Genomic DNA, 243,793 nt, shown 5'->3' with positions numbered 1-243,793 from the left:
CAAATAAGAAAAACAATTAGTGTACCTTTCATTTTACTAATTTTTTTTTTTTTATTTTGCAGTTGCCATGTTCTGATTTTTTAAGGAGGGAAAATCCCCAAGCTGAAAACGGGCAGGGAATTGGGAGGAAATATCAATAAGGGTTCCATCTTGCTTATTAAAGGTTCCATCTTGCTTATTAAGCACATTAAAAAAAAAAATTTGGGACATTTGGGAGGGTGAAAGGTCAAAAGCTCTCCACTGTACCTGCAACGTCTCTTAGTGAAATTCACAGTGTTGATGAAAGGGGAATTCAGTGAGCCACCCTTCTCATCTTTGAGTCACCAAAAGAGAATGTGGTGGAGCAGGTTCTACGACTGCATGAAAATTTATTCACACGGAGATGTTTCAGTTCTTGCCAACACTGAGACAGCCTCTTACTCACTGGCAACCATCAAACCAGGTTCTATTCCTTTTATAGAAATGGAGTCATATTTCCCAATTCTGCTTACTTAGAGCCATCTAATTTTTCCCCTTAATCCTTTTCCATTTATTTCTCTTTCTGCCTAGGGTGAAACTCTAGCATCCGCCCTCTTCCCCTGGTTTCAGGTGAGGAATCTGAATTGTGGGTATCGTAGTTCTCTTGCCTTTCAGAGTTTCCGGTTGGGCAGCTTTGGAGCCACACGGTAGGACTTCCAGTCCCAGGTGGCCACACGCAAAGCAAAGCTTACTGGAGGAGATTACCTGGTCTTGGTAGAGTGACTTTTTTTCCTAGGAAGCCAGGAAACAGGGGTGCTTTTCATGTTCATGTTCACTAAAATTATGTGCCTGAACTGAAGCAGCTGGGGCTCATTTCCACAACTGTAAGTGCTGTTGTTATTATTCTTTAATCAATAATTATTTCGCCACTGATACATGCTACACACTAGGAAATTGTGTAATTTCCAGAAAAATTGAATAAATTAATTCTTTCTTCCTTCCCAAGGCTCGCTTGGAAAAAAGGGAAGGTGACTGATACTCTGTGGGCTTGTTGGGATATGCTTTAGAATAAACGACAAGACAGACTAGAATAATACCTTGAGACATGGCTTAGGATTAAACAATTTATAAGGAAAAGAGGAAGTCACACAACATTAAACGGCAAATGTAAAAAATAATTCACTCTGACTTGCTTCAATTGTAGAAATACTCTGAAATTTTTAAATATTTCAAAAAGGCAGGCCAAGTATGGTGAAAAGGTTGTGAACTCTGAAGTTAGATAAACTTGGATTTAGTGATCTCCCTGCTTATCTGCTTATTAGATGTGTGACCTTTGGCAAGATGCTTCACCTTATCAAGCCTCAGTCTCCTCATCTATAAAGTGGGGACAAAACCTATCTCATTGGATTACTAGAATTAAATCAGCAGAGTGCCTTGTGCTAACTAAATGGTTAGACAAAAACTGATAGAGAGTGCACTTGGCTTCATTCTAATTAAGTTTCAATTAAGCTTCAAAAACAGATCAAAGTGGATGTAGTGAAAATTCTGGTGCCTCCCACTTAATAAGGGCCCTCTAACTCCTAAAAAAAAAAAAAAAAAAAAAAAAATTTTTTTTTTTTTTTAACTCCTTGAAAAAGTCTAAGTCCATATTCAGTGGGTCCAATTTTAGGATTGATATTGGATCACCTAAGTTAGTGGCTGATATTTTCCTAGCAATAATTACTAGGTGGTAATGATTATGCGTTTCAGGTATATTCTTAGAGTCGTCTCCTCCTCAGAGGTGATGGTTCAGCACTCCGCTGCTAATCAATAGGTCATCAGTTAGAACTCACCAGGTGCTCCCTGGGAGAAAGATGTGTCAGTCTGCTTCTGTAAAGATTTGTTGTTGTTGTTGTTCTTAAGTGCCCTCGAGTCGGTTCCGACTCATAGCAACCATATGCACAACAGAACGAAACACTGCCCAGTCCTGCGCCATCCTTACAATCTTTGTTATGCTTGAGCTCGTTGTTGCAGCCACTGTGTCAATCCACCTTGTTAAGGGCCTTCCTCTTTTCCTCTGATCCTGTGCTCTGCCAAGCATGATGTCTTTCTCCAGGGACTGATCTCCCCCGACAACATGTCCAAAGTATGGAAGACGCAGTCTCGCCATCCTTCCTTCTAAGGAGCATTCTGACTGTACTTCTTCCAAGACAGATTTGTTTGTTCTTTTGGCAGTCCATGGTATATTCAATACTCTTCACCAACACCACAATTCAAAGGCGTCAGCTCTTCTTCGGTCTTCCTTATTCATTGTCCAGCTTTCACATGCATATGAAGCGATTTGAAAAAATACCACAGCTTGGGTCAGGCACACCTTAGTCTTCAGGGTGACATCTTTGCTCTTCAACACTTTGAAGAGGTCCTTTGCAGTACATTTGCCTAATGCAATGTGTCTTTTGATTTCTTGACTGCTGCTTCCATGGCTGTTGATTGTGGATCCAAGTAAAATGAAATCCTTGACAACTTCAATCTTTTCTCCGTTTATCATGATGTTGCTCATTGGTCCAGTTGTGAGGATTTTTGTTTTCTTTATGTTGAAGTGTAATCCATACTGAAGGCTATGGTCTTTGATCTTCAACAGTAAGTGCTGCAACTCCTCTTCACTTTCAGCAAGCAAGGTTGTGTCATCTGCATAACACAGGTTGTTCATGAGTCTTCCTCCAATCCTGATGCCCCGTTCTTCATTAGTCCAGCTTCTCGTATTATTTGTTCAGCATACAGATTAAATAGATATGGTGAAAGAATACAACCCTGATGCACACCTTTCCTGACTTTAAACCAATCAGTATCCCCTTGTTCTGTCCGAACAACTGCCTCTTGATCTATGTAAAGGTTCCTCATGAGCACAATTAAGTGTTCTGGAATTCCCATTCTTTGCAGTGTTATCCATAGTTTGTTATGATCCACACAGTCGAATGCCTTTGCATAGTCAATAAAACACAGGTAAACATCCTTCCGGTATTCTCTGCTTTCAGGCAGGATCCATCTGACATCAGCAATGATATCCCTGGTTCCACGTCCTCTTCTGAAACCAGCCTGAATTGCTGGCGGTTCCCTGTTGATATACTGCTGAAGCGATTTTTGAATGATCTTCAGCAAAATTTTGCTTTCGTGTGATACTAATGATATTGTTCTATAATTTCCACATTTGGTTGGATCATCTTTCTTGGGAATTGGCATAAATATGGATCTCTTCCAGTCAGTTGGCCAGGAAGCTGTCTTCCATATTTCTTGGCATAGATGAGTGAGCACCTCCAGCACTACATCTGTTTGTTGAAACATCTCAATTGATATTCCATCAATTCCTGGAGCCTTGTTTTTCGCCAATGCCTTCAGAGCAGCTTGGATTTCTTCCTTCAGTACCATCGGTTCCTGAACATATGCCACCTCTTGAAATGGTTGAATATCGGCTAATTCTTTTTGGTATAATGACTCTGTGTATTCCTTCCATCTTCTTTTGGTGCTTCCTGCATCGTTTAATATTTTCCTCATGGAATCCTTCACTATTCCAACTCGAGGCTTGAATTTTTTTCTTCAGTCCTTTCAGCTTGAGAAACGCTGAGCGCGTTCTTCCCTTTTGGTTTTCCATCTCCAGCTCTTTGCACATGTCATTATAATACTTTATTTTGTTTTCTTGTGAGGCCCTTTGAAATCTTCTGTTCAGTTCTTTTACTTCATCAATTCTTCTTTTTGCTTTGGCTGCTTGACGCGCAAGAGCAAGTTTCAGAGTCTCCTCTGACATCCATCTTAGTCTTTTCTTTCTTTTCTGTCTTTTCAGTGACCTCTTGCTTTCTTCATAGATGATGTCCTTGATGTCATTCCACAACACATCTCGCCTTCAGTCACTAGTGTTCAATGCATCAAATCTGTTCATGAGATGGTCTCTAAATTCAGGTGGGATATACTCAAGGTCATATTTTGGCTTTTGTGGACTTGCTCTGATTTTCTTCAGTTTCAGCTTGAACTTGTATATGAGCAATTGAGGTCTGTTCCACAGTCGGCCCCTGGCTTTGTTCTGACTGATGATGTTGAGCTTTTCCATCATCTCTTTCCACAGATGTAGTCAATTTGATTTCTGTATGTTCCATCTGGTGAGGTCCGTGTGTATAGTCGCCATTTATGTTGGTGAAAGAAGGTATTTGCAATGAAGAAGTCGTTGGTCTTGCAAAATTCTATCATTCCATCTCCAGCATTGTTTCTATCACCAAGGCCATATTTTCCAACTACTGATCCTTCTTTTTTGTTTCCAACTTTCACATTCCAATTGCCAGTAATTATCAATTCATCTTGATTGCATGTTCAGTCAATTTCAGACTGCAGCAGCTGATAAAAATCTTCTATTTCTTCATCTTTGGCCCTAGAGGTTGGTGCATAAATTTGAATAATAGTCGTATTAACTGTCCTTCCTTGTAGGCATATGGATATTATCCTATCACTGACAGAGTTGTACTTCAGGATAGATCTTGAAACATTCTTTTTGACGATGAATGCAACACCATTCCTCTTCGAGTTGTCATTCCCAGCATAGTAGACTACATGATTCTCTGATTCAAAATGGCCAATACCATTCCATTTGAGCTCACTAATGCCTAGGGTATCAATGTTTATGTGTTCCATTTCATTTTTGATGATTTCCAATTTTCCTAGACTCATACTTCGTACATTCCAGGTTCTCATTAGTAATGGATGTTTGCAGCTGTTTCTTCTCATTTTGAGTTGTGCCACATCAGCAAATGAAGGTCCCGAAAGCTTTACTCCATCCAGGTCATTAAGGTCAACTCTACTTTGAGGAGGCAGCTCTTCCCCAGTCATCTTTTGAGTGCCTTCCAACCTTGGGGGCTCATCTTCCAGCACTACATCAGACAATGTTCCGCTGCTATTCATAAGGCTTTCACGGCCTAATGCTTTTCAGAAGCAGACTGCTGGGTCCTTCTTCTTAGTCAGTCTTTGTCTGGAAGCTCAGCTGAAACCTGTCCTCCATGGGTGACCCTGCTGGTATCTGAATACCAGTGGCATAGTTTCCAACATCACAGCAACACACAAGCTCCCACGGTATGACAAACTGACAGCCATGTGGGGGATGTAAAGATTACAGCCTTGGAAACCCTGTGGGGAAGTTCTACTCTGTCCTGTAGGGTCGCTATGAATTGGAATCAACTCAACAACAATGAGTTTGGTTTTTGGTTTAACATAATTACATGATTATCTTAATTCACAATGGTGATTTTTAAAATATGGGTGGTGTATTGAATCTAGGAATTATGAAGTCATAATTATTAGTTACAACTTTTTTGAAATCCTTTGTTACAGTTCATTTATAAAATTTTAAGTGCTTGTGCTATTTATTCCAGTTTTCTCAATATATCCCATGGCTAACTTAGAGAGAGAATTTCTTTTTTCTGTCTTCATCTTAGAGATAATAACATCTATTAAGACAGGGTCTGTTAAACACAACTTTCCCTTAAAATATATTACTTAATTTGAAGGACAAAAGAAAATTTGGAATTACATTGATTTTAAACTTGAAGTCAAGCCGTTATTGAGTCTTGGAAAATTCTGTCTTGAGAGACTTCAGAATTATGTCCCCACATGTGCCTAACTGTCTGTTAATACTAAGGATCCCCTATGATAGTTGGTGATACCTGACAGTGACAGCGACCAGTATTTGTGATGAGTGTGAAAAGTTTCCTATGGGATATGCCACATAAACATAAGCCTGTTCAAGGAGATACACCAGTGAGTTTAGGGTAGCATTAAAATGAAGATAAGGCAGAGAAAAGTTGCAGAAGCACTTGATAATCACAGTAGACTGCAGAAGGTGCAGCATTCCTTTGTTGATGAATACCATCCATAGTCTAGTTTCTTTAGGAAGTGTCATTTGTTTAATGGCTACTTAACGACCTTATAATGTTCCTGGTCATGGATTAGCCCCTGAGATTAGAAGAGTGACTGAGGTATCGTCCTCGCTGTGATCCTGGTCGACTAGCGAAGATATGTACTGATAAATAGTAAACAGAGTAGGTGCTAATTCACCATTCACTCCCAGCATTCACAGAGTCAGTGTTAGTTAAATTCCCACTCCTTACAAGGCATGGCCCTCAGTATCAGGGAATAAAAAGAAGCCTTCATAAACTGTCACTTGGAAAAAAAACAAAAACAGACTCGAAAGCTTGTATCTGAGTCAATCAAGGGGGAGTGGAGTCACTTCCCAAAACATGGAAGAGACACCTATCAGGATGTCAATGGAAGGGGAGGTCACAGTGTACCAAATAGGAAGGGGAAACCGTGGGATGTGGTGGGGCTTTGATCCGGCCTGGAAGGATGTGCAAAACTGAGATTTGCAGAGAAAGGTGAAGGGAATATCTCATGAGGAGCAAAGTTTTCCAAACTTTGCATGTGTGAAGTGATTTTAGGCAATCTATGGAGGGGGCAGTTAATAACATTGAATTACAGAGTGAGAAAGTCATCCTAATTTAATTTCAATTCTTCAAGGCAAAAATGTTTTATTTTTGATGTCACTTTAAAGTCTTCTAACACTTGTTTGGGAGCCTCTGGATGGTGCAAACATTAATGTTCTTGGCTGCTAACCAAAAGTTTGGAGGTTCAAGTTCACTCTCAGTGCCTCGGGAAAAAGTCCTGGCAATCTGCTTCTGAAAAATCATCCATTGAAAACCCTATGGAGCACAGGTCTACTCTCACATACATGGAGTTGCCACGAGTTGGAGTCAACTTGACAGTAACTGCTGTTTGTGAGGGCAGTGGTGGTCGAGGGGTACAATTCTTGCCTTCAGTGCAGGAGACCCAGCTTCCATTGCTGACCAATACATCCCATGTACAGCTACCACCTGTCTACCAGTTGAGGTTTGTGTTTTGCTATGATGCTAAACTGGGCTCAGCAGAGCTTCCAGACTAAAATGGACTAGAAAAAAAGGCCTGGTGATCTACTTCCAAAAAACACCCTGTGAAAATCTTGTGGCTCCCCAGTCTGATCCTCAGCCCATCATGGAGATGATGTAGGGACCTGGTGGCATTTTACTCTGTTATGCCCAGGGTCACCATGAGTCAGGGGTCACCTCAATGGCAGCTAACAACAGAACAATGCTTATTTAATCTTTCTTTATAGCGAAAATAGAATAGGCAACAGGCTCAATGATATTAGCAGGCAAAAAGTATTTAGTTATAATTCAATAGCTATTTTTAAGTAAGATTTATTTTTACAGTTATTGCCTACTTATTACTGTAGATACTGTTTTGTTCATTTATGGTATGGATAGAAACTATTCTTTAAAAGATTTTTCTGTGCTAGAAAGAGAATCGATTGACAGAACATGTAAGTAAAAAAAAAAAAATGGTTCAGATGGTACTTGGCAATGAAAAAATCGCGAAGAGGTGCTAGAATGCCTGAAGTTTGAGAAACACTGAGGTAGGGGGAATGTCACATAAAAAAAAAAAATTAGGAAGTGAAATTGAAGAGGCTGTTTTTTTATGTTTATAGAAAGGAGGGATATTGAGATAGTCTACGGGTTTTTGGGCGATGATGCTGGAATAAGGTTGATCGCGATTTGGACTTAAGCTTCTAGATGGTGGAGAATTCAAAAAGGTTTTGAGCCAGGGGCTGATGTGTTGAAACTGTGCTTTAGAAAGATAATCCAAGGAATGATAAACAGGTGAGTTGGAGGGCAGGCATCGGGAAGTACTGAGAGCCCTTTGGATCCAGGTTTTGATACTGGAAATATGAATAAATCAGGCATGTTGGGAATGAAGATGGAAAAGAAGGGAGTGATAAGGGAGTCAATCGAGAAATGAAAATTAAATAATAATGATAGCCAATTGAAGTGCCCTTGGAGTTTTAAGCTTGGGGGCCTAATAAAAAATCACAATAATGCTGAAGAAATGAATGGGAGCTAGTCTATATGGAGGAAATGATGCTTTGCAACTTCAGACAATTTTAGGGTAAACCTTAAAGTGGAAAGAGACACTGCATTGTTTATCATGTGGAATTTGAATTCTGGAGAGCCTTCAGGGTTGGCCAGAGAAATGGAAGAGAGAGAGCCCTCCTTCATTAAAATAAAATCTCCTACTGCCCCTCCTCCTGCCCCGCTTAAGGTTTAGGAGAGTCTTCAGCTGCTGGGGATGGGAAGGTGAAGGAAGAGCATATGGACTCTTTCCTCCCAAGGTTTTATTTTCTCTTGGGGTTTTCCCTTGATTACTACAGCCACCCTTGTGTGTAGCGATGTGCAGTTTCTTTTTAGGGTCTTTCTTCAGAATAAACAAAAACATCCTTATCTCTAGTCAGGAGAGCTGCGACTGGCTTTCTGTTCTAGGAACGGTAGAGGTAAATTCTGTGTGTCACCTGTTTCTATGGGGAAAGGCATGTCATTTGGAAAGGCAAAGTCCCTCCTTCATTTTTTCTTGTCCTTCCTCAATTAAAAAATGTGATGAATTACTTTATATAAACCATAAGTATTTATATAGGCATACATAATAAATATATAAAGATAAATGGATATCACAAAAACTTCTGTACTTATCTCCCAGCTTAAGAAATAAAATATTAGAGATTAAAAAAAAAGCACCCACCCAGCTCTGGCTCCCCTCTCTCCCACTTTCGGGGTTACCACCCTGTCTTTGCAGTTGATCGGTCAAGTGCATGTCTTTATTCTTTTACCTACTTTTATTCTTTCCACAGTTATGTGACTATATCCTTAAACAGTATATGCCATTGTTTTGAATGTTTAAAGCCTTTGTATAAACATTAAAGTTTACTTTATTCATCTGCAACTTGGTTTTTCTCTCAAAATTATATTTTTGAGATTAATCTGGGTTGATTCTTGTAGCACAACTTGTTTATTTTTATAGATGTATGGTATTTTGCCATCACCAAGGACAATGTAATGGACGTTCTTACACATGCCTCTTCAGGTACAAAGTAAGAGTTAGAACTCTATTAGAGTACATCTAGAAATAGACTTCCTGAGCCATAGGCATACATATCTTCAGCTTTATTGGATATTGACAAATTGCTCTCCAAAATATTTATACCAAGTTATGTTTCCAGCCACAGTGAATGAGATTTCCTCTTTCTCCACATCCTCAATGCACTTCTTTATCTCAAACGTGTTAAGGAAATGTTTACAGACATAAGGAAAAGCCAGAAGCGGCATCTGGGAGGCTCTTGGGTGTGTTGGTAACACTCCAGTCTCTAAAATACAGTGCAAAAGTTGATCCCAAATAAACTTCCTTATTTCTCAACCTTAGGGGAAGAGATTGACTGACGTTTCCATTACAGAGGCGTTTATGTATTTAGTATTAATGATAATAATGATTAATAATAATATTGATAAGAACTGTTTACATCAATTAAGTGCTTATTGTGTGTGAAATTCTATCTTATGCACTTTAATAGTATTATCTTATTCAATTAATTTTTTGAGGTAGACAGTGTCGTTAGTCCACTTTAGAGATGAGGAAACTGATGTGTGGAAATATTAAGTCAATAGCTAGTAACCAGGGGTGGTGAATTTTGTATGCAGTCGATCTATTCCTATAGCAACAGGTGGGGTGGTATAGGTGAGAACAGATGGGAAGAGAGTCACCAAAGTACCATAGCCTGTAACTCCAAAAGTTTAGACTCTAGTTAATTAATATTTAAGTAGCATCAATGAGCATACCTAGATAATGGCAGGTAGCAAATAAGTGCTATATTCACACTGTGGAGAATTCAATTTTATCTGGATAAAATAAACAGATTCTTGCCAGTGACCAAACCAGAGTCTTAGAGACTGAAGAGAGAATGTTAAAGAGGAAAAAAATGGAAAATAGTTTTTTAGAAAATAAAGAGAGGTGGAAAAGCACAAGATATTGTTAAGAAAATGAATTCATTTATCTGATCATTAATTCAACCAATAATTTCTTAAACATCTACTATGTGTGAGACACTGGGCTAAGTTCTGAGATTCACAGTGACTGATGTGCTAGGAAGTGTAGTATATGGGGAAATTGGTGCAAAAACATGAAAAGAATAAGACTGAAAAGATAGGTCACCTCTGATTACCAAAGATTTTGAATATCAGCCTAAGGGATGTGCACTTTATTCCGATGGTGGGAGTCAGTGTAAATCCCTGTGAAGTAATGGTTATCATTCATTCAGTAAGTACTTATTATGTAAACTTTTACTGAACCTCTGTTTTACTTAGTGTTTAGGATACAGTGATCAAAAAGTTTATAGTACAATGCAGGTGACAAATAAGTCTGTAAATTTTATAATACAATTTGTGAATAAAAGCAGAGGTTTGCATAGGACAGAGTTGCCTAACCTAGGCTGGAGAAGTGGGGTGAGGAGAGGGAGGACCAGTCTGAAATATTTTCCAAGATCTTTTTTGGGGTAAACAAGATTGTTTGAAGAAATTTGACAACTTATCTTAATCTCTAAAAAAAAAAAATTTTTTTTTTCTGATTTCAAAAGACTTACACGTTCACCAGAGAAAATTTGAGAACTACAATCATACCTAGCAAGGATGATCTGTGTGTATATCCTGTTAGTCTTCTATGCCTATAATAGATGCTAAGAATGAATAATTTACAAAAAAGAGTTATATGACCTTTTTAATTTCACTTATCAATATAATATACATTTTCCATATCATTATACTATTCATCTATACAACAACTTTAAATTTCTTATTTCTATGTGAGGTAATATCACCTATCCTCTATTGTTGGAGATATCTGCTTCTTCCGATTTTTGTGTTGTTATGAATTGTTCCATGCTAAATGTGATTCTACAAAAATCTTAGATTATAGCTGTTTACTTTCTAAGATAAATTTCTAGAATTTGTACTTTAGATCATAGTACCCATGAACACTCCTGAACACATTAGACAAGAGAAGGAAAGCCCTTATAGAATTTTTAACAAGAGATTGAATTGACAAAACTTGCATTTTAGAAAGGTCACTCTGAAAAGCTTTTGAGGGGAAAGTAGATAAAATCAGAGGCAGAGGACCAGGTAGGATTTATTGCAGAAATCTGGGCGAACGCAGAATAGAGTCTACACAAAAGAAGTGGCATCAGTGACAGGGTAGGGAGATTTTAGAGGTATTAATTTAGTAGCAATTAGTAGATTAAGGGCAAGGTGTGAATTACCTTTCAGTAGGTAAGTGGGTGGGTGGCATTGTCCTCGTTCCCTTAGGTAGGGAAGACAGGAGAAACAGGTTTAGGAGGAAAGATATCCTAAGTTCATGTCTGGTGCATGTTGACACGTCTGTGGCCATCCATACGGAGATATTGCTTAAGCAGTTGCTCAGATCTCTCTGTCAGGAGTGAAAATAGGCAAGAGATAGATTTGGGGGTCATTAATCCTTTAGGTCATTAATTGTTGGTTGCAGCCCTAGGTGTAGATGGAGTCTTCCAGGGGTATTAAGGACTGCAGCATGAGAAGGGTGCGGGCTCAGGGTTGTACCCTCTGGGGTAGTAACATTAAGGTTTAAGTAGAAGAAATGGCCACAGTGGAGACTAAGAATGAGAGGTCACAGAAATAGGAGGAAATCATTAGAGGAGATAGTGAAGACAAAGAAGAAATTTTCAAGAAAAGAGTAGTTATCAGTGTTACATGCCACTTCAGCATGAAGTAAGAATAAAAGGCGTTCTTGAATTTCACTGGAAGCCTTATCAAGAACAGTTTCAGTAGAATGGTGGGAACGGACACCAGATTGCCATAATTAGACCTGTGTTTCAGAAAGATGAGTCTAGCAGTTTTCTGTGGGGAGAATGGCTGAGGAAAGGAAGAGACCAGCAAGTGGAAGACCATGCAATGGAGTGGGCACTGGGGCTCCAAAAACCCAAACCAAACCCGTTGCAGTCAAGTCGATTCCAATTCATAGCAATCCTGTAGGACAGAGTAAAATTCCCCCATAAGGTTTCCAAGGAGCTGCTGGTGGATTCAAACTGTTGATATTTTGGTTGACAACCAAGCTCTGAACCACTGCACCATTAGGCCTCCAGATAGGAGGTAATAAGTCCTGAACCAAGGCAGTTATAGTGGCAGTGGATATAGAGAGACTGTGGCAGTAGAATTTAACAAGTAGATGGATATGGTATATGAAGAAGGAGATGGATTTCAAGAAGGTTCTGAGATTTTAATCTAAAATGATTGGGAAAATGGTGAAACCATCAATGAACACAGAATTCAGAAAAATAAATACTTTTTGTTGATGGAGATACTGTTTTTGTTTCCTAAGGCACTAAGAAATAGAAAATACCACAAGTGGTGGTTTTAAAGAACCAAAATTTATTTTCTCACAGTTCAGGAGGCTAGAAATCCAAATTCAGAGTGTGGTTCTAGTGGGGGGTCCTTCTTTGTCTATTTCAGCTTCTAGTAGCTAGCCATCCTTGGTGTTCTTGGGTTTGTAGATTCATCTGCCTTCATCGGCATCAAATAGGGTCTGTCTTTCCCCTATGTTTGCTTAATGTTCTGTGTAATCTGCTTTTTATAACTTAGAAATGATTAGGCTTAGGGCACATCCTACAACTGATATGGTCTCATTAACATAAAAAAGAATGCTCTATTCCCAAATGAAACTACATCCACAAGTATAGGGGTTAGGATTCTAATTACTATTTTGGGGCGGGGGGAACACAATTCAACCCATAACAGACAGGGAAGGAAAGATAAGTTCTCCCTTGGATATGTTGATTTGAGGCGTATATGAAGCTGTACAAGGTATGGGTTGCATTCATACGAGGACATCGTGCAGGTGTCTGTTATGGTTCTTCTGCTCAGGAGAGAGATCATGGTGAGAGGCACAGAGCAGCCGTGGTACAAATAGGATTTGCAATCATGGGAAAGGGTGGAATAGCTCAAGGAGATTACTGAGAGTGAGAAGAAACAGAAAACCTTGGGAAATGGTTAAATAAACAGATAACAGAGGCAGAACCACTGAAGAAGAGAGAGAAGGGATGATCAAAGCAATAACAGGAAAACCACTGGAGTATTAATTTAAGAAAGCAGAGGAAAACGGAGTTTCAGGAGGCTGGGTGATGGCCAAAGCAGACACCGCAGGCAGGGCAAGCAGGAAGAGAACCACGGAAGGCCTTGGGTTGGGCTTCTTCCAACTCTTGCTTTGTTTAGGAAATGTATTTTTAGAATCTGTCGTAATACTGTGATTTACGTTGTCTTCTTATTTTTTTTCAATTTCTACATTGTTTTGTATGGAATGAAATAATTAACTTTATTTTCATTCTACAACATAGCTTTCAATCTCTCCTTCTTCTGACTCATGGAAATTTACCAGGACTACAGTTTTATGAAGAACCCTGGTGGTGCAATGGTTAAGAGCTTGGCTGCTAACCAAAAGGTTGGCAATTCAAATCCACCAGCTGCTCCTTAAAAACCCTATGGAGCAGCTCTACTCTGTCCTATAGGGTGGCTGTGAGTCAGAATTGACTCGATGGCATACAACAAAAGAGCTTTATAAGAATTTATTTTCACACCCTTTTTTTCCATTCTAAAGGAAACAAATTGTGTTAATTTCAAAGAAGATATTGATTCATATATTAAACTTTTATTTGGGGAGGGGTGAAACTTGGCTTTTGATATTCATATGGAGTTCTGATGGTGCAGTGGTTAAGAACTTGGCTGATAACCAAAATTCCTGTAGTTTGAATCCATCAGCTGCTCCTTGGAAACCATATGGAGAAGTTCTACTCTGTCCTGTAGGGTCGCTATGAGTCGGAATCAACTTGACAGCAATGGATTTGGGTATATATACATATATAGAGATTATCTATCATCTATCTATCTATCTATCTATCTATCTATCTATCTATCTATCTATCTATCTATCTATCTATCTATCTATCTATCTATCTATCTATCTATCATCTCTCTCTCTCTCTCTCTATCTATCTAATCTATCTATCTATCATCTATCCATCTATCATCTATCCATCCATCCATCCCTTTCTCTCTCTCTCCTCTCTCTCTCTATCTCTCCCTCTCTCTACCTATCTATCTACCTACCTACTTACCTACCTACCTATCTATCTAATCTATCTACCATCTATCTATCTATATTGGGAGGGGAAAGGGAGGGAGTGGGAGTGCCCTGGTGGCACAATGGTTAAGCGAGTGGCTGTTAACCAAAAGGTCAAATTTTCCAATCCATAAGCTGCTCTGAGGGAGAAAAGACTTGTCTGTTCTAGTGAAGATTACAGCCTACGAAACCCTATAGACCAGTTCTGCTCTGTCATATACAGTCCGCATTGAATTGACTCCATGGAGCACCACACATATACACACACACACACACACATACTCATACACACACATATATATTATCTTTTTCCAATTGCCGTTGAGTCAATTCCAGCTTTCCAACTCATGGTGACCCCATGTGTTTCAGAGTAGAGCTATGCTCCCTAGAATTTTTAATGTTTGTGATCTTTTAAAAGGAAATTGCCAAGTCCTTCTTCCGAGGCATCTCTGGGTGGATTTGAATTGTTAACCTTTCAGTTAATAGCTGAGTGCTTAACCATTTGAGCTACCGAGAAACTCCTTTAAATATACATATATCCTATTTTAAAGTGAGAATGAGTATGCCTAGTGCTCTTCCTTTTTCACTTAATGTATTTTAGTGATTGACCCATGTCATTGCATATAAAATGCCACATTTTTTTAACCACTGTGGTTATAGATATACAAAAATGTATAAATTGGTCCCCTATTGATGATTTTTATGTAATTTCCAATCTTTAGCTAACATTAACAGAGCTGCAATGACAAGATGTTGGTCTCTGAAGGTCAAGGAGCCATCGATGTCATGGTTTAAAGCCTCCTGCAGGCCGTGCTGGCCTTCATGTGTAGCCCTTTGCTGCTGACCCTGCTCCTGCTGACCCTTGAGGATGGTGCTCCACAACTGGATGCCCTGCTCTCTCAGCAGCTTGTGGGGCAGGCTGAGGGAGTGCTCCAGCAGCCTGGAGGACCTGGAGATGTATTCGGTATCCAGAGGCAGTTTTCGAGGGACACTTATCTGAGGAGGAGAGTGAGGGGATGACTCAGTCTACTTCAGAGGAAGACTTGGAGACAGTGGACCCCTCAGAAGATAACTAAACAGTCTCTCTTTTATACTTATAATAAAGCATTCTATTTCCCTAAAAAAGAAAATTATTTTGCGTAGTGACAGGATACTAAAATGGAAAATTTGGCTAAGATTATAAGATGGTTGCATTCTTTCTTCTTACCACTCCCCAAGTCCTCCTACCTCTACTTCTTCCTCTACCCCACTCATATGCCTCGGTCTTATAAACTGCTTCCTTGCTTCCTCAATGATCTATGCTCATTCATGCTTTCACACTGTGTGCATTGTATTCCTTTTAGTGGAAGCACTATTCATCGTTCTTCCTTTCCCTGTAAAGTCTTGTGTGGAGTTGGCATTTGAACTTAGATAGCTTTACCTTTAGAAACCATTTCATAAATACTGCATGATACCTCGGGGCAGCCAGGCTCAAGGGTGTCTCCTGGCTTCTGGGCTCTTATATTTCATGAAAAATGTTACTACGTTCATCCCTCTCTTTTGTTACAGCAGCATGCTCTGCCATCCTTCCTCTGGGTCTGACCACCACTCGTCAAGGTTTTGTTTATATTTGATTCATCAATTCAGGTGCCATTATGTTGCTTCTCTCCATTTAGAATTAAAAAAAAAAAAAAAGAAGAAAACTTAAACATAATGACAGAAATCCATCTTGCTAAATAATACCCAGTCATCTTAGAAGACTTGAATAAAGGGAGCTGCGCAACTATGTGGGCAGGTTTAGGTGGACATTTTCCTGGATGCCAAGTGATGTTAAAAATATTTAACAATGGGTATGGCATGAACACTGACCCATTAGAATGGACATCTGACCAACCGTAACACGTGCTGGCTAGCATGTCATACTAAATACTCATTCTGCCTGGGAGCGCAGGACAGATATGAACGTATTGCCTGGCTCTTATAATCCTCCAATTTCTCCCATTTTCTAGGCCAGAATGGTGAGGGGCTTCTTAGAATGCTAACTGTGCAGAGTGGGCATGTTTCTCTGGGCTCAAGCAAAAAGGGAATTAGGTACTGATGGCTGAGTGCATTGCTTCAGCTTCCCTTTTACAGAATTACATCATTTATGGAATTACTATCTCTCATACTGTTGGCGGTTTCCTAAAGTTGAAATTCCCTGTGATTAACCTATACACTCTTGCCTGTTGCAATTTTACAACAATTTACTTCTCTTCCAGGATTTGTCTTTACATCCAGCAAGCTGGTTGAAAATCTTGATATTAGAGGTCTCTCAGTAACCTCTTTTTTCCTTAGATGTCGTGATGTGTTTTCTTTGGTATTTATTATTATTGTTTTTAAATATAACAGAATAGAATTTGTTAACTGAACAGAGATTTTTGTTTATCTGTAGCTGTTCATTTTTAATAACATTTTTTCCTAGTAACCTTTCAAATGTGCATACAACAATAAAGAAAACCATCTATTATACTATTCAGTATATATGTATGCATACTATATAAATACACATACTATATAAACCGGATAGTATATTGAATGCTGGCACTTGTTTTCCTTTATTCTCAGTCTTGCTGATCACATAGGATTTGGCTAACTCAACAGTGCTATAAGAATCTGTTTACAATGCCTTTTTTTCTTTATAAAGCTTGTATACCTCACTAATTTCTTATTAATTGGTATTATAAGACATTTAAGTAATGTATTATTATTTTTAATCAAAAAAGGCAGTAAGAACTGAAAGTGAACCCTGTAGTAACATTTTTGAATGACATTTAATATCCTCTCTTACTTCTGTGAATTCCACTTCATTTTATTTCAGCATTTGAATCTCCTGTTAATGAGTGTGCTTCCTATTTAATTTGAATAATTTTACTGATTTTGTCATTCTAGTCTTTATTTCAGAGCATGGCTTTGAAGTGATTGCCTCCTAATGACTATGTGGTTATCTCCCTGGGCTTGTCTGAGGGTGAGGGTGGGGGAGGGTGCTGTTGAGCAAGGTAAGGCGCACCCTTCACTGTGGCTCCTGGGTTGAGCTGCTGCCCCAGACATACACCACACACTCCTGGGTCACTTCTCAGTGTCATCCTCCTTTTGCCTCAGATAGGCTTTGGCTGGGATGGCGCTTACCTTCTCAATGAGTCTGGATAGAAAAAAGTCATTTCTTGACTACTGTTTATCTGTGCACCATATTTCCACCTTAGTAGCTAAAGATTTTTCCTTCTAGTCACAGTATCCTTTCATAAGCCTTGTACGAGCCACTTAATCTGTCTGTGTCTCAATTTCTTATCTGCAAATGGAGCTAATAACCTTGGTTACTTTTCTCCTCAGATACTCCGTCCAGAGGATTTAATAAGCTGACACTCAAAGGCACAAGTGTCTAAGATGATAGGGCCCTCCATAAAATCAAATTATTGTTATTATCATCCTCCCTTTGTCCTGCCAGCAGAATAATAACACCCACATGGGATCCTGTATTTATAGAGGGCTTTGTATTTTTCATGGTTTTTTGTGTTTCATAATTTACACTAGCCTCTCTCTGCACAGTCTCAGCATCATGCTTCCATGGATTAAGGATTTGTTCAGCCTCCTCTGTAAATCTCTCTTTTCCATTAGCTCTTCATTTTTCTGCCAATTCAGATTATTATTTTTTAGTTCCATTTTGTCTAAGGCTTGAAAGATTCTCCCTATATCAAGGCTGCTTGTGGTGTATGGGGTTTGGATAATGTATATGTAATTTGGCTTTTAAATTGGTAACTCTCATTAAAAAAAAAAAAAAAATCTTGCATTATCCAAAGAAGACTGGAGAGATTAAAGATGAGGTGGGGGTCTGATAGAACTTCAGAATGGAGGCTAAGACCAGAAACGAACTTTAGGAGCTTTTCAAGACACAATTGAACTATCAAAAGGTGGAGCCTGGACAAAAGTTTACTTCTTTGGATAAGCCTTAAATGTTTAAATTGGCCAATTGATCCCCTTTCATCTCCCCTCCTCTACCAGGAGGCCAACATCCATTAAATGCTAACACTTGGCAGCTCTGCTCTGTTCGTTGTTTATATCCTGAACTAGAAAGATATGCTGGGCTCTTCATCCCTCTATGATCTCCCGGGCTGCCTTTGGATCTGGTACCTATTTCTGGTTCAGAAAATCCCCTGGGACTTTACACAGGCACTAGTTTAATTAATGCCAGGTTTTTCCCATCCTCTTTGAAAAGGGTCAGACATGGCTTTGGTCAGTATGTCTTCGGTAATGATTTGCTTTCCTTTCCACCATTCTCCTCCATACCTCAGGTATCACATACCTTCTGAGGCCTCAGGATGTACGGAGTCTTCTTGAGGTTTCCTTACTAATACCGAAACTCCAGACCTTTCTGTTTTGCCTTCTACCTGGATGAGTTAGTGTGGTAACTGGAAGGCAGTCTGTCCTCATGACTTTGCTGTTTAAGGGTTTCACTGCTAGAGGGTGGCATTTTCTTCTTATGATCCTTGAGATCATTGGTGTTGAAGTGGTCTTTATTAAATTATTATTTCTATGAATGAAATAGCCAACTATCTAGTATACAAAATAAGCCCATATGTTGTAAGGAATGAATATTAAAACAAAAAATGGTAAAATTTGGATGCATTTCTCGTAACAGTCCTGATGTTAAGTCAATTATTAGGTGATGTGAATTTGATTGGGAAATTCTTATTCCACTGGAAATTGAGAGTGGAGAATCATAATTTTTAACTTTTCCATGTATATCCAATATGTGTCTGAAAATTTAGTGTGTGGCTGAAAATTTAGTGTATCATATAAGTACATTCTACTTACCTACTTTTTGTCTGCAGACATTCATAAGATAAACCATGCTCCCAGGTCAATTCAGTCCCCCTGTACTGATAGTAGGTTCACAAGAACACAAGCAGGCTTTACTAAATGAATGACAGGATTTGATGTTCATAATGTTAAAAACCAAATTCATGCCAATCATTCAAGAACTGCCCAAGAAAGAAAAATAAGTTGTCATCAAGATTCATCGAAGTATTTATCTTGGTTAAGTTTATTTAATATAGAAAAAAAGGCAGGGCCATTTGATTATTTATCCAGAGGGTCAAAAACTTCAGGTCCATTAGGTTTGCCTAGGGAATAGGCTAGAAACAAACATGAAAACAAGAGAGCAGCTCCTCACTGGACATAGGTCTGTGAGGAGGAAAAAAGTAGTACTGGATTTGACCAAAAATAATTATTGGCTGCATTGTTGAGTTGAGGACAATATTAGACCCTCCTTTAAACCAGTATCAGGATGTACCCTTCTGCTGTGACAAAAAATCAGAGAATCTGAGTTCTGGTCATGATCCAGTCACCAACTAGGTAAATGTCTTTAGATCACCCACAACTTCTCTGTGCCTCTATTTCTATATTTATAAAAGGGGAGGATGGAGCTTGATCAGCATTCACTCCAAATGTATACCATGGAAAGCCATGAGTTCTGTGGAATGAGTCCAGAGCTGGCTCTTATCTCTCTATCACTTAGCCAGAAGAACTTTGCCATTTTTTTTTTTTTTTGTCCTCTTGCTCTATTTCTTTAATTTTGGGCAATATTTTATCTGTAGAAATTGGTTCTCCAAGCATAGTAGAAATATGTTTGAAAACCATTCCATTAAGTTATCGATAAGGTCTTTCCAACTCTAAAGACTTTTTTAGTGTGTGTGATAAGTAATGATAATATATATCACATTATATACAACACATGTGCACATATAAATACACATGCAAACATCGTTATATGTTTATACATTGTTGTCGTTAGGTGCCATCGAGTCAGTTCCAACTCATAGCGATCCTATGTGCCACAGAATGAAACACTGCCCAGTCCTGCATCATGCTCACAATCGTTGTTATGCTTGAGCCCATTGTCGTAGCCCCTTGTCAATCCATCTCGTTGAGTGTCTTCCTCTTTTCCGCTGACCCTGTACTTTAGCAAGCATAACATCCTTCTCCAGGGACTGATCCCTCCTGACAAACATGTCCGAAGTATGTAAGATGCAGGCTCGCCATCCTTGCTTCTAAGGAGCATTCTGGTTGTGTACTTCTGTGTAGCTTCCAGCATCACAGCAACACCCAAGCCCCCACAGTACAACAAACTGACAAACATGTGGGGGGTTTATACATTACCATTTCTAAAATGACTTGAAGTACCTAATAATAAAAATACTTGTACAATAAAATTGAAATCATTAACAACAACAAAATGTAGCCCCAAGTAATAATGACAGGGTCAGAGAGGTTGGAGGATGAGGTTAATTATATTAAACAAACAAACAATGGAGCCCAGGGAAATGGAAAATTCTGAAAGTGTACACAAAGCCTAAGCTTTCCTAGCAGCCAAAATAAAACCCAAGCATGAGGGGATACTACTTTTTTTTAATAAGAGCAAACATACTAGCTTATTAAGATTAATTGGAGAAAACTTTTTTATTCCAGAACTCTGAAAATTTGCCATTTTAGCCTTTATGTGAGGAAAAATATGTAACATAATTATATTTTTTACAAAAATAATCACAAAGAATTTCCATATATGGTCTTATCTCATTTTTACAATGAATACAAGCCAAGAAAGTAGTATTAAGCCATTGCTCTGTAAGGTCAGTTTTGACAGGTGGCTACGGTAATATGATTTACTTGTAAAGTTGTCTTTTGATTAAAAATGATTTAGGGGTAAAACTAGGAAAATTGTGTGGCATGAATGGTTAACATACCCACTTTTAGTATCAGCATGGTTCTTAATGGAGGATTTGTGGTGGGCAATTTAAACTCACTTTGCAAGGAAATGTCTGAAAGGCGAGCTTCCCTGTTATTGCTTGAAGACAGTAAATGGATGCTTTGTGTGAAAATAGAGGTTCCTGACACACTTGTGCTCTAATGGCTGCCCCATTGGAACTTAGCCAGTAGAAGGGCCCAGTCTGAGTTGGTTTTCAGGCAGCAGCCAAGTGAGTCAGGTGTGAGCATTTAAGAGTACAACGAAAGGAGAAAAACCTACTTTGAGGTTTAAGGGAAGTTCTTCATACATTTTCTATGAGGGCAGATCAAAGTGTCTCTCCCTGTGTTTCTCTCTAATAACTGAAAAGAAAGAACATGGCAGGAGGCCGGCACTTTATTGTACTCTTTTCTGCATTTGAGAAAGAGAAGAGAAGCTGGAGTTCTCTGCCTTCTCATGTCACAGTGCTGAGTCTAAGAAGTTGACTTCTCTTCCAATTCTTTTCTATCAGCTATAATTGTATTTATTTCTGTGACCTAAGATTTTATCATCTAAAATTCTGTTATCTCAAATAAGAATACAAAAAAGTGATAAAGGTCATTCGGAGCAGCATGGCTTCATAAACTCTCTGCTTTTTAAATGGTCTCCATTTCATTTGTGAACAGTCACATAACGGTGGCATGAGATGACATGTTGGTGATTATATAGTGAAGAATGGTCCATTTTACAGATGTGGACAAGAAGCTTCTCAGCAAGCAAGAAGTCCCTGCCGGTTGAATAATCAGCAGGTCACAAACCCAGAAGTAGACTTAAAAAAACAACAACAAAACTTAATGCTGTCAAGGAGATTCTGACTCATGGTGACCCTACAGTGACTCTAAAGGACAGACCAGAACTGCCACATAGGGTTTCCAAGTAGTGACTGATAGATTCGAACTACTAACGTTTTGGTTAGCAGCAGAACTCTTAAACGCTGTGTCACCAGAGCTCCGAACTAGACTTCAGATCTTGCTATTTCTACCGTACTTCAATATTCAAGCAATTTTTTTTTCAATATTCAAGCAATAATTAAAATAGGTAATGTTTTATTTAAGTATGCCTATTTGATGATAGGAATCCTGGTGGTTCGGTGGTTAAGAGCTCACCTGCTAACCAAAAGGCTGGCAGTTTGAATGTGTGTGTGTGTGCGCGCGCACGCACCTGTGTGCACTCGAATGTACATACACATGCGTACCTCTTTGTATAAAGATGGCGGAAAAAGGGATGGATAACAGTGTTGCCTCTTTGGTTTCTGACTCCTAACAGTTTTGCTTTGCCATTCATGATGCAAAAAGGGAAGAGAAAGAAGTCAAACTTCCCCAAGAGTCTGAATTTACCTTCCTAATGACAGACTTATTTTTTCCATCTTACATTTTGTGAAGAAGTGAGAAGTGGCCCTCCACAACCTCGACCTGATTTCCCTAGCTATGGGCATGACAGTAACTTCTTTAATTTAGCTACAGCTTTTACATGCAGCGTGTCTCTGAGAAAACCTCAGAAACTGATTTCTGAGAGCTCAAGTCACTTATTATTGCCTGTAATAGGGTGCAGCTAAGATGAGAAACATAACCTTAAAATAAATAAATAAAGGCAAATTTTCATCCCATGACCATCATCTCAACATACCTGTTTTCACTTCTCCAAATTTCTTTCCAGTTTTTATCAGTAATATATACATTTTTGTGCTTGTAATCACAGTTCATATAAACTTGTTTCGTCTTTTTCACTAAGACATAAACAATTTTTCTAGTTGATAGAAACTATGTAACATTTTAAGAGGTGACATAGTACCTTAAGTTGATACCCTATAATTTATTGAAATTTTTTATTTTTATAGAACTTTGGTTTATTTCAGTTTATCTCTCTATCAAGTATAATGTTGTAATAAATAGTTTTATAAACATACTTGTCTCTCCCCTTTCTTGAGTTATTTTCTTGGGGAAAATACTGATTAATGAGAAGGGCCAATGATTATTAATGGTTAAGAGCTCAGCTGCTAACCAAAATGTCGACAATTTGAATCCACCAGCCACTCCTTGGAAACCCTACGGTGCAGTTCTACTCTGTCATATAGGGTCATTATCGGTTGTAATCGACTTGATGACAATGGTTTGGTTTTTTTTATTTTAATGTATATTGTCCATAGATGGATTCTCTTTTGTAGGAACTAATGTTTATACAATTTGGGGATCCTCTGAGAAAAATAATACAAAATTACAGACATACATTTCTAGGGTCCTTTTCAGTGCCTTGAAGGAGTTCATCATACTGAGAAGCCATGAGATCAAATTGTAGTAGCTTCACATTGTCCAAGAGATTCCCTCAAAGACTCTAATAGTTTTCAATTTCATCAATACAATATGAGAACATCTTCACCTCTGAAGCTTTGTGAGTACTTTTTAAAAAAAAAAAAAAAATTTAATTGTTTTTAATTTAACCAGTATAACTTGGTTACATATAACACAGTTAATTTGCTTTAGTATGCATAGTTTTAAAAAGACCTTGTTGCATTATTTATTGCTACATAACAAACTACCCCCAAACTCAGTAGGTCAAATCAACCATTTTATTGTATTTCACAACCTGGTAGCTGAGAGATTTAGGTAGGGCTTGGCTGGGCGATTCTTCTGCTCATTTTGATACGGACTGAGAGTCTCAGGAAACCCTGGTGGCACAGTGGCTAAGAGCCTGCCTGCTAACCAAAAGGTCGGCAGTTTGAATCCACTAGCTGTTCCTTGGAAACCCTATGGGGCAGTTCTACTCTGTCCTAAAAGGTTCCTATGAGTTGGAATTGACTGAATGGCAATGGGTTTGGTTTTGGTTTGAGGTAATTCTCAGCTTGCAGATGGGCTTGTCTGGAGGGTTCAAGATGGCTTGGTGGTGCTTAGCTGGGACTGTTGACCGGAGCACCAATATATGGTCTCTCCTCCATGATGGTCAGAAGGCAGACGAGCTTCTTCATAGCAACTGGCTTCATGTGGTGCAAGTTTGCAAAGAGATCTGGGAAGAAGCTGCAAGGTGTTTTGTGATCCAGACTTGGGAACCCCAGAACATCATTTCTACATTCTGTTAGTCAAGTAAATCACTAAGGCCAGTCCAGGCTGAAAGGAAATGTGCATGGGAAGAGTAGAAAAGAATTATAAGACATCTTTAATCTACCACATCTAATAATTTTTCTTTGATTGTTTTTGTGTAAAGTATCTGTTCAATGACATTATATATTGGAATTTGAAGAGAATTATAAAAAATTGAATAGAACATTAATAAGGTTTCATGACCATAAAAAAAGAAAAATGTCATTTTATAACTCCTGCAAATCTACTAAGTGTGCCTTTTCAGGTTTGTTTTCATAAATCTACTAAATGGGACTTTATTAAGGAACGCTAAATTGGAATTTCTTTAATAGCAGGCTTAAATAAGGTCTCTAAATAACTAGTTTATAGTTATTATATGTTGCATATTATATATTATATCTTTATCTTTTACTTATATAATCTTATTCATTGTTTCCTTTGTTCCTTTACTTAAGATTAGAAGCATATCAAATTCTCTTTAGCAAAAAAGGTGTAGTCATTTTAAATAAATACTACAGAAAGATTGTCATAGAAGATAATAGATGTGCCAGTTATTTGCCTGTTTGCTCTCAATCTCCATTTTTGCCCTTCTGTGCTTTTCTATGCATTGTAGGGTTCTTCCACTCCACAGGTTACCTCTCCGAGTGTTTCTGGTCAGCAGAATTCCAATTACCTTCAGCTAATGGGAGGCCCTGGCCAGAGACTAGAAAATGAAGAAAGGCAAAATAACTCTTCCTGTTTCCAGCTTCCTTTCCCACAAAAGCATGGAGTTATAGCTTCCAGTATCCTCTGGCAATTTCAATACCCATAGCACAGAACTCTTAGTTTTAGCACCAATGCTTGGTGCCATCTCAAACATCCCAGCACCTGCTAAGTGGCCATCTCCTTAGTTATACCACTATGTGCAAGCAGAGGACCTTTGGCAGCCCTGGCATCTGTTGAGTGGGACCTCCTCATCCATTCCAGCACCAGCCACCTAGAGCCCAGTCGTGCTTCCAGACTAATGTTCAGTACACCTCACCCCAGCTGTCCAAGCACATACTGTATGGTGCCCTAGCCATGGTCCCAGTAATGATATGCGTGGCTTCTCCCTGGTGTTTCCGGGATCCCATGAGTTACCCTAGAAATGCATTAGCAAGCGGACTACTGAGTTCTACCACCTCCTCCTCCCTTTTGTTCCCATGGCATTGGAGATAGTAGCTGCTACCTCCAGGTATTAATATCTGGGTAAGTTCACGTTCAGTTCTTTGCTCTTTCAGCTGTTTGAACATTCCTGTGAAGAGTCCCCTCTGTTTCAAATACCTCATGTTGTTTCTATTTTCACTACTGCACTATGAGTGATCCTGAGGTGCTGTGTAACTGCTAGTCAAGAAGCCACCCATATCATTACTGAGACCATGGCTAAGGCACCATACAATATGTGCTTGGACAGCTGGGGTGAGGTGTGCTGAACACTAGTCTGGAAACACGACTGGGCTCGAGGTGGTTGGTGCTGGAATGGGTGAGCAGGTCCCACTCAACAGATGCTGGGGCTAACAAAGGTACTAAAACATCCAGTGAGATAGAAACTGCTCAGACTGGTATAGCTGGTGTGATAGAAAGGTTGTTATGTGAGCAAGCCGTTCATAAAATACTGGTGTTTTGTTTTCAGTGTTTTTAACAACCCCCTTGTTTTATACGTGCAGTGTACATAGTATGGAGCCCTGGTGGCTCAGTGGTTAAGCGCTCGGCTGCTAACCGAAAGGTTGGTGGTTCAAGCCCACCAGCCACTCTGCCGGAGAAAGATGTGGCAGTCTCCTTTAGTAAAGATTATATAGCCTTGGAAGGCCTATGGGGCTGTTCTACTCTGTCCTATGCGATGACTATGAGTCAGAGGTGACTCAGTGACAGTGGGTTTTTTTTTTTTTTTGGTTTCTGGTGTACATAATACCAGTTGTGTTTTGCAAGGAAGACTGTGTTTTCACAAAACAGGAAGCAAACATTCTTGGAAGTAATATTCATTTTTCTCGTCAGTTGTCAAATTGAATTTTGTAATAGCAGAAATCACCAGAATATATCAACCAATCATTCTGTCATTAACAGTTCAAAAGGAAGGCTCTCAAAATGAAAAAAAGTGGGTTATTCTTAGGAAAAGAGGTTGTGATGAAAACTTTTTCATTTTTCTTGGTTTGACAAAAACTGTTAGATTTTTACTTTGTTGCAGTGTTAAAGCCATGAACTGCTCCAGAACTTTTCTGCTTTAGAATTGCCAGTGCAAGCTGTGGGGATGGAAGAAGGCCTTGCCAATTCCTTTTTGAATGAAATAATCAACAAAGAGGAATCTTTATTTGTTATTCCTTAGCTTTGATGTTTATTTATCAGTTCTGCAAAATTCATGTTGAGAAAAAAATTAATATCAAGATTCCATAGCATTTCATTAGTTAATTTGTGGCTATTAAACACTGTGTATTTGCTAAATAATAACTAAAGTAGAGGAAAAGCTTGTTCAAATTCAGACATTTATTTTGGCATGATAGTAATTATCTTTGATATTGAGCAGATGAAAATGATACAGAGTACATATATTTGAGCAAACATAAAATGGTGCCAACTTATTTTTTACTACCTTGTACCTGGTCCTATGCCTATAATAGGTATAATCTCATGTCAGATTTGCAAGTTATCTTTGCGTCTTTAGGCTGCTACTTGTATATAGCTATTCCATGACCTAGACTTCTCTGTTTTAATACTAAATAACTTTGAAATACAAGAGACTGGCATTAGTCAAGCTAAGAGTTTATTTATTAAAGCCAGAACTTTAGAGAGTTGAGGCTAATTTAGAATACTGCTTCATGTCTGTCTTTCTGAGCTTGGAGGACAAATGCTTGGAATTCATAACCAAACTAGGTCTAGAATGGGCTATACAAATCTTCATAGAATGGGGTCTTAGGAAATAAGGACTTGAAGGAATCTAGAAATTCATTGGTTCTCAAATGTTTGAATATGATGATGCTTTTTTTTTTTTAGGCAAGTCAAAATACTTGCAATTATCTGGTTTATTCACTTGCAATGAAACACTTCACTCCTTGAGTATGGCCTTATTCACAGTAGAGGTAAAGATATAGTTTTAAGAGGTTCAGAAAGTTTTATGTTTATTTTTAATGTTTTGTCTTTTATTTTAATTTAATGGATTTTGGATTATTTGTGATGACCGTCTGGTTACTGCACACTGCCATATTTTTTTGAGTATGGGAAAATACTTGTGATTGAATCTATACTAAGTGGGAACCATTCTAATTATCTTGGAGTAATGAAATAAGACAAGATAAGACTTACTACAAAAAATGATGGATTTGAGTCATTTAAAGGCCAAATGATATCACATTGCATTGTCAAAAGGACAGTTTTAGAGAGGTTTTAAAATAGAAATATGTGAGAAAATTGAGCCATCACACGGCACTTGGTAAGTATTAGAACATTGGACTTAAAGGAATCTGTGAGTTGTAATCATACTACACTCGGTCAAGTGGCAATCTGGTTTCAGCAAAGCAACGTCGTCCATGACATTAAATTAATGTGGTTATTTTGAAAATGTATTCATTTGTAGTTTTACTTTAATGAGTACTTTTCCTTTGATTTTAAACTATGAATTGTCATAAGCACACAGCATATATGAAATTTTTAATATTAAAGACCATTAAAATATTTTTCAAAATTCAAGGTGATGATGGAAGGCCATTGTAATCTTTTTCCTTTAAAAAAAATTATATATCAGCTTGAGAAATATCATAGTATTACATTGACTATCACCTGCAGATCTGGGGAAAGTCAATGAATAAATGCTATCTAACCAAGATTGTTTTGCTCGAGTAAGAAACAACTTCCCAGATCGCAGTGACTTAACGTATCAGAGGTTTATTTTTGGCTCATGCTCCATCTTCATTGCTTGTTTATGTATTCTTTGTTGAGGGGGATGGTGGATCTGCTCTTTGTTGTCATTAAGAGGCCTATGCTGACGGAACAACAGACATCTTGAACATGACTCGTACCAAAGAAAAAAACAGTGAGCAATTCAGTATCTCTCATTGACAATTATATATTCTCCCAGAAGTGACACACTTCACATACACTCACAAGTCATTAGCTAGAGCTTGTCTCATGACCTCGCCTGAATACTAGGGTTACCAGGAAGTATAATCCAATCATGTGTCCAAAAGGCAGGGGGGTGAAAATATTTGGTGAACAGCATTAATGACTATCACCAAAGTAGTAGTCATGGACTCCTTGGGTGGCAGAGAGCAGGTCACCACATACCAGCCATTGCCACTGAATCAATTCCAAATCATAGTGACCCTAGAGGACAAGGTAGAACTGGCCCATAGGGTTTCCAAGGCTGTAATCTTTACAGAAGCAGACAACCACATCTTTCTCCTGTGCAGTGGCTGGTGGACACAAACTGCCAACCTTTCAGTTAGCAGCCCAGCACTTTTACCACTGCATCACCAGGGCTCCTTGAATAGAAGGTTGTTGCTGTTGTGTGCCATTGTATTGATTCTGACTCACAGAGCACAGCTGCCCCGTAGGGTTTCCTAGGCTGCTCTTTACAGGAGCAGATCACCAGTAAATAGAAGGTAAACCTATTGCTGTCAAGTCTATTCGGACTCATAGTGACGCTATAGGACTGTAGGCTCCAAGGAGCACCAGGTGGATTTGAACTGCTGACCTTTTGGTTAGCAGCTGAATACTCAACCTCTAAACCACCAGGATTTGGTGAGACTTTCCTGGATTTCTTTCTCTCTCTCTCTTTCTCTGTCTTATTAAGAAAGGAGAAGGTAGGTAGGAAATACATATCTATAAGAGGGGAAGAGTGTATGTGTCAGGGACACACAGTAAAGTTGTCTGGTAGCATTAACAGCTCACCTGGGGTTAGTGTTCCTGAATGTAAATCAAGTCTCGTCAGAAAGATTGCGCGTTTCACCAGAGTTATGGGTTTGCCAGCAAGTACGAGACACTGGAAAAGTGTATATGGAGTCAAAAGGGAATGCACACAGGTGATTATAACAACTGTCCTTGGAATTTAAGTTATGAAAAGAGAAAGAGGAGCCTTGGGGAGGGAGAGGGAGGGGAAGGGGAGGGACACTGAAAAGGGGGCAGGATCAATAGACTGTCAATGGTTAAGAGCTGCAGTGATCTACAGCTGCTAACCAAAAACTCAGCAGTTCAAATCCACCAGCTGCTTCATGGAAACCCTATGGGACATTCTACTCTGTCCTATAGGGTTGCTGTGAGACAGCAATGAGTTTGGTTTTCTTGGTTTGTAGCATGAAAAGATTATTGGAGTCAAGGGACTGCAATTAAATATTAATTCATATTAGGATTAATCTCAATTTTAAGAAATTGTTTCCTTTGTGATTTCCATTTCATCTTGTTTTACTTTAAATGTGTCCCTCTTTAAAAACTTGTTATGATTTTAATCATTATTTTTCCATCTTTGGAAATAATATTTTTCATAATAAAATAATACATACTCTTTAAAATTGGAAAATATAGGAAAAGGAAAAGAAAATCATTATTAAAAGTCTGAATATTTAAATAAAAGTACTGGTGCTGTTTTCAAATATGTATGTCATTCTAATTTTGTTTCTGTTCATCTAGTTTTGTAAAACATGATTGTAATTATTCTGTACATTTGGTTTTATACCATTTTTTAAGTTTTTTTCATCTTACCATAGTCTCGTAATCATTTTAAATTCTGTTACATACACTCATAAAAATTGTCTTTAGTGACTGCATAATATTCCATGGAGGTTATGTTCCATAATTTATTCAATCTTGTTTATGTTACAGGATATTTATACTAATTAATTTTTAGTGTTAAAATTGTGTGGTAATAAATCTCTTTATATATAGTTTTAAATACTATTATTTAGATTCCCTAAGGATTTTTTTTTTAAGGATAATTTTTTATAAATTAATTCTTCCCCTTTACAAACAGAATAATCTGTTTTTTATTTTTATATTTTTTATTGTGCTTTAAGTGAAAGTTTACAAATCAAGGCAGTCTCTCACACCTTGCTGCATACTCCCAATTACTCTCCTCCTAATGAGACAGCCTGCTCTCTCCCTCCACTCGCTTTTGTCATGTCCATTTCACCAGCTTCTAACCCCCTCCACCCTCTCATCTCCCTTCCAGGCAGGAGATGCCAACATAGTCTCAAGTGGCCACCTGATCCAAGAAGCTCACTCCTCACCAGCATCCCTTTCCAACCCATTGTCCAGTCCAACCTCTCTCTGAAGAGTTGGCTTTGGGAATGGTTTCTGTCTTGGGCTAACAGAGGGTCTGGGGGCCATGACCACTGGGGTCCTTCTAGTCTCAGTCAGACCATTAAGTCTGGTCTTTTTATGAGAATTTGGGGTCTGCATCCCACTGCTCTCCTGCTCCCTCAGGGGTTCTCTGTTGTGTTCCCTGTCAGGGCAGCCATTGGTTGCAGCCGGGCACCATCTAGCTCTTCTGGTCTCAGGTTGATGTAGTCTCTGATTTATGTGGCCCTTTCTGTCTCTTGGGCTCGTAATTACCTTGTGTCCTTGGTGTTCTTCATTCTCCTTTGATCCAGGTGGGTTGCGACCAATTGATGCACCTTAGATGGCCACTTGCTAGCGTTTAAGACCCCAGACGCCACTCTTCAAAGTGAGATGCAGAATGTTTTCTTAATAGATTTTATTATGCCAATTGACTTAGATGTGCCCTGAAACCATGGTCCCCAAACCCCTGTCCCTGCTACACTGGCCTTCAAAGCATTCAGTTTATTCAGGAAACTTCTTTGCTTTTGGTTTAGTCCAGTTGTGCTGACCTCTTCTGTCTAAGTTTTTAAAACATATTCCTTGGACATTTTTGTTTTCTTCATGTGAATCCTCTCAATGTTTCCACATAGTATTTTAATAACTCTCCCAGTGGATTTAAATATCATAGGCTGATCTTCCATTCTTGGTATGTTTGGCTCTTGTTTATTTATTTTATTATTTTATCCAGCCTTTTCTATATGATCCTATATTGTTTATGGTATTCCATTCTGACCACAGGTATAAATTTATACTGTCTATTGTTTTGTTGATCAGAATAGTAATTTAATTTAATTTTTAATTACTTAGTACATGTTTATAAATAGGTTGTATTTTTAGACCAACTCTTCTGTTGAAAATTTCCAGAATCATTTACAAGGTTGTTGATTAATGTTTCCTTAAAATTTACTTATCTTGGAAAACTAAAAAGCATCCCACTTAGTAAGCTCCTTTCACCTTGTGTCAGAGGCACTTTTAGATCACAAGGGTTTATGGAGAGGCAACATGACAAAGTAAGGAAAAACAAAAACAACTTGAACAGCCAACCAGCTAGGTTTTACTCAGTTGGAACACTATTATGGGTGTAGCAGTAGCTCTGGTCACTTGGTATAATTCTTGTAGTTATTCCCTCAGATGAGGTACTCAGTGTCTTCTCCATTAAGGCCTCCAAAGATGTTCTTCACACATGACTCTGCCTGTTGAGAGTATGGACTCTGGAGCAAGATTCCTGGAGTTTGACTCCTGGTTCCTTTACTTCCTAGTAGTTTGATGTTTGGTGTGTTACTTAATCTCTATGTATCTCAGTTTCTCCAACTGTAAAATGGAGACAATATTATCACCCACCCCACAGCATTGCTGTGAAGGTTAGAGGAGATAATAGATACAAAGTACTTAGAACACTGCCTGGCACAAAGTATGCCCAGTGATTTTTAGCTATTGTAAATTCCTGAAGTTTTAAGTCAGCCTGCATTTGTTGTTATTAGGTGTTGCTAAGTCAGTTTTAACTCATAGCAACCCTGCGTACAACAGAAGGAAACACCACCTGGTCTGCACCATCCTGAGAATCATGCTGTGTTTGAGCCCATTGTTGCAGCCACTGCGTCAATCCATTCCTTCAAGGGTCTTCCTCTTTTTTGCTGACCCTCTAACTTTACCAACCACAATGTCCTTTTCCAGGGACTGGCCCCTTCTGATGACATGTCCAAAATACATGAGAAGTCTCTCCATTCTCTTTTCCAAGGAGTACTTTGGCTGTATTTCTTCCAAGGCAGACTTGTTCCTTGTTCTGGCAGCCCATGGTATAATTCAATATTCTTCACTAACACCTTAATTCAAAGGCATCGATTCTTCTTCCATTTTCCTTATTCATGGTCCAGCTTTCACATGCATATGAGGTGATTGAAAATATCATGGCTTGAGTCAGGCACACTTTAATCCTCAGACAGACATCTTTGCTTTTCAACACTTTAAAGAGGTACTTTGCAGCAGATTTGCCCAATTCAGTACATTGTTTGACTTCTTGACTACCGCTTTCATGGGTGTTGATTGTGAATCTAAGTAAAATGAAATCCTTGACAATGTCAATCTCCATTTATCATGATGTTGCTTATTGGTCCACAAACTGAATTAAACAATCTCTTGCCTCCGTCTGCCAGATTTTGCTCTTGTTTCCAGTCTATATTACCTCTGTATTGTCGTATTTTATTAACAATGATTTAAAAATATTTAAAGTGCATTTTATTTCACTTCATTCTCTCTTCTCATCCTCCTCCCAGTGTAATAAAGCAAATTTATTTTTCCTCACTTTCCTTAATAGTTTAAAATGGATTTAAAAGAATGTTTCTATTTCCTTCCATAGATTTCAAAAATGTCATCTCACTTTGTAGCTTGGACACTCTTTTCTATGGTTACATATTCTTTTCATTCGGTTTATGCCTCTCTGGTTGAGCATAAATGGAATTCTCTTTTTAGTGATTGTTCAAATACCAGAAGATATATTTTGGGATAGCAAATGTTTTAATGTGGTCTTTGAAAAACTTACAGTAGAAAAGTGGCTGGGATATTGGTAGAATCTAAAAAGACTATGTCTTTTATGAACCTTATAATAATAAATTGTAGGCTTTTAAGCAAATGACAGATTTATAGCAATTCAGGGTTAGACTTTTTACCCCTTAGAGAGGGCTGATTTTTTTTATCCCCACCCCTAGTTTCACCAGGACCTAGAAGAGTAATGGTATTTGTTTTACACTTAATGTTACAGAGGAAAAGCCCTCTTCAATCATAAGGGATGCGCTTTTGACCTGGTGAGTTCCTAAGTTCAAGTTGAAGGTGTTCTGACCTCCAGGATACGGTGCAGCAAAGCTTAAATCACACATTTTTTAAAAAATAAAATTGATTATAATGTACCTTTAAAAGACAAAAAAAGGAAATATTAAATATTAATTTTTAAATTCATTTTCCCCAGTTTTTTTTTGAATCTTTGTGTCTCATAAACAAGGTCATCTAAAAAATGTCACTGGTTTCTCTAGAGAAAAATGGATGTAATTTCTTTCAAAATATTTTAACCAAAATTGATAGAAAGCTACGTTCCTTATGGAAAGCACATTTCCCCCCTAGTTAAGAGTAAAGAGTGTCATGTAACCATTAAAAATATTTTGACATAAATCACAGACAAAGGGTTAACACTTTTAACACATCAGGAACTGAATTATATGGTTTCCTTCTCTACTAATCATTGCCATGAGCAGTTAAGAAATAGCATAAGCATAATTATATAGCTATAAATGCAAGACATTTGGAAGATTGGTTGAGGACCTTGTAGAAGTTCCCTTCTACTTGCTTCTGATTCTTAGTGAAGTGGGTAGCAAGGGCTTTATCCAAGAATGAGAAAGAAAATAGTGTTGCAAGTTTGAAATGAGAGAAGACGTGAGAACATTGCTTAAGAGAGTGGGAGGGAGAATTAGTTAGAGGGATGTTGCATTTGGCAAACACTTCTTTGGGCATAGTTGAGGTTTGTGGTCATGTTTTTCTCCAGCCAATTTCAGAAATAGGCAAAGAGTTGAATGTTATCAAGGTTGGGGTTTTTTCAGATGAGTATGACAGAGCAAAAGTGGACTTTGGAGTTGAGGGTAAATGATTACAATACTAGACCCCCCCCCCCCAAAAAAAAAACCTGTTGCCGGTCGAGTTGATACCAACTCATAGTGACCCTATAGGACAGAGTACAACTGCCCTGGGTGGTTTCCAAGGCTGTAATCTTTACGGAAACAGACTGCCGCAGCTTTCTCCCAAGGAGCAGCAGGTGACTTTAAGAAACTCACCTTTCGGTTAACAGCTGAGTGCTTTAACCACTGCATCGCCAGGGCTCCTTGACCAGAAGGTTGTTGTTACCTTGCTGAGATTTATGGAAACTATCAAAAATATATGTTAGAAGATACTGAATCATCATGAAATGAACTCTACCTCAGCCAAACCACAAAATGTTTACAGTTTTCTCTTTTGATTTAAGGAAAAGTAACTACAATGGATTGTTGAGGTTGTTAATATTTAACTTCTTTTGTGCTGAGCATAAGAATGTAACAAGTAAACTTTTGAAAGCTTAATTTGGGATTAGTGGAAGCTGTCCCTTTGGGAACCAAGATTTTTTTTAAGATGTAAAGCCTGTAATAAAAAGACTTAGTTTGAGCATTAAAAAAAAAAAAAAAAAAAGCTACTAAGCCATTTTTCTTTTTAACATGTTTGCTATAAAAAAGAATTAGCACAGCACGTTTACAAAAATACCTCTTGGGGGCAGGGCATTGTTAGCAAACAAACGGGAAGGTGTGTGTTACTTGCTTAAAACGGTAGTTGAATTAGTTTTCTATCGCTGCATAACAAATTACCACAAAAGATGGCTTAAAACAACGATCATTTATTGGTTCACAGTTCTGCAGGTAGAACTCCAGAACAATGTGGCTAGATTCTTAGCTCAAGGTATCAAAAAGCCTAAATCAAGGGTCAGTTGAACTGAGATTTCTTCTGATGGTTCTGAAGAGAAATCTGCTTTGAATTTAATCTTGTTGGTAGAATTATTTTTATTATTATTTTAAATTTTATTGTGCTTTAGGTGAACATTTACAGAGCAAATTAGTTTCTCAGTCAAAAGTTTATACACAAATTGTTTTGTGACATTGGTTGCAATCACCTGAATGTGTAAGCACACTCCTGCTTTCCACACACGGTCCCCCATGTCCATTCTTACAGATTTCCTGTACTTCCTGTATTTGCCTTCTCGTATTTGCTTTTGGGCAGGTATTGACCTTTTGTTCTCATATACTTGATTGAACTAAGATGCAAGTTCTTCACATGTTTGTTCTATAGGCCTGTCTAATCTTTGGCTGATAGGTAGACTTTGGGAGTAGTTTCAATTCTGAGTCAGCAGGGTGTCCAGGGCCATAGTCTTGAGGGTTCCTCCAGCCTCTATCAGACCAGTAAGTCTAGTCTTTTGTATGTGTGTGTGTGTGAAGTTGAATTTTGTTGTACGTTTTTCTCCTGCTCTGTCCAGAACCCTCTATTGTGATCTCTGTCAGAGCAGTCAGTGGTGGTAGTTAGACACCATCTTATTCTTCTGGGCTCAGGCTGGTGGAGGCTGTGGTTCATGTGGTCCATTAGTCCTTTGGACTAATATTTTCCTTGTGTCTTTGGTTTTCTTCATTCTCCTTTGCTTCAGATGGGATGGGACCAGTAGGTGAATCTTGGATGGCTGCTTGCAAGTTTTTAAGACCCCAGACACTACTCACCACAGCAGGATGTAGAACATTTCTTTATGAGCTATGTAATGCCAATTGACCTAGATGCCCCCCTAGACCATGCTTCTTAGCCCTTAGTGGGGTAACTCGGTACTCCAAGGTGTTTGAATGTGTCTAGGAAGCTTCTGTGACTTTGCCTTGGTCAAAATGTGTTGCACTTTCCCTATATTTTGTGCTGTCTTTCCCATCACCAAAGTTAACACTTGTCTATTATCTAATTAGTGGTTTCCCCTTCCCACCCCTCCTCTCCTTTGTAACCACCAAAGATTGATTTTTTTTCTGGGTGCAAACCTTTTCTTGAGTTTTTATAATAGTGGTCTCATAAAATATTTCTCCTTTTGTGATTGACTTATTTCACTCAGCATAATGCCCTCCAGATTCATCCATGTCGTGAGATGTTTTGTGGGTTCATCATGTTCTTTATCATTTCATAGTGCTCCATTGTGTGTATGTGCCACAGTTTGCTTATCCATTCATCTGTGATAGGCACTTAGGTTGTTTCCATCTTTTTGGTATTGTGAATGATGCTGCAATGAACATAGTGTGCATATATCTACTCTTGCGGCAGCTCTTATTTCACTAGGATATATTCCTAGGAGTGGGATTGCTGAATCTTATGGTATTTCTATTTCCAGATTTTTAAGGACACACTACATTGTTGTCCATAGTGGTTGTACAATTTTACATTCCCACAAGCAGTGCGTAAGAATTCCAATCTCTTATGTATTTTATTGACTATGCAAAGGCATTTGGCTGTGTGAATGATAACAAATTATGGATAACGTTGAGAAGGATGGGAATTCCAGGACGCTTAATTGTGCTCCTGCAGAACCTGTACGTAGACCAAGAGACAGTCCCTCGAACAGAACAAGGGGGTACTGCATGCTTTAAAATCAGAAATATGTGCATCAGGGTTGTATCCTTTCACTGTAGTTGTTCAATCTGTATGCTTAGCAAATTATCAGAGAAGCTGGACTATACAAAGAAGAATCTGGCATTAGGACTGGAGAAAGACTCATTAACAACCTGCGATATGCAGATGACCCAACCTTGCTTGCTGAAAGTGAGGAGAACTTAAAGCATTTAAAGAAGAAGATCAAAGACTACAGCCTTCAGTATGGATTACACCTTAATGTTAAAAAAAAAAAAAAAAAATCCACAACTTGACCAATAAGCCACATGATAATAAATGGAGAAAAGATTGAAGTTGTCAAGGATTTCATTTTACTTGGATCCACAATCAACGTCCACGGAAAGAAAAAAAAATTTTTTTGTATTGCATTGAGAAAATCTGCTGCAAAAGACCTCTTTAAAGTGTTAGAAAGGAAAGATGTCACTTTAAGGGCTAAGGTGCACCTGACCCAAGCCATGGTATTTTTAATCACCTCATATGCATGCAAAAGCTGAACAACAAATAAAGAAGACCAGAGAAGAACTGATGCCTTTGAATTATGGTGCTGGCGAAAAATATTGAATATGCTACCAGAAGATTCTTCCAAGAATCTGTCTTGGATGAAGAGCAACCAGAATGCTCTTTAGAAGCAAGGATAGCAAGACTTCCTCTCACACATGTTGGACATGTTATCAGGAGGGACCAGTCCCTGGAGAAGGACATCACACATTTGTAAAGCCAAGGATCAGCAAAAAAGAGGAAGACCCTCCCATGAGATGGGTTGAAACGGTGGCTGCAATAATGGGCTCAAGCATATTAACAATTGTGAGGATGGCTCAGGGCCAGCCAGTGTTTCCTCCTGTTGTACACAGGGTCACTAGGAGTCAGAACCAACTCAACGACACCTAACAACAACAACAACATCAGCATATATGATAGCCGATGTTTCAAGCTATAGTATTTTGACATCAGTATTTTTTACAAACATTTCATATGTACATATATGTTCATATGTATATATGTATGTATATTTATATTCATATATTAGACTTTTTGGTAGTATTACCCTACTAAAGACCTAAGAAAAATTTCAATAACATTCTAAACTCTCACCATAAGACTCTCTTTCATCTTGAAATCATGTTTTTCCTTTAGTTTTCTTTCTTACCCCTTAATTGGACAAAGAAATAGAATTGAATGTGATTCTTGGTCCCAGTGATAAAATCTAATGCTAATAAGTTTGCTGACACTGAAGCTGGAACAGCCTTAAATCAATTCCCTTAAAACTGGTTGGGATATAGCAAAGATTCAGTGAAAACACTGATAAAAATCTTTCCATTGTGAGCTACAGGGAAAAGACAACAATACTCGAATTAAAAAACTGGTGTTAGAATCAGGTTCTACAACTGACCTTTTTTATGTCCTTGGGTATTATTTTACTTCTTAAGCCTCAGCTAATACTATGGTGCTTACACAGGGCATGTGTGCAAATCAAGTAAGATGATGATTTTTTAACTATAAAAAAAAAAATTGTTAACACAAGGTGGTATAATTTTATGTTTATCATTTTGCAACATTCACTGTGATTTTTTTCTGTAACACTTACCAACAGAGAATATACTTTAATTTCTAAATATATGGGGAATACTGCATTATGGGGCCCTGATGGTGCAGTGGTTAAGAGCTTGGCTGCTAACCAAACGGTCAGCAGTCGAATCCACCAGCTGCTCATTGGAAACCCTATGGGGCAGTTCCACTCTCTCCTGTAGGGTCACGATGAGTTGGAATGGACCAGACAGCAATGGGTTTAGTTTATGTGGTTTACTACATTATAGTTGCTCTTTGAAATTTGTTGAAAATTCCTTTACAACTTATCAATGTTTCATGTGTAATTGAAATAATATGTATACATGTATACCCCAAAGAATAAGGAGCCCCGGTGGCACAATAGTTAAGCGCATGGTGGATAACCAACCTATAGGTGATTTTTAACCTTAATTATATTTTGTGTGATATTGATATCTGTGGAAAAAGAAATTAAATAATAATTTGACAGTCCTTTTTGGTCACTATTCCAGATTTCTAAACACACATCATAGTTCTATTCTTTTAAAGGTAAGCCTTAAGTTCATAATTTACCTATTTAGTTAAATTTATTTGGTATTTGTATACTATTCTCAAACCAAAAACGACCCTAATAATCTCTGCCCATTGAAAAATCTCGCTGTTTTTATTGTTGTCTAGAAAGTTCTATTTAACATACACACATATTTATACATATTTAAAAGACAATAATTGGTTAAAATTGTGGCCATACTTTCCAAATCTGTCCTGGAAGAAGAACAAAGAGAATGCTCCTTAGAAGCAAAGGTGGTGAGACTGTGTCTTACATACTTTGGACATGTTATCAGGAGGGATCAGTCCCTGGAGAAGGACATCATGCTTGGCAAAGTACAGGGTCAGCAGAAAAGAGGAAGACCTGCAACACGATGAATTGGCACAGTGCCTGCAACAATAGCTCAAGAATAATGATTGTGAGCATGGGGCAGAACCGGGCAGTGTTTCGTTCTTTTGTACATAGTGTCGCTTTGAGTTGGAACTGACTCTGTGGCACCTAACAACAACAACAACATGGCCACTTTTTAGAAAATTCTGTGCTCACCATTTTTCTGTGTCCTATGCCTTTGTTCTGAATTCAATAAATATATACTTGCACACCTTTGACATTTTGAAGATATTATTGCCTTATCTTCTTGCATCTATTAATGTTGAGGAGAAGTCTTCCCTAGGTCTAATAACTCTTTTTTGTAAGTAATTTTTCATTTGTCCCTGAATTTTATAAGAATTAATCTATATTCTTGATATTCTTCAGTTTCTCTATGTTATGTTCACAAGAGAATTTATCTTTTTTATCCAGCTTGGTACTTAGATTGTCCAATAAATATGACAACCCATGCCTTTCTTCAATAATGAAAAATGCTCAGCTATTATGACTGCAAATACTTTTTCTACCCTAGTTTAAAATTGTTTTTCTTCTTTAAGTCTGGTAAAAATGAATGCTCTATCCTCTTTCTTATTTTTCTTCTATCATTTTTATATCTTTTTTACTTGGTGCTGTGTTCTCAAAGAATTCATTAGTACCAATTTGAAATTCATTGACTTCTTCTTTGTGCGTATACGAGATTGTCATTACTTTGACTACATTTTTTTTCGATTCTAAATTTTCTGGCTGGTGCTTTTAAGTATCTGTTTACCTTGTCTTTAATTTCTGGTTAGTTAATTGTATAATGTCTCACTATTTCATGTTATTGTTATTGCTAGGTGCCTATGTGTCAGTTCCAATTCGTATCACTCTATGTACAACAAATAGAAGTGACACTGCCCAGTCCTGCACCATTCTTATAATCATTGCTATGTTTAAACCCATTATTGCAGTCACTGTGTCAATCTATCTAGTGGGAGGGTCTCCTCTTTTTTGCTGACACTCTAACTTACTGTGATGTCTCCAAGGACTGCTTTCTCCTAGTAACAAGTCCAAAGTATGTGAGACAAAGTCTCACCATTCTTGCTTCTAAGGAACATTCTGGCTATATTTCCAAGACAGACTTGCTTGTTCTTCTGGCAGTCCGTGGTATATTTATTATCCTTGACCAATATCATAATTCAAAAGCATCTATTCTTCTTTGGTCTTCCTTATTCATTATCCAGCTTTTGCATGCTGTAAGGTGATTGAAAACACCAGGGCCTGGGTCAGGAACACTTTAATCCTCACAGAGACAGCTTTGCTTTTCAACACTTTAAAGAGGTATTTTGCAGGAGGTTTGCCCAATGCAATACATTGTTTGATTTCCTGACTACTGCTTCCATGGGCATTGATTGTAGATCCAAGTAAAACAAAAACCTTGACAACTTCAATCTTTTCTCCATTTATCATGATGCTGCTTGGGTGGTGGCTGGCTTAATTGTCCAGTTGTGAGGATTTTTGTTTTCTTTATGTTGAGATATAATCCATACTGAATGCTGTAGTCTTTGATCTTCATCCATAAGTACTTCAAATCCTCTTAGCTTTCAGCAAGCAAGGTTTTGTCATCTGCATATTTTAGGTTGTTAATGAGTCTGCTTCCATTCCTGATGCCACGTTTTTCTTCACATAGTCCAGCTTCTCAGGTTATTTGCTCAACATACAGATTGAATAAATGTGGTGAAAAGACACAACCCTGACACACACCTTTCCTGACTTTAAATCACACAATATCTCCTTGTTCTGTTGGAATGACTGCCTCCTGTCTATATACAGGTTCCCGCATGAGCACAATTAAGTGTTCTGAAATCCCCATTCTTCTCAATGTTATACATAATTTATGATAATCCACACAGTCGAATGCCTTTGCATAGTCAATAGAATACAGGGAAATATCTTTCTAGTATTCTTGCTTTCAGCCAAGATCTATCTGACATTAGCAATGACATCCCTTGCTCCATGTCCTCTTCTGAATCTGGCTTGAATTTCTTGAGTTCCTTGTCGATGTACTGCTGCAACTGCTTTTGAATTAGCTTCAGCAAAATTTTACTTGCGTGTGATAATAATGATATTGTTCAATAATTTCTATATTCTGTTGGATCACCTTTCCTTGGAGTGGGCACAAATATGGATCTCTTCAAGTCCGTTGGCCAGGTAGCAGTCTTCCAAATTTCTTGGCATACATGAGTGAATGCGTTCAGCTCTGTATCTGTTTGTTGAAATATCTCAGTTGGTATCCTGTCAGTTCCTGGAGACTTGTTTTTTGCCAATGCCTTCAGTGCAGTTTGGACTTCTTCCTTCAGTACCATAGGTTCTCGACCATATGCTACCTCCTGAAATGGTTAATGTCAACCAATTATTTTTGGTGCAGTGACTGTGTGTTCCTTCCATGTTCTTTTGATGCTTCCTGAGTCATTTAATATTTTCCCCATAAAATCCTTCAATATTGCAACTTGAGACTTGAATTTTTTCTTCAGTTCTTTCAGCTTGAGAAAAGTGAGAGTGTTCTTCCCCTTTGGTTTTCTAACTCCAGGCCTATGCATATTTCATTATAATACTTTACTTTGCCTTCTTGAGCTGCCCTTTGAAATCTTCTGTTCAAATCTTTTACATCATCATTTCTTCCATTTGCTTTAGCTACTCGAATTTGAAAAACAAGTTTCAGAATCTCTTTTGACATCCATTTTGGTCTTTTCCATTGTTTCCAGTCTTTTTAATGACCTCTTGCTTTCGTCATGTATGATGTCCTTGATGTCATCCCACAACTCATTTGCTGTTCGGTCATTAGTGTTTAATGAGTTAAATCTATTCTTGAGATGGTCTCTAAATTCAGGTGGGATGTACTGAACGTTATGCTTTGGCTGTCATGGACTTGCTCTAATTTTCTTCAGTTTCAACTTGAACTTGCATATGAGTAGTTGATGGTCAGTTCTGCAGTTGCCCTCTGGCCTTATTCTGACTGATGATATCAAGCTTTTCCATAGTATTTTTCCACAGGTGTCTTGTGTTTTCTATCCAGTGAGGCCCACATGTATAGTCACCATTTTTGTTATAGAAAAAAAGTATTTGCAATGAAGAAGTCTTTGGTCTTGCAAAATTCTATCATGAAATCTCCAGCATTGTTTCTAGCACCAATTTTTTGGTTTTTTGGGGGCTCTTTCTTTGGAGCTGTGGTGGTGTAGCAGTTAAGAGCTCAGCTATTAAGCAAAAAGGTCAGCAGTTCGAATCTACCAGCTACTCCTTGGAAACTCTATGGGACATTTCTACTCTGTCCTATAGGGTTGCTGTGAGTCGGAATTGACTTGATGGCAGCAGGTTTAGTTCCTTGTTCTTTGTTTCCAACTTTCATATTCCAATCACCAATTATCAATGCATCTTGATTGCATGTTTGATCAATTTCAGATTGGAGCAGTTGGTAAAAATTTTCTCTTTCCTCCTCTTTGGCATTAGTGGTTGGTGCATAAATTTGAGTAATAGTCATATTAACTGGTCTTCCTTGTACGCAAAGGAATATTTTTCTATCACTGATAGCGTTGTACTTCAGGATAGATCTTGAAATGTTCTTTTTAATGATGAGTGCTGTGCCATTCATCATAAATGTTAGATGCAGCTATTTTTGAAAATAAGCTAAAATGAATGTCTTTCATTAGGCTTGATCTTTTTTTTTTTAGAAATCTGACTTGCCTGCCATATATTAAAATTTCATTATTGATTGAAAGGATAAAAAGGCCAAAAATTAAGTATGTGTACCTATCCGCACACTTGTGTTTTATCTTTTTTTTAAATAATTTATTTTATTTTTTGTTGTTGAAAATCTACACAGGGGAACATACACCAATTGCACAATTTATACATGTACAATTCAGTGACATTGATTACATTCTTGACAGTTTTTTTTTTTTAATGGTATCTGTGTAAGTAACCTATTATGCAATGTAATGGGTAAGTAACCTTAACTATTGCTTTCAGTCTTACTTTCTATAACAAAATGAATTCTCACTAGATTAACAAGTTAAATATAAAAGGAAAAACATACAGCCCTACAGAATTAGAAGTTAATGAAAGTTGATGTTTATCTGATCTTAGGGTGGATAAGCCTAAGATAAACATAAACATATAAACGAAGACCTTGTCAGAAGATATCTATAGATTTGTAAACATGAAAAAATCAGACTGCAGTAGTCTTGTTGTTCATGGTAGTTAAGTTCTATGACGTTCCTGTGAACACTGAATTTGCAAATACAGAAGCATTGTTCTTAGGGGCCATACAGGGTTAGGTGCCTGTGAGCCTCTGATCACACGTTTTTGTCAACCATATCAGTACATAAACTTGTTTTGTGTTTCTATTTAAAGACATCTTATTTAATATATGTTGTTGATTCATTTACACCAAAGGTTTGGCCTATAATAGTATAAGTCATGCCTGAATGAAGGTTATCTGTCATTCGTATTTTCTCCCTAAGCACACCACATCCTTCTTCTGCTTATGAATACTAAACACAATGCAAGCTAACCAGGAAAAAGTGCTAACACATCTGTAATTATTAAATGAATTTAATCCAAGTAAATTAATTTTAGGGAACAAAATTACACTTGAGGGCCGTTTAGAACAATTTTGTCATCAACAAAAAGCACAAAAATGTGAAAAACGTGGCACTAAATTGCCCACCAAAAGGACAGTTATTTACAGTATGAGAGCTGAAATAAGAAGATAGAGCATTGCCTTGTTGACCCTCAGTTAGGGTGGCACATGTTTGGCAACTCACATTTTTTGTCACTCTGCCCATGTCCACCCATGACCACTGAAGTATCAAGTATTGCTTTCCAGGTTACAAATAAATTTTAGCAAGCAGGTAAAATTCACAAATATGGAATTTGTGAATAATGAGCTTTGACTATATACCACATAAAATATCAGAAATAAAATAAAAGAACAAACAAGATACTGAGAGAAAATCTTTGTGATATATAGTATGTAATACACAAAGGGTTAATATCTGTAGTGTTAGAATTGTTCTTAATTGCATCAACAGGAAATTGGGCAAATGGCAGTAAAGGAATTCACAAAAGAAGAAATAAAAATATATTTTAAAGTTTTTTTTTTTAAAGCTTGAGCTGCTGTACATCATGGCCAAAATATATTTGTCTAAAACAAAATGAAACAAAAATATTCTCATCATTGTGTATAGGGATCTCCTGGGGAGATTTTTGTAAAATAATGATGCCTGGGCTCCACCCCAGACTCTTGGGATGGATTCTGGACATCTGTATTTTTTAAAAAGCTCCAAAGCTGATTCCGATGAAGAGGGAGGGATAAGAACCACTATTTTATACCAAACTGGTTTTAGGGGGTGGGAAGGAAGTAAGAACAGAACAAAGCTTCAAAACAGCAGTCCAGGAAGACCCCGAGCTGGCACCAGGTGGTGCTGTGAGCACAACTCTGAGCCACCTTCTAGTTTCCCCAGCTGATCATGAGGAACCCATCGGCTCACTGAGAGCAGCCGGGGGCTCAGCAGAGAGAAACACAGCTCCTGATCTTGAGTGTTCCACCTGTTTTAAATGAAGGGAATGGAGAGGGAAAATTCCTTCCTGGACAGGTTTGCAGCCACATTGTTCATTACATTCCAAATAATTTCCTTTGTATTTACTTTGCCAGTTCTATTAGAAACCAGGAGCCCTAGTGGCCCAGTGGTTAAGTGTTTGGCTACTAACCAAAAAGTTGGCAGTTCAAATCTACCAGTGCACCTTGGAAACCCTATGCAACAGTTCTACTCTGTCCTATGGGGCTGCTACAAGCCAGAATCTACTCTACAGCAATGGGTTTTTGGTTGGTATTTAGAAACCATGGGTCCGTAGGTGGCCCAAGTGGTTTGCGCTTGACTGCTAACCTAAAGGTTGGCATTTTGAACCCTGTCAGTGATGCCATGGAAGAAAAGACCTGACAATCTTCGTCGGTAAAGATTACAGCCAAGAAAACCCCGTGGAGCAGTTTTACTTTGTAACACGTGGGGTTGCTGTGAGTCAGAATCAGCTTGAGGACAACTAACAACAATATTAGAAATTAACATTTCAAATTAGAAATAGAATACTAAAACATAATTTAAGCATTAAATTAAAGTCATGTCTGTACATCTTCCCCCACATGTCTGTCAGTTTGTTGTAATGTGGGGGCTTGTGTGTTGCTGTGATGCTGGAAGCTATGCCACCAGTATTCAAATACCAGCAGGGTCACCCATGGAGGACAGATTTCAGCTGAGCTTCCAGACTAAGACAGACTAACTAGGACGAAGGACCCAGCAGCCTACTTCTGAAAAGCATTAGCCAGTGAAAACCTTATGAATAGCAGCGGAACATTGTCTGATATAGTGCTGGAAGATGAGCGCCCCAGGTTGGAAGGCACTCAAAGGATGACTGAGAAAGAGCTGCCTCCTCAAAGTAGAGTCGACCTTAATGACGTGGATGGAGTAAAGCTTTCGGGACCTTCATTTGCTGATGTGGCACAACTCAAAATGAGAAGAAACAGCTGCAAACATCCATTAATAATCGGAACCTGGAATGTATGAAGTATGAATCTAGGAAAATTGGAAATCGTCAGAAATGAAATAGAATATATAACATAGATATCCTAGGCATTAGTGAGCTGAAATGGACTGGTATTGGCCATTTCAAATCGGACAATCATATAGTCTACTATGCTGGGAATGACAACTCGAAGAGGAATGGTGTTGCATTCATCGTCAAAAAGAACGTTTCAAGATCTATCCTGAAGTACAACTCTGTCAGTGATAGGATAATATCCATATGCCTACAAGGAAGGGCAGTTAATACGACTATTATTGAAATTTATGCACCAACCACTAGGGCCAAAGATGAAGAAATAGAAGATTTTTATCAGCTGCTGCAGTCTGAAATTGATAGAACATGCAATCAAGATGCATTGATAATTACTGGCGATTGGAATGCGAAAGTTGGAAACAAAGAAGAAGGATCAGTAGTTGGAAAATATGGCCTTGGTGACACAAGCAATGCCGGAGATTGAATGATAGAATTTTGCAAGGCCAACGACATCTTCATCGCAAATATCTTCTTTCACCAACATACACGGTGACTATACACATGGACCTCACCAGATGGAACACACAGAAATCAAATTGACTACACCTGTGGAAAGAGACGATGGAAAAGCTCAATATCATCAGTCAGAACAAGGCCAGGGGCCAAACTGTGGAACAGACCATCAATTGCTCATATGCAAGTTCAAGCTGAAACTGAAGAAAATCAGAGCAAGTCCACGAGAGCCAAAATATGACCTTGAGTATATCCCACCTGAATTTAGAGACCATCTCAAGAATAGATTTGACGCATTGAACACTAGTGACCGAAGACCAGGCGAGTTGTGGAATGACATCAAGGACATCATCTATGAAGAAAGCAAGAGGTCGCTGAAAAGACAGGAAAGAAAGAAAAGACCAAGGTGGATGTCAGAGGAGACTCTGAAACTTGCTCTTGAGCGTCGAGCAGCTAAAGGAAAAGGAAGAATTCACGAAGAAAAAGAACCGAACAGAAGATTTCAAAGGGCCTCTCAAGAAGACAAAATAAAGTATTATAATGACATGTGCAAAGAGCTGGAGATGGAAAACCAAAAGGGAAGAACACGCTCGGCGTTTCTCAAGCTGAAAGAACTGAAGAAAATATTCAAGCCTCGAGTTGCAATAGTGAAGGATTCCATGGGGGAAATATTAAATGATGCAGGAAGCATCAAAAGAAGATGGAAGGAATACACAGGGTCATTATACCAAAAAGAATTAGTCGATATTCAACCATTTCAGGAGGTGGCACATGATCAGGAACCGATGGTACTGAAGGAAGAAGTCCAAGCTGCTCTGAAGGCATTGGTGAAAAACAAGGCTTCAGGAATTGATGGAATATCAATTGAGATGTTTCAACAAACAGATGCAACGCTGGAAGTGCTCACTCATCTATGCCAAGAAATATGGAAGACAGCTTCCTGGCCAACTGATTGGAAGAGATCCATATTTATGCCTATTGCCAAGAAAGATGATCCAACCGAATGTGGAAATTATAGAACAATATCATTAATATCACAGGCAAGCAAAATTCTGCTGAAGATCATTCAAAAACGGCTGCAGTAGTATATCGACAGGGAACTAACAGAAATTCAGGCTGGTTTCAGAAGAGGACGTGGCACCAGGGATATCATTGCTGATGTCAGATGGATCCTGGATGAAAGCGGAGAATACCAGAAGGATGTTTACCTGTGTTTCATTGATTATGCAAAGGCATTTTACTGTGTGGATCATAACAAACTATGGGTAACACTGCAAAGAATGGGAATTCCAGAACCGTTAATTGTGCTCATGAGGAAACTTTACATAGATCAAGAGGCAGTTGTTTGGACAGAACAAGGGGATACTGATTGGTTTAAAGTCAGGAAAGGTGTGCGTCACGGTTGTATTCTTTCTCCATACCTATTTAATCTGTATGCTGAACAAATAATCCGAGAAGCTGGACTATATGAAGAAGAACGGGGCATCAGGATTGGAGGAAGACTCATTAAACACCTGCATTATGCAGATGACACAACCTTGCTTGCTGAATGTGAAGAGGACTTACAGCACTTACTGTTGAAGATCAAAGACCATAGCCTTCAGTATGGATTACATCTCAACATAAAGAAAACTAAAATCCTCACAACTGGACCAATGAGCAACATCATGATAAACAGAGAAAAGATTGAAGTTGTCAAGGATTTCATTTTACTTGGATCCACAATCAACAGCCATGGAAGCAGCAGGCAAGAAATGAAAAGACACATTGCATTGGGCAAATGTGCTGCAAAGGACCTCTTCAAAGTGTTGAAGAGCAAAGATGTCACCCTGAAAACTAAGGTGCACCTGACCCAAGCTGTGGTATTTTTTCAAATCGCTTCATATGCATGTGAAAGCTGGACAATGAATAAGGAAGACCGAAGAAGAGTTGACACCTTTGAATTGTGGTGTTGGCGAAGAATATTGAACATACCATGGACTGCCAAAGGAACAAACAAATCTGTTTTAGGAGAAGTACAACCAGAATGCTCCTTAGAAGCAAGGATGGCGAGACTGCCTCTTACATATTTTGGACATGTTGTCAGAAGGGATGAGTCCCTGGGGAAGGACATCATGGTTGGCAGAGTACAGGGTCAGTGAAAAAGAGGAAGACCCTCAACGAGGTGGATTGACACAGTGGCTGCAACAATGAGCTCAAGCATAACAAAGATTGTAAGGATGGCACAGGACCGGGCAGTGTTTCATTCTGTTGTGCATAGAGTCGCTATGAGTTGGAATCGACTTGATGGCGCCTAACAACAACAACAACTGTACATCTTAGTATTTTGTTTTCTTTTCCCCCATATGATGGCTTTTAATACTTTTTAAGTTTGTACATGTGGGTTTATGTACTTATTATACCTTAGGATATGCTTGTGATTAGAATGATCAACTGTCCTGATTTGCCCTGGGCTGAGGGATATCTCAGGACACTGGAATTACAGTTTTAAAACGAGAATGTCCTGGGCAAACTTAGTTAGATTTTTGGCCACCCTAATTATAACCCATATGTCCACTTGGGCAGCTGTGTTCTTCTGCTATTCCTGCCTTTAAACAGGACGGTTTAGTGGGCAACACCTCTTATTATTCATTACAATTTTTTTCTTGCATCAGAAAAAGACAGCTTTTTTTTCTGAAGATTGTGAGAGAAAGCTAGATGGTAGGCTTGACATTGCAGACTCTTCAGTATTTCACTCAGAGTATTCTTGTTAGTTGTGTCTTTTTGTTTCCCATTTTGGCTGCAATCATCTGCTGTCCAAACCCAAACTACTCAGTCAGCTTCCTTTTCTTACATAGGAAGATTCTGGTCTCTCGTAGCTTCTTTCTTCAGATGTCTTGTATATTCCCACCACTTCCTGATATCATCCTCAAATAAGTAAATGTTTGAAGGACAAATTTTCTCTGTGGGAAAATAGTCTTTCCGTTTCCAGTACTCAGTAGATGATGGAGCTTTACTAATAACAACAAAAATATTTTTTGTTGACATCCAACAATTTATATATATGTGCGGTGTGTGTTTGCGCGTGCATGCACTCACACGTGCACGCATGTGTGCACATACATGACTTAGTATGTTTTAAGATAGTGCTTTGACAAAGAGTTCAAACTCTGCACATGACTCTCAATTTACAAAAATGACAAATAAAAACACTGTGCTCCCCTGAAGCATTAAAAATTAGAGTTGGTAAAGTATTGCGAATTCAAGGGAAACCCCTGTATTATGAATTGGATGATATGGCATAATCAGTCTTCCTTTTTAAAAAAATCTTATTGATTCTATCAAATTTCATGGGTGTACTCCTTCTTGTAGTAAATGTTAGTGCATGAACACCTTGTTCTCATTTAACAGTGACTGGACATTCACATTTACTCTGTCAAGTGAGTCACCTTAGATATGTAAATGATTCACACCAGAGTTCCAAGTTCAAACCAAGGAAGACTGTGGGTGTAGACAAAATGTTTATGAGGCTGTTTTTCTTTTGCAAAAGAATCATGGGAATCTTATAATTAATTCCATCCAATAACAGTGGGCAAGAACCTACTGAAAAATATTAAACTATGTTGTTATTGAGAAAAGACAGATAAAATCTAATTAAATATAATGGTCATTTTTTAATTATCTAACATTATCAGACTGAATGATCAATCAAGCTAAAATGGCAATTAAACTTGCAAGGTGCTTATTCCACACTTTTCTAATATTCTTTAAGCATCTTTTTCAGTAGCCACTCATTACTCTTGCTAAAACCAACAGAACTGGCTCAGGTATAAAAATAATAAAACAAACTAGAGCTATCATTTTTAGCGGTTATTGGTGGTCATTAGAGATTTATGGTATTTAATTTAATTTTTATGACAGCTTTTTTGAACCATTTTATTGATGTATAATTGATATATCATTAAAACAACTTTTAAAGTAGATACTTCTTCCTCAATTTACAGATGAGGAAGGTGATGTCAGTGCTCAGACTAATGAGAGTTCACTTCTAAGTCTTATTTGAACACATATCTGTCTAATTTCAAAATCTACATTCTTTCCACTGCACCCCACTGCCTCTGTTGTCACGAACATGAGCTTGTTTCTTTTTTTTCTTTGGTGGGAGTAAGGGCAATTTTTGGTAAATGGCCAGCAAGGTGTAAAGTATAGAAGGCATGGTCCCAAACACACGTGGTCGGTAGTGATTTTTTTTCTCCTTAGGGAGCGAGGCCAGTGAGAAGAGAAGTTTCTAGAGTGGACATATGCATAGGAAAATAAAGAGGGTGGTACTGGCTGAATAGAAAGAGAATCTCCTTATTGTGCCAATTTACGTGCATTATTTCATTTGATCCTTAGAGCAGCACTATGAAGAATGTGGTCTTTTATAATAATAATATTAATTGTTATTACTTATTTCTTACAGCTTTACAGCTAAGAAAACAGAATTCCAGAAAGGTTGACTAACACTCCCAAGTTTTTACTCAGGGACCCGAAACAAGAGAATTCTAACTCTAAATTCTGCATTCTTTGTATTTCTCTGAAATGCATTTGTTGCTGCTGTTGTTGTTAGGCGTTGTCTAGTCAGTTCTGACTCGTAGCTACCCTGCATACAACAGAATGAACCACTGCCCCATCCTCACAATAACCGTTATGTTTGAGCCATCTTGTTGAAGGTCATTCTCTTTTTCCCTGAGCCTCTACTTTATCAAGCATGATGTCTTTCTTCTGGTCCCTCCTAATAACATGTCCAAAGTATGTGAGGCAAAGTCCTGCCATCCCGGGCGTCTAAGGAGCATTCTGGCTGTAATTCTTCCAAGACAGGTTGGGCATATTCAATATTCTGCACCAACGCCATAATTCAAAGACATTAATTCTTCTTTGTTCTTCCTTTTCCATTGTTCAGCTTTCACATGCATATGAGGTGGCTGAAAATACCATGGCTTGGGTCAGATGCATCTTAGTCCTCAAAGTGACATCTTTGCTTTCGAACACTTTAAAGAGGTCTTTTGCAATGCAATACGCCATTTGATTTCTTACCGCTACTTCCATGGGTGTTGACTGTGGATCCAAGTGAAATAAAACCCTTGAAAGCTTCAATATTTTCTCCATTTACCACGATGTTGCATTTACTTGTGAGAAAACAACAATAACAATAAACAAACAAAAAACCGCTGCTTACAGAGGACAATCAGTGAGGTCTCATGCTTTACTGCTAAGCATTCTGTGAAGAGTAGAGTTTTGCAGGGTATGAAGATTATAAATTTGGACGATCTACTTTAAGAAAACAAATGCTCAGAACTTGGAAAGGGCTGGGCGAGGGAGGGCCTTGCAGGTTCAGCTTTATTAGCAGCACTGTAATCCACTTCTGGCCCCACCCATTCTGAATCAGTAGTTGATCTTTGTATCTTTTGAAAAAAAACAACCTAGAAAACTTCTCTTGCATCGAAGCATTCAGAGAAAATGGTTTAAGGTTGACGATTATAATGTCAAAGTCATATCCATCAACTCAAGGAACAATTAAACTTGCTCAGTTGCCAGGGACAGGTTTTGCAGCTAGTTTATCTTGGAATGTTCACTATGAACATATATTGCTTAAAGTTAAACTAGAGGGCCATATCACTAGGAATATTTTATGGCTAGAGAGTACATTTGATAGTATATTTATTAAATGTTTTCTACAATGAAAGTACCAAAGCCTTGCTCTATGGCCTAGAAAGTTGGTGTCTGCTTGCTTTTGTGTGGGAATGGTCATAAAACTGTGGTCAGAGGAAATTCAATCCACATCACAGCCGCAAAACACACAGGTAGAATGATTTTCTGTTCAGGCTTACATTTTAGCTACTCTTCTCAATTTTTTCAAGAGAATGTGACTCCCATCTTCAGCTGATTATAAGAGAGTTTGTACTGTTAAGAGAAAGAGCTACACACCCTGGACCTTCATCAATGACTAGAATATCATGCAACTTGAAAAGTGACAGAAGCTCAGTGGAGAAAAACTAAGTATGGTTGGTTCTTCGTCCAACCAGTTATCTATCTAGTCCTCTTGGGACTGTGACTTGGAATGTAAACTTGTATTAGGACAGGCTGGCAGAGAGCTGCATCCCAGGATCCACTGCTTTCCATTTAGTTTGACAGAATTGCCCTTAGGTGAGATGCCATCAACTCACATTAAGAAAGAGTTCCATGCAAGAGACTCACTGTTGAACTACTGTGACAGGCAAAGCTGAGGATACTTGCACTCTGCAGCTTCAGGCTCCTCTTGACTCCTGGTAATGCTGGTGCTTCTGCTAAGTGGTTTGTTTGTATAATAAGAACACTCCGAAGTTTGTAACCAATAATGTGGTTACTTTTAGAAAGTGGAGAGCCAGGTGTGTGGCCCACTGCTAGCAAGTGTACTGGAATTCACAGAATGTTTGTGAAATTACTTTTATTTGATTTTCTTACCAACTCCCTGCAAAGGTCACCTCAAATTATTCACTTGCCTCTTTTATTTTTGTACTTTCTTACTGAAGAATAATACTTACTTGTTGGTTTTAAAAAATTTATTTTTATTGTTGTTGAGAATATACACAGCAAAACATACCCAGTTGAATCGTTTCTACGTGTACAATTCAGTGACAAAGATAACATTCTTCGAGTTGTGCAACCATTGTCATCCTACTTTTCTGAGTTGGTCTTCCCCCATTAACATGAACTCACTGCCCCCTTAGGTTTCTGTCTAATCTTTTGAGTTTCTGCTGTCAATTTGATCCCATGTAGATAGCTCTTAAATAAGTACAGCATTCAAGGCAGACATTTCTCACTACTTAAACTATCGGTTTTGGTTTTTAAGAAGACTTTAGGGGATATTTTTGGCTTAAGGTATAGAGATTATTTCATGGCAATAGTTTCAGGCATACATTCAGGCTTCATGGATCCAGAAAGTCTGAAGTCCATGATAATTTGAAATTCTGTTCTTCATTTTGCCCCCTTTTGATCAGGATTCTTCTATGGAATCTTTGATCAAAATGTTCAGTAATGGTAGCTGAGTACCCTCCAGCTCTTCTGGTCTCGTGGCAAAGGGGGAAGTTGTTCCTGGAGGCAATTAAGCACACACTTCATATTCTCCTCCTATTCCTGACTCTCCTTCTTCTGTTGCCCCAGGCAAATAGAGGCCGCTTGCAAGCTTTTAAAACATCAGGCACTACACAATGAACTAGGAAGCGGAACAGAAGCACAATACACACTATTAGGTCAATTAACTGGACTGTCCCATGAAACCATGATCCTAAACCTCCAAACCAAAGAACTAAATCCCATGAGGTGTTTGGTTGTTACTTGTTGTTTAAACTCTTTGTGTTGCTTGAGTATTTGTAAGCATTCTCAAATTCATTTCAAACCAAGGAAGAGTATGTGTGTGTGTATGTAAAAACACCATCTTTAAAAGAACATACTAAAGGGAATTCAGAGCACCAGCCCAACAATCATAAACAAAGACATTAGGATTGCTTTCAAGTAAAAAAAAATACACACACAACACACACATACATATAATAAGTATTTACTGATCTAAGGCAATATTTAAAAAGTGCTAATTGAAAATGGATATTTATCAGAGGTCTGTAACACTCTATTAAACTCTTTTCTGTCCATGAAATATCCACTGAATTTTAGAAAGATCCCTTACGTTTTTCAATGTTAATTAGGTATTTTTGCTCTGTGAGGGAGATGAAAGAAAAAATGCTGCATGAATGAGTTAAAATCAGAAAAAATGAACTTCCTAAACTTCTATTTCCCTAAATTAAAAATGAGAATAATGATAGAACCAACTTTCTAGAATTGTGGCAAGTAATAAATGAGAAAATCCATGTATGATACCTAGAATGCAGCAAAAAAAAAAAATGGCAGCAAGCTCTCAATAAATAATAACTCTTCTGATTGTTATTTTTTATTTTTTGTTCCAAGCCTCTGATATTCCTTCCATTTCTCTGTTCAGAGTTCTTTATACCTTCCCTTTCAGGCTGAGGTTCCTGGGAAGTACTGAGCCCTCAGCTACATCATTAAACTGGACATAAAACAGGTTTTGATCTACTGTTTTCTCTGCTACTGATTTGCTCACTAAATAATGTTATCCTGCACAATTAAGATAACTTTCCTAAACTTAATTCTGCCAGTGATGGAAGGACAATGAAATATAAGGCAAGTGATGGACTTCTTAGAATGGTGAAATCAACAAATGATGTAGTGATGAAATGTTTTGAGTTACCTGGATGGGAAGGTCATAGAAATTATTAGACATTGTTAATACTGTTTAATGTACCAGGGTTCCAGCTGCCCTCCCTGGAAAAGCTTGTAAAACCATTTGCCTTGGGGAAGAGTCCCAGGCCTTTTAAGTATTTCCTCATAATGATCCGAGGTTACACTAAAACATTTGCTGGTAGGGTCTACACACTGCTAATCAGAAAGTACCACTACCTGTGGGAAGGTGTCTTGAAGGTAACACCCACTATGGCCATACTAATGACTATCACAGTAGGCCAGCATTATCTACTGATTATGAATTCTTTGTGAGCCACTCAGACCTTTGACACCAGTTGCTTTTGCAGTGTAATGTAATGTTATTTGGGTAGGTTTGACCTTTGGAGGGGAACGACTACCCGTCCAACAATTGTTCTCACATTTTAGCATTTACTGTCACCTTTGAGCGTTATGAGTTACGGGAGGCCTGGTAGTACAGTGGTTAAGAGCTCGTATGCTAACCAAAAGGTCAGCATTTCGAATCTACCAGCTGCTCCTTAGAAACCCTAGAGGGCAGTTCTACTCTGTCCTATAGGGTCACTATGAGTCTGAATCGACTCGATGGCAACAGGCTTTTTATAAGAGTTATAAGAGGAGACCTGATGGTGCAATGGTCAAGCTCTTGGCTGCTAACTGAAAGGTTGGTGGTTCAAACCCACCCAGTGGCTCCTCCAGCGAAAGACCTGGTAATCTACTCCGATAAAGACTACAGCCTAGAAAACCCTGTTTTGTTTTTTTTTTTTAACTCTGTCATATGGGATCGCTATTAAGTCTAAAATCGATTGAACTGCACCTAACAACAACAGTGAGAAATATGGAGTCCCTGGCTGGTGCAAAGTTCACAGGTGCCTGCTGTAGCAAACTGAAAGGTTGGCGGTTTGAGTCCACCCAGAGGTGCCTCAGAAAGAAGGCCTGGCAATCTACTTCTGAAAAATCAACCATTGGAAACCCTGTGGAGCAAAATTCTACTCTGACATGCATGGGGTCACCTTGACTCAATAGCAACTGTTTTTTTTTTTTTTTTAATATGAGTTATAGTATACATGAAATACCACACAGCTCAAGAGTTAAATAAAACACAGATTATGAAAACTTATAAGGATTTGAAGTATTTAAGGACAAATTGGAAAAAAAAAACCAACCTATTGAGTGTCTAACAATTTTCACCATACAATGATACCATAAACACTTCAAAGAAACACATTTTAAAGGAATAATTCTTTTAAATATTATTGCTTCCTTGATTACTCTTTTCCAAACCTCCACTCCCCTCCACCCCCAGAATTTTTCTGGGATTTTTTGCTAAATTGTGCCGTTGTTAAGTTTTCCCAGTTACTTAGGACCTATTTTATACAGTACGATAATTGAAGAGAAAACCTGTTGATCATTTCTTTGAGAAACGTGTAATGAAACATGGAGAATTAGAATAAGTCTTTTGTAAAAGGCATATTGAGAGCACATACCAAATTGAGTGGGTAGCAGACCGCTCTCTTCCCGCTTACTTCAACACAGACCAACTCATGTTTCTACTTCTGCAGACAAAGTTTAAAAATTCCAGTTACTGGACAACAATTGCCATTGACTATAGAGTTTTCTTGGAAGAACTCAGAGAAATGATAGATGTGGCTTGTGCTTTGCACCTGTGTAAACAAGTGCTGCCCTTCACAGAACAGCTTCTTCCTCCTTCTAGCCAAGGTCCTCCCCTCAACACCCAAATATCACCTCTCCATACGTTCAGCAAAGAAATCTTGATTTAGGAGGTCGACTTGGGCAATGTGTGTGTTTGTGTGTGTCTGCGTGCAAAAAGATTAGGAGGAGTGCAGTTTTACATAGGGGTCCAGGGAACAGGGAGAAAACTATTTGGTCAAAAAAAGTCCATAATGTGGTAGTTTTCAAAATGTGTTTCTCGTAATGTGCCCCCAACAACTGCAGTGTCACCATCAACCTGGAAACTTAGAGATGCAGATTCTTGGCCCCGGCCCCAGACTTTCTGGATCAGCCACCCCGGAGGTAGATTCGGCAAGCTGTATTTTTTCGCCAGACCCTAAAGGTGATTCTGATATCGTTCAAGTTTAGAACCACTGTCTTAAAGGACAGTGAAGATCTATGGGTGATTGGAGCAAAGGGCTACTCTACAAAGAATTCCAGCTAACCCACCACCTTGTGCCTCTGTTTCTGAGACATCATGATCCTTTAGGATCACAGCTACATAAGGTGCAACACTGTCAGTTTCTTAACTCGTTGCCAGCTAGTTCATTCCGACTCATGACAACTCCTTGTCTGTCAGAGTAGAACTGCGCTCCAATGGCTGATTTTTTGAAAGCCGATTGCCTGCTTTTTTTGAAGCACTTCTGGGTGGACTGGAACCTTCAACCTTTTGGTTAGCAGTGGAGAGTGTTAAAGGTTTGCACCACCCAGAGACTCAGCCAGCTTCCTACTCCCTGTTTTTATGTGGTTGAGGACTTCTAACTGTATTTCAGTGGGTTATAACTGTTACACTTTAAGAGTTATTTGCCTCAAAGGAATCCTGGGGTATAAATTGTCCCTTTCTGCTCTTTTCCCTACAAGAAATTAAAGAGTTTATATAGAATGGGTTGCTGGCTAAACTGGTTTTCCACATAAACTGTAACTTTACCTTTTTTTAAAGAGTCCTGGTGGCACAGTGGTTAAAGGTTTCGGCTGCTAACCAAAAGGTCAGCAGTTCCAGGGAGAAAGATTTATAGCCTTGGAAACCCTATTAAGCCAGCTCTACTCTGTCCTATAGAGTTGCTATTAGTCAGAATCAACTAGACAGCAATGGGTTTGGTTGGCACTGGGTTTGGTTTGTGTTTTTGTTTTTTTTGAAAAATACTCTTCCATTTAAACATTTTTCTCATTTTAATTTGGTTTGCTTAATTTGCTAAAGGACCTGAGCTCAGATTTCCTACCTCAGAGTTTTTGCTACCTGTGGTGTGCATGCTAAAGACTTAATTTTGGACATTACATTTGGTAAAATCAATCACAGAATTTTGAAGATCTGCCAGGAAACTTGAGGTCCAGTGTAATTGGCATAAATTGTATAATTCAGTTTTTCACCCTGCTTTTTTTTTACTATGTAGTTCTACCTATTAGAGGAAAAAATTACTATTGTACCATTTGATTTTTTAAGTATGTTTTATCCCAATCCAGCTTATAAGATAATTTTTGCATTTGTTTCTTTTATCACGTTTGGAAAATGTGATTCTTCCTCTTCTCTCCTCTCCTCCCCTCCCTCCTCTCATTCCCTCTCCTCTCCATTCTTTCTCTTCATTTGTATCAGAAAAGGCTTTTGATTTCTTAATAAAATAAACTTCTTTGAAAAAAAGTCAAGGATTTGGAGGAGGAATATGGAAAAAAAGAAGAGTAAAAGGTGAAGAGGGTGTGGTTAAGCCATGAAGGAAAATAAGAAGTAAGGTTTAGCAAAACTGGAAATGTAAACTGGAATGTAGAATAGTTTCAGAATTATGTCACTGGGAGCGTTGGGTCTGGGGAGGGATATGTGGTGTCTTGAGTTACAGGCTGTATGGGATGAGCAGAATGTACTCAAGGAATTGTTTCTGCGTCAGTCACCAGCTATTTGACCTTGTTAGGTAAGCTATGTCTCACGGCTGAGACTCAGTTTCACACTCTGCAAAGTCAGATTTAATATATCTATTTTTCTATGCTTTGATGGGAGTAAGGGAAATCACATTCATAAAGAATGCCGAGCCTCAGGGATGGGATACCTGCAACTAGCGCATGTTGATGCCTTTAGTTACAATTTGTCTCTTTTTATTTGTAGTGTATTGCATTATATTATATAAATTATATTAAATTATACTAAATACCATGAGTTATTTGACCATTCATATCTTAAAGGATATTTTGGTTGATTCCAGTTGTTTTAAAAAATATAACAAACATTCATGTTTATATCTTCTGATGCACATATGCAAAATTTTATTAGAGAAAATAACTGAGATTGGAAACCCTGGTGACGTAGGGGTTAGGAGTTGGGCTGCTAACCAAAAGGTTGGCACTTTGAATCCAGCAGGTGCTCCTTGGAAGCCCTGTGGGGTAGTCCTACAGGGGTCTCTGTAAGTCCGAATCTACTGGACGGCAATGGGTTTTTGGGTTAGCTGTAAACATGGAGCCCTGGTGGCTAGTGGCGAAGAGTTCAGTTGCTAACCAAAAGGTTGGTAGTTCAAATTCACCAGCTGCTCCTTGGAAACCCCATGGGGCAGTTCTATTCTGTCTTAGAGGGTTCCTACGAGCTGGAGGCAACTTGACAGCAACGGGTTTGGTTTTGGTTTTTGGTTTAGGCTGTAAACGGAACCCTGGTGGTGCAGTGGTAATAAGGCTGCTAACCAAAACGTTGGCGGTTTGAATCCACCCCCGCTCCCTGAAACCATATGGAGCAGTTCTACTCTATTCTATGGGGTCCCTATGAGTCAGAACCTACTGCATAGCGTTTTGGTTAGGCTGGAAGCACGGAGCACTGGTTGTACAGTGGTTAAGCGCTCAGCTTCTAATCAGAGGTTGGAACCTGCCAGCCCTCAGGGGGAGCAAGATGTAGCAATTGGTTTCCATAAAGATTTACAGCCTTGGAAACTTTGGGGGCAGTTCTACTGTGTCCTGCAGCGTCATTATGAGTCGGAACCCTCTTGATGCCAATAGGTAGGCTGTAAGCGTATTTCGTGTTGTTGTTGGTTGCCATGAAGTCGGCTCCTGCTTTTGGCAAACTTATATACAACAGATGGAAGAGTCGTCTGGTCCTGCGCCATCTTCATGATTATGGTATGTGTGAGTCCATGTAGCTATTTTGTCATTCTGTCTCACTGAGGGTTTACCTCGCTTTTGCTGACCCTAGATAAAACCACTCGGGTTGCTAAGTTGCACTAACTGACCTTTCCACTCCTAATATATGGGGTTTCCCTTTGCTCCATATCTTTGCCAACAATTATTACTGCCAGATTTTAAAATGTTTGCAAATTTGGTGTGTAGTAATTGTATCTCATTTGATTTCATTTTGCATTCCTCTGACTATCAATGAAAAGGAGCATATTTTCGTATATTCAGGGGTCTTTTATGTTTCCTTTTCTGAGAATTGCTTGTTCAGATCTTTTTGTAAATGCTTTCTATAGAGTTGTTTGGATTCTGCTTGTTGATTTGTAAGAATCTTTGATCTATTGTGGAGTGTAATCCTTTTTCCGTCACATATAACGGAAATATATTCTAGTTTTTGGCTTGTGCTTCTGCATTTTGTAAATGATGTTTTTTGTTGTACTGGATTTCTCATTTTAATTGTTTTTATGGTTTACATTGTGTGGGTGTGTGTTGCTTAGGATATTCTTCACTTTCTAAGTGACAGCAAAAAGATAATTTCTTAGATTCTCTTCAAGTTTTAAAAACTTGCTTTTGACTTTCAGGTCTTTTAATCTCTTGGAATTAATATTTTATATGGGATGTAGTAGTGCTCAATGTAGTTTTTTTTTTTTTTAGCATGGACAACCAATTATCCTATCACTGTTTATTCAATAATCAATCCTTTCCACCCTGCTCTGCAGGGCCACCTCTGTCATACATCAAGTTTCCATGTGAGAGTGGGTCTGTTTTTGAGGTCTCCATTCTACTCCCTTGGTCTATTTGTGTTCCAGTTGTATATTGTCTTACTAAACCTACATGTCTATAAGAAGTGTGGATATCTAACAACTGTCACTTCCATCATGCTCTTCTTCTGGGTTGTCCTGAATATTAGCCCTTTGCTTTTATATATGAATTTTTTAAAACAGCTTAAGAAATTAAACACACACATACACACACACACACATATATGTCGTGTTCTGATTTATCTTGGAACTACATTGAATGGATAAATTGGAGGAGAATTTCCAGTTTCGTGATGTTAAGTCTTCCAGTCATCAAGCACAGAATGTCTATTTATTGAGCTTTCAACTTACTATTCTTTCTTCTTGTCCTTGGGATTTTCATTAGTTACTTTGTTACAGGACCAGTAATGCATTTGTAAGTTTGCTTGTTGACATAAATTTAGAATTGGAGTGTTTTTCAGTGGAGTGCTAATACATATTTAAGATATCAATGCAGCATCCTACCATAATTAGAGAAACTAAGTAGATATTGTTTCATGCAGTTTTTTATGTAAATGTGTAGACTACTTTGAGTTTGTTTTCTCTGACAACCAGTACATGTATGCTTATGAAAAATATGTATCTACTTACTTTGTAGGTGGAAAAATGATAACCAGTGAAAGAGCCCATTTTTGGTCAGGAGGAATTTCACAAAGTAGATCTGAAGGAAATGTGGTTGACATGGAAGCCCGAAAACTCTCAAAAAGTTGCAATAGTACAGGTATAGAAATTTATAACTTTTGTAATTCTTTATGTAAGATAACCAAATCCATCGTCAGTAACTATTGAAGATCTACCTGTAAAAAGCTCTAGAGGATATTAAAAGAATTATAAAATCCCAACCCTAGCAGAGAAATACTTATCATCGTAAAGATGTGGAAGATAAAATAGCACAGCCAACAGAATGTAAAAAAAATATTAAGAGGAAGCAAAAATTCATTAGTAAATCAGTGGTATATGTGGTAAGTATGTACGAATGAAGCCTCGGGTAAGCCAGATATCTGGTGGTTGGAGTGGGCTAAGAAATCTTCACAGAGTGTATAAGAATTGAACTAATCCTTAGAGCAAAATTAACTTTTAAGACAGTTGGATGAAACTGGATTAAAGTGTGGAAATAAGAGTAACACTATTTAAAAAAAAAAAATCTGTCTTCTAATATTTAACATATGAAAGAACACATTTCAATCAAGATTATAGTTCTACATATATTGAACAACAACAAAAAAATCTGACAGTGAACTTGAATTGTTTCTTTTATAGGGCATCTGATAATTTGGTTGGCTGTTTACGCTTTCATTTTCTCTAAAGCAACATCAGCTTTGCAAAGTCTGAAGAATTACTACCTGTATTTACTGAGTAATGGCCAAGTATGAGTTGCTCTAAAATTAAAAAAAAAGAGATTCCATACATTGTGGGATATATAGCAATCCTTATTATATAAACATGAATATTTTTAATGGGGTGCTAATTCTTAAAACACTCAATTTCATAATGGTAAGACCATTCTTTGAAAGCCCCCCCAAAAACTCAATGAATTCCTTCAAGTGGTAAATGCAATGGTGGTCTGTTTTTCCAATTTCATATATTTTTAAAAATTTATCAAGGCAGTGTTATCAGAGAATAATCTATTAAATGTTTTTTTAAAATTATTTTTAGTCGTTAAAATGTGTTTGACATTTTGCACATATTGTATATTATCTGAAAAGAAAAACATCGAATCAATAATCTAGATATAATGAGACCACCTATTCAATGCTGAGAAAAATCTGTATAATTGAATTAATCTGTTTGTCCAGAGGTGTGCTTTTGCAAAAATGGAACATGAAATAATAATGCATAAGTTTATGCTAGTCTGGTTTATCCTTAGGAAAATATGTTAAATTCATTATCTAAATTGTTAAACATTTTTTGTTCAGTTTATAAATCATGATTTTTTAAGATAAAATAACATTATATATGTTCAAACTAGTGTGGTAGAACCATTTCTCTTTCTTCATTAGATGCAAATTTGACCAAATTTAACATTAGCTTTGTAGTAGCTGTAGACTGGAAATCAAGAGGTAAAACAAAAATTAAGTCTGGTCTTTCTAAACTATGATAAAAATTAAACTTGGGATTGTCTCAGCATGCCACCTTATCTTTGTTTTGCTTTGTTTTTCTTTCAATAACAAGAGTGTCAAGACCCATGTTTGCTTCTCAATTGGCCAGATGCTTTTACCCTTCATGGCAATAATGTCTCCAAAGCTACAAATCCATTCTGGAATGAACTGTCGGCTTCTAATCCATTTTTGGATGACATAACTCATCTAAGAAATAACAAGAAGAGTGATAATATTTCCATCTTGAAAGAAGACCCCTTCCTTTTTTTTAGAGAAATAGAAGCTGGAAATTCTCTTGATTCTTCTGGTGATGAACTTGACGCCCATCAATTGCTTAGAAGGTCTTCCTCAAGGAAATCTGGAAGATCTAAAAGTGTTTCAGAACTTTTGGACATTTTACATGATAGAGCACATGCCCATCAGAGTACACTTGACTCTGACCAGATTCTGGAGCAAGACTTAGAATGGCTTCAAAATGACCGAGAGGCTTATAAAATGGCTTGGTTGAGTCAACGCCACCTGGCCCGCTCCTGCCTGGATTTGAATATAATCAATCAGAGTCCCGGATGGGCCCAAACACAAGTTTCAGAGACTGTCATTGTTTGTAAATTAAATTACCAAGGAGGGTCAGTACAATTACCTGAATCAGACATCACAGTTCATGTGCCTCAAGGTCATGTAGCTGTAGGGGAATTCCAAGAGATATCCCTAAGAGCTTTTCTTGATCCTCCACAAACTCTCAACCATAATCTTTCATGCACTGTAAGCCCACTGTTGGAAATCATGTTAGGCAACCTTAACACAATGGAAGCCATTTTGCTGGAGATGAAAATTGGAGCCAAAGTGAGAAAGGATCCTTTCAGCCAAGTCATGACAGAAATAGTGTGTTTACACAGCCTGGATAGAGGAGGGCCTTTCAAAGTGTTAAACAATTGCTACATTTATAAAGACACCATCCAAGTTAAACTAATTGAATTGAGTCAGGTGATGTATCTTGTGGTTGCTGCACAAGCGAAAGCTATTCCGTCACCAGCTGCCACCATTTGGGATTATATCCACAAAACCACCTCAATTGGAATTTACGGCCCCAAACATATACATCCCAGTTTCACTACTGTTTTCACAGTTTGTGGACACAGTTATATGCCAGAAAAGCTCACAATTTCTGATATTAAGAGGGGTGGAAAAAACATGTCTCCAGTTGTATTTCATCTCTGGGGGAAGCATTCATTTTTACTTGACAAGCCACAAGATTTAAGTATTTATGTTTTTTCATGTGATCCTAATTTTGAAGTAAAGGTAGAAGAAAGGAAAGAAATTAAACAGAAAGAGTTGCAGGCAGGCAAAGTAGTTCATCAACAATTTTTGTTTTCGTTAGTTGACCCCAGAGAAATGCACTTGTTTGATTTCCGTGTTCAGGTGGAGCCACCCAATGGTAGACCAGTTACACAGTTTTCAATCACTACACCTAATCCAGCCCCAAACCTAAAAAGATTCTCCAATCCGCCAGGCCATATGCAGGAGGAGACAGAATTCAAGTCAGCGCCTTTATTACCAAAAGTAGTTGTTAAATATCCCACATTTCAAGATAAAAAATTGAACTTTACCAGTTATGGGGTAACCCTGAAGACAGTGTTAAGACAAAACAAGATTGACTACTTACTTCAATATTTGAAAGGGGACACAATAGCTCTTCTTGGAGAAGGTAAGATAAAAGCCATTGGACAGTCCAAAGTGAAAGAATGGTATGTGGGAATCCTCAGAGGTAAGGTTGGACTTGTGCATTGCAAAAATGTCAAAGTGATTTCAAAGGAACAAGTAATGTCTTCATCAGATAGTGTATTCACAACAAGGAATCTTCTCGAACAAATAGCTTTGCCTTTTAAAAAATTGACTTATATCTACTCGGTTGTATTGACCTTGGTGTCAGAAAAAGTTTATGACTGGGAAGTTTTAGCTGATGTCCTGGGTTACTCACATTTCGCACTGGAAGATTTTGAAGGAATGCAAGCAGAGAAGGAATCAGAAAAGGTTTCTTATGTTGTAAAGAAGTTAAAGGAAGATTGCCATTCAGATAGAAATATAAGGAAGTTTCTTTACGAGCTTACTGTGGTAAGTATTGATTGATCACTGTGATTTATTTACCATAGAAAACTAATACCTTTATTAACTTGGCAATGTTTATACCTAAAGATATGAGGAGACAAGATAAAAAGATTATCAGTAGTCTCAAGTAAATGGAGGCTACTTTAAAGCAAACATAGAGCTTTCCCTAGAAGATCATGTAATTTGTTTCTTGGATTTGAGATTTGGTTATGTTTTTCCCAGAAAATAGGCCCCTGAAGATTTAAAATTCTGCATGTGCAGGACATGACAGTTAAAAGATTTCTCCTCTTCCTTTCACAAATATCTAGACAGCTCCAATTACATGACAAGTAAATAAGAGCAAACAAACAAAATTAATTAACCTAACCATTACCATAAGTTCACTTTTCAGTGGTCTTTAAAAAATATTACTACTGTCCTTTATTATGAAGCCCTGGTGGCACAATGGTTAAGAGCTTGGCTGCCAACCAAAAGGCTGGCAGTTTGAATCCACCAGCCGCTCCTTGAAAACCCTATGGGGCAATTCTACTCTGTCCTAGAGGGTGATGTGAATAGGAATTGACTGGACAATGGGCTGTGGTTCCTGTATTTGAGCAATTTCGTATTCTCCTTCTGTATGTGATGCGTCACACCCCAGAACATGATATCCCTAATTCTCTTCTAAACCCTCCTGTCTTAGTAGGACTTGAGGGTTGATTGTTTTCTGCATAGTTTTCACCACCGTGTAAAGCTCAGTAACTATGAGTTTAAATTAGATATTCAGTATTTTATAAAAGTTTTTTTAAAAAAATTAACAACAAAACCTCAAGGGCATATTTCTAAAAACTGTTAAAATGTGAACGTATAAATAGTAATAATGATAGCTGACATTTTTCTAGTGTGTGTGTGTGTCTGTGTGTGTGTGTGTGTTTGGCACTATGCCAGGCACTCTATAAGTACTATCTCATTTGGCCATTACTTCTATGAGGTAAGTATAACCAGTATCTTCACCTTATACATAGAGAAAACTGAGTGTTAGGAGGGTTGAGTAACTTGTCCAAGTTTGCACAACTAGTCTCAGAGATGGGATTTGAAAACTTTTTGGCTCCAAAAGCATACTTTGAACCCCTGTGCCTTCCTTACACAAATTCAAGTATGCTTGTGTGTGTGTGTGTGTGTGTGTGTGACATGTTTGTGTGAGAACATGTGCTGATGTGTATAGGAAATAACTGTGCAAGACTGGGGCCCTGTAAAGGATGAGGCAGGGTCATACAGATGAGGAAAGTCTTAATCAAGGTGCAAAAGGAGGGGAGAAAATTATGGGGAGAAATTCAGTCTGTGACATTAACTGATATAATGAAGAAATAAGTATGTATAAACATTTTTTCTTCAGTCATTTTGATGATTTTACAGTAGTATTGAAGGAGCCCTCATGGCAGCTAACCAAAATGTAGGTGATTCAAACCCACCAGGGGCTCTGCAGGAGAAAAGACTTGGCAATCTACTCCAGTAAAGATTACAGCCTAGGAAACCCTATGGAGCAGTTCTACTCTGTCCTATAGGGTCACTATGAGTTGGAATTGACTGCACGCCACATAACAACAACACAATGATATTGTGTTTTTAAGTGGATAGCTTTATTAAGGCATTTCAGGCAAATAAACCCTCATAAAAAGGTATTTGTGGCTTTCAGAGTTGGTGTTTAAGACTTCACAAAAATGTCACGTTGCAGTCTTACCTAGTCCTGGCCATCCGGAGCCATTGGACACTAGATGTTAGTGGTTATTCTACCTGGTAGAAGCTATAAATCTACACAAATATGTTGTAATATTTCATTATCTCTTATAGTTCATGTTCAGTATATACCTATAAAAGTTTGAAAAATAAAATTGCTTCCTTATTTCTCTTAGTGGCTTAAAAAACTTATTTGGCCAAATGGTCTTAAAGCTTAAGCCTAATCATGCCTAGTCAATGTTAGTATGATAATTAATAGAGGACATTGAGTGGCTAACCAGACAGTGCTGGTGAGGGTTTATTCAAGGGAGCAGTTCCTAAGATGGCAGGAAAATCCATATTGTGCCTCAGTGGAGGTTTCAGGATTTCTGTACGGAAGGGGCTTAGGCCTGGCTATCTGACCAGAAGGTGATGAAGAGTGGAGAATGGAGGTCTGCTCTTGAAATTACACTGGCATAGTAAGTATACATTTTTCTTGGACTGTGTATTTATTTGGGGTGGCTGGAAGGTAGATGATGAAGATTGTGGGGTCTAAGTCTCCTAGTCATCTCTAGACATTGACACTGGCTGTCCTTATATACTTGACACTCAAGAGTCTCTAAAAGACTTAGCATCTGATTCAACCAACTCATAATCATCATGGGGACTAGGTGGGGTGGTAGTACCACTGTGTCCATTTTATAAATCAGTACATAGAAATATTTTGTGATTCACTTTAAGTTTTATGCATGTGGAGCTGGGTTGTAAACTCAGATACGCACATTTCTTTTCTCTAAAACAAGAAACTAGAGTAAGCATAGGTAAACCACTCTACAGTTTGCTACAAGAACCTCTAGGGTCTTGCTAAATCAATACAGTCCATGTTTAAAAAATATAGGTCAAGTGTAGTCCTAGTTATGTGCGTCCATGGGAATAAACCTTCTTATGGGCACATCTTACTTTTAAATTTTTTCCTTACTTGATCATTCATTCTTACTTACTGTTTTATATTGACAGATAAAGCTTGTAGGAACCATTAAATAATGAGAGACTATCAAGTATGATAATTTGCTTATTCAAATAGAGAAAAAGTATAGATATAATCCCATGTTTTTAATATGTATTCAAAGCAAAAGAAAAACTCATAGACTTGTTTGCAACGTGTAGGTGAATGACAAAGCTTAGATGCCTAATTAAGGAAGAAAGAGTCTGATAATTTTCCATTTTGCATTGTATAAAACAAAGTACTTTATGTTTAGTATCTTGTGGTTATATTTAGTACCATTATACTGGTGGCAAAGGGAAATAGTTGAATTTTTTAAAGTCATGGACATCAATAGCTTTGTTCAAAGCTGTAGGAGTATTTCATTTTTATGCAATGGGCGTGATCCTGGAAAATTTTAAATCCCATTTTGGTGAAAAATAGAGTAATGTTTATCAGCACCAATGTACTCACTATTTAGAGAAATCTTGTAGCCAATTGTTTGGTAAGGCAAGGAATTAACTTTTGTGGAATGCATAATCATCCCTGGATTGATAATTCATAGACACCTAGAACCTCAGGGTACCTTTGGAAGTGTCCAATTCAACTGCCTCCTTTACAATTAGAAAATTAAGAAATATATCAGTTAAGTGGATTTGGCCAAGACCCCATAATTATTTAGTCATAGAGTTGCTCCTGTATTTCCTCAATTCTAGTCTACTTGTGTCTGCTGTGCTTTGCTTGTTAGATTTGTTAAACTTGAATCCAACTTTTTGAGTTTTACAAAATTCAAATTAATAAGTGGTGAAAAAAGGATTCCACTTTCTAGAATACGTTTTAATTTATAGGATCAAGGCTTAGTTGCTTTTAATAATCATATATAATTTTTTGATCATTCATTCTTCCTTGTTGCAGGCTCTGCTAAAGATGGATTGCCAAGGGTTAGTATCTCATCTCATCCAAGAGGCTGTTATTCTAACTACTGCTGTCAAGCTTGGGAAAGGCTGGAGGGAACTGGCTGAAAAGTTAGTAAGACTCACAAAGCAACAAATAGAGGCGTATGAAATTCCTCACCAAGGAAAATCTGGAGACATTGCTGTTGAGGTAAAATTTTTGCTTGTCTAATTTGATAGTGAAAAATCACAGACCCAATAAAGCAAATGCACCCTGTAGAACATATATGGAATACTTGAGGGAGTATCCTGGAGGATCTACTCACCAAAGTCACTGCCTCTGTTAATGTACTGATGTTATCTGAGATAAACACATATCACTCTTCAAAAGACTTGACACCCTTCAAAATATATTTATGTTTCTAGTATTGAATTACATATTAATATGGCCTTTGATCGAGTGAATTGACAAAATCGGCAAGCTAACTAGTTAATAGGCAAGGCTATAAAGACTTGGGGCGTAAAAAAGGTAAATTTTGAAGGGAAGAGATGAGGCCAAGTCAAGTCAAGGGAGTTGGATATAATAAAGGTACTCGGTGACAGGAAGCATACAGGGGATAAAATGGTACAAGGTCACTGGAGATGGGAGATAGTGATACCTAAGAGCTTCATTATTTCCTTCACAATTTTGCTTATGATGAGAATTATCGCCATTAAATACAGAAGGACAGCACTTAATGCAAAGTAATTGTTTAGCATGTAAATATTTTCATTGATATTAAAACAAATGTATACTTTTAGGTACAAGTAAGAAAGGTATTTTCTTCAGATTACCATATAGAAACGTGAGTGAGTTTTTAACTTTAAAAATATTCCAATGATGACCACGTGTAAAATGTTCTTTAGCCTTCTTTCAAATGAGAGTAGTCATTTTCAAGATAGTTTAGGAAAAGCTTCTCTCTGACTAGATGATGATAACTTAGTAGAAGGAAGGTTTTCCCACTTCCTCTTCCACCATGTTGTTAGTTGTTGATAGGTGCCATTGAGTCGTTATCGACTCACAGTGGCCCTATAGGACAGAGTAGAACTGGCCTATAGGGTTTCCAAGGGGCAGTTGGTGGATTTGAACTGGAGACCTTTTCCTTAGCAGCTGAGCTCTTAGCCACTGTGCCATCAGGGCTCCATTTTCAGTCATAGGGCTAGGTATTCATTTTGGGGGAATTTCTTCTTACTTGAAGCCAGTATACCAGCTGAAGCAGGACAAGGCAAATTTTCCATGGGGAGTGTTGAATCAGATCAAGGCAGTGGAAGTCTCAGCAGACAGCTTCTGGAATCCAAGAACGTGGCTCTTCATCCAGGGCTCCTCTTAAAAAAAAAAAAAAAAAACACTCTTTACTCAAAAGCAGCGAAAGATTGAGGACAAACTTTTCCCTCATAGATTACATTTATCTCCATAAACTTAGAAGTGTACTACAAAATACAAATCAGCAGAATGTAAAATACACTGCAGCACACTCACGATGAACTCAAATGTGTATTAAATGAGTTGAAAGATGAGAGACATTTACAAAGGAAAAATGAACAATATTATTGGGATATGCTATTCTGATTCAGATATTTCAGTTAACTGATTAAAAAGTTGTCTAATCAAAATCAGGGACTTTTGATTTTCTTAATAAGGTTCTGTTTTTTTAAAAAAGGTTTTGTTGAAATGATGATCAAAGAGTTATTTATTCTGTCAGCCTCTTTAAACATCTGGTTTCTCTCTAATTGTGGTTGTTTATAGTTTGTCTTTCCCCAAATCTTTATGGAGGCCAACAAACAGCCTACTTTTCCATTATTTACTTTTGCACAATCCAAATCACAAATGACTAAATCTATTCTTGAGGCTGATTAATACTCTGAAGCAGAAAGGAAAGCCCCTAGGTGTCTTTATAGGGGCTATAGTTCAATTTCTTGTGATTAATACAGTCACCCTTCTGATTCATGCTATTAAAAACTTAAGATTCATGGTATGTTGGACCCAAATAATCTATAAGAATGTTCTCTCTTTTGGCCACTTAAACTAGAGAAAAAAATATGCTAGTTTCCATCCCCATAAATGAATCAGCTGTACAGTTTCCTCCCATTGGAACAGAAGATTCTTAAATATGATCAATTTACAAGTCATGCAGTTGACTTCAAAATATACTGGCATTAGTTCTGGGTGAGCTGTGCAAGGAGGGAGCTGGGATTGAGATAAGATAGATAACAAGGCCTAGTGGTTCCCATGCTCCTTTTGTATGCTTTATCTGATTTTCTTCAGAAGGCACACACTCCAGAAATTTCCCTATGTGTGTGCCCCTGCCTACAATTGGGCTCTTTCACTCACATTCTCTCCTTTTTAACTTCTCTCTCTTCCCTTTGTTCGTTTTTTTATTGTGCCTAACAGACAGTTGTCTCGCACTTACTCTGGGCAAGGCACTATTCCAGGAACCTTATAAAAATTAACATTTAATCCTTTCATCAAAAGTCTGTTGGGCAGATACTAATATTATCTGAGACATAGAGAGGCTAAGTAACTTGCTTAAATGTGTATAGCTAGAAAGTCATAAGACCATATTTGCAGTTCAGGCCTTTCGTTGCCTCAGGAACCTAAATATTTACCATTATACTCTAATGCCACCCTCTCTAAATCCAAAATGGTGCCTGAGTAGGAGGGCCGGGGGGTGTGGTCAGGGGTGGGAATTTAAGCAACTCATTTCAGTTTTCCTTTTTCCTCTTTTAGGGCCATGTTTTGATACCAAAATTTGCTTCAACATTTTTTATCAAGCCTCGAGCTAATTAAAATATAGAGAATATTAATAGTACAGACTGTCATATTTTTCTTAAGCACTTTTGGCCATTTCTTATTCTTTTCTAAAGAAAAGAAAAGTGTCTCTTTGGAGATTTCTGAGAATATCATTTTTTGAAATTAAACATCTCCCCAAATTAAATTTTAAGAAATATTTTTTAACTTTTTAAATAACACTGCATTTGCTACATAAAAGCAAAACTTGAAATTCAATTATAAACAAAGTATATTTTCCAGAGTATTTCTTTTGAAAGAGAAATTATTCCATATAAAGATGTGATCGTTGCCAAGGCTTTCCTGTAAAGTCAGTGAAAATTCATTGGCATTTTTTCTGAACATATTTATAAATTTGACTTAATAATAGGAATCAGTAAAATATTAGAAAAATGGATCACTTCTTAAAACACAGATTTTGCCAGGTGAAATTCTGGGACTTCCAGTGCTAAGATATGTTGTTAGTTGCTATCGTGTTGATGGCTTCTCATGGTGACTCCATGTGTGCAGAGTAGAACTGCTCCATCAGGTTGTTCAAGGCTGTGACCTTTCAGAAACAGATCTCTAAGTCTGTCTTCCAAGGTGCCTCTGGGTAGGTTCAAACCCCCAATCTTTTGGCTAATAGTTGAGCTTGTAACTGTTTGTACCACCCAGGAACTCTTGTGCTAAGATATACACAAACCTAAACTGGGTGTTCTTCACTTAGCCTTCTAAGAATTGTTATCATATATAACAATTTATTTCCCTAGCAAGTGCTTTCATTGGCAACCCTGCCTACCAATAAAGATTATGCTCTATCCATCTTATTCTATAAAGACACTTATTCATGAAGGGCACTCACCAAAGTGGGATGCAGAACATTTTCTTAAAACATTTTGTTATGCCAATTGACCTAGATGTCCCCTTGAGGTAGGGAAAAAACAGGGACCGAGCCGCTAGTCAGGGAGCCTTGCAACACCTGCAACTTACAACTTACAATACTATTTGCTTGGCTAATGCAAAACCCCCATCCTGGAATGTGCGATAAGGAAAGAACAAAAAACGCACTCCCTTGTAAGATGTTTTTCAGAAGGACCTGCCAGATCTGGTCCCCAGAGTATGCGCAGACATCCACAAGGTGACTGACAGATGACCTACACCTGATGCAAGTACCTGTGACAGAAATCGAACCTGCCCCGCAGGCGGACTACCTGGGCGCGACACCCCATAATAAGTCCTGCCATCCAGTCCCAGGAGCCTTTGCTACGGGTTCCATCTTGGATTCCAGATGTGCACACAGCCGAATTTAGTATGCACTGCCATTCTGAGAAGTACCCACCAGTTGAAAGAAACCTACTAAATATTCATTACACTATCATCCTCGCCAAACCTGTATAAGCCCCAGAAAAAGCTTTTTTCGGGGGAACAGAGGCTAGCGTTGCTTGATCCCTCTCTGTCCCATGCTTGCGAGCCTTCACTTTCTTTCTGCAACAAATAAACCTTTGTTCATGTTGAACCTCTGAGCCTCTCCTGGTCATTCTTAGTTAGTATAAGGCAAGAACCTAGGCAGGGCTTGGTCCTGAGTTGGGAAGCCTTAGCCTGCAACACTCTGAAACTATGGTCCCCATACCCCTGTCAATGCTACTTTGGCCTTGGAACAGTTTGGCTGTATTCAGGAAACTTCTTTGCTTTTGGTTTAGTCCAGTTGTGCTGACCTCTCCTGTATTGTGTGCTGTCTTTCCCTTCACCTAAAATAGTTCTTGTCTACTATGATTAGTGAATACCCCTCTCCCTCCCTTCGCACCCTCATAACCATCAAAGAATGTTATCTTCTGTGTTTAAACTATATTTCTTGAGTTCTTATAATAGTGGTCTCATACAATATTTGTCCTTTTGCAACTGACTAATTTCACTCAGCATAATGCCTTCCAGATTCCTCCATGTTATGAGATGTTTCACAGATTCATCCTTGTTCTTAATCGTTGCATAGTATTCCATTATGTGAATATACCATAATTTATTTATCCATTCATCCATTGATGTGCACCTTGGTTGCTTCCATCTTTTTGCTATTGTAAGTAGTGTAGAATGAACATAGGTGTGCACATATCTGTTTGTGCGAAGGCTCTTATTTCTTTAGGATATATTCCAAGGAGTGGGATTACTGGGTCATATGGAAGTTCTATTTCTAGCTTTTTAAGGAAGTGCCAAATCGATTTCCAAAGTGGTTGTAACATTTTAAATTCCCTCCAGCAGTGCATAAGTGTTCCAGTCTCTCCACAACCTCTCCAACATTTATTATTTTGTGTTTTTTGGATTAATGCCAGCCTTGTTGGAGTATTTGATTTGGATTTCTCTAATGGCTCATGACCGTGAGCATTTCCTCTTGTATCTGTTAACCACCTGAATGTCTTCGTTGATGAAGTGCCTGTTCATATCCTTTGCCCATTTTTTAATTGGGTTATTTGTCTTTTTGTAGTTGAGTTTTTGCAGTATCTTGTAGATTTTACAGATCAGATGCTGATTGGATTTGTTGTAGACATTTTCCCAGTCTCTAGGTAATCATTTTACTCTTTTGGTGAAGTCTTGATGAGCATAAGTGTTTGAGTTTTAGGAGCTCCCAGTTACCTGGTTTCTCTTCTGGTGTTTGTGCATTTTTAGTAATGTTTTGTATATTGTTTATGCCATGTATGGGCTCCTAGCATTGTCCTCATTTTTTCTTCCATGATCTTTATCATTTTAGATTTTATATTTAGGTCTTTGATCCATTTTAAGTTAGTTTTTGTGCATGGTGTGAGGTATGGGTCTTGTTTCATTTTTTTTTTTTTTTGCAGATGGATATCCAGTTATGCCAGCACTATTTGTTAAAGAGTCTGTCTTTTCCCTATTTAACAGGTTTTGGGGCTTTGTCAATTATCAGCTGCTCATATGTGGACGGATTTATGTCTGGATTCTCAATTCTGTTCCATTGGTCTAAGTTATCTGTTGTACCAGTACCAGGCTGTTTTGACTACTGTGGTGGTATAATAGGTTCTAAAATCAGGTTTTTTTTTTTTTTTTTTTCATATGTGGACGGATTTATGTCTGGATTCTCAATTCTGTTCCATTGGTCTAAGTTATCTGTTGTACCAGTACCAGGCTGTTTTGACTACTGTGGTGGTATAATAGGTTCTAAAATCAGGTAAAGTGAGGCCTCCCACTTTGCTTTTCTTTTTCAGTAATGCTTTACTTATCCTGGGTCTATTTCCCTTCCATATGAGGTTGGTGATTTGTTTCTCCATCTCATTAAAAAAAAAAATGTCATTAGAATTTGGGTTGGGATTTCATTGTATGTATTCTACCTTTGGGCAGAATAGACATTTTTACAATGTTGAGTCTTCCTATCCATGAGCAAGGTATGTTTTTCCACTTATGTATGTCTCTTTTGTTTTCTTGCAGTAGTGGCTTGTAGTTTTCTTTGTATAGGTCTTTTACGTCCCTGGTTAGATTTATTCCTAAGTATTTTACCTTGTTGGGGGCTGTTGTAAATGCTATTGATTTGGTGATTTTCTCTTTGAGATTCTCTTTGTTGGAGTAGAGGAATCCAACTGATTTTTGTATGTTTATCTTGTATCCTGATAGTCTGCTGAACTCTTCTATTAGTTTCAGTAGTTTTCTTGAGGATTCTGCAGGGTTTTCTGGGTATAAGATCATGTCATCTGCAAACAGAGGTACTTTTACTTTTTCTTTGCCAATTTGGATGCCCTTTATTTCTTTATCTAGCCTAATTGCTCTGGCTAGGACCTCCAACACAATGTTGAATAAGAGTGGTGATAAAGGGCATCCTTGTCTGGTTCCCATTCTTCGGGGGAACACTTTCAGACTCTCTCCATTTAGGATGATGTTGGCTGTTGGCTTTGTATAAATGCCCTTTATTATGTTGAGGAATTTTCTTTCTAGTCCTATTTTGCTGAGAGTTTTTATCATGAATGGGTGTTGGACTTTGTCAAATGCCTTTTCTGCATCAATTGATGAGATCATGTGGTTCTTGTCTTTTATTTTATTTATATGGTGGATTACATTGATTGTTTTTCTAAAGCTGAACCACCCCTGTGTACCTGGTATGAATCCCACTTGGTCATGGTGAATTATTTTTTTGATATGTTGTTGAATTCTATTGGCTAGAATTTTGTTGGGGATTTTTGCATCTACGTTCATGAGGGATATAGGTCTGTGATTTTCTTTTTTGGTGATGTCTTTACCTGGTTTTAGTACCAGGGAAATGCTGGCTTCATAGGATGAGTTTGGGAGTATTTCATCTTTTTCTATGCTCTGAAATACCTTTAGTAGTAGTGATGTTAACTCTTCTCTGAAGGTTTGGTGGAATTCTCCAGTGAAGCTGTCAGGACCAGGGCTTTTTTTTGGTAAGATTTTTTAAATTACCTTTTCAATCTCTTCTTTTGTTATGGGTTTATTTAGTTGTTCTACCTCTGTTTATGTTAGTTTGGGTAGGTTGTGTGTTTCTAGAAACTCATCTATTTCTTCTAGGTTTTCAAATTTGTTAGAGTACAATTTTTCTTAGTAATCTGATATGATTCTTTTAACTTCAGGTGGGTCGGTTGTGATATTGCCAATCTTATTTCCTCTTTGGGTTATTTGCTTCATATCCTGTCTTTCTTTTGTCAGTTTGGCCAATGGTTTATCGATTTTGTTAATTTTTTTGAAGAACTAGCTTTTGGTCTTGTTAACTCTTTCAATTGTTTTTATGTTGCCCATTTTGTTTAATTCTGCTCTAATTTTTATTATTTGTTTTCTTCCTGTGTCTGAGAGTTTCTTTTGTTATTCTCTGTTTGTTCAAGTTGTAGGGATAATTCTTTGACTTTGGCCCTTTCTTCTTTTTGTGATGTGTACATTTATTGCTTTAAATTGACCCTTGAGCACTGCTTTAGCAGCTGACCTCTTAACCACTGTGCCACCAGGCATACTTCAAAAACAAACAAAAGATAATAATTGTTGCAATTTATTGAATGTTTACTGAGTGTCAGATATTTATTATGAATATTTTTCATTACAATATCTCTTATTTTAAAAAACCCTGTATGGAAAGCATTATAACCATCCACTTTTAATGGATAAGCAAACTGGGTGAATGCATTTTATATGCTACCCAGAGTCATGTTGTTATTAAGTGATGGAATTAGGATTTGAATCCAGGTTTCTTTTATACAAACATACCAGTCTGTCGTCTGTTTACTTGTGTTTATACAAGGTCATAACCACTTTAATATGCTGAAAGTCCTTTCAGAAAACAAAACAAAAAAAGGTCAGAGAAAGTGTGCAAGAGCAGTTAGGGAATGCTTCCTAGCCCTGAATAGCATTTGAATAATTGGAGAGGACTAGTAGAGGATTTTGGGGTCCTGGTGGTGCAGAGCTCAGCAGCTAGCCAAAAGGTTGACAGTTCAAATCCACCAGCTGCTCTTTGGAAACCCTATGGGGCAGTTCTACTCTGTCCTATAGGGTCACTATGAGTCGGAATCAATTCAATGGCAGCAGATTTTATTTCAGTGGGGGATTTCAGTGTTTCCAGATACCAAAGACTTCTGGAGACCACTGAGGAGAAGGTGTGGACTGGAGGAGAGGCTTTATCTTAGTAATTATTGGGAGATATGGTTGAACGTATACGTTGGAGTTGATAATGTATATATTTTCATTGAATGACTTCCACAGCAAAGAGACTAAGATTACTGGTCTGGGTTCCTGTTCCAGTTCTTATCTCATTGATTAGCCATATTTCTTTGCCCAAGTTATTTGATTTTTCTAGGGATAATTTTTTGTTCGTTTGTTTTTAACTTGTAAAATGAGACTAATAGTACTATCTTGCTTTTTCAATGTTTAGATGTTTAAATGAGATAATTTATGTGAGTGAAATATGTGGCGCACTGCTTTGCACATTGTAATCTCTAAATACATATTAGCTATTACTTTGATGAGGAAGAGGAGGAAGAGATGAACTTGGCAACTGAGTGATACTGAGTGATTTTGGCAAAAAACAAAATAGGGTAATATTTTAATAATATAGTTAAGAGAAACTAGTGAAAGAACGTACATAAGGGAGCAGGCAGCAATGATATCAAGTCCCCTTTTCTGAGAAACTGGTAATGCATCAACAAAAAGGAGAGAAAGTCTTGACCGATCAGCTTTTTCTTACCAGCTTAATAGAATTTAATTTTCCTTGGAAAGATATCTTATGGAGAGGCAAAAGAAATGTCCTTGGACTGTTAAGTTTTTCTGGCTCATTTGACGACTCCTGCATTCCATTTAACATGATGTCTCATTGCCCAGGTAGGTACCCGGGCCTGGTTCAGTTCTAGCCTTGGTACTTGAAGCTGTAGTTTGCTGTTCTTTTACAGTAAGAAATACATTTACAGCTTTCTAAAGGAGGAAAAAATATTATATGGAAATTCATCTACCAATGGTAAATTGCATAGAATAATTTCTTAAATCTTCATTGCTTATAATAGGGATTTGGCATGGTGACATAATATTTAGATTACCTTAGTCTACTTTATACTAAACTATAATACTCATTTCTAAAGTATTTAGTTTCAAAAAGGTATTCAATTTTTGACATGTTTGAAGACAACAAGGGCATCACATTGCCATTCCCTGGCATAACATATAGTATTCCTGTGATCTTTAATTCCAAATAATGTATCTCAGTACCACCCTGAAAATTAGGTAGAAATAGTAATCACATTATGATAAATATTTAAATTTTCAGTTAATGTATACCTTAGTTTTTAGTTTATAATTTAGATAAATTATAAAGATGTTTTAAAATGGATTTACAGACATAATAATAACAAACCTTTTCTATGGTTTATTATTATGGAACATAGCCAGGAAAACCAAAGTCTTGCTAAGCTTAAGAACTAAACCAGTATTTAATAAAAGTGTTTAATAATGAAATGAAATACATTTGGGTCAGCAGCATAGTGAAATAGCCTTGCATTGACAGGTGGCCTGGATTCTTTTCCTGGATGTTTGAATGTGGTTGTATTATTTAGTATAAAATTCAACCAACAGTTAGCATTAATTGATCACCTAGTGTGTACCAGAAATCTGCACATGTATTCCTTTGGGTAAATGGCGATGCTTTTTGACATGGGGTGCACTTCCCCTCCCCCTTTTTACAGAACGGGGGAAAATAAGTGCCCAAGAAAATCTGGAGCAAATAAGTCTAGATTTGAACCCAGGGCATATGCCTCCAAGTGCAGAGCTCTTACAGTTGTGTTTTTCTCTCAGTTTCTTTAATAGTTACATTGAAAGGATGGTTTGAAGAAGCCTAAGTTTTTTCAACTTTAACGTTCAGATGTCTCTACTAATGTACGGTTGCGGTGGGGAGGAGCAGAGTGGTGTCAGGAGGGCGGAAGGGAGGGATGGTGAGGAGGCAGCAGGTTATCCTTTTAACTAAGAATTGGTAGGAATGGCTTGACGAGCAGGTTTTTCTGTGTTGTTAGGCAGTTTTGAATGATGCAAGAGCAAGAAATGGGTCCTCTATCTTCCTCTGACTCATTCTTAATTCCAAGTGATTATTCACAAAGCAAAAAAAAAAAACTGACTATTCCTAAACAGGGAAGAACACACTCAGCATTTCTCAAGCTGAAAGAACTGAAGAAAATATTCAAGGTTTGAGTTGCAATACTGAGGGATTCTATGTCAAAAATATTAAATGATACAGGAAGCATCAAAAGAAGATGCAAGGAATACACAGAGTGACTATACCAAAAGAATTGGTGGATGTTCAACCATTTCAGGAGGTAGCACATGATCAGGAACTGACGGTACTAAATGAAGAAGTCCAAGCTGCACTGAAGGCGCTGGCAAAACACAAGGCTGTGAAAATTGATGGAGTACCAGTTGAGATGTTTCAACAAACAGATGCTGCGCTGGAATTGCTCACTCACTTATGCCAAGAAATTTAAGAGAGAGTTACCTGGCCAACCAACTGGAAGAGATCCATATTTATGCCTATTCCCAAGAAAGGTGATCCAACCAAATGTAAAAATTATTGAACAGTATCATTAATAGCACATACAAGCAAAATTTTGCTAAAGATCATTCAGAAGCAGCTGCAGCAGTATATTGACAGGGAACTGCCAAAAATTCAAGCTGGATTTAGAAGAGGACATGGAACCAGGGATATCACTGCTGATGTCAGATGAATCCTGGCTGAAAGGATGAAAGACATTTACGTGTGTTTTATGGACTACGAAAAGGCGTTTGACTCTGCAGATCATAACAAATTATAGATAACATTGCAGAGAATGGGAATTCCGAAACAATTGTGCTTATGAGGAATCTGTACACAGATCAAGGGGCAGTTGTTCGAACAGAACAAGAGGATACTGCATGGTTTAAAGTCAGGAAAGATGTGCATCAGGGTTGTATCCTTTCACCATGCTTTTTCAATCTGTATGCTGAACAAATAATCTGAGAAGCTGTACTATTTGAAGAAGAATGGGGCATCAGGATTGGAGGAAGATTTATTAACAACCTGCAATATGCAGATGACACAACCTTGCTTGCTGAATGTGAAGATCTGAAGCACTTACTGATGAAGATCAAAGATGGCAGCCTTCAGTATGGATTACACCTCAATGTTAAAAAAAAAAAACAACTTCACAACTGGACCAATAAGCAACATCACAATAAATAGAGAAAAGATTGAGGTTATCAAGGGTTTCATTTTATTTGGATCCACAACTAACACCCATGGAAGTAGCAGTTGAGAAATCATAAAGACACTTTGCACTGGGCAAATTGGCTGCAAAGGACCTCTTTAAAGTACCAAAAAGCAAAGATATCACCTTGAGGACTAAGATGAGCTGACCCAAGCCATGGTGTTTTCAATTGCTTCATATACATATGAAAGCTGGACAATGAATAAGGAAGATCGAAGAAGAATTGATGCCTTGAATTGAAGTATTGACAAAGAATATTGGATATACCATGGAGTGCCAAAAGAATGGACAAAAAATCTGTCTTGGAGAAGCACAACCAGAATGCTCCTTAGAAGTAAGGATGGCAAGACTATGTCTCACATATTTGGACGTGTTATTAGGAGGGATCCATCCCTGGAGAAGGACATCAGAAGTGGTAAAGTGGAGGGTCAGCAAAAAAGAGGAAGACCCTCAATGAGAGGGATTGACACAGTGGCTGCAACAGTGGGCTCAAGCATAGCAACAATTGTGAAGATGGTGCTGGACTGGGCCGTAGTTTGTTCTGTTGTTCATAGGGTCAGAACCAACTGGACAGCACCTAACAACAACAACAATCCCTAAACAGACTTTTCCTGGAGAAGCTTACAACTTAGCTAAGCACCATTTCCCTTCCAAAGAAATAAGGACTCCGGATGTGTTAGCCTCCTTTCTCCCCTGAAGATAACAGCGGCCTCGTCTTCAATACTAGTTATGTTCTTACGATTTACTGAAGATAGAACACATGTAAAAATCATTAATAAAGCAAATTTGCCTTAATACTTCTTCAGCTAATGGTACTTAAAATGAAACATTGCTCCTTAATTTTTTGGGGAGAGTAGGCGGCTTATTAATCCTTTAATGTCTCAAAATGCAATTACCCCAAAGGTAGTTAAAACCAACTGCATTCTTTATGCTATTCTATTTTGAGCTAAAAAAAAGAGATAGAATGCTATGCTCGGATCTGAATTTCTTTTATGCAAGTTGTATTTCATTATCTAGTGCATTATCTAATGAGTCTTACTGGCTTCTGAAAGTAAGCACTCTAAATTTGGGAAACTTTATTTTTATTTTATTCATTTCTCTTGGCACCACATTTATTTCTTTTTCATTGCTCCCTTACCTTTTGCTTTATCATCTAATACTGAGAAGACAAATGAAAGTAAAGAAATATTCCTTCCACATAAATGCTGGGACGCTGGAAAACTGTTCAACTTGACAGATTAAACACTTACTGACGCTGCTGCCCTTTATTTTTAAAGAGATCAAAGCACACAGATGAGAAATGAACAACTCTGTGCTTTTATCAGCCTCATGCTTCCTATTCAAGGGATGAATCCATTACACCACTAAGAATCAAGGCAAAAGAGTGCTGCCTATGTATCACATGTTTGTAATGGAGATGAGAAGGCTGAGAGAACTTGTTTAGTGGTTAAGAATAATTCAACAAAAACAAAGCCTTGGGAGCATGCTTTCCTTTTGATTTGTCAAAGCCTAAGTGCAGAGCTTCTGCGTATCTTGCCTTAATCATAACATTGAGCAAGAGCGGAAGAACTATTTTTAAAACACTGACTGGATAGATAACATAAACCTGGAAGAGATCTTGGCAGTCTTCAACTCATTTCCAGGTTTTGGAAGACTTTGCTTAAGCCATCCAAAAAGAAAATTGTTTATTCTACTTGTTTTATCTCTTCAGTCATTTCCAGACAAAAATGACTCCATTTTCTCTTTAATTTATGACAGTGTTTAGAATCCCTAGTGCCCTAATGCCTACCCTACTTTTGGGCATACTTTCATAAAGCCTATAGTTAATGTACGTAAGTTAAAATTACCTCTTATGTCTTTGATAACATACCTTCACTTGCTGAATAAGAAAACTGGAATGACATAAGATAATAAGAAATGCTGAAACAATAAAGGTGTATTTAAGGGCTAGAGTCCAAATGTTAGACACCTATACCACAAAGGACAAAAAACCAACTGATTAGACTATTTACTGCATTTAAAAAAGCTAGCCTTTTGTCAGGCTTTGTTAAGGCAATACTCAATATAAAACCTGTTGCCATGAAGTCGATTCCAACTCATGGTGACCCCCCCTCCCCCCCGCCCCGGTGTGTTACAGAGTAGAACTGCTTCATGGGGTTTACTAGGCTGCAATCCTTATGGAAGCAGATCCCCAGGGCTTTTCTTCTACAGTGCCATTGGGTGAGTTTGAACCTCCAACATTTTGGTTACCAGTCAAGTGCAAACCTTTTGTACCCCCGGCAGTAGTTTGCTTATTAAGGGAAAACACAGCTCCTGAAATTTAATATCAGTGCATCAGTTCATGAGAAGCTCTCCACCACTAGCTTAATACTCGGTTGCTAACTGCAAGTTCGGCGGTTAGAACCCAACAGCCGCTCCGCAGGAGAAAGATATGTCAGTCTGCCTTCAAAAAGATTACAGCCTTGGAAGCTTCATGGGGCAGTTCCTGCTCTGTCCAGTGAGGCTGCTATGAGTCAGAATAGACTCGACGGCAATGAGTTTGGGGTTATTGGGACATCAGAACATAAATTTTATCATCGGTATGTAAATTTGGACATATTCTTTTGAAGCCACTCCTTTTCCATTTCTATGAATACTTACACCTTTAATTAAGCACTCCAACTCCATAAGGATTCTAACACCATTCTCTCCTGGTATTTTCTGTCTCAAGGAAGTTAATCTTTCTTATTGGGTATTTTACATTTATCTCTTTAAAAAAAAAAAAGATTTTTCTTTTTTTCTTTATCTCTTTAATCCTCAACAACCCTAAATTCTATATCTGGCAAAGTTAGGATTCATACTTAAATCTTTTTTTCATTGCAGAATATTACTTTTTTTTTTTCACAGATTTTTTGTTTTAAAAAAAACCTTCATTTTCCCTTGCTTCATTTTTTTTGTTCTGCACAGTGGTTAAGTGCTACAGCTGCTACCCAAAAGGTCAGCAGTTCAAATCCGCCAGCTGCTCCTTGGAAACCCTATGGGGCAGTTCTACCCTGTTTTATAGGGTCACTATGAGTCAGAATCAAATTAATGGCAATGGATTTTTCTCACTAGTTCCATATCTCTCTTCCTTTAACATTCAAATTCAGATATGACCCATTTGTTCTCCAGCTTTCATTTCTTTGATACCTGCTCATTCTAGCACTATGCCTTCCATCGCTCTCTTGAAACTGCTTTTTTAAGGTTACCAAAGGCCTACTAATTGCCAGAGTCCTGGCTTTCCTCAGATCTCCTTCATATCTGCATAGTACTTGATGTTTGAGGTAGTGGAGGAGTAAGAGAAAGAGGAGTGCCCTCAGTGATAATGCTGATAAATATTTAACAACTGCTCTCCAATAGGGGGAAAAGCCCTGAGTTATAGCTTTTGTGGATTCGTATGGTATAAATACTCCCAACATAGATGATTTTAAATTACCAATGTGGTTTCACTGGACATGAAGTTGACAGGCTATATAGACATGCAGCTCTGGGAAGCTGACGTGGGCTGGCTCCAGCACACCACAAGATGCCTTTTTTGGGATGTTATTAGTCCTTGGCTTTTGCAACATGAAGCATTGTTTCCTGACTGACTCCAGTTTCTCGCCATCCTTTTACTACTTGTACTTCTAAATTGTGACTCCTAATCGTAGTCTTACTTAAGAATTAAATCGTGTTTCCTCTCTTCCTTTCCGTGAAGCTTTCTTCTACTCTCACACTTTTCACCATCACTTTGGCATAAGTGACATTAAACCCTGAACCATTCCCTGGGAGGCCATCTTCCCAGTCCAATTTCTTCTCAGATACCCCTCCTTTACCTCACACTTAGTAGGACTAAAACGAGACTCCTTACCTTGCCTTCACCAAAAATAACAAAAATGAGCAAACAAACAAAATAACGTCACTTTACTCCACATTCTATTAAAAAATATTAAATGCAAACCATATGACACTTCATGAGATGCTTTGGACACAAGGCTTAGAGATTATTATCTACGTGTAATAGATACAAATTTTGAAGCACAGAGAACTTGATTAACTTACCTAAATTGATCCATCTGATAGGTGATAGACCTCATTTGAACATAGCACTCAGGTATCAAAATCATTTCTTTCTTTCTATTACACTGTAGTATCTCTCAGTCAATAGAACTATCTTTTTTATTTTCTGTCACGGATTTAAAACTTTCAAATATTTTTTGACTTGTCTTTACCATTATGAAATACCAAATCCTGTTTCTTCATGCATGGAGCCAGTGTTTATGCAAGGATCTATCTCTCTTTTATGCTACTGCTTCTAAAAGCAAAGAATCATGCTTTGTTAGTCAATTTATTCCTTGTGGTGAGCAAAATTCTTTGCAGTGGTAGGTTCTGAATAAAACGTGACCTAACATATAAAATAATTGGTTAAAAAGAATTTATTTCTAAACGTTTTCATTGTCTTTATGCTGCAAGAGTTTTCTTCTGTCATCCGTGTTGAAAGCCACCAGTGATGTTATATATGGTATCAAATTCTGCACTGAAGAAATATCCTGGCTTAGTTTGTTTCAAAGAGTAACAAAAATGGGATACAAACAAAAGATGTTCATATTTTAGTACGAATCATAAAGTTTACCGCTGCTCTGGTATTTTTATTCCAAAGCTATTGTACTTATTGACAGCCAGTTATGATTTAGATTACAGGGAATCCCAAATGAGTTTAGAACAATAGCCCTAGGGGAATTCTGGGAAATCTCTTCACACCTTCAGAAGGCTTGATTAGAATCCAGAACTCAGCAATCTATACAAGTTTCTCTGAGTTTCGAGAGCTGGCTGCACTGTTCTGCCATCAGTAAGAACTGCCAAACGTGAGGGGTTATTTGGCCTCTGCACAAGGGTGTGGGTAGATGTGTCATTGGGCCTCTCCTGAATCTGTAGCTGCAAATTTCTGTGTCACCAGGGTATATTTTCTGCCCCCAGCAGCACCCAGCAGCTGCTTCATGATTGAATGTGTCTTGAGGCTTTTCTATAGCAATTCACAGTGCTGCAGCCAGGTAAGTGATGAGAAGCTTTTCTTTCCAGGAGAGTCAGTGGGGCCATTTAGACCGCATTGGACTATGAAAGTATTTTTTTTTTTTTAATTTATTTGTTGTTGTTGCGAATACACACAGTAAAACATGCACTGATTCAACAGTTTCTGCATGTACCATTTTTCAACACCCAGGGAAGCAGCAGTCAAGAAATCAAACAATGCATTGCATTAGGCAGGTCTGCTGCAAATGACCTCTTTAAGTGTTTAAAAGCAGGGATGTCTCTTTAAGGACTAAGGTGCGCCTGACCCAAGCCACGCATGGTGTTTTCAGTCACCTCATACACATGAGAAAGCTGGACAAGGACTAACGAAGACCAAAGAAGAATTGGTGCCTTTGAATTACGGTGTTGGTGAAGAATATTGAACGTACCGTGGACTGCCAGAAGAATGAACAAATCTGTCTTGGAAGAAGTATAGTCAGAATGCTCCTTAGAAGAAAGGGTGGCAAGATTTTGTCTCACATACTTTGGACATATTATCAGGAGGGACCAGTTCCTGGAGAAGGACATCATGGTTGGTAAAGTAGGGGGTGAGCAAAAAAGAGGAAGACCCTCAACAAGATGGATTGACATAGTGGCTGCAACAATAGGCTCAAGCATAACAACAATTGTGAGGATGGCACAGGACCGGGCAATGTTTCATTCTGTTGTGCATGGCGTTGCTATGAGTAGGAACCAACTTGACACACTTAACAACAACACAACACATGTACTGTTTAGTGACATCAATTCCATTCTTAGAGTTGTGCAAACATTCTAACCTTCCTTTTCTGAGTTGTTCATCCCCCATTAACATTAATTCACTGCCCCCTGAGATTCCTATCTAGCCTTTCAAGTTGCTGTTAACAACTTGATCAAATATAGATAGTCCTTAAAAGAGCAGAATGTTCAAGGTAGACATTTTTTACTAGTTAAGCTAAACTATTGTTTGGTTTTAAGAAGGCTTCAGGGGATATTTTTGGTTTAAGCTTTGAAGATTATCTTTGGGCAATAATTTCAGGCATTCATCCAACTTTCATGGCTCCAGAAAGTTTGGAGTCCATGAGAATTTGAAATTCTGTTCTATATTTCCTCCCTTTTGATCAGGATTCTCTGAAAGTATTTTGAATCTGCACAGAAGTGAACGTCAGAGAAATTACCCTTTTGTGATTCTTAAGAGAGGTCTATTTTCTCTGACACTTTATGCTAATCTACCATGCCATCACCTTGGTACCAAAACGCTCTCATTTACTCTTTTTCATAAAATATCTTTGAATACATCTTTTATCAGACTCGCTCAATAAGGTACTTGGGACCAAGTCATAGAAGTCTCTAGCTGTAAACACCATTATTTTAAACAATACATGAAAAATTGAAAATAATGTGACATCTAGTTGTACTTCAGGGAAGTTTAAGTAAATGCGACATTGAATACAGGACCCAATGCTTTTACAGACATTTAGGATTTACTCACTGCAGTATAATCTACTTGGTTAGTACTTCTGTGTATCTGAGCAATGATAGGTACTGAATAAAACGTGACCTAATATATAAAATAATTACTTTTTTATGTATTTTATATATATATATATTCTATTCATGTGACTCAACTCATCCTCCATTGCTGAGCTATTAGTGGTGACCTGCACTTTGCAACGTTTGGTTTCAATAGAAGCCTATAGAAAAAGACTCATTTACATTTACTATCTATCTATCAGTGATACAAGATACAGCTCTTTATGGATCTGGTTGGTTGGGTAAAGTTCATGTGCAAAGACCTGGGATTATTTCCGTTGCTGCAAAATGACACCATGGTATGGCATAGCTTTTTGTTGTTGTTGTTGTTGTTCTCTATCTTGCAGAATCAAGATTTGTCAAGAGAGGTGAGGATATGTGTGTTCATGGCCCCCCGCAAATGCCAATTTGGACAGATAGCACCAAATCTTCTTTTGAGCCTGTTGCCTAGCCTTTTATGTAGACTCATTTAAAAATATAAGGAATTTACTTATATGGGCAATTCAGTATATGAAGGTATTGGAGAAGAGTGAAAAATTATTGCAAGCCTCTATTTCATATGATATTACTGTTAATGGAAGCTCTATTTTAAGAGAGCAACTCTGCATAATATTTAGCTCAGAGTCCATGTTCCTGCAATTTCCAAGTAACAGAATAACAACTGAATTAGTTTAGTGATCTCAAATAAGTAGCAAGTAATAAAGTTTATATCCTGATTATAAGCACATAGTTCATTCTGTTGTTTTCCTAAAGAAGTTTCATTTTGAGCTCTGTGTGTGTGTGTGTATTCTACAATTTGTCTTATTTGGTCTGTCTTTGGCTTTGTTGTCTCTGAGCCTGGTTGCCTTGGTTACCATTACATACAGCTTGTATGTGACGTTCCCTTTGACGTATATTTATTTCTATGGAAACAATGAAGTCACTGGTATGGTAGGTGCTTAGGGAAAGTATAATAAAGAAGTGTTGAATAGTGAGCTTTACTTTGGTCATAAAATGTATCGTTAAAGTATGTTTTAATTAGAGAATTATATTTTTGTTTTCCTTTTGGCTTGGTCATGTTTTCCTTTTTTACAGAACTGCTTGAATAAAACAACTTAAATTGTTAAATATACTGCATAACATCTCATTATAATATATGGTAGCCATAAAAATCTTCACGGATGCATCTAACATTAAAAGAGTTATTACTCTCACCTTAAAAGCCTCTCAGAGAGTGAAAAGTTTATAATCGGGAAACGCTATTGTGCAATGAATTTTATATTCACAGCATGACAATAAGCAATACATAGATGATGGAAAAAAAGGAAAAAAGGCCCTACAATAATTTTTTAGAAGTCTTGTTTTAGAAATGCAGAGGAATAACAGGTAACATACAGTTACTAAGACATCTTTTCTATGATAGTAAATAAATCCTTGTGTAATTGATGTTCCATTTTCTTTTAAATCTTAAGAATCTTTTTAATCTTAAAAAAAAAAATCTGTTTTCCTCTCTGTTCCATTTCCACCCTACTCCAGTGTAATTTTTTTTTTTTTTTTTCTGTACAGATGATGTGGAAACCTGCCTATGATTTTCTGTACACTTGGGGTGCTCAATACGGAAGTAGCTACAGAGACGTGTTACAAGACCTTCAATCAGCTTTGGACAGAATGAAGAACCCTGTGACCAAGCAGTGGCGAGATTTAACTGGAGCTTTGATACTCGTAAATTCTTTAGAGATTTTGAGAGCAACTGCATTCTCTTCCTCTGAGGAAGTAGAGAAATGAGAGGTGTGTTTTATGAGGGAGAGGGAGGGTGGGAGGAGAATGATGCCTGTGTTTCTTTGCGAAAGAGAGAGAAACAATCTCAGGAAAGTATTTTACTTTCTTTTTCATGTTTTAAAAAAAAGTGCTGTTCTTGGTGGAAGCACAGCCTAAAGCAATAGCCTAATGTGAATTTTATAACAAACAAACAAAATATACTTTCGTGTATGTTTCAAATACAAAAACATTAGGCCACTTGATTGTTGGGGCATGAAAGAAAAGACCTCTCTTTCAAAGTTACTTTTAATTTCCTTGTTTAAACCATATGACTGATAGGATACTTACATCACACAGGTACTCAGATAAACTAGAGGCTCTCAGCGAGAACAACTGGAGATTTACCAGGAGGCAGGGTGGGCACAAGAGGGAGCAAACACACTCTGTGACCAGGCTCAGGGTTGTCTACGTGCTTTCTGTACCTGATATCTTTTATTCTTCAGCAGAGTTTCCCAGCATTATTACCATTTTCCATGTAAAGAAACACAGGACTAGAGAGGAGGCCCAAGGCTATGTGGCTCATATGAAGTAGGTTTTCTCTCTGCAAAATTTGGCTCTATTTTTTTTTTTTTAAATCATACCGTGTAGCAGAATAACAATAAAAAAAGCTTTTAATGTGTATTAGAACTTGTAATGGATTGAATTTTTTCCTCCGAAAGTATGTGTTAGAATCCCATTTGGGAATGAGTTCGTTATGTTAATGAGACAGGTTGAGTGTAGGCCACAGTTTGAGTCAGTGTCTTTTGAGATATAAAAGAAATTATATACTAGCTAGAAGCAGAGATGGGGGAAGAGAGATCCAAGCCACAAGAAGATCGCCCAGGAGCAGAAGCTCAAGAGACAAGAGCCCACAGAAAAAGAGTCTTCTTCTGGAGCTGGCACCCTGAATTTGGACTTGTAGCCTCCTAAACTGTGAGGAAAGAAATTTCTCTTTGTTAAAGCCATCCACTTAGGGCATTTCTGTTATCGCAGCACTAGATGACTAAGACAGAATTAATAGGGAAACTGCAGCTTCTTCATTTTTATTGAATGCTGCTATTCCTTTCACCATCTCTTGAAAGATTGCCAAAAGGAAAATCTGACTTACCGTCCAAAACCTGCTGTCTGCATACAGGGGCTGGGTGCTCTCACTAGTCTCCTTCAAACCTCTTGAGACCTATCTAATCCTGCCGACCTCCAGCTTTTTCTGCAGGATTGTAATGCTGTCATGGATCTTTAACCACAAGTCATTAAAAAACAAAACAAAACCTGATCTATCACCGTAGAATGTAGCAGTTTCTGTATGTGTGACAAAGCGTTTTATAAAGCTTTTGGGAGACAAAGATTATGAGGAAATCTGAGTCAGTATAAACGGTATCTGCTGGCAAGGTTGACAAAGAGATGATCTGTGGTTACTTTCATGTTCATTCCTCTGACCACCTGCCAGTGTTTACGGGTTTTGGACACTGGTTCATTTATCAAGTCATTCATTTGACAGATACACTGTGTGTACCCACGCCGTGGCAGGCACGCAGGTGGTTGGGATGAAAATTGGAAGAAACAGCATGACTCCTGACTTTAGTACTACTTAATGACAAAAAAAGGCAATAATAAAAAAATACAGTTAAACGTAAAATGACATCTCAGTGCTGCTAAAATGGAAATACCACAAGTAGCTTTAATAAAGAGAAATTTATTCTCTCACAGTCTAGTAGGCTACAAGTCCAAATTCAGGGAGTCAGCTCCAGGGGAAGGCTTTCTTGCTGACAGCTCTGGAGGAAGGTTCTTCATCAGCCTCCCCCTGAACTAGGAGCTTCTCCACACAGGAACCCTGTGTCCAAAGGATGTACTCTCCTCCCAGTGCTGGTTTCTTGGTGATAGGAGGTCTCCATGTCTCTGCTTACTTTTCCCTTTTATATTCTTGTAAGAAGTTAACCTAAGACACAATCCAATCTTGTACATTGGGTACTGCTTCATTAACATAACTGCCCATAATTCCACTTCATTAGTGTCACAGAGGTACGATTTACAACACATAAGAAAATCACATCAGATGACAAAATGGTGGAAAATCACACAATACTGGGAATCATGTTCTTGCCAAGCCAAAACACAGTTTGAGGGACATAGTTCAATCCATAACAACATCCTTAACAAAAGCTGTAAAGGAGGGCTGGTGGTATTAAGAGATATATACATGGGGGGGCATTATCTGAGTGAGGTGGGCCAGGTAATTTTTTCTGGGGAAGAAATGATGAGCCTGAAGGAGGATCTGGGATTGTCTCCAGTCCAGGATGGGTGGAAGAGGCTGACCCTTAATGCCCGGAAGTCCTTAGGCAGGAGGGAAACTTGGTAGGAGGCAAGGGAGCCAGCATGGGGGGTCAAGAGGTGAGGATGGAGCAAGAGAAACCCATCTTAGGGCCATTACAGCTGCTTGAATTTAGGAAGGAAAGACACAACCTCAAACGTAATGTGGATGAGCTGAATAAGGATTTTGTTTCAGGATTCTGAATAAAAGATGTGCATTTGGCCAAAAAGTAAAAGCAGAATCTTTTTAGAGCTTTTAATACACCTACCCAGGGGTATTTAGTATACTGGCAAAGGTAATTTGAATGAGGGTTCAAGAGCAATCTTTAAGGCTTTCAATATTTATATATGATGATAAGAGAGGACAGCCTGCTCAAGAAGTTATGTACACACATTCAAGGACAGAGTTTATTTTTAGTAGAAAATAAATTCAGAGAGAAAAACACACACAATTTGGAAGTTCAGAACACAATGGTTTTTAGTGGTGATTTTTCTTTCTTTAGAGTATTCTCGGAATCTTATTAACATGTCAGCAAATCCAGAAATTTCGGGAAAGGATAGTAGGGAATTAATAATTGGGTTTTTCCAGGCTCCCAAATCAGAGAAGACAGAGATCTTGGAGCATAAATCACTTTAGGTTTACAGTCCATCTTATGTTGTGATTGTGGTCAAGAAGTTTACGAATAGTTTTAAAAAAATGAAAAGGACAATCTCTATAGTTTAAAGGTGAAGCAATAGTTTAAATATTAATACATTACAAATACATTTTGTAATCTCGTAACAAATCCTTCTGGAGGAATTTTAAACCCATGTCTAAACATTCTGTTCTTATAAATATAATCTAACATCTTCAAATATCAGTTGTTTTTTTTTTTTTTGAACTTTGCATTTTTCCTCCTATAATGGATTTTCATAATTAAAAAAGATTAATTTGGTAATGATGAATTATCTTTAACAGTTGACAGCTTACCACAAGCAAGTCAAGGGAATTAATAAGGCACATAAACCTATCCTTGGCATCATTAAAAGCTTCAAAAGCTATCAATCTAACACCTCTTTAAGCATCTCAAAAGTGGAAAAACCATAGACGGTTCTTGAGTTGTTCCTTGGGCTTTTCGTCTAATGATGCACACGTGAATTAGGGTGAGAGTTCAGTTCGGTGCTCAGTTTACAGTGTAACAATTTCTCTGTGTAAGCCACAGATCCTCTACTTCCTTCTCTTGAAGTTTTATATGAAAGCCAATTCCGGGTGTGCTTTCACTAGTGTTGTCATTACCTATTGGTGCCAATAACGAATATGACACATTTTCATGCCTTGTAATGCAGAAGAGACCACATGAAGTTTTGAATGACTAGGGAATGAGTAAGCTTTTAGAAAAAATAGAATCCGGTATCTTCATGGATAGCATTGGCCTGAGAAATATCCTGTTACTAAGCAGTATTGAATATGTAATATGAACATATAATAAATAAAATACATTCTAAATCAGACAATGCTATAACTGGAAACCGCAAGGCTTGAATTTTCAGGCTGTGCTACTGTAAATGATATTTCCTGTAAATTTTAATGCCACAGGAATATTTGAAGAGATATAAAGGCAGAGGAGAATAATGAAAAATGATGTTGCTGGAGGCTTTTCTAATTAAAATAGATCTTTTTTCTTCTTGTACATACATAGATTTCCCTTTTCCATAAGGTTTCCCTACGTGTGCTGTGTTGGACTGGTGCCGTGTGGGTTACTGAGAATCAAGTTCCTTAGATTGCACACTGCAGTCGTGCTAGGTGGGGTTAATCTAAAGGTGTTCTTCAGGATAAAACAATACATTGAAGGTTTGTTTCTTCATTCTTTGCCTGCATATTTACTAGTCCACAATACAAAATAAAAGTGACCATATAAAAGAAAACAAACTTGGATTTGCACATATATAGCATCTTATTTTATTCAACATCAAGATTTCACTGAATGCTGTAGGAGTTTGTGGCTTTTGCCTGCATATTTTACATTGATTTCCTATTTATGTACATCCAAGCTTAGGTACATCCAGAAAATTTTAAGCCTAATAAGTCATTTTGCAATTTTGAATAATGGTATCAATTTATATTTGAGGGAGTGGGATGGAGAAGTTAGCACTGAATAAAAATTAGTAATTCCAAAGAGAAAATTCCAGAGCAAGCACTGGTGTTTTCGTAGTAAGCACAACATGAAATATTTTTAAGCAACGTGATCAATACAATTATCTGTAGACCTCACTTTCACTGCAGAATTACAAAGTGATTACAAGCATTTGTAATAAAGAAGTCAGATGTTCTTTTTCCAATGAGATAGTTCCACATTTAAAAGGATGGTGGTCCTGAGAAGATGAGATGAGCTAAACAACTTCACTTTGATATTAGTGCATCTCACCTCATCAGTGGGGCACTGGGTGAATCTATGGCTTCCCTTTTTCTGTTCTTAGGGATATTTTGACTCTGTGCTTTTGTACCTGGAAGGCAATTTTAATATTTAACACATTCATGCAAATGTGATCAGTAGTTGAAAATCAAAACTTAATCGTGATGAAATTACTGACTTGACTTAAACTGGTTATATCGAACTCAGTCTTTAAGTAGAACTTTGAGATTTCCAAATTTGGTATAATGTTGACCTTAAACATATTAGGTGAAAAGGCATCATAGAATTAACTACCACCCCCTTAGCATAGTAGAAAAATACATTCTACAGGTAGAAAATACCCTCATTTACTCCCAGGACATAAACGCTCAATGCTCACCAGACCCCTTCCATCATGATGAAAAGCAAGAACAGTGTGAAGGGTAGATAGCGAAAAAGTTATGATCTAATGTTATTGTTGTTACTTGTCACTGAGTTGATTCCTACTCATGGTGGCCCCAATTGTGCAGAGTAAAACTGTGCTCCATAGGGTTTTCAAGGCTGTGACCTTTTAGAAGCAGATCACCAGGCCCATCTTCCAAGGTGCCGCCTCTGTATGATTTCCACCTGCCAACCTTTCCTAATGAAAGGAGTCTATTCATGGAAACTTGAAACTTTGCATACCTCTCTTCGTGCTGGAATTTTTTAAATGGAAAATACCTTTCATTCTTTCCTCTTGTCTGAGTAATAATAAGATACAAACTAATTGTTGCTTGGTTTTCTCCAGGATGGATTTTCATGCTACTTAAAACACCCACGGATGGGAGATGAGAAGTTTGGAGTCAAGGAGAGAACTGCCCAAATGGGTGTCAGTAACTGACAAACACAGGTTCCCTTCTCTGCTCTCCCCCACCCCATGTCCATCTTTTCTTTCCCTCAGCCTGTTCTATGACATTAGAATCCACACCAGAGACGGAAGAAGAGAGCTAGACCTTTGCTTTTATCAGCTCTCACAAATATGTCTGTCCGAGTCACCATAATAAATCCCTGTTCCACATCATTTCTTATGGTTCTGCTTACCATGACCGACATCAGGGAAAAAGAGTATTTTCTGGTAGCCTCTCAAGAAGCATCACTCTGGACCAACTTATGTTTCATTCTGGTCCCTCAATCAATCACTGTAGCTAGTGGCCAAGCCTGGGTCATATGTTCCATTCCTGGTGTCCTACCCAGACCACAAAACCTGAGTTTGGGAGTCATGGATCATCAGGTGAAATCAGGATCTGTTCCCAGAAAAGGGTGGAGACAGGAGCTGGGGAGGCCAACCGCAACTTTCCATTAAAAATGTGACCTAAGATAAACCTTGGCACTATTTCCTGTAGCAGGAAATCTTTCTTCCTCAAGGGTAATTCAAGATGCTAGTCTTCTGAGGCCTCATGAGACTGGGCAATGGGCCTGCTTCTATAAACTTCTGCACTAAATCAAATGCTAAGTAAATGGAACTTCATAGACATTACCTATTCTCTACATATTACTTTATAAATTGCTGATGACATAGAGCTATCTAAGGCTCCATCGAGGCTGTGGAGTACCTAGCCCACCAGGACCAGGGGCAATTCTTCCGTTATTCCTCACTCTCAAGCAGGACCCGATAACCTACTAGATATGCCTTACCTGCTGCCATAAAGAAGCTGTCTGGGAGAAAGGGACAGAGAAGGAATTCCCTGAATGCCTGATAGAGGCAATGGTGAAGTTAGAATGGAGTGCTAGTGGAAAACACATAAAGCAAATACCTCAAAAAGTTCTCTGAATGAAGCTGAAAATGCAGGTCCAAGGGCAGTGGTATTTCTATCTTTCTCAGCCATCTGACTTTTCATGGGAGAGTTTTATCTCTTCTTTGGAATCAGAATCAACATTTCCCCTAAATGTTGCCTAAGGGTAAAGTGGAGGAGCAATAACGAACAAAGTGAATTAGGTAATACTAAGGCATCAGTGAAAAACGGGAAAATGAAAGGGATACAGCTGACTAAGGTGGTGTGTTTGTTCCTGCTCTTTGGTACAAAAGCTCTGTCGAGATATAATTCAAATATAATACACTTCACCCTACCTGTTCATTTTTAAGAGCCCATACACGTTTTCTTTCTCAATACATGGTTCCTGTTAATGTGTGTTCAAATAGATTCACAATTTACTCTGCATGGAGAAATTCTCCTCAGGCAGGAATTGCACATTGTTATGCTTTTCAGGGTTGAATGGAATGCTACAGGTTGGGGTGATAAAAAGAGATTTATGATCAAGATTAATTGTGAGAGGAAGAAGGGAGAGTGCTTGATGTTATGTTCCTAAAGTTATCTTCAAGGGCTTTCACTGATTGTTTGGAAGGGAAAAATCTAAAGTTCTTTTGTACTCTTGGAGAACCATTCTATTTTTTTTTTCCATTTTGAGTGCTGATATTACTGTGTGCTTAAGGATAAGAGTCCAAATTCGAACGTGGGAGCTGCAAACCCACTACAAGTAATTAATCCACCTTCCCGTCAATGCTGCCTAGAACAAGGCCCAAGTACATCTTTCACGAGAGCTCTATTTTCATCATTTAGTTTATTCTGTGTTTCTCTGCTACACAATGATTTGGTCTTTTTTTTTTTTTTAAGTTACTGACATTAACTATTTTGTTTAAAAACATTTTAGACAATTCTGTGATGAACCAGTTTCTTTCTTTCCTCCTTATTTCTCTATCACAAGCAAATCATAGATATCTGAGAAAGCATTTCAGAGCCACAGAATGAGCAGATTGTAGGAAGATAGCAGACCTACACAGCTTTCGGAACTCTGTCACTGCTTTGTCCTTTTATCTCAGGCAAGATATATAAACTAGGATTGTTGGAACAAATAGAAAACAGCATTGACATATATAATATATAAAAAACAAACAAACAACAACAAAAACAAAAAAACATTTTATTGATTCTGACTCTGGGAACCCCATGTGTGTTAGAGTAGAATTGTGCTCCATAGTGTTTTCAATGGCTGATTTTTCAGGCCTTTCTTCCCAGGTGCCTCTGGGTAGACTAGAACCTTCTACCTTTTGGTTAGCAGCTAAGCTCTTTAACTGTTCTACCACTCAGGGGCTCCACTTACAATACCAAAAAAAAAAAACCCCAAACCCACTGCCATCGAGTCAATTCTGACTCATGGTGACTCTATAGGACAGTGTAGAACTGCCCCATAGAGTTTCCAGGGAGCTCTTGGTGGAATCGAACTGCCAACCCTTTGGTTAGCAGCTCTAGCACTTAACCACAATGCCACCAGGGTTTCCGGTGCATTTATAACACATACTTGTAATTTCCCTTAAGGTTTCCTTCTTGTCACTGTAGGAATTGAATATTGCAAATGGGAATGCTCTTTTGCCAGTTGGAGAACTGTGTAGGCCGTCAAAAACAGAGGAAGTGCTGTGGATCTGGATTACAGCATGAATCTAGGGCCCTTTATTTGCCTCTTTGATTTCTTTTCTTATTATTAGTGATCACTGACATGTCTGGGAAGGCAAATGTCTCTTTTCAAGCCAACTGAAACAATGGAAGGCTTAGTTTACCCAGAAAACACTGCATAGAGCAGCTGGAAAATGTGGCTTGAAGGTGTGGTGGGTGGGGAAGGAAGACAGGATCTGCTGGACTTCTTAGGGGGCTGAGTAGTTCATCATGAATGGGGATTTGAGAGAAGAGGGTAAAAATCTTCCAACTGGGAACTGCCATTTCAGAGAGAAGACTAAAAAGTCGCCTCAAATTGCATTTTTTTACACAGTCCTCTGAGTGAACAATCTTTCTGGTTTGCTTGGGACTGAAAGGTTTCCCAGAACACGGGCCTTCTCTCTAGCGCTAAAATCAGGAAAGGCCCGGGCAGACTTCGATGGTTGGTCACCCTAAGTACAAAACACTAAAAATCACTGTTAAAAATAAAAGTGGCTAGTGGGAAGAAATGCACCTTAAATCATGATTACGCATTTTGCACTGTAGCTCAAATAATCATGTTGGTAAACCAGGGACATGGGGTATTTTTATACATAAAGGGAGTCATGAAAAGCTCCCAGAATGTGCTAATGACTTGGAGACCGACTTTGTTTCCAGAGAAAGGGTGAAATTTAAAAGTAAATATAAAGTACAAAAAAAAAATGACAGAGTGAGATACAGAGAGCAAATCTTGCCTAATTAAAATCTGGCTGAGGACCAGACCTGATAAAGCTCATGCCACTCTGTGTGGATAATCTTTGCAAAGAGAAGTATCAGTTAGCTACTCAGCTATCAGCTTCTCTGACTACAGAACACTGAATTATTAACTTAATTTCATCAACAAAATGAATACATCAGTTGAACCAATTTGGCAACTGTATGTAAACCTACCAGTCAGTGTAGGGAAAGGTTATTTGTCACAATGATTATTTTGGTTTATGAGGATCGCAAGTGGATTATCCAATAGGCAAGGTAAGCACAGTGCTTGCCTTGCTTACCAGGTCATCTGGGTCATCAGCCCCTGTCAGGGATTATAAATTTGAAAAAAGGCTTTGATATTATAAGAAGGTGCTGTGGGGTTGGAAGACAGACAGATGCCAGCCATACCTAGAAGCAGAATCTTTGATGTGGTGAAAAAATGTGAAATTGTTTACTATAGACGATCTAGTAAGCAAGTAGGCACGGTGCTTACCTTACCTGTTGGATAATCCTCCCTTGATGAAGAGTAGTTTTAGGCATATCCATCTCCACAATAGATTTAAAAGATGGGGAAAGTATGAAAAGCTTTTAAGCCTCTAACTTTGTGATCTTTGCAAGAGGTCTTTGGAATCCTTTCTCAAGATTATCTAGAAGGTGATCGTGACTTACCATCGATACAGATCTTATAGTTTTTATTAACCAACCCACCAACTAACATTTATGGAACACTAATGTATGGCAAGTTAGGCACCAAATTCATGAGCAATAATACAAGTAAATTTAATTGATTGCTTTAATTAGTGCAATCCAGTCAGTGTCAGTCTCCTCTTCCTCTACTTTTTTCTCTCCCTCTTCCTCCTCACCTTTCTCCTTCTCCTCTTTTTCCTCTTCCCCTTCTTCATTTTCACTGGCAAACAGAATTGAAATAGACCTATGAGTCTTAGAATAGTATATGAAGTTACTAAATCTGAGAAAGCAATGCTCATTGTTTATCTACCATGTCTAAAGCACTATGCATGGCAGGAGAAATGAGAGAAGGGATTCTAATCTTTCCATTTTAAATTATTTTCAATTTAGTAGAGGATCTGTAAATCTCTCAGTTTGTTGTGCTGTAATGGCTTGCACGTTGCTGTGATGCTGGAAGCCATGCCACTGGTATTTCAAATACCAGCAGGGTTACCCATGGCGGACATGTTTCAGCGGAGCTTCCACACTAAACGTAGACCAGGAAAAAGGGTCTGGCAGTTTACTTCTGAAAAAACTGGCTAGTGAAAACCTTAATGAATAACAGCAGAACATTGTCTGATATAGTGCCAGAAGATGAGCCCCTTAGGTTGGAAGGCACTCAAAATACTACTGGGGAAGAGCTGCCTCCTCAAAGTAGAGTTGACCTGAATGAAATGGATGGAGTAAAGCTTTCAGGACCTTCATTTGCTGATGTGGCACAACTCAAAAAGAGAAAAAAACAGCAGCAAACATCCATGAATAAACAGAACATGGAATGTACAAAGTATGAACCTAGGAAAATTAGAAGTCATCAAAAATGAAATGGAACACATAAAGATCAATATTCTAGGTGTTGGTATCCAGAAATGGACTGGTAATGGCCATTTTGAATTGTACAATCACATGGTCTACTATTCCGGGAATGACATATTGAAGAAGAATGGCATCACATTCATCATCAAAAGGAACATTTCAAGATTTATCCTGAAGTACAACTCTGTCAGTGATAGGACATTATCCCGAAGCCTACAAAGAAAACTAGTTAAATATGACTAGAATTTAAATTTACACCCATTGAAGCAAAAGATGAAGAAATAGAATATTTTTACCAATATTAGTAGTCTGAAATTGATCAAACATGCAATCAAGATGTACTGATAATTATTGGTGATTGGTATGTGAAAGCTGAAAACAAAGAAGGATCGGTAGTTGGAAAATATGGCCTTCATGATAGAAACAATGCCAGAGATCACATGATAGAATTTTGCAAGACCAAAGACTTATTCATTTCAAATACCTTTCTACAACAACATAAGTGGCAACTATACACATGGACCCCACCAGATGGAATACACAGGAATCAAACTGACTACATCTATGGAAAGAGACGATTGAAAAGCTTAATATCATCAGTCAGAACAAGGCAAGGGGTCAACTTCGGGACCGGCCATCAACTGCTCATATGCAAGTTCAAGTCGAAGCTGAAGAAAATTGAAACAAGGCCATGAGAGCCAAAATATGACCTTGAGTATATCCCACCTGAATTTAGAGACCACCTCAGGAATAGATTTGAGGCATTGAACACTAATGACTGAAGACCAGAAGAGTTGTGGAATGACATTAAGTACATCATACATGAGGAAAGCAAAAGGTAGGAAAGGAAGAAAACACCAAAATGGATGTCAGAAAAGTCTCTGAAACTTGCTTTTGAACATATTACAGCTCAAGAGAATGGAAGAACTGATGAATGAAGTAAAAGAGCTAAACAGAAGATTTCAAAGAGTGACTCAGGAAAACAAAGTATTATAATGAAATGTACAAAGACCTGGAGTTAGAAAACCAAAAGGGAAGAACACGCTCGGCATTTATCAAGCTGAAAGAATGGAAGAAAAAATGCAAGCCTCAAGTTGCAATTCTGAAGGATTCTGTGGACAAAATATTGAGCAAATCAGGAAGCGACTCTGGATCCTGAAGTACCAGTTTAGCAAACGAGAGGAAGGCCCCCAGTGAGATGGACTGATAATGGTTGCAGTGATGGGCTCAAGCATAGCAATGGTTTTTTGGATGGTGCAGGATTGGGCAGAGTTTTGTTATGTTGTATATAGGGTCGCCATGAATTGGAATCTACTCAATGGCACATAACAACAACAGAAGAGCTGGACATGCAATCAGATAATTATAGAGATGGCAGAAAAAAAGAACTGGTTGGTAATGGTTTAATTTACATGTACAGCATCCTTGAACTAATGTTCTCTGTCTTAAAGGATTTATAAAACGTATTATATTGAATTGAAAAGTAATGAGGCCTATTGTCATTACTGCAATTCCTCCCTCTGTGGTTTTGTGGCATAAAAACAAACTGCTGGTGTTAACCATAATTGCTCTTTTCTATATTTACACCTAAGTAGATTAAAAGCTCATTTGACAGTTAATTTCAACTCATGCACATAGTAAAAACACCAGGCTTGAAAGTTTTTCTTCTCTCTGAACTTCCTACTTCTTAAATTCCATTTTCCTATGTACTAGAATTGCAGAGTAAGTACAATCTACCAGTTTTTCTGTCTCCACCCTATTTGTTTAGTGACAGCTTCTGTATTATTTAGAAGCAAAAAACACCTTCAAATGGAAAGTTTCTAAAATCCTACACAAGTTTCCTTATTACATATTACAGTGACAACTACATTAATGCACTCCTTCATTCCTTGGGGCAAAGGGCACTTGGAACACAACATTTAAAGCTCTGGGTAAATTCAGGAATCTATCAGTAAGTCCTGACTCAACAGAATTAACTCAAGTTTACGGGCAGGACTCTTACATTAATAAAGGAGATTGTATTTCCAAAACATTCCAGTGTTTAAAAAAAGTCTTAGAAAAACTACAACTTTGACTAAACAGTGCTCAAGTACAAATAATTTCCATGACTAAGTTCTTAGCACAGGAAAAGACCTTGAGAGAAGTCCAATTTTAAATAACTGTGAAGGTGTAACTTTGACAGAGTTGTTCCTCCATGTAGAAAAACAAAGTGAACATGTTAATAATGAGGATTTAAAAAATGAATACTTTCTGGATATTGAATAAGAAAATTGGAAAGAATCTCTGGAGACAATCCAAATCCCAAACGCATTGCCACTGAGTCAATTCTGACTCATAGAGGCCCTATAGGACAGAGTAGAATTGCCACATAGGGTTTCCAAGACTGTAAATCTTTACAGAAATAGACTGCCACATCTTTTCTTCCATGGAGTAGCTGGTGAGTTTGAACCCCCAGTCTTTCTCTTAGCAGTTAAGCACTTAACCACTGTACCCCAGGGCTCCTCTCTGGAGCCAGGAGGGTAGATATAATATTAAAAATTAAAACACTATAAAAAATAAAACTGGACTATCAAAGCATACCTGTGAAAGAATTATCTAAAAATATATATTTTATATGATTATATATGACCTCCCATTCCAATCAGTCAACACAGTGCAGTGATATTTTTGTGTGTGTGTGTAAATCTGTAATGTAGTATATTTTTGATATTTTTCTTGGTCTAATTATATAAGAAATTTTATTTTCCATACAAAAGTACACTTTTCATTATTCGAGGTGCTTTATTGAAAGAGTTTAATAGGCCGCCTACCGTAAGATGGTGTTATTGTCACTGTGTCTTCCTTTTGGTAGTGATGATAGGTTAAATGCATCTATCGATGTTTCTTTTCTGGTGGCCCCTGGATCAACAGCATGATTTCCAGGATGGTTGGAGAGACTCATTACTGAAATAATTTGCATGAATATCATACAAATTCATATTGGGTATAATTAACAAAACCAGCTGACCCAGTAAATACTCAGTAACTCATTGAAAGTCAAATGCATAGATCAGAAAATCCTACAACTGGAAGAAACCCATCTGATGGTCATCCAGATTTTTTTTTTTTTTTTTTAACAACTGAGGTAATGAAAAGCTTACTACCTGTAGAGGCAGGCCATTCCATTTTTGAATATTTCTCCTTTATGACAACCTTCCTAAACTTGTGTCCAAATCTGCCTTTTGTACCTCATTCATTCACTCATTTAATAAATACTGCTTAAATGCCTAATCTGTGCCATAGTGCTAGGGATAAAATGATAAATAAGACATAGTCTCTGCTCTCATGGATCTTTGAGCTAGTGGGAAGAGACTTCCATAACTCCTCCAACTCCCTTCCTCATAAGCTTCCTTCAAGATATTTGGAGACAACTATCATTCTAATAAAACAAAACAAAAAAAACCAAACTCATTGCCGTTGAGTTGATTCTGACTCATAGCAATCCTAGAGGACAGAGTAGAGCTGCCCCACAGGGTTTCCAAACAGCAGCTGGTGAATTCAAACTGCCAACATTTTGGTTAGCAGTCACCCTCTTAACCACTTCACCACCAGGGCTTCACCATTCTGTTAGAGAGACAGAACTATCATTCTCTCTAAAATGTTAAAAAACAAAGATGACACCCTGAAGACTAAGGTGCACCTGACCCAAGCCATGGTGTTTTCAATCACCTCATATGCATGCAAAAGCTGGATGATGAATAAGGAAGACCAAAGAATTGACGGCTTTGGATTGTGGTGTTGGCGAAGAATATTAAATACACCATGGACTGCCAGAAGAATGAATAAACCTGTCTTGGAAAAAGTACAACCAGAATGCTTCTCAGAAGCAAGGATGGACAGATTACATCTCACATATTTTGGACATATTATTAGGGGGAATCAGTCCCTGGAGAAGGACATCATGCTTGGTAAAGTAAAGGTTAGCAAAAAAAAGCCCCTCAATGAGATGGATTGACACAGTGGTTGCAACAATGGGCTCAAGCACAACAAGGCTTGTGTCTCTTTAAACTGGAGGGTGTTTCTTTCACTGTCCTCTGTGTTAAGCCTTTTTTATTTTGAGAATAGTTTGTACCAGTGCTACCAAGGAATCTGTGAACAAAGTAGCTTTACTCATTTATGCATATAATTATTCATATTATTTCATTTATTCATTACACTTTTTAAAGAAATTCAGATGTAGCCCCCAATGAGGTAGGGGGCTACATCTCTGATATGATCCTGGAATTCTCAAATGGCTAGCAAGTGCCATGGTATCATGCCCCTAACAAAGCCGGGGCCTCACAGAAAGATATTTGACAAACTTTAATGCTGTTTTGAGTCTTTCTCATGATTATTTTGAAGATGGTTCACTATAATTACATTATATTAGGCACCATTATTGGTCAGTGTCTCTGTCTTACTGCTACTGAATATTTAAAACATCATCCCTGACACCATAAGATCTACCTCTAGTTCAGACACCACTAGGGAATGGCTCTTCCTACAAGGGGTTTACAATGATTCTCCGATTTTCCTGGCATGGTGGAGAAAAAGGTGAAGGTGCTCAGGTCGGTGAGCAGTGGGGCTAATAAAAACAGGAAGGTAGTGGGCAGTTGCTATGGATTGAATTATGTCCTTCAAAAATGTGTGTAAACTTGGCTAGGCCATGATTCCCAGTATTATTTGGTTGTCCTCCATTTTATAAACTGATGTGATTATCCTATGGGTTGTAAATCCTAACCTCTATGATGCTAATGAGGTGGGATTAGAGACAGTTATGTTAATGAGACGGGATTAGGGACAGTTATGTTAATGAGACAGGACACAATCTACAGGAATAGGTTGCATCTTAATTCAACCTCTTTTGAGATATAAAACAGAGAATCGAGCAGAGAGGAGAAGGATCTCATACCATCAAGAAAGAAGTTCTGGGAGCACAGCACGTCCTTTGGACCCAGAGTCCCTGTGCTGAGAACCTCCTAGACAAGGCAAAGATTAATGACAAAGTCTTTCTCCCAGAGTTGACAGAGAAAGAAAGCCTTTCCCCCAAGCTGGCACCATGAATTTAGACTTCCAGCCTCCTAAACAGTGAGAGAATAAATTTCTGTTTGCTAAAGCCATTCACTTGTGATATTTCTGTTATAGCAGCACTAGATGACTAAGGCAGCAGTCAAGGTATTACCAGATGCAAATTCCTATAAACCCCTGTGGCAGTGTTCTTGGTGTTCATCTAGTATTTGAGATTAGCACTCTAATCGGTCACTCTAACCTTCAGACTTTCTTATTAATTTTTTTACTTGTAAAATAGGTACCGTACATTCTATTTGGTATGACAGTAGAGTCCTGGAGAAATATCACTTGAGAAGCCACTGAGTTATTAAAATTATTTATAATTGCTTAAAAAAATTTTTTTTTTTTTTTTTTTAAGTTCTAGTCACACAACAACAGATACGGGAAATGAGAAAGTTTATGTCAAAAGGAATAAAATGCCTTGAGGAGTTTCACAGACTAAAGCATGAATAATGCAACAAGTCGGAAGTGCAAAATAATTTGTCCTCAAAGGGAAAGCATTTGCAAGAGAGCTGCTGAAGCAGGTGGGGGACATGTTAGGAGAGTTTGTTGGGTTGTAAGATCTCAAGGGGAAGGAAGGGGAGGAGGTTCCACTGGCATTTCCTGTCAGGACCAAGACTTAGGGTTGGACTGAGAGGAGATATGAGTAAGCATAGGGGATGAAGGCAGGTAGGGACAGGAGTATGGCAGAGGCACATAAGTCTAGGGACTGAATAGGACTGGGATCTGAGAGCATCTGGAATTCTCTACCCTTCCCTCGTGCACCTCACTTATCCTGGATTCTTGAATGATATTTTTTAATAACTTGTAATACTTGATATTGTTTATATCTCTGCTCCAATTTTATTATATCAATTTTTCATCTTTATTTCAAAAGGATACCACCTGCATTATAGGTTACAAAATACATAGTTTAAGACATGCAATAGCAGTTGCCTTATAGGGATTTGTTATTTAAATATGTTTTTCTATTGTAATTAAACCTTATGGCCACACTTTTCATACACCTTAACAATTAAGAAGGGCAATTTATATACCTAAAGACAACACTTTCGCACTGAAAATGAAAACAAAAATATAACATTGAGTGGAGAAGGAAGGTGAAAAAGGGACTATATAATGTGTAACCCCTCATACACATTTTTAATCACAATGGTAATAGTTGAAGAACATGAAAAACATAACTAATGTTGAAAAGAGAATTTGTTACACATATACTTACCACAATAAAAATATATATATATATTATCTATTGTTACATGTGTGCATATATAGTAAAAATATAAAAGACATGAGTACGGAAAATATACATCGGTCACATTCCAATGAGTGGTGGGGCATTAGCCATTTCCATAATATTTTTTAATTTTCTAAGTGGAACATTGAACCACATTTGGCAAAATATTAACATGTGGTTAATCTAGTTATTTTTGCACATGAATGATTGCACAGACATCATTTCCTGTACTTTTCTGTATGTTTGAAATACTCCCTAAGTAAAAATAAATTAAAAGAAATGATCTGGAGAGTGGAGACTCCCTAAATCTTATTGGAGTTGGCCATAGTAAGGAAATCTAGGATAAGGTCCAATTTCCCTTTCTCCTAGTTATGTGATATAAAAACTGGCACAACAGTTTTCTGTAATCTAAGTAAAACAAACATGAAATGATCCGTGATACATGCTACCTGATTAAAGTTCAAGGTTGGGGTTCTACTCTGTTCTACTCTGGCACACATGCATTCACTGTGAGTCAGAATCAACTCGAGGGCAACTAGATTTTTTTACTGGTAACCAGAGGCAAACCAATTAACTTCTCTGGATCCTTATCACTTCACCTATAAAACAAAAGCTGGAAGTTCTTTCTCAGCCTGGGTCTTCTCAGCAGGCAAAGCAGCACAGTCCTTAACAAGACAGGTTCTGAAGTCAGACTGGGGAATACAAGAGCATTTATGGTTCCTGCATTACAGGGTGCCTGTGAAAACTGAACAAAAAAAGTGCAACACTTAGAACAGTGCCTGGCAAATGTAAAAGGGCTCAGTTCAAGTAATATAAGCTATTTTTATTACTGTACTAAAATGCAATATTTCTGGATGCTCAGAAATCTGCTTGGCTATGAAAGCTTAAGATAACAGATGCTTTGCCCTGATTTAACACTTGCAAAGTACTTTCACAGTAATTATTTCTTTGCACTCCAGGACTGAAAAGACATATATGCTCTGGCCTGAGTTTTGAGGAGTTAACAATATAGTTGAGATATAAAAAGTAAAGCCCATGAGATAATGAGTCGGAATCGACTGGACGGCACTGGTTTTTTTTTTTTTTTTCATGAGATAATAATAAAAAAAACAAAAACCTGTTGCCATCAAGTCGATTCTGACTCATAGCGGCCCTGTAGGACGGAGCAGAACCGTCCCATAGAATGTCCAAGAAGTGGCTTGTGGATTCGAACTGCCAACCTTTTGGTTAGCAGCTATAGCTCTTAATGACTACACCACTAGGATTTCTGAGATAATAATAACCCATATAAATCTCTATGCGATCAAGACTTAGGTGGTGAGGTCCTTAGAGTAGATTAGGGAAGAACATACATCAGTGTTGGGTCAAGAATTATTTTATGAATAATGTGGGAATTGAGCTAAAACTTTGTATGGTGTTGGCTTAGTTTCTTCTCAGCCATGGTCCATGCTAATGGATGGAATGGAAAACAAAGTCTTGACAGTTTTCACCAAAAATTAGGGCTCTGGGTTATGGGAAGAATCCAGCTTAATTAATTATTTACAACCTGAGGCATGAATTGATAATTTCTTTCTTAAGCAAGAGTTTACCTGCCAAAATATATTCCTCCATTGAAACTAGGAAATTCATTCCTTTCTAAAGATACTCTTTCCCAACAAGCTTTTTACTTTTTAGTCTTCTCTGCCAGGAATCCCTCTGCATGCTCATTACTGATACCTTGCTCTGTGAGGCAATGCACTTGATCTTGTGCTTCTTATGTTGAACCAGGAAGACCACTCACCCTTCGCAAAAGAAGAACGGCAGCCTTGAACAGAGGCTAACAGCCTCTTCTGCCTAGAATGGTCAGAGAGTAGGCAGCCTCCCTCACAGAGCTAGCCATTAGGTCATGTAAGAATCCTGGTCTGGAAGAGTTTATTCTTAAGAGTCTCTCTAAGAGCTGGCTGTGGCAATGTGGAGAACTGCAACAAGCAGTGTTTTGCAGGTAGGTTTTTTTTAGTTGTAGGCTGGCCTCTGACTCCTGCAAGCTACTGAGTTTATTTTGGCAAATTAATTCTCTGAGACTGTTTCCTTATTTGTAAATTAGGAATAATAATAACCGGATCAACATGTTGTGGTTGAGTCCATTCTGACTCAAAGTGACCATATAGGCCAGAGTATAACTGCCCTATAGGATTTCCAAGGAGGGGCTGGTGGAATAATAATAGACCTACTTTAGTGGATTATTCGTAGGGACCCCTGGTGGTACAGTGGTTAAAGTGCTAGGTGGCTAAAGGTCCATGGTTCGAACCCACCAGCTGCTCTAGGGGAGAAAGATGTGGCAGTCTGCTTCTGTAAAGATTTATAGTCTTAGAAACCCTATGGGGAAGTCGGAACCGACTCCATGGCAGTGGGTTTTAATGGGTTATTCCAAGATTTAAGAAAATAACTCATGTAAAGTACTTAGCAATCAAATAAAGGTCAGTTATGCACGTGGCACATAGAGTTAAATATATCTATATTAATTCCCAGAGTCCCTGGTGGTGAAAACAGTTAACTCACTTGGCTGTTACTTGAAAGGTTGGAGGTTTGAGTTCACCTAGAGGCACCTCAGAAGAAAGGCCTGGCAATCTACTTCTGGGGGAAAAAAAAATCAGCCACTTAAAACTCAATGAGGTGCAGTTCTACTCCGACATACCTGGGGTCGCCATGAGCCAGAGTCAACTTGACCGCAACTGGTAGTGGTATATCAATTCTCATACTCTTGCCCTTTTCTCTTTTTAAATAAATTAAACCATAACCCAAGAACCTGCTGCTGTCCAGTCTATTCCGACTCATAGCAACTGTATAGGGCAGATTAGAACTGCCCCATAGAGTTTCCAAGGAGCGCCTGGCGGATTCCAACTACTGACCTTTTGGTTAGCAGCCATAGCACTTAACCACTAGGCCACCAGGGTTTCCAAATTAAACCATAGCATTTCAAAATATATTTTATCCTCTAGAAAATGTAAAGAAGGAATTTAAATCTCAAATAATTGAAAGTAGAAGCTCAAGACTGTAATTGATCCAGCGAGGGAAGAATGCTATGAGCAGAAGAGAAATCCACAAACTGTTATTTTATACAGACCTTACAGTTTAAATATGTACCGTGTTTGTTTTCCCAGTTCACACTCTAATGCCCGCATTTATTAGCATTTTTGTTTCTTAGAGGATCACAATCTCCCTTTGCTAATAAAAAAAAAAAAAACCCTTGAATATTTCCTCCCAACGTCTAAGTTTTTATTTTGTTGTTCACATTTTTCATATTATTTGGTGTAAAAGGACTTTGAATGAAGAGAATTTTCATTGAGCTGAATCAGGTAATCTCAGAAATGTGATTTAGAAACCAAACTAAGTGTGTTTTCTTTTCATTTCCATACTAATCATTTTGCCCACTTAAACTGGCTTAGTCCTCAAAAACAATCCAAATCTTTAAAATTCTTCCATTCCGTTTTTGTGCTGCCTTTTGTAAGAAAGAAAAATCAAAGGATCCTATTTCTGACTGGAAGGAAGTCACATGCAACTGATACCTGACTTCTGTTTTTTACATCTTGGTCTTTTCTATAGCATCGGTCTGCACTGTTCTCAGGAGAGTCATGGCTAGAAGAATCCCTTTCTAGAGTGGTCTTAAACATGTGCTGGCCTTCAAATTAGTGTTGGCATTTCTGAGACTTAAGTGTTTTCTTCTGTCATCCTTAAACCAGTTGCTGCTGAGCCAGTTACAACTCATGGCAACCCCATGTGTGTCAGAGTAGAACTGTGCTCCATACGGAAATTTTCAATGGCTGATTTTCAGAAGCAGATCACCAGGCCTTTCTTCCAAAATGCCTCTGGATAGACTTGAACCTCCAACCTTTTGGTTAGCAGCTGAGCGTGTTAACTGTTTGCACCACTCAGGGACTCCTCTGCTATCCTTGTTGTTGTTGGGTGCTGTTGAATCGATTGCAGCTCTTAGCTACCCCACGTGACAGAGTAGTACTGCCTCATAGGGTTTTGTAGTTTGCAATCTTTATGGGAGCAGATCACCATGTCTTTCTCCCATGGAGCAGCTGGTGGGTTAGAACTGTCAGTCGTTTAGTTGGCAGCCAAACTATTAACCACTCTGCTGCCAGGGCTCCTCTGTTATCCTTACTTGGTTTAAAAAAACACATAAAATATCTAGACCTCCTCCTGAAATAGTCCTGATGAAATCACATAGGGTTAAGGAGAGTGAGGATAAAATTTTGTAGTCCTTAATGCATTTTTGGTTTTTTTTTTTTTAATGCATTGTTACCAGTTAAGGGGAATAGAAGTGGATTTCACAACAGAGTTTCAATTTTATCAATGCTGTCTATGCTGCATAACTTGTCATCTTAAGAATAGAAAACACTGAAGTTAATCAAGCATTAACAATATAACCAGACATACTAGAAATCATGCCAAATGCCTTAATGTGCATAGTACTTACTTATGAGCTGTAGGTATTTTATCGTGCATCCTAAAATAAAGACCCTGAAATACAGACGTTAAGTAGCTCGTGGTCATACAGCTTGTAAATTTGGTAGGGCTTGGATTCAAATTTGAATTATTGGACCCTAATTCCAGCGTTTTTTTTTTTTTTTTAATTGCAACAGAACCACATTTGGAAAGTGTTCTGGCTAGGATTTGTCCAAGAATGTTGTTGTTGCCAAATGCCATTCGAATTGTGTGAGGAAGACAGTTTTCAGGAAGGGGTCTCCCCACCAGATACAGAAGTTCCATTTTGAACAGCTCTGCCTTGGTTCCAACTTCCTGTGCTTCTCCTGTGCAGTGAGGTTCCCACCTCTTGTTCCACGTCAGATGGCTGTAGGGATTGTTAGAAAAGGCACAGATGGTATTACCTGTTAACTGAGGACCTATTATAAAAAGATTCTTTTCTGAATTTATTACAAATTTCCCAAGCATGTACCAGATATATTTGCTATTTTAATGCTCGATTAGTTTTGAAGAACAGCTTCTTTCTTTTAGAAAGAGAAATGGCAAGTTGTTGCGCAGAAGGTGTATTTTCACTGTATATATTTCATTATATATATTAAAAAAATATATTAAGGGACAGGCAAAATGGTATTTTTTCATTGTGCTCAAAAGAGACCTACAAGAAGAACCTTAAATCACAGAAATGTGTTACGTGGATGCAGGTCACGATGGAGAAATGAAAAAAGCGAGAGTGAACAGGAAATTTTAGAGGAAACTCACTTTTCACAACTACTTGGTAACAGGCAGTGAAATGAAAGGGCTTTTCTAGTTATAGCTCAGAAGGAAGTGTCTGGTGATACCATTCATCCTATAAGGAAGTATCAAGTTAATGGTAAGGGTAAAAGTAACACTTTGTCATTGACAATATTTTCTTCTTTTCTTGTGACACAATGCAAGGCACCCTGTGGACTCCTTTTTAAACCAATGTACATTAATGAAAACAAATGTCTCTTTTCCCAAATCTTACATGGGAACTGTGCAAGGAATGGAATGTTCTTCTTGGCTATCATTTCCTACAATCAAATTAGTTATCATCCATTGTTACGACAGTATGGACTCCAACACATACCAATGCACTTGGGATGTTTTCCATTTCCTGATAGCCTCAATAGCCTTATAAGCAATTATATCATAAGGCAGCTATGCTAAGACTTTAGAATATGCCTTAAATAAACTGTAAGTGCTATTTTATACCAAGACCTGCAATAATCACTCTCTGAATACCCAGAAAAAAATCCAGTGCCGTCGAGTCGATTCTGACTCATAGCGACCCTGTAGGACAGAGTAGAACTGCCCCATATAATAAGTGGATACAACTAAGATTAAAAATCCATAAATGACATATAAACATTTATTTTTCCTTTGAAAAGGTATTACCAAAATTTAATATGATTGGTGTTTTGGAATCTTTCACTAATATAGAACAATTTTGTACTTGTATGTCAATTTCCAAATAAAGTATTACTATATTTCTAGGATTATTCATTTATTCCACACAAGTTGTTTAGGTAACACAAGCCTATTCTTTATTGTTCTTAAACATTTTAACATAATCATCCTAAAATGTTTTATAAAATTTCCTACCAATGTATACTCAGTATACTCTAAACATAATTTGGCTATTTTTGAATGATATAGGTTGTCCTGTATTGCAATGTTTTGTTGAAATTTTTATAATATTCTTGTTTCTTCTTTGCCCTTGGCCAGTTTCTCATCTTTCAACTTTTGGTTCTTGATTGGCTCATCCTTTTTTTTTAAGTTGCTATTTTTAATCTGTTATGAACGTATAAACCAGATAATAGTTGTTGAAGTTAGAATTAAAAGTGGTTTGAGTCCACCCAGAGGCACCTTGGAAGAAAGGCCTGGAGATCTCCTGAAAATTTCAGCCACTGAAAATCCTGTGGTGCACAGTTCTACTCTGATGCACACAAGTTGGAACTGACTCTACCCTAACTGGTTTAAGTTTTCTCAGGGGGTAAGTTAGGGTCTCTCTTTGTGACATTTATTACAGCTTTTTTAGGGACCTATTTAAATTTCAGTCCAGGTTCTAGTCAATATTCTAATGGTTAAAGTTGCCAGGCATGTTCTCTGATTCCTGAACGACAATGAGTAGTTACAGGAGAGGTGGAGGTGCTCAGGCAACATGGACAGAGGTAAGTAAGGCTAGGCGGTAGGAGTCTGGTGTGTAATGAAAACTGCAAGTAGTTCAGCAAGGCAGTAGCACTTTGACTATAATAGAGAAGAAATGTGGGATGTGACAATAGCAATAAGGAATGGGACAATAAACTGGGGCTGAATAACAAAAGTCTCTTACATTTCATGTTAAGGCGCATTAATTTCAACAGTGAGATATGAGATGCTACTGAAATGTTTTAGAAAAGGCAGCATCATGATTAGTCTTGTGTTTTAGGGAGATCACTGTGAAAAATGTTGCTATAAATGACTAAGGACATCATATTTAAATTATATATTACATTCAACTGGCAGCATTTGTTCAAAAGCTGGTGAAAGGGTGTTGTATTGAACATCTCTTTATGATGTGATTTCTCATGTTCATATCTAAAAGAAAAACAAACGAGCTAAAATTCAAATGCTACGATAACATATAGACTACCTCCTGCAAGGGGCACAGAGTCAAGAATCACCTACATTTGGTATGGCCTCTTCAGAGAGTTTTTGGTATCTGGCATATAGCATTGAAGCCTGGAGACAGGTCCAGACAGTGTTTTCCTTTTCGTAAAGCATACTGATTGAGAAAGGATGATAACAGGATGTATGCAGAAAGATGAGTTGAGGGGAAAATGTCACGAAATGCCAATTATCAGTTTTTAAAAATTGTCATTATCATTATCATTCATGTGTAGTAAGTATTATCTGAACTTTTTAAGTGAAAAAAAGAATTGTCCAAAGGGATAGGTGGCTTGCTTAGGACGCATACAGCAAAGATAAAAATGCAAATAGGTGTTCCCTTAAAGTTGTATCAGGATTGGTCCGTAAGAGGTGAGTTGTTCCCTTAGTAGAGGTCAAAGAATGTATTCCTAGGCGTACTAAAGTGTTTCCTCTAAGAAACTGAAAATGGAACTCTGAGAAACATTTTACCATGTTTTAACGAACATAATAATAATAACACTAACAATAACAACTGTAACTATGATGTGATGATGAGGGCTTAGTTTCCCTCGCTGACTTAGCCCCTGTTATGGAAAAATCCTAAGAAGTAAGTTGTAGGAGGAGATAAACATAGAAAGTAGATTCCAAGCATTGATTATTAAGAAGCCATGGTGGCACAGTGGTTAAAAACTCAGCTGCTAACCCAAATGTCAGCAGTTCAAATCCACCAGCCGCACCTTGGAAACCTTGTGGGGCGGTTCTATACTGTCCTATAGGGTGACTATTGCTTGGAATTAACTTGATGGCAATGAGCTTGGTTTTTTGGTTTTAGATAACGTCATTTAATCCAGTCCTTTAATTTTACTGATTAGGAAACTGAAGTCCAGAAGAGTTAAGGGCACTTAGTTGGGGATAGAGTTTCAATTCATCCTTCTTCGCACACTTTAGAATTTAGTACATGTTTCTCACGTGCTGAATGTCCCTTAACATAATTTAATCCTTTGGGGGCTAAGTCCCTAAAATCAATAGGGACAGTGAGAAGGATAAAAAGAGAAGTAATTCAATACCACTGAAATCCATTCTGGGGTTGATTGCTCCCTTGGCTCTGCTGGGCTGCTATGTGGCCACCCTGGGGTAGGTTGATATTAGAACGGAAGCATGTATAGGCTTCTGTCAATCAACTCTGTAACTCCTCTACTACTGGAGTGATAAAATGGCATAGTTAGAATCCCCAGGACTCACAGGCCTCTGCTATATAACTTCTTGCTTGTGTATCTTTTTACATGACTTCAGAATTTGACTTGGTGTCGTTCACTCCAGCTGAATGCCATAGAAGTTTGATCCCTCAGTAATACCAGTGTCCTGTGGCAATGTCCCAGACTTAGCTTCTGGGAGATTGGTGCCAGTAATCTGACACAGAAATATGTATTTTTTTCCCTGTGGATGTATTTTTTATTAGTCTTCTCATTTTCAGCCCAGAATGGGACCTTTCCTTTTGATTTATTATTAAACTATTCCAATACAATAGAATTAGTTTGCTTTATTTCAATAAGTTTATAGTGGTCTCTTTGCATGGCTAGGCAAAATCCTGAGAAAATACCACAATCATTGAAAAGTGTGACTTACATTCTAAAAATTGTAACGATAGTTAAGGGTGTTTAGGATTCTGCTGAAAATGATTCATGGTGGAAAAGTGTGACCATCTAAGGTGTGCATCTGAGAGTAATTCTAATGGATAACCACCACTTAACTAAGAGATAGTATGCTAAGTATTGTAAGCTGTGAAATATAAATACTACACATATTGTGATTTTGAAAACCTAACAGATATTCTTAGGAACATAGTTTTATGTAATGCTTGAATGGCATGTACAGCCCTAGTCTGTTTGAATGAGACCAGGAAAGCTGAATCAGCTTCATTCTAAGCCATGAACATCTGTGACCTTGGAGCAAATCAATGGAATCTATTCATCTTGTCTTTGGGAAATAGAGTTAATTCAAGGAAATTAAGATCTGTTGATCTCTAACCATGTTCCTGGCTCTGGGAATAACATCGATGGTTAACTTTCTTATCTTTCAGTAGCCACCAAGTAACTGGGAGAAAGATTTGAGCACATCGAACCATAAAGCAGAGTTGGTCTATGACCACAACACAAACAAAGCTTTAGTAGGAAATGAATGATGACTAAAGTTTGAAGGAAGCTGGGGGTGGTGGCGATGAAGGTGTCACAGAGGAGATAAAATTTAAGCCGGGTATTTAAGAAAGAGTACCCTTCTCCCTCCTTCTGACAAAATGCTCAAAAATTCTATGAAATTGTCTATCCTTCCTAACTGATCAAACTCTTACAGTTTCCTAATATGTGAATATTACCAACTTCTCTTGGTCGATGATTGATGAACTAAATTGCCTTTCTAAAATGTAATTAGTCTGTCCTGCATGATTTGGGAAGGTTAGAGTTGGGAGGAAAATAGATGTTCTCATTTCTCAAAAGGGGATTTGGGACAAAGAAATACTACTCCATGGAAAACCAGAAGAGAATCAGCACTTCTGTTCCTATGAAGAAAATATTATCTTGCTTGGATAGTTTTGCTTTCAAAACAAACAAACAAAACCAGCAAGTATTTCAATCAGGTTCCTTAAAGGCCTATGTGTTTGCATGCACAGGAAGGGGCATTAGACAGGTTCTGTTTACTTCAGATGCCAGACCAAGTCTAGTGATTTGTTGCCTAGATTTTGGTTGGATAAAGGGAAATATCTAACCATTAACAGTGGCTCAGAATTTGAATGAAGTGTTTTAGAAAATACTGAACTATCAGTTTTTACATGGAAGGATGGTGACTACCCTTTCCAGTAAAGTTAAGCTCGGGGTTGTTAAGGGTAAACATAAAAATTTCCTCAAGAAGCAGTTTTGGAGGGACTAAAATAGTCAAGGCAAGGGGCAAGACAGGTAAGAGAGTTCCGTTCCACTGAGCGGGACTGAGATGACTTTGGCTTAAATATTAAAAATAAAACGAACAGCTCGGCAGGGGAAAAAAAAGAGCAAAGAATGCCATTCCTTTGTGAACTACTTGAGAATTTTGTATCTTTTTTTTTTTTATAAGTTATATAAAGATACAAGTTGAAAAGAAAACTGACAGATCTTTATTTTTTCCTTTCTATTACGGATTAAGAACCATCTGTACAGTCAAAATGCCTGAATAAATACAAAGTGTTCTATCATGCAATAATTGAATTGAGATATATAAGCAGCTAGATGATTACGTCGATTTTTGACAATTACGTTATAAGATGTATTTAAAGTGCGCATTTAAAACCTCAAAAATATGTGTGGGGTGTTGATTAACCTCTTCAGTACTTTAATTATGATTTTGCTTGACCTTGCGTGAGTAACAGTGGCTCAACCTGGAGGCAAGTGGAGAAGCTGAACTCTAATTTCAGCCAGATGGTTCCAAGCATCATTTTTCAGGCCAATGGAAATGCAATGCTGAGTTGGATTTATCTATTAGTAGAGATTTATTTGATATTTACTGGGATTGGATAACTTCTGAGTTTCTTCCTGTCAACCAAGGGGAAAAGAGTACTTGTATCATTTCTAGTAATCTATTCCTGTCAAGGGGAAAAAGGACTTGTAAACACTTGGGATATTATTTCCTGGATTTGTCTTGTGACCGTGAGGATCTGACTCCTTGTTTCTCAACATCGAGCTCTGACAGCATTTGTTTGGCTGTCATCTTTTCTTTTTCTCTCTGAGCTTCAGCAGTAATAGAGTTCACAGCAGAGTAGAAGGGGCTTTTTGGAGTTTCACACCTTTCATTTTTAGATATTTGGTTCTGAGCGAGGCCAAAGGTCCCTGGTATCTTCACCAAAATGAGTCTCTGCTGCCTGGCACACTCCCAATCCTGACATTATATTTTACTGTACTTGGAGAAAGGCTCCAGCCCAAGTGTCCTCAGTTTCCATTAAAAAAAAAAAAAAAACTTTTTTTTTTTTTTTTCTTGATAGAGAAATATGTCTTCACCTTCATTTGATTCTAGGTAGTCATTTTCATTTTTTTTTCTTATCTCCCCTATCCAGGATTGTAACTAACTTTAGAATGGGGTTGTTTTTTTTTTACTTCTTGCTTGGTGTAATGTCCTGCACACAGCTGCCACCCAATGAATACATTGATTGCAAAAAGGAAATGAGATAAGTTGGGTAGGAATTTGATAAGAACATTTTTTTTTTATTTCACTTATTATTATTATTTTCTTTCTCATGGATTACTAGATAAGTCAGTCAGTAAATGTCACAGACATAAAAGGCTTGGTTAAAAAAAAAGACATTTAATTAACTGTTTTGTATTATCTTTAAATAAAAGTCAGAGAAATGTGAGCTCAGTGATAGCATGGTTAGAGAGATTTATAGCTAGTTGAACCATTAGACTTTCAGTTTATTGATCAATGGCTCAATGAAAGGCTATTTTGTGGGGGAGTATGCTGGAATGTCATTTTGGACCTTATCTATTATCATTACACAAGTCAGAACAGCATTCTAAGGACTCGTTTAGGTTATCATAAAAAAATCACAGAGTAATATACCATTAAAATGAAAAATTCAATCGATCTCTTTAAACACACTTTTATATCCTTTTTAATTAAAGGAGTCATTATATAAAGATGCTTTTTCTTTAAGTCAGTGTGAAATTCTTCTCTCTCCTGGATCGTGTGATGAACGTCCTATTTCACAGAGAATTCTGTGAAGATAATTGAACATATGAAAACCTAGTAAAACTGTGGATTCAGTATTCATTAATTTGGGGTGCTACAATAGGTAAGTGATGACCCAGGCTCAACTCTTGGATCTCTGCATGTGGTAGGGTAGCTGGTGGAAGAGAGGACCAGTCAGAGAGGGCTAACATCCTTTCCTTCCTATGTGACACTTCTTTCCTTGTCTCATTCCTGCTAGATAACTAAGTCCAACTATTCTGTAGAAAGGAACTCTTGTGGCACAGTTATTAAGTGTTTGGCTGCTAACCAAACGGTCTGTGTTTTGAACTTACCAGCTGCTCTGCCGGAGAAAGATGTAGCAGTCTGCTTCTGTAAAGATTTACAGCTTTGGAAACCCTATGGAGGAAGTTCTACTCTGTCCTACAGGGTTGCTATGGGTTGGAATTAACTTGATAGTAATGTATTATTATTATTTTTTAATGCTGTAGAAAAACTAATCTATGGTAATACATAACAGAAAAGTTTTATTTCTGAGGAAGATGATGACTGGAAAGGCAGATAAGGTAGTAATATGGGGTGTTGAAAGTGTCCTGTACCTTGATCTGGGTGGTGGATACATGCATTTACATATATTAGGTAAAAAGTAATAGTATCATTGATGTATGTACTGTGCTATATTTTATTCCTCAATAATTTTTTTTAAATAGAAGGATAGCATGATTAAAGGCATTAGGCAGAAATAAAAAAAAGTAGATAAATAGACATTAGACCAGTTTGAATAGCGTGGATAGATTATATATATGGAGTAAGTGGAAAGAATGGAAAATGTAGTTTCATGCTAAGTTCTTGGGAGTCTTAAATGCCATGATCACAAAGCCAAACTTTATTCCTTACATCTGAGGTAACTGCTGGGGATTCTATTCCTAAGCACTTAATCTTGAACCTCACTGGAGTGAACTGATGACAACAGGAGTTGGTTGGGGATCCCCTGGAGAGCAGGCTGTAATTCCTTAGGGGAGGACACTTTCTAATAAGTCATGATTCCTAAGTGAAGGGATCAGAATCATTGACCTCCACTCCTCTCTAGCCAAGAGTAGGTCAAGAGTATCCTTCTAGAGATTTCATGATCTTTGATTGATGGATTGAAATGAGCTATGTCTAGAGGTTCAGAGCTCTGGAGGAGAGAAAGAGAGGAAATGAGAAGAGGCACTTCCTACCCGAGTTCCTTAGCACATGGCAGGAACATTTTAGGGCTATCTAGGAGGCATGACCTTTCTATATAACATGGCTTTCTCGCCTTCTTCTCTAAGAGCTATGGACTTGTTTCTCTAGGGGCCAGTGCATCATGGACACTTAGTAAAAAAAAATTTTTTTTTTTAATGAAGGAAGTAAGAAAAAGTACCCTCTAAAATGATAAACTTCTAGCAAGAGCATTGTTTTTCTTACTGTTAAGATCATTAAAAACTGTGGTCACTGTAAATAAATATATTTTTTCACTAAAATATACCTTCACTGCCAGATGTACCAATAATTTAACAACAGGTTTGTTTTTCTGATGGGCAAGATATATTCTATGAAATATATGTTGAGTAAGATTAATACTGCATCATCACAAGTGCCTCCCATTTTCAGAAATATGAAAATATTAAAAAAAAGATACCTTACATAAGAGGAAATGCATGGGCACAAATTCCCCTCCCTCCATTTCTTGAAGACCTACGTGGCATGCTCACGCCACACTCACCTTTCTTTCTCTCTCATCTCTGATGGCTCCCGGGGTCTGCTGTTGATGTTGATTCCTGTAGACTCTGTGGGAATGTACAGGAGATAAAAATCTGAGGGGGAAAAAAGGTCACCGCACACTTGCTGTGCACAATTTGCAAGAAGTGGAATGTAGTCCCAGATCTTACACCTTATTTAAAACAAAAACAAAGCCCGAAAAAACCCTAAAATTGTGAAAGAAAGAAAAACTTGGAAGTCCCCTCCTCTAAGATCTCATTCTTGGCAAGAAATTCCATGATTATGCTCATTGGCTTGAAAGCTGTGTTTTCCGGCACATGCACTTCCAGTAAAACCTCCCAAAATATAAACAGCCTCCACTTCACCTTACTTGTCCTTATTCCATGTTCCCACTGTGAATTTATCCTTCTCTGTTTGTACTGGAGGCTTGTCTGCTATTTGTTTCCTCAGCTTCTCAGGGCTTTTGTTGTTTGTTCTGAGATTTAATAATTATGTTTGATAGTAATAATATAATGACAATATTATACAACCATATGCAATATATATAATTACAATATGCAAATGTTAAACTGCTTTACAGTTTTCAAAGTGCCTTCATAAATTATTTTATTTGATGTTTGTAGGGCAGCTATTATTACCTTTATTTTAAAGATGAAAAAATGGCATCACATATTGAATAAACAATTTGCCCAAGGTCACACAGTTATTAGATGTTAGCTGAGGAGCTAGGTCTGAGGCATGGCAAAGCTTTGACAAGTGCTGGGGCAAACCCTCCTGCTCTGTCTTATGCTCTTAGCTATTCCTTTCTTTATGATAGGTGTCGTGGATTGAATTGTGTCCCCCCAAAATGTGTGCATCCAATTGGTTAAGCCATGATTCCCAGTATTGTGTGGTTGTCCTCCATTTTGTGATTGTAATTTTATGTTGAGACGATTAGGGTGGGATTGTAATACCACCCTTACTGAGGTCACCTCCCTAATCCAAGATAAAGGTATTTTCCCTGGGGTGTGACCTGTACCACCTTTTATCTCTCAGGAAATAAAAGGAAAGGGAAGCAAGCAGACAATTGGGGACCTCATACCACCAAGAAAGTAGCACTGGGAGCAGAGTGCATCCTTTGGGTCTGGGCTTCCTGTAGCTGAGAAGCTCCTGGACCATGGGAAGATAGAGGACAAGGACCTTCCTCCAGAGCCGACAGAGAAAAAACCTTCCCCGGGAGCTGACACCCTGAATTTGGATTTGAGAATAAACTTCTCTTTGTTAAAGCCATCCACTTGTGGTATTTCTGGTATAGCAGCACTAGATGACTAAGACAATAGGTTTTTACAAGAACCATCTAATTATATTAAATAAATGCTCTGTGGAGTAGGATAAACCCTTTGATCACATTAGGGCCTGACCCATGTAGCATTTTCATGCTCTTCAACACTGAATGCATTCATAATAGAGTAACTTGACAATTGTGGAACTGTTAGAATAAAATTCTGTAAAGGTGGTTGGTGTTTATTTGTGTGCGTGTGTGTGTGTGTGTGTGTGTTTTACTACATAGCTGTCATGGATTGAATCGTGCCCCCTCCCCGCCCCCCCCAATATCTGCCAACTTTGCTAGGTCACGATTCCCAGTATTACCTGGTTGTCTTTCATTTTGTCATCTGATGGGATTTCCCTATGTGTTGTAAATCCTATCACTATAATATAATACAATGGATTAGTAGCAGCCATTTGATGAGCTCTACAAGATTTTTTTTTAGATAGTGTCTTAAGCCAGTCTCTTTTGAGATATAAAAAAGAAAAGGGAGCAGAGAGACAGGAGGATGTTATAACATCAAGAAAGCAGCACCGGGAGCAAAATGTGTCCTTTGGACCTGGGAGAAGCTCCTCAGCCAGGGGAAGATTCATGACAGGGATCTCACTTCACAGCTGACAGAGAGACAAAAGCCTTCCCCTGGAGCTGACCCACTGAATTTGGACTTGTAGCCTACCAGACTGCGAGAGAATGAATTTCTCTTTGTTAAAGCCATCTGCTTGTGGTATTTCTGTTATAGCAGCACTGTATGACTAAGATAGTCACTTACGACCTCACCAGAGACATTAAATGAGGGGAGTAATAATTATTTCAGTAACTGAAGCTGCTGAAGTTGAGTCACCTACAATATCAGAGAAAAGTATTCCTTCACTACATAAAAGCTTATGGAAACTCACTCAATACCTGTTTGATAATATTTTGGTAGTGTTCACTATGTACCAACTAAACAGACAGGCTTATATGTGGAGACACAGTAGGGAATCAGGGAGATAAGTGTCCCCAGGAGCAGATAACCCGGCAATGGAGGAATGAGGCCTTTGTGTGTGATTAAGTAATGGTGTACAATGTTGATTTTCTGGCTCATGTGATAATAATTCTGGGTAGGTACAGAGGAATAACCTTCCTCCTAACGAATAACCCAGTGAGTCTTCCAAACCTTGCAATTCAAAACAACATATATCTTTTAAGGATTCTTCAAAAGAGAATATGTGCCATTTCCTTTTGGCAGCAGCAGGACTACAGATACAGGAAGGAGGATATGAATAGACATTGGATGTTGTACCTCCTGAGCTGGCCTTCTAATTTGCTTACCATTTCTTATATTTCTTTTTTTGTCTTTTTGCTTTATTGTCTGAAAAGATTTCCTAGATTTTTTTGTCCTCCAAACAAACCCCTTTTATTGACTCTTTAATTTCTACTATCATAGTTTAACTCCCAACCATTTTTCCTTTTCTTTTCTATTTAAGCAATCCATTTTTGTTTTGTGGGTGTAGTATCTTCTATCTCTGCATATATTAATGATATCAATGTTTTCTTTTAATTTCCTGGTCTGTTTCTTCCAAGTAGTCTTTTTCCTCCTGATGGATTACCTATATCACAACATTCCACTAAAGGATTCTTGTGATGATTAAAGTCATGTGTCAACTTGGCTAGGCCATTATTCCCAGTATTGTGTAATTGTCCTCCATTTTGTCATCTGAAGGAATTATCTCATTTTATGGTATTGTGCAATTACGTGTTGTAAATTCTAAACCTCTATATGTTAATGAGGCAGGTTCAATGTGGGGTATATCTTGAGTCATGCCTTCAAGTCACAGCCTTGCTCAAGTCAAGCCCGTACTCAAGGCACCACCTTACTCAAGTGAGGGGAGTTTCCTCAAGGATATGGCCTGCATCCAATGTATATGGATGCTTTGGTAAAGGTCTGTCTTGCTCTTGCTCTGGATCCTGCATGTGGCTTGTCATCATCTGACCTTTAGTTCATGGGACTTGAGATAGCAACTTGCCATCTGACCTGCCTGTCCTGGGATTGGCCATCTTCCACAGCCCTGTGAGCCAGCAGTCTGTCATCTGACTTGCTGATTTGGTACTAAGAGTGGTTCTAGAGAAACAAAATTGTAAGAATGAATTTTCTAAACTTGTTATCAAGTCTGGCTGATCTTAAAGGTACTGATAACTTTGCCTCCAGTGGTAAAGAGGGTACTGCTAATCCATGGCATAAGGTAGCAATAGAAATAAGCAAAATATTACTACCAATAGGTCAAATATCTGTGAAAGAAAAGGTACTGGGCAATTGCATATTGGATACTTTTCTACAGTTTCATCAGAATGAGAAGTATAAGGAAGCTAGTTGATTGTCCTACTTTCATTAGACAAAGTGGTAAAAGAAAGAGATGAACTCAGGGCTTCAGACTTATAGCTCAAGTGTTACATAAAAGACCTGAAAGCGGCCCTGAATGAAAGTCTTATTTCTTGTAGTGACAGAGCTAGTGTTGCCTAAATTCAAATCCAGAATCTTATCTTAACAGTGACTGAATTGTAATGTTAATTGAATTCCTGACATCGAATGGTGTCTGAAGTCTAAGTGAGGCCATTAATTAGGAAGAATGGGATCCTGAAAGTTGGGATGTGGGGACATATGGGCAGATAATCAGGAAACCAAGAAAACTGGCCCCTAAATTCTGGTGAATCACTCCTGCCCACTGCACCACCCCTCATATCTGAAGAAATTACTCCATCTTTGCTAAGCCACCATCCCCAGAAATATCATTATTCCTTCCACCCCCCATTTGATGAGATTGACCCAGCTGTGCATGAAGCTGAGGTTTTGCCTGGGGTGGCATCTGAGATGATGCCTGGAGCATTACCTGAGGCAGAACACTTACAAGAAATTGTTGAATGTTCCAGGACCCACCTCCACCACCCATTTTTCTTCTAGACTTATAACCGGGCTTAAGTTCCAGTGAACCCCAAAAGGTGAAGTACAAAGTGTGACCCAGGAGGAGGTATGCTACACTCTAAAAGAACTGATTGACTTTTCTAAAATATGCAGATAGAAACCTGGGAAATATGTATGTGAATGGCTATTAACGGTGTGGGATAACGGTGCAAGGAACATAAGGTTAGATCAGTCTGAGTTTATTGATATGGGCCCAGCAAGCACAGATCCTTCATTCAGTGTTTCAGCTTGAGAGGGTAGAAAAGAATCTAATAGCTTATTTTGTTGGTTTACTGAAGCATGAAAGAAGCAGTGCCCTACATTAAATCAAGCTAAAGTACCAGCCTTGCCTTGGTATACTAGAAGGAGATATCCAAAGGCTCAGGGAAATTTGCATGTTAGAGTGGATTTATCAGATTGGACCCACAGATCCACTAGTGGAGTGCCCAGAGGACACACATTTTACCACAATGGTGAGGAACAAATTTGTGAAGGGAACCCCAGCATCCTTGAATACCGCTGTGAGTGCTATATTGTATATCAGATTTGACAGTGGGAACTTCCCTAACTGAGTTAAGATGCCTATCTACAATGGGACTGATAGAACCCTGTTGTAGTAGGGGCCAAAGGGCAATACTTAATCACCGAAGCCAAGGTGGGCATGGTTACAATAATGGACAGCAGAGTTAAAGCAGTAATTGGAATTGTCTGGGTTGTATGGACTTTTGGTGTCATGGTGTCCCTAGGAGTGAAATAGATGGAAACTCTATTAAATAATTGCTTGATCTGTACAGTGCAAGAGTTCTCGATTAAATGAATGGCAGTCTAACTTGAATCACTAGAATAGAGAGTTATAGCCCCTCAATCAATTCCCAAATTTGAGCCAGTTTACAGACCCACAACCCATTGAATGAAGGGGAGGCCAGGTCCGCTTGAGGAAGGACCTCATTGCATTGCCAAAATGTTATACTGCAAATTTTTCTCCCAGCCTTCCCTAAAGGGATTGACAACCTTTTATGAGAGTGTTCACCAGGGAGAAAGAAATAATCAGACTTTTGGGGGGTTATTGGATGTTGACTCTGAACTTATACTATCTCCAGGAGAACCAAAACATCAATGTGGCCCACCAGGCAGAGTGGGGAGTATGGAGGTCAGGTTATTAAGGAAGTCTTAGCTTAGATCCTTCTTACTGTGGGTCCAATGAGTCCCTGAACTCATCCTGTAGTGATTCCCCCAGTTCCAGAATGCACAGTTGTAATAAACATACTCAGCAACTGGAAGAACCCTCACACTGGATCCCTGACATGTGGGGTAAGGGCTATTATGGTAGCAGAACTTAAGTGGAAACCATTAGAACTGCCTCTGCCTAAGAAAATAGTAAACCAAAAGCAATATTGTATTCCTGGAGGAATTGCACAGATTACTGGCACCATCAAAGGCTTGAAGGATGCAGAGGTGGTGATTCCCATCACATCCCCATTCAACTCACCTATTTGGCTGTGCAAAAAAGAGATGGATTTTGGAGAAGAACAGTAGATTATTGAAAGCTTAACCAGGTGGAGAATTCAATTGCAGCTGCTGTTCCAGATGTGGTTTCATTGCTTGAACAAATTAATACATTTTCTGGTAAGTGATATGCACCTATTGTTCTGGCTAATGCCTTTTATTTCATACCCATTTTGAAGGAATACCAGAAGGAGTGTGCCTTCAGTTGGCCAGGTCAGAAATACACCTTCACTGACATACCTCAGAGGTATATTAACTCTCCAGACATATCTCATAATTTAGCCCGCAAGGAACTTTATCACCCTTCTCTTCCAAAAGATGTCACACTGGTCCATTATGTTGATGACATTATGGTGATTGAACATAGTAAGAAGTAGTGGGGGTCACTCTGGACTTATTGGTAAAATATTTGCATGATAGAGGGTGGGAAATTAACTCGACAAAAATTCAGCCACCTTCCACCTTAGTGATACTTCTAGGGGTCCAGTGCATGTCAAGATAATCCTCCTAAAGTGAAGAATGAGTTATTGCAACTAAAAATGAGGCACAATGCATTGTGGGACTCTTTGGATTTTGGAGGCAACAGATCCCTCATTTGGGTGTGCTACTCTGGCCTATTTATCACTTGACTCAAAAAGCTGCTAGTTTTCAGTGGGGCCTAGAGCAAGAGAAGGCTCTGCAACAGATACAGGCTGCCATGCAAGTTACTCTGCCACTTGAGCTGTAAGATTCAGCTGACCAGTGGTGCTTGAAGTGTCAATACCAGATAGAGATGCTGTTTGGAGTCTTGACAGGTTCCTGTTTGTGAATCACAGGGCTGACCCTTAGAATTTTGGACCAAAACCCTGCCATCTTTTGCAGTTAAATGACTCTCCTTTTGAGAGACAGCTTTTGGCTTTTTACTGGACCTTAGCAGAGACCAAATGCCTAACCGTTGACCACAAAATCACCATGCAGTCTGAGCTGCCCATCATGAACTGGGCATTGTCTGACCCACAGAGTCATAAATTCAGACATGCACGGCAACACTCCATCATTAAATGGAAGTGGTATATACAAGATTTGACCCCAGCAGGACCTGAAGGAACAAGTAAATTTTGCATGAAGAAGTGGCCCAAATGCCCATGGTCTCCACTCTTGTCACAGTACATTCCCCCTCCCAGTGTGTAACTATGATCTCATGGGGATTTCTTTATGATCATTTGACTGAGGAAGACAGAGGTCATGCCTGGTTTACAGATGGTTCTGTGCAACATGCCAGCACCACTCGAAGGTGGACTGTGGGAACAACGTTGCATCCCTTTTCTGGGACCCCCCTGAATGGCAGTGGTGAAAGGAAATTCTCCCAAAGGGCAGAACTTCAAGCTGTGCACCTGGTTGTTCACTTTGCATGGAAGGAGAAATGACCAGATGTGCTGATTGTATACAGATTCATAGACTGTGGCCAATGGTTTGGCTTAATGGTTAGGGATTTGGAACGAACATGATTGGAAAACTGGTGTCAAGGATGTATGGGGAAGAGGTATGGGCCAAAGAAGTAAAGGTATTTGTGTTTCATTTGAATGCTCAGCAAAGAGTGGCCTTGACAGAGGAGGATTTTAATGACCAAGTATATGGATGATGTGATCTGTGGAAACCAGCCTTCCTCTTTCCCCAGCCACTCTTGTCATTGCCCAGTGGTCTCATGAACAAAGTGGCCATGGTGGTAGGGATGGAGATTATGCATGAGCTTAGCAACATAGACTTCTACCTACAAAGGCCAATGTGGCTACAGCCACTGCTGAGTGCCCAATCTGCCAGGAGCAGAGACCAACACTGAGTCCCCAGTATGACGATCAGCCAGCAACTTGGTGGCAGGTTGATTATATCAGACCACTTCCATCATGGAAAGGGCAGAATTTTGTTCTTACTGGAATAGTCACTTACTCTGGATACAGATTTGCCTTCTCTGCACACAATACTTCTGCTCAAACTACCATCTGTGGACTCATAGAATGCCTTACCCACCATGATGATATCCCACACAGCATTGCCTCAAATCAAGGGGCTCACTTCACAGTAAATGAAATGCAGCAATGGGCCCATACTCAAGGAGTTCACTGGTCTTACCATGCCCCCCATCATCCTGAAGTAGTAGGCTTGACAGAACAATGGAATGGCCTTCTAAAGACACAATTACAGTGCCAGCTAGGTGGCAATACCTTGCAGGGTTGGAGCAATGTTCTCCAGGAGGATGTATATGTTCTAAACCAGCATCTAATATATGATTCTGTCTCTCCTACAGCTAGGATTCATGGGTCAAGGAATCAAGAGGTGGACATGGGAGTGGCACCACTCACTGTTACGCCTAGTGGAAATTTTTCCTTCTTGTCCCTGCAACCCTATGCTCTGCAGGTCTAGGGGACTTAATTCTAAAGGGAAAAATGTTACCACTTGAAGGCATGTCACTGATTCCACTGAACTTGAAGTTAACAATGCCACCTCATCATTTTGTGCTCCTCATGCTTCTGAATCAACAGGCAAAGAAGGGAGTTACCACATTGGCTGGTGTAATTAATCCTGATTATCAAGAGAAATCAGATTGGTATTACATAATGGAGGTAAAGAAGAGTATGTCTGGAATATAGAAGATCTCTTAGGGCATCTCACTATTAACTACAGAAACCCAATTCCAACATGACTACTAATGCTCCAGACCCTTCAGGAATGAAGATTTCGGTCATCCCCCCAGGTGAAGAACCAAGACCAGTTGAGGTGCTTGCTGAGGGTAAAGAGAATACAGAATGGGTGGTGGAAGAAGGTAGTTCTAAATACCAGTTATGACCACGTGAACAGTTGCAGAAACTAGCACTGTAATTGTTATGAGTATTTCTTCATTGTTTTATTATACATGTATGTGTGTGTGTGTTTATATATATATAATATTTGTACATTCTTCCCTCCCTTATATAAAATGTAAATGGAGCTAGTGTGCTTTCTGTTGTACACTTGGTAATTGTATCATGTTATGTGTACGTATGACCTTATAATTGTCTTCATTTAAAAATTATGTATGGTATAAGGAGATAGGTGGAGGTACCAAGCCAGCAAGGGTTGGACTGTGATGGTTAATATTATGTGTCAAGTTGGCTAGGTAATTATTCCCAGTATTGTGTAACTGTCTTCCATTTTGTGATCTGATGTAGTTGTCCTCCATTTAGTGGCATTGTGTAATTGTGTGTTGTAAATCCTAAACCTCCATACGTTAATAAGGCAGGATTAGTGTGGGATGTATCTTGAGTTATGTCTTTACTCTAGGGCATGGCTTAAGTCCCAGCCTTACTCAAGTTATACCCTTACTCAAGTTACTGACTTGTTCAAGTAAAGGAAGTTTCCTTGAGGGCATGGCTGAATCCAATATATATGAATGCTCTGGCAAAGTTCTGTCTTGCTCTTGCTCTGAATCCTGTATCTGCATCATCATCATCTGACTTCCAGTTTTTGGAATTTGAGCCAGCAACCTGCAGCCTGACCTGCCGATTCTGGGATTTGCCAGGTTTCAAGAGTCTATAAGTGAGAAGGTGTGTATATACATATATACACTTCACTGATTTTATTTCTCTAGAGAATCAAGGCTAAGACACTTCTCTTCTTTCAACTGTTATTTAAACACTGGCAATGTGCTCATGGATAAAAGTGGGAGACAAAGAAACTGATTAGAATCTCTGAAAACCTGGCTATGTTTCATTGATTTAAGTTGCCCTGTAGATTTGCCTGAGTGAATAGTTTTTAAGGAACTTCTGGGTTCAATGTCATTCCTATTGGGATGGTCAGATTACCCAGGAGTCTGAGTGCCAGAGTCGGACAACCAACTAAGAAAAAGCTGTTGCTTTGTTTATTTTTCATCTTGGACCAGAGATTAACCTTAAACTTCCGTTGGGAATTGGGAAGGACAATTCCCCCAAGATGTGATGTGGGAGGGGATCCAGCTTCTCAGTGTTCACTGTAGTCTCTTGATTTCCCTCCTACTTTCCCTTAGTGCTCCTGTTCCTATGCTTCTTGAGAAGTAATTTCTGTTGGTTCTTTGCTTTCCTCACTGCCAGCTTGACTTTGCGCCTCCTTGGGTATGCTAAGCCAGTTATCCTTAAATTAGGAAAAAGCTTTTCCTCTGGGAAAACACAGGCCCCTCCTGGTGAGAGCAGTGAAGAGCTGGATTTTACCTCCCTCTGGCCCCCATCACAACCTCAGTCACACACAATGGCCATGGTCACCATGGGACCATCTGCTATTTACCTCCTCCTTGTGACTTAACGGCACCGGGTTTGTGACTTTTTGCCTTTTTAAAAAATCCCTTTGTAATATCTTCATTATTTTTTTTTCCCTACCCTGGTGTTACCTAAATTATATATATTTATTTAATCTGACATCATAACCTTGGAAGAATACTTAGAAAATTAAAAAAGTCAGATAATACAACATTCTGCTATACTTACCATGACAGATCTATTCAGAGATTTATTTGTATTCTACCTTTGCTTCTAAATAGAATTATCTAGTCAGAATTCTTAAGACAGATCATGGTAGCAGATGAAATCAGAATATTGCTAACATAAGCAAACTCAAATCACATACCATTTGCAAAGCAAATTCAAAACCACAGACTTGGCTTGAATAGGGTAATATTAAAGCTTAGATGGCAGCTAGGATAAGCTGGATATTTAAAATTAATTAAGGAATTGTGCATTTGCTCATAAATATATTACTCAGCATATCTTGCATGGCTCAGTAATTGCAGAACATTATTCATCTCACTTAGTGACCTCCCATTCAAAGGTGAAAGCAGAGATTTCTTTATTCTTGGTGATCGAAGCCAGGAGCTATTTACTCTTATGCTAAAAGTTTCCACACTAATGGGTTGGAAATTAATAAAAACACAAGGGGCCCACTGTTTTCTTTCTTTTTGCCAGAGAAGTGTGGGCAGGAATGCGCAACGTGCATCCATCTTTATCAGAAACTAGGAATATGTCTTAGACAAAAAATCCATATAAGACATTTCTTTTCTCTCTTTTTCTGGAGGTGAGAGAATGCTTCAGTGACCACTCCTCTACCCACAACCTGTCAGTGACATTACCTTTGTCCACTTCTACAGTGGCCAATTTCACTGCACAGGTATGAATGAAACTGAAGTCCTGCTAGGGTAGCCCACTCAAGCACTGTGGTCTTCTCCTCAAGAAAAGCTTGTTCATCTATCTGTGTTCCATGACCCCTAATATACCCTTTTCTTTGCACCGTAACATCCCCAGTCAAATAAAACTTTCTAAAGCATGACTTGGATTTGGATTATTTTTTTCCTTTAGGCTTTCTCAATTTCCTCATCACCAGTCCATAAAGGTCTATACTCATTAATCTGGCTTTTAAGGCTCCAAATTTGTCCTCAATATAGCTTTATCACTTAGAGTCTGTATTTTCAACAAGTTGAATGACTTGGTATTTCTCTAAAAATGTTGTAAAATTCCCCAATTCCATAGATTTGCATTTACCTATCTCTTCATTTGGAAATTCTTCCTTTGCTTCTTCCATCTATATCTATTACATTTGAATGTATTAATTAAGTCCCAGCTCAAAGTTCACATCCTCAAGTATATAATACATTTAAAATGCCAAATCTGAACATATATGAGATATATATATATATCATACTTTTTCACTCAATTTCAGTAATGTTAGGGCAAATATGTTTTCTTATTTTTTTTTTTTTTAATTCTTTCTAGTTTTAAACCAGGAGTCTAGCAAATAGTAGATACTGACTGATTCTTTCCTGAATGAATAACACACTTAGGCTTTCAAACAGTTTTTGCAGTTGCATTTGTAATATCTTCTGTTTGGATAGTGGGAAGATAATTGTTTTATAAGAGAGATTTTGTTGCTTTTGCAATTTAAAATTTTTAGAGGGATATGTACATTGCTTCTTCATGAGTATTAGGTCTCTTGTGAATTGGCTGGTCTTTCTTTGTGCTCCAGTATTAGCCAGTTTTTTAAAAAGTATTCCACTTGTGTTTGAAAACAATGTGTAATCTCTCTCCTTGTTAGGAAAATGGCTTCATTCATTTTTTCAGCAAATATTTTATTAAAGACTTCCTATATGCAAAAAAAAAAAAAAAAAATTTTTTTTTTTATATGCCAGTCACTATTCTAGGCATTGGAAAGTAGAGTGCCATACAAGTCTTCAGGGAATCTATCTTCTAGTTGAGGGGTAGGCAAACACATAAGCAAATAAACAGCATGGTCACGTCATGTTAAATATGAAAAAGAATCACAAAGAAGAGTTATGGAACGTGGTCAGGGAAAGTCTCTTTGAAGAGGACGTTTTTGAGAAAAAAATCTAAATGTTAGGTGATGATGCACGTGAGTATCACTCCAAGCAGAGGGAACAGCCAGAACAATGGCCCTGAGGTGAGAATGAGCTTGGAATATGTTGGAAGCAATTAATCAAGATGGAAATTGGGAATTATGTAGGACCTTATAGGCAGTAAAAGAGAGTTTGGATTTTACTCTGAGTGAGATATAAGCCATCAGATGGTTTGAAAGATGTAATTTGATATAGGGACCAAGGAAGTGAGAGATCAAGTAGAAGGTGATTTCAGTTCTCTAGGTGAAAGATGAGGTTGTCGATTAGAGGGATGGGATGGGATGGGATGGGATGGGATGGGATGTGTCAGAAGTGATCAGATTAGGGAGACATTTAGAAGATAGAGATAAGAAGACTAGCTCTAATTACTGACTATGGATTTGAAGGAAGTAGAGAAATGAACAATAATTGCAAGGTTTCTGGGCCTGAGCAACTTGGAAAATGGGGCAACCATTTACTTGCTAGAGAAAACTGTAAAAAGAAACAGTTGCTGTTGAAAAATCTGCTCTTATTCGTAATGAATACTTTTAAGAATGCCCCCTTTGTCTTTGACATAAGCTTAGCAGTGATGAGCATTGGTGTGCATCTGTTTTTATTTATCCTGCTAAGTTTATCCTGTTTATAGGAAAACTAGTATTTCTTCAGTTCTGCAAAGCTCTTATTCATTGTATCTTCAAATATTGCTTTTGAAGAGAGACATTATTTTTATTATTTTTAAAATTCCTGCTGAATATATTGGACTTTCTCACTCTATTTTCTGTGACTCTTAAACATCTTGTACCTTTGGCCTACATTCTGTGATTTCAACTGTTTTGTCCTTCAGTTTACAATTTCTTTTTGGTTGGATCTGATCAGCCATTTAACCAATTCATTTTGTTTTTAATATCGTTGCTCATATTTTTCATTTTTAGAAGTTCAGTTTGTTTGTTTGTTTTACAAATTTTCCTGTGTCCTTCTCCCCCTCATTATATTTTTTAATTCATTATGATTTGTATTCTCACTTTTACTTCTCTAATCCACTTAAAATATTAATTTTATTGTTTTCTTTCAGATTCTTCCATTACCACTAGTTGTCTCAGTGATAAGTCTCCTATATTTGCATCAGGTGACTGACCCTAATTATAATTTTTTTTTTTTTTTTTTGGTACTAGTGAGTTCCTCCTCACAATTACATATATATATATACTTTTTTTTTTCCTGTCTTTGTCACATGTCCTTTGGGCCTTGAAGTTCTGTCTTTACAGCATTTTTGCCAGGGCAGAATAAGGGTGAGGTCTTACCAATCCAGAACTGTGTTTTTTATGATAACTTCTCAGCTTGGATTTTATTCACTATTCATATAAGCAAGTCTACCCATGGATATGGGATAGGTTTGGGGTCTTGATTTCTCAAGGATGTCTTTATACTTTCACCTATAATCTTGAGTGGAAACAAAGCTTTTTAATACTTCTTGAGCCAGTAAATAGAGCTTTTCATGGAAGAGGCAGTAAGGATTGTAGCACCCGGTCTCATATGGGTCTCATCTCCCCTTGAATGGCACTACAACCCTAGTCCCTGTAACCTGTGTCCACTCAGTTGAAAACACTGAAAGGACACTGTAATGCCAAGTCCTACTCACTTCTCTCATTTTGAGGCCCAATACGCCTGGCACACAGATATATATATATATTTTTGCCCAGCTCAGATATTTATTTAATTTTGTTGATATCTGTTGTCCAGTATTTCCAGCAACTGGCATTTCAGTCTATGCCAGACTAGCTCACTCGGCTTTTAGAAGTCAGAAACAGGTTGGCAATGTCCTCATCTCAGACAGAGAATTCAGGAGTGCACCTCTGTCCCACACCTTGAAACACTGGGAAATACATATTACTCCTCAGGGCCTTAGACCAAAGATGAATTGCCTCTGTCAGATATCCCAGTCCCGGGGATGTTAAAATTCCCTTGAGAAGGAATGGAAGGCCAAAATTAACTTTATTTTGCATCAAAAGTCTCTAGTAGAAGTAAAGACAGAGGAAAGGATGTACCCCATCTTATTGAAGTATTTTAAAAAAAAACCTGTTGCTGTCAAGTCAGCCTCATAGCTATCCTATAGGACAGAGTAGAGATGTCCCATAGGATTTCCAAGGAACACCTGGTAGATTTGAATTGCTGACCTTTTGGTTAGCAGCAGTGGCTCTTAACCACTATGCCACCAGGGTTTCCTGCTGAAGTATAGGTTGCCTTTTTATAGCCTTCACCTGCTTGTCCTTCATAGACCACTGAGATTTTGAGGATACAGACCTTTTTTAATTTTGAGGGTAAATACCTATATGCAGTTATATAACTTAGTTGATAGTGATATCCCCAGATCCCATCCAAAGCTCTACTAAATATATATATATATATTTAAATGATTAAATACATTGCATTTCTTTCTTTACTGTCCCTTCTACACAATCACATGGGACCATTTCAGTGGAAACAAAATACTCAGAGTTCCTCAGACTTCAAAGTCAGATTTTCCTGGTCTCTTGGGTTCATAAATATGCTTTCCCTGACTGAGTAGAAAGGAAGGGAATGCACATTTCTGAGTCCCCACTATAAGCACGGTACTTTGCAATCCTTATTTTATTACTCTTCATAACCATTGAAGCAGATAAAGTTACTATTAATTTTGACATAAGAAGTGAGAACCACAGAGATTAAATAGCCTTTCTAAGGTCTAAAAATTAGCAGGTAAGCAGTACTAGGACTTAAACTCCAATTCCTAGGATCTTCTTCCTTTGACTCCATGAAGTATAAACAACAGAAATTTAGGACTCATATATGAAATTTGAGTACTGATTCCAGGCAATTGTTAGGACACAGCCAAATGCACCTAGAGCCAACATTTAAACATCTTAATCTAACTAACTCATGCTTCATTTCCCCTAAGAATTCAAACATCCTAAGTATGGTAGTGTTACTTAAAAATATATTTTCATTTTCGTGAGTTGATTCAGAAAAGTCAAATTCATAAATTCTTTTTAGTATTGTAATGCTAAAATTCAAGTAGATAGATGAAGAATCTTTTTTTCTTATATGTGTTCCTTCCTTTGTCCATATTTCAAAGAAAGAGTTTTATAGTGCTAATCATCAAAGGTGATCCAAAAGAATGCAGAAATTATTGAACAATATCATTAAAAGCACACACAAGTAAAATTTTGCTGAAGGGCCTTCAAAAATGGTTACAGTAGTACATTGACAGGCAAGTGTCTGAAATTCAGGCCGGATTCAGAAGAGGACTTGGAGCAAGGGATATCATTGCTGATGTCAGATGAATCTTGCCTCAAATCAGAAAATAGCAGAAAGATGTTTACCTATGCTTTCTTAACTGAGCAAAGGCGTTCAACTGTGTGGATCATAACAAATTACGGATAATATTGTGAAGAATGGAAATTCCTGAACATGTAATTGTGCTCATGAGGAACCTGTATATAGACCAAGAGGCAGTCGTTTGAACAGAACAAAGGGATACTACATGGTTTAAGATCAGGAAAGGTGCATGACAGGGTTGTATCTCTTCACCATACTTATTCAAACTGTATGCTGAGCAAATAATTTGAGAAGCTGGACTGTACAAAAAAGAATGTGGCATCAAGGATTGGAGAAAGACTCATTAACAACCTGCAATATGCTGATGACACAACCTTGACTGCTGAAAGTGAAGAGGACTTGAAGCACTTGCTGATAAAGACCAAAGACTACAACCTTCAGTATGGATTACACCTCAATATAAAGAAAACAAAAATCCTTATAACTGGACCATCACGATAAATGGACAAAATACTGAAATTGTCAAGGATTTCATTTTATTTGGATCCACAAGCAATGCTCATGGAAGCAGCAGTCAAGAAATTAAACTACATATTGCATTGGGCAAATCTGCTGCAAAAGTGTTCAAAACGAAGATGTCGCTTTGAGGACTAAGGTGGGCCTGACCCAAGGCATGGTATTTTCATGCTCTGACCTATAGGGTTGCCATGAGTCAGAATCAATTCTACGGCAATGGTTTTTTTTTGTTTTGTTTTGTTTGGTTTCACATGCATGTAAAAGCTGGCCAATGAATAAGGAAGACAGGAGAAGAATTGATGCCGTTGAACTATGGCATTGGTGAAGAATATTGAATATACCATGGACTGCCAGAAGGAAAAACAAATCTGGAAGAAGTACATCCAGAATGCTCCTTAGAAGGGAGGGTGGCAAGACTTCGATTCACATACTTTGGACATGTTATCAGGAGGGACCAGTCCCTGGAGGAGGATATCATCCTTGGTAAAGTAAAGGGTCAGCAAAAAAGAGGAAAAACCTCAGTGGGATAGATTGATGCAGTGACTGCACCAGTGGGCTCAAACACGGCAATGAGTGTGAGGATGGCACAGGGTTGGTCAGTGTTTAGTTCTGTCGCACATATGGTAGCTATGAGTCAGAACCAACCTTTCAATACTTAACAAGAACAACAACGATCATCGGTGACTATTTTAGCTAAGTAAGTATTATAATTGGGTTAGTAGTTGGATTAATATCCTGAGATGTAATAGTAATGTTTCCATATACTAATAACCTTCGTTTACTCTGCCTTATTATGCAGAAGGCATTTCACTGGGCACTTATGTATACATAACTGTCTCAGCAGATCAATGATACAGTGGACAATCTTCACCCTACTGCCAAAGTTCTGAACTTAGTTAATTTTCCTAAAGTTACCCTGCCGGCCAGTGGAGACTGTGATTTTAACCTGGCCTATCTGACTTCAAAGCCTAAGTTATTGCTACTAAAAAAGTTATTGCTACTACAGTACACCTTATAAAGACCCTTGGTGAGACTATATCTCTTTTTAATAAGATCAGCCTCTGAACTCAAAGTGGTCATTGTGCTTCTATAGGTTTTTGCAAACCTGAATAAAATATAGATGTAATCACAATTAATATTTAATACAAATGCGCAGGGAGGAGTGGATGGTTACTGCCTTGTACCTGTATGTTGCCAGTGTAATTTAATTCTACTTGGCTTTTTGTGTTTGCTGCCTTTGTGGAGGAGAAAATATTGCTCTGATACTGGAAGGCATTACCATGTAATATAATGGCGAAGGCATCCTTTTGAGTGATAGCACTTGAAAGTGCTTTTTCAATGTTATTCACATTACCTGACGCTTTTGTTTCATTGATTTAGTGTTTGTCATCTTACTATACACACACTGAAATTTTGAAAGGTGCACATCCAAAGGAAGTTTGGTGAAACAAAGGATGTTCAGCTATTCCAACTTGCTCTGCTATTAACTTTATTTTTATCTTTCCTTTGCAGTTGTAAAGGTATTAGATTAAAATTACCAGAACAGCCCACTTTGGAGAGTGGCATCTGGTGTCCTAAACGCTAGCAAGTGGCCATCTAAGATGCATCAATTGGTCTCAACCCACCTGGAGCAAGGAAGAATGAAGAACACCAAAGACAAAGGGTGATTATGAGCCTAAGAGACAGAAAGGACCACATAAACCAGAGAATACAACAGCCTGAGACCGGAAGAACTAGATGGTGCCTGGCCACAACTGATGACTCCCCTGACAGGGAATACAACAGAGAACCCCTGAGGGAGCAGGAGAACATAAAAAGACCAGACTTAATGGTCAGAATGGGACTAGAAGGACCCCAGGGGCCATGATCCCCAGACCTTCTGTTAGCCCAAGACAGGAATCATTCCCAAAGCCAACTCTTCAGACAGGGAATTGGACTGGAATATGGGATGGAAAATGATATTGCTTCTTGGAACAAGTAGACAGGTGAGACTGTGTTGGGATCTCCTGTCTGGAGGGGAGATGAGAAGGCAGAGGGGGCCAGAAGCTGTCCGAATGGACACAAAGAGAGAAAGTGGGGGGAAGGAGTGTGCTGTCTCATGAGGAGGAGAGCAGTTAGGAGTGTATAGCAAGGTACATATAAATTTTTGTATGAGAGACTGACTTGATTTGTAAACTTGCACTTAATGCACAATAAAATCAATTTAAAAAATTATTGGATCAGAAGTTAGTGTGTATGGCCCCTCTGTGTGTGTTTATTTTGCGATGTTCAAAGGCAAAATATTCCTTACGGTTTTGTTTCTTTAATACACTTTAACCTTTGCAGTTTCATTTCCTTAGCTACTACTAGGATTTTGGTTCATGGGCACAATCTGGACAAAACTTAGTGTTTCTTTTCTAAATCCAATGAAGGCACACACTTGAATGCCTAGCAAAAAAAAAAAAAAAAATTTAAAGGAGAAAAAGATACCTACTTTCCTGTAGTTAAGTGTAATATGACTGAACTAAAATTAAGCCAATACAAATGAGACAATTTTTTTTTTCTTTTCTTGTGACATTAAAATAGTAAAGCTTAAAAGCATCATGTGGTCCTCTTTTGTCCAGGACAATCTAGACTTTCTTCCTTTCTGATATATTATTTTTCATCCATTTCTTGATACCTTTTATCTGATACACGTTTTATACCCTATCTGACACTTTTTCTACTTTCTAATATTTTTCTGTTGCACATAATTTTCTGGAGTTGGTTGCATTTTAAGGGCATAAGTAAATATATGAAAAAGATTTTAGGTCAGCTATCTGCAATTGCTGAAAGCCAAGATTTAGTAACAGCTCACAAACTTTAGATGTTTAAACACTATTGGTATTTTTGGTCAAAACCGGTTGAAACAGGACCTCTTGTGATTTTGCTTACAGGAGCCCTGGTAGCAGTGGTTAAAAGGCTGATGGTTGAAACCCACCAGCAGCTCCGCGGGAGAAAGATATGGCAATCTGCTTCTGTAAAGATTTACAATCCTTGGGCCTCTGTGGAGCAATTCCACCCTGCCCTTTAGGGCCTCTATGAGTCAGGACTATTTGATGGCAGTGGGTTGGGGTGCTTTTGTTATCTCTTTGGTGACAGAGGCCTTGATTCTTTGTGCCTCTGAATAGCTTTTATTGAGTTCTGTAGACAGTAGGCACTCAATAAATTGTCAACTTAGTAACTAAAATAGTCTCAGAAAAAAGTCCCTTGTTTTTGAGGAAAGTGAAATCCATTTAAATTTCTACGTGCAACCATCAATAGAATCTATCCTCAGCAGAAAATCAGATGTTTTAAAATGAAAACACTTCAGCAGCTGATTTTGCCAGTCCACTGGAGAGGAAGCATTCCCCTCTAATAATAACAACATGGTTAGCCCCTTCCCACTGCTTTCAAAGCGCAAGGCAGACAGAGTTCCTTCATGTTACATATTTTGTAGTTTGCATATATTAGTAAGTAATAATCTGTATTTATGCTCTGTTATAGGGTCACTATGAGTTGGAATCCACTCAATGGCAATGGTTTTTTTTTTTTTTTTTGGTAACATTTTATACATTTCATGCATAGCAAGTTCCTAGACTCATTTATTTAAAAAAAACAGAACAAGTTGCATTTGACAAAATGGTCTTAAAAAAATCATTATATCTAGAACATTTGTTATCTAGGCTTGTTTTGAATAGTAAGAAATGAGGTATTTTGATCCCATGCTGTCATTGCTAACAGGATCACTGTGGTTTTACAGGCTAGCGTGCACTTCCCCATTGCTATTATTTAAAGGTAAGACATTCCAAGAATTTTAAAGACTTCCCTATGAGAGTTAAATTAGTAAAATCAACAAACACATGCCTGATGAGGTTAGTTAGCAATGAACTGAAGTTATTTAAGAATACGTCCATCAAAGCAGAAAGACAAAGGGCTTTTTGATCACTATTTCAGTTTCATATAAGATTTTCAACCTAAGAGTGCATTTTAAGGAGTAAGTTAAGATACTGTAGTAATAAGAAGTAGAAATCTTTTCTGTATATCCATCATTTGCCATTCTATTTAACACATGAGCTCTCTTGTGAGTTCAGTTAGGATGAGCCAATCCCCAAGGGACTGATAAACTCAATGTATACAGGTATATTCATATTTCTTATGCCACAAAGCTGGGAATTAGAATTTGGTTACTCTGCCAAGGTGACACAGCCTGGGCAAAAGACCTGTGCAGATGACCAGCCTGCTGTTGTAGATGCCATCTCCATCCCATCCCTCCAACTACGCAAACATTGAATACTCAGGCTCCTTATTCATATCATCGCAAATGACTTGACTAAACCACATATGAGGAAAAACAATTTAAATTAGAGAATAATCAGTGCATTAATTACTTAGAACCCTATTTTCATTCATTTTATTGGTAGTTCTCAATTCTTTGCTCTAGTTCTCTATTATGGAGGTGAAAACTTTATTATCTTAACTAACACCCTATGCTTTGATTACAGTAGCTGCTGTGTGGCACTGTCAGGAAAATCTAGGGAAGCTTTGTGGTGCAGTAAGTAAGCATTTGGCTGCTAACTGAAAGCTTGGGGGTTTGAACCCACCAGCCGCTCCATGGGAGAAAAGATGTGGCAGTATGTTTCTCTAAAGATTACAGCCTTGGAAACCCTAAGGGAAGTTATTCTCTGTCCTACAGGGTTGCTATGAGTAGGAATCAACTCTAAGCACTCAACAACAGTATCAGAAAAAATCTGGATCCCTGACAAGCAATTAAGTCTGAAAACAAAACAAAAGTGCTTCTTATAAATGGTACAAGGGTAATAAAACCCCTCTTTTCTGACACCAAACATATATATCAATGCAATCTATTAACAATTTTGAATCTGTTTTCCTTTGTTCCACTTCTGTCCTGAAACCAGCTGCCCATGCTGCATTTTCTCCTCTGACCTTAATTATCCAGAGCTAGGTCAGACCTCACAAGTTAAAAGGCACAGTCCTCCAGACTGTCAATCTGTCCAAGACCTCAGAGGCCAGTCACAAGCTTGGAGCCAGCAGGTCAGAAGTGACATCATCACTCCTGACCTGCTGGCTATAAATTCAGAGGTTTCTTCTACCTGCTTAGGATGCCAGCTATGAGGTCAGGGGTCTCCAGAGTTATCCCTCACTTCTCACCTACTGACTCCTACTACTTCCTCGGACTCAAAAATCTGCTAGAAAGACTCATAGAACTCAGGAAAGTGCATACTTGTCATTACAGTTTTATTATAGCAAAAAGGATACAAATGAAGAGACACATACAGTGGGATCTGGGAGAGTTCCCAACACAAAGCTCCCATGTCCCAAAAATGGATGAACCATCCTCCCAGGTACACTGAGGCCTATCCCCAACCAGGAAACTTGTGGAGCTTCAGTGTCCAGAGTTTTTACTGGGGATCTCATTACATAAGAAGCCCTGGTTGTGCAGTGGTTAAGTGCTCAGCTGCTAACTGAGAGGTCGGTGGTTCAAACCCACCAGCATCTCTGCAGGAGAAAGATACTGCAGTCTGCTTCCATAAAGATTTACAGCCTTAGAAACCCTATGGAGCAGTTCTGCTCTGTCCTTTAGGGTGTCTATGAGTTGGAATCAACTTGATGGTAACGGTTTTTGGTTAGGCATTACATCATTCAAACTCTAGCCTCTCTCTCCTGAGGTCAGTTGTTATCAAGAGGTTGATATCTTGAAGCTGATATCATGAGGATAGAGACTTCTAGCACAGTCAGTCCCCATTCAACATGAGTCACAAACCCTCAGGTGTGGCCTGGAGTCCTCATCAAAGGCACTTTAATTATTGGGGAAAGGCCAAGGTTTTAGAGGTTACCTTGAAAAGAAGCCCTGGTGGTACAGTAAATAAGCAACTCAGCTGCTAAACAAAAAGTCAGTGGTTTGAACCCCTCAGCCATTCTGTGGGAGAAAGATGTGGCAATCTGTTTCTGTAAAGCTTTACAGCCTTGGAAATCCTATGGAACAGTTCTACTTTGTCCTATAAGGTCACTATGAGTTGGAATCAACTCAATAGCAATGGGTTTGGTTGTTTTGATCTCAGGAACCAAGTAAAAAGACCAAATTATTTGGGGAAAGTTAACCTCAGAGATGCTAAGTTTTGTGTTGTTGTTGTTTGGGGTTGTTGAATCAATTTTCGACTCATAACTACCCCATGTGACAGAATAGAACTCCCCCACAGGGTTTTCTAGGCTGTAATCTTTATGCCTTTGAATTATGGTGTTGGTGAAGAGTATTGAATATACCTTGGACTGCCAGAAGAATGAACAAATCTGTCTTAGAAGAAATACAGCCAGACTGCTACTTAGGAGTGAGGATGGTGAGATCTCATTTCATGTACTTTAGACATGTTATCGGGAGGTACGAGTCCCTGGAGAAGGATATCTTGCTTGGTAATGTAGAAGGTCAGCAAAAAAGAGAAAGATCCTCAACAAGACAGGTTGACACAGTAGCTGCAACAATGGGCTTAAGCATAACAATTGTGAGGATGGCACAGAACTGGGCAGTGTTGTACATGGGGTCACTATGAGTCAGAACTGACTCTATGGCACTGTGATGGTTATGATTGTGTTTCAACTTGACTGGGCCATGATTCTCAGTGTTTATATGTGATCACCCCCATGACAGGATCTGCTGAGTAACCAATCAGTTGAAAGGAGTTTTCTTGAGATTGTAGCCTACAGCAGAATATAAGCGGAAGTTCTGGCTTTTGCTCTCTCTGGATCCTGAAGCTGCCTTCTGTTCATTTGATCTCTGGTTCTTGGGACTTGAGCTAGCAGCTTATCTACCAATTTTGGGATTCATTGATCTTCACAGCCTGTGAGCAAGAGCCCTGCTCTCTGACTGCTGATTTTGGCTTTGCCAGCCCCTGCACCTACATTAATCAAGAGAAGCCTTGCAGCCTTGCCTGCTGATCTTGGGATTCAACGATCTTCACAGCCTGTGAACAAGAGCCCTGCTGTCTGACCACTGATCTAGGATTCACCATCCTCTGTGGCTATGTGAATCAGGAGAAGCCTCTATGATCGTCCATGGACTTGGGACATTCCAGCCTGTGCAATCATGTGAGCTGTTTCCTTGATATAAATCTCTGTCTACATATATTTATACACTTTACTGGTTTTGGTTCTCTAGAGAACCCAGCCTAAGACAGGTACTAACAACAACAACAACCATCTTTATGGTAACATATCACCAGGTCTTTCTCCCACAGAGTGGCTGGGTAGATTTTGAACTGCCAGCTTTCAGTTGGCAGGAGCCACCAGGGCTCCTTGGATAAGTTTTAGAACCTATAACAAATACAGTTCAGACAAAAACAAAAAAATAATTAAACTTGATAGCAAGATGCAAGTAGGACTCTAATTAATAAATTTGCTCACACACTAAAATAAAAGTTCTTAAGCTTAAGCATGCATTAGCAAGATCTGAAAGGCTTGTCAAAACAGAGATTGCTGGTCCCAGAACTTCAGAAGGCCTGAGAATTTGCATTTCTAACAAATTCCAGGAATCACGCTTTGAGAACATTGCACTAAAACATTAGTGAGTGACATAAACCTGTTGCCATCGAGTCGATTCTAACTCATAGAGACCTTTTAGGACAGAGTAGAACCACCCCACAGGGCTGCCAAGGAACAGTTGGTGGATTCAAACTGTTGACCTTTTGGTTAGCAGCCAGGCTCTTAACCACTAGGCCACCAGGGCTCCAAGGGGACCTTAAAAATCATGTAGGTGGTTGGCCAGAAGTAGTGAGGCTGAAGCAGGGCCCAGGAGCTAGAATCCATTTTTATATAAAAGTTTGTTAAAATTTTATAGTCAATGCTAGTACCCATTTTGTGTGAGCACTTGTTAAAAGTTACAGTTAATCATCATGAAAAGTTCCAGAAAGAAATGAGAGTACAAGCTGAAACCCATTATTCCATTGTTTCCCCTACCTAGGGGAGTAATGTTCCATGAAAGGTACTTTATCGTAACCAACAAAGAGGCTATATTAAAGGGAAGTTATGCTTTCACAAGGGAGTGTATTGCAATTTCCTTGTGACAAAACTGAGAACCCATTGCAGGTCATTAGGCCAAGAACAAATGTTGCAGGGTCGTTCCCCAGGAAACCTCCCCATAGTAACTAAATGATAACTAGCCAACAAAGGCTCTTTAAACCAATCAGATATTCCCATATGCTAAGCTTCCTGCCTTTAAAAATGATGTAGTAATTAATAACCAATCAGAATTTTTTTAACTTCCCTTCCTTCTGTAACAACATATTAGAGACTCCCTGATTATGGATTCTGCTAGTCTCTTGTACTCAGTGCACGCTTGCAGATCCCTCATTGAAATGATTGTCTTTGTCTTGACTCAATAAAAATCTCATGAGTAAATTTGAGTCTGGGGTCTTTTTCCCCATGACATGTGACTTTAGCTTGTTATTACATTAAGCATATTTATTACGTTATTGAAAGAGGGACTTATTTTGACATCTCCATGATTAAATACCTTTGAATAAAATTCAAAGTTAAAATTCCTTGTGTGAGTTTCTCTTCATAGTGAACAGAGTTACATAAATTTTTTATCTTAGTCTAAGTTTATTCTTTAGCTCTAACATATATTACACATTATAAACAATGTGGCTAACTTGCTAGGAGATGGATTTTTTTTTTTTTTTGCCAATATCAACAATTTGGAATGAATCAAGAGGTAAATAACAAATGAAGATTCATTAGTCTGTGACGAATGTGTAAAATAGACAAAAAGCAAAACAAAACAAAATACCCTACAGTAATTCCCCATGTCTGAATTCCTAGTCTAACCTGAAAGGAAGGAGCAATGCTGAGAGCTTCATTCTCACGGATGACAAGAAATACAAGAGAGTAGAGCATGAACTTGGAAAAGATAAGTAGAGAGAAAATTGGAACTGGAGATTATAAACAGGGAGGGAAGTAGTGATAGGAAGAAGTAAAGGGAGGTAGAAGAAAGCTCATTAAAAGGAGATAAGAGAGCATAGTTCTGGGCTACAGCAAGGGAATAAATAATTCCACAGACCATATCAACTCTTGAGAGAAGCGCTGCATCAACACCAAAAGCACACAGAAAGTTAAATGTTGCTGTTTCTTGGAGCATTTAAAGAAAAGGAAGCTGACATTCCGTAACGTATTTTCAGGTTATAGGACACTAATTGTTCACTTTGAATCATAAGGAAAGTTTAAATAATATTTGGTATACGCTATTTGCAATACAGGGAAATACACAGTATAGAGTTTTTAAAACATTCTATTTCTACCTAAATACTGTTTAAAACTCCAGTATAAAAAAAAAAAAAAAATTTGTATAGCAAGTGTTAAATTGTGTGAGTAGAATTAGTTTAATGTTCATACACATACTGAACAATTATCTTTTAGCACAGAGACCCAGGATAAGGTTAAGTAACTTGCAAACTTACAGAGCTAGGAGCAATAATGGCAATGAAAATAATGATAGTGAGCGTATATGTACGTTACCTTAGTATCAGTCATTATTTTACATATATTATTTAATCTTAACCTTCATTGTATTTTTTTCTCAGCACATCATGAAAACTAATCTGTGAGGTGGATATGATTATTACCTCTGTTTTGTAGATGAGGAATCTGATTTACAAAGTAATTGCTCAAGATAGTAAGTGGCAAAATTAGGGTAAACTCTCAAGCAGTCAGCTCCAGAGACTATACTTCCAATTACCATGCTCAACAGCAGAGCTGAGATTTCAGACGCTATCGATGGCTTTTGCTATCTGGAGAGAATTAGTTTTCTTTTTGAAACCACCACTTCCTGGTTCCTTTATATTTTCTCTGAATTCTGCTTGAAAACTGAAGAGTTTGTTTTTGTTTTTGTTAAACTTATCGAGCTCCCAGTATTTCATCGCAGGCATCTGGAAGCAGCCCTTTCAACATTCTCCTTAGAAACACTCTTGGCCAAACCATGAGTTCATTGGAGGTAAGTTATTGCAGGTGACAGTTTCATTAATTGTTTTTATTCTCAAATAATAATTTATTCACTGTACTTCAAATTTTCACTAATAATCTCTGCTAGCTTCCAAGTTCTGAAATTAATGTTAATGGCTTCAGATTTTGCAGCATCCCACTTCTAGACCTAAGGTAATGAGTTAGAAAAGGGGAATAAAAGCATAAAAGCAATAAAGAAATTACTATTAAAATATAGTTTATTACATTAAATTTTTTAAAATAATTTTTATTGTGCTTTAAGTGAAAGTTTACAAATCAAGTCAGTCTGTCACATATAAGCTTATATACACCTTACTCCATACTCCCACTTACTCTCCCCCTAATGAGGCAGCCCGCTCCCTCCTTCCAGTCTCTCCTTTCATGACAATTTTGCCAGTTTCTAACCCTCTCTACCCTCCTATCTCCCCTCCAGATAGGAGATGCCAACACAGTCTCAAGTGTCCACCTGATACAAGTAGCTCACTCTTCATCAGCATCTCTCTCCAACCCATTGTCCAGTCCCTTCCATGTCTGATGAGTTGTCTTCAGGAATGGTTCTTGTCCTGGGCCAACAGAAGGTTTAGGGACCATGACTGCTGGGATTCCTCTAGTCTCAGTCAGACCATTAAGTCTGGTCTTTTTATGAGAATTTGGGGTCTGCATCCCACTGATCTCCTGCTCCCTCAGGGGTTCTCTGTTGTGCTCACTGTTAGGGCAGTCATCGGTTGTGGCCAGGCACCATCTAGTTCTTCTGGTCTCAGGATGATGTAAGTCTCTGGTTCCTGTGGCCCTTTCTGTCTCTTGGGCTCTTAGTTATCGTGTGACCTTGGTGTTCTTCATTCTCCTTTGCTCCAGGTGGGTTGAGACCAATTGATGCATCTTAGATGGCTGCTTGTTAGCATTTAAGATGACCCCAGATGCCACGTTTCAAAGTGGGATGCAGAATGTTTTCATAATAGAATTATTTTGCCAATTGGCTTAAAAGTTCCCTTAAGCCATAGTCCCCAAACCCCCGCCCTTGCTCCACTGACCTTTGAAGCATTCAGTTTATCCCAGAAACTTCTTTGCTTTTGGTCCAGTCTGGTTGAGCTGACCTTCTGTGTATTGAGTATTGTCCTTCCCTTCACCTAAAGTAGTTCTTATCTACTAACTAATCAGCAAATAACCCTCTCGCACGCTCCCTCCCTCCCCCTCTCGTAACCACAAAAGTATGTGTTCTTCTCAGTTTATACTATTTCTCAAGATCTTATAATAGTGGTCTTACACAATATTTGTCCTTTTGCCTCTGACTAATTTCACTCAGCATAATGCCTTCCAGGTTCCTCCATGTTATCAAATGTTTCACAGATTCGTCACTGTTCTTTATCGATGCATAGTATTCAATTGTGTGACTATACCACAATTTATTTACCCATTCATCCTTTGATGGACACCTTGGTTGCTTCCAGCTTTTTGCTATTGTAAACAGAGCTGCAATAAACATGGGTGTGCATATATCTGTTTGGGTGAAGGCTCTTATTTCTCTAGGGTATATTCCTAGGAGTGGGATTTCTGGGTTGTATGGTAGTTCTATTTCTAACTTTTTAAGAAAAAGCCAGCTTACATTCCCACCAGCAGTGTATAAGAGTTCCAATCTCTCCTCAGCCTCTCCAACATTTATTATTTTGTGTTTTTTGGATTAATGCCAGCCTTGTTGGAGTGAGATGGAATCTCATCGTGGTTTTAATTTGCATTTCTCTAATGGCTAACAATCGAGAGCATTTTCTCATGTATCTGTTAGCTGCCTGAATACCTTCTTCAGTGAAGTGTGTGTTCATATCCTTTGCCCACTTCTTGATTGGGTTGTTTGTCTTTTTGTGGTTGAGTTTTAACAGAATCATATAGATTTTAGAGATCAGGCGCTGGTCGGAGATCTCATAACTGAAAATTCTTTCCCAGTCTGTAGGTGGTCTTTTTACTCTTTTGGTGAAGTCTTTAGATGAGCATAGGTGTTTGATTTTTAGGAGCTCCCAGTTATCTGGTTTCTCTTTGTCATTTTTAGTAATGTTTTGTATTCTGTTTAGCCTTGTATTAGGGCTCCTAGGGTTGTCCCTATTTTTTCTTCCATGATCTTTATCGTTTTAGTCTTTATGTTTAGGTCTTTGATCCACTTGGAGTTAGTTTTTGTGCATGGTGTGAGGTATGGGTCCTGTTTCATTTTTTTGCAAATAGATATCCAGTTATGCCAGCACCATTTGTTAAAAAGACTATCTTTTCCCCAATGAACTGACACTGGGCCTTTGTCAAATATCAGCTGCTCATATGTGGATGCATTTATATCTGGGTTTTCAATTCTGTTCCATTGGTCTATGTGCCTGTTGTTGTACCAGTACCAGGCTGTTTTGAGTACTATGGCTGTATAATATGTTCTAAAATCAGGTAGAGTGAGGCCTCCCACTTTCTTCTTCTTTTTCAGTAATTTTTTACTTCTCCGGGGCTTCTTTCCCTTCCATATGAAGTTGGTGAATTGTTTCTCCATCACATTAAAAAATGACATTGGAATTTGGATCAGAAGTGCATTTTATGTATAGATGGCTTTTGGTAGAATAGACATTTTTACTATGTTAAGTCTTCCTATCCATGAGGAAGGTATGTTTTTCCACTTATGTAGGTCCTTTTTAGTTTCTTGCACTAGTACTTTGTAGTTTTCTTTGTATAGGTCTTTTACATCTTTGGTAAGATTTCTTCCTAGGTATTTTATCTTCTTGGGGGCTACTGTGAATGGTATTGATTTGGTGATTTCCTCTTTGATGTTCTTTTTGTTGATTTAGAGGAATCCACGCGATTTTTGTATGTTTATCTTATAACCTGAGACTCTGCCGAACTCTTCTATTAGTTTCAGTTTTTCTCTGAAGGATTCCTTACGGTTTTCTGTGTATAAGATCATGTCATCTGCAAATAGAGATAATTTTACTTCCTCCTCGCCAATCTGGATGCCCTTTATTTCTTCGTCTAGCCTAATTGCTCTGGCTAGGACCTCTAGCACAATGTAGAATAAGAGCGGTGATAAAGGGCATCCTTGTCTGGTTCCCGTTCTCAAGGGAAATGCTTTCAGGCTCTCTCCATTTAAAGTGATGTTGGCTGTTTTATTACATTAAATTTTTAAGACCTCATTATGTCATCCCTTCTCACCATAAGTAAAGCTAAAGGCAAATAATAACCTAAAATTATTTGAAACATATAAAGAAGGGAATGGAATTAAACCTTAAGCCAAAAATGTCCCCTGAAGTCTTATTAAAACCAAACAATAGTTTAGCAAAACTGGTATAAGAACATCTGCCTTGAGGACTGTGCTCTCTTAAGGTCTGTCTATATGAGATCAGATGGAACCCTGGTGGTGTGGTGGTTAAAGTGCTTGGCTGTGAACTGAAAGGTGGGTGGTTGAAACTCAGTAACTGCTCTGCAGAGATTTTACAGCCTTGGCAACCCTTTGGGCAGTTCTACTCTGTTCTGTAGGGTTGCTATGAGTCGGGATTGACTTAATGGCAACAGGTTGACAACAGCAACTCAAAAGATTAGATGGAAAACTTATGGAGCAGTGAGTTTATGTTAATGGAGAAGGAACAGCTCAGAAAAAGAGGGTGAGAAGGTCACTGAATTGTACCTGTAAAAATTGTTGAATTGGTGTGTGTTATGCTGTGTATATTCTCAACGACAACAAAAATAAATTAGTAAAAAATGGGCAAATGATCCTAACAGAATTTCAACAGTATGTGTAAGAAAAACTCATAAAATAAATGAAAAAGCAAGGTCACAGCAATATGTTTAAAAAATTGGCATAGTGGTGCTTATGAAAACAACTCGGGGGAGCGGGAGCGGAGGGCAAGTTAGCAAACAAAAGTAGAAGGTGAGCATTATTTGCGTTAAAATATGGTAATAATGACATTTGTATGCACTGAAAAAAAGTGAAACTCTGTATTTCCAAATGTTGAGTAGTATTATTGGTTTGTTTTCTGATTTTTCCAAAGTACGTATTTAATACTTTTATAATGAAAGAAAACAACAACAAATATTATGTAATATAGCATTTGGCGGATGCTCATATAATGTGTTCAGGTAATGATTTAAAAAAAAAAAAGTAGAAATTAAGACTCTGATCCAGTTAACAAACTGGATCCAGACTCAAGGGTGAGGAATCTTATGGCCTGTTAGGACATTCTGATGTTATAGCATGTTAGGGCTGAGTAGGGACTGGCATTATCTGGGTTATTGGAAAGTAGTGAATGAAAGGAATCTGGTACCTGATTTTAAAAAAGGTATAAATAAATTAAAAACAGGCATCTTTTGCCTTAGTCTAGATCTTGAAAAATATTAAATCTCTGAAAGAGCCTGCACACTTAGGATAAAATGTCTAAGGTTTAGAATTCTAAACTTGAAAACAAATTTACAAAGACAAAACCAAAAAAGACAATTTTTTACTTACATCCCTGGAACTTTGAGGCAAAAAAATAATTAATGGTTATAAAGTGCTTTGAAAATGGAACTGTATTGTATAACATCAGCCTTGGTGCTAACCTTTAGTAGGGTTCGCAACAAATCAATGAATATTTGATCATCCTGGCAGCACTCCCAAGTATCATTAGTGCTGGAAGCCAGAAGCAGCCACTGAGGACCTCCCCATGATTACTTCCTGGAAGTCTTGGGTTTTAGTCTGCAGAAAGGTGCTGCCACTGGCCCTGACTGCACATTATAGCACAAGTAATTACTCATCAAAACTTGTCTTGCTGCAAGCAATTCAATCCTCTCTCCACAGATTCCCCCACGCTGGCCCAGAGCAGCATGAATGTGGACTAAAAATAGCAGCTACACAAGGCAGCAGGCAGGGATGGTAAGACTTTGCATTTAAGTAGTTTTCATATCCATGGCTTCTGAGCACTTTCACCTTATCAGTTAACCCTTGAAGAAGTCCTGTAAAGTGAGTACAATCTTTCTCTTGTGTCTCAGATTTTGAGATACAAAGCAAGTTCATTGTTGTGAATAAATCCACTTTGCCTAACCAAAAAGGAGTCCCTGTGTGGTATCCATGCTGGTTTGATCATGGTACCATGGTACTTCACCCAGAGGTGTGTTGAAAGGAAGCCTGGCAATCTGCTTCTGAAAGGTCACAGTTTGAAAACCCTATGGAGCACAGTTCTACATGGGGTTGCTGTGAGTTGAAACTGACTGGACAACAACTGGCTTGGTTTTTTTTTTTTTGGTTTGCCTAACTAAAAAAATCTTCCTTTTTCTGTGTGTTATATATTGACTGTTTCTTGCTTCTGTGTTGTTTTTCCCTCTTTCCCCACCAAGAGTGGGAGTGTCAATTCCACCACTGTCACTACACTTTCTGATCATACCACATGCTCAAAAGGACATATTTAGTAATACCTACTACGTGCTAGGTACTGTGGATGATACATATATATAGTCGTTGTTTCCTTATCGCATCAGCCTTAGGAAAATCAAGCCCCTGAGCAACTACAGGTGCACTTAACTCTAATCCTAAATTTTGCTAAGATTAATTTTCCTGATCCCCTCACCCTATGCTTGTTTTCAACTCCCCCCTAATATGAAGCCCTGTTGAACAGTATCCTGGCTTAAGGACTCTATCCACATCACTACTGGTGAAATTCCATCATAAACCATCTTCTGCCACCTTTTGTGCACACTTGTTAGTCTTAACCATCTTGGTTCAAGGCCCCCATCACGGTTTCTGCTAAAGGTCCGGATTTCCTCATGCTAATAGGACCCCTGGTTGTCCTGAAGTTCCTAACACATTGTCTTGGATATCTAGTGCTGCTCTAACAGAAATACCACAAGTGAATGGCTTCAAAAAAAGAAACTTATTCTCTCACTGTCTAGTAGGGTAGAAGCCCAAATTTAGGGTGCCAGCTCCAGGACAAGTCTTTCTCTCTTTGTTGGCTCTGGAGGAAGAGCCTTGTCATCAACCTTCCCCTGGTCAAGGAGCTTCCCAGTGCAGGGACCCTGGGTCCAAAGGACACGCTATTCTTCTGGTTCTTGCCTCTTGGAGGTATGAGGCCCCCATGTCTCTCTGCTCTCTTCTGTTTTTTATATCACAAAGAAGATTGTCTCAAAACAAAAGCCAATCTTGTAGATTGAGCCCTGCCTCATTAATGTAATTGCCACTAATCCCATCTTATCAATATCATAGAGATAGGATTTACAACACACAGGAAAGTCACATCAGATGACAAAATGGTGGACAATCACAAAATACTGGAAATCATGGCCTGTCCAAATTGACACATGTGTTTCTGGGAGACACAATTCAATCCATGACACACATTAAACTCAACTCTCGTCTTTAAAAAAAGAGGATGATGGACAGATGTAGTCTCTGCCCTCAAGGAATTTATAATCTAAGCATGCATTCTACTGGCAGTGGTTATAAATTCAGCATCTCACATGTAATAATACTGCCAGATATTTGGTCAATTGATGAGTAGTAAGATGGACCCTAAATTCTAGTCTATCAAGACCAGTAATGAAACACAATCTCTACCTGCGGTTCTTGTTTAGACTGCTTGTCTTAATTACATTAATGAGCTAAGCCTTTTGAACACCCACTGTTACAGGAACTCTTCTAAATGCTTTAAGTGTGTTTATCCCACAACAACCATATTTTTATCATCCTTTTGAGAGATAAGTTCAGCACTCAAGGTCACATTAAAAAAAAAAAAGTAGCAGAGCCAGGATTTGAGGCAGATGCCTTAATTGTAATAGTAACTGACTACAGTTAGTTTCCAGAACTGTGAGGTACATGATTGGAATATTAGCTCATTAGGATGTTGTATGAAAAAGGTTTCATGGATATAGAAGTTTGGGAAACACTGCATATGCCTTATATGGGATTCATGCTATACTTTACATGTTAAAAGCTCATATATTAATAGTGCAGGGAGAAAAACAGTTTAACACAATTTTCTCAAAACTTTTTTTTGACTATGAAACACTCTTCACCACATGATTCCTTAACAAACTGCTGTAGAAAAATTCTCAAAACCCATTTTGGGAAATTGTATCTTAGAGGAAAGGAATATAAGACACAACGATGTTTCTGAAAAATGCTCCTGGTGATAAAATGAGATAAACTTCCGTATACAATCAGGAATTTGAGAGAAGGTTCTGTATTGTTTCAGCAAAGCGTGGTTTGGATATTAGCTGACTGTGCTTTTCATCTCTCTGTAGCCCTGTTCCCATCTGTAATTCATCTTGTCTTTTCAAAGAGCTACTTGGTATGTTTTATGTTGGTCCTGTCTACGCTGAGAAGGCAAAGCATTTTTTTATATATACTTATTTTAATGTAAAATGTTTAAAGAATACTGTACATTCAGAAAAATATACATATCGTATGTGACAGCTAAATTATTTTCAGAAAGTGAACACATGTGTGCATCTAGCATTCACGTGAAGAACCAGCCTTACTAGAACCTCAGGAACCTCTTCCAGTGACAGTCCATGCTTACCAAGTAGAACTGCACCTGCCTTCCATTACCATAGGTTAGTTTTCTTTTTCAGTGTCTTTTATAGCTTTATTGAGGTATAACTGGCATCTGTTAATTTGCATATATTTAAATTGAACTTTTTTTCTTTTTAAATTTTTATTGTGCTTTAAGTGAAAGTTTACAAATCAAGTCAGTCTCTCATACAAAAATTTATGTACACCTTGCTATATACTCCTAATTGCTCTCCCCCTAATGAGACAGCCCGCTCCTTCCCTCCACTGTCTCTTTTCGTGTCCATTCCACCAGTTTCTAACCCCTCTGCCCTCTCATCTCCCCTCCAGATAGGAGATGCCAACATAGTCTCAAGTGTCTACTTGATCCAAGAAAGTCATTCTTCACCGGCATCTTTTCCTATCTTATTGTCCAATCCAATCTATGTCTAAAGAGTTGGCTTTGGAAATGGTTCCTGTCCTGGGCTAACAGAAGGTCTGGGGGCCATGACTGCTGGGGTCCTTCTAGTCTCAGTCAGACCATTAAGCCCGGTCTTTTTACGAGAATTTGGTGTCTGCATCTCACTGCTCTCCTGCTCCCTCAGGGGTTCTCTGTTGTGTTCCCTGTCAGGGTAGTCATCCATTGTAGCCAAGCACCATCTAGTTCTTCTGGTCTCAGGCTGATGTAGTCTCTGATTTATGTGGTCCTTTCTGTCTTTTGGGCTCATAATTACCTTGTGTTCTTGGTGTTCTTCATTCTCCTTAAATCGAACTTTTTAATGAGCTTTGACATATGTATGCATTCACAAAACTACAACCACAATCAAGACAATGAACATATCCATTATCCCCAGTGTTTCCTTCTGACATTCGTAAACTCCTAACTCCCACACCAAGTGACCGTTGATCTACTTTCTGTCACAATAGATTAATCTTTATTTTCTAGAATTTTATATAAGTGGAATTATACATCTGTATCTTCTTTTATTTATTTATTTCAAATCTGACTTCTTTCAGGGTAATTATTTTGAGATTCTTCCACATTGCTGCTTGAGTTAGTAGTTTGTGCCTTTTTATTGCTGAGTAGTATTCTGTTGTGTGGCTATGCCACAATTTATTTACCTAAACCAAACCAAACCCAGTGCCATCGAGTCGATACCGACTCATAGCGACCCTATAGGACAGAGTAGAACCTCCCCATAGAGTTTCCAAGGAGCACCTGGTGGATTCGAACTGCCGACACTTTGGTTTGCAGCCGTAGCACTTAACCACTACACCACCAGGGTTTCCTTTGTACCCAGTCACCTGTTAATGGACATCTGGGTTGTTTCTAGTTTTTGACTATTAATAAAGTTTCTATGAACTTTTTTTTACAAGTTTTTTTGCAGACATATGCTATGATTCTCTTTTTAAATATCTAGAAGGTAAATGGAAACCCTGGTGGTGTAGTGGTTAAGTGCTATGCCCACTAACCAAGAGGTTGGCAGTTCAAATCCGCCAGGTGCTCCTTGGAAACTCTATGGGGCAGTCCTACTCTGTCCTATAGGGTCGCTATGAGTCGGAATCTACTCGAGCGCAATAGGTTTGGTTATTTTTTTTTGTTAGAAGGTAAATAGCTGCGTTGAATGGTCAGTGTATATTTAACTTTTTAGAAATTTGCTGGTTTTCTAACATAAATTTACCAATTTACATTTGCACCAGAATTGTACAAGAGTTCCATTTACACTTGGTATGGTCAGTCTTCTTCATTTTAGCCATTCTGATGGGTATGTTGTTGGTATTTGTTGTTAGGTGCCTTCCAGTTGATTTTGACTCATAGCAACCCCATGTGACAGCAGAGAACTGCTCCATAGGGTTTCCTAGGCTATAATCTTTATGGGAGCAGATCCTCAGATCTTTCTCCTGCAGAGCCTCTGGGTGGGTCTGAACTACCAACCTTTCAGGTGGCAGCTGAGCTCTTAACCTTTCTGCCACCAGAGCTCCTTTGTGGGTTTGCAGTGGTATTGTATTGAGATTTTAATTTGCATTTTCTTAATGGCTAATGATATTCAGCATCTTTTCATGTGCTTATTTGCCATCTGTAGATCTTCAGTGAAGTGTCTGTTCAAATCTTTTGGAGTTTTCTAGTTGTTTGTTTTCTTATTATGGAGACTTGAAAGTTCTTTATATATTTGGCTACAGGCTCTTTGTTGGATATCAGTTTGCAAATATTTTCTTCAGTCTGTGGGTTGCCTTGTCATTTTCATAACAGTACCTTTTGAAGAACAAAATCTTTAATTTTGATAAAGTTTAATTTACTGTCTTCCACTTTTTTAAAATAGATTATGCCATTTTTGTTGTATTTAAGAAATTATTGTCAAACCCAAGGATAAAGATGCTGTCTCTCCTATCCCTTCTAGAAGTCTTATAATTTTAGTGTATATTTTTAGGTCTAAGATAAAATTTTAAATTAAATTTTGCACGATTGTGATAACAAAGTTATTTATTTTTTTCCTTCTTTCCTTTTTTTAAAATTATGGTTATTCAATTGTACTACCACCATTTGTTTAAAAAGACTATTTTTTCTCCCATTGAATAACCTTGGCCCCTTTGTCAACAATCGATTGACCTTATATACATATGGATCCATTTCTGGCCTTTCTATTCTGTTCCATTGATCTATTTGTCTATTTTTATGCTAATACAACATTGTCTTAATTACTCTAGCTTTGCAAAAGTTGTTGAAATCAGGCAGTGTATATCCTTTAAATTGTTATTTTATAAAGTTGACTGTTCTAGGTCCCTTGCATTATACATGTAAATTTTAGCATCAGTCTGTCAATATCTACAGAAACACCTGCAAATATTTTGGGATTTTGATTGGGGACTGTACTGAATCTACAGATAAATTTTAGGAAAATACATATCTTAAAAACATTGACACTTTTGATCCTGGTAGTCAGCATATTTCTTCATTTATTTACATCTTCCTTAATTTATCTCAGCAATTTTGCAGTTTTCGGAGGATGAGGATAAATCTTATCCATATTTTGTCAAATATACCAGAGTATATTTTTGATGCTACTGTACATGGTATTTTAAAATTTCAATTTCTCTTTGTTTGCTGATAGTATAACAGAAGAGTTTCACCTATTTGACAAAACACATTCTTTCTGAAACATCAGAGCGCTAATTATGAGGATCTGAGCTGTCATTTGTAATACTACGTTAATTTTAAAATATACCTTGCAAAGAAAAACTGCAAAAAGACACTATCTTAAAGGCAATGTGTAAATCATTGCTTGCATTCACTGGTTTATATTTTTACCCATTTATTCTTTCCTATTGAAACTTATTATAATTGACAAGTTTTAAAAGTTCTTAAATGGCTTTTGGGAAACTTCAGCTCAGTAGTGCAGAGAGTTCTACAAGAAGAAGTCTCAAGAAGAAGACCCATGCTTTGGCTTTTGACTTAAATCTGTCATTAACCCACATGATTGATTACCATATTATTAATACCATGAATGACATGAGTCCACCCATTGATGCATAACCACCAAGTGGCATTGTATATATGTTAGTAAAATCCTAACATTCTCGCCTGTTCTAGAGAGTCCTACTACAAACATTTTATCAATATTAAGCCAGTAAATGCTTTCTCAACCCTTCCCTTCTTCTCCTGCAATACACACTGCACACACACACACCCCACATCTAACAAGCCAAATCTAATCACATTTTCCATAGCGTTCTCTGTTATATAGTTCTTAATTGATGCATACGGTGAATTTGCTGATTATGGTAGCTGACTTCTGATTCATTTAAAGGTAGTCCATTCTGATAATACTGATGCTTTCTCAGAAATATTGTTATTACTTCTATAAGACTATCAAGCTGCAGCTTATTAAGCAGATTATTAAATGGCATCTCTTCCTTTAGTGTGAAAATATGCAACTCCTCTCTGGGTGTGGCATAATTTACCAAGAAAGTACCTGCTACAGTGGGCTGCTAATAGCTTTTGGCTTAAGAAGGACTGGATAAAAGGAGAAAAGAAATCGTGTCAACAAATGTCGTTAATTGATTTTATTAAGTATTTTTGATAGATCATTTTCAGGTGTTTCTAATATTTCCCAATACACTTAGGATGACAATGAATTTTTAGGAGACAGCTAAAAATCAAGACTGGTTTTGTAGCAATACCTGAGTTTTAAGATTGTCTTCAAATGTAGAATTCCTGGGTTATTTGTCTATGCAGCATTTTAAGAATTCGATACTTCTGAAGATGTTTGCTTCCATTCATTAGTGAGAAATCACTGTACTGCACTGACCACCCAGTGAAATACCAGTCACTGCCCTCTAAACAATTAGAAACCATGTTGATCATGTATCCAGGCTGTAAGGTGATTTTGAAGAGAGGAGGAGTTTGTGTAAAAACAGCATGGGGGCAGTGTCTGACCTCCACCAATCCCAAAAGGAGGAAGGAAAACCAAGATCAATAACACAAGGCTGACTCCCATAAGGTGGAGGCCAGGCAAGCCTCCTCTCTCTGCCATCTTTACTAATTCTGACACTAGCTGTCCCTCTTACAGCACTCTCTATTTCTCTGCTGGGTTCGATAATTCATTGCAATGGCCACACAGAACTCACAGACCATACTCATGATTATGGGGTTTATTAGGGAAGTAACAGTTACAGTTCAGGCTCAGGAACACTCAGGATACAGTTTTTCCATCAGGAAAACCTCTTCCCAACTGTGCTCGCAGGCACGCCTCTCCCTGGCCCTACACCTCTCCCCAAAGCCACTCAACTTTCTCTCTCTATGCACTGGGAGGCCCACAGTGCAGTCTTCTGCTGCCAGGCCTCTGCTGCCGGGTCTTTCTTGCCACTGCTTCTCATCATCTTCAGGGTTACAGCTTGCTTTCTCTCTGCCTTGGTCTCCTGCTTCCAGGAGCTTCTTAGTGCAAGCGTCCCGGGTCCAAAGTATGCACTCTCCGTTCTTGGCTATTCTTCCTTGTTGGTGGTAGGCTCCTCCTCTCTGCTCTAGAATTGGCTCTCTTTTAAGGCAAAACTGACCAATCCCCTTGGTGGGCCACAATTACCCTATCACACGGTCTCACCCAATCACCTGGGTGGGAGTTATAAGACCACAGCTAGAAAACCCACACAAAAATAATCAATCACACTGAAGTTTGTTCGTTTGATCACCTGAACAATAAATTTATAAACGTTTGCATTCAACTGAATGGCTAAATTAACCTGTTTTCATTAAAAAAAAAAATAAAATTTATTATAGAAAATAGAGGAAAGAAAAAAGAAAACCCCACCCAAATCCTGAAGATTCTAAGAAATACATATTTGATTTATTTTTTCCAGTATTTTTAATATACATATTCTGCATACACCATCGTTACTGGATTTATGGTGAATTCATGCAGGTTTAACGGGAAGGAAACATTAATTATACAACTGCAGCTCTTCTGTTCTCTTTGTATTATGTTTCTCACTACAAAAAAACCTAAAGTTACATGACAGGATTGTATTATGTGAACTGCAGACATCCTTAAGAAATGGCTTTGATAAGACCAAAATTATTACTTTTATTTTTTAAAAATAATGCATTAATATTTTTTGAGAAAAGTTTTTTGCTTAGAATTCAATTCCTCTCTTATTCCCAGCCCTTTACGTACTGACAATGTGCTGAGTTAGATTACATCTATAAGAAAATAAACATTCAGATTTGAAATGAAATATTTAGGTAATTGGAATTCTAAGCCTCCAGATGTTTGGTATTCTGTAAAGAAAAGCACAAATGACAGAATTTTCCACTTTACATCTGGGTGTTTTGTTACTACAGACATATCTTCTCTTGGCTGTTTTTATGAAATGTTGGTTTCTTGTCATGATTCTCTAGAATGGGGTAGGTTTTAAAAATGACAGCAACGAAATGAATTATATATCTTCCATGTATCAGTAAAGCCAATGCTAAAGTGATATTTCAAAATAAACATTTAAGGAGACTTACTGTTTTTTACTGTACGTCTGCTTTTGTCCTTTTATAGTTATGCAAAATATGAACAGCACTGGTGTGTGCTTGGATTGATGTTTGGAAAATCATGATGCAACTAGTAAAGTTTTTTTTGTATTAATTGCATTGGTTGCCCCTTATGAAATTATTCATAACAGTATGCTTTGCCTTGAAAAGAAATTCAGCACTGTGCAATCTAGTTCAGTGGTCACAAAATCAAAGGACCTCAAGGACTAGTGTAGGAAATATTAACGAGGTAAGTGGGCTGGATGAAAAACAATAGTCTCCCTTACCAAAAAAAGATGCAAATATCTAAAGAAAAAAAAAAGTGAGAGACTAAAGAACATTTCTGTGAACTAAAATTTGCTAAAGATTTGTTCAGTTTTAAGCCTTTGATCATTTTCTCTTTTCTGGAAAAGGTGACTGAGGTCCAGTTTATAAAGCTAGAGAGCAGCCTACATAAAACTAGAACGCAGCTATTCTGACCCATAATTTAGTAATATACCCATGCTCACTACTCTGCATCATGCTATTTGCAGTCATACACGCATTCTTTGGCAGATTCTTTTACAGGGGTTTTTGCATTATCGGCATTCTTTAAATAATATTGACATAAGTTCATATAGTCTAACTTAAAAAAAATTGCCATGGTTACTTTTGCATAATACAGTTATTGCAAGCATGGACTATGAAGTTGTTCAAGTACAAACTTCATCATTTAAAAGCTGTGTAAAAAAACAAAAGCAAAAAACCTTGCTATTGGTGGATTCTGATTCATAGCGGCCCTGCAGGACATAGTAGAACTGCCCATAGGGTTTCCAAGGCTGGAATCTTTACAGAAGCAGATCTTTTTCCTGAGGAGGGCTGGTGGGTTCAAACTGCCGCCCTTTCGGTTAGCAGCCAAACACTTAACCATTGTGCAGCCAAGATACCTTTAAAAAGAAAAGGCTGTGTGACCATAGGAAAATGAGTGACTTAACTTTTATGTACCTTAGAGTGCTCAATTTGCAACATAGGAAAACTAAGAGCACCTCTTTCAGAGCACCTCCTTGCTAAGAGAAATAATCAAGATTGTCCATAAAATACTTAGCTTAATGCCTGGAAATATCAAATATTCAACAAATATTATTTGTTACAGTTATAGAAACTGTCAATACAGAGAGAATTGGTGTTTTAGAAATTATCTTTACACTTATTCCTTGATGCTTCTGATTGTCTCTTCTTATTTCAGATTTGAGAAATAGATTTGTTCATACATGCATTTATTTAACAGATATTTATTCAGCATTTAATATGCTCCAGGCATTTTTCTAGACTTGTAAAGTAACAAGATAGACACATTCATACCATCCTGAAGTGTCCAATTTAGTGGAAGAAATTCAATAAATTATGTGGAAAGAAAGAAAGAATTGATTCAAAACAGTTAATAACAAATACATGATTTGGTAAGACCGTTTCATGTCAAAGGAACAAGAATCATCAAGACTCTTCGGTAGGAACTCATTGGAATATTTAAAGAATTAAAAGAAGCCCAGTGAGACTGGAGTTGAGAAGGAGAAAGGACTAGAGGTCAAAGATGAAATCAGAGAGGGAATCAGCGAGTAGATTATGTACAGCCTACAAGCCAAGACATAGTGTTTCTACATATTTCAAAATGTGATAGGAAGGTGTTTGAAGGTTTTAATAGGGAAATGTCTTGATCTGACTTGTATTTTTAAAATGTTCACTCTGACAGCTGAGTGTGAGACAGTAGAGGAGCAAGAATGGAAACAGAAAGTAAAACCATTAGGAAACTGTTATAGTAGTTGAAGCAAGAGATGATGGCAGCCTGGACTAGTGGCAGATATACAGAGACCTGGTAGGATTCAGGATGTATTTTGAAGGCAGAGCCAAGGATTTGCTGGTGGACTGGAAGAATGTAAGCCAAGGTTAGAAAGCAGAGGTTCATCTAGCGGATGGTAGTGACGTTTATCAAGCGGAGGAGGATTGGGGAAGTAGAAGGGAAAATCAAGAGTTCTGCCTTGGCCGTGTTATGCTTGGAATGCTTATTAGGCACCTGAGGGGAAGCATTGAGTGGGCAGAGGTCAGGAGAGAAGCGAAGCTGGAGATTTGTTTGAGAAGCATCAGCAGAGAGGACTGGGTGAGGTCGCCTAGGAAGTGAATGTAGAGAGGAGAGCAAGGCTGAGACCCGAGCCCTGGCATATTCCAAAATTGTGATGTTCAGAAGAGGAGACAGTTAAAGAAGAAATTCTATTTTTTTCCACTCTAGTAACATGAAACAACATTCTCTGGCGCTTCCTTTTTGCCATTCCTTACTTTACCAATTATTTCATACCAGTTAGAACTCCTAATTGTGTAGCTTGATTTTTTGTCATTATTTAATTCTGGTCCTGTAATTGCGAAATAAGAATTCAGTGAAACATCATTTAAGCCATATGTTCTCAGTGTATGCAATTTACTGGTGAAAATGGAGGGGAACAGTAGTCATCCTCTGGTTAGCCTCTTTTATTCAAAGATGTTACTGAGTAGAAATCAAAGGAGTTATCTTACAATTATTCTGAAAATCAATAAAAAACTAAGCCTACTTAGGTAGACAATTTAAGTCATGGACCTTCCATGACATTTTTCAGTGAAATAAAGATTTCCCCTGAGAAGGCAAACGTCTTCAGTAGTAGACGGAAAATAAATATTAATTTTAATAGCTGGCACCAGTGGGTACAGCCTCTGGGTAGGAAAATACCCAGATAAGTTATAAGGATTGGAATATGAGACTAGGAGAAGAAGGTTATAGGAAGTCCAGGAAGCAAAAGAGATAGCTGAACCCCTCTGCATTAGAAATGCACGGACACAAGGAGCAGAAAGTTAAAGAAAAATCAGCAAATGACTGGGCAACATCGCAAAGCTATGTCTAATGACTATCATTAAGTTGTTAATTGCTACAGCAATTTAAACTCCATTTAATTTAGACCCTAATCTGCATCTGTATGATGCTGATACATTCAACTAATTTTGACCTACAAAAATGGTAGGTGTTATTTCAGCATTTAATCCTAAACTTTTAGTTAGTGAATATAATGCCTCTTTTTTTATAACATAAGCATTCATTCATTTTTCTGTTAGTAAGTGTTCATTGAGAATCCATCTATATGATTGATTTCCATTGTTTCACAGGCAGTTTGAATGGCCTCCTGCTTGCTGGTGCGGTTTTCAGTAACAGTGTAGGATTTGTTTGTCTATGCGGTTTTGATGCAACCACAGCAGCTTTTTCTTTCACATACTCTCACAATTTTTCTCTTCCTTGAGGTCTTTGTACTTTTATCATTTAAAAAAGAACATCACACAATTAAAGAGTGCCAAATTTCAAAAGTAATTACAAAGATAAAATTTCTCCACTTGAAAGCAGTTGGGCCTATTGGTGATGAAGATGTTTCCAAATAATGACAACATACGTATATCCAGAAAAACCCAAACCTGTTGCCAGCCAATCAATTCCGACTCATAGGGACCCTATAGGACAGAGTAGAACTGCTCCACAGGGTTTCCAAGGAGCACATGGTAAATTCAAGCTGCTGACCTTTTGGTTAGCAGCTTAGCTCTTAACCACTAAGCCACCAGGGCTCCTATATATATATATATATATATATATATATATATATATATATATATATATGTGTGTGTACTGGCATGGTCTGGTGTCTGCCTCAGCCTGTATGCTTGCTACTGGGTCTTCTATATTCTCTCATTTAACTAGAAATGGTCCCACATAAGGATTACATTTTCTATTATATATTTTTAATCATGACACCCCAGTTATCTCGATACTAAACAGAATTTCCTCTTAGCATTGATAAGTGTCCTTTTAGTCACCAGTGTCTTTGTAGGCCACTGTCCTTCCTTCACTCTATAGGGATGGAGATTATCAAAGCAAAAGTGGAGATTGTGTTTTGAAAGTTGCAGTCTCTCCCTGGGAAGCATCATGAGGGCCTGGATTCTTTCCACAGCCTGCAGTCAGTGGTACCGTAGAGCTGGCAAGCCTATTTTCGTCACTGCTATGAGCTGGAATTGACTGGACAGCAACAGGTTTGGTTTGGTTTCGTTTGATATTGGCACTTGGGTTCTTCCCTGAGTCCAACCCAGAATCACAAGATCTACTTTCTAAATTCAACCCCACAACAAACAAAACTATTTTAATCATGTTATTCAAATTCCGTCTCCTCTCAGTTTCAGCATATTTCAAGCAAAGATGCTCATCCTACTCCTGGCCTACCTCAGCGAGATTCTGTGAGGACATTTTCTTATGAATACAGACTGCTGTGAAACTGCTAAAGTCAGATTTATTTCCCTCCTGTGGCCACAGGTACTGCAGTTTAAGGCTCATGGCTATGTTTGAGCCTCAGAATATAATGTCAGTATATAATTTTTTTTTTATATAGAAAGCAATTATCTGCTTACTTCACAATGACACTTTCCTGTGATCCTTTTATCATCCTTGCAAAAACTGAAAGGCACCACCAGTAATTTTAAATGCTTTACTTTTCCTGCTTTTTTCTTTTTTCTCAAGAACAAAACAAAACAAAACATCTATTTTGAAAGTCTCATCTTCCAAGGAAGTCTATCATCTTCACCAAGAACTCCTTCTTAGGACAGATTTACACAGCAGCTCAAACATAAAACAGATGCTGGTATGACCACATTTCCCTGAAGATAAGCTCTCTCATGTTTTTGTCTATATTACCAAGATGATAAAAATCTGGAGGAAGTAAAGAATAGCATTATTACATCTCTCTTAGTTTAAATGGTGTAGGCACTCTTATTCAATGAGGGAATTTTATATAGGCTGTCTAATATACTCATTCAAACTCAAACGTTTACAGAGCCCTTCTATGGTGCTAAAAAAAAAAAAATATTAAGACATAACTCCTGTTCACTATCAGAGAATAATCAAATAATTTCAGCAAATATATTATGTCCCTAGAATCTAAGCTTATTTCTTTGAAAACAAAGTAGCTTTAAACCATTATGTTTCTGGTTTTAAAGCTATTGCAAATAAAGAGCAGGAGAAAAGAAGTCTGAAAAGCAGCACATTCTTGCGAATCTCAAACATATTATCCTGATTATAAAGACAATAAGAAACTGAAAGGACCTCAGTATACACATTCAGCCCACAAACAAAACCCTAACTAATAGTTTTCTTAATGCAGTACAGGTTTCTGTTTGGGGGGGGTTTTAATTCTCGTTCAGTGAATGATTGCAACAGGTTTGGTTGGTATGGCTTTTTTCTTTTTACATCCACAACACGCTGGATTTATTTTAACAGCATTAACATAACTATCTACTAAAGGGTTGCTATGGGTGGGAGTCGCCTAGATGGCAACGGACTTTTTTTTGTTTAATCTACTAAGTAAAGCGCATCTTCCTATCCTACTTTTCTCTTCAAGAGAGTCTTGGCTGCAATTGGCCCCTTGCATTTCAATATTTGTTTTATAATAAGTTTATCGAGGTCCAAAGAAATCTGTCCTGGAATTTCGGTAGGGATGGAGGTTCTAAATCCATCTAAGGGGAACGGCCGTTTTTACAATGAGTTTTTCAATCCGTGAATACGGTGTATCTCTTCATTTACTTAGGTTTTCTTTAATTTTTAAAAAATAGGATTCCTGTCCATTTTCTCAGGGCTTGATTTTTTTGGATGCTATCGTGAATGTTATTTTTTCAAAAATTTCGTTTTCTAAGTGTCTCTTACGAGTGGATATTAATAAGTTAATTGATTTTTGTTTAATATTTGAATTCAGTCACTTTGCTAAATTTTTACAAGGCTAATAACTTGCCTATAGTTTCTTTTGGATTTTCTTTGTACACAATTATGTAACTCACAAATAATGGCAGTTTATTTCTTTATTTCCATTTTTTTATATCTCTCATTGCTTGTTTTTTATTTACTGCTTCCTCTGCCTGGCATCTCCAGCACAATGCTGCATCGGAGATAGTGGGCATTGTCTTGATCCTTCTCTTAAAAGGCAAACCTTTAATGTTTCAATATCAGGTATGATGTTCACACTTAATTATACTATAGATAACCATTGTAAGGTAAAGGAAGTTTCCTTTTTCCCTAGCTTCCTAGGCCTTGTTATCATGAATCATGGTTAATTTCATCAAATGCTCTTTCTGCATCTAGTGAGACAATGATTTTTTTTTCCTTTAACCTGTTTATGTAGCAAATTACATTGAATTATTTTCTAATGTTAAACTAATGTTTTTTAATGTTAACTATGTTTTCCTGGGATAAACTAAACTTTGTCTCATGATATATTATGTTTTCTACATATTTCTGACTTTCATTTGTTAATATTTGGTTTATGAGTTCTCTTACTATGCTCAAAAGTGAAGTTGGCTTCTAATTTTCTTTACTGTCTGAAAAAAATCAAGGTTATGCTAGCCTTGTAAGATGATTTGCAATGTGTTATTATTGTTTTTTCTCCTCCTCTTTTTTTTTTTTTTCTGGAAGGGTTTGTGTAGAATTCCAGTTATTTCTTCCATGAATGTTTATTAGAACTTGTCACCGAAGCCATTTGGTCCTGGTGTTTTCCTTGGGGAAGATTTTTAACCAGTGATTCATTTTCTTCAATGATAATACAAATATTTAGATTTATCATTTCTCCTTATTTTTCCCAGGGATATGAAAAAAAAAAAAAACTTATTTTAAAAATAATGGTATCTTACTGTCTTTTACTATTTACCCCAACCTAACTTTTTTTTTTTTAACATAGGTTATTTGTGACTTCTTTTTTTCTTGATTTATTCCCACTATGGGTTTGCCAATTTTATTAGTCTTTTCACAGAATAAACATTTGGCTTTGTTGTTCCTTTTCATTATGTGTGTTATTTTTTTTCTCTTATTTCATTAATTTCTTCTCTCACCTTTAGTATTTCCTTCCTTGTAGTTTCTTTGGGATTATTTTGCTGTTGTTTCACTAACATTTTATAATGGATAATTGCTCTTGAATTTTAATCTTTTTTATTATTAACTATATACAGTTAATGTTATGTATTTTCTTCTAAGTATTGCTTTAATTTCCTTTGACAATTTTTATATACTGTATGGTATTTTTATTTTTATTCGGTGTGTAATACTCTACCTTCTAATTTTCATTATGGTTTCGTCTTTGCCCAATGGAATATTTACAAGTAAATTTCTTCACTTCATTTTTTAGAGCAGTTTTAGGGTTATAGAAAAATTGTGCAGAAGTACAGGGAGTTCCCCTGTATCCCCTCTTCTCTCTGTATAAGTTTCCCCTATTATTAACATCTTGCACCCATGTGGTATATTTGTTACAATTAATGAACCAGTGTTGATACATTGTTATTAACTAAAGTCTATAGTTTACATGAGGGTTCACTCTTTGTGTTGTACAATTCCATGGGTTTTGACAAGTGTGTAATGCCATGTATCTACCATAACAGAATCATGTAGAATAGTTTCACTGCCCTTAAACTGTCCTGTACTTTACCTGTTCATCCCTAGCCTCTACCTTGAACTGGCAACTGCTGATCCTTTCACTATCTCTATTCTTTGCATTTTCCGGAATGTCATAAGCTGGCCATTATAAAGAGTTCCGTACTGGGCAGAAATGGGACTATGCCAGGCTCTATTACCAGTGATCAGTCATTGGCTGGGGGCTTTCTGGAAAGACTGTGGCCTCAGCTGGAAAGCTGAAGGTGATCCTGAAGGCACTGGTAACTGAAGATTGTTAGCTAACTACTGCTGTTGCAGCTGAATGGGAAATTTTTTCTTAAAGGGAGATCTCAGTGGCGCACCTTCACAGCTGCTGCAGTATTTTCTGTAACTGTTCTTTGTGCCCTGAAAGTGAGTGTGCACTCTGTAGCTGTTTGTGTAGTGTTTGTGCACGTCACTTGGGTCAAATCAATAAACTTCCCTGTTTTTAGTATTTACATGGTATACCTTTTTTTTCTTTTTTATGTTCAACCTTTCTTGTCCTTGTACATTATAATATGCTTATATTAATGTGTGTGTCACTTGTAAATACAATATACTTGAATTTTGTTTGTCTTTATTTTTCGATAAGTTTAATAAATTTGTTTTTTAATTAGATTATTTGGCCAATTATTTATATTTAATACTATTATTGATATAATTGGATTTGAATAAACTACTTGGCTATTTGTTTTCTAAAGATTTTATCTATTTTTGTCCCTTTATTTTTCCTTGACTGCCTTTTTTTTATTAAGCAAGTAGGAATTATTAATTCATTTTATCTCTTCTATTGGTTTTTCATTCATAAGAGATTTGGTTTTTTTTTTTTTAACTAATTTTTTTTTTAGTGGTTACCCTAAATGTTAAAATACATACCTATAACTTATCACATCTAACTTTAACCTAGTGCTTTTTACTACTTCCCACATACTCAAGGATCCTAAAAAGCTCAACTTCATGTGCCCCTGCCCCTTGTGCAATTGTTGTTATATATGTTATTTATACCCATCTTATAAGCCCCACATGATATTGTTATTATTGGTGTTTTAAGCAGCCAATATTTTCTATTTACCCACATTTTTCTTTCTGGTGTTCTTCATTCTTGTCTACAATCTTCTACTTCCATGTGGGATCATATCTTCAGTCTAAAAACTGTATTTTACTATTTCTCATAGTGCCTATGTGCTGGCAAAAAATTTTCTAGGTTTTTTTTTTGGTCTTGTGTTGCCTCCATTTTCCTTTTGGAAGGCAAAACACTGAGCAGTAAGGAACTTCTTAACTTCAGATAGAAAAAAGTTGTTACAGAATTAAATGGAGTCAGTTGTCCGGCACATTGCTCAACTATAAACACTATTTATAGAGTTACAGTAATATTAAAATGGACTATTGATTTCTGTAGTAAATTTTGTATAATTGCTTTTGGTTAATGTCACCGAAAGGAGTGTGTGTATCAGTGCTAAATACTTATTTCTATAGTAGAAGGGCAGGTGGGGTAATATCATAGCTAAATCCTTATGTTTCATTCTAGAGATAAATGATATTTAAAACTGGAAAATTAAAACAGTATATTTATATAAATTTGAAATCATAAAATACTAGAAAAAAGCAGTTAAGAAAATTGAATATTACTGCCTGTGCAGAGAGGGATTTTGGGGAGAATCTGGATTTTATATTTTTCAATATAAATCCATTGGATTGTTTGAGTTTTTAAACTACATTCATATGCTCCTTTGATAAAAATTAAATAAAACAAAAAAAGTAAAATGAAAATTTTCTTCAAAAGACTTTTTTGGGGGGTATCATGGATTGAATTGTGTCCCCCAAAAATATGTGTCAACTTGGCTAGGCCATGATTCTCAGTATTGTGTAGTCATCCACCATTTTGTGATCTGTTGTGATTTTCCTATGTGTTGTAAATTCTGCCTCTATGATGTTAATGAGACAGGATTAGAGGCAGTTATGTCAATGAGGCAGGACTCAACTTACAAGATTAGGTTATATTTTAAGACAATCTCTTTTGAGATATAAAAGAGAGAATACAAGTAGAGATACATGGGGGACCTCACATCATTGAGAAAGAAGGGCCAGGAGCACAGTGTGTCCTTTAGATCCAGGGTCCCTATGCAGAGAAGCTCCTTGACCAGGGGAAGATTGATGACAAGGACCTTCCTTAGAGTTAGAGCCCTGAATTTGGACTTCCAGCATTCTAGCCTTTAGAGAATAAATGTCTCTTCATTAAAGCAATCCACTTGTGGTATTTCTGTTATAGCAGCACTAGATGACTAACAGAGGGTAAGGTATGATGCTTCTGGTGAGAGGTAGACTGAACAAGATTTGGGGTTTGACAAAAACTAGCAGAGTAAAAACGAGGATGTATCGGCTGAAAACTGAGATGTGGAAGTAATCTGAGCATCCTGGTAACAAACATTTTGGAAATTAAGGTTTTATCCCTAATACTTGCTTTAATCTACTCTTTGAGAATGTGCTACTAAACAGGAAGTAATGAAAGTTAATAGTCTGAAAAAAAGAAGACTGAGGAGAAGCACCTGTTATATAGGAACCAAATGCTGGAAAACACAGTAGAGATAAGGATAAAACATCAGAAACTCCTCTGACTGAAAAAAGAGTTGGTTTGGGTTTTGTAATAAAAGTAGTAAGGAATTGATAGGACACACTCAAAGTAAACTGCTGTAGCATAATTGGAAGATTCGAGGAAGACATAGGTTCCATGGGTGTTTTTTTCAGGCTTTTAGTATTCTGCTACGCCTGATTCAATATTCAGACAAAAAGGCGGAATAAAACATCACGGAAACCCCTGAATAGTCACAAATTGTGCATAATCACAACTGACCAAACTTGTGGGTCTGCTGTTTAGTTCTCCTTGTACTTATCTATAAACCGTTGTTGTTTGAATACTGACAGAATGAAAAGACATAATATGAGAAAGTTCTTGAGGTTAGTGAATGGCAATACAAGCACACAATATTATAATAAATACACATGCAGAAGACAGGGATATCTGTTGGTCAAGTCCTTGACTAAGTGTGCATTTGAGACCTCATTGGTGCATTAAAAGATAGGTGACCCTACGGAATTATGGGTGAAACACTTGACCACATATTTTTGGGAACTTGATTTCCCTAGGTCTGTTTTCTAATCTGTAAAATAATGATAAGCGATATATAGGGTTTTAAGGGGTTGCCACGAGTGGAAGTTAAATGGACAGCAACTAGTTACTGGTTAAGGGTTTTAAACAGCATGTATATTTGTAGCAAATGTATCCTGTTAGTCTAGGATGTTAATAATAGGAGAAACTCGGTGTGGGGCATATGGGAACTCTGTACTGACTTTCAATTCTTATGCAAATCTAAAACTGCTCTAAAAAATAAAGTCTATTAAAAAAGCAAAAAACATATATGGCGTTCAAAAGAAAATTTTGTCAAAAGAATAATTAAACTATTTAAAAAAATGATTAAATTATAGCATACGTAAAATACCTAATAGAAAAAGCTTAGTGAATGTTACCTCCTTTTCTTCTCGCCCTTCGGAATTTCAGGAAATTGATCTGCCATCTGCACGTTAATCTCTCTGCTTATTCAGTCTTTCTTTTTATTCTTGTCTATTTTCTACCATTTGATTTACATTAATTCAGCCTAGCACACACCTTTTTTCAGTTCCTCATTTTGGACAACAATTTCTATAACAGGGAAGCTGGGGTCACCTTTCAATTTTCACTTCTCTACCTGTTAGAATCTCTTAATAAAACAGCTTGAAAAACCCATCTTTCATCAATGAACACTGACCCTCATGTTTCACTAAGACAGTGGAAAACAATAAATTAGTAATACCACCCTGAAAAATCCACACAATCCAGATCCTTGCCAATGTACCTGAGTGAATGCTGTAAGGTTAAAACTTAGGCAAACAAACTTCTATTCAAAATATATATGCAACATTTTCCAATGTTAAGAACAATTTCCATGCCCTGTAAATGTTAGCTTGATTATGTAAGAACATTTGTTGGTCCAAAATTTGACAAGAGAGCTCCAGTAGTTCTTAGAGTGGGACTTCCTACAAACTGTATGGTCGGCAGTTTGAATCTACCAGGTGCTCCTTGGAAACCCTACGGAGCAGTTCTACTCTGTCCTATAGGGTCACTCTGAGTCAGAAGCCACTGGACAGCAATGGGTTTGGTTTTTTATTTTATTTTTTTATTAGTCTTACTGGAGCCCTGGTGGTGCAGTGATTAAGAGCTCAGCTGCTAACCAAAAGGTCAGCAGTTCAAATCCACCAGTGGCTCCTTGCAAACCTTATGGAGCAGTTGTACTTTTGTTCTATAGGGTCACTATGAGTAAGAATTTACTTGATAGAAACAGGTTTGATTTTCTTTCAGTTTTTTTTTTTAATTAACTTTTATTAAGCTTCAAGTGAACATTTACATTTCCAATCAGTCTGTCACATGTAAGTTTACATGTATCTTACTCCCTTCTCCCACTTGCTCTCCCCCTATTGAGTCAGCCCTTTCAGTCTCTTGTTTCGTGCCAATTTTGCCGTCTTCCCTCTCTCTCTATCTTCCCATCCCCCCTCCAGTCAAGAGTTGCCAACACACTCTCCAGTGTCCACCTGATTTAATTAGCTCTCTCTTCATCATCATCTCTCTCCCCCCTGCTGACCAGTCCCTTTCATGTCTGATGAGTTGTCTTCGGTGATGGTTCCTGTCCTGTGCCAACAGAAGGTCTGGGGAGCATTGCCACTGGGATTCCTCTAGTCGCAGACCATTAAAAAAAAAAAAAAAAACGGGAGTCAGACCATTAGGTATGGTCTTTTTATGAGATTTTGGGGTCTGTATCCCACTGATCTCCTGCTCCCTCAGGAGTTCTCTGTTGTGTTGCCTGACAGGGCAGTCATCGATTGTGGCCAGGCACCAACTAGTTCTTCTGGTCTCAGGATGATGTAGGTCTCTGGTTCATGTGGCCCTTTCTGTCTCTTGGGTTCTTAGTTGTCGTGTGACCTTGGTGTTCTTCATTTTCCTTTGCTCCAGGTGGGTTGAGACCAATTGATACATCTTAGATGGCCGCTTGTTAGCATTTAGGACCCCAGACGCCACATTTCAAAGTGGGATGCAGAATGTTTTCATAATAGAATTATTTTGCCAATTGACTTAGAAGTCCCCTCAAACCATGGTCCCCAGACCCCAGCCCCTGGTCCGCTGACCTTTGAAGCATTCATTTTATCCCGGAAACCTCTTTGCTTTTAGTCCAGTCCAATTGGGCTGACCTTCCTTGTATTGAGTGTTGTCTTTCCCCTCACCCAAAACAGTTATTATCTACTGACTGATCAATAAAAAACCCTCTCCCTCCCTCCCTCCCTCCCCCCTTGTAACCACAAAAGTATGTGTTCTTCTCAGTTTTTTCTATTTCTCAAGATCTTATAATAGTGGTCTTATACAATATTTGTCCTTTTGCCTCTGACTAATTTCACTCAGCATAATGCCTTTCAGGTTCCTCCATGTTATCAAATGTTTCACAGATTCGTCACTGTTCTTTATCGATGTGTAGTATTCCATTGTGTGAATATACCACAATTTATTTACCCATTCATCCGTTGACGGACACCTTGGTTGCTTCCAGCTTTTTGCTATTGTAAACAGAGCTGCAATAAACATGGGTGTGCATATATCTGTTTGTGTGAAGGCTCTTGTATCTCTAGGGTATATTCCGAGGAGTGGGATTTCTGGGTTGTATGGTAGTTCTATTTCTAACTGTTTAAAATAACGCCAGATGGATTTCCAAAGTGGTTGTACCATTTTACATTCCCACCAGCAGTGTATGAGAGTTCCAATCTCTCCGCAGCCTCTCCAACATTTATTATTTTGTGTTTTTTGGATTAATGCCAGTTTAGTTGGTGTGAGATGGAATCTCATCGTAGTTTTAATTTGCATTTTTCTAATGGCTAATGATCGGGAGCATTTTCTCATGTATCTGTTGGCTGCCTGAATATCTTCTTTAGTGAAATGTGTGTTCATATCCTTTGCCCACTTCTTGACTGGGTTGTTTATCTTTTTGTGGTTGAGTTTTGACAGAATCATGTAGGTTTTAGAGATCAGGCGCTGGTCGGAGATGTCATAGCTGAATATTCTTTCCCAGTCTGTAGGTGGTCTTTTTACTCTTTTGGTGAAGTCTTTAGATGAGCATAGGTGTTTGATTTTTAGGAGCTCCCAGTTATCTGGTTTCTCTTCATCATTTTTGGTAATGTCTTGTATTCTGTTTATGCCCTGTATTAGGGCTTCTAGGGTTGTCCCTATTTTTTCTTCCATGATCTTTATCGTTTTAGTCTTTATGTTTAGGTCTTTGATCCACTTGGAGTTAGTTTTTGTGCATGGTGTGAGGTATGGGTCCTGTTTCATTCTTTTGCAAATGGATATCCAGTTATGCCAGCACCATTTGTTAAAAAGACTATCTTTTCCCCAATTAACTGACACTGGTCCTTTGTCAAATATCAGCTGCTCATACATGGATGGATTTATATCTGGGTTCTCAATTCTGTTCCATTGGTCTATGTGCCTGTTGTTGTACCAGTACCAGGCTGTTTTGACTACTGTAGCTGTATAATAGGTTCTGAAATCAGGTAGAGTGAGGGCTTCCCACTTTCTTCTTCTTTTTCAGTAATGCTTTGCTTATCCGGGGGTTCTTTCCCTTCCATATGAAATTGGTGATTTGTTTCTCTATCCCCTTAAAATATGACATTGGAATTTGGATCGGGAGTGCATTATATGTATAGATGGCTTTTGGTAGAATAGACATTTTTACTATGTTAAGTCTTCCTATCCATGAGCAGGGTATGTTCTTCCACTTAAGTATGTCCTTTTGAATTTCTTGTAGTAGAGCTTTGTAGTTTTCTTTGTATAGGTCTTTTACATCCTTGGTAAGATTTATTCCTAAGTATCTTATCTTCTTGGGGGCTACTGTGAATGGTATTGATTTGGTGATTTCCTCTTCGGTGTTCTTTTTGTTGATGTAGAGGAACCCAAGTGATTTTTGTATGTTTATTTTATAACCTGAGACTCTGCCAAACTCTTCTATTAGTTTCAGTAGTTTTCTGGAGGATTCCTTAGGGTTTTCCATGTATACGGTCATGTCATCTGCAAATAGTGATAGCTTTACTTCCTCCTTGCCAATCCGGATACCCTTTATTTCTTTGTCTAGCCGAATTGCCCTGGCTAGGACTTCAAGTACGATGTTGAGTAAGAGTGGTGATAAAGGGCATCCTTGTCTGGTTCCCGTTCTCAAGGGAAAAGCTTTCAGGTTCTCTCCATTTAGAGTGATATTGGCTGTTGGCTTTGCATAGATGCCCTTTATTATGTTGAGGAATTTTCCTTCAATTCCTATTTTGGTAAGAGTTTTTATCATAAATGGGTGTTGAACTTTGTCAAATGCCTTTTCTGCTCTATTGATAAGATCATGTGGTTTTTATCTTTTGTTTTATTTATGTGATGGATTACATTAATAGTTTTTCTGATATTAAACCAGCCTTGCATACCTGGTATAAATCCCACTTGATCAGGGTGAATTATTTTTTTGATGTGTTGTTGGATTCTATTGGCTAGAATTTTGTTGAGGATTTTTGCATCTATGTTCATGAGGGATATAGGTCTATAATTTTCTTTTTTTGTAATGTCTTTACCTGGTTTTGGTATCAGGGAGATGGTAGCTTCATAGAATGAGTTGGGTAGTATTCCGTCTTTTTCTATGCTTTGAAATACCTTCCGTAGTAGTGGTGTTAAGTCTTCTCTGAAGGTTTGGTAGAACTCTGCAGTGAAGCCGTCCGGGCCAGGGCTTTTTTTTGTTGGAAGTTTTTTGATTACCCTTTCAATCTCTTTTTTTGTTATGGGTCTATTTAGTTGTTCTACTTCTGAATGTGTTAGTTTAGGTAAAAAAAAAAAAAAAGTGCCATCGTAGGTAGTGTTTTTCCAAGAATTTATCCATTTCTTCTAGGTTTTCAAATTTGTTAGAGTAAAATTTTTCGTAGTAATCTGAAATGATTCTTTTAATTTCATTTGGCTCTGTTGTGATGTGGTCCTTCTCGTTTCTTATTCAGGTTATTTGTTTCCTTTCCTGTTTTTCTTTAGTCAGTCTAGCTAATGGTTTATCAATTTTGTTAATTTTTTCAAAGAAACAGCTTTTGGCTTTGTTAATTCTCTCAATTGTTTTTCTGTTCTCTAATTCATTTAGTTCAGCTCTAATTTTTATTATTTGTTTTCTTCTGGTGCCTGATGGGTTCTTTTGTTGCTCACTTTCTATTTGTTCAAGTTGTAGGGACAGTTCTCTGATTTTGGCTCTTTCTTCTTTTTGTATGTGTGCATTTATCGATATAAATTGGCCTCTGAGCACTGCTTTTGCTGTGTCCCAGAGGTTTTGATAGGAAGTATTTTCATTCTCGTTGCTTTCTAAGAATTTCCTTATTCCCTCCTTGATGTCTTCTATAACCCAGTCTTTTTTCAGGAGGGTATTGTTCAGTTTCCAAGTATTTGATTTCTTTTCCCTAGTTTTTCTGTTATTGATTTCTAGTTTCATTGCCTTGTGGTCTGAGAAGATGCTTTGTAATATTTCGATGTTTTGGACTCTGCAAAGGTTTGTTTTATGACCTAATATGTGGTCTATTCTAGAGAATGTTCCATGTGCACTAGAAAAAAAGTATACCTTACAGCAGTTAGGTGGAGAGTTCTGTATAAGTCCATGATGTCAAGTTGGTTGATTGTTTTAAGTAGGTCTTCCGTGTCTCTATTGAGCTTCTTACTGGATGTCCTGTCCTTCTCCGAAAGTGTTGTGTTGAAGTCTCCTACTATAAATGTGGAGGTGTCTATCTCACTTTTCAATTCTGTTAAAATTTGATTTATGTATCTTGCAGCTCTGTCATTGGGTGCATAAATATTTAATATGGTTATGTCTTCCTGATCAATTGTCCCTTTTATCATTATATAGTGTCCTTCTTTATCCTTTGTGGTGGATTTAAGTCTAAAGTCTATTTTGTCAGAAATTAATATTGCTACTCCTCTTCTTTTTTGCTTATTGTTTGCTTGATATATTTTTTTCCATCCTTTGAGTTTTAGTTTGTTTGTGTCTCTAAGTCTAAGGTGTGTCTCTTGTAGGCAGCATATAGATGGATCGTGTTTCTTTATCCAGTCCGTGACTCTCTGTCTCTTTATTGGTGCATTTAGTCCATTTACATTCAGCGTAATTATAGATAAGTAAGTTTTTAGTGCTGTCATTTTGATGCCTTTTCATGTGTGTTGTTGGCCATTTCATTTTTCCACATAGTTTTTTGTGCTGAGACATTTTTCTTAGTAGATTGTGAGATCCTCATTTTCATAATGTTTAACTTTATGTTAGTTGAGTCATTACGTTTTTCTTGGCTTTTTTCTTGAGTTATGGAGTTGATATTCCTTTTTGTGGTTACCTTATTATTTCCCCCTATTTTTCTAAGTAAAAACCTAACTTGTATTGTTCTATATCGCCTTGTATCACTCTCCATCTGGCAGTTCAATGCCTCCTATATTTAGTCCCTCTTTTTTATTATTGTGATCTTTTATCTATTGATTTCCATGATTCCCTGTTATGTGTATTATTTTGTTTATTTATTTGTTTTTTAGAATTAATCTTAGTTTGTTTGTTTTTGTGCTTTCCCTATTTGAGTTGACATCAGGACGTTCTGTTTTGTGACCTTGTATTATGCTGGTACCTGATATTATTGGTCATCTGACCAAACAATCTCCTTTAGCATTTCTTGTAGCCTGGGTTTGGTTTTTGCAAATTCTCTAAACTTGTGTTTATCTGTAAATATCTTAATTTCTCCTTCATATTTCAGAGAGAGTTTTGCTGGATATATGATCCTTGGTTGGCAGTTTTTCTCGTTCAGTGCTCTGTATACGTCGTCCCATTCCCTTCTTGCCTGCATGGTTTCTGCTGAGTAGTCTGAACTTATTGATTCTCCCTTGAAGGAAACCTTTCTTTTCTCCCTGGCTTCTTTTAAAATTTTATCTTTATCTTTGGTTTTGGCAAGTTTGATGATAATATGTCTTGGTGTTTTTCTTTTTGGATCAATCTTAAATGGGGTTCTATGAGCATCTTGGATAGATATCCTTTCGTCTTTCATGATGTCAGGGAAGTTTTCTGTCAGGAGTTCTTCAACTATTTTCTCTGTGTTTTCTGTCCCCCCTCCCTGTTCTGGGACTCCAGTCACTCGCAAGTTATCCTTCTTGATAGAGTCCCACATGATTCTTAGGGTTTCTTCATTTTTTTTAATTCTTTTATCTGATTTTTTTTCAGCTATGTTGGTGTTGATTCCCTGGTCCTCCAGATGTCCCAGTCTGCATTCTAATTGCTAGAGTCTGCTCCTCTGACTTCCTATTGCATTGTCTAATTCTGTAATTTTATTGTTAATCTTTTGGATTTCTACAAGCTGTCTCTCTATGGATTCTTGCAACTTATTAATTTTTCCACTATGTTCTTGAATAATCTTTTTGAGTTCTTCAACAGTTTTATCAGTGTGTTCCTTGGCTTTTTCTGCAGTTTGCCTTATTTCATTTGTGATGTCTTGAAGCATTCTGTAAATTAGTTTTTTATATTCTGTATCTGATAATTCCAGGATTGTATCTTCATTTGGGAAAGATTTTGATTCTTTTGTTTGGGGGGTTGGAGAAGCTGTCATGGTCTGCTTCTTTACGTGGTTTGATATGGACTGCTGTCTCCGAGCCATCACTGGGAAACTAGTTTTTCCAGAAAATCCGCTAAAAAAAAATGCAGTCAGATCCGTATCAGAGTTCTCCCTCTGGCTCAGGCTTTTCGGATGTTAATGGAGCCACCTGGGGAGGGTGGGGGAGGGATCAGAGAGCTAGGAGTGTAGCACCTCAGAATATAGCCAGAGTTGTTTGTCTTACTTGGAATGACTCTTATATCTGAGATTTCCGTGGGGCGCGTCGCCTATATGTACTGGGTGTGTGGAGATTGCCCCCCGGGGGGTCTGGCCTGCTGGCGTCACGGTCAGATCCTCCACTGTCAGCCCCACCCCCAAGGTTAAGACTCCCCTACTGGGACGGTGCACTCCCGTCTCCAAAATCCGTCCCTGCCTCCCGGGGGCTCTCCGTCTCTCCAGCCGCGTCGCGTGCCGCTCCCGCAAATCAGGTGCGACTGCGCGTCCCAGCTGGGGCACCGCTCTCCCCGCTCCAAGACCAGCCACTGTCTCCCGGGGACTTCTCCCTCCGGCACGCCATGCCGCTCGTGCGAACTGGGTGGGCGCCTCCTGCACGAACAACTGGACCCCCCCCGGGGTCAATTCAGGGAAATGTAGGTGGTCCCATGCTCACGCCCCGCCCATGCCGCCAAAATCCCGGCGGGACAGCTCCCTTGCCGGGACGCTGCTCTCCCCGCTCCAAGACCTGTCACTTCCTCCCGGGGACTTCTCCCTGTGGCGTGCCACGCCACCTGCGCCAACCAGCTGGGCTCGCTCCCGGGATGAGTTCGGGGGCTAGGGCTGGGCCCCTTGTCTGTGCCATCTGCCCCCCTGGGCTCTGCCCCAACTCAGGCTCCGAAGGTCACCGGCCTTGTGCGCTGGCTCCTGGCTCTGAAAACAATCGCTGTCTCCCCATATTTGTTCGTTCTCCATCTCTAAGTCTGTGTTTGTTGTTCAGAGTTCGTAGATTGTTATGTATGTGATCGATTCACTTGTTTTTCCGAGTCTTTGTTGCAAGAGGGATCCACGGTAGCGTCCACCTAGTCCGCCATCTTGGCCCCACTCTCTTCTTTCAGTTTTTGATCAGTCTTACTGTCCTCTACTTGGGGATACCTGGTAGCAGCTCAGCACCTTCCAGGTTCAGAAACTTACCTTTAATATTTAAGGAAGCCTCATAACATCCTTCTCACACAGTCAGTTTGCAATGTTTCTTACAAAGAGTTACCCAACAGCTTCCTCTCGGACAACTGCATTCAGCTCCCTTACATATGTGTCTGTTTGATGCCTTAGAATCCTCCTGAGGATTCTAGCTCGGGGTACCTTCTCAGACCCCCATGTGTCTGTCAGTTTGTTGTACTGTGGGGGCTTGCTTGTTGCTGTGATGCTGGAAGGTATGCCACTGGTATTCAGATACCATCAGGGTCACCCAGAGAGGACAGGTTTCAGCTGAGCTTCCAGACTAAGACAGACTAGGATGAAGGATCTGGCAGTCTACTTCTGAGAAGAATTACCCAGTGAAAACCTTATGAATATCAGCAGAACATTCTCTGATACAGTGCTGGAAGATGAGCCACTCAGGTTGAAAGACACTCAAAATATGACTGGGGAAGAGCTGCCTCCTCAAAGTAGAGTCGACCTTAATGACGTGGATGGAGTTAAGCTTCCGGGACCTTCATTTGCTGATGTGGCATGACTCAAAATGAGAAGAAACAGCTGCAAACATCCATTAATAATCAGAACCTGGAATGTACAAAGTATGAATCTAGGAAAATTGGAAATCATCAAAATGAAATGGAACACATAAACATCGATATCCTAGGCATTAATGAGCTCGAATGGACTGGTATTGGCCATTTTAAATTGGAGAATGATATAGTCTACTATGCTGGGAATGACAACTTGAAGAGGAATGGTGTTTCATTCATCATCAAAAAGAACACTTCAAGATCTCTCCTGAAGTACAACACTGTCAGTGATAGAATAATATCCATATGTCTACAAGAAAGACCAATTAATATGACTATTATTCAAATTTACACACCAATCAGTAAGTCCAAAGATGAAGAAATTGAAGATTTTTATCACCTTCTGCAGTCTAAAATTGATCAAACATGCAATCAGGAAGAATTGATAATTACTGAAGGTTGCAATACGAAAGTTGGAAACAAAGAAGAAGGATCAGTAGTTGGAAAATACGGCCTTGGTAATAGAAACTGATGATAGGATTTTGCAAGACCAATGACTTCTCCATTGCAGATACCTTTTCTTCACCACCATAAACAGTGACTACACACATGGACCTCACCAGATAAAATACACAGGAATCAAATTGACTACACCTGTGGAAAGAGACCATGGAAAAACTCAATATCATCAGTCAGAGCAAGGCCAGGGGCTGGCTGTGGAACAGACCATGAATTGCCCATGTGCAAGTTTAAGTCAAAACTGAAGAAAATCAGATCAACTCCATGAAAGCAAAAATATGACCTTGAGTATATCTCACCTGAATTTAGAGACCATTTAAAAAATAGATTTGATGGGTTGAACACTAATGACCGAAGACCAGACAAGTTGTGGAATGACATCAAGACCATCACACGTGAAGAAAGCAAGAGGTTGTTGAGAAGACAGGAAAGAAAGAAAAGACCTATATGGATGTCAAGGAGACTCTGAAACTTGCTCTCGAATGTCGAGCAGCTAAAGTAAAAGGAAGAAATGACGAAGTAAAAGAACTGAACAGAAGATTTTGAAGGACAGCTCAAGAAGACAAACATAATGACATGTACAAAGAGCTGAAGATAGAAAACCAAAAGGGAAGAACGTGCTTGGCATTTCTCAAGATGAAAGAACTGAAGAAAAAATTCAAGTTTCGAGTTGTAATAGTGAAGGATTCTATGGCAAAAATATTAAACAATGCAGGAAGCATCAAAAGAAGGTGGAAGAAATATACAGAGTCATTATACCAAAAAGAATTAGTTGATGTTTAACCATTTCAAGAGGTAGCATATGATCAGGAACCAATGGTACTGAAGGAAGAAGTCCAAGCTGCTCTGAAGGCTTTGGTGAAAAAAAGGTTCCAGGAATTGACAGACTATCAATTGAGATGTTTCAACAAACAGATGTGGCACTGGAAGTGCTCACTCATCTATGCCAAGAAATATGGAAGACAGCTTCCTGGCCAACTGACTGGAAGAAATCCGTATTTATGCCTTTCCTCAAGAAAGGTGATCCAACTGAATGTGGAAATTATTGAGCAATAACATTAATATCACATGCAAGCAAAATTCTGCTGAAGACCATTCAAAAGCGGCTGCAGCAGTATATCAACAGGGAACTTCCAGAAATTCAGGCCAGATTTGGAAGAGGGCATGGAACCAGGAATATCACTGCTGATGTCAGATGGATCCTGGCTGAAAGCAGAGAATAGCAGAAGGATGTTTACCTGTGTTTTATTGACTATGCAAAGGCATTCGACTGTGTGGATCATAACAAATTATGGATAACATTCCCAAAACAGGAATTCCAGAATACTGCATTGTGCTCATGAGGAACCTTTACATAGAGCAAGAGGCAGTTGTTCAGACAGAACAAGGGGATATTGAGTGGTTTAAAGTCAGGAAAGGTGTTCATCAGTGTTGTATCCTTTCACCATACTTATTCAATCTGTATGCTGAGCAAATAATCTGAGAAACTGACTATATAAAGAAGAACTGGGCATCAGGATTGGAGGAAGATTCATCAGCAACCTGCATTATGCAGGTGACACAACCTTGCTTGCTGGAAGTGAAGAGGACTTGAAGCACTTACTAATGAAGATCAAAGACCACAGCCCTCAGTATGGATTACACCTCAACATAAAGAAAACAAAAATCCTCACAACTGGGCCAATAAGCAACATCATGATAAATGGAGAAAAGATTGAAGTTGTCAAAGATTTCATTTTACTTGGATCCACAGTCAACAGCCATGGAAGCAGCAGCCAAAAAATCAAAAGATGCATTGCATTGGGCAAATCTGCTGCAAAGGACCTCTTTAAAGTGTTGAAAAGCAAAAATGTCACCTTGAAGACTAAGATGCGCCTGACCCAAGCCATGGTATTTCCAATCGCATCATATGCATGTGAATCTGAACAATGAATAAGGAAGGCCGAAGAATTGATGCCTTTGAATTGTGGTTTTGGCGAAGAATGTACCGTGGACTGCCAAAAGAACGAAGAAATCTGTGTTGGATGAAGTACAGCTGAATGCTCCTTAGAAGCAAGGATGGCGAGACTGAGCCTTTCATACTTTGGACATGTCAGGAGGGATCACTCCCTGGAGAAGGACATCATGCTTGGTAAAGTACAGGGTCAGTGGAAAAGAGGAAGACCCTCAACGAGTTGAATTGACACAGTGGCTCAAGCATAACCATGATTGTAAGGTGGCGCAGGACCGGGCACTGTTGTGTTCTGTTATGCATCGGGTCGCTATGAGTCGGAACCCACTTGACAGCACCTAACAACAACAACCTTCTCAGAAACTCCACTCTTGGGAGTAACTAGGACCTCTCACCAGCCCTGATTCTTTCCAACTCCCATGAAGTCTAACTTTTCCAGGCTTTACTTTGCTAGCAATTTTTTTGTGTTTTAGGGTACCTTCATGATTGCCAAAAGACAAATTCAAGAATTTTGGGTGATATTAGGCTCTTGGCAATTTGGGACCATAAAAAGAATATATTGAACAAACATTCATACTTCTTTTCTACCCACCTGCCATTATCTTCTGTCTTAGTTATCTAGTGCTGTTATAACAGAAATACCAGAAGCGGATAGCTTTAACAAGCAGAAATTTATTTTCAGTTGGTTCAGGAGCCTAGAAGTCCAAATTCACGGTATGGGCTCTAGGGAAAGGTTTTCTCTCTCTCTGAGCTGTTGAGGAAAGACCTTGTCTCTTCAGCTTGCTTCCTGGTTTCTTGGAAATCACCATGTGGCTCGGAGATTAATCTTCTCCCATCCCTGCCCTGCTCAATTGTTTAATCTCTTCTGTATCTCAAAAGAGATTGACTCAAAATACCCCCTCCACTAATCCTGCCTCATTAACATAACAAAGACAACCCTTTCCCAAATGGGATTATAACCACAGGCATAAAGGTTAGATAGAATTCACAACTCATATTTTAAAGGGGGAGCCAATTTAATCCAGAACACCTTCCTTTTGCAATTATTTTCTTTTCCCCCAGATTTCTTAAGGACTCATATGGGCTAAACTCAGCTTAAGGTAAAAAGATTATTTTAAGTCTTGTTTTTTAATTATAAAGAATAAAATAAACCACACTTTTATAAATTTTCTCACTTTAGAAGCTGAGGGAAAAATGTCCTTTATTTTTTTTTTAAAGCTTTAAATTTGGTGTGGGTCTAATATTCATTAGTGAAGAAGAATTAAGTGTAAATGAAAGCTGTTGACTGTTTTTGGAAATAGTTAGCTTTAGAATGATTTCTTTGTCACAAAGTCTTAGCCCGGCTCAGGAAAAGGAAAAAAATACTTTGTGAGGAAACTATGCAAAAGGTGCCATATACTACTACCGTGACTTCCTTTATTTACCAACACCCCCAATGCAGCACTCAAGATATTCCTGTGGAATTTAAATTTTGAGAAAATGTGGCTTAATATGTTCAACTCAATGGCTCTTACTTTTGGGAAAACAATATGTTAATTCACATTATATGAGATGTTACATTTTAAGTAATTTCAAACATGCCTGACATATCATATACTAAATAGAAAAATGTGTTTAATAAGTGTAATGTAAAAGTTTATATATGTGTATTATAGTATTTAATATGTATACACATAAATTAATATGTAAGTATATATACATATATAAATTAATATAACACTATAAATGTTCAGTTCATGGAACATAATTTAACATAAATAAAAACCTCTTTATTTTCCAGAGAAGAAAACTATAATTAAGAAGCATTAAATGACATTTCAGATATAGCCCTCCCAATAAAAGAGGAGTAAGTTTAAACACTCAAGGGGCACTGGTGAAGCAGTGGTTCAGCCCTCAGCTGCTAACTGAAAAGTTGGCAGTTTGAACCCCTCAGATGTGACAGTCTGCTTCTGTAAAGATTTACAGCCTTGGAAACCCTATGGGGCAGTTCTACTCTGTCCTATACGGTCGCTATGAGATGGAATTGACTTTACAGGAATGGGTAGCAGTAGTAGTAAGCTTAAAAACACATTCTGAGGTGGGTACTACCTGAGGATGTTTGTAGGTAGGTAATCTTTGCACTGCTCGCCCTCACTCCCTCAACCCTGCCCTCAAGAGTTGAAAAGAAAAAAAAAAATCCAGAATTTTAAATGCTTTTAAACATATGCGTATCTTTATCTTCCATTCTAGGTAATTAAGGATGTTGATAATGTGTCTTGGTTTATGTCACTTTGAACTAGTTGGAAGTAAAATATGCCAGTGTAAGAAATGCAGTAAATGAACAATTCAAAAGAGCAGACAGAAAAAAGAAAACCAAAAACCAAACCCACTGCTGTTGAGTGGATTACGACTCATAAGCACCCTACAGGACAAAGTAGAATTACCCCATAGGGTTTCCAAGGCTGTAAATCTTTTCAGAAGCAAATCTCTTTCCTTGGAGTGGCTGGTGGGTTTGAACCTGAACCGATCACCTTTACAGTTAGCAGCCCAGCGCTTTTCACCACTGCACCACCAGGGCACCTAGAAAAGAGAGCCGGGAGGAAAATAGAGGTTTTACAGATTTGGGATGAATCATTCCCTGTGCTTCAGAACGAGAACTCATGTGTTCGGCCATCCTCCCATCTGTTTTTGAGTACAAATTATGCAATGTTGTGCTTAGGTGTTTATCTAGAGATACGTAAAGGTTTCTCCACCCTCTGGTTGAAGCTCATGTTTCTTTATTTCAGGTATTGAGGATATTGCAGATGCATTCAGAGATCTTCATGCATAGAAAGCTTTCATCTGGAGACTGCTTCAACCTCATTTTACTTGTGTAATTACTTCTTATATTTTAATATAAATTTTAGTTATGTGAATGCTATTCTATTTGACACTTTCATTTGTTGATATAACTAACCCCTGGCCAAATTCCAAAAGATCAGGTTGAATAAGGATTAGAACACCTAGGATAATGCAATTTTAATTTTTCAAAGCATAATATTGCACGTTATGAAGAAGAATATGGATCCTAGAGCAGAGAACATCTCTCCTCATACAACTTTGATCTGCTCAATACTTCCTTTTGGGCATGGCGCCTCATAATACATGTCTTCTGGTTATTCTTTACTTTTTAACCTTTCTATTGCTTGTCGACTATCTTTGCATTTTGAATTCAAACTCCCTAAGAGAGACAGCAAGGTGTTATTCAACATAGGCTGCTTCTGTTGGGCAAGGACTTACACCAGGCTATTGCATTTGACGGGATGGCTGGACATCTTAAGGGTGTGGATTTAAATACTAACAATTTTCTTGCTACAGCTAAATGCATTGATACTAAAAATGTAATACCCATAATAATAAAATCAATTTGTGTATGCAATAGACACAGACGCATACGTATGCCTTAAATTTAGCATCTTACTTGATGGGGGATGTATAGAAGAGAAGGACCCCTACTAAGTTCAGGAACATTGCCCCTAAGTTCAGGAACAGGATAAGTTTGCAAATTCACAACTATTTAACAGTATATTAGAAATATTACCCAATGCAATTATACAAGAGTAAGTAATCACATCCATAAGAATTAAAAAAGAAGGAAAAGCAATTTAGTTTCCTCTTGCTGTTGTAATAAATTATCACAAATTTAGTGGCTTAAAACAATGAGGGCCTTTAATATCTGTCCCTGAAAGACAGTCAATATATTATAAGGCTTCCCATTTTTTTTTTATAGTTAAAATGGAGCCCTGGTGGCTCAGTGGTTAAGTGTTTGGCTGCTAACCAAAAGCTTGGCAGTTTGAATCTCTCAGCCACTCACTGGAAGCCTTATGGGACAGTTCTACTCTGTCCCATACGGTCGCTATGAGCCAGAATCAACTCCACGGCAATGGTTTTTTTGGTTTATAGTTAAAATAGTATAGCATTGGCTCATGAATTGATGGACAAATTAATAAAAGAGAATAGACAATTCAGAAATAAGCCCAGGTACATATAGGAATTAATATATGATAAAAGTTACATCTGAAAGCTCTGAGGAAAACACGATCTTTCTTATAAATCATACTGGGACAACTTGATATACATTTTGGAAAAATAAAGTTAAATACACATCACATAGCATATACCACAATAGACTTCAAATTGAATAGATATATAAATGTAAAAAAAAAAAAAAAAAGAAAGAAAATCATATAAACAATAGGGGAAAAAAGGATTTATTCTTTTATAAAAAGGTTATGAGGAAAAAACTTTCTAACTTTGGAATCCAAATCTGTATGTCATAAAGGAAAATGATAAATTATGTTACATTAGAAATAATACTTTGCTTGGAAAAATGTCAAATAAAGAAAAACAAAAAATATAACACCTGTCTATCCATACTCTGTGAGTACTCTCCTCTCCTGCTTGACTCTGGGCTTGACCACATGACTTACTTCTGCCGATTAGATAAGAGCAAATATCTTGGTAGATAAAACAAGCAATAGCTTGAAAAGTGCTTCCTCCATGGGGCCTGGACTCTCTTGTTGCAGAGAACCTTTTCTCCACCATATAAATAACACTGTTGGCCTCTTGGAGGATGAGAGAACACAGTGAGAGGTGCCCCCAGTCACTCTAACTGTGCTAGTGGTCGTCACTGTTATGTGAACATCCAAGCCTTCCCTGGCCAGAAGACCTGCCCAGTGAACCCACAGAAATATGTGGTGTGTGTGTGTGTGTGTGTGTGTGTGTGTGTGTGTGTTGGCGGGGGAGGGGAAGAAGCTTGTTGTTTTAAGCTGCCAAGTTTTGAGATGGGTTGTTAAAACCCTTTCAAGACCCAATTATGTTCTCCTTTGAATTTTTTGTTGATATTATGTGTTTTCACTAATGAAGGCATGCTGATTAAAGAACCAATTCAGAATTTTTTTTATGAGTTATAGATTTTGATATCCATTATCTGGGATCACATATGTCCCAGCGGCCTCTGGATGAAATAAATCCTGCTGATATGAATGAATGATAAAATAGGTTTTTAACATTTTTTTAAATTTTATTTCTTGAAAATTTGCAAAACATGAGGTAAAACATGAAGGGACCTGGCAATGACTGCACATACATTTTATTCTAGTCTCCTTCTCAGGCTTTTTATTATTTTTCATAAAACTTTTCAAAACATAGCACAGTGTTACTTTGTTACTGCAAAAGCATAAATTTTTTTTTTTTTCTTTAGCCCACATAAATAAAGCCAGGGATTATATTTATCTCAGGAAAATTACCACTATAATGCATTCTTCATTACTGCAAAAACACTACTTAGAGGTAAAAAAAATAAAACTAGGGACTTCCGGCCAACATGGCGCCATACGCAGGAGCACCATGCTGTCCCTCTACAGCAAAGTACCTGGAGTGTCAAATGAAGAGATAAAGGACTCAGCCAAGCACCCAACAGAAAAAGAAGCTGACAGAAAACAGAGAGCAAGGAGAGATACCTGCAGACGGTCCCACTGCTAACGCAGCATGGATCCGCCATCTTGGACTCCTGTCAGGGATAGGCAGACAGGGAGCACAGGAAAGCAGCTTCGCAGAACTCCCAGCAGGAGACAGAGCACCCGGTAACCAGTGATACACTCTTTTCCATCCCCCATTCTCTCCCCGCTGCTCTACCTTGGAGCTTCCTGGCTGGCTGCATTGGCTTGGCCAGCAAGGAAGTGCAGCATCTGTGCTGCTTCAGTTTGCCCCACCCGTGTCTGAGATTGGTGGACAGGGAGTAGGGAAAGCAGCTTCATGAAATTCCCAGAAAGAGGCAGAGCACCCAGTAACAAGGGATATATGCTTTCCTAACCCTCTCCTTCTTCTTCCCCCCTTTGGCATCCTCTGCTTCCTGCCAGCCATAGTATCTTGGATGGGAGGCAACTGCTTTAGCCTCAGGCTGCTTGGATTTGCCCTACACACACTGGCTGGGCTCCTGAGCTGGTGTTGGTTCTCTCTCTGTCTTTTGGTTTCTTCTGTGCCACCTTCCGCCCCTTTCTCTGGAACACCTGGCTCCATGTGCCATCTTTGCTGCCTCTTCAAAGACTGTGAAGCCATGCTCCACTGGGAAACCACTCCCCTAGCTGGTGATACCATACTGGTGTGATCCCTGGGGCTTTTTTTCCCCCTTGTTTTGCTTTGTTCTGTTTTGTTTGTTTTCTTTTCACAGCTTGTGAGCCCCTTCTAGCTCAGCTGTACTGCATGGCTTAGAAGCCCCCCCCCCCCCGCCAATCTGTGTGGTCACATAGGTGGGATCCCTGGGGGTATTTCTTTTTTTCCTCCTTTTTTTTTCTTTTCTCTCTCCTTTTCTTTTTCCGTCTTTCCACATTTCTCAGTTCTTGTCTCTCTACCCTTATCTTCTTTTCCTGTCTCCTGAATACCTGGTGCTGTGTGACATCTATACCCTCCCTAGCCACGCTATTTCGTGCAGTGTGGGAGCCACTTCCCTGGTCTTAGCAGCCCCACTGGTGGGACTCCAGGACTCCTAGGGGCTTTTCTTTTCCAAATTTTTATCTAGTTATATTTTTTCTTTCTTTTCCCCATTCTCCACTTCTCGGTTTCTTTTCTCTCCACTCCAATGGCAAGATCCCATAGCACTTTTTTTTCTTCTTTCTTTTGTTGCTTGTTTGTTTTTAGCTCCTGTTTCTCTGTCCTCTCTCTCCTCTTTCCCATACCTCTATTAGTTCCACACAACACAACCTCCCCCTTCTTTCCTGCCTACTTGCACCATGCACTGAACATCACACCCATGAGCAGCACAAGCATGACCTATTGTAATCTGGCCAGCACAGATTCCTGGCCTGCCCTGTCAGCCCTAGTGCATGCCACAAACAACCCATCCCAGCCCCTGCCCTTCAGCTGGAACTACCTTACTGCACCATAGCTGATTGACAGGCCCTGCCCATTGGACAAAGAGGTGAAAATATTGTGATGACAGATAAGCAAACAACGAAGAAGACACATCCTGCCTGCTCAGACATAACCAAATAAAACAAAAAAGCAGGACGAAAACAAACAAATCTACAATTGAGAAATGAAGAAAATAACCACTGAATGTCTAGAAGACAGAAGACAATGTCAAAACATGTAAACAAACAGGACAGGATGGTTCCAGTAGGCATCCAAAATTAAACACCAGATGACTTTCCAGTAGAAGGAAAGGCACTAGAGCTACCTGACAGGGAATTCAAATCTCTGATATTCAGAGCAATCCAAGAGTTGAAGCAAAAAGCAGACAAAAATGATGAAAAATAGACAAATTTATGGAAAAGGCACACAAATTCATGGAAAATACAGACAAAAAAAAAAAAAAGGAAAAATTCAGGAAAGTAAAACAGGAACAAAATGCCAAAATAAACTCACTACTAGAAATCATACAAAAACAACAATTAGAAACACAAAAGATAAACAACAAGATTTCAGAAATGGACAATATCATAGAAGGGCTGAGGAGCAAGTTTGAAATGTTGGAAGACAGAATCAGCAAAATTGAAGACAAACACTTGGACACAACTCTCTTTGAGGAAAAATCAGACAAAAGAAAGAAAAAAGTGAAGAAACCCTGAGAATTATGTGGGATACAATCAAACACAAAAATTTATGAGTGATCAGAGTTCCAGAACAGGGAGAGAAAATGGAAAACACAGACAGGATCATTAAAGAATTGCTGACAGAAAACTTCCTTAAAATCAAGAATGATGAAAAGCTGACCAACCAAGAAGCTCAAAAAACTCCATATAGGGTAGACCCCAAAAGAAAAACACCAAGGCATAGCATAATCACACTCACTAAAACCAAAGACAAAGGAAAAATCCTGGGAGCAGCTCGAGAAAAACAAAAAGTCACGTACAGAGGAGAAACGATAAGACTAAGCTCTGATTATTCAGCAGAAACCATGTAGGCAAGAAGTCAACAGGATGACATGTATAACACCTTGAAAGAAAAAAAAAAAAAATTGCCAACCAAGAAAAACATATCCTTTAAAACTTTCATTCAAAATAATGGTAAAAATAGGACATTTCCAAATAAACAGAAATTAAGGGATTATGTAAAAACTAAACCAGACTTACAAGAACTATTAAAGGGGGTCCTTTGATTTGAGAACAGGCAATATCAGACCACAGCCTGAATCTAGGAGGCAAGATTTGTACCAGCCAGATACCAACTCTCTCAAGGACTATCCAAGCCAAAACAATTGCAACAGGGAACTGGAAAGGTCAATCTGTAAATGACAACAAAGTCAAAACAAAACAAAGAATGGTATAGGTATAGAGCTTTCTAATGGAGAGGAAGGCAAGGTGATACCAAGTAATAATAGACTGGCTCAAACCTAGGAAGATAAAGGTAAATTTCAAGGCAACCACAAAGAACATTAACAAACCTTCTCATCAAAATAAAGAAGAAAAACATAAAGTCTCAGTTGAAAACAAAATATACAAGAACAAAAGAAATGAAAAAGAAATCCACAAACAAAAGGAACTCAGTACAGGAGAGTAAGAGGAACAAAAAAAATGTTAACATTACAAAGAAAAAGCACTACAAAATGACAGTAATAAACTTACACCTATCAATAATTACTCTGAATGTAAATGGCCTAAATGCATCCATAAAGAGATGCAGAGTGACAGAATGGATAAAAAAAAAACAAGATCCATCAATATGCTATCTACAAGAGACACACCTTAGAAACAAAGATGAACATTTATTAAAAACCAAGGGATGGAAAAAAATAAACAACTACCAAAAAAGAGCAGGAGTGGCAATACTAATCTCAGATAAGGTAGAGTTTAAAACAAAATCCACCATAAAAGACAAAGAAGGGCTCTGTACGATGATTAAAGGGACAATCCATCATGAAGACTTAACCATAATAAACATCTACACACCTGATGTACAAGGCTCCAAAATACGTAAAACAAACTCTAACAGCACTAAAAAGAGAAATTGACAGTTCCACAATAATACTAACAGACTTCAACACACCAGTCTTGGTAAAGGACAGAACATCTAGAGAGAAAGTCAACAAAGATACAGAAGAGCTAAAGAGCACAATCAGCCAACTTGAACTCATAGACATACACAGAACACTCCACCCAGTAGCTACAAATTACACATTCTTTTCCAACACACATGGAACATTCTCCAGAACAGACCACATCTTACGCCACAGAGCAACCCTCAGCAAAATCCAAAACAATGAGATAATACAAAACACCTTCTTTGACCCCAATGCCACCAAAGTAGAAACTAACAAAAGGGAGAGTAAGGAAAAATATCAACTACATGGAAACTGAATAACACCTCGCTTAAAAAACACTGGGTAATAGAAGAAATCAAAGATTGAATCAAAAATTCCTAAAATTAAATGAGAATGAAAACACATCATACCAAAACCTTTGGGACACAACAAAGGCAGTCCTCAGAGGCCAATTTTTACCAGGGAATGCACACATCAAAAAAGAAGAAAGGGACAAAATCAAAACAATAGTTATATAACTTGAACGAATAGAAAGAGGACAGCAAAAGAAGCCCACAGCCACCAGAAGAAAGGAAATAATAAAGACCATGATAAAGATCAGAGCAGAAATAAATGAAATAGAGAATAGAAAAACAATGGATCAATACAACCAAGAGTTGGTTCTTTGAAAGAATCAACAAACCACTGGCCAAGTTGACAAAAGAAAAACAGGAAAGAATGAAAATAACCCAAATAAATGAAATGGGGGACATTACAACAGAATCAACTGAAATAAAAAAGATCATAATAGAGTATTATGAGAAACTGTACTCCAACAAATTTGAAAACCTAGAGGAAATGGACAAATTTCTAGAAACTCACTACCTACCCAAACTAACACAAAATGATGCTGAAAATCTGAACAGACACATAACAAGAGAAGAGATTGAAAAGGTAATTAAAAAAAAAAAAAAAAAAAACTCCCAACCAAAAAAGCCCAAGCCCAGATGACTTCACCAGAGAATTCTACCAAACATTCAGAGAAGAGCTTACACCAGTACTACTCAAACTATTTCAGAACATAGAAAAGGAAGCAAAACTTCTGGATTCATCCTATGAAGCCAGCATAACCCTGATTCCAAAACCAAGCAAAGACATCACAAAAAAGAAAATTACAGACCAATATCTCTCAAGAGTATAGATGCAAAAATTCTCAACAAAATTCTAGCCAGTAGAATTCAGCATCATATCAAAAAAATAATACTCCACAACCAGGTAGAATTCATACCAGGTATGCAAGGATGGTTCACCATTAGAAAATCAATCAACGTATTCCACCACATAAATAAAAAGAAAAAAAGAATCACATAATCATCTCAATCGATGCAGAAAAGGCATTCAACAAAGTCCAACACCCATTCCTCATAAAAAACTCTCAATAAAATAGGTATAAAAGGGAAATTTCTCAACGTAATAAAGGGCATCTATGCAAAACCAATGGTCAACATTGTTCTCAACGGAGAGAGGCTGAAAACATGCCCCTTGAGAACAAGAACAAGACAAGGATGCCCTTTATCACCACTTCTATTTAACATTGTGTTGGATGTTTTAGCTAGAGCAATAAGGCAAGAAACAGAAATAAAGGGCATCCAAATTGGTAATGAAGAAGCTAAATTCACCCTATTTGTGGATGATATGACAGTATACTTAGAAAATCCAAAAGACTCCATGAGAAAACTACTGGAATTAATAGAAAGATTCAGCAGAGTAGCAGGGTACAAGATCAACATACAAAAATCAGTTGGATTCCTATACACCAATAAACAATGATAAAAAGGAAATTAGGAAAACAATATCATTTATAAGCCCCCTAAAAAATAAATTAATTAAATAATAAATAAATAAATCTAACCAGGGATGTAAAAGACCGATACAAAGAAAACTGCAAAACACTACTGCAAGAAACCAAAAAAGATCTACATAAATGAAAAAACATACCATACTCATGGATAGGTAGACTCAACATGGTGAAAATTACAATTCTACCCAAAGTGATTTACAAATGCAGTGCAATACTGATCCAAATACCAACAACATTCTTTGAAGAGATGAAAAAACTTATCGATAAATTTACATGGAAAGGGAAGAAGCCCCAGATAAGTAAAACACTACTGAAGAAGAAGAATAAATTAGGAGGACTCCCACTACCTGACCTCGGAACCTACTATACAGCTACAGTAGTAAGAAGGGCCTGGTACTGGTACAATGACAGATACATTGACCAATGGAACAGAATTGAGAGCCCAGATGTAAATCCATCCACCTACGATCACCTGATCTTTGACAAGGGCCCAAAGTCCACCAGCTGGGGAGAAGACAGTCTATTTAACAAATGGTGCTAGCAAAACTAGATGTCCATCTGCAAGAAAATGAAACAGGTCCCATACTTCACACCATACACAGAAACTAACTCAAAATGCGTCAAAGAACTAAATATAAAGCCAAAAACTATGAAGTTCACAGAAGAAAAAATAGGATCAACACTAGAGGCCCTAATACATGGCATTAACAGGATACAAATCACAACCAACAACACACAATCTCCAGAGGATAAGCTAGATAACTGGAATCTTCTAAAAATTAAACACTTATGCTCACCAAAAAACTTCACCAAAAGAGTAGAAAGAGAACCTACAGACTGGGAAAAAATTTTTGGCTATTACAAATCAGACAAAGGCATAATCTCTAAAATCTGCAAGGAAATCCAACACCTCTACAACAAAAAGACAAATTATCCGTTTAAAAATTGGGCAAAGGATATGAACAGACACTTCACCAAAAAAGACATTCAAAAGGCTAACAGACACAAGAGGAAATGGTCATCATCTCTAGACATCAGAGAAATACAAATCAAAACGACCTTCTTACCCTGGCATTACTGGCACGAAACAAAAAAACAGAAAATAATAAATGTTGGAGAGGCTGTGGGGACATCGAAACTCTTATGTGCTGCTGGTGGGAATGCAAAATGATACAACCATTTTGGAAAATGATATGGCACTATCCTTAGAAAGCTAGACATAGAAACATCATATGATCCAGCAGTCCCACTCCTAGCAATATATCCTAGAGAAATGAGTCATCACATGAATACATATATGTACACTCATGTACAATGCAGCATTGTTCACAATAACAAAAAGATGGAAACTTCCTAGATGCCCATCAATAGATGAATGGATAAACAAACTGTGGTACATACACACGATGGAGTATTACACAACACTAAAGAACAATGATGAATCTGTGAGGTATCACACAACATGGATGCATCTGGAGGACATTATGCTCAGTGAAATAAGTCAATCACAAAAGGACAAATATTGTATGAGACCACTACTGTAAAAACTCATGAAAAGCTTTACACACAAAAAGAAATAAACTTTGATAGTTACGAGGGTGGAGGGGTGGAGATGGAAAAACACTTAATAGACAACAGATAAGTGGTAACTTTGGTGAAAGGTAAGACAGTACACAATATTGGGGAAGCCAGCACAGCCTGTACAAGGCAGGGCCATGGTAGCTCTATAGACACACCCAAACTCCCTGAGGGACTGAATTTCTGGGGAGCATGGTCTCAGGAAACAACATCTAGCTCGATTGGCATAACAGTTTATAAAGAAAATGCTCTACATTCTACTTTGGTGAGTAGCATCTGGGGTCTTAAAAGCTTGTGAGCAGCCATCTAGGACATTCAACTGGTCTCACCCCTTTGGGAGCAAGAAAGAGTGAAGAACACTAAACATGTAAGAGAAAGATTAGTCCAAAGGACTAATGGACCACATCTACCACGGCCTCCACCAGACTGAGTCCAGTACAAAAAGATGGTGCCCAGCTACCACCACTGACTGCTCTGACAGAGATCACAACAGAGGGTACTGGACAGATGTGGAAAAAGATGTAGGACAAAACTCTAACTCAAAAAGAAAGACCAGACTTGCTGGCCTGAAAGAGACTGGAGAAACGCTGGGAGTACAGACCCTGGACACCGTTTCAGCTCAGTAATGAAGCCATTTGTGAGGTTCATCCTTTAGCTAAGATTGAAGAGGCCCATGGAAAAAAACAAGACTAAAGGGGTGCACCAGCCTTGGGGTGGGCACTGGAAAGTAGGAGGGAACAGGAAAGCTGGTAACAGGGAACCCAGGTTTGAAAAGGGAGAGTGTTCACATGTCGTGGGATTGTTAACCAACGTTATACAACAATGTGTGTACTAACTGTTTGACGAGAATCTAGGTTGTTCTGTAAACCTTCATCTAAAATTCAAAAAAAAAAATTAAAAAATAAAACTAAAGGAACTTGAATCTCAGGAAAATTACCACCGCTATGCATTCTTCACAGCAAAAGCAGTTACTAACAGCTAAGAAGCAGAAACAGCTGCCATGGAATACTGCAGAGCCGCTCACAGCGGTGCATTCCACCTGCACTTGGAAGCAATGATTGAGCCCTAAGATTTGAACACAAGGTAAGAATAACTTACAGGAGTTCCAGTCTCTTGAAAAGTACCACCACAATGAATTATTCCTTATTGGAAAGTCATTATTTACTGTTCAGAAGCTAGAAAAGAAAGGGGCCAATAACATATGGAAACAATGAATGTCATAAAGGCAAAAATGGCCACCATGACTAAACAAAGACTGGCAATAACTTATTCTCATAAGTACATTCTTTCAAGAGCACAGTAACTGGTAAACATATTGAGGAGGCTTATCTCGCAGAAATAAAGGCAAAACTGTCAAAAGCTTAGAAAATTCACACATCAGGGAGGCATCACCTAAGGCAATGCTCATTCTACACAAAAATGGGGCTCCCACTCAGGATTTTTGAGTTTCATGCATTTCAAAAGGCTCCCACCTTGAGGCTGTTGTCATTGTTGTTATCAGGTGCCCTCCAGTGGGCTCCAACTCATAGCAACCCCATGTACAACAGAACGAAATACTGCCCGGTCCTGCACCATACTCACAATCACTGTTATCCTTGAGTCCATTGTTGCAGCCACTGTCAATCTCTTTCGTTGAGGGTCTTCCTCTTTTTTGCTGACCCTCTATGTTACCAACTATGATGCCCCTCTCCAGGGACTGATCCCTGCTGATTGAGACATAATCTCACCATACTTGCTTCTAAAGAGCATTCTGGTTGTACTTCTTCCAAGATGGATTTGTTCGTTCTTTTGGCATTGTATATTCAATATTTTTTGCCAACGCCACAATGCAAAGGCCTCAATTCTTCTTGGGTCTTTCTTATTTATTGTCCAGCTTTTGCATGCATATGATGTGATTGAAAATATCACAACTTGGATCAGGCACACCTTAGTCTTCAAGGTAACATCTCTGCTTCTCAACACTTGTTAAGAGGTCTTTTGCAGCAGATTTGTCCAGTGCAATGCATCCTTTGGTTTCTTGACTGCTGTTTCCATGGATATTGATTGTGGGTTCAATAAAATGAAATCCTTGACAACGTCAATCTTTTCTCTGTTTATCATAATGTTGCTTATTGGTCCAGTTCTGAGGATTTCTGTTTTCTTTATGTTGAGGCATAATTTATATTGAAGGCTGTGGCCTTTGATCTTTATTAGTAAATGCTTCAGGTCCTCTTCACTTTCAGCAAGCAAGGTTGTGTCATCTGCATATCGCAGGCTGTTAATGAATCTTCTTCCATTCCTGATACGCTATTTTTCATGTAGTCCATCTTCTCAGATTATTTGCTCAGCTTACAGATTGAATAAGCATGGTGAAAAGCTATAACCCTGACGCACACCTTTCCTGACTTTAAAACACGAAGTATCCCCTTGTTCTGTTCAAACGACTTCCTTTTGATCCATGTACAGGTTCCTTAGGAGCACAATTAAGTGTTTAGGAATTCTCATTCTTTGCAATGTTATTCACGATTTGTTATAATTCACACAGCTGAATGCCTTAGCATAGTCAATAAAACACAGGTAAACATCTTTCCGGTATTCTCAGTTTTCAACCAAGATCCACCTGACATCAGCAATGATATCCCTGGTTCCATGTCCTCTTCTGAATCTGGCTTGAATTTCTGGCAGTTCCCTGTCCATATAGTCCTACTGTTGAATGGTCTTCAGCAAATTGTACTTGTACATGGTATTAATGATGTTGTTCAATAATTTCTGCATTTGACTGAATCACCTTTCTTGGGAATAGGCATAAATATGGATCTCTCCAGTCCATTGGCCAGGTAACTGTCTTCCAAATTTCTTGGCATAGATGAGTGAGCACTTCTAGTGCTGTATCTATTTGTTGAAACATCTCAATTGGTATTCCGTCAATTCCTGGAGCCTTATTTTTCCTCAATGCCTTCAGTTCAGCTTGGACTTCTTCCTTCAATACCATCAGTTGTTGATCATATTCTACTTCCTGAAATGGTTGAACATCAACCAATTCTTTTTGGTATAGTGACTCTGTGTATTCTTTCCATCTACTTTTGATGATTCCTGCATCATTCAATATTTTCCCCCTTAATCCTTACAAGTTAATATGACTATTACTCAAATTTATGCACTAACCACTAAGGCCAAAGATGAAGAAATTGAAGTTTTTATCAAATTCTACAGTCTGAAATTGGTCAAACATGCAATCAGGATGCATCGATAATTACAGGTGATTGGAATGCAAAAGGTGGAAACAAGGATCGGTAGTTGGAAAATGTGACTTTGGTGATAGAAGTGATGTGGGAGATCACATGACAGAACTTTGCAAGACCAATGACTTCTTCAATGCGAATACCTTTTATCACCAACGTGAGCGGTGACTATACACGAGACCCTGACCAGATAGAATACACAGGAATCAAATTGACTACATCTGTGGAAAGAGACTATGGAAAAGCTCAGTATCATCAGTCAGAACAAATCCAGGGGCCTACTGGGGAACAAACCATCAATTGCTCATATGCAAGTTCAAGTTGAAATTGAAGAAAACTAGAACAAGTCCATGAGAGCCAAAGTACAACCTTGAGTATATCCCACCTGAATATAGAGACCATCTCAAGAAGAGATTTGATGCTTTGAACAGTAATAATCCAAGTCCAGATGAGTTGTAGAATGACATCAAGGATATCATACATGAAGAAAGCAAGAGGTCATTAAAGAGACAGGAAAGAAAGAAAAGACCAAAATGTATTTCGGAAGAGACTCTGAAACTTGCTTTTGAATGTCGAATAGCTAAAGCAAAAGGGAGAAATGACAAAGTAAAAGAGCTGAACAGAAGATTTCCAAGGGCAGCTCGAGAAGACAAAGTAAAGCATTATATTGATATGTGCAAAGACCAGGAGCTAGAAAACCAAAGTGGAAGAAAACTCTTGGCATTTCTCAAGGTGAAAGAACTGAAGAAAAAATTCAAACCTCAAGCTGCAATATTGAAGAAACCTTGAGGCTAAACACGTTAAAATCAGGCTACCCCCCCTTTCCAAAGAACTCCAGAGGCATAAAAATAGAGTGGAATTCCGTATGTCCCATAGGTGTTGAAAGGGGTTTAAGCAACGGTAGATGTCTGATACAGGTTCACAGTCTAGAAAAATGAAATACCATGTTGTCTACTATTTCCTTCATTACCATGAGGGCAGTTCATGGGGAGAATGTATAACTCTACTTTCTCTCAGTATTCTACCATTTAGAATTTTGTTTAAAAAAAACCTTTGATATATACTTCTTTGTCATATATACATGTATATCTCCCCAAGTGTTAGGAAGAGGTCAGAGGGAGATTCCCCTTGAAATACAGAATGGTTATGTGACCTGCTTTAAGTGATGAAGCTAGATAGGAAGGAAGCTTTTGCTATGAGACAGCACCCAAAAAAAAAAAAAAAAAAATTAAATTTAGGAGACTTGAGTTTCTAGTTCTGTCTTTATAACTTAACGGCTCCTTGTTTCTGAACAACAGCCTTTATTACTTGGATCTTCAGTTTCTTTATTTTAATGTGGAGGAGAGGTGGGAGGGCATGATCCTAGCATAACCTCATCGTGTCTTGAGAATCAAATGAGAAAACAACTTTCTGTGAAATGACTTGTTAAAAAAGAAAAAAATCTGCACAGAGTAAATCAGAGACTGGTTTCTCAATTTTTGTTTCATGTTATAATGGTTTAATTAAGAAACAATTTTTCTTAGAGTCAATAAATTAGTGCATTATTTCTCATGATCACCTGGTTACTTCAAATATTTGGTCATAAGTGTATCAAAATGTAACATTAAGAATAATAGTCTAAGTATCATGTTATTTTGATCTACCAAAAGTCTGCAGTAGGAAAACCAAGAAGAAAACACTAAGACAAACTAAACAGCACCATTAAAAATGATCAGTGACTTCAGGCATCTCCCGCCCAGTAAGGAACTCTTTTGAATATGAGCCTTGATTTCTCAACAAAGGAGGTAGAGAAGAAAAACTAGCACTTTCTGAGTGCTTTAGATGTCAGACATCTTGCAAATGCATTGAATGCATTGCCTCACTTCATCTTCTCAGCAGTCTCTTGAAATAGTATATTTTCTCCATTTTAACTTGAAGAAGCTGAGACACTGAGGCCTAAAGATATTAAACAGAGGGCTCCTTAGGTTACATAGTAAATAGGGGAGCCAAGACTTAAACTCAGGTTCGTCATAGTTCAAAAAACTAAAAAAAAAAAAGAAAAGGAAACCAAAAATAAAACAAAACAACACTAGGTTTCCTGGTATTATTTGATATATTACTTTTTTGGCAAATGGTGTCACTGTTAATAATCATAGTTGTGTTGACCTTTGCCAAATTAACATTCTTATTATGTTTTAAGGGTAACAACTAGCTCCTGAGTGATATGTGGAATGGAAATTACAGTACAGTTGGTAAGATAACCTTATGATGATTTGTAGCTTCAGCTCTATTGTTCTAAAAATAGAACTCACTGAAGCAACATAGCCTTTGGCTGACACAGCAGAGGGCAAAAGTCATTCCAGCCCAAGGCTTCCTAGCTGGACTGCCATGTGTTTGAGCTGTTTATGGATCTCCATGGTCCCTTCATAAGAGGAAGCCACTATTGCCTCCTTCGGCACAGATATTGCCTTTGATTTAAAATGCCCACAGTTTGCTTAGGAAGGTATTTGGAAAAATCACCTTTGTCTCTGGAAAAGAAAAATCTCTCCTGAAGGGAAATCTCCAGTTGAAGTGACATCTGCAGCTCAGTAGAATGATCTCTGTTGACTGCATTTTCTGTCAGAAAGATTTTGATATAACACAGGCAATGGATTTGTTTAGCTATTTTCTCCAAAAGTGCTTATCTTCAAATTTTGAGTTTAAAGAAATAATTGAATAGGCAAGTGAGTGTACCAGACTTCAAAGATGTCAGATTGAATTGAAGAAATGAACGAACTTTGACTATAGAGACAACACAGCTCAAGAAGGTGGTAAGGGAATCGGTCTCTCTCCCTTCCCTTTTCCTCCCTGTCTTCCTCCTTTTCTTCTTTCTTTCCTTCCTCCCTCCTTCCTTCTCCTTCTCTCCCTCCCTCTCCCTCCTCCTTCTTCTCTCCTTCCCTTCCTCCCTTCCTCCCTTCCTCCCTCCCTCCCTCCCTCCCTTCCTCCCTTCCTTCCTTCCTTCCTTCCTTCCTTCCTTCCTTCCTTCCTTCCTTCCTTCCTTCCTTCCTTCCTTCCTTCCTTCCTTCCTTCCTTCCTCCCTCCCTCCCTCCCTCCCTCCCTCCCTCCCTCCCTCCCTCCCTTCCTTCCTTCCTCTGCCTTCTCCTTGAGCACAGGTTCAACCGATGACTAGAAACAGAAAAGAATATTAACATTTCAAACCCAGTCACTTTACTGTTTTTTCTCTGCTGGAAATACCAATGAATAATGCTGGGTTTCATGCAATCTATCCAACTATTCTTGGGACTGGGAGGGAGATTTGGTTTGAGGTCACTATTTAGTGAGTAGTATTTTTTTTTTTAACATCTGAAAAGACACTTTCAGTTCCAATTTATTACACAAGTATCATATTAAAAGACTTCTACAAAATTTCCAACCTCAGAAACTTCCAGTCTTTGGTAAAAGATGTGAGATGGGGTAATGAGACTTCCGTACAAGAGTCTATTTTTAGGTTTTCAAATGCTTCAAAAGAAGATCCATCTCTGGGTAGTGGGGCTGTGATACAGACCATGAAATTCTTGGTGCCACTCTCATATTTACTGACCAAATGAGAATTCAAAAGTAACTTTCCAAAGTATCATTATAAGAACATTTAAGTCTGGTCAGATAGATCAAGATGTCAGATTCTCATGGCCTTTGCATTAATTCCAACAAAAGTGGACCCTTCTCTGAGATTTTGAAATATTCAAATTCTTTTCCATTAAAACACTGACTTGTGGATTGGAAAGTTACTGAAGTAAAGTTACGCCTTATTTACCATGCCCCACAAAATCAGTGGGCAATGTGGAAAATGCCATTTAAAGGATTTGTGGTTTATTAAACTGAAAGCAATAAATCAGCAATAACAATGCCAACAAGAAAAATAAGGCAGTGTTTTAGGAGTTACGCAATTTATCTATCAATCTATTAACGCGACAAATACCTTCTGAGTGCCTAGTATGTGTCAGGCTCTATGCTAGGATCTGGGTATGAGCAAGAGGTAAATCCACTGCTTGTGATTAAAGAGCTCATAATCTAAGGGTGTTTACCCTGAGTACTAGATGAACTATCATAAAGTAGGATTAGAGACATTCCATGTTAAACCACAATCAAAATCTATGTTTAAATGATATCACATGTCTGATAAAATTAGTAGACAAATTGAGATATGATTTTTTTGGCGATGTTGTGGCATATGGCCTAATCTGGATTATGATTAAGCAAAGACAATCAAATGCATATTAATATTAAAATCTTAGCAACAGCAAAGGATAGGGAAAATTGAGTTGGAAATTTCAAATGGAGCAGAAAGCTTTGAAAGGGCTGGTTTAAGCATGGCCGGGTGGTCAGGGAAGATAGGGCTAACTTGTGCTCATTTGATTAATTTGAAATGCCATCAAGACAACTCTGGCATTTTCAGATTAGCTTGGTTTCCAAGGAGGGACAATTTGGTGAGTACGGAATAAGAAGGTATATGTTCAAAGCCTATAAATGTCAAAAAAACAAAGTTATAATCTGATCAAATTTGGTAAGTAAATCCTGACATGAACTGCAAACATTGCTATTACAGGAATATTTTACATAATAGGAATATTCTCCTATTTCCCCCTAACAATCTATGTTAGTTACACAAAAACAAAAGGCACTGGTGCTCCCAGTTTATATATTTGTGTTCATGGAGACACTGACAATCAGCCACGATATTCTTTCCTCAGAATCTTCCTCAACACTGTTTACTGATCAGCCAAAAGGTATCTATCAGAATTGGTAGTTGGCATGAAAGATTTTTTTTGTCCCTTACGTGTATGCTTAATTAATAGTAAGAAATTATGTCAGGAGATGAGAACTATTTCTCAGGACAAAAACAGAAGTAATAATATCTAATAATTATTGAGCACCTACTATGTGTCAGGCAATAAGCAATATATTCTACTTCCATTATCCCATTTAACTTTCAGTTCTGACTAATGAAAAGGATATTGTGCCTGTTCCCTTATAAGAGATTAAATAATTTGTACAAGGTCACATAGTTACAAAGAAACATGGCCCAGGCTCAAACCCCAATCTGTCTGATGCTTGAATTCTGTATCTCACTCTCCAATCACATATAACAGTGAAATCCCCAGGGACAAGAATGGAGTAAAGTGTTTCGACTCTATGCTGACTCCTGCTTTTCGTTATTCTGTGTAAATCAAACTCTCATAAATTCCCCCTCCTACCATCTTTATTCCAGGGAAATGAGTAAGTATCAAATGTTGAGCTTATATTACACAATTGTAGATTTAGGGAAAAACATTTCCTGTTGCCATCAAAAGTCTTGTGGATGCATGTGATCACATGAAGATGGTTAAGTGTTGCATTTATTCATTCAGTAAACATGAACCTTTACCACATAAGACATTTCGATAGGCCTTGTGAAAGAAACATAAATAAATAAAGCATGTGAAATTCATCTATACAGGACAACAGCTGCATCTCCTATTTCCTTGTCCTTTGTACCACTTTGGAAAGCAAAAACTATTTCTAGCTGTATGTTCAGGGTAGAGGGTGGAGGGAAGCCCTTGAAAGAGAATGATGTTTCCAGTAAAGACAGGCTAAGTTGTTATCCACCAAAAACAACTGAACATGCTGGATACAATCCTTCTTAAATGCAGTGACTTGTCAAGAGAATAAAGAAATATTAAGCCCAAATAAAGGCAAAACTAGAAGCTAGAAAGGTAAGCAGAGCAAGAACTTAATGTTTGTCTTATAGACACTTACCCATCTCAGCAAATTTGGACCTTGATTTTGATTCCATATGAGGTAAAGAGGAAGAAATCAAAACCAAGAAGAGGTACAAAGTAAGGAAGCTAAGAAGAAGACTTCCCCACTATGTCCTGGGACACCAAAGGGCTACACGTTAAAGGTGAGGGTAAACCAAAAGCAAGCCATTCTTGTGTGAATTTCACCATTCAACAACTATATTGACTATCTCTAGTGTTTTTCGGGGGGTTAAGTGGGTAAGGTATCTAAGCAATGTTAGGCTGAGATGGGTAATAATCCTTTCTTACTTCCAATTCTTTGGGAGAGTTTATTTACTATTGGGATTATTTCTTCCTTAAATATTTGGAAGAGCAACTCAGAGAAGTCATTTTGTTTTAGAATTTTCTTTATGGGACATTTTTTCTTGCCAACTCAATTTTTTAAAATATTTATAGAGACATTCAGATGTTCTATTTCTTTAGGAACCAAATTTAGTAAGGCATATTTTTCTAGGAATTTGCCCACTTGATTTGGTATCATAAAATTGCTCACCCTATCTTTCAAAAACCAGTGGAGCCCCTGACCTCATCTAGTGTGGTGGATGTATATTAAACCATTTAATTAAGTAATTAATTATTCATTCAACATTGTCATAAGGGCTTCATAGTTAAATACAGGATCCTGAGGGTACGTGTCATGGATTGAATTGTGTCCCCCCAAAATATGGGTCAACTTGGTTAGGCCATGATTCCCCGTATCAAGTGATTGTCCTCCATTTTGTGATTGATATGGTTTTCCTATGTGTTGCAAATCCTACCTCTATGATGTTAATGAGGTGGGATAGGCAGCAGTTATATTAATGAGGCAGAACTCAATCTGTAAGATTGGATTGTGTCTTGAGCCAATCTTTTTTGAGATATAAAAGACAGAAGCAAGCAGAGAGACATGGGGACCTCATACCACCAAGGAAGCAGTGCCAGGAGCAGAGCAGGTCCTTTGGATCCAGGGTTCCTGCATGGAGAAGCTCCTAGTACAGTTGAAGATTGATGAGAAGGACCTTCCTCCAGAGCCAATAGAAAGAGAAAGACTTCCCCCGGAGCCGATGCCCTGTATTCGGACTTCTAGCCTACTAGACTGTGAGAAAATAAATTTCTCTTTGTTAAAGCCATCCACTTGTGGTATTTCTGTTACAACAGCACTGGATAACTAAGATAATATGTATCTGACATCATCTGGGGGTCAATGAATGTATCACTGGAATACACTAAATTTCAACCTGAAGGAAGTTTGCCAGCTGAGAAGTGCAAGTAACTGGAGTACATTCTAGGTATTTCAAATAACTTTATCTTTGTTTTTATAGTTCTTAAGGTGAAGAGATATTCCAAACATGAGAAACTTGGGAACTCTACTTTATTCAAACCCCAGTTGCCCTTTATTAGAGTGTAGGGTCTCTTAATAGACATTTCTCTAGTGACATTTTGCTACATGATTTGTAAAAGGAAGAGCTGAGTTTTGTAAATATGTGGGAGCATTTAAATGTTAATTGTGACATCTTCTGAAATTAATTGCTTGATAAAAACGCATTTTAAGGAATATATGTCCTCATGACAATTCACAGGACTCTTTACAGTTGAGGTTGGCAATTTTTTTTTTTTACTTCTAGTAGAGTTTTTAAAACTTAAGATTTAAGTGAACACTACTGAATGCTAAATTAAATTTGCTGAGTAGGAAATGGGTGAAGTTTTGAAGATATACTTTCACTTATAAATCGAAAGTTTAAAAATAGGATGCTAGAGCCAGAAAGATCTTCAAGAAGCCATTGGATTTATGTTCTATGTAATTGTTTCTGTTTTCTTCTTCAAAATTACCACAAAAAGCCCTGCTTTTGTTTTCAGCCATTAGATTGATGTTGAACATTTTAATGACCACTGAAAAATAATTTCATTCTATAAAAATTTTATGGTATTCTTTTAATTAAACATTGCAAGCACTTACCATAAGTTAGTGTATAGGCTTGATTAAAAAAACAGATCAGCAGATGAGCAAAAAAAAAAAAAAAATAGCAATGTGGTCAAGTAAATGATTAAGGCTTTTGGAGACAACCTGATCATGATTCTAATTCCAATTCAACAGCTTATCAACCAATGTGGAATGTGGCAACTTATTTCCTGCAAAATGAGACAGTAGTGCCCACCTCACTGTGCTGTCGTAAAGGTTTGGTGAGATAATTAGCAAAATGCCTAGCATAAAATAAAATCGTAATTAAAGGTCATACAATTAAACCATAAACAAAGCATTTTTTTCTTTTTTTAATTACTTCATGTTCTTGTTTTATGGTAACTATCATCTCTCTGGAAACCCTAGTGGTGTAGTGGTTAAGAGCTATGGCTGCTAACCAAAGGTCAGCAGTTCAAATCCACCAGGTGCTCCTTGGAAACCCTATGGTGCAGTTCTACTCTGTCCTGTAGGGTTGCTATGAGTCGGAATCAAGTCGATGGCAATGGGTTTTTTTTTTTTTTTATCATCTCTCTGAAGATCTAATTACTCTGCCTTTCTTTTTTATTTCCTCCAACTTGGTGAAACAAAAGATCACCTTAGTAACAAATTGCTCACCTCTCTTACCCTGCAGTCCGTTCTCATACTGTTCAGATTACCCAACTCACTGCCACACTAAGAAATCCCTCCCTTGCATCTTTCTCACTTCCTTGATAAAATTAGCCTTCCAGTTTTTCTTGTAACCAGCAGAGCTCTTTCTCCTCGTAAGAAAAAGGGTGCATTCTCTTTACTCTTTATGACATCGTTTAACTCACTGCTCTCCACCATTTCTTAAAAACATCTCCTTATAAAAATTGACACTATTTGCTCATGTGATTCTTTTCCTTTATTTTTTACCCCACCTTTCAGGGCCCTTCCCTATATTCTTTCCTACATTCTTAGTGTTTCTATCTTAATTTTCCCATTCCCTGTCATCTTGGCCTGTGATTTTAATAGCTGTGTGACATTTAATTCTTATGTAAGACCCTTACAAATAACCAAATCTCCTTGTACTTTATATATATATATAGTCTCTTATATATATATATATATAAAGCACAGAATGATAAAATGATAAACACTAGATAGCTATTGACCAATGAATTTCAACAACAAAATGACAGACACTAGCTACCTATTGACCAACCAATTTCATCTTCTTCGCTGGCATGCCGGTAGACACTATTCCCCAGCCTCCCTTGCAGTTATGTGTGGCCATGTGGCTGAGTTTTAGCCAGCAGAAAGTGATGTATGCCATGGACAGGGCTTGCCCATAAAATTCTCCCATGTAGCCTTCGTGCTTTTACCCATCCTCACACTTAATGCTGATGAAGACATTAAAATTGGAAGTCAAAGTGTTGAAGAGGGTGGAATTATCAAGTAGGAGGCGCTTGGAACTCTGAATTATTCCTGGGTGGAGAGGCACTGACTGATCAGAAATTTGGCTTTTATGTGAGTGAGCAAGAAACTTTTATTATGTTTGAACTCTTGTATGGTTTCAAGATGGTTGATTATAATAGCTGGCACTACCTTCACTAATACATATACTAACTGGTTATATAAGGAATATATACTATTGAAAAGTAAGTAAAAATACATTGTTATTTAGGTGCCATTTTCTTAATTTTTAATTGTGTCCCATTTTATTGACTTTTAGAGATTAGTTTCGAAGATTTGTGATAAATTCTTTGGGAGGTCAACATATATACAGAAATTCAAGAGAGGAGAACATTATACACAAAGAATGGAGGATTAAATTTGTGTATGTTCAGAAAACCACAAATTATATACTAGTGGAGACTGGCAGGAGATAAAGGTACAATGCTAGTTTGTGAGAATATCATGTGGAGTCTTCATGCTAGGTGAAAAATTACTATCGTAGCAATCAGAACCAAACAAGCTGGCTCAATTGTGTCCCCAAACACTTTTTCTTTGCCGCCATAACCATATTTTTCACGTTATGTCATAGTTTCATATGTCTGTTAAAAGACGCTTTCTGAGGCTTAGTTCTAATATGTCAGTGGTTCTTCGTTGCCCACAGAATAAATTTCAAATCTTTTTTCCTTTAGGCTGTGCTGATTCCTGTTTCACCCTGCTGCACAACTACTAGGCTAAGACTGGGTTTCTCAACTTCTCTGGCACTATTTAATTTTTGTCTGGATAATTATTTGTTGGGGGCTTGTCCTGTGCATTGTAGGATGTTTAATAGTGTTCCTCACCTCTATCCACTAAATGCCAATCACTCCCTTCCTCCCATCTTGACAACTGAAAATGTCTCCATACAGTGTCAAATATCCCCTGGGAGACAAACTCTCTCCCAGCTGAAAACAACTAGCCTAGGAGTTCTCATCACCACCTTTTTGTGAATGCTCTTCCTTTTCTTTTTGTAATTACTCTTTTTATGAATCCTTTGTTGTTTGGATCCCCTATTTTCCTCTTTTTTGGTTAACCTTCTCATTTTAGTTGATTATACCTTCCTGAGATAGAATGCATGGGTGGTAAAATTCCTGCAAATTTGCTTATCTTAACATGGTTTATTCTGCTTTACTAATTTGGCTAGGGGTAAAATTCTTAGTTGGAAGTTAGTTTCCCTGAAAAATTTGAAGGCATTGCTCCACCATTTTCTAGCTTTCCGCATTGCTGTTTTGTTTACTTTAGTCTTTATCCGTTATGCTAGACTCTTGCTTCAAATGCCTGGCAATACATGCCTTTTCACTCAGATTTGGTAGAGATATATTAAAACCTGATTTGAAGGTATGTGTCTCTTATCCACTGATGGGATTCACCGTGTGGTGCTTAATTTGGTTTTACTGGGAGATCTATGTTGGTATCTGCTGGTGTTTTATTTTCTTGCTAAATTTCCACAGAAAATATTCATCCACCCTCCCTCCTGGTATGTATCAAACTATTTGTTTATATTCTAAGATTCACTTGGGGAAAATCAGCTGGGTTTCGATGATTTGTTAATGAATATTTATAAATCTCCATATTTCCCATATGGTGTCCTTGCCTTTAGCAATATCCAGTGTCCCCGAGACCACCATGTTAGGGGAGAGGCAGTGACATGATGACAAAGAATTGGGGAGTTGATCTGAGGAACCTATAGTTAATAAATCCTCCTCATTTCTACCCAGTTTATTACCTCCAGTATCAGAGGCACCTGGCTAGTGCCTTCAGTTCCTGAGCCTTACTGTGGTTCTGTAACAAAATATCCTGCTTCTGTTGCTTTCAGCACCGCTAGTGAAGTTTTCAGCTCAGGTATACTAAGTCTCTTACTAACTGTAGTAGGTGGAATAATGATTCCCCCCCAAAAAAAATCCTCAGCTTAATCCATGGAATCTGTAAATACTACCTTACCAAACCACCAAGGCAAACCAAACCCATCAATTTTGACTCATAGTGACAGTATAGGACAGAGTAGAACTGCCCCATTGGTTTTCAGTTCTGTAAACGTTATGGAAGCAGACTGCCATATCATTCTCCCAAGTAGTAGCTGGTGGGTTCAAACAGCTTACCTTTCGGTTAGTACCTGAGTGTTTAATGACTGTGCCACCAGGGTTCCTTGAATATTGCCTTATATGGCGATAAGAAAAGGACCTTGCATATATGACCATGTTAAAGATCTTGAGGTGATGACATTATCCTGAATTACCCATGTGGTCCCTAAATGTAATCACAAATGTCCTTATAAGAGGGAAGAAGAGGGAGTTCTGACTACAGAAGAGGAAGACAGTGATGAAATGATGGAAGCAGAAAGAGATTTAAAGATGGTTTACTGCTAGTTCTGAAGATGGAAGAAGCCATGAGCCAAGGAATGCAAAGAACGCAACTTTGCGTTGTTATTATTATTAGGTGTCCAGCCAGTTCTGACTCAGTGACCCTATGTACAACAGAATGAAACTTTGCCTGATCTTGTACCAGCCTCAAAAACGTTGCTGTGTTTGAACACGTTGTTGCAGCCACTGTACCAATCCATCTCATTGAGGGTCTCGTTCCTTTGTGCTGACCCTGTATTTTACTGATCATGATGTCCTTCTCAGGGACTGATCTGTCCTGATAACATGCCAAGTAAGTGAGACAAAGTCTTGCCATCTACACTTCTAAGGAGTATTCTGGCTGTACTTCTTCCAAGACAGATTTGTTCCTTTTTCTGGAAGTCCATGGAATATTCAATATTCTGTGCCAACACTAGAATTCAAAGGCGTCAATTTTTCTTTGGTCTTTCTTATTCATGGTCTAACTTGTGCACGCACATATGGGGCAATTGAAAATGGCTTGAGTCAGGTGCACATTAGTCCTCAAAACATCATTGCTTTATACCACTATAAAGAGGTCTTTTGTAGCAGAGTTCCCTAATGCAGTATGCCCTTTGATTTCTTGATTTGTTTCCATGGGTGTTGATTGTGGATTCAAGTAAAATGAAATCCTTGATGACTTCAATCTTTTTTCCATTTATCATGATATTGCTTATTGGTCCAGTCATAAAAGATTTTTATTTTCTTTATGTTGAGGTGCAATCCATACTGAAGGTTGTAGCCTTTGATCTTCTTCAGTAAGCACTTCAAGTCCTATTCACTTTCAGCATGCAAGGTTATGTCATCTCCATATTGCAGTTGCTAATGAGCCTTCCTCTGATATTGATGTTGCATTCTTCTTCATATAGTCCATCTTCTAGGATTATTTGCTCAGCATGCAGATTGAATAGGTGTGGTGAAAGAATACAACCCTGACACATGCCTTTCCTGATTTTAACTCACACAGTATCCCCTTGCTCTATTCTAATGCCTGCCTCTTTGTCTTTGTACAGGTTCCTCATGAGCACAATTATTTATTCTGGAATTCCCATCCTTTGCAATGTTATCCACAATTTGTTATGATCCACACAGTCGAATGTCTTGCATAGTCAATAAAACACAGGTAAACATCTTTCTGATAGTCTCAGTTTTCATCTAAGATCCATCTGACATCAGCAATGATATCCCTCATTCCAAGTCCTTGTCTGAATCTAGCTTGACCTTCTGGCAGTTCCCTGTAGTTGTACTGCTTTTGAATGATCTTCAGCAAAATTTTACTTGTGTGTAATATTAATGATATTATTCTATAATTTCTGCATTCTGTTGGATCACCTGTCTTTGGAATGGGCACAAATATGGATCTCTTCCAGTTGGTTGGTCAGGAAGTTGTCTTCCAAACTTCTTGACATAGTTCAGTGAGCACCTCCAGTGTTGCATCTGGTTGTTGAAACATCTCCGTTGGTATTCTGTCAATTCCTGGAGCCTTGTATTTTTGCCACTACCTTCAGTGCAGCTTGGACTTCTTCCTTCAGTACCACTGGGTCTTGATCATACGCTACCCCCCTGAAATGACTGAATGTCTACCAATTCTTTTTGGTACAGTGACTCTTTATATTCCTTCCATCTTTTTTGGTGCTTCCAGCATCATTCAATATCTTCCCTGTAGAATCCTTTGATATTGCAACTTGAAGCTTGATTTTTTTTTTTTCAGTTCTTACAGCTTGAGAAATGCTGAGCATATTCTTCCCTTCTGGTTTTCTAACTCCAGGTCTTTGCACATTTCATTATAATACTTCAATTTGTCTTCTTGAATCACCTCTGAAATTTTCTGTTCAGATCTTTTACATGTTTGCTGTAGCATTCAAGAACAAGTTTCAGAATCTCTCTGACATCCATTTTGTTTTTTTCTTTCTTTCCTGTCTTTTTAATGTATGATGTCCTTGATCTCATTCCACACCTTCTCTGGTCTTCAGTCATTAGTGTTCAATGTGTCAAATCTATTCCACAGATGGTTTCTAAACTCAGGTGGGATATACTCAAGGTGATATTTTGGCTCTCATGGACTTGCTCTAGTTTTCTTCAGCTTCAGCTTGAGCTTGCATATGAGCAATTGATGGTCTGTTTTGTAGTTGGCCCTTGGCCTTGTTCTGATGAGTGATATTGAGTTTCTCCATTGTCTCTTTCTACAGACATAGTCTATTGGATTCCTGGGTATTCTATCTGGTGATGTCCACCTGTATAGCCACCATTTTTGTTGGTGGAAAAAGGTATTTGCAATGAAGAAGTTGTTGGTCTTGCAAAATTCTGCCATGTGATCTCCAGCATAGTTTCTATCACCAAGGCTATATTTTCTAACTACTGATCCTTCTTTTTTCCTTCTTTTGCCTTCCAATCACCAGTGATTATTGATGCATCTTGATCGTATGTTTGATCAATTTCAGACTGCAGAAGTTTATAAAAACCCTCAATTTTCTCATCTTGGCTTGAGGACAAGGGCACTAGTCATAAAGAATTAGAACCCCCTATCGCAGTATGACTTCGTGTTAACCTAACTGATAATATTATCAAAGACCCTATTTCCAAACAGTCACATTCATAGGTATAGAGATTAAGACTTAAACATATTTTTGGGGGTAACACAATTCAAGTCATAATAACTACTATTTTCAATAATATTCAATATTGTTTTGGAGCTCTTAGTAAATGCAGTTAGGTAGCAAACTTGAAATAACTGGTAAAATATCGGAAAATAAAAATTATCTCTATTTTCTAATGATATGACCATAAATCTAGAATAATTAAGACTCTAGTGTTGTAAGTAATAATAAAAAATACTACTATTCATAAGAAAATTTGATAACGTGACTGAGTAAATGATAAATATAAAAAAAACTAAATAACTGGGATTTACATTTCCTGTGATAAGTTTGAGTAGGTGTAAAGAGGAAAGAAAAGAAAAGAAAAAAAAAAAAAGACCCATAATTGAGCACAATAAGCAAACAGGAAAATAAATCCTTGGGAAGCCTGAAATGATTTAAAAAAAAAAAAAAAAGGATGAATCCAGAGAAGAGTGGGGATTGAACAGAGAATTTTCCTTTGGACAATTTGTCATTCCATATGGCCTGGAACTTGGATATTAATTAGCCGTGTACAAAGTAGGAGATAAACACTATGACTCTTGTAAGATGAGAGGATAAATCACAAATCTCCATATAAGTATGGAAGACCCAAAATAAGACATCCTGAATGAGTAAAATAAGTTAAAAAAAATTACCCTACACAAAGAGAGAATGGGGTTATATATTGGTCAGCTATTGCCCTAATAATGCTGTACAATAAACTGCTCAAAAACTCATTGGCTAACAACAGTATGCATTAGTTCTTGTGCTCACAGATATCGAGGCTGAACTCAGTCCTTCTTTAGGCTATGGGCTGGCTACTTCACTCTAGGTTACAGGTTAGGCTCAGAATTGCTCCATGCGTGCTTATTCTGGGGCTCAGACTGACAGGGAATATTCTTAGAACTGTTCACCATAGGATAAGAAACAAAGCTGAACTACACAAGCACATTTAATGTCTCTGCTCACTTTGTTTCCTAACATCCCATTGGCCAGAGTAAGTCACATGGCCAAGCCCAAAATTAAGAAGATGGAGAAGTAGACTTTGCATACAACAGAAAAGAGAGGGGAGTGAATATTTGTCAGTGTTAATGCAAACTATCAGAGGATATTTGCCTTCCTTTACCTTGATTATATGTATGGGGGGGGGCAGGGTCTGAAGGAAAGCAGAGAAGGAAGAAGAGCAATTCTCTTCTAAGAAATCCTATCCACAAATCATCTTAAAGGCTGAAGGTAGAATTCACTACCCCGTACTTCTAAATATCACAAACAAAAAATTTAAAGTGATTTCATGTTAGTGGCAAATAGCTGATAAAAAAGCAAATCCTCTCTGGAGAAATACATTTTAAATTTAAGACTCATAGGATTTCCATAGATAACATTACAAGAAGATCATAATAAAAGGCACCCAAGACACCATACCAAAACTATAAATAAGAAAAAAAAAAAAAGAAGAAACATCAAACAAAGATTGCGGCAGAATCAGATGCACACTGACTGAAGGTTTCGAATGATCAGGTATACAGAATATGAGAGAAAATAATGAAAATAAGTATGCCAAATGTATTTAATATTGGTTGCCATTGAGTTGATTCTGTCTCATAGTGACCTGTTATGGATTGCATTGTGTCCCCCAAAAGTGTGTGTCAACTTGGCTAGTTCATGATTCCCAGTATTGTATGATTGCCCACCATTTTGTTATCTGATGTGATTTTCCTACTTGTTGTAAATCCTACCTCTATGATGTTGTCCTACTCATCTAGTGCTGCTATAACAGAAATACCACAAGTGGATGGCTTTAACAAAGGGAGATTTATTTTCTTACAGTTCACTAGGCTAGAAGTCCGAATTCAGGGCACCAGCTCTAGGGAAGGCTTTCTCTGCTGGGTCTGGAGGAAGGTCCTTGTCCATCAGTCTTCCCTTGGTCTGGGAGCATCTCAGAGCAGGAGCCTCAGGTCCAAAGGACAGTCTGCTCCCAGCCCTGCTTTTTTGGTGGTATGAGGTCCCCCCTCTCTGCTTGCTTCCCTTTCCTTTTTGTTTCTTGAGAGATAAAGGGTAGTACAGGTCACATCCCAGGGAAACTCCCTTTTCATTGGATCGGGGATATGACCTTAGTAATGGTGTTACAATCCCACCCTAATCCTCTTTAACACAACATTACAATCACAAAATGGAGAACAACCACACAATACTGGGAATCATGGGTCAGCCAAACTGATACACATATTTTTTGGGGGACATAATTCAGTCCCTGACAGATATTAATGAGGCAGGATTAGTTGAAGCTATGTTAATGAGGCAAGACTCAATCTACAAGATTAGGTTTATCTTAAATCCATCTCTTTTGAGATATAAAAGAGAGGAGAGACAGGAGGACCTCATACCACCAAGAAACAGAGCCAGGAGAAAAGCGTGTCCTTCAGACCCAGGGTCCCTGCTCTGAGAAGCTCCTGGGCAGGGGAAGATTGATGACAAGGACCTTTCCCCAGGGCTGATGCAGAGAGAAAGCCTTCCCTGGAGCTGGTGCCCTGAATTCAGGCTTCTATCCTCCTAGACTGTGAGAGAATAAATTCTTCTTTGTTAAAGCAATCCAATTGTGGTATTTCTGTTACAGCAGCACTAGACAACTAAGACATGACCCTGTAAGATGGAATAGAACTGCACCATAGCATAGGGTTTCCAAGGAGTGGCTGGTGGAATCAAACTGTCAACTTTTTTTAGCAGACAGAGCTGTTAACAGTTGCAGTGATTAAGAACTACAGCTGCTAACCAAAATGGTGGCAGTTCAAATCCACCAGCCGCTCCTTGGAAACCCTATGAGGCAGTTTTACTCTGTCCTATATGGTTTTAGTAGGTGTCAGAATCGACTTGATGGCTATGGGTTTGGATTTTTTTTTTTTTTTTTTTTTTGAAATGTGTTTCATGGAAGAAAAGAAGATATTGAAAGTAATATGAAAAAGCAGAAGCCTATCAAAAATGAATTAGCTGATCTGGAAAAAAAAATCAAGTAAATCTACTAGAAAGGAGCAGAGAGTTGAAATTAGGGACCAAGTAGAGAGGGTAAATTGTTGCACAAATGTAGCTGAAAAACAATTAGTGAGCTGATAGCAAAGAGATTATACAGCAATCACAGAGAGACAAAAAGAAAGCATGAAAGGTTAAGTGACACAGGAAATTGAGAAATTCTATATCTAATGTAATTTTAAACAAAGAATAGGGAAAATGAGTGAGAAGCAATACTAGAAGTGATAATTATTATTAATTTCTTGAATTTATGAAAGACAAAAATCCTTATATTTAAAAAGTTCAATGCCCCCCAGATAAGGATAGGCAATTCAGAGAAGAATAAATCAGAGAAATGCAAACTTACTATTATAATCACCAGACTCAAATAATTTAAAACAGTTGAAGATATCAAGTGTTGGTAAAAAGGGGAGCAATGGGAACTCTCACAAATTGTTTGTAGACCATAAATTGATACAATTTCTCTGGATAGCAATTGAGCAGTATAAAAAAATATATATATACATACATTTTGGCCTAGCAATTGTGCTTTTGTGACTTAACCTATAGAAATAAAACCACCTATTTTAAGGTATATATGTTCAGATGTTTATTCAAAGATTGTTTATAAGTCAAATACAAAGGAAGAGAAGGAAAGAAAAGAGTAAGGGAGGAAAGAAACTCATGACTAAAACATATAGTATGGTCCTATTTGTGTAAAATTATGTTCATGTGAATGCATAAAGAGATTCATGAAAAGATGATCACAAAAATATTAATAGTGGTTATTTCTGGGTTTTGAGTTTCCATCAATGATCTAGTTTATCCTTTTACGTGTTATCGAGTGTTTGTCAATAAGTATGTATTGCAAAAAAACAATACAGTAATAAAGCTGTTTCTTCTTGTGGAAGAATAAAGGAAAAGCAAAAAAATATTATCAGGGCAAATATTTACTTGTGATGTTGATGGGAGGCATGTTTAATTTTATTAAATCCCTTATATTGTTAAATTTGGATCTGATGATATAAAATGAGCAAGCAACCTTTAACATGATTAATAAGTCCACATTCGTGAATCACCTTTCAAGGTTACAAAGAACAGGGACAGAAATTTCCCAAATAGTGGAACACACCCGAGGATGGCTTATTTGTCTGAGAGAGAAAGCTACTTCAGACCAAAGGTTAGGATCACATCCCTTGGCATCCACAAGTCAATGACGCACTAATTCATCAGTTCAAGTTTAAGCTCTATTACAATGAAAGTGCTATCCGGGCAAAGGCGGCATTTATCTTTTTCCCAGAGGTATGCTCAGTATCTAGCACAGTGGCTGCCTCATTACAGAAGCTCAATAAATATTTATTGAATTCAAGCATTCATTCAAGACACAATTTCCATTCTTTTGCAATCTTTTGTTATTCAATATTCATTCTGAATTTATCCCACAAGTATTTGCTGAGTAATTATTATATTCCAAGGAGTTTAATAATAAACAGAGGTAATAGTAAGAATGAATACTAATTTAGTATTTCTATGTGTCAAATAAGGAGCCCTGGTGGTGCAGTGGTTATAGCACTCGGCTGCTAACCGAAAGGCCTGAGGTTTGAACCCACCAGTGGCACCGAGGGAGAAAAGACCTGGCGTTCTGCTCCCTAAAGGTTACAGCCTAGGATACTATATGTAGCAGTTCACTCTGTCCTATTGGGTTGCTGTGAGTTGGAATCAACTGGATGGCACATAGCAACAATGTGTCAAGCACTGTTTCCAAAGGCTTTATGTGTATTAACTCATTTACTCCTCACAAGAAACACTATTTTACAAACAGTAACACAGAAGCCGTTAATTTGCCTAGGGTTCCATAGCTACTGTTTTGGAGATCCAGGATTTGAATCCAGGAGGTCTAGCTCCAGAGTTATGCTTTTTCTCAAGTCATGTATACATCTCTTGAGAAAATAGAAGAGTCAAAAAATTCTAGAAGAGCATATCCACAACTGATATATCTTGACTTTATTTCCCCTGCTAAGATTTGACTCATTGCTACTTAGGTAAAGACCTAAGCAACAGGCCAGGGGCAAGTGTGAGGATAGATTTCCCAGGTCAAGTATTGACTACGCTGAAGTGGAGCAAGCAGGTGCATAGACCTGAGCTCACATAAATACAAGCTAGACTATTGGTGTTCAGGCAAGAGGGAGAAATAGCTCAGGAAAATTGCCAGGATTTAAATACTGGTTCTGGATAATAGCAAGAATCAGAACAACAGAGGGTTAGCAATAAGTGCTGTGGCTCTAGCATCAGCAACAAGGCTGATACTGAACCAAAGGTTTTCTGAGGTTCAACCATTTATATTCATTTAGCCCAAGGTATAAAAAAAGAAAAAAATTTTTTTTTTTTTTTAAGAATAGGCTTTGGAGGGCAAGTAGGTCTGAGAGAGGAGGTGTAGTTGTCAATGCTTGGCTGCAACCCAGGATTAAGGAAACAAGCCAAACAGGTTTAAGGTTTGTTTATTTTTACTCTTAAAAAATTTTCTGAGCAATGTGTGTTCATTGATAAGCAAAAAAGAGAAGAAATATTCATAACTCCATCATCCAAAGTATTACCATTTAAAAGGTATGTAGTCTTGTACATTAAAAACAAAAATTGCTGCGAAACTTTTCAAAACAAACAAAAGTAGGCTATTACAACGTGCTCTCGCATACTCTTTGCTCAGCTTCAACATTCTACCATTGTTATTCTTCTAATCCACACACACACACACACACACACACACTTAGAAAACAAAACAAGCTGTCTTACTAGTCAGAAATGTAAATACACTAAATACTATAATCATCAATAAATTAACATGTTAATAAGAATAAGTTTAAATTATATATTTTTTCTGGTTTTATAAAGTTCTGTTATTTGAATATATCAGTATTATTTATCACATTTTATTTATGCTTGGCTTGTACCCAATTTTAAAAATAATGTTGTTATATATGTAGATATATATGTACACATACATATATAGTATATATATTACAAATATCATAAAGCATTTACCTTTTTTCTTTGTATACCATATTTTTTGCAAATAATATGACCACGTAAATAACGTGCCAACTCATATAACACACATAATGTGCCTAGGAAAATAATGCTTGAAGGCATTGCCAAGTGGGCAAAAAATGTATAATGGGTGCACTATTTGCATAAAAATAAGTCACTGTTCCAATTATTTCCTAAGAATAAACTGTTATACATGGAATTCCTGGATTAAAGAGTAAGTTTTTTAAAAAATATTTTTATATTTATTGTCAAATAATATTCCAGACATTTACTGTTACACTCTTAGCCACAGTGTTTTGGCATGCATATTTCCCCACTGACTCGGTAATACTATTAACATTCTTTTTCTTTTCTTCAAGCTGACTATTTTAAATGGTCTCTTATTGGTTAGATGTACAATTCTTTGAATATTAGCGATAGTAGACATTTTTGTGTTCATGAGCCAAGAGACACTTGCCAGAGCAAATGAGAAATGTGACATTCCATTTTGTTTCATTATATTGTTAATCCTTATTTGTGTGTTTTTCTAGACATATTTCACAAAGGAAAAAATGTGCATTCCAAAATAATGTGTGTAATATATTTTTAAATTTTTTGAGAAAGTATGGATTACTTTAAAGAAGGAGATTGGTAAGTTAGATTAACCATTTTTAGTATTGAGATTTATCTCCATTAAACATAAACTTGTACCTGAATTCATTTTCTTGTTCGGGATTGTTGTTACTTCACATTTGGCTGTCTTCCATTTTAAAAGATTTATTATTTGAGTAGGTCAGATGATGTTTTGATTTTTTGTAAAACCTTAAAAACCATCCAGCAACGCACTAAGTAAATCACAACTATATATAGTGCCATTGCAAAAGGGAAAACAATGTGACAATAACATGAAGGATTAAAAAATAGTATCTGGTCTAATGTCTGTGTTTTTCTTTTTCAAAAATTTATTTATCTATAGCTTTGTTATCAACGGCTATGGGCAAGAAGAGGACTCAGCACGCTGCAGTGTTTTTTCTGAATTACAGAAACGCCAGAAATAGAATCTAGCAATGCAAGTCATCAGAGAGGGAGTGATGGAAAGAGGGAAACCAGGCAAATTGTTTTATATTTTGCATCGCTAAAGGGCCAGATGGCTTCAGTGGGTTTATATTTTCAGAACCACCCACTACAGAATTTTTAACTAAGTCCCAAGTCAAACACAATACTGCCAAATTGAGTTAGTGTCTAGACCAAAGCCCATTCCTTATCCTGGCACTCCCAGGTTCTTTATCCTTGTGATGCTGGTCAGGTCTGTCTGCCATCCAGTTGTGCTGGAGATCGGCCTTGTTTATACTGTTTAGAAACAATTTTACTCATAACCCTCTACTCTTTTCCAGGCAGATAGAATAAAGGTATAGTTACAGTACATGTTTGGGAAATGTTCAATATTCGACTTCTGACTTTCCCCAGCTGAGATTTAGGGAATATCAATATGGCAGAATATTTCATCAGTTTTCATCCAATTGTCACTTTTATCCCATTTTGAAGTGCCCTGTAGTGACCATCTTGCTCCTTGAAGAAAACCAAGAAAATTGATCCAACATATCAAACACATGATAGTGATTTATTTCACTATTCTGTTTTAAGGAATATTTTCCCTAATATTGTTTTTAATCATAAACCAAAAAAGCCAAACCCACTGCTATCAAGTCAACTGGACTCATAGCAAGTGAACTTACAGGGCAGAGTAGAACTGCCCCTTGGGTTTCCAAGGTTGTAATCTTTATGGGAGCAGGCTGCCACATTTTTCTCCCATGGAGCAGCTAGTGGGTTTGAACTGCCTATGTTTCAGTTAGTGGTTGAACACTTAACTAGTGCACCAGGGCTTCTTGTTTTCAATCATATGTGTTATAAAATGATAACCTGAATTAAAGCATACAATTTGTGTAAAACAGGGATTGCTCATAATGTCTTTACTGTCTTGCTGATTTGTAAAAAATCATTACTCAATACTCTAAAAGATTTCAATTGTCCATTTCCTAGGTTTGAAAGTTTATGTTATTATTTTTTTCTGCATATATTTCACCCCTATATTTAGGAAGTTAAAATCTGGAGAAGAATTGGAAGCCAAATGGCCAAATACCTCAAGAAAGGCTGTACTTTCGGTATTTCCTAACCAACGGGAAAAGTGTTGGACCATGAGTCTGGCCAGGAAAGACAAATGGCTCTTGAAAATGATCCAGACCAAATTCTGGAGCAGGAATCTGAGCCACAGGTTAATATGCAAACTTTAGATCATTTGGCAGAATAAAAGGAAACCCACTAGGGCCTGACCATCATCAGTTAAACCCAAAGAGATAACTTGTAAAATTTAAGTACAAATCCTGTCCAATTAGCTAAGGTTGAATACTTTTATGATATTGTTGAGTCAGTTTTCTAAAGAATTTTTTGAAAATCCAGGTTTATGTCAGAATGTCAGGAAGGCATTGACTTTGGCATCGGCTCTCTGTTGGGCTTTCAGGCCTATTTCTCATATCGTCTTTAAGGAATCTGGCTTAGATTTGTCCAGCTGGCTTTCCCTGCTTCAATCTCCCTGTCGCAGTTCACTGGCTTGTTGGGCCCCTGGTCCAACTCTCACCCCAACCTACCCACTTGGGAGAAATGAACAGCGGTGCCCTGCTCTGGCCTTCCCATTTGGACACTTCCCAACGTAGCTAAATTCCGCCTGGACAACAACAACTACAATGCCATTAAAAATGTCAGACTTGGCATAAATTTGGCATAAATTTTCTGACTTAGTTCAGGATTAGAATGGAAGAGGTAGTGCTTCCATTACCAAAGTATTCTATGTTCTATTATACTCAGGAATGATGCACAAAAACAGGGGATTAGACTAATCACACTGTATTATTTTACGTTCAGGAAGGAGAGCCACAGAGACACTGCCGTGCCTAAATGATATGGGGATAGTTTTTGGCTTTTGAGTACAAACCCTGGTACCGAGTTTCATGGTCACACGGTTGTGGTAGGGCAAGTGTGAACAGATTCTTCCCCAAATAACTCATTTCCCTGATTATCACTACTTATGTGTTATGCCTATATATTCAGGGAAAAAATTATACTAAACTTACATTAAAATATACATATATATAGAGAGAGAGAGAGAGAGAGAGTTGCCGTCCAGTCAATTCTGACTCATGGTCACTCCATGTGTTTCAGGATAGAACTATGCTCCACAGGGTTTTCAAGGCTGTGAACTTTTGGAAGCAGATTGCCAGGTCAATCAACCTTTTGATTAGTAATCAAGTGCTTAATCATTGCACTACCCAGGGACTACAACCTTATAGGTAGCTGTATCTAAATTTTAGGAGGAGCTATAGTGAAAAATCAAGTGAGATGATCCTGGATTAAGAATTTATCAGTCAAGAAATTAGGCCCTGAAGTAACTATCTAAATTAATATGCCATTTCAACCACCTACTAGCTTTGTGACCTGGAGCAAATTACTTAATATAGCTTAATTTAAGTTTATCTATTGACAAAATGGATATAACAATAACACTTAATTGTTCTACATATTAAAATGGTTTTCCATATGAAGATTCATGAGTGTGATCTTTTACTTAGTAAATATTATGGGCTATGTAATTTTTCACTACTGTTTTTAATGGGGAGTGTGCCTGGAGTGAATTAAAACTACCTTACTTTTTTTTTTTTTTTTACCTTACTCTACAATCTTGGCCCTCGTATCTCTTCCTTGATATCATTTCACTCACATGAATTGTCAAGAGTGAGTAGTAATCTGTAGTTTTGAAAATCTCTAAACTTTGATCTTTCTTTGATTCTCATGGGTTTTGTTGGGAATACATTAAACTTCCTCTGTTAACACTACAGAGTGCTGTCAAATGCTTCAGGTTCTCTCTTTCATTTGGATCTTGCCAATACTTGGTAAGCATCCTTATAGTTTCATTTTTCTTCAGAATATGTAGCTTCTTTTTCTACAGGATCAATTATATACTTCCTGTGTATATCCCTCTCTTTCTTCATTCTCCATTTACTTGTCTCCATTCTCTGTTCGTCATTCTCTTCAAGAAGGCTTGGGCTCCCTTCCTCCTTCTCAAAATCATGTATCTTCTGCTTGCCTCTTAAATATGATAATATGCATTGTATCTTAAAAAAACATTGATTGTATCCAATAAATCTTGTTTCCTTAAATCCTAAAAATATTCCTTGACTCTCTTCATCTTCTCCTTGACTATTGCCCTAGCTAGAAAAAGTTCTTATTCTCAAAAGGAGAAAGAATATCTCACAAACCATAGATCGATGACTTTGACTTTATCTCTGCAAGATTCTAGATTAAAAAGATTCACTATTAAAAAGATAGTTTTTGAGCACTTAAAAAGGAAGCAGGTGATCATGAGAAATCAACATGTATTCATTTAGAGCAAGTCATGGTGGACATAGATCATTTCTTTACTTGATAGAATTACTAAACAGATGGTCAGGGAAATATATTAAGCATGATGTATCTAGGCTTCAGCAAGCAATTTAACAAGATTTCTCATGATGGTCTTAAGGTTAAGGTAGAGAGAACACAGCCAAGTACAACAGCAGTTGGGTCGAAATGTATTCATTTAGAAGATTCTTCCCAAAATGGAGCCAATTAATGTCGGGCTGAATAGTTGTTTCTAGTGGCATGCTGCCATGGGTTGAATTGTGTCCCCTCAAAATATCTGTCAACTTGGCTAGGTCATGATTTCCAGTACTGTATAATTGTCTACCATTTTGTCATCTGTTGTGATTCCTCTATGTGTTGTAAATTCTATCACTATGATGTAATTTGGTGTATTAGTGGCAGTTATATTGATAAACTCTACAAGATTAAATACTGCCTTAAGCCAATCTCTTTTGAGATACAAAAGAGAGACGGGGGGGGGGGGACCTCATACCACCAAGAAGGCAGTACTGCGAGCAGAGTGTGTCCTTTGCACCTGAGGTTCCTGCTCTGAGATGCTCCCAGACCAGAAGACTGATGACAAGGACCTTCCTCTGGAGCTGATAGGAAAGCTTCCCGTGGAGCCGGCACCCTGAATTTGGACTTCTAGCCTACTGGACTGTGAGAAAATAAACTTCTGTTTGTTAAAGCCATCCATTTGTGGTATTTCTGTTATAGCAGCACTAGATAACTAAGACACATGCCATAGGTCCTCTTTGCTTGATTCTGTTCTTCCTGCTTAACACTCTGAGCAGGAACAAAAGAGTCACATTTACCAACCACAAAACTAATAGCAAGCTGAGGATTTACTAGTATGTTAAGTGAAAGAATTACAATGCAAAATGATCTTGTTATTGCATTGTTGTTGTCAGGTGCCTTAGAGTTGATTCCAACCCTATGTACAACAGAACAAAACACTGCCTGGTCCTGCACCATCCTCACAATCCTTGTTACGCTTGAGCCCATTGTTGAAGCCATTCCATGTTCGGGTTATTAATGGATGCTTACAGCTGTTTCTTCTCATTTTGAGTCATGCCACATCAGCAAATGGAGGCCCCATTAAGGTCGACTCTACTTTGAGAAGGCAGCACTTCCTCAGTTGTTTTTTCAGTGCCTTCCAACCTGAGGGGCTCATCTTCTGGCACTCTATCAGACAATGTCCCACTGCCATTCATAAGGTTTTCGCTGCCTCGTTTTTTTCAGAAGTAGACTGCCAGGCCCTTCTTCCTAGTCTCTTTTAGTCTGGAAGCTCAGCTTAAACCTGTCTACCACTGGTGACCCTGCTGGTACTTGAATACTGGGTGGCATAGCTTCCAGCATCACAGCAATTAAGCAAGCCCCCACAGTATAACAAACTGACACATGGGAGAAAGGATCTTAGTAGACTGCAAAATGTAATTTAATCTAATTAGATGCAATTTATTGTTGCTCTTCTTAGGTGCTGTGGAGTTGGTTTCAACTCATAGAGACCCTATGTACAATGGAATGAAACACTGCCCAGTCCTGGGCCATCCTCACAATTGTTGCTATGTTTGAGCCCATGGCTGCAGCCACTGTGTCAATCCATCTCATTGAGGGTCTTCCTCTTTTTCTCGGACCCTCTACTTTACCAAGCATGATGTCCTTCTTAGGGACTGGTCCCTCCTGATAACATGTTCCAAGTACGTGAGATGAAGCCTCACTATTCTCTCTTCTAAGGAGCATGCTGGTTGTACTTCTTCCAAGACAATAGAAATAAATAGTAGATGTTACAGGTTAGTGCACCAAACTAATCAAGTAAGTACAAAATAGGGAAATATGAGATATTTGCCACCTGTTTATATATCAAACTCAAAACAATGAGTGTCTTAGGTGACATTGAGTTCATTAGTCTATGTGTAAACTGATTACAAAAAAAAAAAAAAAGACACCTAAATATGGGTGCATAAATGGATGTAGAATACTGGTACTAAGAATGTGATAGTCTCACTGGATTCTGTTCTGTTCTCACCACCCGTAGAGTTTGGAATTTTATTATTACTATTAAAAGTAGAAAAAGAAAAAGCACATTTATTGTTATTATTTAATAGTATATATAAGGAGACATTTTGGTTGCTTTGGAAAGTCTTTGCTGTTCAGTGGTCACATACTGGGAGATGCGATTGACCTGAATACCGAAAAGCGACCTTCTTCCCTTTCTCTCTGGGCCACATCATGATGCGCAGATTTTGTTAGCATTTTATATAAAATACTACAATGTATTATACAACCTGATTGCTTGATGATGTAATTATATCATAGAATTAAAATAGCAAGCAAAAATGAAAAATGGCTTATGCAATTTGAAATTTTTTCTTTTACTTATACTTTTGATCTATTAAAATTAATTCCTGATGGCCACCTCAGTTTAAAATATAACTTAACACACTTTACACTTAAAAAAAAAAAGAAAAAAATTCTAATAGAGTAGGCTGTCACTCTTGACTCCAAAGGTATAATGGGTTTAATACCGTTTATTTCTTGTTTATATAAATCCCATAAAAGGTTTTCCTAATTAGTGGATGCCTTTCCATCAGGGGGTGATTCAAGAATCTTATTTCCTTCTCTCTTGTAGTCTGCCGTCTTTGACATGAGACTTCCAAGGCTGCTGGACTAATCTGAATTAAGTCAGAAAGGAGAAAAAAGATGAGGGGTTATGCTTGGGAGCTGTTTATGAGCCTTGCCCGGAAATAGCATACATCACTTATGAAGACTGGTGCCATAGCTTCCAGCATCACAGCAATGTGTAAGCCCCCATAGTATGACAACTGACTGACATGTGGGACCACATGGCCACATCTAGCATGAAGGGAAGCTGGGAAATCTAGTACAACTGTAGTCTAGGGAAAAGAGAAAATGAGATTTGGAGAACAGCAAGCCTCACTCTGCCTTTATGTGTTCTGCAACCTTCTTTTCTGAGGTTTAGCAAAGAAATCTGGTAGCAAGGTTATAAAAGCTGGCAAACTGTAAGGCAAATATATAAGAAACAGTCATATGGCCATGGAAATTACAGGGAAACTGCCAGATGAATGAAAAAATGAGTCTGTTATTAACTCATTGTTAACTCATCGTATTAATTCATATTGCACCCTGGGTGGCACAAATCGTTTGTGTTCTACTGCTAGCTGAAAAGTTGGCAGTTCAAACCCACCCAGAGGCATCTCAGAAGACAGGCCTGGTGTGCTGCTTTTGAAAGTTCACAGCCTTGAAAACCCTATAAAGCAGTTCTACTCTGTAACAAATGGGGTTGTTATGTGTCAGAATAGACTCAACAGCAAATAATAACAACAACAACAACTAATCTAGCAGTTGGTGGTTCAAACTCACCCAGTGGCACTACAGAAGAAAGGCCTGGGGATCTGCTTCCATAAAGATTACAGCCAAGAAAACTCTGTGGAGCTCAGTTCTACTGTGTAACAAATGGGGTTGCTATGAGTTAGAATCCACTCGGCAATCGATTTGTATGTTTGTTTTTGTTATTAACTATAGAGAAAAAATCCCAAAGAACAAGACTTAAAACCAAGAAAGAAGGTCATATGAAGAGATAATGGGACTTCATAAAGGCGAATGTTGTGGAGAGCAAGAAGCGACCACGCAGAACAAGAATGTCCCCCTTCCTGCTGTTGAGTCAGGAGGATTGTTGGAGAAGGGATCTCTTATAAGGGATATGCTTTATGCTTTATTTAGGGAAAAAGAAAGATGAAAAATGGTTTCATAAACAAAAAGTAAAAGCTAAAGGGAAGATGTTTGTAACCTGATAGTGGGGTCTCTTGAGAGCGGGAGAGGTGGTAACTATTAGCTCAAATTCTCTGCCAAATTCTGGGATTACCTATCGTCATTTGACTCTGCTTTGCTTTCTGTCATGTTGTTATGTCCATCATGTGGTTGTTTACTTTGTGCTGCTATTCCTCTTATTTTAATACTTGTTATTTCTAAGAGTAGATCTTCTTGACAAGCATGCTGATGCAGACCATCTCTCGCTCAAACTATCACTACTCCCTTTCAATGAAAAGTTCAATTAAAAGCTACCTCCTGATCTTTTGGTTGTATTAAACACTCTCAAAATAGGATTTGACATGAGAAAGAGCTGTTTCTTGGGCACATAGAACTCTTGCTTGTTCTTAGCTTGGACTCTACAGATTTTATATATGATGGGAGAAAACCCTGCCCAACTAGTTCTCTTTCAGTAGAACACTTTACACTCAGTGAAAATTCAGAAGGTTGAACAGTCATTCAAACTGAATCTAGCTAACAGAAATCACTTACACCTTGCTGGAAAAGTTCTGTGGGAAACTCAAGGAATAAGCAGATGAAGGTCCAAAGACAAGCCAAAACATTAAAAAAATTAAATAAGATTAGTTTTGAGTTTCATCTAAAAGATAAAACTCCTTTCAAATTTTTGCAACATATAATAAAATGCTGTGTTTGTGCTAATGTGAGAAATGTATTTTGAGAATAGATGGTGAGAATATTAATTTTACATAAGTATATATAACAATATTTATTAGTGATACTAATAGATATAATCATGCAATTGTCAACTGTGTGCCAGACACTGAGTTGAGAACTTTGTTTTACAATTTTTGATAAATGAATGGATGAACAAATGAAAAAATGTATGGACGAATGGATAAAAAAATAATCTAGCCACTGGTGCTAATTAATGAGTCATAACATGATTTGAAAATTCTGGAAATAGACAACTAGAAGTTGTCCAAACACACTCAGGGTGTTGAGCAGGAAGGAGCATATCTTAGTGGGAATCTAGAAGAAGGGAACAATCAGCCACATGGGCAGGGCCTCCAAGGTCTCCTGGCACTAGTCATTAACCTGGGCTTAGGGGAGAACCTTACTGTCTAGGAAAAGGTGATTAAAAGGAAAACACAGGTTCAGACAGGCTGCCAAGACATAGGACTGAAACATAAGAAATAAAGCAGGTATTCAAAGACAAGAACTGGTCTAAATTTGAGAGTTGGCCTAGGAAGAAGGCAAAACTGGTGATATGGTCAAGGCCAGACAAGCAGCAAAACTAGCTTGATACTTGCCACAAGAGTATGAACTTGAGTTCTTCATGTTCTTCTGGTGTGGGGCCCAGATTGTCCTTTGACATCTAGCTATAGCTTGGTCTATGCAATGGTCATATGACTCCAGCTACAAGGAGACAGTAGAACCAAGCCGTGTCTGAAATGGGACTAAATTTTTAAAAATAATTTTAAAAGTATAGGCAAATATACTTGTTCTCAGTATGTGTTTGCCACCATTTTACCATAATTTTCCTAATTATATCACACTAACTGTAGAAAACTGTAAATCAAGAAAAATCATCCTTAGTAAGATGATATTGCATCTATACTCTGCCACTGCTCACTTTCTGTGATTTTATAACATTTACAAGAGAGACTGATAACTACTGTGCCTATTTAAATTTTGCCTAGATTCAATTTGCCTGATTTGCTGAAGACACTGGTCTTATATAAAGGAATGCTATAGTAATTTTGATGTTCTAATTGGTTTCCTCTTTAACTATCAAAGTCAACACTTCCTGCAGCCACTGAAAGAAAGCTAACTTAAAATCTACATTTTCTGTGTAAAGAAAAAGGAATTATAGAGTAGGTAGGCCATGACAGCATTGATTCCCTAAATTCTGGGATCTGCAAAACAATTGGGCTAAAAGTTCTTCTTTTTTTTTTTATTTTAAAACTTTATTCATTAAAACTCTTTAGATCCCCTGCCTGGAATCACTATTAACCTCATATAGAACTAAAACAATATAATCTGTCCTTCCCAGGTCAGATCTGTAAGGGATGGTCATGTGCTGGTGAAGGAGACCAAAGATAAATTTGTGCGCTAAAAGGACTGTATAATTAGAACAAAAGGGGGTTGAAGGGGAATCAACAGTTCCTTGATGCCTTCCCATCTAGTGGATAAATTCTGTTATAAGAAAAAGCATTGCTCTTGCTAAGTGTGCAGAACAATTTTTCCATTTTGAGATGTACCCTATTAATTATATCTTCTCTACAAACCTCTCATGTCTCAGAGTGAGTTTCCTGACTGTACACACGCTTAAAGATTTCATAGTGAGCAATAATTTATCCACTAAAAGCCTCTGTATGATGAGCAAAATAGAAGTGTGGATCTTCCCTTTGATGTCTTTGACGTTATATCTTTGTGACTTCTTTTTTCCTAGAAAAGAATACATGGGATAAATACATTCTAACATTATGAAAGAAAACTCTCAGAACACAGAAGCAGTCAATTACTTTTTGAAACTTTAGCTTCAGCTTGTGAAAATAAAGCATTCGAGAATACCCACAAATTTCTGCAAGTGAGTTGCCCATGCTCATACAATTGTTTTAAAACCTTTTTTCCCGCTATGTTGTTGTTGTCGTTCTTAGGTGCCATCCAGTCAATTCTGACTCATAGTGATCCTGTGTACAACAGAATGAAACACTGCCCGGTCCTGGGCCATCCTCTCAATTGTTGTTATGCTTGAGCCCAGTGTTTCAGTTGCTGCGTCAGTCGATCTCATTGAGGGTCTTCCTCTTTTTCGCTGACCCTCTACTTTACCAAGCACGATGTCCTTTTCCAGGGACTGATCCCTCATGATAACATGTCAAAGCATGTGAGACAAAGTCTCACTATCCTTTCTTCTAAGAATAATTCTGGTTGTACTTCTTCCAAGACAAATTTGTTGGTTCTTCTGGCAGTCCATTGTATGTATACTCGATGTTCTTTGCCAGCACCACGATTCAAAGGTGTCAATTCTTCATGGTCTTCCTCATTCATTGTTCAGCTTTCATATGCATATGAGGCGATTGAAAATGCCATGGCTCAGGTCAGGCACACCTTAGTCTTCAAGGTGACATCCTTGCTTTTTAACACTTCAAAGAGCTATTTTACAGTAAATTTACCCAGTGAAATGTGTCATTTGGCTTCTTGACTGCTGCTTGCATTAGTGTTGATTATGGATCCAAATAAAATGAAATCCTTGACAACTTCAATCTTTTCTGCTTATCATGATGTTGCTTGTTGGTCCAGCTGTGAAGATTTTGTTTTCTTTATGTCGAGGGGTAGTGCATACTGAAAGCTGTGGTCTTTGATCTTCATCGGTAAGTGCTTCAAGCTCTCTTCACTTTCAGCAAGCAAGGTTGTGTCATCTGCATAACACAGGTTGTGAGTCTTCCTTGAGCCCTGATGCTCCATTCTTCTTCGTATAGTCCAGCTTCTGGGATTATTTGCTCTGCATATAGACTGAATAAGTGTGGTGAAAGGATACAGCCCTGGCACACTTTTCTTGACTTTAAACCATGTGGTATCCTCTTGGTCTATTTGAACATTTTCTTCTTGATCTATTTACAAATGCACTTTTATTCCCTTATTTTTATTTTTCCACTCGTACACAAGAATAGGCAATAACTTAACAGGTTTCAAAGATGGAAAAAATGGTAGGGAAAAGCCAGTGGTGGGGAAAAGACAGTTTTAGGAATTAAAGACTACATAAACATTTTACAAATAATACGACTATTCATATTAGTTCTCCATTTTTAAACACATATATGTTGTTGCTGTTATTAGGTGCTGTCTAGTTGGTTCCAACTCATAACGACCCTATGAACCGCAGAATGAAACACTGCCCTGTCCTGCACCATCCTCAAAATCATTTTTATGCTTGAGCCTATTGTTGCAGTCACTGTGTCAGTCCATCCTGTTGAGGGTTTTCCTCTTTTCCGCTGACCCTGTGCTTTACCAAGTATGATGTCCTTCTCCAGAGACTGATCCATCCTGACAGCATGCCCAAAGTATGTAAGATGCGGTCTTGCCATCCTTACTTCCAAGGAGCATTCTTGTTGTACTTCTTCCAAGACAGATTTGTTCATCCTTTTGGCAGTCCATGGTATATTCAATATTCTTTGCCAACATCACAATTCAAAGGCATCAGCTCTTCTTCAGTATTCCTTATTCATTGTCCAGCTTTTGCATGCATATGATAAGATTGAAAATACCATGGCTTGGGTCAGGCATACCTTAGTCTTCTAGGTGACATCTTTGCTCTCGAACACTTTAAAGAGGTCTTTTGCACCAGATCTGCCCAATGCAATGCATCTTTTGATTTCTTGACTGCTGCTTCCATGGGTGTTGATTGTGGATCCTAGTAAAATGAAATCCTTGACAACTTCAATCTTTTCTCCATTTATCATGATGTTCCTTATTGGTCCAGTTGTGAGGATTTTTGTTTTCTTTATGTTGAGGTGCAATCCATACTGAAGGCTGTGATCTTTGATCTTCACCAGTAAGTGCTTCAAGTCTTCTTCACTTTCATCAAGCAAGGTTGTGTCATCTGCATTTTGCAGATTGTTAATGAGTCTTCCTCCAATCCTGATGCCCTGTTCTTCATATGGTCCAGCTTCTTGGAATATTTACTCAGCATACAGATTGAATATGTATGGCGAAAGAATACAGACCTGATGCACACCTTTCCTGACTTTAAACCAATCAGTATCCCCTTGTTCTGTCCAAACAACTGCCCCTTGATCTATGTGCAGGTTCCTCATGAGCACAATTAAGTGTTCCAGAATTCCCATTCTTCTCAATGTTATCCATAATTTGTTATGATCCACACAGTTGAATGCCTTTGCATAGTCAATAAACACAGGTAAACATCCTTCTGGTATTCTCTGCTCTCAGCCAGGATCCATCTGACATCAGCAATGATATCCCTGGTTCCATGCTCTCTTCTGAAATCAGCCTGAATTTCTGGCAGCTCCCTGTCGATATACTGCTGCAGCTGCTTTTGAATGATCTTCAGCAAAATTTTGCTTGCATGTGATATTAATGATATTGTTCGATAATTTGTGCATTCGATTGGATCATCTTTCTTGGGAATAGGCATAAATATGGATCTCTTCCAGTCAGTTGGTCAGGTACCTGTCTTTGAAATTTCTTGGCATAGTTGAGTGAGCACTTCCAGTGCTGCATCTGTTTGTTGAAACATCTCGGTTGATATTCTGTCAATTCCTGAAGTCTTTTTTTCACCAATGTCTTCAGTGCACCTTGAACTTCTTCCTTCAGTACCATTGGTTCTTGATCAAATATTACCTCTTGAAATGGTTGAACATCAACTAATTCTTTTTGGTATAATGACTGTGTATTCCTTCCATCTTCTTTTAATGTTTCCTGTGTTGTTTAATATTTTTCCCATAGAATCTTTCACTTTTGCAACTCGAGGCCTGAATTTTTTCTTCAGTTCTTTCAGCTTCAGAAATACTGAGTGCGTTCTTCTGTTTTGGTTTTCTCTCCAGCTCTTTGCACTTGTCATTATAAGACTTTACTTTGTCTTCTCAAGTTGCCCTTTGAAATATTCTGTTTGGTTCTTTTAGTTCATCATTTCTTCCTTGCACTTTATCTGCTCGATGTTTGAAAGCAAGTTTCAGAGTATTCTTTGACATCCATCTTGGTCTTTTCTTTCTTTCCTGTCTTTTCAATGACCTCTTGCTTACTTCATGTGTGATGTCGTTGATGCCATTCCACAACTCATCTGGTCTTCAGTCATTGGTATTCAGCATATCAAATCTATTCTTGAGATGGTCTCTTAATTTAGGTGGGATATACTAAAAGTCGTACTTTGGCTGTTGTGGACTTGCACTGATTTTCTTCAGTTTCACCTTGAACTTGCATATAAGCAACTGATGGTCTGTTCCACAGTTGGCCCCTGGCCTTGTTCTGACTGATGATATTGAGCTTTTTCCATCGTCTCTTTCCACAGATATCATCGATATTCCACAGATATAATTGGATGTAAAATGGTTACTTATATTGGCCTTGGTCTTCTCCATTTCCTTCTATTTTTTACCCCAAAGTAGACTTCTTGTTATTGTTGTTGTTGTTTGTTGCAGTCAAGCCAGCTTTGACTTATGGCAACCTCATATATAACAGAACAGATTGTTGCCCACTTCTATGCCATCTCAGAATGTTCATATGTTTTTGTTTGTTAGTGCAGCCACAGTGTATTTTGAATGCCTTCTGACCTAGAGGGCTCATCTTCCTGCACTGTACTAAGCAATACTGTGTTATGATTTGTAGGGTTTTCTTTGGCTAATTTTTGGAAATAGATCATCAGACCTTTCTTCCCAGTCTGTCTTAGTCTGGAAGCTCCACAAAAACCTATCAGCCATGTGAAACCCAGCTGATATTTGAAATACCTATGGCGTAGCTTCCAGCATCATAAAAACATGTGTGCCACACAGCATGAAAAACTGACAGATGAGAGGTGGCAAAGCAAACTAAAAAAAAAAAAACCAAACCCAGTGCCTTCGAGTCAATTCCGACTCATAGTGACCCTACAGGACAGAGTAGAACTGCCCAATTAAGTTTCGAAGGACTGCCTGGTGGATTCGAACTGCCGACCCTTTGGGTAGCAGCCGTAGCACTTAACCACTATACCACCAGGGTTTCAAAGACTAGACCTCTTTAAATGCTTATACGTATATGAGTTCCATGTATCCAGGCAGATTGTAGAAAATCTGTAGATAATAGAAAAAAAACCTTATAAAAACCTTTCAATAGATTTTCCCTGTAGAATCAATTCAGATTGAACAAATCAATGTTCTTTCTAAATTCTATAAGTTCTGTTTTTATTTCCTCCCTTTATTGCATAATTAAAAGCATTTCTCTAGCATGGAAGGGAAAAATAAATATTTTCCTGTCCGGTAGGATGAATAAAATAATGCATGAGTTGTTTTAAATTATCTTTAATAAAAGAAACTATATTTTCCATTTACTCATCATGGAACTATGATATTTAATTGATTTCATGATTTTTCTTGAGAGGTACATAAAAGCAGTGACAGAAAATCATACTAAAATGAAAGCACTTGTTTTAAGAACAAATAAATTACATCATTCTAGCAGAAAATTCTTACTTCTTCAGTTGCATTTCATGTTCATCTTCAGTTGCATTCAAATATACTATAGTTGAATGCATGAAGTAAAAATTGTTTTTAGAGAAAAAGAAGACCTATGCTTATCTCTTGGTTGTTTCTACAGTTTGCTTGTATATTCTAGTCTGGTAATATCACAATTCAAACCAAGCACATAGTTGCCATATAAAAGGAAAGCATATAAAACCCAAAGGCACTTGAGGGGTTAAAATGTCAAATTTCCATTAAAATTTCCTTATGTCAGCATCTTCTTTTTTTTTTTTTTAATTGTACTTTAGATGAAGGTTTACGAGGCAAACTATCTTCTCGTTAAACAGCTAGTACACATATTATTTTTTGACGTAGGTTAACAACCCCCCGACATGTCAACACTCCCTTCTCGACCTTGGTTTCCCTATTACCGCCTTTCCTGTCCCCTCCTGCCTTCTAGTCCTTGCCCCTGGGCTGTTGTACCCCTTTAGTCTCATTTTGTTTTATAGGTGTGTCTAATCTTTGGCTGAAGGGTGAACCTTGGGAGTGACTTCATTACTGAGCTAAAAGGGTGTCCGGAAGCCATACTCACAGGATTTTTCCAGTCTCTGTCAGGCCAGTAAGTCTAGTCTTTTTTTTTTTTTTTCTTGGTGAGTTACAGTTTTGTCCTACGTTTTTCTCCAGCTCTGTTCAGGATTTCTATTGTGATCCCTGTCAGAATAGTCAGTGGTGGTAGCTGGGCACCATCTTGTTATACTGGACTCAGCCTGGTGGATGCCGTGCTAATTGTGGTCCATTAGTCCTTTGGACCAATTTTTGCCTCATGTCTTCAGTTTTCTTTATTCTTCCTTGCTCCTGAAGTGGTGAGACCAGTGGAGTATCTTAGGTGACTGCATACAGGCTTTTAAGAACCCAGACGCTACTCTGTGTAAGCATCTTCTGACTTAATAAAAATATTTTATGCTTATCACAAGTGGTAGAGAAAACCATTTCATGCAATAGTTAGAAATTAACTTCAATAAAAAGTTTTATTGAAGGCGGAATATGTTTCCTTCCCCCTCCCACTGTATTATGGAAAATAAAATATTTTCTTAAGAAAAAAATATTCTCACCTACAAATTTGCGTTAACATACAATTAGGAAAGCAAATCATAACAGTGAAGAGCGCTAACTTTTATATTTACTTTATTTGTACTTACAAGATTTAATTAATGACTATAAGAATTGTCTTACTTAAGGATAGTTCTGATATATTTTCTTGATAGCTTGTATTTGTAACAGTCCTTTTTTACAGATTCTCAGCTCCTATATAATAGATATCACTAATAATATCAAAACCAAATTTTTAAGGTACAGTTGGGAACTTGACCTAGGCATTCTTCCATCCCTTCTATTAGTACATAAAGTTGGATTTGTGTAAATTTAGTCATTATCTTTAGTTCTAGCTTTACTGGGGCATTCCCATTGTATGAATGTTTTCAAGTGTAATTATTAATAGTGTCCCCTTTGACATTCAATGGTGATCTAATTTGTACAATAAATTTTATGGTCATTTCTCCTATTGCATACTCAAAGCAACGAGATTTCTCCATAGTATTGCCATTAGCAGGAATCTACTGAAGTCACTTCTTGTACTTGCAGAATTATGAAAATTCAGATTTTTATAGATCACTAGGAAAATAAAAGCTGAGAAGTTTATACAGCTGACAGACTGGAAATATCTAGAAATGAATTCATGAAGTCTTTCTTAACAAATATTTCTGGATTTTGTGCCAATAGTATGACTCTTTAGAAACTAAGACTAAAAGCACATGTTTAAAAATTATACAAATATTAAGAAAACCAAACTCAACTAACCAAAAAAGCAAAAGATCTAACTCTTTAATTGCTAGTGGCATTCCCCATGGTAGTGTCGTACAACAGAAGAATTCCATGACCTGTTAATGGAAGTGTACTTCTACATTTAAGGTAGGTGAGTATTTTGACCTTGGGCTGATGACAGAATGTCCTGATTGTAACTCCTGTTTACTAAATTTCCACATGACATAGGTAGGGACTATGGTTGAAAGTGTATGGCTAACCAAAAAACCAAAAACCAAACCCAGTGCCTTCAAGGTGATTCAGACTCATAGTGACCCTATAGGACAGAGTAGAACTGCCCCATAGAGTTTCCAAGGAGCGCCTGGAGGATATGAACTGCTGACCCTTTGGTTAGCAGCCGTAGCACTTAACCACTATGCCACCAGTGTTTCCAGTGTATGGCTAACACATGTAAATTCACCAAAAACTAAACCCATCACTGCTGAGTCAATTCTAACCCATAGCGACCCCTATAGGACAAGGTAGAACTGCCCCATGGGGTTTCCAAAGAGCAGCTGGTGGATTCAAACTGCCATCCTTTTGGTTAACAGCCTAGCTCTTAACCACTGTGCTGCCAGGGCTCCAACACATGTATGGCCCGACAATTTTCAAAGAATTAGAATAGGGCATACTACTTCCTCATTAGAAGAACATACTTAATGTGGTATTTTTAGTAACAGTAAAATTCCACTGGTCAGTATTTATTGTCTTTTATTCAAATGCCAGTTCAATACCTTACAGTGCTGTTCATATTTATCACTAATAATGAAAAAAAAAAAAGCCTTGAAATCTGGCCTTAGTGAGGTGTCTTGAGAAGGGGTCAGTGAGGACTGAACAAGAGACAGGCCTATTAAGTGACAGCTGTGGCCAAAAGAAGGATGCCTGGATTCTATTGATTGAATTGTGCCCTCCCTCACAATATATGTTGGAATCATAACGCTTATTTTTTTTTTTTTTTTTATACCTGTAGATGTAATCTCATTTGGGAATAAGATTTTCTTTGTTATGTTAACTTGGCCATATGGCCATATCAGTGTATGGTGTGTCCTAAGCCTATTAACTTCTAAGTAATATAAAAAGCTTAGATGCAGAGACAAAGTGAGCACAAACTGGGCAAGATGGAAGCACATGTGAGGATCAACAAGGAACCTAGTAATGCAGGGGTTACAGAAACTGAGACAAGAATCTTCCCTGGGGGCCAGCAGAGACAGAGAGAGTTCCCATAGAGCTGGTGCCCCGAATTTGAACTTCTAGCCTCCTGAACTATGAGAAAATACATTCCTGTTCTTTAAAGCCACCCACTTGTATTTTTGTTACAGCAGCACAAGGACACTAAGACACTGGATACGTAAGTGAAACTGAGCAACGAGTTGACGAACAACCATCTATTATGTAGCTGCAAAGAGTCAGATGCTGGATAAAATTTTATTTATTATTTATTATTTAATTCAATATATAATCTCATAAATTAGGTGTCATTACATTCCTTTTCCATACAGGAAACATAAGAATCATTGAGGTGAGATTACTTACCTGAAATAACATAGCTAATAAAGATTCCAAAAATTGATCCTGTTTTATTCCCATTCCAAAGCTTTTTATTTATTTATTTATTTTAATTTGGTGATAAGCTACTCAAAAATAAGCTTAATAATTCCAGTTTGTAAAAACTGGAATTTTACACACAAAATCAGCATACCATTTGATCACCTGGTCCTGGACCAGTCCAGGTCTCCAACCCCTTTTTCCAAAGGTAACCACTAGAATCACTTCAGTGTGTGTCCTAAACTTTTTAAAATATCAAAAATATATCAAATGCTAAAGAAAGTAGTGTTAGTCTCTGGCTTTCTTTTTCAGTAAAAGTATTTCCAAAATTTTCCAATGTTGATACGTAATGATTTTTCTCATTTTTTCAAACTACTGTATTATATAGATATTTTATTTAATCTTGAATATTTTCAATTTTCACTATTATAAGCAGTACTGCATTAAATATCCTGAATATTCATAGCAGCATTTTTGATAACAGCCCAAAAGTGGAAACAACCAATATATCCATCAACTAGAGAATGGATAAAGAAAATGTGGTATAATCATGCAATGAAATATTATTTGGTGTTAAAAGGATTAGGTACTGATACATGGTTGAACCTTGAAAGTATGCTAAGGTAAAAGAAAAACTCAAGCCCTTTGCTATAGAGTTGATTCCAACTCATAGTGACTGTATAGGACAGAGCAGAACCGCCCCATAGGGTTTCCAAGGCTGTAATCTTTAGGGAAGGAGACTGCCACAGCTTTCTTCCAAGGAGCAGCTGGTGGGTTCTAACAGCGGACCTTTAGGTTAGCAGCTGTGCACTTAACCACTGTGCCACCAGGGCAGCTAGGTAAAAGACACCTGTCACAAAATATCATGTATTGCGGTTCTATTTATAATGAAATGCCAGGACAGGCAAATCTACAGAGACAGAAAGTTGATTAGTGGTTGTCAGGGGTTGAGGGAAAAGCAAAATAGGAAATGACTGCTAAAATGTAAGGGGTTTCTTTTTTTTAATGATAAAAATGTTCTAAATTTAGATTGTACTGCAGGTTGCACAGCTCTATGAACACACAGCATCTCTAGCCTCTACTATGCCAGTACCATTCCCAGAGTTGTGAAAACCAAAAAATATCTCCAGATATTTACCAGCATCCCCTGGGGAGTAAAATCGTCCACGGTTGAGAACCATTACACTAGAATGCGCATTTTCAGTTTCATTCGACTAAAAAAAAAAAAAAAAACCCTACTGCCGGCAAGTCAATTCCCACTCATAGTGACCCTGTAGTACAGAGTAGAACTGCTCCATAGAGTTTCCAAGGAGTGCCCGGTGGTTTTCTTTATTAGATAAAATAAATAAATAAATAATTTTTAAAAAATTATTATTAGATAGATACTGTCAATTTATTCTCCAAACATTGTTACCAATTTATATTGCACTGAAGCGTCCATTTTATTCTGTTTTCATTAACACTAGGTTTTATTAAAAGCTTTGTGCTAATCTGATGAGTGACAAAGTATATTATGCTTTAATTTGCATTTTTCTAATTATTGTTGGCCTTGAGTACCTCTGTAAGTTTATTGGCAATTTGCATTTTTCTCCTTACTGACTGCTTAAAATTCTTCATCCATTTCTCCATCAAATTGTAACTTCTCTATTAATTTGCAGAAAATCCTTATATTCTGCATACGAATCTTTTGTTAAACAAATACAACATTTTTTTTCTGGTCTGTACTGATTTTTTAAAGGTATATGATCAAAAAATTGGGTATGATATTTAAACTTGATGCCATCAAATTCATAAATGTTGCTTTTTGTAAAGTGTATGCTTTTAATCATATTGTGTAGATGATTAGTTAGTATCAGCAGTATCTAGAAGAAAGTTGTTGGTAATAACTACAGGCATTGAATTTCAGAGGCAAGATGATCATGTCTAGAACTGAGCAGGAAGCACCCTCAGTCTCAAAAGCACCGAGATTCAAGTTCAAATTCAAAGAGCAAGCCAAGAGCAAAGTTCCTGGAAATAGGGTACTGGGTCAGAGCAAGGCCATCAGTAAAGATAATTTTGTGTTTTTACTTTGACTGGTGGATAGAAAAACCCTGTGTTTCCCAGAAACTACAGCTTGTGGTGAACAGAGGAAAAAGAGGTTCTATGTACTGACTGATGAAATACTGGATCAGAAGGTGAGTCCAGTCAATGCATGAGTAGAAACTTATCATTGAACTGCAGCATAGGAAATTATATTTATGTTTAATAAGGTCATACACTTTAAAGTTTCTCTTCTCAAAAAAAATGAGCGCAATGAGGTAGAGAAATGGGATCTTTGTAATTAAAATTCCCCTATCCTTTGACATCTCTCATAGTTAAATAAACGTTTAGGGCTTTTTATTGTAAAACCATATTCTAATGGCCAACTAACTCAATTCCAAAATGAAGAAACTACTGCTCTGAAGATATGAATTGATCATAATTTCATGTTTTGACAGCTATCTAAAAGTACAGGGTAAGGAGATTGGCTTGGTCTTTATATTCTAATTAGGGGGTGGGACTGGGAGAGGATTCCTTATATGTTTGCCAAAAGAGGGAGTATTGAGCTTTCTTATTAGCTTGCCTGGATGTGATGCAGAAGGGAAAGGGAGAATGATGGGGCTTGAATACCGTCAGCTGTTGAACACCAAAAACGTTGAGGGTGATGGGGAAATTTCCAAATTGCAGCTGGTGTCTGAAGGAGGGTAGTCTTGTGGGGACCATTCCCACTAACTTTGCAGTTTGGGTAAATTCACTTTGTGTCAGAAGTCTTGGGCAGACTTGGCAGTTTAAAGAACTATGCCCTTAACCTTGAGTTTTGGCTAGCTCCAGCTATCCTGTCTCTCCAGATTTTGAGGTAGTAAATTTATCTTGCAGTCTGTTCTCGGGTATATACAGAAGACATTGATTTTTCAGTTTACACAGCCTTTTCTTCCAAGTTCTTTACACATTGGAGCTAATCTCAAAATTCCTTAAAATTCACATCTAAAAATTGCTGCATTCAAGTCCCTCATAAAACTAAGCAATGAATTTCAGCAGAAAGACTGGCTAATGCTCTCTTTTCATGCTATGTATGATGAGTAACCAAGGGTTGGCGCTTGATTTCCAAAACTAATGCACTATGTCAACCTGATTCATGCCCAAAGTCTACAACATGTCTCTTTATTCAGGTATTTGTTGCAAATGGTAATAGAAAATACATTATAGGTGTAAGAGTTCAAATAAAATCCAATTCAGTGATGATCTCAATCAATCACAACCCATTGAATGGAAATGGTAGGAACCTGATCATCTTCGTTCGAAACGTGAAGAAATCTGAAGGCTTTTGGGAGTCTTCACAAAACGAGGGCAGGGTCATAGATTCTCTCTGTTGTCTTTCCTATATTTTATATAGATGTGTTTTAGTGAACTTTTGTTAATGACTATGAGATATGAAAATTTTCTGAATCAGAATGGGGTCATGCTCCATAGCACAGATTACTACCTCATCATCAATTTTAGCTCATACTCTTGAGGGTGGTACTGATTGATGGAAGATGACTAGGAGCCTGGAAACCTGAAAAAAAAAAAAAAAAAACTTTAACTGGAGTTACAAGCTTGAAATATCAGAGAAAGCCCTTGGGTTTGTACTCAATTAAAAAGCTAAAATAGCATTCGAGGGCTTTAGAAAATCTCCTTTCTTTAGGGATTTATTTAGTGAAGGATATTTTATACCAAAGCAATCTAAAGGTCAGGAAGAAATGATAATATTGGTTGAGAAACCAAAACATTTATTATGTCCCAAACTTTCCTATTTTATTGTTCTGCTCTTCATGGTCCAAGATTTAATTTAGTGGATTGGGTAACCAGTCAAATCGAAAGACTTTGAAAGAAAATTACACAAAGCAGGTAAATTCAGTGACAGTTGTGTCACAGTATATGGAGAATAATATATGTTTAAGAAAAGTGGGATCAGGGGTGGCTGTCCCCCTTGGCTCCTTTTGTTCTTACCTTTATTGAGTTGATACTTGGCACACATGATTACTCTCTTCATTCTAAGAACCTTTCTCGTGGCCTCTGTAATGTCACACTCTTCCAATTTTCTTTAATATTATCAGTTTCTCCTTTTTTTTTTTTTTTAAACAGGTTCCTCCTGTTCTACACCTGAGTCATTTTCTTTCTTGGATCCATATACTTTCCCTAGATGACTTTAGCATGCCCCGTAATTTTAAGTGTTACATTTCTGCCACGGCCCTAACCATTCTCAAAAACAGTAGAGTTGTTTTTTTCTACAAGAATGTCTAGTGATATGTCAAAATTTACATGGAACACTTGCTTCCCCAATCCTAAACCTACCCTTCTCCCAGGATCCCCCATCTCAGTCTATGGTACCACTTGTGCTTCTGAGATCTAAATGCTAGAGGTTATCTTTGATTCTTCTCTTTCCTTTATCCAATTCTTTAATATATCCTGTTGACTCTGCCTCCATATTATATCAAAAATACTTCAGCTCTCTCCATTTACACTAATATACTCCCAATTTTGTACAAGTCACCATTCCTTCTATTTGGATTATAGCACTAGCCTTCTAATTGGTCTTTCTGTTTCTGTTTTATCTTTACTATGACAGTTTGCCCATACAGCAGCCAGAATGATATTTTTAAAACATAAATGGAACTTTGCACTTCCCTGCTTAAAACCATCCAAATGTCTTATTATTGTACCTATTTATTAACACATTGCTTCCTCTGGCTTACGAAGCCTTATATATTCCAGCCCCCCACTACCTTTTTAAATGTATCTCCTACAACTCTTCCCCTCTAGCCACACAGTCTTTCTCTCTGCTACTGGAGCCCACAGGTTTATTCCTGATAGGGTAGCTTAGCCCTATATGGAACATTCTTCTACCTGATGCACAAATGGTAGCCCTTCTATTATTCTTAAAATATTTGCTTAAGTATTTTAACCTCAGAGAGATCCTCACTGACCACTCAACCCAATATATTCATTCAATCTCACTCAATCACAATATCTTATTTTTATTCTCTGTTTAGCTTTTTCATTGTCATAGTTATCAAACTTCACAAGAGCAGAGAATATGTCTGTCTTGTTCACTAATAAATAGATCTGGACAATAGTAGTTGGACATAAATCCTTGCTCAGTGAATAAATAGGCAGTTAGGGGCAATATGAGTTCGCTGGACAATTTGTAAGTCCTGCCAGGATAAAGGAAAAGCATATAAGAGAGATGGAGGGAGGGGTCAGGAAAGTAAGTTCAAAATTTTGCTTACTTCACAGTTTTGCCTAAGCCAAGATTTGTGTACTATTAGCATTTCTTTGTTATAGGCAACATGCTATTCTAACTTTGTGCTCTCTTCATTCACACCTTCCATTTCAATTTCCACATATATTCAGATGACTCACAGTTTTGTATTTCAAGCCCAGATCTCTCATCTCAACTCCAAATCTCTTTAAGCAACAACCTACTTGGTCTTTCTTCTCGGATATCTCAAACCCACTTTAGCACTAATATGTCCCAAACACACTCATGGTTTTCTTTCAAACCCATGTTTGAGAGATCCTCCCATGTCCCCTACCTTAGTGACAACACCACTCTCTATCTCATTATGCAAGGCACTATCAGGAAATCTTTCTTGAAACATCTTCCTAAAATCCAATCCATCAGGTAGTCCTATCTACTCTTCCTAAATATTTCCTGATTTTTTTCATTTCATTCCCAATTCTACATCCTCAAAAAAAAAAAAAAAAAAAGTTGCCATTGAGTTGATTCCTACTCATATTGACCTCATGTGTGTCAGTGTAGAATTTGATCCATAGAGTTTTCAATGGCTAATATTTTGGAAGTAGATCACCAGGTCTTTCTTTCAAGTTGCCTCTGGGTAGACTTGAACCTCCAACTTTTTGGTTAGCAACTGAGAAGAATAACTGTTTGCATCACCCAGGGACTCTTACCTTGTGATGGTTAATGTTATATGAATTTGGCTAGTTTGGTTTGGCAGACTCATTGCTCTTCCGTACTGTAATATAATGTAATTACCTTCATTTAATCTGATGTGATCAACCAGTCAGTTGAGAAGGGAGTTCCTTTGGAGTTGTGGCCTGCTTCCCATATGTAAATAGATGTCCCGGCAAGTCTCACTCTCCAAGCTGTGCTCTTCTCATCCTTGACCTCAGTTCTTGGTATGTAAGCCTGCAAAAGTCTTCAGCTTGCTGCCTTACCTGCAGATTTTGGGTTTATCAACCCCTACAATTATGTGAGTCAGCAGAAGGCTTAAGCCTACTGCCTGATCTATGGATTTGGGAATTGCCAGTCCCCACAATTGTGGGAGTCATTTTCTTGAAGTAAATCTCTCTATGTATATTTACATACACGCTTCACTGGCTTTGCTCCTCTAGGGAACCTAGACTAACACACACCTCCATAAAAATAATAGTTAAAATTAATGGAGTACTTACTATGTGCCAATACTGATCTAAAAGCCTTTGAATACATTAACCCATTTAATCCACTCAACTACCCTGTGAGGTAGAGTCTGTTATTATTCCCACTTCACAGATAACCTTGACCTAACAAGGTCTTATAAATTGCTAGAAAGGGCACAGCCTTGATACCCAGGAAGCCTGGCTTCAGAGTCCATGTGTTTAAACATTACACTCCCAGAATCTAGTCACCTCCTGCCTGGACTACTGCAGTAATTTTTTAAGGGACATATCCTCATTTGCTCTAGCCCTTGTCACATTGAATCTCCAATCTGCAACCAGATTAATGTTTCAAAATACATATCTCTGCATTTCATCCCACTACTTAAAATATTTTAATGGCTTCACATTGTTTTCAGTATAAAAATGAACACCCTGAGGTGGGGCCAAGATGGCGGACTAGGCAGATGCTACCTCGGATCCCTCTTGCAACAAAGACTTGGAAAAACAAGTGAATTGATCACATACATAACAATCTACGAACCCTGAACAACAAACACAGATTTAGAGACGGAGAACGAACAAATATGGGGAAGCAGCGAATGTTTTCAGAGCCTGAAGCCAGCATACCAGTCAGGTAACCTTGGGCACCCGACTTAGGGCAGAGCCCAGGGGAGCAGACGGCACAAACAAGGGGCCCAGCCCTAGCCCCCGAACTCACTCCGGGAGGGAGCCCAGCCGGTTCGCGCAGGTGGCGTGGCGACGCAGCCGGTGGGAGAAGTCCCCGGGAGGCAGTGACTGATCTTGGAGCAGGGAGAGCAGCGTCCCAGCCGGGGAGCTGTCCCGCCGGGAGTTTGGCGGGAAGCGGGCAGGGCGCGAGCGCGGGGACCACCTACATTTCCCTGAATTGACCCCGGGGGGGTCCAGTCGTTCGTGTGGGAGGCGCCCACCCAGTTCGTGCGAGCGGTGTGGTGCACTGGAGGGAGAAGTCCCCGGGAGGCAGTGGCTGGTCTTGGAGTGGGGAGAGCGGCATCCCAGCCGGGACGCACAGTTGCACCCGGTTTGCAGGAGCAGTGCGCAACATGGCTGGAGGGACGGAGAGTCCCAGGGAGGCAGTGATGGATTTTGGAGACAGGACAGCACCGTCCCAGTAGGGGAGCCTTAACCATGGGGGTGGGGCTGACAGCGGAGAATCTGACCATGACGCCAGCGGGCCAGACCCCCCGGGGGGGGCAATCTCCACACACCCAGTACATATAGGTGACGCCCCCCATGGAAATCTCAGATATAAGAGTCATTCCAAGTAAGACAAACAACTCTGGCTATATTCTGAGGTGCTACACTCCTAGCTCTTTGATCCCTCCCCCACCCTCCCCAGACGGCTCCATTAACATCTGCAAAGCCTGAGCCAGAGGCAGAAGTCTGATACAGATCTGACTGCATTTTTTTTTAGCAGATTTTCTGGAAAAACTAGTTTCCCAGTGATGGCTCGGAGACAGCAGTCCATATCAAACCACATAAAGAAGCAGACCATGACAGCTTCTCCAACCCCCCAAACAAAAGAATCAAAATCTTTCCCAAATGAAGATACAATCCTGGAATTATCAGATACAGAATATAAAAAACTAACTTACAGAATGCTTCAAGACATCACAAATGAAATAAGGCAAACTGCAGAAAAAGCCAAGGAACACACTGATAAAACTGTTGAAGAACTCAAAAAGATTATTCAAGAACATAGTGGAAAAATTAATAAGTTGCAAGAATCCATAGAGAGACAGCTTGTAGAAATCCAAAAGATTAACAATAAAATTACAGAATTAGACAACGCACTAGGAAGTCAGAGGAGCAGACTCGAGCAATTAGAATGCAGACTGGGACATCTGGAGGACCAGGGAATCAACACCAACATAGCTGAAAAAAAATCAGATAAAAGAGTTAAAAAAAATGAAGAAACCCTAAGAACTGTGTGGGACTCTATCAAGAAGGATAACTTGCGTGTGATTGGAGTCCCAGAACAAAGAGGGGGGACAGAAAACACAGAGAAAATAGTTGAAGAACTCCTGACACAAAACTTCCCTGACATCATGAAAGACGAAAGGATATCTATCCAAGATGATCATCGAACCCCATTTAAGATTGATCCAAAAAGAAAAACACCAAGACATATTATCATCAAACTCGCCAAAACCAAAGATAAAGATAAAATTTTAAAAGCAGCCAGGGAGAAAAGAAAGGTTTCCTTCAAGGGAGAATCAATAAGAATAAATTCAGACTACTCAGAAGAAACCATGCAGGCAAGAAGGGAATGGGACGACATAAAGAGAGCACTGAAGGAGAAAAATTGCCAGCCAAGGATCATATATCCAGCAAAACTCTCTCTGAAATATGAAGGCGAAATTAAGATATTTACAGAGAAACACAAGTTTAGAGAATTTGCAAAAACCAAACCAAAGCTACAAGAAATACTAAAGGATATTGTTTGGTCAGAAAACCAATAATATCAGATACCAGCACAACACAAGGTCACAAAACAGAACATCCTGATATCAACTCAAATAGGGAAATCACAAAAACAAACAAAATTAAGATTAATTAAAAAAAAAATACACATAACAGGGAATCATGGAAGTCAATAGGTAAAAGATTACAATAATCAAAAAGAGGGACTAAATACAGGAGGCATTGATCTGCCAGATGGAGAGTGACACAAGGCGATATAGAACAATACAAGTTAGGTTTTTACTTAGAAAAATAGGGGTAAATAATAAGGTAACCACAAAAAGGTATAACAACTCCATAACTCAAGATAAAAGCCAAGAAAAATGTAACGACTCAACTAACATAAAGTCAAACACTATGAAAATGAGGATCTCACAATTTACTAAGAAAAACGTCTCAGCACAAAAAAGTATGTGGAAAAATGAAACGGTCAACAACACACATAAAAAGGCATCAAAATGACAGCACTAAAAACTTATTTATCTATA

At 38.0% G+C, this 243,793-nt stretch overlaps 1 protein-coding gene and 1 long non-coding RNA gene across 4 annotated transcripts; one reads left to right on the top strand and one right to left on the bottom strand.

Moving 5' to 3' along the window:
• The first annotated feature begins 412 nt into the window (after positions 1-412).
• MACC1 (MET transcriptional regulator MACC1) lies at positions 413-119,058 on the top strand. 3 transcript variants are annotated; one of them, XM_049893623.1, is made up of 7 exons: positions 413-442; positions 550-588; positions 60,521-60,643; positions 62,095-64,133; positions 67,717-67,905; positions 87,348-87,569; positions 93,045-93,362. In XM_049893623.1, exons 3-6 carry the CDS (start codon positions 60,529-60,531, stop codon positions 87,564-87,566), a joined length of 2,562 nt encoding a protein of 853 aa, XP_049749580.1. In that variant the 5' UTR covers positions 413-442; positions 550-588; positions 60,521-60,528; the 3' UTR covers positions 87,567-87,569; positions 93,045-93,362. The 3 variants fall into 3 exon arrangements, with proteins under 3 accessions (XP_049749580.1, XP_049749579.1, XP_049749578.1); XM_049893622.1 differs by lacking the exons at positions 413-442; positions 550-588; positions 93,045-93,362 and adding exons at positions 595-842; positions 118,928-119,058; XM_049893621.1 differs by lacking the exons at positions 413-442; positions 550-588 and adding an exon at positions 595-842 and having other exon boundaries at positions 93,045-93,361.
• Positions 103,435-118,165, bottom strand: LOC126081653 (uncharacterized). Its single transcript, XR_007518421.1, has 3 exons — positions 117,897-118,165; positions 108,789-109,163; positions 103,435-105,071 (listed from the first exon to the last, which is right to left on the bottom strand). It is a non-coding gene; the product is annotated as an uncharacterized LOC126081653 (long non-coding RNA).
• Positions 119,059-243,793: the final 124,735 nt, after the last annotated feature.

This window comes from Elephas maximus, chromosome 8 (assembly GCF_024166365.1).
Source record: "Elephas maximus indicus isolate mEleMax1 chromosome 8, mEleMax1 primary haplotype, whole genome shotgun sequence".
In the NCBI taxonomy this organism is placed as follows: domain Eukaryota; kingdom Metazoa; phylum Chordata; class Mammalia; order Proboscidea; family Elephantidae; genus Elephas; species Elephas maximus.
Note: the sequence above shows the minus strand (reverse complement) of the source record. Positions and strands in the feature narration are given on the sequence as shown.

Excerpts from the sequence above, each read along its gene's own strand:
- MACC1 (XM_049893622.1), top strand. The coding sequence starts at position 60,529 with ATGATAACCAGTGAAAGAGCCCATTTTTGGTCAGGAGGAATTTCACAA. Across the intron at positions 60,644-62,094 it reads AAAAAGTTGCAATAGTACAG|AGTGTCAAGACCCATGTTTG; the intron begins GTATAGAAATTT and ends TTCAATAACAAG. Across the intron at positions 64,134-67,716 it reads TTCTTTACGAGCTTACTGTG|GCTCTGCTAAAGATGGATTG; the intron begins GTAAGTATTGAT and ends TCCTTGTTGCAG.